This window comes from Carassius gibelio, chromosome A7 (assembly GCF_023724105.1).
Source record: "Carassius gibelio isolate Cgi1373 ecotype wild population from Czech Republic chromosome A7, carGib1.2-hapl.c, whole genome shotgun sequence".
Taxonomy (NCBI): Eukaryota; Metazoa; Chordata; class Actinopteri; order Cypriniformes; family Cyprinidae; genus Carassius; species Carassius gibelio.
The window spans coordinates 16766481-17054838 of NC_068377.1; the positions used below are offsets into that span (position 1 = coordinate 16766481).

The window sequence follows — 288358 nt, forward strand, 5'->3', positions numbered from 1 at the left end:
TGTTTGAAACAGAAATGTCTGTTTTAACTTTTGATAATTGATAAGACAGTGATAATAATTGAAAAAGTTTATTGAGCAGCAAATCAGAATGATTTCTGAAGGATCATGTGACACTGAAGACTGGAGTAATAAAAATTAGCTTAGATCACTGAAATAAATTACATTTCACAATATATTCACGTAGAAAACTGTTGTTAAATTGTAATATTTCACAATATTACAGTTTTTTTACTTGCTTTTGATCAAATAAAGGCAGCCTTGTTGAGCAGAAGAGACTTTTCTCAAAGACGTAAAAAGAAAATCGTACTGACCCCAAACTTTTAACGGTAGCATAAATTACAAATATAATGTTCCACCTACTGAAATGTATATTCCATTGTAAAGAGATGCCTGTTCCACAAATATTACATTTACAGGGATCACGTGAAACACTTCATCAGTAAACTGATTTTTGAGAGCATTAGTGGCAGTGTGACGATTTTTATTTATTGATTGGTCAATTGGAAGTGGATGTGCGTTTATTAAACCTACTTGTGATTAAATCAGATATATATGTATATATATATATATATATATATATATATATATATATATATATATATATCTATAGATATAGATATAGATATATAGATATAGATATAGATATAGATATATATATAGATATAGATATATATACAGCAAAATAAGCTCAAATTGAGGCAGCAGCATCTATGGTGCATGGCCTGTAGTGAGGTCACTAAATTCTAACACCAAGAATTTATCAAAGTCCACTAAAGGAAACAAAACCTATTGGTATTTTACTTTGAAAATAGCCTTCCAAATAATATTTGGGGCTCGGACACACTTTTTTTTTTGTTGTTTAAATTAAATTAAAATACATAGTTTAGTATTCACACAACACATCTAATAACCATGCACTCCAGTTATATGTGATTAAATAAATAATATTTTGTCTGAAATAATATGAACAGCAGCATCTATTCTAAACTTTCTCCTTTTTATTTCCTGTTTTTATCTCAGGATGGCCATCCCAAGGTTTCTAGAGATTACAGCAGCTCCAGACTGAATCCAAACTCACTCGTGAAGACTTCAGATGACACCAACGCTCATAAAGACTACAGACGACAACTGTACATGAACACACAAAACATTGGACACACAAAACAAATATTATCCTTATTTTGCCTATAAGGGTAAATTTGATGATTTTCAAACTGCTTTATTGTAACGTCTCTTATATCTGTAAATGAACAATATTTACTCTCTGAGTTATGTGGACCTACATGTCCCCTTTTATTTGTAAGCATCACTTTAAAAATGTTGAAAGATAATGTTAATGTTAACTGAATACAAAACTAGAGACTTGTTTAGTAAGATTTTATCGGAAAATATTTTTGAACTTTTATCATGCAACATTTTAATTGCTTAATTAGTATTGTTTGCCTGGTTTTATTTTGTGTTTATGTAACTCTTTTTAAAAAGTTCTTGGCATAAAGTTCGCATGCGATGCTGACAGCACTGAACACATGACTTTTTATTATGAACTAGATGGTCTTCCCAGTGAGTCTCAGTCATCTCTGGCTTTTTAAACTGTAACCTTGAAACATGCATTTCCTGTAAACCTACTTTGAAATAAGTATTGTCAAAAGGTGCTATACTCAAACAACATTTAACCATGCAAGTACTGTAGTAATGGTTATTTTTGTTTTTACTATGGGTTTACTGCAAAAGCTGTAGTAAAATCATGGTGATTGTAGTAAAACTATGGTTGCTTTTGTTTTTTCTATGGTTTTACTGCAAAAGCTGTAGTAAAATCATGGTTAATGTTCAAAAGACTACAAATAATCCCGAATTATCCACTTTTGATCAAAGCATCTGGTAAATGTTATTGTATTTGTACATGTAATATGAAATAAATGAAAATATTAATAAAGTTGCGTCTGTTCTTGAGAGTGGTGTGTATTGTTTTATTATAAACCAGCGGCGGTAGCCGCGGGTGGTCCGTAACGATGAGCAAAACGCCGGTGAACCGCGTCCACGCAGAGCGGCCGGGATGTATCGTCTCAGCATCGGCCGGAGAGCATTTCCGATCAGAGGCCGACGTCGCCGAGACATCTTGCCTATTAGCAAACGCTTCCTGAGCGATATCGTCCCGATGGAATTTTGTAGGTCGGCTCGACATCGGCACAACGTATGTGTGCTGTCTGGGGAGTTACAAAAAAGATTGCGGCTGCTTGAGGCATCACAGTTGCTCTCTAGCTCTGACTTGGTAAACAAGTGATGAGTTTTAATCTGGCCTGCCCTTATATAGGCCAGACTCCACCCCCTTCACATGGGACTTCTCAAATGGGTAATTAGAGAAGTTTAAAACCCCATTACTTCAGGCATTTCGACTTTTACACCAATTATTAATACTAAACACAAACTCAACCACATAATCAACAGATAAAACATTAAACACAAAAATACTACATTCAACCATTTAATTTATATACACACAAAAACAAGGTACCCCCTACTAATATAAAACAATGGTTTGGCTGGTTTCCGGTGCGCTGCGGCAGCGCGGCGCAGTCAGTGACGTCATAACTGATCGCCGCTCAATCGCTCTGTTTGGCAGCGTCTCACACCGGAACACCGACCATCGCACGCCCAATTCAATATAAAAAAAACTGATTAGACAAGACAACATCAAACAACGTGCAGCGTGAGTGTGTGAAATGTCCGGGGTTATGAATATTGACGGATGTGGAGAGGAAGATGAAATAATGTCCAACGCGTATGTGCCATCGGAGCCGCGTGTGCACCCGCGCTGCCGACGGCGGAACAGCAGGAGGAAAACAAGCGTTAGTTATTACAAAGGTAAGTATTTCTGCTTAAGTGTAGGGGTGTGTTTGTGTGCATGTGTGTGTGCGTGCATGTGTGCGTGCATGTGTGTGTGCTTGTGTGTGCCTGTGTGTGCCAGTGTTGCCCAGCAGTGACAATTAGGTCAGCTTTGTCACAAGGCCACTTGGCACATGGCAGAGCAGGCAGCTTGGGGAGCAACGGCGGAGCCTCTGAGGAATTTTGTTCATTATACTATTAGGGGTCTTTCAAAAAGGACATATGTATAATTTGCGTTTTTTATTTATTTATTTATTTAGATTTTTTTAGCCACTTTATTGAATCTCTGTTGGACTCAAAATTACATAGTAATGTTTCACGTTGATGGCATTGTTTTATTGGCTTAGGGCCCAGTGAACTGAAGGCCTACTACAAAAATTCACCTGTCATTTGAGAACAATGAAATGTTTGCCCAGCAGACTTGTACTGTATGCTACATTTACTTTTTTTGCAGATTAATGAAAATGTGACCAACATATCTTATCATTGTAATTCTTCCTCTAAAATCTTAAAAAGTTTTTTTTTATTATTATTATTTATTTATTTTTCACTGCAAGCATTTTGCGTTTTTGCTTTGAAAACAGCTTTTTGGTGTGAACTATCCCTAAGGAGCATAACTTTTACCAAATTATTATTTTTTTTTTAAAGTGCTGGCTTCTCCCTTCCAAATAAGCAGTTCACTTTAATTATGCCTGTTAGAGCCTGACTATAAATCTGGTAAATCTGCAACATCTGGCATGAATCAGTACGGAATCAGTTGTCTCTCTGATCAAACTTGAGGTAGAAAGAGTGAGATGGAGAAGAAGAAAGATAGAGAAGAGTTAAGACATAAGAAGACAGAAAGAAGCATAAAAGGGAAGTGGAACACTGGTGTTGATTAGAGAAGCGGATGATTTAGACCTAAATAGGGACATTTCCAGTGTTCCCAGGAAATAGGTTACAAATGATTGAATATATAATGAGGATATGCTGCTATTGCACTCACAATAGGGATGGGCAATACCACATTTTTCCATACTTTTTGTTACAATTTTAACAATACCGATACAAATACCGATACTGCTTATAATTTTAAAAGTGTATGTGATTTTTCTAAATAATCTTAATTTAGTATATATATATATATATATATATATATATATATATATATATATATATATATATATATATAAAACGTTGCAGTTACCATGGCTACAAAAACAATGATTTGTGGTGTTATTGTTAAAACCATGGGTAATTTTCGTAAGGGAACCTGAAAAAAAAAAAAAAAAAAAAACTTTCACAGGATTGTGCCTGAAAGTGATAAACAGGCCTCATATGTACCTAAATGTTTTATCATTTATTTTAATATATATTAAAAATGTATAAGGTGTGCATTGTAGCTGACACCTAAATGAACACATTACAATTGTTTTATGACTGCAAGTCTTTCTCCTCAAATTCTATTGAGCTTCAAATTTGTGTTTGAGCCCATGTGAAAAAGTAGCACAATTTACATATGATTTACAGTTTATTTTAATAAATATCAAACATTCAATTCAATTGTGCATTATAGCTGACACCTACATGAACAATTAGGCCGGTGACACACTGGATGCGTGGCGCAAGCGTCTCAGCCGCGTGGCGTGTCGGTTTTTAATTCGGCTCCCATGTTAACAGGTTAGAGCTTACAGACCGCCTGCGTGAGACGCGCGGCAAACACTTGCTTGCTAGAAATAGAACCGACGCCTATTTTTACCGCGACACGCGCGCGTGTTGGAAGCTTTTCCAGGCTAAATATAATAGGAAATTGTGTTTAAATGTCATTTTGTACACAAATACATATGAATTCCTGATATTTTGATATTTGAAAGTCCATAGGTTGACATAAATTCAGATATAAATGTAATAAAAAAAAAAATAATAATTATCGATTTTCAAATATTGCACCTGTCAAACATAATCTATTTCGCCGTCAATACTTTTGACGGTGTCCTTTATCAGTAGGCGTAGGTGTGTAGAAAAAAGTATATATTGTTGTAATGAAGACATGAGCCTGGTCTGTCAACGGTCTCCCACTACAGCAGCAGCGCGCCAGCGCCGCGACAGGCACGCTTCTGGTGTGTAAAGACACAGAATCCGCCACGCTTCTGGGACGCTTCAGACACGCGGCGCTCACGCCACGCATCCAGTGATTCACCGGCCTTACAGTTGTTTTTATGATTGTAAGTCATTCTCCTCAAATGCTACTGACGTTAGAAAAGTGTATACCAATATCGCATGTAACTTTAGAGATGGTCCCTAAATTTGAGACTCTCGAACGTCCAACGTCATTTTTTTCATAGTTGTATTTTTTCTGTGACGGATTGGCGATGTCTTTTACCCAGGCATAGATGTCCATCCATCAATTATGAACATTCAGCCACAAACATGAGGTCACGCGGATGGGAGAATGTTGCAGTTTTTTTTTTTTTTTTTTGAGCAACTGGGATGGTGCCCCCTCCGGGATTTGGAGCCCTATGCAGACTGCGTATTCTGTGTATAGGGAGTGGCGGTACTGCTGTCATCTCTCGCGCAAGTCGCGACCGTGCATGTCGTGTTGTGATGGTGAATGGCACATTGCACTGCGTGCAGCCGCATACCAATCGGTGTTAACGTCATACCACCGCGTCCGCGAGACCTTTTCTTTTAAGATCTTACACACACCGTCCCAATTGGCCTGCACACACTGTTTAAAACATTTAGTTATAAAGAAATTATAAATATAATTAAGTATCGATACCACAATAGAAGCTTCTGAGTATCGATATATCGATACTGCAGCATCGATGTGCACATCCCTAACTCACAATTGCTTTGTTGGCCCCTATTCTTTCTTGATGGTTGCCCAAGGCCTTGAGGCATTCGCCCACACAATCACACAAACAAAAGCCTTAGAACAACTTTGAGAAATCCCAGTGATTTCGTTTTCTAGTGGATGGTAAATTTATAGGTTGCAAAGGTAATGTAAATTTTCTGTGAAATTGAGAGACTGTACAGCATTCTAAACACAGCCACCTGTTAACATGAAACCTAAGCAAGAATGAGAGGTGCTTAGAGACTCCCGGCACAGAGATGCTTTCTGGATTTTTATGTCAGCGTTCAGGAAGCATCTGAATGCAGCCACGGTGGTCCTTGCCTGATTCCAGTCCCCCATAACTCTGACTTGCACTGAAAGGAGAGCAGGAGCCAAACTCTGTCCATCTTTAGTCCTATTTCCTTCCCTCACTTTCTCACTGTCATATTCATTGACTTTTTTGGTGTGTGTATGCTTCCTGAAGAAGATTTATTAAGGTAGCAGGTTTATAAATAACATTTAATGTTTAGAGTCACTGAAAATAACAAGAACATGAACATGCCATAGCAGCTGCACCTGGACTCTCTGGGAGAGCTCACATCGGTTAAGCATTTTCTACTTTATTAACCCGTCTTTAGGGTGCAGACACCATGTCTCCAGTATCCTGCCCTTCGGGCCCTTGATATATATGCAAAATCCCCTCCCTCCATTTTCTCATAAAATTCTTATTTGTTTTAAGACCCCCTATAGTCTTAGATTTCCCACAATAGAAAATTATCTCTGTCTGCGTAGCATACAACAATCATCACTTTCAAATGTAGCACTACAATGTCTAGACCAAAAGTACTTTTATTTGGCATGAGAGTTTTATTTTGCTGTCTAATTAAATTTGGGTGTCTGAAATGCCAGTGAAAAATCACCTCAGGATAGTAAGTGAAGAATATAGCATGTGTGTTTCTAGCATTTGATACAGTGAAGGAAGTTATGAAAATGCCAAAATAAAGAAATTGTTTTTACATTTTCGGCAGCTTTTTTTTTTTTTTTTTTACAGTCCTGTTCCCCATGTACATACTATGTACTTATTATAGTAATTACCATAACTATGTAACAACTAGGTACTAACCCTGAACAGAAGTGAGTATAATAAAACAATACAATATTCATAGTTACAATAAAAGCTAAGGATACACTATTGCAAGTAATAAGTCTACACAGGCTTTACCGTGCAAGTCTGCACACAGTGGATGCTCGAGGCGGAGGGCTGGAGTGCGTTGCCGCTGGCCACCTGGGATGTGGCGGGATGGCTGCCATTTGTGAGGGAGCGGAGGAGTCACCGCCGCTCGCCTGGAGGCCAGAGCCTGCTGACATCCACCATGATGGGGAGGAGCAGGGAACAAAGGACTCCTGCCGGCTGCCTGAACCTGGAGGTGCCGTCACCATCCACTGGGTAGCGGAGGAGTGCTGTGCCGTCCATGTACGGAGGAGTGCTGTGCCGTCCATGTACGGAGGAGTGCTGTGCCGTCCACGAGGAGCCACCGCCATGGAGTGAATGATGATCTGATGTTTGAAATTAAGTGAAACAATAAATGCTTGTAAGAAATGAATTAAATCACGCTTGTATATGAAGTTATAAACAAGGTGGTTAAGTCACAAAATTATTCATTTCTTAAACTTAGTTTACATTTTAAGCTGTTGTACTATTATCTCACAGCAACCAAGGGTTAAGTTTACCTTTATTATGGAGTATGAAATTTAGTGAATCTCGTGTAACCCTGTTTTAACTCAGTGGCTCCCAATCCCAGTCCTAGTGGCCCCCTGCTCTGCATATTTTCTATGTCTCACTTAGTTAACACACCTGAATCATATAACCAGCTTGTTAGATGAGAGCTATGTGCATGAACTGCATTCTGATTGATATGATCCCTGCACTGTGTTCAATGCTCCCTGAGCAGGGGAAATCCGTTGAAGTTCACTTCATTTTGGAACATTCATTCATGGATTTGCGCCCGCTGCCTGCCGGGTCTTCACACACAGATGAGTGTGACATCATGTACCTCTGTAAATTAATACAATTGAATGTCTTGAACTCTTTAATGCCCTTCTAATGGAAAATATCCGTTTCGAACTGGAATCATGGCCGAATATCTGTTGATGTCCACTTTGCAGGGCACTTAAGGTCAAATAGAACAAATGGCATGCATGATAAGAGAGACATACAACATGACTGGGAAACGCTGTCTTAACTCAAGACAACATACTCCAAAGGTGCATGATTTAAACCAGGGGTGGCCAGCATCGGTCCTGGATAACCACAGTCCTGCAGAGTTTTGTTCCAAACTTGATAAAAACTCATCTTCTTGCTGCTTTCAGTAACCATTAGACCAATTAGCTTGTTCTGGTGTGTTTGATTGTGGTTGTAGCTGAAGTCTTCAAGACCGTGGCTCTCCAGGACTCTCTCTCTGTAAACTGTTACAGGGAAATATTGTAGATAATTGTTAGGACCTCTAGGGGTTAGCTATGACAAATGGAGAATTGAGAACACACCAGAGAGATGCCAAATAAACATTTTTTTTTTTTTTTCAACGGGAATCTTTTCATGGGCAGACAAGGCCGACACCATAAACAAAATTTTTTCTTTGAAATTACCCTCAAATGGAAATAAAGAAGACAAAATACAGACCATCTATCCTACCTCCTTCAGCCATAAACAATAAAAAGAGAAAAATATACATATAAATAAAACGGCGTCTAACCCCCTACGTCCCTTAGAATGGCAAATTGGTATTTACAAGAATGTTCACAAAGTTTCAGGATATACACAAAGCAGAATCAGAGTCCAAAAAATAGTCAAAACAAGCAATTTTCAGAGAAACATGAAATTCAGCATTTGATGTTACAATAACAGACACTCAACAGATTCACTACACAGAACATATATCTCTGGTACGACACCCATAACCAAACTACGACGAAGATACAAACAATAGCAGAACATAGTCAACCAGAATGCTAGCAAAACCCAACAGTACTGTGTCAGTGAGGCTCAAAGACATTAGACAAGTGTTTGAGGTGGTCCTTATATCTGGTTCAGGTGCATAGTAGGACCAATCTCTATCTTCAGCTGGTTAACAGAGTCCACACCCACCTAGAACCGAATCATGTCTACACACACAAGCAGAGAGAGAGAGAGAGAGAGATACATAAAACACTTCACAGATGCATAGCATATTTTAGGGTCATAACATAATACATTTTAACATTTTAGTTTAATAGTTTGTTAAAAACAGAATCCCCAGAGGTTGACATCATATTCCATTGTTCAGATTTGTGGCAAGGTCTGAAGTATTTTTGTGTTTTTGATGTCTAGTATTAGCATGACAACTTAAACCTGAATCCATTTCACCATTATCCGTTTAAGAAAGTTAATTAAAGAAGAGACAGTAAGCATAATGTAAATAGCAGCTGCAATTAATATGAAAACAACACAGCGTGAAAGATAATCTGTTTTTCTTGAGCCTGATTTGAGGCAGTGCAGAAACATCTAATGATGTAAACTCTTACTGTGTGGAGTTTAAATGTGTCCCGTTTCACTTGTATCCCGGCTGGAGGTCAGTGTGATCATTAATCTGATCCTGATCCTAGACCTGTTAATCTCTTTCTCACCAGACAACTTATTGTCATGATGATGGGCATGACAACCCTTAACCTCCCTCCCGCCCTTTCTTTCTCTCTCCCGCACACATTCTCCCTCTCTCGATTGTCTCATCACTCTGAAGGGGACTCGTCTCTCATGCAGATACCTGATGGCCGACAGGCCTCAGCTTCCTGTGGGTCTGATAATCAACATGCTGTCAAGACTGTCAATATCCAGCAGACAAAGAGGGGACCAGGGCCGACACACATATATACATACGAATGCATACAGAGACAAATATGTGCACATACATGCAGATACCTGCTCAAGGTCTCTCAATCACAAGCTAAAGAGCCCATATTGTGAAATTTTCTCATATATCCACTATCATTACATTTTACGCCACACTTACCCACACACATACCTGAGATAAATCAGCTGTGGCTGTCAGGTCATGCTTTTAGTAAAGTGTAGATTAAACTCTTTGACTGGATCTCTCTTGATGAGCATTGCAGGCTTTATTAATTAGATTTAATTGTGATGAATGTTGGGCCTGTCATCTCTTCACATTGACAGTAGACAGGGTTCACATGGCCTGCTGAAGCTCTGTGACAGAGAGAGATGGCACAGTTTTAAACAGGAAGCTGACCCATGTCACCACAGCCCTCACCCACCCACACTGTGTAATCATCATAATATATCAGTCATTAGCTCATGACACTAGTGATGAGAAGATAGATTTCAGCCCGGCTGCAAGAGGAAAACAGTCATCACATAATGCACACCACTGTATAGCAGTATTTTAGAAAGTTTATAGATCTGGTCCTTCTATGATTGGCAGAGACACATTCAAAACTATTGTAAATACTCTATAAACACACACACCTGTGACCTCATTCCATCAGTATTACTGCACCACTGCAGTTGTTTACTTGGCAACCATTTTGCTGAACATTGCTGAGGAATCTCTAGATTACATGTCTTGTACACGAGGGAACAAGATGCTGCATTGAAAATGCTTTGGGAATGCCCTTGTGTGCCCATGCTCTGAATCACATGTGAAATCAGTCCAATGGAATGATGAAACATCATGGACGGGTTTACGTAGAGAACAAGGAGCTTAAAAGCGCATCAGAAACAAACAGTGTTAGCTTCTGATAATTGAAGCATGTCGCTCATAGGGATGCAGGATGTATGGCAACACGATGCAGCATCTCATTCCCTCTGGGAACCAGGGTCACATACATAACCTCTTCAGGAACTCAAGCTGTATCAAAAACCATTTGGGAATGAGTATGCCCACGCCACCATACTGACAAATGCCTGTCTAGTGTGAATTCATGGTTGTACCACTAAGACAGAAGCACTGAATTCTAGAGCAGTACCATACTTATCCTGGCCTCATGCACAATGCAAGAAATGTACCAACAGGTTTCGCCCCCAGTGAATGACCACTCAAAGGGATGTGGAAAGCAGCTATGGCCACCAAGAACACTCTAAAATTGGAGGGGATCAAACCTGTGAAGAATCGTTCTTGCAGAAACTCCATAACTGAACAAATCATGCAGTTAACTGGGAGCAGCTAATGATTTCCGTACCATGAAGTGAACAACCCACTTCAAGGAGTACATTTTCCTCGAGAAAGGAGCTCTGGATTGGACCTTAGTTGAGAAACTGGAAGCTACGAGCCACTCAGGGGCCACACACACAGTTTACACAACTCCAGGCGGGGGCGAAAGTTGGTGCCCCCTAACTGAGAGAGGAGATCCCACCGAACGGGAATCTCTCATAGAGAGTCTCTTAGTAGGGCTACCAGGTCCGCAAACCATGGCTAGCCTGGTCAGTACGGGGCTACTAATATGAGATTAACCCCGTCCTGGCAAACTCTCTCCAGAACTCCTGGGAGCAGAGCAATCAGGGGGAAATGTGTACAGATGAAGCCTTTACCCTGTGGGGAAAACCCTTTGGTCCTGATCCACAATTGCAAGGGTCTCATGTACATCAGACCAAAAGGTATAACATTGGACACAACTTCTGTCAGATGCAACAGTTTATGGAACTGCTTCACAGTGAGAGACTGGCCCTCTGTCACTCTCTTGACTGCCGTGTGGATTGACTTGATCTGAGCAGGAGACATACTTGCCTGCATCATGGTCAAATCCCACACTACGCCCAGATAAGTGGTCCTCTGTACTGGAGAAAGCACATTTTTCTTTCCATTTAGTCTTGTCCCCATCTTTCATGTGAGCCAGAACGACATCTCGAAGACAAACCACTATCTGATTGAGCTAGTTTCAACCAACCGTTGATGTAATTCAGTATGTGCATGCCCTGGAGTCAGAGGACCCAGAGCAGCATCCACACACTTCGTGAAAGTGCAGGGTGAGAGTGCGAGACCAAATGGAAGAACCTGATATTGGTACGCTTTGCCCCCAAAAGCAAACCTCAGGAACCTTCCCGTGTTACTAAAGGATGGACATTTGGAAGTATGCATCCTTCAGGTCTATCATCACAAACCAGTCCTCAGACCTGATTTGAGACATGACCTGTTTGATCGTGAGCATTCTGAACTTGAGTTGCTTGATTGAGCAGTTCAACAGATCTAAAATCAGACAGAATCCACCATCCTTCTTCAGAACAATGAAGTACTGGCTGTAGAACCCAGACTTTCTGTTGAGAGGAGGGACCTCCTCAATTGCCTTCTTACTCAAGAGAGTGTCTACATCTTGTTCCATGACCAGAGCCTGTTCAGGGTCCACAAGATTGGAAAACAGCCCATTAAATGGATGCAGACATGACCCAAACTAAATCGTGTAGCCTCTTACTATAGTGTGCAAGACCCAATGAGACACATTTGGCAGAAGCTTCCACGCTGCCAGATGATATACTAAAGATTCTCAAGATTAGCCTCTGTGCCCAGTTGCATGAAACTCCTTAAGTGAGGGTTTCCCTGAGGGAGAAAAAATCCCTGAGGTAAGGGATTTCATTAAGAGCGTTGCAAGAAACCTCTTAACTGTCACCCTTACCTAAGTGTTTATACTAAGCGTTTCACAGTAGTTTCTGACAACATACGGCAAAGATCGTTGTGGTTGCTATAGTTACTACCTCTAACGCCGCCTTCACACTGACAGTTGAAATCCGCTCTGTAATACGCAATACTCCCCCAGTGGACGTCGTACTACACCTCTGAAAAGCTTCGGAAGCGAGTAGAGCAAAAATGGCGGAGAGATTAGAATTAATTTTATTGTCTGTATCTGAATGTGCATGTCAGGTCAGCTAAATGTGATATAGTGGTATATAGGGCTGCAACAACCCTGCACTCGAGCGAGAGAGACCGAATGTGTCCGAGAGCGGGGGGCACGATATTTATTTATTCATTTTAATTGTATTATAATGTTATAAAATAATGGAAATAAAAAAATGACATGACAACTTATAGTTATAAAATCATTATTTATTTTATTAAAAGTTATGAATTCAGCTTTTGTTTATCAGTACCATAGCAACGCCAACTTCCGCTGGAATTGTCGGATAGGAACCGTCCGTAGCCTAACCTAACCCTGATTTCAACTGCCAGTGTGAAGGCGGCGTAACCGTAAACAGAACATAACGAATCACAAAGCCAAACCTTTGCTAAAATCACACTTTTATTAATATATTTTTGCTATGGAGAGTACAAACATAACATAAAAAAAAAAAAAAACTTAAACCAAATAAAAAGTCTATTATTGTTTTCGTAAGTGGTTATAATAATAATCATACTTTTCAGCCCTTCATCAACCATTCATCATCTCCAAGGGATTATTACGATCATTAAAAACACACCTTGGTATTTCCTCCTCTTCAATTAACACTAATTCAGCCATCGTATGTCGAGTTTAAGTTGACTTAAGGGGGCTGTTTTGCTCCCTTAAATTTATTAAGGTGAAATTGTCACTAAGGACTTTGTAGCAATGCTTAAGGGAACACTTAAATAATAAGGGGGAAAACTTAATAACATCCTTAAGTTCCTTAAGGAAACCCTTAGGGTTTTTTCTTGCAACCCAAGTTTCACTAAGGGTACCCTTAACCTTATATCTAAGGGACTTCTTAGCTTAAGGAGTTTCATGCAACCGGGCACTGGTGTATTAAGAGCTGCTAGTTTGGTGCCTTGAAGCTCAGATGGCCAATCTGGCTGCTCTAAAGACCTCTTTGGAGGTAGCAAGCCTTTCAGGACAGCTACATTTCTTGGTGGAAGCTGAGAGATACATTTCCTGGAGATCACTGTGCCCTGAAACACCGGCGGTGATCTCCTGAGGACACTAAGGAGGAGAAAGGCACCATATGATGAGGTGTACACCACTCTTCCCCAGAGGGGCCTACCCTCAGACTTCTTGAACCATGGGCATCAGGACATTTTGGCTGAAGTCTCCTATTGAAAAAGACGGTCCTCAGACCCATAATCTCCTTGGAAGTTAGACTGACACAATCAGAGCCTTCTCAGGGCAGGACCAAATGAGATACATTTGGCAGGGGCTCCCACACTGCCAAGTGACATACTAAGGAAACCAGTCTCGGGAGACTGGCCTCTGGTATACTTAGAGTGGCTAGCTCTGTGGCCTGAAGTAGATGGCCAGCAGGGGACAGCCAATCTAGCTGCTCTTCAGATCCCCCAGAAGGTAGCGAGCCTCCCAGAACTGCCAAGTTTCTTTGTGGATGCTGAGAGATGTGCTCCCTGGAGACTGCTGTGCTCTGAAACACCGGGTGTGGCAGTGTTGACAGGTCTCGTGAGGACAATGAGGATAGACAGGCACCATATTATCCCTGTGATCCCAGTCGCCACCATGGCTCAGCAACAGCGGGACAGGAGCCGTAGAGAATGCAAACATGGATACACTCCACAAAGTGTACCTGGCGGGAGTGGAGCATTTGTGGCGGGAGCACGTTGCACAATCAACCCTCTCAAGAGCTAACCGGCCATGCTCCACTCCCAAACAACAACACAATGAGCATGTGCTTTCACACCTGTTACGTATAGTACAGGCAGAGAAAAACACACAATCTAAAGTGCTGTCTGTTTAGCTCGCCATATAGAGGTAAGAGCACATATTCAAAACAAACAAACAAAAAGGCATAGTTTGATTATGCCGTGGGGAATCAAAAAAGTTGCTGTCTTCATCCCCACAGCCGATGCAATCCAAAGGGATTCGGGCAGAAATTACTTTCATGAATGAGCTAATGGTTTATTAACCTAGTAGAATGAAGCAGGGTGAGACTGAAAGCTGTCAAACCGAAACGAGGAAGCTGAATGATTGTGACACACGGCTCCAAGGTAGCGGAACTTTTGTTATGACACAGTCGACCACTTCTGCTCCATCGGCCCATGCGCTCTTTTATCATACTAAATACATTTGTTCTGTTATAATGCTACTCTTTGCAGTCATTAAGTGTCTAAAAAACACATAATATTGTAGCAAATTAGCTCGAAGAGGGATTATTTATGATTGATTATAACTGATTACAATTAATAATGAATATTTAGATTAGATTTTAGAATTAATTGTAGCAGAATTGATATTACAATTATTCGATCTATCCGTACGCCGAGCAAAATAAGCATTAATCAATCCCAGAAAAGGTTATTTTCCAGGCCAAGGAAGAATAAATGTTCTACTTATGCAGTACTATCAGTAGTTTAGCATGTAGCAAGATAACAAACATTCAGTGACTTCAAATTGTGAGCAGCACACAGAGACAAATCAATTGTGAATATAAGAGATTTAATAAATGAACCTATAGCTAGAAAATATCTAAACCAAGCAAAACACATATACAGTCTTGTTCAAAATAATAGCAGTACAATGTGACTAACCAGAATAATCAAGGTTTTTAGTATATTTTTTATTGCTACGTGGCAAACAAGTTACCAGTAGGTTCAGTAGATTGTCAGAAAACAAACAAGACCCAGCATTCATGATACGCACGCTCTTAAGGCTGTGCAATTGGGCAATTAGTTGAAAGGGGTGTGTTCAAAAAAATAGCAGTGTCTACCTTTGACTGTACAAACTCAAAACTATTTTGTACAAACATTTTTTTTTTCTGGGATTTAGCAATCCTGTGAATCACTAAACTAATATTTAGTTGTATGACCACAGTTTTTTAAAACTGCTTGACATCTGTGTGGCATGGAGTCAACCAACTTGTGGCACCTCTCAGCTGTTATTCCACTCCATGATTCTTTAACAACATTCCACAATTCATTCACATTTCTTGGTTTTGCTTCAGAAACAGCATTTTTGATATCACCCCACAAGTTCTCAATTGGATTAAGGTCTGGAGATTGGGCTGGCCACTCCATAACATTAATTTTGTTGGTTTGGAACCAAGACTTTGCCCGTTTACTAGTGTGTTTTGGGTCATTGTCTTGTTGAAACAACCATTTCAAGGGCATGTCCTCTTCAGCATAGGGCAACATGACCTCTTCAAGTATTTTAACATATGCAAACTGATCCATGATCCCTGGTATGCGATAAATAGGCCCAACACCATAGTAGGAGAAACATGCCCATATCATGATGCTTGCACCTCCATGCTTCACTGTCTTCACTGTGTACTGTGGCTTGAATTCAGAGTTTGGGGGTCGTCTCACAAACTGCCTGTGGCCCTTGGACCCAAAAAGAAAAATTTTACTCTCATCAGTCCACAAAATGTTCCTCCATTTCTCTTTAGGCCAGTTGATGTGTTCTTTGGCAAATTGTAACCTCTTCTGCACATGCCTTTTTTTTAACAGAGGGACTTTGCGGGGGATTCTTGAAAATAGATTAGCTTCACACAGACGTCTTCTAACTGTCACAGTACTTACAGGTAACTCCAGACTGTCTTTGATCATCCTGGAGGTGATCATTGGCTGAGCCTTTGCCATTCTGGTTATTCTTCTATCCATTTTGATGGTTGTCTTCCGTTTTCTTCCACGTCTCTCTGGTTTTGCTCTCCATTTTAAGGCATTGGAGATCATTTTAGCTGAACAGCCTATCATTTTTTGCACCTCTTTATAGGTTTTCCCCTCTCTAATCAACTTTTTAATCAAAGTACGCTGTTCTTCTGAACAATGTCTTGAACGACCCATTTTCCTCAGCTTTCAAATGCATGTTCAACAAGTGTTGGCTTCATCCTTAAATAGGGGCCACCTGATTCACACCTGTTTCTTCACAAAATTGATGACCTCAGTGATTGAATGCCACACTGCTATTTTTTTGAACACACCCCTTTCAACTAATTCAACTAATTGCCCAATTGCACAGCCTTAAGAGCGTGCATATCATGAATGCTGGGTCTCATTTGTTTTCTGAGAATCTACTGAACCTACTGGTAACTTGTTTGCCACGTAGCAATAAAAAAATATACGAAAAACCTTGATTATTCTGGTTAGTCACATTGTACTGCTATTATTTTGAACAAGACTGTATGTATATATACAGAATGAAGGAGAGTAAAGAAAATAGAGAGAAGAGCAAAAGAGTGGCAGTATTTCACATCAATTAACCATAACCTAATAAGAATCATCAAAGAATCAAAATGACCTTAAAAAGGGGCTCAGACTTAAACATGTATCTTAATAGTTGTAATAGGTTACTTGCATTGACTTTGTTGCTGAACAAGAGTCCTGATGCGGTAGATAATGGAGGTTCTCGATGAGTTCTTATTAGAAGGAAGCTGGAGATTTTCCTCTGGTTCTTCTGAAGATAGGAAAGTCCTCAGTGGTTAGACAAAGTTATTTTGAAGAGGAAAAACTGCCGGAAAGTAAAACCCAGGAGAGTTTTGAGGAGCCTTGGAGAGTGTTGGTCTCGAAAAGAAAGGGTTTCTGAGCACAGATTATCCAAAGATAATGGTTTTAACAGTTTCTATTCACAACCACCTTTTGGGTGGAATGCCTAATCAGAGGCATGAATTTTGAGAGGGAGAAAGTTCCTTTGTCTCCGGTTCATGGCCCATTAGAATGTTTATTGCTAGTCTAGAGAACTTGTGCAGTTTTACCCAAACTATGGTACAAATAGTATCTTAATGCAGAGATGCACTCATATACCTGATTATAAGCACTGAGAGTCTAACTAACACAAAAAATAATTTTAACTAAGCTACTACCATAGGAAATATACAAACAATATATGCATATACCAGATACATTTGTAACTGATTAATTATAGTCTAAATTAATAAATGTGTGTGTGCGTATTGTGATAATGTAAGTTGGCTGGTTAGGCAGGCCCATTTGTTCGGTTTGTTCGGAGTTTGGTTGAACTTATGGCTTGGTCATGTGCGTTCCGGACCACGTGCCTCATGATGGGACCGACGCGCCACCCCGAAACTAAAATGAGATGCATTCTAACATAACAGTGGCATTAAACTCCGTTAGTGAGAGCTCGTTTAAAATATGGCACGTATCGGATTTCCTGTTACAGTACAATGGAATACCAATGGAATACTTATATCTGCAAAAATGTGTGCTGAGAAGGGATAATGGAGCAGTTTGATATCTGAATTATGGTAGGCCGCCTAATAATGTTAATAAAAAATGTTGATTGGAGAATGAGCCAAATATCGTCTGGGCTATTGTCGATACATTATACTATCATCCTAACCTAGGATGCATGGCATACCTTTCAAGCGGAGGTGATGTGAGGCAGTGAGGAGATACAGAAAAGTCTCCTGCGGGAGCAAACACTGCTGCGGCAGTGAGGAGATACGGAAAAGGCTGCTGCGGTAGCAGACACTGCTGCTGCAGTGAGGAGATACGGAAAGGCTCCTACGGGAGAAGACACTTCTAGCAGCAGTGGGGAGATACGGAGAACAGAGAAGTAAAGGGGAGCATGGGAAGCGGAGCGGAGGAGAGATAGCTGCTTGGGCTGCCTGCGGAGCTTGCTTCAGCTGCTATAGATGTTGGCTGCGGGAAGAGTAAAAGCGGTTAGTAACATTTGATTGGGCAAGCTAAAAAATGAATGGGTAGCCTACTGTGTTGCCAGCTTAGCAATTGGTTGCCTGATTTGACAATTCCTCAAGCCATTTCCACATTATTATGTTCCTGTTGGAAAAGCATCTTTCCTCTCATTTGGCCTCCGGTCTCCAGACGGATACATTTGGAACGTTGTTTTCACATTGTAGTATGGACTGTGGAAACAGAGGCTTTTGGAAACAATGAAGCATGTTTAGTCTTGTAAGACGTTGTACCAATTATAGCTATATAGCAGTAACGTTAGCCTCTTACCAGTCACCCCCCATTTTTTGGCATGGAGACATAAATTATATACCCAAAATAAAAATGTTTCTGCTAATGATTCTTCCTGACTAGATACATGATCAACATTTGTCCGCGAGCTGACACTTCGACGTTTACCTGAATCGTTTTCCTGACATAAATTATTAAATTACTGTCACTGAAAGAAGTTTTATCTAAACATTGGTCAAATATCGAAGCTAGAGTCTTTAGACTTTCAATTTATGCACGGTTTGTCCAGATCAAGTAAGAGAGTGATGTTTAACGTGCTGTGAAAGTGAAACGATGATAAACTGGGGCCGTTGGCGATGTTTGCGAGCAAATGGGTTAATAGCAGTTGTGTGCTATTCACTTCCAAGTGGTTTCTAAAGATATTTACTTGCCTGTTTTCTATTACGGTCCTAAAAAGGCAACAGTAATTTTACTCACACTTTCTTCCTGCATCAAAACACAAGGGCAGTTGCGTTTTGGATGAATTGAGTGATCACGCCAGTGATTGGTGAAATAGGTCCCTAAATAAATTGGTCCAGCCAGAATACTTGCATGGAAATGAAAATTTAAAAATGTATGCATTTAGCAGAGGCTTTTATCCAAAGTGACATACAGTGCATTTGGGCTATTTTACCTACCATGAAACTTATGTCTGTATCATTTCAGTGAGGTTTAAACGTGCGCGGTAAGGCAAATGTAATGTCTTGGACATTTCAGTGTGGATGAAGACTCTGGAAATAATGCCTTGGCTTCGTGGTTAGCGTGGCATTGTCGTTCAACGGAACTATGTTTGTGTCTGTCTTCCAAAACTATGCGCACTCCACTCTCCAGATCGGCAAGTAGCGGTAACGCACCTTTACACTGGTTTGCCAAAACCGCCATAAAACACTAGTAAAAGAAGAAGAGGGAACTGCACCTTGACATCGTTTAACGAACTTTAGCCGCGAACCTGCTTTTAGCGTCTTCCCCTGAAAATGTATTGGTTTACGTCACACGGTCTGCGCTGCTAGAGGAAGCAGACTCAAACTGAGCCTCGGCCGGAAAAGCCGCGGTGAAAGCCTGAGCCACGGCGGGAAGTGAGAGCGGCTTGCTGCGGTAAGAACTGGGGTGCGGCCCAGGCTGGTTGAATGGCTGCTACTGCTGCTGCAATCCAGCGGCACGATCGTTGTGTATCGAGCTCAGGGCTCGGGGCTTACATGGTCTATCTGCCACGACGTGTGCCTTGGCGAGGAGAGCAGCTGTCACGATGACACTTAATGGTGCTCGATGGCCGTGTTAGGCTGGTTAGGATAATAAAAACATAATTTACACGTTCTGGTGATAAATAGCCTCACCCAGCGATCTGTGTGTATGTGTGCCGTCCCGTGTACTCGTGGCTCAGACAGACCCTGATTGGTCCTTCGCCTTGTCAATCTTTAGAGTGTCATAACCGGACACCGCCACATTGTGTCACATGCTTCCTGTACACTTCCTGGTTATTATCTGCCCATAAAAACACTGATACACCTCTGTACACACGAAATATCAGAATAATAAAGCCTGTGATTACGATAGTAAAGATTGGTATGAGATTTTCTTGAGATCTGGGGGATTTTATAAAAAATATAAAAAATGTACATCTGAAATGCTAACTTGTGCAGTGATAAAAGACTATAAAAAGCATATTTTTACAACAGTTAACGACCAAATTCCACCCGTGATTGCAAAAGGACGTTATTAAAAACATAAGATCGGGGTTTATAGTGAGTTTTGAGTAAAAGTCTACTAATAATTTCATAACTTGTCTGATGTAGCTTGATGTTAACGTTAGAAATAATTCTACTAATAGCAGGTGCATTTCTTCTTCATAATGCATTTCTGTCACAATAATTGGCGTATGGTCGTAAGAAAATGTATTGTTGTATTTGGTAAATGCATACTGAGACTGAATTGAGATTGCAGCTTGGTGGATTGTAAAGCTCGAAATACCACAACAAAGGCTAATAAAGGTGGAATAAAAACAAAAGAATAATGATAAAAGAATAATGCGGATAATGTGTCATACCTGGCGGAGGTGTGAAAGACTCATTTTATGAGAACAATAGAATCATGAATGGGTGAGTATTCATAGCCAAAAACACATACAGACCACACAGAACATCTTCACAAGAAAGTACCATAAATCAATCAGATTAGCCTTCTCTAAAAACACACATAACATGGCTTTAGAAAATATTTCATAAAATTCAGTTTTACAGATTAAGATTATGAAATTTCTAATGAAGCTTTGGTAGACTTGTGGCTTTAGCTACACTGTGTTTCTGAACTCATATCCTACATCAACATTTTTTTTAATACATTTAAAAAATATGTTCTTAATATTTTTATTTTAGTTTTTATGTTTGAGCTTATATCTCTCTATTATCATAACAGTCTGAGTAATTCTGATTCCTGAACAGTAAACTTTGAAGTGTCAACTTTGTGAACAAATGTTAATTATGTATCTAGTCAGAAAGAATCACGAGCAAAAACCTTTTTATTTTGGGTATGTAATTTCTGTCTCCATGCCAAAAAATGTGGAGTTGACTATTAAGGGGTTAATTACAGTAACTGAAGTAATATACTTCAGTTTATTAATTGTAGTTAGTTAATGTTAATTTCCATATTTGTTAGCTTAAAATATAATTTAAATCAAAACTTATTTTAATATGTTAATAGTATTTAATTGAACCAAGTCAACATAAAATAACAATAAACAGTTGTATTTATATTAAATAACCTTAACACATATTAATAGATTGTGATTCAGTGTAAACTGTGTTTTTAGATGAACATCATATGATGCAGAAATTCTAGTCTTTTTCAGATGAATCTCTCTTTGAAATTGTTAAATGGCTGAAAGACATGCATTTGCATGCGTTCACTTTCTCTTCTTTACTCTTCCATGAACTACATGACATGAATCATGTCCACCTGCAAAAACTATTACCTTATCCTTCCTGTTTCTTTTTCTTTCTTTTCTTCTTCTTCTTCTTCTTCTTTAGAGTATGCAATAAATGTGTCCCATTGTTTTGCTTTGCATATTAGTGTGTGAGTATGAAGCCCGGCTAGTTCAATCAGTTAAGGAAACAGTCTGACATTGACTATAATGAGAATAAATGAAATGATTGGACCTCATCAAAAAACACACACACATCTCTCATTATCCCCTTTTTGTTTCCATAACAGCAACAATGAAAAATTAAGCCTAATTAGTTGCACAGTGCCTTTTGTTGAAGACTTTATGTGAAACACTATTACATATTAATGCAAATTCCCCTACAAAAAACAGCAGAACTAATGGGCCATTAAACAGATAATGCCGGCAGGACGTCTGACACGTGACAGGTGACCTGCACACTCCATGACATAATGAGGTTTTCATCTCTCTCTCTCTCTTTCTCTCACTCTAGAGTGATAGTGTTTCAAGTGTTAGCAGAGAAACTCAAATCAGTTGAGGACGTCCTCCGTTTCACAACTGCTTCCTGTGAGCTAAGTGCTGCACAGGGTCACACCTTCTGATCACATCAGCAGCCTGCAGCACATGCAGCATGTCAAACAGCAGACTGATTCATCTCATGTTGCTGAAGGATGAACTGGTTATCTTAAGGTTCAGTCGTTTGACTCAAGGTTGCAAAACTACCAGGACAAAATGTTAGTACATTCTTTGAATAATTGTAATATAATATGACTGTCCATACTGTAAAGTAAACATTGTAATGATATTTTGCACATGATAGCAATTAACTGAATATAAAAGCAGGATTTGCTGAAAAAAGTCCTCAGTAAACACAACTGAATTTTTTTTTACATTATTTTTGATGATCAGTGAATAGACAAAAAGTGTCTTTACTTTTTTGGAGTTCATTTACACTGATCATCAGTTTATCACTGGCCTACTATAGGCCTATTTCACAGGAATCCATACCGCAGTCGAGTTGTCTATATGTCTGAGGCAGAATATTACTGAATTACATTAACACCAGTTTTAGCCCTGGTTTACATTTGAGCGGAGTCTGTGTTGTCGGCTCCAGACTTACTTGCAGATTTTTAGCCAGTGCCACAGAATATTATGTAGTATGTACTTGACAGACATTGATTGTTACCCAAATGATTTGTGATATGACACATATAAAGCACCATAAGCACTACAACTTTACATGTAAACATACTTTTTTCTTCCATCCTTTTGATTTTAATACTTCATGTCATGCCCTAAAGTAATACACAGTTGTTTATTTTTTTTATTATTATTTTTATTTTTATAATTTTTTTATTTTTTGGGGGAGGGGGTAAAATTATACAACAACAATAATAATAATAATAATAATAATAATAATAATAATAATAATAATAAGATAAATGCAATAAGGATGCATTAAATTGACAAAAGTGACAGTGGACACACACACACACACACACACACACACAAGCTAATAGATTACATAAAAATAATTAAATAAATTAAAAAAAAATAATAATCCCAAACTTATCCTTAATTTTCAAGTATGACTAAATTTCAAATATTAAACTTTATTGCACTTTATCTATTTTCTCTTACTGTAGGCTATCGCCCTTTTTTTGGAATTTATTTATTTTTATTTATTTTATTGTTTTTGGAGACTGACCTGAAGGGAAGGAATCACAGTAAAATGCACAAATATGAGGCATCAAATAGCTAACAGATCAGCCAAATTAAATAGATGGCACACTTGGGGTAGAGAAATGTGTCGTAACAATACATACAATAGAATGTTATTTGTGGCTCTCTCTTTATTGGTCCTCCCTCACTTTGTTGTGTGCTATGGGCATTCTTCAAAGCACTTCCCTATTTAACAAACCCTGCTGACGGTTTGTTTTTACATTCTCTCTCCCTATCTCACTTCTCTCTTTTTCTCTCTCAGTGTTAATTAAAGCTGGAGCACGCATTTGACTCCACTTCAGACTGTGAGTGCAGCAGGCTAATTACCTTTGCCTGTCCCTCCACACAACTTAGCCCCACAACCACCATTATGGCTTTAATATGCCAAATTAGAAACTGATTTTAAAATGCATGTGCCCTGAAGAGAAATATTGATCCCTATTCTCTCTTTCTCTCTCTCTTCATCGTTTTCTTTTCCTTCCCCTGCCCACTGGCCTTTTGGTCCTTTTGTTCAGTTCTATTGCCTAAATTAGTCATCTGACTGGTCCCTTTGATTAATGGTGGGCCTGCTTGCTTCATTACACGACAACGCTGAATAATCAGAGCACACCACCTAACGTAAATGCACCCGCAAACTACTTTTGTTTTGTCATGCTCACCCTCAAGTACTATTTTGCATATAGTTGGACATAATTTATTTGTATGACACATTTCTTGATCAGGAGCCATTGTAGAGTGTCATATATGTATAGGGAAACAAGGTAAACAAGTCCTGAATAGTATATAATCACGATACAGGACTTGACCCTGCCTGCATTCCAACCTTTTAATGTATGCCAGCAGAAAAGTGATATTGTGTTTTTAGCCAGAGAATTACATCAGTGTACTCACTCATATGTGCTCATATGCTGCCCTTTTCATTGGGGTGCCCCCCCCCCACTCCCCACCCCACCCCACCCCTCTCTACCTTTTTTTTCTATTCTATTCATGTGCACATGTTGATAAATTTATCAATGTGATTCAAAACAACAACTGCAGAAAATAAAGTCATCCAGTTTGAATTATCATTAAAGTTAATTAAGTAGAAGTTAAATAAATCAGTTTTTATTGATTATTGGGATGCCCATTACTGCAATGGGGCCAAGGAACAAATACATAGTGCTTTTGTTTAGGGGAAAAAAACATTTACAAAAAAAAATTATCTAAGAAAACACACCTCTTCTATATACTGAAAATCCATAGTAGCAGCCCAGTTTAATCACCCATCCCTCGGGTCATATTGACCCGAAAATTATTTTCAAAATAAATTGTGTGATGATTGTACCGTTCTAAGATTTCTTTACTTTTGTCACACTTGCACACAAACAGACACACACAAAATAAAAATGAAATAAAAATTAGTGGATTCGAGGAGTTAAAATGGGTGCAATAAAAAAGTGTCTCTCGTGGGTCATTTTGGCCCACATAAGAATGAATGGAATTTATGAAAAAAAAAAAAAAAAAAAACTTTTTTACATTTTTTTTTTTTTCTATGATATACAAAATCTGAGACAATACAGTGACTATGTATACCAAAATGAAGGTCTGAAACTACAGAATATTCCCATTGCAGAAAACTTAAAGAATACACGAACTGCATATCCTATGGCCCTACCAACCCTAACCTCACAGGAAACTTTGTGCATTTTTATTTCTCAAAAAAAAAAAAAAAAAAAAACCTCTGTATTCTGTACAGTTTATAAGCATTTTGGGGACATGGGTTATGCTATGTCACAAAAACACGCCCCCACCCACCCCCCACCCCCAACACACACACACACACATGCACAACCCAAACACACACATGGTACACACACACACTTATATTTACATTTTTATAAAGTATGTTATATATTTATTTCATATTTATGTGATAAAATGTTTAGCTTCCGGCAGGTTAGAATCGAATTTAACATTCATGTTAAAACTATTCTCTACCCAACAGCAAAACAGGTTCAATTGGCGACAACAGTGTAAAGGAAACAGGTCAATTTAGCTCAAAGGGAATCATTTAAGATTTTAAAGGGAATTTGAACAGAATCACTGTTTCACGGCTGTTCACGGAGACGCGCCTGCGGTTCAGTGAACGAGCCGTTTAACATCAAATCTGCGCTGGATACTAATATCCAAACTATAGTGAAAACACTATCAATTAGCACAGTAACAAGATCGGCAGTTTAAGACATTAACTTGTAAGCACAAAACACAAGATACTTCTCTTTTCAATATGAATAAGGCTTTATTAGATACATCTAAGACATATAAACTAATCTAACACATAAACGCACGCACACACACATTCACACAAGTTGCAGGAAGGTCGAAAGTAAGGGAAAGATGAGTTTAAGAGAATGGAAATATGGAATCCCAAGTTAACAGCAATACGTTAAATTGCATAGACATGAACAACCATCAATCACGTAATTAGCGCTCGCATTGAGTTCCTCAATGAGGTTAAAATTATATTAGATACACCAGCACAACAAATATCTGGGAATACGTTGCCTTCGTTTGCTGTGAAAGGGACTCCAGTTGAAAGGGGTATCCCGGTGTCGCTGATTGGCTGGAAGTTCAGTAGTGGCTGAAGTGACGTCTTGGGAAGCCCGTGGTTGGGCGTTGGCTGAAAGTGCAGAGTCGTGTTCGCTGGTTGAAGTTGAATGGACGTTACAAAACTTAACTCAGAACACGAAACTCTCAAACGGAAAAGAAAAGAAATAAAGTTTGACGAGACTAGGTTGTTTTCTTTCTCATCGTGGCATAGTAGCAGCAGGCAGGCACGCTGGAACCGCGCTCAAAGAACATTGATGACTAACCGCATGGCTAGATGCTAAAAGCTAAAGCTAGGTAGCAAAGCTACAAGCTAAAAGCTAAGAGCAGGCATGACTGATAGCACGAGCAATGCTAGAACTAAAAGCCGACATGGCTAATAGCAGCAGCTAGACTAGAACTAAAAGCAGACTAAAAAAAAAAAAACAAGGCATGACTGATAGCACAAGCAATGCTAGACTAAAAGCCGACATGGCTAATAGCAGCAGCTAGACTAGAACTAAAAGCAGACTAAAAGCCAAATTTCATGGGATCCAAAGTATTTAAAACTTCCTTGTTGGCCACCCCTCAAATGTTGCCTTGACCAATCAGATATGTTCTTGGGGTGGGTATCATAAATCATTTGTTTATCTTACCAAGCATGTGGTTCTTGCCTCACAGGGTCTAATTTTGGACATGATTCCTATAACATGATTATGATATATTTTACAAATAAATGATTGTCAGGACAATATCAAGCAAGAAAATGCAATTATTTCAATACTAGACATGACTAGGTATCCTATAGTTATCAAAAGACATACACAATAAGTGATTATACATGATAGTCAAATGTGTGGGTTACACGTAAATGAATATGGAGTTAAGCAATGGAATGATTCATTCATGAGTCTTTTTTGAGTTCATTCTGGTCCATATATAATGTATAAAAAGGGTTTCTTTGCCATTCTCTGGCAAAGGACTTTTCTGTGAAGACAAAGGTTTAAAGCCCTTCCCCCTTAGGAATTTCAGTCTGGTTCTTCTGGGTGGGGGGAAGTCAATGCAAGTATTTAACTTGATCTCCTGGGTTTACATGTGATGTCCAGCGTTGCATTCCAATCACAAACAATAAATTTGACAATCTCTTCTTCGAATTAAAATTGTCAATAATTGTTCTATTGGTGTTAATGTTGAAAGCTGTTGTGTGAACAAGTTGGTTGGTTGGTTATCTTGCTTGGTTCTTGTGGCACTAGAACTGATTTATGACTTCCTGAGGAATTCAGCTCATGTTTCAATGCACACAGCTCTGATAGACTCTTTGATTTGTCTGATTTGACTCATTTCTGCTACAACAGTAAGGCCAAATGTAATGTTAGTGTTGAGGAAATTGTGCTTCTCAGCAGAAGCACTCCAATTTTACCATTGGTCTGTTTTGACTTCCCAGTTTAATTATTTATTGACATTACAGAGAGCAACTTGTGATGTTTATATCCAAACTTGAACTTCATTAAGCAGCAAAAGATTAAACTTATATGCACACGCTGCTATTTTTGCTCTCCTGTGTTCCAATATAAATGAAACACAGGCTATGTATGATCAGATGTCCTTATTTTCCAGGGACAGTAATGGTTTTAGGTGTTATGTCCAATTACACTAGCAAATACAATGGCAAATACAATGCAAAAAGGCCCAACCACCTTGTTATACACAACCAATGTATGTACACTTACTTAGAGAATACCCTTGCTCTGTGAGCGTTACACTGAATGGAATCCTGCAACTTTTCAAAAGATGTCATTCACATAATTTCCAGCACACTCAGTGCAGAATTCACTCACTTGTTTTCATTCACTCATTCAATGGACTTTATTAGTGGAAATATGTAGGAAATGGTGAATGAGAGTATATAGGGGGTGATTTCAGATTCCAGCCATAGTGCAGTATGACCATGCCAGAAGTTTCAAGATGGTGGTTCCAGTTTTATTATTCCATCCAGCAGTCTCTGTCACTCTTACCCCTACCCTTTCACTTTCTCTCACACTTTATCATTCATCTTTTCGCTGTCTCTCACATTGGCTAATCACCAGTGCTAACATGATAATGCCATAACTCAGTTGCTGTCTAATCATGTGCAGAGCGCTGTGATGAGCAGCAGTTGAGCTTTCTTCAGCATCAAATTTTGTCCTTGATGTCCATATTTCTAGTAAATATAAGTACAAAAGCTGTCACTCAGTTGGCATCCTTTAAAGGTTCATTATAAAGTACTAAAATATGTTCTATTTAGATACTAATATGTACCTTTAAGGTACTAATATTGACCCTTTAGGTGTAAACATTGTACAAAGGTGTACTGTCAAAGTGTAAAGAGTCAGATTCAAAAGAAATATGTGTTGTTTTGTGCTTTTACCCTCTATTTATGATACAAAACATTTATTCACATTACATGTAAACCCTTGGCACAAAGATGTGTGGTTTGATAATTTAATCAAAGCGAAACAATGAACTGACATTTGATTGGCTGCTGTTACAGAGGGTTCTAATTATGATTGGCTGCTGATATAAGTTTAACAGGGAAGGGCAGGCATTCTGTAATCATCCTCGCATATGGTCGGCACTTCTTTATCTCCTTGTGTATGTTAGGCTCTGTCCCTTACTGTCTAGCTCTGCTTTCCTCTCTTTACCAGTGAAGGGTATCAGTCCATATTCCTGTTCCCCTCTCTCTCTCTCTCTCTCTCTCTCTCTCTCTCTCCATGTCTCGTGGAGCGGGACCCCAGATGAATGATTGCCCGGGCTGGAAGTACATGTTTCTCAAGGACCTCTGATGGGCAATGGATAATAAAAAATGATTTTGCGGCAAGAGGAAGTGTTCTATTGGCCCCTCCCCTCTCATAATCACAGTCCTCCTGGGCCATTAGCCCACCCACCAGCACCGCCAAGCAGCCTGATGGGGTGAGCAGCAATCCAGCCGTGTAGCATTAATGGTTTGAAGAATGCGTTTGCCACAGGTCAAGGTGTACTTTGAGTGTATGATGGCGAGTGTGTATATGTGTTTTTAGATACATATTCTGTATTATATAACATATACGCTGAAATAGAACAAATGAACTGCAGTTCGTTATGAAGGATGAAAAGAATATGAATCTTTTAAAAACAACCTGTGTGTGTATGTGTCTGAAAGGGAAGTGGTGGCCTGGCCTGTGACAGAAAAGCATTGTAGGTATGTTAATATTGAACCCTTTAAAGGTGCCACAGAATGCATTGATACAGCAATTTAAATTGTTCTCTGATGTCTCTGATGAGTGTGTATGTGAAGTTCTCAAAATACCCCACAAAACTTTTTTTCATAGCTTGCTGAAACTGCAACTTGTAGGGTATGTGCCAAAAAGTGTTTTTTACAGTTTTTTTTTTTTTTTTTTTTGTGTGTGTGTATGTGTGTGTGTGTGTGTGTGTGTGTGTGTTTGTCCCCTTTAAATGAAAATGAGCTGTTGCTCCCGTCTCCCTTTTCAGAAGAGTGCAGAGCTTCAGTAGCTCATGTTTGCAGGCATACCAGTGTTACAGTTTAACTTGTGGTGACCATGTTACTGACCTCAAATTTTTTACTGCATTCCTATTCACGATCATTCTGGTAGAACATGAAGGCAGTATTAGTGAAAACAGACAGAGACAATGGTAGATTTGGCAACATTCGACTTACAGAGAGCCAAGAAGCTCTTTGGAAAAGAAAATATGAGGCATGATGCTTACTTTGTCTGGAGTCTGGGCATTTGCAAACGAAGCGTTGGTATCGGTCCCTCTTTCAGAAGCAATCTTTACACAACTCCATCGCTGAACTGACCCTGGATTGTGAGGCAGTCCATGGTAAAATGTTATAACAAATGTACAGGACTTTTCCTTTTTTTTTTTTTCGGACATTTCCTTCAAAAATGAAATTTAACCACCATGTCCTTAGTGATCTACTGAGACTCCCACAGTATGTTCGTTGGTGCATGATCCCAACACACAACACTTGAAATGGCTCTTTGGCGCTACAACAAGAAAACAGTAATGGTAAACATAAAATTTTGTAATCTGTGATATGCTAGCTCAAGTAAAATTGGAAACAAAATAATGTATTTATTTATTTTGCTCTACTGGCAAATGATAAGTAAGTAACTTTCTTAACTTTCTTTCTTAAATGTAGCTACTTATATGTAACTATTACATATTTTATATAGGCACTACTCTATAATTGTACTCTATATATGTTGTGAGACCACTACATTTTCATCTCTTTTACGTGTTATAAGAATACTATTAAAAAAGTTTATAGTCTGACTAACTCAAACAGAGCTTTATTTTATTTTATTATGATATATATATATATATATATATATATATATATATATATATATATATATATATATATATATATATATATATACAAATTAAATACGTTTATTTCTTATCATAACTTGGTCTCTGGTTAGATGTTACATGTAAACAAATTCAACACTTTTAATATAAGATAGTAATGATATCCTGATAGAGAGAGATCTGGTAAGTAAATCAAATGGATCTAATAAATATACAGTATGTGTGGCAGTATCCATGTGGAGATATGCAGATCTACTTCTCTAAAACAAGAAAAAGTATTTCCATTGGAAGCAGGGACAGGTCGTTGTGTGGGTTGAGAAAGAGAGATAGAAAGAGGGGAGGATTGAGGGAAGTTCCGGAACCACAGAGAATTGGGTTGGCAGACATGGGGCTCTCTATATGTCGGTGTGGGATTAAACAGAACATTTACACAGGCTACACAGCCAAACCACAGGTGGTTTTACTTTGATTGGGCCTTGCATTCATTCATTCATTCCATTTAAAATTTCTGTGCATCAAATTCCCAACCCATTTATATAACATAACACACCATTGTGTATCATCAAATAAGATTCACAGCACAACTAAAAAAAAAAAAACAAACAAAAAAAAAAACAATTAAAAATCAGGCCAGGGAAACAAACATTTTAGTTATTAGCATTTTTTCAATAATGCATAAGACAGATATATGCACATTAAAATATGAAACTCAAATGCTCATTAAATTTAGATGGAATGGCATCTAAACAACATGGCACTCGTGCACAAGATTTTTAATGGACTCTGATAAAACCGCATTAAAAATCAAGAGCTGGAGTATCTGTGCTCATAGAATCACTCTTTATCTTGCACAATCACCCTTCAAGAGCCAAATTAATATAATTGACTTTTAATTAATCCCCTTGATATTTGCATCAGCACATCTGAGCAACAGGTGTTCTGTTTTGAGCCTGTGCATTATTTAAAGCATATTAAAGCAGCGGGTGATTAAGGTGCTCACGTCTACGTGCTAATGTCAAATAAAGGTGGAAATGTGGCAGCCTGTTGCGTTTTTCTTTCTTATTTATTATTTCTTCCTTTTTGTCTCTTTGCTATTCAAGAGACTACAAAATACATTGTATGTTGCTTTGAAATATTGATTCTGTGAGTAAGAATCTAATGTTGAATGCATTACTATTTGATTCAATAATTTAGACATTAGACACTTCACCATAAAAACCAGTAAGCATTAGCTGCTTTCTATATATATAGTCTGATAGTCTTTAAATGTATGTACATTTTCTGTTTATCAACAATGTACTTAATACCAGTTATGTTTAATTGCACAAGCATTCAGTTGAGTCATCAGTTTCCCATTGTCTACTTGACCAAAGCCTTGCAAGTAGTCAAATTTGTGTTTATGTTATACCAATTCGCAGCACAGGAATCTAGGGAGTGGAATGAAACAGCATTTGTTTCAGTGTTTTAAACTCTATTGCTAGGGATGTGTTACCATGCCAACAAGGTCATCAGTGTTAAAAGCATCCGCAAGCTGCACTTTCACTTTGATTGACAAGTCAGGGTCAAAAAGTCAATGTTATTATGTTATCAGGGAGGTTCATACAAATACCTCAACTTGATGGTGGAAGCAGACAGAACAGAAATCCTAATATCACGCTCATGAGTGGCGAGAGCTCTGGTGCCATGGAGCGCTATATAAGTTGTCCAAATGCATTTGTATCTTGACTGTTGGTCTGTGGATGTGATGCCACAGATGGCAGAATGAGAAAGGAGAAAGTGAGAGAGAAAAGTGTAGTCGCTGCTTTGATAGGCACGTCTCATTTCTGTGCCGACAGCTTTGTCAATAGCCCTAGGACGCCTAGCTCTCCCCCTTCCCTGCCTGTGATTGACAGCCAGCAGGTGGCGGCTGAATGGAGTTGTCAGGAAGGCTGCTGATCAGCCGCACGTTGCTGTTAACGATGGAGGAGTGGCCCAGCACGGCTGCCCAAGGTGATCTCTTCTTTTACGAGCGACAGACGCCCGCTGTGTAACCCCACCTCACCACAGGGTTCCAGTCTAACACTGCCATTCATATCTAAGAAAGAGAGAGTCTATCTCTCCTTCACAGGACAGAAGGACTCTCGCTGTCTCATGACAATGTTACATGATGAAAAACGAAGGAGACGTTATCAATTTATTCAGCTTAGACACTGTCTAACAGCAGGAAAGGTGAAGTTTATGACCTCTGCATCACAAGTGGCATAACATAATAATTATAATCAAACAAGCTTCCCAAATACTCCACGAATCAGATAAACAGGTCCACCTCAAATGGCTAAGAGCTAGAATTCAAAAGTGTAAGAAAAAAAAAAAACTGTACATTATACATCAATAAAGCTAGATTTTAAATGTTTTAAATGTTCCTGAAAAGAGCTAAACAGTAAAATAATAATACATTTAATTGAAACTTCACCTTTAAGAAAAAAAAAACTAAACAACATATAGCAGGAATACATTTAGCTTTGAATTTAATTTTACCACTTCAGGTGAAAGGTAAAATATTTTATATAGCTATACCTATTAAACAAAAATTTACAGCAATAAATAAAATAATAACAGCTATGATTTAATAAATAAAATAATACAGCTATGATTTAATAAATAAAATAATACAGTTATGATTTAATAAATAAAATAATTCAGCTATGATTTAATAAATAGAATAATACAGCTATTATTTAATAAATAAATTAATACAGCTATGATTTAATTAATAAAATAATAACAGCTATGAATTAATAAATCAAATAATACAGCTATGTGAGCTTAAGCTTAAAAAACAAGACACAGGAACAGTTTCTTCCCTCGGGCAATCCAGCTCATGAACACTTGACAATAACTGTGGAGCACACAACACTATTTATACACTCATACACATGTTTATAACACACACACACTTAGTCTACACTTCAAATATACACATAGTATACCTGTACATACAAAACTGTCTATTGTAATATATCTGCACATAAAATTGTCAATTAGTATATTGTTATTCCTTATTTTCTTTTTTATTATTCTTGTATTATCTGTGTTTTTGTTCTGTCGCTGTCATTCTGTTGCACTGCGGCATATTCTGTCATGAAAGCAGATTGCTTGTATGTGTAAACACACCTGGTAATAAAGCTCATTCTGATTCTGATTCATTCTGATTCAAATGTAATGTGCATTTGATTCGAAACCATCGAGTACCACACCTTTGACCTTTGACCTTTGACAGGGACCTGAAAAGAACAGAACACCCATGATGATATACGGGACAAATGTGCACACATTAACAAATTACTTTTGTGAAAACAATCAAGCATCTGTATCTTTCAGTATAAGACTCAATCTTTGTTTTTGTCTCTCAGTTGAACAGCTTTTGTATTTCTTTTTTGATACGACAATGAGTAGAGCTTGAGATGACTGCCTCTGTTAAATGTGTTAACTTGTGTCTAAATGAGTGCATAATTACATATTAATTAGCAGTACTTAAGCACGTGTTTTAGTTACATCTGTTTTAATTACATCGGCTAATCATATGATAGCAGATTTGTCTTGCACTGTATGCAAATGGGAGTCTCATCCTGTCTACTGAGAGTTTCCTCCTGATTAGCAAGACACCTAGAATCCCACCGCAAATTAATTTACCTAAAGAAGCAGATTATTTTATAACTCTGTGCCATACTATCTACTTCCATATTAAGATAATAAGAACAATGTTACTGTTCAATGCTGGAGAGTGTCTTGGGCCAACAAAGGACTTTTTGCAGCAATTATGCAAGTTTCTCCCCAAACTCATGCCCATCAACAGAGTTCCTGCTTCTCCATGGCATGGTCATTATCACAGACAGAAATAGGTATATAAATTCAGTGTTAATGAAAATGTCAATTAGCAGGCTGTGCTGTCAGGTGATGCTACTTTGGCCTTACACACAGTTCCCAAAACTCTGAAGAATGACACCAGCCCCTTCATACACACACACACACACACACACACACACAGTCACACTTAGCTTGTATTCAGACAGCTGCTTAGAGGTGACACATTCTCCATCTCCAGACTCTTTGTTTATATTAGAACAAGAGAGAAAATTATTTGTCAAGCACTTACACACATTCACATGGGTTAGATAAATTACATTCAAACAAATATAAAAATAATAAGCACTCAAATTATATGATGTACATAATCTAGTAATCAACCCTAACATATGCTTCTCATTGTTTTTTTTGTTTTTTTTATCATTACTTAATTCTTTCGCTTTGTTGTTCACATGTTTAGGTCATTAATCAAAATAAAACGTCCAGACAAGGAGGGGACAGAACAATTTTTAACATATCTTACCCAGAGCTCAGATCAGTCTAAGCCTCTTTAACGCACTGACATCAGACCCAAATCACCAAAAATAGAAAAAAGAAAATGATTACCATTACTGCTCTCACTTACTGGCTTCTCGACACTTGATAGAGAAAATAAAGGCTCGAAGCCTCCAAACACCCGCACCTTCACACACGCTGACACCCTCAAACAAACATCTGTGGAGGCGAGCGTAATGGCAGAAATAAAACAGACAGATTTGCACCAAAACGTCAATAAAAGGAGGATGTGTTAAAAGAACATTTGCAATTCTTAGCAGCGTCGGGCCTCATTTGGAGTCTGGGTGCCTCACTTCTAAAAGCACAGGATGTTTTTTTAATACATTTTGGTAGCTGCTCATTTGGAGAAGGACACATTTTTCAAGTCTCTGAGCCATTCTGTAGCCATAATTATGATTGTCCCCGACTACTTAGCACATAAGGAGCACAGGAATGAGCTTGAGTTTTAATGAAATCACAACATTTTTTTTTTAATGTCCACAAAAATCCACGCCAATATGGACGCGTCAAACTAAAAATGACTTTATTTATGTGACAAATGAGAATTTATCATTCAAGAAACACTAAATGAAAAACAAAACTGTGACAAGAGAAGGCATGATTGATCTCTACACCTATTTTCTTCCTCTTTCTGGTCAATAACCCATCAGACAGATGACAGGTGGAATTGTCTGTTGACTCTTTAAGTGATTGGAGCCCTTCAGCACCGTCCACACACCCCGAATGGAGCCTTAATGATGGACACCTGAGCAATTTCACACAAGCTGGTCGATGTGGAAAAAGGAACAGAGTAAACACATCTATACAGTCACAACTCGACTGCCCCTTTAAAGACACTCTCGTAACACTCCACTAACATCGCCGATGCATTTCATTTGCCACTCGCCTGTGTTACAGACTCAAAACCACACAGATCTGTTTATTAAGCTTTGTTTTTTACAGCTAGCGTGGAATGCTAGCGTATTAATGGGATATAATTATAAATCTCAGACTGCTGTTCCCTTGTGCAGTATACAGACTGCATGCCAGTGAAGCCACAAACTGCAGCATTCTACCCCATTACATCTGCAATGATTAGAAATGGAGGAGAACATCTGGCGTCTGTGCTGTGATAGAAAAGAGCATTCTGTCCTTTAATGGATATCTGCAGGCCAAACAGATCTTCTTTTATTTATCTCGCAGAGTTAACTCTTCACACGCCAGCTGCTCGGCTAAGTAAAAAAAATGCTGGAGAAAGGGAGCGAGTGGTGTTCTCTTTAATTATCCTGTCGTTTCATAGGGTCCAAAACACATGCTCCTCGGGGTGACAATTTGGGGCTCTGAAAAGCAAGAAATACAGATATATGGAACATTATAATAAACGTCTGGATTTGGTTTCGCTTAAACGTAATATGCCTGTTTATGCGGCATGTATTAATAAAATGTTCAAATAAATAAGTATATGCATGCAAAATACCATTAAACAATTTCACCTTGGAGCCATATGGAGAATTTATGTGGTTTGGACTCAAAATAAGAAAATAAGAAATAAGAAAATAAGTACATAACTATCATTCAGGCCATAACCTTACAAAAGATTCTAATTAGTACACTTAAGGTAGTAATGTGTATTTTTAAAGCATATTAATATGGTACAAAGATGTACCTTTTAGCTTTTATACCTTTTTTTTCCTGTGAGTGTTGTATCGATTGTAGCGTCTCCTCATGTCCATTAGTGTACTAGGGGCGAGTGAGTATGTTTTCTGGTCTCTCTCCAGTGTAATCTGAGCATGCTCAGACCGTGCTCACCAAAACAACTGCTGCGGTACTGTGTGAGAATATTTTCACTGCCGAAAAAGCAAAGATCCTCACAGAGCTAAAAAAGATGTGCAAATATAAACAGGGACACACATGTGCACTGAATTTAAACTCAAAACCGTCTGTACAAAGGCACTCAGAAAAGAAACATGAATTGTAAGTAATTATGGGAATTGTAATGCACAATGGTAATTAGACACAAAATCACACATGATTCATGTGATGGCTATCACACTAACACCCTCGGAATGACTCTGACATTATCTTTTGTAACCACACCCGATGCATGAATATTACGTGATGTCTGCCATATGAATGAATGCGTTTTTTTCGTCCTACTGGTTCTAATTATGGCGAGCTGATGAAAGTCTACTTATAAGACGAAGGCGCCTTAATGAACATGAGCGGTAATTAAACAGGCTGGTAACACGACCCTCTCCTGCTGAGGGAGTTTCAATAATGACAGGGGAACGTGGATATGTAAAATGGCCGTCTTTGCCTGCAATTCGTAAAAAAGGATATAATTGGGCGACCGCAGGCTCAAATGATGCCCTTTGCCAACTCCTGACAAAACAGGGATAATTAAGAGCTTGCAGCCTCAGGAGGGGCCTACAGGGGCTGATCTCTGATCAGAAGTGGAGCATTAGAGCAATGAGAGACCTGCTCCTACACTAACACTAACATCACAGAGCACCTATTCAAACTCACAGAGCAGGGTTGGATACAGATTCATGAGGTCATGTTAAAATGAGAACTCTGAACAGTGGGTATATAATTTTAAGAGACAGAGACAGAAAAAAAAAAAAAAAAACTCTCCATAAATCACACTGTATGCCTTGTGATTGAGAGCAACAACACAATAATCAGTCTGTGATTTAGAAACATTTTGACTTAACTTTCTATGAAATGTTAGTTTAGTTGAAAACACTAGAAATCTATTATTCACCTTTCATCCCTCCTTTTTTTTGACCTATAAATTAATAAAATATGACTTGAAGGTTTTATTTTGTGATGCCTCCCAACTTTGTGCGATGAGAAGGAAATTATGAAGGGTTATAGAGCGAGCAATCTCTCGATAATTAACAGGAGGATAAACAAAACATAAATTTGGAAATTGCATTTATTTGGACTACCACTCAAATATGCGTGAACCACGCAATTTTAATTAAAAGATAAATCTATGTGACACTCTGCCTCCGAGTTAATTATTCAGTGTTGTATAATAAAAATAAAGCCTATTAAACATGCCACACACTGTATTTCTTCATTAACAGTAAAACAAGCGTGCATTGGGGATGTTCTAGATTCAAGGGCTGTGTGTTGTGTTTTCACTTGTTTTCCATCATTTTCAGCTCTGGGATATCTTATGTGTTTTCTGGGAGAATTGTAGGGCAAATACACACACACACACACACACACACACACACACAAGTGCATACTGCATTGTATATATTTAAACAGTATGAGGCATTAAGGCATAATTTAATATTTACTGTATGTCAGTGTTAATTTTTTATGATCACATGTTTGCATGTGGCCCGTGTTGATGACTTTGCTGGTCTCAGTGTTACAGGTGATGCTCATTACAGTTTATGAAGGCCATTTGATTTCTTTGGTTCCACAAATCAACAGACTATTTTTCAGTTTCACTATCGCTAAATGTTATAGTCAACAGTAGCAGCCATGAAGAACGTGAATTATTTTAAATGCTTTTACACAAAGCAATTAAATATGTTTTATTAAAAACATTTTGTGAATGTTTAATAAAGTATTTTTTATTACATTTTTATGCATTGGTCTGTGCATCTTTATTCATAATAATTATCAACAAACACTCAGAACTCAAAAGCTCTTACTGTTAAAGGAAGTGTGTATATTCTCATACTTCAAGCCAGATGACCTCAATCAGTTAGATTTGCTTGCACGTTGAAAGTATTTCTAACAACCACAGCTTTCAATACAGTAAACACTGTTTCTAATACATAAATAAATACATTTAAAAACAAAAGAATTCATTAGGAAGCATACAAAAAGACAAATTCAAAAGATCGAGTCGAAGTCATTTAAGAGGTAGAGGTTTTATTGTGTAAAACACTGGATAAAAATTTACTGCTTCAAAAGAGATTAAAACTTCTAAACAGCAGAAAGAAAACAGCCTTTGCTGAAATAAAACGACTTCTTGATAGTTCATCAGAATACTTCTTGTCTCTTCTTTTGCCAAACAGATGTATAACAATAAATAATGACTAGGAATAATCCTTATATACAATAACAAGTCATCTACTTGTTAAAAGCATATACATCGCAATATTATCCCCTAGCCTCATATGCACCTCCTTTAAAATAGCAATATTATTCATTTAGGAATGTTGGACATTATAATGTTCCCGATCACATACTGTAGAATATTATAGAGAAAGAAAACTGACATGGTTTCCTTTGTTTTGTTTTGTTGTTGTTGTTGTTGTTGTTTTTCAAGATGCACAATATTGTAGAGCTCTAAAATATGCAAGTGACTATACCATTAAAATTATATGGTTACAGTTTATTTTGGAGGAATAATGTTGGATTCTCTCTCTCTCTCTCAATAGTAGGGGAAGTAACACATTAGCACCTCAACTTACAATCACAATGGGACTTACAATCACAATACAAAAAAATGGCAAGGAATACTAATAAAAAAAAAAACTATAATAGTAATAATACAAAAAAGTGGTGTCACTAAAAGAATTATTGCCTGTCTCAGAGCTCCAAACATGATCCATTAGTACATATTAGTGGAAAAAGCAAAGAAGAAGTGCTATGAATGGAATTTTTTTTTTTTTTTTTTTTTACGTTTATTTACTATAATATACTCGGAGTGTGCATACGTGCATACATACAAGAAGAGCAAGCGACTGACAGTCACCAGAAAACAGCAGTGCGTTGAAACCTCTAAAGCTCAATGAAGTCACAAAGCATGTCTTTAATTTCCAAACGCTTATAGCCTTATAGAGCTTATTTAAATAGTAGTATTAAATTTATCAACTTGATTTAAGGCGGTGAGAAATATCCTAATAAAAATAAAAAGAAGAAAACAACAAAGAACGGGAAAAAAATTAAATAAAATTAATAATAACTTTATTTGGTTATGGTGAATTAAAGAATCCTACACTCTAAAAAACGCTGGGTTGTTTTTTCAACCCAACTGCTGGGTTGAGGCCGTTGGATAGGACTTTGGGATGTTTTAACCCAAGTTTGGGTTGAAAATAACTTTCTTTTTTAACCCAGCGGGGTGGGTTGAGGACGCGGACGTGAAGGAGAGCACGCACGTCACGTCAAAATCGTACGTCTCCAGTGCGAGCAGCCGCCATTTTCTCAGCGTGATAGAAGCGAGAAGCGATTGAAAGACAATGGTAAGTAACGTTAAATATTCAAAATGTAAAGTTGTCTTTTATTGTTTACCCGTTTGTATGAAAGGCGGAAGGTTTTTATGAAAGGCGGAAACAAAGGAGCTTAACGTTATATATATATATATATATATAAAAAAAACGGACGCGGTTTTCGCCTCGGACACGGAGGTCTTAACTGCCTCATGTAACGTTACTGAACGGAGGATGTACTTTTAATGTATTTTGTAATGTCTAATGTCTGTGAATGTATTTTGTCATATTTACATAAGATTTTACATTATCTGTTCTCTTTGAGACGTTAACAGACGGTTATGGTCACGGTTACGCTCATGTGAATATGTTTTTTTTTTCGCGGTTAAACTGAATGTATGTTTGTCTCCTAAAGGAAACGGCATTGTGTAGTAAAGACTAGCATAATTATTTTGAGGCTGTTGAAGTGGTAACTGTTAAAAGTATGTTTTACATGTAATATTTCAGACTTCCTTCCTCCTTGCCAGAGTCCTCGCGCTGAGAGTTAAAGACACAGAAGCTGTTTGTGTGAGGAGTCACAGACCTGTGTGAGGATGAGGAGGAGGTGTTCTTCTGAAGAGAGGGACAGACGGTTTAAGGAGAGTAAACTTCAGAATAACATCAAGTTATCTTTATTTTTACTAAGACTAAAATAATGTGTGTGTTTTTTTTAGATGTTGAAATCCAGAGACAAGATAACTTCTTTCTTTTGAGACTGATGTAAGTTAAATTATTATTACTTTTTTTTTAGAAAAAAAGTGTGTTGTGTCCTGCCTGTTAACTTCACATTTTGATGCAAAAACAGTGTGATTTTATATATGTATGTATGTATATGTTAGTATTTTATTGAAACCATTGATGTCCCTCTTTGCAGAACTCAAACTAACTGGAGTTAAGGACACAGAAGTCTGCTTGTGTGAGGAGGAGGTGGTTTTCTCAGCTTCTTCTGAAGAGAGGGAAAGATCGTATAAGGCAAGTAAACTTCATAATTTCATGTTATCAGTTGTTGTTTTTTTACTAAGAGTAAAATAATGTTTGTTTTTTGTTTTTGTAGATGTTAAAAGCAAGAGACATGGGAGAGCATCATTCCTTTGAGATTTTATGTAAGTTATTTTTAGAAAATACATTTTTCTGTTGTCTCCTGCCAGTTTACTTCACATTTTGATGCAACAACAGTGTGATTACGTGCTCATTTCATTAAGACCATTGATGTCTGTGTTTTTTATTGCAGAACTCAAACCAACTTTGGAGTTGTCTGATTTGGAGAGTCATTATTCTTGGTCTTCGCTCTTAGAGGTAAAGTTCACACAAAAAATCATTTACTTGCCCTCAAGTCATTCCAAACCTATAAGATTTTTGTCTGTCTTTAGAACATAAATTAATATATTTTTAGTTTTCTCATAATATTTGTTAATCCATTTATAGTTTAGATAATCAGTATTTTCAAGCTTCATAAATATAGAGTTATTGTAGGAGTAAATTCTGATATTTATATATGAATACATCTTAAATTATATGATAGCAAACATGTATGTTCAAAATAAAATACTGGTCTCCCAGACCAGCAATGGAGGACACAAAAAGAGAATATTAAATATATTCATACGTTTTCCAAAAAATTAGCAGATTTTGTATGAGTCTGGAAAAACATGAGGAGAGTAAATTATAAACATTTTAATTATTTGGTGAACTAACGGTTTGAAGAGCAGCCCTCCATGTACGTGAATATTGTGAGGTATGTGAATGTCATGACTGTTTTAATGTTTCAGTAAAGAAGCTTTCTGAAAGCAATGTTTATTCAAACAGTATTGCATGTCCTCACACTAGTGCTGCCATTATAGCATTCTGGAGCGCTGTGGTGGACTGAGACATTAAACAACCGCACAAAGTGTTGAAACTTTAAAACCGATTATTTACCTATCCTTACGGATGTGAATACACCTCTACCTGAAAATGGATAGTTTAATTAAATGTGTAATTTTTTCAAATGTGTTTCTCTTAGGCCACTGATGAAGAGCAGGCGGTGACTGGGATGAATGCTGGTCAGAGAGGAGAATCTTCTTTCCCCTAAACAGCAGTGGTTTTAAAGGAGGACGCTGCCCTGGATGATGTAGATGTCACATGCTGTGCTGATGGGGTTTCTTCATGATTACATCAGTTATGCTAAAGAGATCATGAAAATTGACTGTGATGCATGATCTGTATTCATGGACTATGAAACAAACTGTAAGTGTATAATTTGTTAAAAAAAAAGTTAAATGCTTTTTCTGTGTTGTTTAGTAGAAGAGTTTACACTCTGTCATTCATACACCTGCTCACATTCTTTCACACACACACACACGCGTCTGTTAAATGTTATAATATCAAAGTTAATGTTGTGATTTATTTGTGTACTGTCATGCCAGAATAGTTGGAAAAAAAACCTAACTAATTGTAAATTTATTGTATGTGTTTTCGTATATTTTTATACAATATATACAATTGAACAAAGTCCAATTTAATCTTAAGTTATATTCATCAAATGTTCAATGCTTTGTTTATGAACTCTGTAGTTGTTAATGCCATCCTTTTCTGCATTTCTTCCAACATGTTACTTTTTGACTTTTCTCTTGTTTTTAATAAATATTTTCCTTTTGGTAATTATTATTTGTGTGTAAAAGTGATATTTAAAATGAACAACATTTGTAGGTTTAATGCCTAGCTCAATTTGGGTTAATTTTAACGTAGAAATGCATTGTTTCCCCACATGGCTGCACTCTGCGAGTTTATTTTCTGCCAGCAGGAGGCGCTAAGAGCGAGAGAGGTAGGTTTCTCCGGTAACGGCTGCAGAGCGGCGGTGAGCTCACAAACGCTGCCTTATCAAGCACATGCGAAATGATATCGAACATTTTCTAAATGCAGTAGTTTTCCTTCTGAAATACAGTGATAAAAAAACACCCGCTCTGTTTTTTTAAACCCTGCAATATAGTCATTTTAAACTATAAAAAAGGCAACCCAGCAGGCTGGGTTAAATATGATAACCCAACTGGTTGGGTTAAAACAACCCAGCGCTGGGTTCGTCCCTTTTTGACCCAGCGCTGGGTTGTCAAAATAACCCAAATTGGGTTGTTTTCAACCCAGCAGTTTTTAGAGTGTAACTTGGAACCGTAAAGTTAGTTTGAACTTTGTGCATCTGTGTGCACCACTCTTAGACCACTTCTATCACGTTTTTTTCAACCTCTTTCTATCTTTCATTCTTTTTCTGTTGATATGTTGTGGTCTTAGGGCTGTGATAAGGGTTTATGTTTTTATTTACTGCTTAGTGAGGAGTGTGGCGGGTATTTGTGAGTCCTCTAAACTCCTCTTGGTGTGAATAGAGCAGCCGTAAGGCCCTGGGGTTTAAGTGCTGAGCTTCCCTGTGCTGAGCGGAAAGATATTGACTTTCTTAAAGTCTGGATCATTTCTGTTTATCACAAAACATTAATATCAACCAACCCCCCCACCCATGCATCTCTAAACCCTCTGCCATACTTATTTACCTTCTAACCTCTGCTAGCCTTCAATGGAAGTTGATGTACTTTATTTTGTTCTTTAAGAGGCTTGATTTCATTGGCTCCAAACTGCCTGCGTTGTTAATCTCTTTTAGTAGAGGAAGATTCAGGACAACAAATACACAAAAAAAAAAAAAAAAAAACTTGGGCCATGGTGATGCATATTCAAACATAAAAAATAAAATAAAATAAAAGATCAAGTTTACATTACAGACTGGTAGTGGAGAAGTGATTATCTATTTACTTCATATCTACAGGCCCTTCATAGTGCTACTTTTTCGGGAGGTCCATAAAGAAGGTAGTCCCACTGTGGTTTAATAAACACCACAAAAGAGCTATGGTTCCTTCATATCATTTCCAAGTTACGTTTAACAAATAACATTCAGACTCTTGGTAACACACAATCAATGTTTGCCCAATGTCCATCAGTTCGAAGAGAAGCAGCACCTGTTCAAGAACAACACAATTACTTTTCCGTTAAGAAGCGTTAAGAATGGAAATAAAGCACATTTAATGTGACTCCGCCATTCTGTTGTGTCACTTTAACTACACAACAATGAAAAAGAAAGGAGGGGGATATCCAATGGGAGAAAGACAAGAAAGGAGGGAGGAGGGGAATGAAAGAGACTGAAGTGCTACCAGTCGTCAGAAAGGTCTGAAGCTGACCCTCCTGCCGCCAGGTTGTAGAGGCTAAGGTTTCTCTTGACGTTTTCTGAAAGGGTGAGGAGAGGGGAAATTTGGAGGGAATGGTGGTTATATATTCCCACGGTTATAGACGTAGTTCTGGATGGAGTTGAATTGATTTTCACTGTGATGACAGCTCCAGTCAGGCTGGCACCAGATGCCCAACCCCCCCATTTCACCATCCACATCCCTCCGTCCGCTCGCTCCATCCCTGTGCTTCAATGGCGCTTGGCAAATGGCCACTGGAGGTGTCATGTTCTTAAAGGGTGTTCTCAACAGCTCCCCTTCATATTTCTTTTCCTTGCAACTGTCGCAAAATCATTGGCACGGATCATTTTTCTGATAAAAGCATTATTTTTGGGACAAAAGATACTCTGAAGAATTTAATGACAGTCTTTTTTTTTAACCTTGTCATTTTTTTCCCCTCTTCAGTAATGTATCTTTAATGCTCAATTCAGGCAACTCAAATAAGAGCCATGTATTTAGTTTCAGACTCATCAGAAATAGGGTTCAGGTTTCTCTACTTCATTATCTCTATCCTGTGCTTCACAGAATAGTGCTGAGGCTGAAGTGTTTTGATTTGGGAGTTTATGACCCCCAACTCAACCAGTTTTTTTTTTTTTTTGGGGGGGGGGGGGGGGGGGGGGGATTGGGGGGGGGGGGGGGTTGAATTTCTTTTCTTTTTTTTCTTTTTACAATGATGTAATGGGAATGATTGTAGGAGGTGGTATCATTATCACTTCAAACCCCTGAAATCCCACAGAATCTCTGGATTGAGTTTTATGCCGCTTCACTCAAGAGAGAAGGAAGTATCCCCAGAAAAAGCTTCTCCTGTGTTCACCTGGCCAGACGTGGGAAGATTCCCATCCTCTGAGTTCCCGGAGACATCCGAGTCTATGCGGGAGCGTTTGAAGCGCCGATCTGGATACTGGCTGTTGTCAAAGGGCATGCGGTGAACACACAGCACGTGGGTCTTCAGGTTACCTTTCTGAGAGGCACTGTATGGGCAATAGCTGCACTGGAATGGCCTCTGACCTACATGACCAAGGAAAGGAAATGACAACATTATTGTCCAGCACAACGTCAGTGATGATTGTTACACATGTCATACACTTTATATCCAAATAATTCAACATGCTATGGCTGATTTCAATCAGAGGGCCTGGATAATTCTTGTGTGTAGTATCTGGTTACAATCACCACAAGATGGACGTTTAATCATCTGATTCATCAGTATGCATCACAAGCATTTCCTTGCTTCATCCATGAACAATCTCTGCTGTTCAGATGTAGACATTTTCTTTGTGCAGTTTCCTACAGAAGTTTGAAAGTTCCCTTTTCAGTTTAGAACAAGTACAACTGTTTAAGAGATTGGATCTGATCATCAGTGCATTGTACACAATGGCCCTTAATAGCCCACACAGGTCTTTTTGAGGAATGCAAATTATGTGCCTATCATATCTGGCTCGCTTATCAGGCCCATCCACTTAGAGCAAAGCCAGGCACTTTTAGCTACGCACTACTTTGGAACATTAATAACAGTACATTTGCTCTCCATTTTTCTCAATTCAATTTGAAAAGCACTAAATCAAATTAACATGGAGGTTTAAAATAGCAGCCGCGATGGTGCGGAGAATGTAAAGCGGCTGCATTAAAGGTGAAGCCATGACGCAACGTGAAAAATGTAAGCATCCTTAAATTAAGTGAGTACTGTCATCTGCTTGTATATGTATGTGTTACAAAAAAAATAAAAATAAAAAAATAAAAATGAAGGATTTATAAGCACTTTGTGAATGACTTTTCAGTCTCAACGGCTTTTGAATACTACAGCATCTGCTGAGGCCTCGCTACAAAGGGGATTGCAACAAGTTTTAGAGCTTCCCATGTTCCAGCTGTCTGATAAGCAATCCGGTAACACACCACCTCGGCCGTTTCATTCATACGCACTTTAATTTCTCACTCCCTTACATTGCTTTACTAAGTCTGAGAGGCAGCATATTCTCATGCCACATTATAGTGAACTAGCATCACAAAGTGTAAGTCCGCTTTCTTTCTCTTTTCTTCTCTTCATACTTGTCTATTTTCCTGAAGCAGGAAATGTTTAGGCAAACGCTAAAGGGAGTTGTCACAGATTGGTCCAACTGGCTAGAGAATGGAGTGATTTTCAATCAATTTTCAGGATAAACAGAAAGAGAAAGAGGAATATGGAGAGAAGAACATAATGTGGACTGTGGCCATGACAGGACCACAGGTAAATGATAAACAGAGTTCGGAAAGAAACACAAAAGAAGAAAGCCTATTGACATGTAACCCCCATCACAGCTCTTCGTATCCATCCAGAAAGCTTCCCTTTTCAAAGTGAGATAATACAGCCCCTTCAGGGTGCTATTTGGTGGTCAAAATAATTGGCAACAATGAATCAGTTTTTCAAGGGGTGTTCTGTGGCAGAGCACATTTTTCTTATATCAAGAAGGCCTTCTCAAAATTTTCCCATAATAGTTGCGGGCAATTTTGGCTCGTTGCTGCAAGATCCTAAATGCCAAGAGAAGAAGGGGCAGAGCTGGAGATTTTATGTACAAAAATTACAGTGTGTCATTCCTATCTCCTTTTCTTACTTTAGTGCACTCTAAAACATACACACAATATTAAAAATATTATAGCATTATAACATAAAAAATCAACTTGTAATTCAATCTTAATTAAAATCTAAAAACAAAAATTGTGATGCTGTTATAATTCATAGTATCGGTGAAGGTGTGTGTATGTGAAGCATAACCACAGTGATGGCATCTTTCTTTTTCTTTCTTGTTAGTTTTCTTTCTTTCTTTGATCTTTTCAAAGCTCTCCAGTGATTCACATCTACTGCAATGGCGTTGCCAAGTGATATGAACTAGTATTAAGAATTGTATTCCTCCATTCTCTTTCTCACCAGTATGTGTCAATCCTTTCCACATTCTTATGTTTTCCGCTCTGTTTCCTGAAACTGTGAGTCCCATGTGAGTAAAAATTCCGACGTACTTGTTACCAATGGCCAATAAATGTTTTGATTGTTGTCTGGCCAAAAAACACACCAGAACATTTGTACCTCTGTTTGTACTAAGCTTGGTAAAACAACATATGGAAATGACAGTTGATTTAAATCTTTTCCCTCCTTTTTTCATACCCATTTCCATCACTTTCTAACACTGTCTCATAACAGAGAGAGAAATAGTTCTATTATTTTCAGCAGTAAGTCATTATCACGCCTGCCTAATTAACCCCTGAAGGCCTCATATGTGGAGATCAGAGGGCGAAAGAGAGGTGGGATAACTGATGAATACACCCACTTCCTGCAAATTCCCCAATATCACTCCATCATTGCCCTTCCTGCCGTCCATCATTCCAAAAATAAAAACAGAACAAAAATAAATAATCATTTATTCAATCAGTTGACTAATGTTTTCCTTTCCTAGATACACTTTCTTAACTGCTATTGTAGAGAGTCAGTATATGTTTAATCTTCATGGTCTCTGAAGACATGTCTAATGCCCCCTCTTGTGGCTCCTCCTGTTCTTGCTGCTCTGGAAATATGGTCTTTTTCATTCTCCTTTTCTTATCTGATCATGCACGCACACACATACGTTCTAAAAAACAACAAGATGCGTTTGAACAGTATGCTTGTGGTATGTAAGCAAGCAGACACAAGCTCCTCCACACACGCTCACACAGATATGGAGGTGCTTTGGCATGTAATCAAAATCAGTCTTATATAAATTGCATCCGATGCCAGAGCTACCATCTGTGAAAGAGGGCTGCCTCTCACCTCTGTCTGTCTGTGAGAAGTCACCCTCTCCAACGCTCAGCAGCAATGATTGCAAAGTGTATGTGTGTGTGACAGAGAAAGAGCGGGAGAAGGGTGTTGAGGAGGAAAAATGATTCATTTGCAGAATGCTTGTGATTTGCTCGTATATTATTATAACAGCTCATCAGCACATGACAAATCCCTTGCCCCACGCAGCAGAAAGAACCTGCAGGGCTTCAGCACTTTTACTGTGTGTGTGTTTACACACCCAAAGCATGTGTCCCTGTGTATGTACGGCATGTCTTTGAAAAAAAGAATACGTCATGAGCATGTCATGAATGTTTTTTTTCTGTATTTGTGTGGCTTCGTGTGAGGGGGAAACTGCATATATAGCGTGTTGGGATGTTTGTGTGTGTGTGTGTGTGTGTGTGTGTGTGTGTGTGTATGGGCTGGCACCTGACAGACTGCAGAGCCTCTAATGACTTCAGATGCTCACTGTGAGAAACTCAAATCTGAGAACAAGCGAGATAGGAATACTGAAGGAGAGAGAGATGTCCGCCCTACGTGTAATTAAGGGTTTAAACACTCATTTCACACTGCAGATACGAACAAGGTCACCTGAGTTAAACACTTCCACTCTGTGTCAGTCTCACACAAGCAAGAGTGTGTCATGGTATTTACAACAAGAATACGTGTTATATTTGTTTTATAGAACAGGTCAACAAACAGATGGTTAAAACTGAGTTACTGAATATTTTTTTTTTTTTTTTTTTTTTTTACGGCTCTGTGCAGCAAGTGTTGGATATCCATTTGCTTTTTAAACTTTCCTTCCGTGTGTGTCTGTGTTTCAGTGTCACCTATATGGAAGAGATGGAAAAGACAAAGTAAAACAGAGGGAGTGTGTGTCAGGGGAGAACGCAAGCCACAGAAGGTGTAAGCAGTAAAAAGTGATGTACCATCTGTCGGCCAGTAATAACCTGCGTGTTGTAAAGGCTGAGAGATTACTCAGCAAAGAGAGCATCCAAACACCAAAATCCCTCCGCAACGTTAGTGTGCCACGCACTACCTCTCCCCACCTGCTCCCAAAACCCCACTGAGGAAGATTCCACACTAAACCCGACATCGCACATTCAGATCCACTCGCTCTGATACATTAAACGCAAAACAGGCAGAGGACAGGACAATGGCATCAAGCTGAATATCTTTTATCTCAGTTGTATCTACTGTATAGTTAGGATTTATCATTATAAACTTCAAATGCATTCACATAAAAGAGATTTCCACACAGAAACAAGGAACAGTTTGGACTGTTAATGAGTGCCTAGTCAAAATATTTCTCAGACAGAAAAGAAAAGCTATGAGCAGCAAATGCAGCTCTAATGGAAATCGGTTCATAGTTTGGAGAACTGATGCTGTAGTTTGGCTCTCTAGGGACGGAAAAACTTGGATTTAGCGTTGTGGGTGTATGTATCAAAAGCAATCTCTAAAAGCTCCACCGGGGGAAGCAGCTCCCATGTTAAACACTGAACTAGATTACAAACTGCTGCAGCAGACGTACCTCTTAATACACTCTCTGTTTCTCAGCTATACATTTCCCAGTCTGCCTGCCACTATATCTCTTTTCAATCTTCCTTACTTGGCTTCATTTCTCTCTTTTCTGAACAAATGGAATTCTTTGATGCGTTCCAGAGCATTTCGTTTTGTTTTTCCACATGGACATGTCTGAGTAAATGTGCGCAGAAAGTTCCAGGGAAGGATTTTTGGGATAATATACCACTTCCTTCACTGACAGTGCATGGGAGGTGCTGGCAAAGGCCTGCATGGAGTCCCGCGATTGGTCAAGAGTTAGAAAGGCTCATGGGTAAAAGGCCGTATATACATCATGTGATGAGAGCGATGTGTCAGGCAGTCTCAGCAGGACTGTGTCTGTGTGGCCAGGGGAGGAAGAGTTCATGAGTACTCATCTGCAGTACTGCTCACTCCTCTCTTTCTCTCGCTCCCTACAGAGCATATTGCTGCACTTTCTAGAGCTGAGCTGTCATGGCAGACACATAATAAATGTCTATGAGTAAGTGAGTGTGTGCCATGTGTGTGTTTGTGCAAAGGAGAGAGAAAAGAGACCATCTCGCACCTTACTAGCTCACTCTGAAAGTGGTCATATTGAATAAAAAAGCATAATTGCCCCTTAAAGAAAAGGAATGTGGCATGGCTGAGTTAAGGGATTGTGACTCTGATATGTACAGCAAGGATAATAATAGCCTTCAATATATGGAACATTGTTAATAACTTTAAAAGCTTAAAAATGGAATCCTCTAATTCCGCCCAAAATAAAAGACCAATTCAGTATATTTTTAAAGAAGGAATACAGATTAGAAGTAAAAATGTCTTGCTTGTGTAATTTAAGTTGGCTGTTATTTCAACAACAGTCATCCTTTAAAAATGTACACTTGCTTTTGTGTTGTTTGGGAGCCCGATTTGAATGTCTTTAAATAAAGATCATGTATTTATGAAAATAAACAAATAGAAAAGTATATCTAATGCTTAATAATAACTAATTTTCATTCTTTGAAATGTATTAATATATCTACTTGTTTCAAATTCAGTATTCATTTCAGAATATTGTGTGATTTCTGACCTGCATTAATGCTCATATTCATTATTTTTAAATCTGAGAATGTGTTGTATGTTACTTTATTTAATTATTTACATTAAATAGCTTTTTCATTTGTTTATATTCATCACATACTGTACCACAATTACAAATAAACAGCATGGAACATCAGCCTTTGTGTACAACTAATTTAATTGAACCAAAATAGATGTAATCAACAAAGGAAATGACAGCAGCAATGTCAAAGCTAAGCCATTGCTAAATCATTTATAAATAAATGAGCAAAACCCCCAAACCTGTTAAAATGAGCTTTCCTCTCATATCATAGTATTATATATATATTATATATATTATATATATAATGCATGAAAAAATACAATAATCACAGAAATGTGACTAAATGCACTAAACAAACAAAAAAGAGACTAATAATAGAGGAATACAGATATTGAGCTTTCTCCCATCAAGTTCACATTTATGTAATTGTTGCTTGAAAAAAAAAAAAAAAACAGACTGCGGTTTCTTATTGTAATAATAGCTTCTCAATAATTAGTAAAACTTTAATATAAGATGAGTAGATAAACAGAAAGTGAATATATTAACATTTGAAGCAAGCAGCTGTTTATATATGAGAGTGTACAATTGTGTTTGGCAAGATTAAATTATTATGTTCCTTCCAGGCTTTTATATAGAACTTTGTGTCTAAGGAATATTAGTTAGAATACCAAGATCTATCAAACCATTGCACTTCAAGGACTCCAACTTAAAAGACAATCAAAACATTCCCTTTCCCACAGGCCCAGGTCTAAACAGACAGATCCATGGATATGATGAAGGTATGTGTGGCTGAAGCTCCAGCTCTGGGTCAGCTGGTGTTGTTCTGCTGGCTATAACATGATCCATGGCTTTCTAATGGCTAGCTAAGAGGAGCAGGGCCCAGCATCAGAGCTGGACCTACAGAAGGACTAAGTGCTCATCTGCTCAGGTATCAATTACATTTCCCGTCAGCTTTTATAAACACCAATACTGATCTATTTCCATGCAGACATAGAAATATCGACGAAGGTGACTAATATGTGACTGTTTGCATGCAAGATACCTGGAATTACATATAAAATCGAATAAATGATCTCACTCTTGTGTTACAACTCTTTCCATCTCTTTCTCTTGAATTTCCCTTCTCCATCTTCTCCTCTTTTGTCATCCCATCCTTTCTATTTTGTCCCCGGGATCTATTTGTCTGCTGTAAGAGAAGTCCCTCGGTTTGGAGGAGTCAGTAGAGGAGGCTTTTGTAAGGGGGAGGGCCAGGAAGGGCCACCTCCAAATAAGTTCCATTAATCACCCAACACACTCTAATGTAACTAATATTTTACAATTAGAGAAGACAAGACGGAGCTCAGAGCCATCTATCTCTCTTATACCACATGATCATCGATTCATAAGACCCTGTCTGAGAGCTGAGCAAACACAAACACACACACACACACACACACACCCTTGTAAGGTTGCATGTGTATGTGTGTGAGACTGTATGTGCTTGCCGATGATGAGCATTATGACACGGTGTGCATCCAGACGCACAGAGAGCTCTCGGATGGTGACAGATGACTGTTGTCTGCGTGCGTGTAAATGAGAGAGGAAGAGTGCGCAAAAATGTGTACAAATGTGAAAAGCCTGTCAAAGAACCACTGATAAGATTGATTACGGATTGACTGCAGATTGAAAATGGAAATAGAGTGCAATTCTCCCTGCAGGCAATGCCCTTCTCTTTCAGATATCATGTAGTTGGTCCTAATGGCAAGATATGCTACTGTATAAACAGCCTATAACCATGTGACTGACTTAACGGCAGAACAAATATATAAAGTCTGAGTATTAAAATGTGTGCCACAAATGTTCACATCATTTCTATCAAGATTTACTGTGGTAATATCCATTTCTTGATTGAAATCTTTTTATCTGCTGTGTGTTCAGCAGCAATGGTCCTATAAGTTGATTTAGAGCGCCATCTGGTGGTCTGTATAAAGAACTGCGCTCTTTACAGTATGCAGCCTGCATGCAGGCCAAATGAATGCCAGCTGAACAAATGAGAGAGAAGACAGGTTCAATCGCAGGTCACCATCTGCCTGGCTACAAGTGCTGGCACACAGCAACCCAGCTGCGCTGTCTTCTTAAACACACCGGGTACATACACACTCTCACACAAACATGACACCATGAAGAGATGGAGTAGCAATAATGGGCTGAAATACTTTTAACAACACATAAGGGTACAGTTTGATATAGACATGCAAACATTTATGTGTATGTCCTTATTACATATAATATATGTCTTAAATAATAATATTTTGATACATTGGTACAGTGAAGGATCTTCATATTCATTCTTTAAAATATTACTATGATACAAGTAAAAAAAAAAAAAAACACAACACAACACCCTTAAAAAGTCTACTATAAGCCAGTTCACTAACAATAGCTACTCTCCCACACTCATCATTTTTTTATTTTTTTTCTATTTTCTGACTATTTTGTGACAATTCAGTGTATGTGGCATAAATGAGCATACATGTATTTGTATTTGTAAATGTATTTATTTGTCTGTCTGTAGATAAATTGTCCACACAGTAATAAAAAAAATAAAAAAATACGCTTGACTTTCATCTGTGCTCCACTGCGCTCAACAACTTCAGACAAGCTACACATATGGAGGGGGTCAGGAAAAAGAAACGGTTACTTTTTTCAGGATATTTATTAGTTCCAGGCCTTTCTCCATCTGGTCTAGTGTAGCTGATCCATTTAAAAATTAGTCAGGCGTTGACCTCAGACACCTCCCCTCAACAGGGTCCCGACAGCAGGTTAACACGAATATGGATCCCATCAGACTAAAGGAGATCGGGTTTCCCTCCGCTGAGACCCGGCTAACTCACAGGAAAAAGGTTAGGAAAAACATGAAATACGGACGTATAATGGGAAAATATTTTCTCTGTCTGCGGTGGAAGCAGAGCTGGTGTGTAAGAATGGTTTTCATGTGTTTCGAGAGCAGGGTCTTATCTCTCTGAGGTATTGACACAACAGACAGGCCCCTGTGCCAAAGGGTGTCAGGTATCACCTGTCATTGGCCTATGAGAAGAGTGTGTGATGGGGCAAAATACATATTTAAAAGATAGCTGGAGAGAGGGAACGTCCTTGAAAGATGTGTCCTATGTTTATATGTGTTGCTTTGATGAAGTTCATGACATCAGAGAAACAACAGACATATCTGATTATTGTATTTAGATCACATGACTGCTTGGAATGTCAAAAAAAGGACATTTAGTCTCATTGTATGACCCTGGACCACAAAACCAGTCTTAACTGTAAATTTCTCAAAACTGAGATTTATAAATCACATGAAAGCTGAATCAATAAGCATCGATGGTTTGTTAAGATAGGACAATATCTGTCTGAGATACAACTATTTGAAAATCTGGAATATGAGTGTGCAAAAAAAAAAAAAAAAAAAAAAAAATTATATATATATATATATATATATATATATATATATATATATATATATATATATATATATATATATATATATATATATATATATATATATATATATATTCGAAATACTTAGAAAATCACCTTTAAATTTGTCCAAATTAAGTTCTTAGCAATGCATAGTACTAATCAAAAATTTAGTTTTGATATATTTACAGTAGGCAATTTACAAAATATCTTAATGGAACATGATATTTACTTAAAAGATAAAAAGAAATATCAATTTAAAAGCATAAAAGAAAAATCTATAATTTTGACCAATACATTGTATTTTTGGCAATTGCAGCAAATATACCTCAGGGACTTAATACTGGTTTTGTGGTCCAGGGTCACATTTGTTCCACATACAGCGAATTGTACATTCACACGCACTACAGAAATGATTGTCTTGACTGAAAATATCAGAAAAGTCAAAGAGAAAATTGAAAAATAGAGGATGAAGATCAATTGGCACACTAGTCTCCAGCTCTCACAGGTTTGGGGAATTAACACGGCTATAGCCCAAGGGTAGAAAGCCACAGTTAGCAGGAACACAGCTATTAATGTGAGCTGTCATAATCCATACCACTCCCAAGTCACACACACACACACACACACACACAGGCCTGTAGCCCTGCAGCTAAAACCATGTACTACACTTAACTTGGAAGTCAGGGGTGGAGAGAAACAAGAGGACACAGAAATGTATCATTTCTGCTGTCTATCGAACAAGTCCTCTGCTGCCCTGTGTGTGTCTGTGCAACTCTGCTGGATTTAGAATTAGTTGGTTGTATAAAATATTATTTATTAATTTTTTTTTTCAAGTAAAATGTCACCTTTTTTTTTTTTTTTTTTTTTTTTTTTTTTAAGCTACATTTACTCAAAAACATTGTTATAGAACACATCACTGAATATATCTTCATTGTTTATTTTTTCTTGTTTATAGCAGATGTTCCACTTGTTTTAAGTGTAAACTTTACAATTTGGGGGTAAATGAAATGTATTGCATTTTTGAAAAAAAAAAAAAAAAGTTCAACCATGTTCTTTTTATTTGATCAAAAATGTGAATTATTTTATTGCATTTTAAAATTAAATATTTTTATTAAATTAATTTTCATCATCATTACTCCTGTCTTTGGTGTCACATGATTCTTCAGAAATCATTCTAATATGCTTATTTTCTGCTGAAGAAATTTTTATAAATACTGCTTAATATTTTAGTGGAATCTAAAACATTTTCATTCCAAGATTATTGGATGAATGGAAATATCAGAAGAAAAGCATTTATTTGAAATAAAAATCTTCTGTAACTATTATAAATGTATTTACTGTCAAGTTTGATTAATTTAATGTTTAATGTGTCGCTGACAGATTTTTATTTATTTTTATTTTATTATTTTTTTTTTATTATAAAATAAAGCTTTAATAGTGTTAGAAGAATATACACTTATTTATATAAAAAGGGGGGTTATTTGAAATGTTTCACATATAACTATATTATTTTTCTTTTATGACAAAATTATATATGGTAGCTTAACATTTACTTCACCTTTTTGACACAAAACATTTTGTGAGATCGAATTTATGGTTAAGCAGCCCAAAAATGCTCAGTTTTCCACGCTAGTGTTTCATAGTTTGAATACATTTTATTTCTCATTATAAGTACAGTTCAGTAGTTACAAAACAAAACATCTGCCATGAGGAAACAGCAACCAAATGAAAACCATACAGTCCACAAGACAGTTCAGAGGTGTGGAATGCTCATATATTAGTCCAGAACGACTGAAAGAGAGACAGACGCTCAGTTCTACCACTCAGAGGCGGGAGCCAGAGGTGTGCTCATCTAGAACCAGTGTATGTAGGGATTGGTCAGTACCCTGCCTGTCATAATCATTTACCTTACATAACCTGTACTAGTTTACTCAAACTAGTTCACTAAACATCTTAACTTTTCTTTTGCTTTTTTCTTTTTTTTTTATTGTTGCATTTATAAGAAGGCATAACCTTGCATGAAAGCTCAAAAAAAAGATTTTCTTTACTCTTTTTTTTTTTTTTTTTTTTTTTTTAAGAAATATGTTTTGGAAAGAGTCCGACTAGAGAATATATTTGAATATCTGAAGAGAACAGACTCGAACGCATTGGAGTCTACACACAATGACTTTCTGTGAAGTTCATTGAATTGATTCTCAAAGCAACAGAGACGGCCATCATGTAGATGAGATAGTTTGAACTGCACAGACCAAATCAGCAGAGTTCACAAAAGAATAGAGAGAATATCAGATCACAATGTCAAGGGACACACACACACACACCTTCATTTTCCATTAGCGATCTCTGTATACTGTATAGACTGGTTTTTCATTTACTATCACAGTGCAAAATACTTCAGGGGGAAACTTCAGTTTGTGTTTGCTATATATATATATATATATATATATATATATATATATATATATATATATATATATATATATATATTAGTATGAATTTATATGCTTGCAGCAACAGAAGAAGATTGTCAATCTTTCTTTGTTTTTTGTTTTTTTTGTTCCTTTTCTTTTAATGTTATTGGTATTTTACAAAGGTGACAGGCAACAATTACAGTACTCCAATCTAATACCTACAATCTAAAACAGCTAGCTTTGTAAATGCAACAACGCATGACTGTATCTATGGCTAGACAATACTTGATTCTTGTTCGCATGATTCTTTTTTTCTTTTTCTTTAATAATCGAATACATCAAACCGTTTCAGTAGTCAGTAACACTTTGCAACACTGATTGGTGGCAGTATATTACAAACACAATCTCATAACCAAAGTACTTGAAGTGAGCAAGACTGAGATCAAAGCGTGTAGGGTCAGGGCCACATTTCTGTTTAATTTCTGTTTCATCAGACGTGCTAGTTCTTCTGTCACCTCGGCTGCTTTTTGTCTTGAATGCTACAGCGTCCTCTTTCTCTGGAGTTCAGCTCTGAACGTCTCACAAACACACCAGGACAACAAATCACGTCCACAGTGCTCAAAGAAAAAGGCGTAGCTTCCCTTTTTTTTAATGGAGTGTTCTCGTTTCCAAAAGTACTGGATTGTCATTCTTCTGCTTTGACGTCCAGGCACTGACTGCTGAGAGTGTGCTGATTACAAAGGAGTTTTTCACAAAAGTGTGCTTGGTCTCCAAACGTGTAGTGGGCTGGTCCAAACGTCCAGAGGAATGGTTTAGGGAACACTGTGAAGTTTCAGTGGACAGTGAGAAACACAGACAGACACAGAGATAGAGAGAGAGAGAGAGGGAGAGAGGGAAGTCTGTTCAGTTTCTCACTCTCTCATTCTGAGACTGGCAACTGGCGGCCATCTTGGTTCAAGGAATGTGTTGCTCTGAGGGACAAGCACTTCGAAGTTTCAAAGTCAAAAAAGCAATTAAAAGCACAGAAAGTATTTATCAGCTACACAAGGGAGGTTTCAAGACACATAAAACACAGGAAGCAAAAAAAAAAAAAAAAAAAAAAAGCTCACTAAACATTAATAGATCTTCTTTCCTTCATCCGGCAAGAAAGCTTGTGTAGGAAACCATCTGAGCCGTCCATTTCATTAGTCTCTCTCTCTCTCTCTCTCTCTCTCTTATGAAGTCTTTTACGTTAAATAATGCTTTTGATAAGATAATGTCCTTCATAGTTCCAGTCCTCTTCCTCTTTTTCCATGGCCTGCTCTTGGCCGCTCAGTCCAGCAGGGGGAGGTGATGCTAGTTTCTGATTAGTCCTGCATCTCTGTGTCAGTTAGGCTATGTTCAGGGGAAAGAGCAGGGCCAAACCTTCGGGACGCCTCTTCCTCCGCCCACAGATGAACTACAGTTAAGAGAACAAACGCAGATTAACACCACCACCTGTGTCCTTCCTCTCTCTCTTTAATATAAATACATACTTTGACAAACCATTATTAGCAGGAAAAAAAAAAAGGAGAGGGTCAAATCAAACCATATTATTGTCTTTTATTTGTTGTTGTTGTTGTGATTCAGGTGCATTTGTGAACAAATTAATGACAACTGTAATGTATTTGTGTTTGTGTGTGTGTGTTTACATTTTGACAATAAACCATTCCATTCATATGTACCATTAACTTCTATTGTCACTAAAGAAAACACATCTTATGAATTATTAGGTAAAAGATACGAAATGGGTGATTTGAATACGTTCAGACTTCTTCCAGCTCTAATATAAATATATAAATATATAAAGCATTCTAATATAAAGACAATAACTCTCTGAACATTGCACTTGTGCAATTACTGCTGAAGTTTGAATCTGGTGAAAATGCTTACTGCTTTTTTCCCCTCCGCTTTTTATGTGCTATCACCGTTTGAACTAAATAATATAAATGTTGTTTAATTCTCTCTATAACCCCTAAGAAAATTATTAGCCAATAAAATCTACAGAGTACATTTCCTAGTCATGTTCTTTTTTAAAAGTGCCTCTATGAAAATGACAAAATTAAATTAAAACATGCATTTATTTAAGTGTGCGCTCGCAAGCAATGTTATGGAAATGGAGTCAGTTCCCTGCTAATAATGGAATAAAACATTGTCATTTAGATTTGCCGAAGAGCAATAATGCTGACGCCCCCTCACTTTACATTATGCGCACATCTGAGATGTGCACTTCTGTAACAGACACACTTTCCCCTCAGATGTCAATTGCTGATAGAGATTAAGAAAAAGAATGAACCATTTTTGCATTCTCAGATACAAATTATTTTTGCACAGAAATAAACAAATACAATTATCACATTTTTTTCACAAATGCCACAGCTGTACTTTTCCAAAACAAATTAAAGATAATTGTTTATAAATGTAAGAAAATGATTTGTTTTTTTTTTTTTTGTTTTTTTTTGGTCATCTTGGATTCATTCGATAGCAAGTGCCAAAACATTTTCAGCTACTGATGCCATTACAGAAATACCGACCAATAATAAATGTATTCCACAAAAACAAAACAAAAAACGAAGTAAAAATTAAACCGGGCACCCAAAGAGTAGAAAATGTGAATGTTCACTTTAAAATAATAATATGTCTTTCAATATTAATAGAAAATAATAATGTGTCTGTAGTATTCATCTCATGTCTACAACATTACAACTTATAGTAAAACATTTTAAATATGTACTATACATTTTTTTGAGCTTCTTTGAGAAAAAAATTAGTTCACCTTTAAAATTATTATACATCTATCTACATTATACACCTATCATACTTGCTAGGATAAGCAAATGAACCATATTTTTCATTCAACTGTTCAGATTGAAGGCTGCATTGCACAGTTTGTCCAGTAGATGGAAGCATAAGCCCCTGAGTTCACAATCTACCCAAACTCATGTGGAAGATAAGATCTTGTTCCTCAATGTCATTTTCCTTTAACCTGCTGATATTTCACTTGATTCCACAGATAAAGTGGTTGTAATTTATCAAATCTGATGTGATCGGCAGTTTTTCTTTTTTTTTTAAGACTATACTGCAGTCACAGCTCTACAGCTGTCTGATGGCTTTGTGTGTGTGTGTCCGTGAGGAAATTAAGATAATCATAACCATAATGATAATAAATGACATCCTCAAGTTTTAAAAACGCCTGGTCTCCCAGGGGCCAGTGCTCTTCGTGACTTCCTCTTAAAGAAAGTTCTGGTAATGAGTTACAGATTCCGCCCCATATTTGATTTTCACTCTTCATTAACTAAGCCACCTGGAATGTTATTATTTAAGGACGCCATTTCTTTTCCCCAAACAACTGCCACTGCGATCTGGAGACTAGCACACCAACTTTACGATCCTCTAAACTTTTTCCTCCTCCTGTTCCGATCAATTCTGAAGTCTCCCTGACCGCATGTAGAGTGATTGCTTAATTATTTCAGCACCCTAGAAATCTTGATCATACTGTGGCCTGACGAATTATGTTGTTATCGGTCTGTTTTCTCATTGGCTGAATCATGAGCTTTTGTTTTGTCCAATAATTAGTTTCCCTTGCCTAATCTCAGTTCAAATAACAATTAAAGTTTAATTATTTTTTTTAATGATCAATAATTATAACTTCAATGATTATAACTTCAGTTACACAAGCAAGCACCCAGTTTAAAAACTTTAAATGGTAATGGAAATGACACTCTGTCCACCACTGAGTCAAAAGCAATAAAATGTGGCGCCCTCTACTGCTCAAGTCTGATAATACACTCTCACTGGAAGACGAGAGAGGGCCCTGGAAAGTAATACAAGGCATATGGTAAGAGGACACATAGCTCCAGGATCCATCTTATGTTAATACATGTGTCATGCTTAACAGAACGGCTAAAATGAAAAGGCAGACAGAACAATAGCACAGCACAAGGCTCAGTTAACAAGGGCCAGCACACTTAGGGGAAAAGCGGGGCTGTCTGGAGTCAAAGTTCTGACATTTCCTAACTGCTGCTTATTATTCCCGGCCCACGTAGTTAAGGCGAAGAGTCCTCCCATCTAAAACACTGGGCCGTTTTATACCCTGACCTCCCTCAGGTATTCTATTTTTACCATGAAATCTACTTAGTGTGTGTTTGTGTTTCAAAGGCCCGCTCGTTTTAGGTTTCCCAAGAACAGGGTTCATATAATTGGAGGAAAACGTGAGGATATGAATTAACTGAACTATTGAATACATGTTTAAGCAACCAGATAAGGCAGAGCATGCATTATGGAAAGGAGTAGGGAACATTTAATTCGCCCGAGGCCACTTGACTGAGATTTTTACCACATTATGTAGCTACAAGAGCTTAGACCATTGGTAATATCCTCTATTTAAAGGGAAACATTAGCTCAGCTGTTTTTGGTAGTCTGAAAAGTCTCCGTTTTTTTGGATATGAATGAAGTCTAGATGTAAGTGATGTGGTTCTGCTGAACACAAACACAACACACACTGCACATTCTGCCACGGAGGGTGACTTTGTTCTCTCCCAGGCATCCGGTGCTGCTGGAAAAGAGTTGTTTTTGGCAAAGGCGGACCTCATTGTACAGCCCAGTATTTATAAATATGTAAATACAAGTCAGTGTGCAAATACACACAAGCGCAAACACGCATATAAGCTGGCCGAACGCAAGGAAGTGCACCCAAATCGTATTTTTAGAAGGTTTTAATGAATACAGGATGTTTATGAATACCATTTGTAGGGATTCACAAGGACTAGAAGAATCCTTGCACACCATCCCCTCAAAGAGTAAAAGCAACCTAATGTTTCTGGAGGAAACGGCAGAATTGTATGTTTGGTGCTTGTGTGGGCTAAATATTTCCTTTAGAAAAGAAGCAGGCGACTTTGTGCATGTGGCACACTTGAAAAAGTCCTCTGCTCTTTTCATGTTAAAAGGAAGAAAGGACGACTGTAAAGGTAAAACAAACAGCGTGTTTGTTACTCCGGCAGCAAGCAAACCTGCCTCAGATGATAGAGAACAACACCAAAACTGTTTGTCTTGCAATTATTAACCAGAATAAGAGAACCATCAACATGCAAACCAGACTCTGACTCCATCAAGAAAAGGAAACAAGACAGTAGCTCTCAGTTCCAAATCGTCTTCCAGAGAAAACGGAGGGCTGGGATGTGGATGTGTCTTGCTCTCTGACTCAGTCTATATCTGGGGCAGAGATTCTTCCTCTGATACTACCTCCACTGAGCAATTTAAAGCCAAACACTGATGTTGCAATCTGTCTTCTGTGCCTGATAGCGCTTTTCTCCCTCTCTAACCCAAATTACTTTCTTTTCATATCTAATTATATTTGCTAATGATCTTATAAGGGGATAATGGAATGTGCTTGATCTATTACCTTTTTTTTTGTGTGTGTGTGCAATACATAAATACAATAGAAATGGCTATGCAGCACTTTGAAATTTTCCATCATCCATTTCAAGCAAAGCGGAGAGCGGATATTTAAACCGTATCTAACATTTGAACACTACTGCAATACCAAATCTCTCTGCTCGTTCGCAGCAACTTAGCGGGGAACGGAAGCGCAGTGGATTCAGAGGAACAGTTTGTCCGAATACACTGTGGTCTTTTCATGCCTGCTCACTTGTGTGCTCATTCACTAACAGGTTGCGAGGGGGCGACCGTCGGGCCACGACCTCCGCCCCTGGCACGTGAGGCATTGAGTGCAGACAAACACGGCTAAATAAATGAAAAGACGTGTTTTAGGAACAGAAACAAGCATTTTAACCAGCATCCGAGCCTGTTTTAATGTTTCATTCGGACTCCGGATGAACTTTCAGTCTCTCCGGAGGTCATCTCTCTGTTTCTGTGCACAGTTGTTATGAATATTCCTATCGGTCTAAGCCTCTCCCCATTCTTCCCTCAGTCTTTTTCCCACAGGCCCGATGATGGCCAAGGCATGACAGCCGCACTAAACCCCCCGCATTAATGGAAGGAAATGGCATTCGATCTCCATTTGATCTCCTAATCATTTCTGCTGAAATGATAATTAGCGTCCTCACAATCCTCTGACTGTCAGAGAACAGTGTAAAAGAAAACAGAGCTCTTGTAGCAGGAATGACACTTCACTCAACCACCGTTAGTATTCGATAACAAATACGTTTTTTTTTTCTCGTAGGTATATTTACGTATCTCTCTGAAACGCACACACATGGGCTTCATCCGCTGGCGACTGCTGTCTGTGATTCTTTTCAACTGACATAATCCTGATTGATTCGTTCAGCAGATAAAAACTCAGTCCACTTGTGCCCTTTACTGCTGGAACATAATACAGCTCTTTATTCTGCAACAATGTAACATAATGGCGTCGGAATGCGAGGAGGAAAAAAACGTTAGGGCTGCGTCCTAAATGACTGTGACGCTCGGCGGTTCAAGCTCAAGCTGTGGTCTAATGTAAAAGAGAGAAAGGAGGAAGAATGAGGGAGAGGTGAAGGGAGGGCGAGAGAGAAAAGAGAAAAATCATTAAGCACAGATTACCAGAGAGCCCCAATAACAAGGTCGAGGCAGGGCTGCTGGTAAAAGTTGTCATTGTCTGTTTCTTTTAAATGTGTGCGCCTCACATTTCCCTCTGATGAGATGTGGGTTACGTTGTTTTAAATTCTTCGCTTCACGTCCGACCCCCTTTTCGTGGGTTTTTAAAAAATTATCTTTTGTTTGACAACAGGAAGACATGAGATCATTTTTTTTTGTTCATCAGGATGATAGGAGAATGAATCATTCTTTTTATTTTGCATGGCTTGCTTAAGCCACACACACACACACACTAATATGCATAAGGTTTGTGTGGCATTTCAATTGAACTGAAAATTTAAAATCTTTTGAAACTTAGAAATTTAAATTCAAATTCCTGAATTTGAATTGAGGAGGGAAACTTGGCTGCAGAATTGCAATTTGGAATTTGAAATTAAGGATTTCAAATGAAAATACTTTTAAAGAAATTCATTTGATTTCATCAGTTTTTATTAGAAAAGCAAAGTTTGTCAAGACAAATCTTGAAAATGTTTAGAATTAGAATAGATAGATTGATTCGGGTGGTTCTGAATTTTGCACGGCCCAGACATTCACGTGAATGCAAAGTTTTGCTTTTGTTGCAACTGTTCCTGCACGGCATACACAAAAACAATGATTACCAGGAAACAAACAGAGTATTTTATGTGCTCTAAGAAAAAAATAAAATAAATAAAATACTTAAGCTCATCACAAAGGAGACCAACAGATGCAGCCTCATTCATAAACATTCAGTGTCTGAGACGTCCTATAGGATCGTGTTCAGCTCTCTCTCTGTCTCGTGCATGTGTTGTATTAATTGTGAGTCCTAATCTAGAAGAGTCGGGGGTCCCTGGAGCTAGCTATGCTATTATTCGCGCAAGCACTGCGCACCGCACCGCTCTCGCTTACTAATTTTGTGCGAAGTCGCACCGTTCAGCCGAGGGAACGCACCGCTGAACGCTGGGTCTGAGTCAGTCAGACAGCTCCAGACGAGGTCCCTTTAGTGCCACGCTGTCAGTCACTTTATAGGTTGTGAAATAGAGAGAATGAATAAAGAAAGGGAGAGAACGAGCCCGAGAGAGAATGTAGAAACAGAACAAGTCCTTTTATCCTGCTCGGCGGGACCTGTCAGTGCCACCTTCTCTCTGGTTTCCCAGCAGTCCCAACACAGCAGCTATCAGAGGGAACCTGACATCCACACACCGCGCTTTCCAGCGGGGGAAGGAAATCATGAGAGCGGTCCCACACAAGCGAGCAGCTAGTACATACTCTCCTCAGATCAAGCAACAGTCTCTCGTAATAGAAGAAAAGAGAGAGAGATTTGGATGTTTTAAGTGAGAATGTAGGCTGACAGGCTTTTGATGCTTCTGACATGTGATAGAAAGTAGGTTTGCGTCTCCCTGTGTTCATTTGGAGTTTGGACGGAGATGAGAGAGCAAGAGTATGTTGTAGCTTAAGCACTGATAGTTCTCTCTTAACAGCGCTTTATTCTCACACTCACGTTGCAGTTTTGACTTCAGGCACCTTCGTCACTTCTATTTTTCTCCACATTGGCAGGCCATTTTTGTTTGTTTTTAGAGGAAGGAAACAGCTCCTAATCCATACGTGACACACACATACATGCATGCACATCACATTTCATGGATTGCAGTGCGGGGAAATCACCAGCACCTGGCTGAGTGTTTTTTTTTATATATTTCATATGATTTTGCCTGCTTCCCCACTGGTCTCTGATGATTCAACAGTTCCCGCTCTAACATCTGCTACTTACTCTTACTGGGTCTCAATTAAGACAGCAGTATTTATGAATCTGCTCTTATTTACATTTCTATTTTTCTGCATATGTGCACGAACAGCGGCCAAAACAGCCCCTCTGCCCCACACACAACACAGATGTTTCTTGAGCAAGGCCAAGAGGTGAGCGCTCATTTCGGGAACAGCGACGCAAGAGTGCAAGCTAAACAGAGAGAGATTTAGGACTGCGAGATTTGCAGCTTCACTGTCACACAGATGAGAGCTCCTACTCTCAGGCGATTGTAAAATATGGGAGTTTGATTGAGGGATCGTGGAATTGGTAAAAGTCATTTCCTCTGTTAAAAAGAAGTGGTTGGAATTGGAGGAGCCCACCTTTGAGTAAATCTGTGTGTGAGAGGAGCAAATAAGAATTTGTGAGCCGAAGGATTGCTTCAATTAACTACAATCCTTTTTAGTTTTTAAGAGTTTGTGTTTGCTTTCAAGTCAAGGTGTTTTTAATTAAACTATCATGTTCTTCCCGTTTGGCAATCACAATGTCCTTCAAAAAAAGCGAGATTTATTTATTTATTTATTAATTCATTCACTCATTCATTCAGGCAATACAATACATATGCACATACATACACACATACACAATTTAAAAGTCTGAGGTCATTAAGATCCTTCTAATGGTTTCGAAAGTATCTTGTCACATTTATTTGATCAGTAAAACAGGAATATTGTAAAGTTTTATTACAATAAAGTAATTGTTTTCTATGTGAATATATGTTTAAATGTCATGTTTTTTTTTTTTTTTTTTTTTTCGTAATGGCAAAGCTGAATTTTCACTAGCTATTACTCCAGTCTTCAGTGTCACATGAACCTTCAGAAATCATTCTAATATGCTAATTTGTGCTTAAGTAACAGTGTTATTGTTGTTGTTATTATTATTATTATTATTATTATTATTATTATTATTTTTATTATTATTATTTGGGGAAATATGAATTTTTCAGGATTCTTTTCTACATAGAGAGAATAAAAAGAACAGCATTTATTTGGAATATGAATATTTTATAACATTATAAATGTCACTTTTGATGTCAATATACTGTTATGCTGAAAATCAGTAATAATTAATCTGATAAACAAACAAACAAATACATGCATGCATACATACATAAATCTAACTGATCCCAAACTACTGTACAGTAATCTATATGCTTGTCGAATATTTAATTTGAAAACCTGAAGCATTAATGAGTTGATCATTCACTTCTACACTCTACTTTCAAAGCAATCTACTGTATGTTGGAACATGGACACAGGGTTTTGCTAGTGAGACCTAGTGACGTCAGGTGCAATTGCTTGCAGTTGCTGTTCTAATTCATCCCAAAGGTGTTCAATGGGATCCATGCTTTGTGCAGGCAAATCAAGTTCTTTCACACCAGACTTTCCCCCCAAAGGGAGTCTGTTAGTCAGAGGTGATTGCATGCACCTGCTAGTAATAAGTGTAGCTGAAACAGTCAAACACGTTCATTTGAAGAGGCTGACCACATTATTTTGCCCACTACTACATAAAACGACTACATATTCACAGTCAAAGCTACACATATAGTAGGACTATGTTACAATACTAACTATACATGACTGTAAATTAATTATGGTGTTCAAATTATTAACTACACATCAAACATCATAACTTAGTTTTTATAACATCTGTTGATCCTAAGTCTGGCCATGCCATGGACTGGCATTAGTAGTACTTAGAAAATGTGCTTAAATATAGAGCCAGGTTGGTATTGAAGAAATGCATACGCACCCCATAAAGAGTAATAGAGAGAAGTGTTAGTTGGTTTCAACAGACCACTCATGCCTTTAATAAACAGTAATGTGTTTCTGTCACACACGAGTGCCTAATCATGCCAACCTAATGACGCCATAAAAAAAAAAAAAAAAAAAAAAAAAAAATGCAAGACCTGAATGACATCAGAATGCCATTAAAGGGCCTGGTATTATTCCATCTAATAGATATATAATTGTGGGAATTCAATGCAAAATTACACCTGAGATAATTAAACGCAGAGTATGAAGGTATTGAGATCCAGGTTTATATGCGCACCAGAAATGAAGCCTTTGTTTACCTTTTATTTATTTACCAGCACAAGTAAAGCGCTGTTGAATATGAAATGTCAAACTATTTATGTGCAGCGTAAGCACTTAAGGCAAGGCTTTTTAGTTTTTGACGCAACCTGTAAACAACAGAAGATCTAACGTTCTCTGTAAAGACCAAACATGAGTTGGCAGATATGAAAGCATTTATCCATGGAAACAAGAATATGCCTATTTATGCAGACAATAGAGGGGGAAAAAATAAAAAAAACAGTACTCCTGCTCTCAAAATCCACTTCACACTCTTAAAGACCTATTCTGTTTAGATATGGCAATTTGATCAATTCCAAATGCTTTTTAGTCCATTTCAACCTAAATAGCTGCTTCCGTGGGCAGTCAAGAAACAGTAAGTCTCTCAAATGTGTTATTAATAATTCATCTGAGAATGCTGTTTATGAAGTTCGGGAGGCAGGTCTAATAAGCATGGACAGCATCTAATACGCCATGTGCTGGACGAAGCGCTTTTGAGAATCATTACTTTGTGTGCTCGTCTAATTGAGACTTCATAAATTACCCAGTAGGCCTCACCTCGCTGCGGATTGCTCCCTGCCTTCGCTTGAACGATACGTTGCATTTTCTCGAGAGTCACATCATTGTTGAGTGCATGTAAAAGCAGGCATCTGAAAACAGTAATTGCCAATATGTAAATAATAATACTTATACAACTGCATCGAGTAAAATAAGCCAAGACGGCGAGCGAATGAAGGTCCTTTCTGTTTAAAGTTTCAGTACAATCGCAACAATTATCCGCTTTTCCTCACTTTTCTCCGCTCTCGTTGTTTTTGGCAGGCAAATCCATAACATTCTTTTTGTTCCACTTTGGTCTCCTCCTTTTTCCCAAGCCTGAGAAACTTCAGACATGAGAACCTCTAATATAAAACCAGTGAAATTTACCTAGGATTATAAGTCATTGACAAATAACCTTGCTGATAGATGCGAACTAGATTTTGTTCAAAGCACTCTGACAGCCTCAAAAGAGATTAGCGGAGTTCTTATCGGGTCAGGGGTGTCACGGGGGAAATGTGTTTAAAGTCACATTGATTTATTGAAAGATTTTCCAATAAGAAGACTTCTCTCAACTCTCAGACGTGTGTATTAGTGTGTGTGTGTGTGTGTGTGTGTGTGCGTGAGAGAGAAAGAGACTTTAACGCAGTCATTGTGAACTCTGCTGGAAAACAAAGAAAAAAAAAAATATTAAAAACAATTGTCAGACCAACACATAGACCCCAGATAAACACAGGAGATCTTTGATGGCCGGGCAAAACTACACTGTGTTTCCTTTCCCTTTCCCATCGTCTACTGCGTGCTATTCTTCCAGATGAAATAGATGACCGATATACACATGAACGTTCACACGCACCCACAAATACACACACATCCACGCTGACAAGCAAGCATAAAAAGATCCTTTGTTCCTGCAGGCATTCATTTGACACTATTACCTTCTTAAGTGTAATTATGAATCTTTTCAGAAAGCTGGATTGTGGGAACTACTGGGTTTGGCCCCGGATCCACCCGCCAGCAGCGAATGGATGAGAGAGAAAACTCAGAGTATCACTCCGCACCCCTGTCAGAGAAATGTCATTACCCCTGTATCTCTCTCCCAGTCTTTCACGATCCCGTCCTCGTCCCCCCTCCCAAACAACCACTCTCTCTCTCTCTCTCTCTCTCTCTCTCTCTCTCTCGTTCTCTCACACTCCCGCTGCTTCGTTTGATCTCTGAGGTCTACTGGAACCCTGGAAAGCTATTCCAGCATTTGCGGTCCGTCGGAGTCCTGTGGAGAACCTTCTGGATGTGTTGGTGTGTCCAGGCTGTAACCCTTCCTGCTGACATGGCTCTCCACCACACAATCTGTCAGAGACTTCAGGTTAACAGCACACCACAAGCTCGGATAATGGACGATGCTTCCTCAAATGCACCAAATCTAACAATTCTGTACCACAGTTTGCTTGTCTACATTGCATTGTGACTTTTAAAAGACTCATGATCTGTTAGTACTTTGTCAGTACTGTTTTGTTTTTCTTTCTTATACTGTTCTGTTTTTCTTATTTATTTCTCTCCCTTAATTTTGCATCTACTCTATCAATATATATATATATATATATATATATATATATATATATATATATATATATATATAAACATGGGATAGTGTAACACCTCAAAATATGTTCCTGTTTGTACTCCATTTAATGGTAAAAGTTACATAAAACATAACATAACATAAAACTGATGTTATAAACAGTTCACTGCCAGCTTATGAAACTTAACCTGGGCTTCAGATAATACGCTGATAAACAGAGCAGGGAACCTGAGAAGTCTTGAGAACTCATAGATACTGTAAGTGTTTGTTTGTGTCTTTATCGAGCCTGAAATCAAAGCCTTGCCCCAGTTATGTGTCGACCCATTGTTAAAACCACAGGTACCACAGCAGTCGACAACAGGAGCCGGATAATATTTTTATCAGTAACACTCCCACGTTTGTTTTCGGGGATGACAGGAAATGGCAGCGTTTGTTCTGATTTCGACCCCCTCCCCTTCCACAAAACAAGACTAAAGAATGTGGGAAGACCCACAATGCACACTGATCTCTTGTTCAGATTGAAATGCTTTGTGCATTCATCTATAACTGCCCAACATGCAAAGATAACCAGCCAGTCTGATGATCAATAAATAAATAGCAGACGGCATAAAAAAGCAAGATAGAAAGGGAGAAAATAATTACACAACGACAGACAAGAGAGATGGAGGGTTCTTTGACTTCTATTTGTCTTGTTATAATGGTGGAAAACAGAGAAGAACCAGATGACAATGCCAAAGGTGCTTTCCGTGACTATGGTGCACTTTAGTTTCCCTGTTTATATTATAGACACAAATTCCATGGTTTTTGTTCCGAGAAGTACTACATGTTATATAAAATAGTATTTAATATAAACCTAGCAAGAGAAAAGATAATAGAAATCAAAATGTCTGTAATCTGCCGTTTAACTATTACTATTATATAACACCTTCATCATTTTTAAATGCTATTTAAGCATGTCAGATTCATTGTCTCAAATGGTATTTTAAATATTAGCTCATTTAAATTGATGAAGAAAAAAAACTAATTTTAAATGCATTTTTCACTAGTTCAAAATTGTGAAATACAAGAAGTAACCTTTGCATTGAACATATAGACACTTTCTGTGTTGCAAGTAAATAATCCTTTATTTGTTAGTTTGTTCAATTTAAAATGTAGCATTCATTATCAATGCATTTATCAAGTTCTCATAAAGTAATCTCATAAATAATTGTAAGTATTTTAAGGAAAAAAATGCCAGTACTTCATTAACCACAAATACACATCTGGTTCTAGTTTTCTTCATTTTATAATTCAGGTAAATTTTGATGTTGATTTCATGTTAATTGTAGGAATTGAACTGTCAATACAAATTGTAGTAGCATGGTTGCAAAACGAACAAATAAATAAAAACATAATCATAATACTGCATATAAAATGAATAAAAATAATCAAACAGCATATAATATTTAGAAATTAAGGTTAGTGAAAAATCAAGGTTAAGTGAATTAACAAAATCAATGAATAAACCAACAACACTTACATTGCAGATTTTGAATATTATTCATGAAAGGGCCTAAACAAGAACACAAATGCTAATGCTACATGCATGCTGTGTATGTATAAATATTACATTTGCACTGAATTAATTCGCAAACTAATTCAAAATGCAACCAAAATTAAGAACTAAATAACTAAAGAAACGAAATAAACATTATTAATCATATCCGTGACAATAGATATTTAATAATTTCACCCTTTAGTGACAGAAAGAACAACAATCAGTGCACATACTATTTAATGATCTGTCATCCTGAGCTCACTCTGATACGCTATTCCTCTATTACAGTGAATAAATACAGTGGTAGCTGACATAAGGTCTATGATCAGATGCTGGACGTCATCCTCTCATGTTAGCTTTGTAGCAGAGATGTTAAGAGCAAACGGCGAGAGTGTAAGGAGTGGATGTTGGAGCTTATAAAGTGGAGTGATGGAAAGAAGGTTCATGGTGGGGTTATCACAGCCAGGCAGCACCGGGAGCTACGTGGCTGTTTGTGGGTCTCCCAGCGCACACACAAGCGCCGCAGAAATGACACTTGCGTATAGCTGTGTATCACAGAGCAAACAGCAGCTCTTTGCCTCAAAGTCTGCCAGCCTAGAGAGCGGATCAAACGCAGTGTTTGGGTGAAACCGTATCGACAGAGTGTCAAGCACAACAGGGGCTGTGAGGAGGGGCACTCTCTGTCTTCCTTTTTTCTCTCTCTCCCAGCCTCTGTTTTTCCGCAAAGAGCCATTGATGTGTGTGCCAGTCACACCGCGCTTTGTGTGTCGATAGCTAATTGCTCTGATGGCTGAAAGATGGACAGACAGAAATGAGGAGTGAGATGGCAATCAAGTAGGTCGGATAGAAGAAAAAGAGCCACTTTATTACAATTCCATTACGGCTCTTTCAGCATTGCGACACGAGTGAAGGAAAACCATTACTCAACCTGCACATGCTATGAAAAATGAAACTAGTTTTGATATACAAAACTGCTTTGTTCTCGATGAAGATAAACAGTCTGGGCATGTTTGTATTCATTGTATAAAGTCCATAGTAAAACCATACCAAAATAACGCGTCAAAAACAATCAAAAGGGAAAAAAAAGGAAGAAAAAAAAAAGAAATCTTGCAAAAGCCATTTTAAACAGTGTGTCAGTACCGGACAAATGACATTGTGGTAACACCCACCACCCGGCCTCCATACACAAGAAGACAGATATTGAACAGGACTCCACACGCATCAAACAACTAGGCCTGGGTCCCGCTGTAATCACCAATGTCCAAATCCTCTAACAAGGACCAGAGCTCTGTCCCCCACATCAAACTATGTCTCTGCATACTGGGTTTCCATTGCTTTACTCTTTATGGTGATCAATTAATGCTGTCGGGTGTTTATCATTTTTTAAAGTGTTAAAGATTACATCTTTGTGGGAAATTTGAATAAAAGAACAAATTAAAACACTATTACATATCTTGTTGTCCACACTGTCCTCTGCACATGCCTTACTTTAGTTTCAGTCAGTTATATTGAGTGACCTGTAGGGGGAGCTGCTCTTTTATGACTTGGGGGGGGGGGTATTTGTGTAAGACAATAAAAACATTAATTTGCCCTGAAATCATTCCTGACGTAAATGTAAAATGGTGCCCATTGGAACCCAGTAATGAAGCATGCGGCATCTCTGCAGCTTCTAATTTGACTAGTTAAATGACTCCATTACGTGTTTAACAGACAGAGGCAAATCATTTCTGGTCAGTTGAGGCTCACTTAGCCGCGTCACAGGGCTTGGGGAAAAATCGGAAGATAACTGGTCCCGGTTCTTTCCTCTTTTTTTTTTTTTTTTTTGCACTCTATAATATTGTAGGCCAAAAGTAAGAGGCTGAAAGAAAAGCTGATGATATGACCTGCACGTTTTCTCTCATTCTCTCTCATATCTGTCCATCTCTCTCTCTCTCTCTCTCTCTCTCTCTCTCTCTCTCTCCTTCTGTGACAGGGTTTTCATCCCTCTGTTAATTAGGTGTCCACTGTGCGTGATCAAAGTCTGTATAGTGAAACACATAAATAGATGCCCATCAGGGAGTGTTTTCAGCACAGATTTGACATACTGTATAATCATACATTTCCTCTAGCTTGACTGGGTTGAGAGGCTTGACAGTATTAGGAAACAATGAATTCTGAAACTTTTTTAATGTTTTATGGATAAAGCATCAACACTTTACAAAGAATTGGTACAATAATTTACAAATGGTAATTTAAAGGAGGTGTGTAACTTTAAGAAAAATAGATGTTAAGCCTCGGGACTAAGCCTCAAACTAATTATTATGGTAGCTGTTTTATTTAACTTATTTATTAATTAATTAATTAATTAATTCATTCATTCATATTATATATATATATACGCATTACAATTAAAATCAATAACAAAACTACACATTTAACATTTTACTAAATATAAGATTAAACATTTGAGGTAAATGTTGGTTTGCAGTTATTGATCAAACTTATAACTACTAATAAATAGAAGGAAATATTAGTTTGATCTCTCTCTCTCTCTCTCTCTCTATCTCTCTTTCTCTCTCTCTCTAACAAGAACCTGGGTAAGAGGACAAAATCAAACATAATTTGGAACAGTTTTTGGTAATTACAATAATTTAATAATTAACACATTTTTTCTAACTCAATGGTATGAATATTAATTAAAACATGTCTAAATATGACATTGTTTTAAGATTTTAAATAATTTTAAGTAGAAAAGGTCAAAACCTCACAAGGGAAAAAATAAATAAACTGGGCGAAATAAAACTGACTTTTTTTTCTTTTCTTTTTTTAAATCTAGATAGTTTATTTATTTATTTATTTATTTATTTATTTATTTATTTATTTACTTATTTATTTTAGGTGAGGGTTATATAGTTAATACAATAGATTAAGTTTAAAAGTTTATTGAACATATCCAACAGTTCCCACTAGATACAATAAAAAGTAATTTGCACCTCTAATGTTTGTTTGTTCCCCCATGGGACACTAAACGCCAATATAATTCTGTAAAGTGCCACACACTGAGATTGACACATGCTTTCACATATCATTCATCCATAGAATGTGAAGCTGGAGTTGAGATGATAGAGGGTGTGAGAATTATCAAACCCACAGGGAACAACACCAATTGCTGATACCAAGTTGCCGTACCACAAACAGACTTGTCAATCTAAAATCACACATCACACGTACACACACAAGCACAGGTGGGTAAAGACAGGCACTCTTAAGGGATATAGGGCTGATTAGAGCAGGTGCGTATGAGTGAGTTAGATGGGCATCTCACCTCTTGCTTTAAAAGGAGTGATTAGGAATGGAAAAAGAGTTGGTGTGTATGTGCTGATTCCTAGAACACTCTCTCTGCCCTCTGCCTCTTACACAGAAGGACAGGAACTGAAGCCCTCTGCACGTGCAGGAAGCAGGAACATCTCTGCTGATGGACAGAGAGCCAATCACAGGCTGGCATCGCTCGTAAGGATCTCAGCACACGTCGAAGGATTTCATCATGTAATCTGCAAGCTTTCGAGTTTCTCTTAGCGGTTATTAAATGAGTCATATTTTAAATGAATTAATTTATTATAGTGTATGTCTCATTGGAAACACACTAGGCTACTTTCAATGAAGGTCTCAACATGAAGATGAAAGGTCACACAGAAATGAAAATTATTCCTGTATGACTTAATTTCTTCTGAAGAATATCATTTTTCTCTTAGTGTTTATTTTTATTTTGTTTTATTATTAATATGTTTTTTTTTTTTTTTTTTTTTTTTTTTATGCAATGGAAGTCAGAGTCCAGTGTTCTGTTGGAACCCATTGACTTTTATTATCTGGAAACAGCTGATGCATTCTTCAAAATATCTTCTTTTGTGTTCCACAGAATAAAGAAGGTCATACCGGTTGGGAACGACCTAAATGATGACACAAACTTCATTTTGGAATTTCATCTTATTTAAAATGAATTGCCCCAGCTGTTCCTGCATGGGTCCAGAGTCTCCCGCTCTAATGGGATAGGTAATTATGCAGTCTGATCTCAAAGACGAGGGATTTAAGAACTAAGTATACTATGTGACACATGTCTGAGATTATTAATAGTCATAACTGGATGGACAGATGGACAGGCCCGAGATAATGCCATCAGTTGCTATAATAATCTGCACTACAAGTAAACAAGGACTACAAAAAGAGCTGGGTAAATGTCTCCGTACAGTAACAGCTTCTATCTCCTAAGTGCCGGTCTCACAGCAGATGTCAAACACTGGTAAAATGCAATGGCGTGAGATCCTAAAGAGCAAAGCTCTCTTTATCCCTTCAGCATCCATGGCTCGACTCTTTGTAGTCTGACTGAAGTGCAGTGAATTGGGCCGTTTTCAGCCCCCCTCCCCAAACGTCCGAGTCCTCACAACCCCCACACACGTCTGATTGTTGATCCTCCTGAAGAGGACAGATCAAATATTCCACTCCAGTCTGCGAGCGGGGCACAGATATGATTGGGGCTGACGGACGGGGCCCCCAGTTTGAAGTCTTAACAGACAGTGTGACTTTGATATCTGTACTCGGCGCGTATCACCAAAGACACAGGGAATGAATGAGAGTTAGGGGGAACTGAGAGAGAGGCAATGAACAAAAGCATCTGTGGAGTGGTCTGGGCCAGCGGCAGCATGTGTCAGAGGCTTTTTGAAGTTTAACCCCCTTCCTCTCTCTCCTCCTCCTCCCCATATTTCTCCCGACAAAGGCCCCTCTTCTCCCTCACACTTCCTGCTTTCTGGGAGAGCCCAGTGGCGACACATATATACGCATACACACCAACCAAATACCAGCCCCTTGACTCGCATACTTTAGACAGCGCTACTTCTAATAAAGGCAGGAAACTGCTGTTTATTCGCTAAAAACAAAGTGTGTTCAATTGTTCAGATTGTAATATGGAATGATAAGGATAATTATAATTATACCGTTTCCATACTGTATATTAGCATTCAGACCAAGGCACGATAATGTTCTGTTTATTATAAGCCCGCTGTGCAGATATGTCATCTGCCACTTTAAATGCTTGCGCTTTTTAAAAATTGGGTGGATTCTGATTGGCTGTCAATGTTTTTAGCATTCATAAGCTGCAATGTATCATTATTGTAATAGTGTGGACTGCACTATTCTCATGTTTTCACTATTCTCTTGGTGTGAACGGGCTTTAATTCACTATCACAGTACCAACAGGAAGTCTTTCTGATGGCCTCTAAGTGAGAACTGAAATCCGAAAGCAGCAAAGTTCATCTAATAAGAGGAAAAGAGATAAACGTGCGCAATCATCATTTTCTTAACTTGTGTTTCCGCAGATTCAAAGCGCTGAGCTTTAGCATAAACAGCAGGCAGGAAAAGTGGGTTTTTTAAAAACTCCGTCTTCCTGGGATTGAGCGTTTCGGAGCAGAGGGATGAAGAAAAGACTAAACAGATGTCACAGCTTGGCGGGAACGAGGGAGTTAAATAGCTTCTTTTTTTTTCTCCCTCTTTTAAATGTCTCACATATAAACAGATTTTGTTGCTTCTTAAAGTGGGCTCAAAATTAAAGCGTATCATTTTACACACATATTGCATGCATATTAGTGAGCCCCAGCTGCCTGTGTCCTGTTCTTAAGAGCCATATGATTGAGTTAGGGGCCCGGGTATCAGATAAGATTTAAGCCTGCTCTCCCTGTGCGCTCCCCCCTTTGCATTTTACTGCTAACTTATTAAATGGAGAGAAATTACATTATTTTTCTGAGTGTATGTGTAATTATTGTCACACACCTGTGACTCCTGCCATACACGGCAAGAGGAGGAGAGGAAGGAAGAGACGGCGGCGAGGGGAGAGATGTCGCTCGGAGCAGCGGGAGCTCTGGGTTTTTTCCTTTAAATGGTGGGTGAGAGAAAACCAGTGAGCTTATTAATCACCGAATGTCTGTCTCAGGGAAAACAGGGATATTCTAACAACTTGATATCATTGTGATATCATTGTGAATCTGATCTGGAATTAAATGTCCTTTCATGTTGTTTCCTTCAGACAATAACATTCTACATGCAGCCTGAAGTTTATGGAAAAGTTTCCCTTTTTTGCCTGCCAAACAGGCTTTCTTTCCACATAGCACCACCAAACTGTTCTGTGTTGGCAGTTCTAGATGGCGAACAAAACGTCTCATCTGAAATTCTGATGCATGCGCCAAACACACATTCATTTCTTTCTTTTCTTCCATTTGTTCTTTTTCATTGCTTTTTGAGGGGACCACCCCGTGGAAGGCAGCATGTGAAATACAGCTCTGAAGACAGGAAATAACCTATTAGAGAGGGAGCAATGATCTTCCTTTGCCCCGACTCCAAAAAGTGACTCAGAACGTTGTAATTGTTTACCTTTGACACTGACCGTAATTCTTCTCCGCTCCGCCGTAACAGAATATTTCAGCGTCAAATGTCATCAAATCATTCGGTTTCACCTATTTCTTTTCAGCACCCCCTCTTTGCTTCACATGAGGAAGGGGCAGAGCAAATGAGAAAACGACAAGAAAAGCTGTAGATTGGCTTGTTTAAGATATCCAGGCATTATTCACTGTCAACTAGGCCCTTAAAATGTGACCACCGTGCCGTCCGTGACTTGTACAAATACATGGGTGCCACTCAAAGCCTTTTATCCGGACACTTTTGAAAGAGGCATGATAAAAGCTAAGCGCGTCAGGAGGTTTTACACTGTCAGTCTCGCTTTCCTGTGCTGATCTAAATAGCAGCGTTTTTTGGTGTAATGTTTTAATAGAAAACAGATGGCCACAGATGTAGGGCTGCACGGAGTCTTTAATATTTTAGAGTGGTCTTGCTGTAAATGTAGAAGCAGCTGTTTCCTCCCCGTTGTAAATTTGGAGTTTTTAATTTGTGATTGACAGCTATTGGATTTGCTGTAAATTACAAAAATGAATATGGAAGCGATGGAACCGACGGCCAGGAGGGGGGGGGGGGGGGGGCATTTGACGCTGTTCATGGATGAATAGATTTATGTGCACCCAAATGTGAGGTGTTTACATCCTCTCTCTGTCTCCTCGGTCTGATTCAGCTCAAGAACGCCGCTATATACGCCGCCGATAATTAAATGTACATGAATATTAAAATATAAGTGCGGGTGGAGAGGTTGCGAGTCGGGGGGGAGGTGTCTCTGGCAACAGAGTTCTATTTCGATGTGTTTGTTTAGCTGCTGTTCGTTTAGGTTTAATGTCAGCCGCGAGTACAGCTCCCTTGACGCTTACGGCAGAGGTGATTGTCATCAATTCGCATCTTGGCATTTAAACCACCTGCTTCAAATATGCGTATTTGAAATGCAAATAAACCGCATATGCCCAGACAAATTAAAAAACATGGTGAGTAAACACTTTTGAAGTCATAACTTTCTCTCTCTTTTTTTTTCATCAGTGACTTGCACTGTCAAATGTTCTTTTACTCGAGAAGGCAACGCCAGACAGATAATGCCTCTCAGAGCAAACCTGCATAATGCTAACTGATTATATATTTATTTATGGTTTTGTTCACAAGGCATAGAGAGCGGTTATGTTTTTATCTCGGCCTCAGCTTGATTCTAATGCCTCTGGAGTGTTTTCGATTAACCTTTTTTTTTTTTTTTTTTTTTTTTTTTTTTTTAAATGAATGCATTATATTTTCCCTCCTTATTTTCTACCTCTCTCTCCTTCATCGCCTGGCACTACAGTTATTCAAACATCAATAGCTATACATCTTCTTTAGCACTGACTCTTACTTTCATATTGATATTTATATGTGATCATTACTTTTCTTCTCCAGGCTTTTGTCTCTATGTGTCAGCTCTAAGTTGCAATATCCAATAGTGCATTCAGAGCAAAACACAGAGCAAATATGTCACATCAGGCTGGATACCTTTATAATGAACCCGGCACATAATTCTTCTTAAAGGGTCAATTTAAACATGATAATGTTGTGCATTCTGCTTCATCTCTTTCTGTCCAGGCCGTGTGAGAGGATACTATGATAAAGATGAGTTTTTAATCAGGCAGATGGCTGATACGCTAAACAATCTTCCTGAATGTGTGTGATCACTGCCATCACTCTCATTAATCATCATCATCATTCTGGTCATCAACATTGTCATCATGTTTGAGATGAAATAAAAACACGTTCACAGTGACAATCTGTGCTTCTGCTGTTCTTTTTCTTCTACAAAAAGAAATGAAAAGAGCAAGGTGAAAAAAAAGAAAACAAATAAACGCTACATCGTCTGCACCACTGCTTCCCAGCATCTCTGTTCTCCTGATTTCGACAAAAGTTGCGGCTGTTTCATTTCGTCAGATGAAAAATTTGAAGTAAACACTTTGTAGTGAAGTAGACACACATGAATCAGCTTCATTACCATTAAGGACCTCCTTCTAAAACATGCAAACTCCGGGTTCGCTCGCCACACCTCATCGAGTATCGACTGTGCCGCTCTCAGAAAAGCGCCTGTCATTTGTTTGATGAGCAGCTGTCAAGCGCACACAGTGGCCCGTGCACAACCAACACCACCACCGCCGCTAACGTTCACGCACCTGTCAACCGCAGGCAGGCAGAGCCCCTGATGAGGTGTTGCCTAATTGTGTTTTAGAAAGCGATGACACCTCATCTCTACCTCTCACTCGCTCCACTATGATATGTCTCTTAATGCAATTAGGCATAATGAAAACCTAGAAATGGTGAACTCTGGAGGGCTGCTGGAAGTGATGCGGGGTGGGGAGGGGGGTTGGACTTCCTGCTGAGAGCAGGCATTCAAATGAGAACATAATAGGAACGACAGAACAAGAGCAGTATTTTCGGTGAGATGACAACAACATAAAAAAAAAAAAAAAAAAAAAAATCCAGGTAGTTAAAGACATACTCTGTGTTTTGTCAAAGTGGACGTCATTGTTGAAGTTGAAGCCTCTGCCCCTCTTTAATGATTTCCGCATAGATACAAATAATGATCTTGGGAAGAGGAAAAACGAAGAAGACGGTCAGAGAAAAGCAAGAGCACAACAACAGAAAGAAAAAAAAAAATCAATCAATGTATTAGACTGAAAAGTTGTTCTGTTCTCAAGGACATCGAGTTCTCGGGCATTCTGTCGGAGCTGTCCAGTAGAAAAAAAATGAGACATAACTTGGATGAGACGCCAGCGAGAGGGGAGGGGGAACGGAGTGGGGGAGAGGAAAGAGACACAGAAATAAACCCAACTCCCATCTGATGACCAGCTTGTCTATAATACTGAATCCCTGCGCCGTGCCAAGATGCAGAAACAGGATAAGTCCAGATCGGAGAGATTTGAGCTGGTCTCGGGCCTGTGCGAGAGCGGCAACAACTTTCAAACGTGAACAAAAACGCTGTTTCACCTGCTTAACCAGTCCTTTTTGTAAGTCGATAAGAGATTTGACCATAAAATTGAGCGAGGGAAAGAGAGGGGAAAAAAATTATACATGGCATTCATCTTATCTTTTTCTCCCCCTAAAAAATTACAGGACAGATGATGTGGCCATCTTGAGATCGTTTGTCAACTGTCAGCCTGGGTTGACCTTGCAAAAAAGAAAAAGAAAAAAGAAAATTTAAAGCAAATGAATAATACAAATACAAACAAGGAGGTGGCTGATATCATCTTTACCGAAAAATAGGGAGAATGAGGAGAGAGAAAGAACCGTTGTTTTTGATAATAAAGAGACACTTTGTCTTCCATTTAAAAGCGCAACCAACATGGAAATCCATTACGAAACGCTACTTAAAAAGTGTGACCAATCCTTGTGCAGTCACTTAGAGACTGGAGACAGACTATGGTGTTTGTCGGATTCTGATCAGCGAGGATTTAACGATGAGGAGGAGAGATTTGGTTGGCTTTTTATTGTTTTGTTTTTTTTATCCCTTGTTTTTTTCCATGGGGAAGGATACATAGATAGATTGATGACACGGATGGGAGGGGGAGCTCTGCTTATCTGTTTTCTTTCTCTCTCTCTCTCTCTCTCTCTCTGTATCAGTCTGTCTTCCATTTACAGAAGCATTAATGTGCAGAGCTATGTGCTCATCCATTGTTCTGAGTTTTACAGCATAAAGAATTGTTTGTGGAGTGGAGATTGTCAGATAAAAAAAAGCTTAAACTTAGTGGGGGAAAAGACACAATATGTAATCTAAAGTGTGGAAAAAGAATGATTGGCCAGAATAAGAGGGGATGAGGTTTCATATTAAAAAAGGTTTATCTTAAAGTATGGTGCTAATCCTCCGAATAATCCCCCCTCCGCCTCTCTCTCTCTCTCTCTTATTTTTTTATGTTTTTTTATTTATTTTATTTATTTTTTTGCATGCTGGCTTTCTTAAACCTATAACTCATAAAGTTCTTATATTTTCTGGAGACAGGCACGCTAGGCCTGATTTTACAAGAATTGCAGCCCAATGAATCATGCCTGAGAATTCATCCTCTAGTGGTGTGCGACTCCAGAACTGATAATTAAACAACAAAACAAGTTTTTTCAAAAGGAAGTGCAAAGAAACAAAGAACTTGTTACATAAATGCAGGAAATTTCGCTCACTAATCAAAAGGAAGAATAATGCTGGTTATCATGGATAAATGCGAGAATTGTTTTCAAAACTGCTGGAGCAAAATGTTTAATAAAATGTATTAATATGACTAATTATTATCATTGTCTCTCCTCTTTGTGTTCTATATAATTTGTAAATCAGTGTTCTTTGCTTCAGTGGAAACTCATCACATTAGAAACTGCCTGTAAACTGCTGTTAGGCTGAAACATATGGGTGCATGCAGTCGTTAGCCCACTTCATAAATATTTCATTCATATTTCCTGTTTGTGTGCGTGGAGCCGTGTGACTGAAAGCCTATGCATGGGTGTGTGTCCATGACTCTCTCGCTCTCTCTCTCCCTCTTTTTTCCTTCTTTCTGTGTATAATTAAATCTCAGCAGATTTCCTTTGAAACTGCTAATCATACCAGTAAATCAAGGCTGAGATTTATCTTGATGAAGGAATAGAAAATAACTTCTGAAAGTAACCGAAACACTGCTCGAGAACAAACAGAAGCAGGCAAAGGTAAGCTTGATTTCAGACTTTTCCTCGTTAACTGTCATCAGCCATCATTCAGCCTCAAACACGCTCAAATGGCAATATTCTCCACGCAGGCAGTGTGTTATAGTGCGCGAGAGAGAGCTAAAATGGGATCACAGGCCACTTATTGAGTTCTTGCGGACACAAAAGGCCTACTGTTGCGGACAACTACAGCTGAGGCAGTTACTGTACCTTTCAAAACTAATATGTAACCATATCTGTTTTAAAACGACGATTCATATTACTGTGAATGCAGGAGGAAAGTGGTTCCCATCTCCCAAACCCTAGGAAACTCGAGTCCCGACCTAATGGCCCTCAATTGGAAGGTGGCCTTTTGTGGAGGGGGCATCGCATTTGTAGAAAGAAATGACAGATGAAATATTTGCGGTGATGTAAAACATCTTCGGCTTTTTTTGACAGCACAATGCCACTTACTGTGCTTTATGGTCGTTGTGGCGACACAAAGGTCATTCCGAATATGACTCAGTGGACAAGGCCAGCACTGAATGAAAATTAGGTTATATGTGATCAACCGAGTTATTAATCTGATTAAAATGGATTCTCTTTGCTTCCTATTTAACAAGGCTTGAGAGAGAGAGAGAGAGAGAGAGAGAGAGTAACACACTCAGAAAGAGAGGGATGAGGAAGGGAAACAATGGAACATTCTGTTTATTTATCCACACAAGAGTGGCAGCGCAAAATGCAGTGTAAATTCGTTAACGTATAAGACAACATCAATACCGCGAAATGTGCATTTTTACTTTCCGCATGCATCGGTGTCCTTGCGCTGCCGCCTCATCCAGGTAACCTTTCTAATCCTGATTAAATTACTGCAATTAGAACAGCAGCTCTCCTACCTTCCCCCCATATTTCCCTAATAAACAATGCGCCATCTTAAATCCATTCGATGGGATTTGCATGGAACAATGCTCGAGCTCGTGCGATTTATTTCCATCTCTACAGAGGAATTAAGTGCATTTTTTAACAGCTAATGGTATAATGTGGGCTTATTTCTCATGCAATGTTTTTTTTTTTTTTGATTTTTTATGTAGCTCTTTCACTCCTTCTATTTGCAGGGACTTTGCTTCCACCCTGTTTATTTGAAGTGTAAATCAAATGTGGCTTATTGGACCGGCTCTTCTTTCACACAGCGATTCGAATGTGGAAGTACACGGATTCCGACAGATTCGTCTGTAATTGCTACACGACCCCTCAAAACACACCCCTGTTGCCTCTGCCTCAGTGTGTTTTCTGCATTTGTTTTATTAACTTTAGCGCGTTGTTTGCCATTGATGTGGAATAAAGGAGCAAATAAAAGTTGACATACTTGTGCTTTTTTTTCTTTTTTTAACTCCAGCGCCTGCCAGCCAGAGTCGGGGCATATTCTCTCATTACGTTTGGAGTGTATGTCATACGCCGTGTGTAAGCACGATCATTATATTGTGTGTGTGAGGTGTGCCCTTGCGCAGGCAGGTGTTGTTCTGCCGGTACTATCCCTCTGAGAGCAGATCGTCACATCTGAGAGCACCTGGGGAACGCAAGCAGCGCAGCTATGAGGAATACCTCAAATTGAACAAAGTCGGAGAAACAAAACAACACACAAACAAAGAAATAAGATCAAATATATGGGGGGAGGGGTGTGTGAAGAAAACGCACTGACAAAAAAAAAAAAAAAACTCTGGGGCTTTTTAAGCAAATCTATTAAGTATTAGCTTAAGGGTTTTTGTCATTAAATGCAAACTATAGTGGGCTACGAGGGAATAAAAATAATGGAAGCATGCCGTTATTACTGTGCCAGTGAGAGCACTTCATATTCTCCTCTCCCAAGGTTTTCCCATCTAATATTATGAATAGCATAATTGTTTTGCTGTCATTAGCATTGGATATTTCTCTTCCTTTGTTGTCATACTGGAACTCAATCCTTTATTCAGCGACCACTCGTTCTTTTTCCCCTCGCTGCAAATGACAAAGTCAACTGTAGCCTACTGTACATCAGATTTTATGAAATTATGTAATTTATGCAAAATTATGTGGCCTTTTAAAAGCTTTTCTGCCCCGCCAAAGTTGATATCGGAGTAAATTAGCATTCAGGAAAAATATTTTTAGAGATTGCACAGCGGATGGAGGAAATCAACAGGTACCATTCAGTGGGCCCGACAACAGCTTTTACAATTAATTGCTCTTTGAAATCAGAATTTACGTCCCTGAGTGACAAGGCGCTAATTCACCCAGGTTGAAGTTAAAATGGTAATATTGAACATGTGAAATAGCACCTCGCCTTCACCCGACGAGCCTTCTTCACACTCCGCACAATGGAAAGAGTAGAGAAGCACCAGCACTGTCTGTCACCTCAGAGACTTCCAACGAGAGCGAAAGAGAGCGAGCAGTCTTGGTGAAAGCGCTCCCCTCCGGCAGTGTGCTCTAAGATGGAGAAGCGTGGGACAAGGCTCAGAGAAACAGTCTGTTGTGTCATGTCAAGAGTCTACCTTTACTCTGTAATAAGACTGTTTGACAGCTCTTAAATGTACCACAACAGTGCGCTCGGAGGCTGACAGCATTTAAACTCCCGGTGACAGGTTAAATGTCATCTGTCAGAGATGAATGATTCGTCTCGGAGTCTTTTACAAATCAGTCATAGGTAAAACTCGGTTCACCACAGGTTCTCTGGTTTGGACTTCTACGGTAAGGAGCTAGAGATTACGGAGCGCCTCAGCGTTCCCAGGGGAGGGATTAAGTGTGCATAAAACACAGACCTGGTGACCCTCGTGCCGTACACATCATCAGAATGTCACGGGTTCTCCCGCTTCTCCGTGGTCGCCCAAAGGCAGGGGCTGCGTGGATATTAACAGACAAACACGAGCCATATTACTGTTAATTAGCCACCTGATGAGGACAACATTACTGGCAATTACCAAGTTTCATCCCTGCACCGCTTTTTGAGTGTGGAGATCTCTTTTTTTTATGGAAGGGAAATAGCAAAAAAAAAAAAAAAAAAAAAAGGAAATCAAGTGATGTTTTGTCTGTTCTGTGTTATATTCTCTTTGACTTTCTCTCTGCGTCTGTAATAGTTCTAGTTGTCCGTAAATTAGGAGACCGCAATAATTACTTGGTAGTAATTGCTATGTGGTAAATGAGCATGTCATTGAGGTGACATGCAGTAGTGTGTTTGTGCGTGGAGTAAAGTGTTTCTAAGAAAAAATATTTCGAGAATTTGAACACTACACACTGTATGGCAGTGGTTATTAACTGGTGGGTCGCAGGTCTGTTCTGATTGGGTCATGTACAGTACAGATTTTGTATATGTGAATGTGTGTGTGTGTGTGTGTGTGTGTGTATCATTAAGTAAAAACATAAAAACAATATTTGTACAAAATATAATAATTTACATATATATATATATATATATATATATATATATATATATATATATATATATATATATATATATATATAATTGTCATTATTAAACAATTCTAATAATTAAATATTTTATTTAATAATCATAAACTATGTAAAAGTGGATTTATACATTTAAAATGTATTTTTATTGTCTCAAATTTCTATAAAAGAATCATATTATACTACATTACATTACATAAATATATTTAAATCTATAATTTTATTAAACATTGATTTCGATACTTATCATCATTATTATATAATTAAAATAATAATAACAATAATAAAAAATAAAAGTCGTTTATAAATACACATTGACAACTGCAGCTATATTGTATTTTAAGTCTACTGAAATATATAATGTGATGAAAATTTTGTGGGAAATAAGAGTAATGGAATATTACAATGAACACGAAAGTTCTGTTCCATACTAAATGTAACTTACGAGCAAGTGTGATGTTAGTGCGAGCATGTGAGGATGTTTTATCCTGTTCCTCGGTATGAAGAGAAAGTCACAAGTCGCGTCTGTTGCATTACATCTGTGGGTTCACTGTGCGCATTGCAGGCACCATATGTTTTTAATTATAATAACAGAACCTGGTCAGAGAACAACACACATTCGCACAAGCGCTCTATTACCACACTCCGAAAACAAGAGAAAGAGTGAGAGGTAGAGAATCATATTAAGTTAGAAGTTAGCGAGGGGGAAAGATGGGGGAGATCAACTTAAGGCTGACAGAAAGACCGGAAGTAGTGCACTCTCTCTGACCCACACAAGACTGCGGTCAAGACCCAGCCGAGATAGGCTCTGATCCTACACCCTCCTGACAGTGATAATTAGCCACTGGTGACTAAACACCATTTACCTTTAACTATACCCCCTCATGTCTGCTGGGCGGGATACATGCTAACATGCACACACGCGCACACAGGTTAGCAGACAGGCCCTAAAATCAAAGGAGTAAAAATACTGGGAGTAAATTCACACGTATATTCAACTGCATCATTTATAAAGGCCTTTTTTAAATATCAGAGTTTGTAAGTCTGCCGTGACATATTAAGGAGGACACACTGTAAATTGATAAACCCAAAGGGATTTGCATAGAAGAAGAAAAGGAAAGATATAAACCAATCCGCCTAAGCATACATCTCTCACCCAGTCCCTATTTCTCTCTGTTTCCTTCTCTCTTTCTCCGTCTCCAATCATCTATCATTCTCACTCAGTGTTCGGAGTTTGGAGTGAATGGGGACAGGGTTCACTGCTTTTCCACCAGGGGGTGTCATGGCCTTGTGAACTAGGAGGGTTGGGGTGAGCAGCCCCCTCTTACAGCAGTCCTTCAAATCTGATCTCTCTATACGTACATCCTCTCTCCCTCTTTTTCTGTCCATCTCTCTTTCTCTGCCTACTACAGACACATCACTTGAGGAATGTCTTGACTGTGTGGCAAAACAGGATTGTGGGTTGTGGCTGGACGGGTCTTAGCAGTAAACAACTGAAACCTGGGCTCCAAAGCACCATTGTGGGCCTCAGACTCTCACACAGACACACACTTTATACTATTAAGCAAGGTTAGAGATGAAAATTCACACACTTTAGACAGGCTCGCTCTGTACTAAAAATGCGCGCTCGCAACTTCTCCTGTGAGAAATCTGAATGTGGCCATTTTTCATGACGGCTAATGGAGACAGGGCGGGTGAATCAAGATAACTGTTTACACTGCAAGCTACGACGACCGCGACAATGAAAACAACAACAACAAAAAACGAAACGGGGTGAGGGTAGAGATTGTGCGAAAGGCTCGGCGAGAGTGATGGCGGCAGACGGAAAGGACGCTAATAATCTAATTTCTCTCGTTTGCCCTTTTTCCTTCGCTGTAAGTGGTGCTTCACTATAAATGAAAGCACTTTTTCTGGAGACACGTTTCGATTCTTAAAGTGCACCAGCAAATATTTAAAAAGCATTGAAGGCCACGTTTTTACTATAAGCTGGCCTTAAACATTTTGCACAGGTGCTGCAGATATCTGGGACTGCTGTGTGCTTATTATAACACTGATGATACGTTGTTAAATTAAGGGGAAGACAAAGAGGAGCAAAAGAAAGACAAAGAACACAATGCTCTAGACATGTTCAATGTATAGATGAAGATATGCCACTAACAGACCTAGTATTGATTATATGATACACTTACACAATGGCTGCCTTGCACAATGGAACAAGGCCATTAAGCAATGCGAACAATACAAAGCTAATCCTCTAGACTACACACAGTCTGAGGTGTCTGACAGAATTAAATCATTAAATCACTGCGTTAAATCACAGTTATACTTCATGATTAATACGTGCTATGCTACAAATAAAACTATTGTAATGCTAATATAATTTCAACCTAGCTTCAGTATAAAAAAAGGAAAATGTACATGGTAAATATGGGTGAGGGTTAATCTATAATACTATGAATGTGATGTAAGAATGTAGGATAATTGGCATGCAAGAGAAAGTGTGTTTGTGTGGTATAATGATAAGGGTGTCACTTTAAAATAGCTCTCAGTCATTCCATCCCAGATGTCAAGGCATACCATATTCAGCTTAGATTTCTAAATATTAATGATTTATGCACTATTTGCATACAAACCTAATGCCAATCTACTTCAGATAATCATATTTTGCCGCAAATTAAATTTTCAGAGGGATTGTTTGCTTCATCTATGCCCAGCCCCAATGAATCATGCAGAATGTTTCACTCAATTTTGTACAAAGAGATGCGAGCACAAAAAGTTCAGGATCAGATAGTTCTACCTGTATGGCATTTTACATCTTTCAAACTGAAAAAAATAAATAATAATAAATACAAATAATGTGCTGTTTTTATACCTCTGATTCAATTTATTGATATGCATAACATTGGTGAGGTGTGAATTGTGAAAGTCCATATACTATAATACAGAACAGATGGTGTGGATGATAATTCATAAATTTTTGCTTAAAAAAATGATATATATATGATTGAATTCTCTTTGTTGTTATTCAATGGTTTTAGTGTATGTATTACTCAAACATACCCACACAGTCAGAGTGTATACAGCGGCTCTCGGCTGCCCGTCAGCAACCACCAGCGACACACTGATGGAGTCATGCTTTAAAAATGTCAAACAAAAAACTTTTGTTCTCTAGACAAAGCCTTATCTCTAAAGGTCATTCCCTCTTCACAGCAGCAAGAGAGAAGGACGTCACAAGGGCACTTTTCAAATATCTTTGATTAAAGGATATTACAATATGATACATTCACTATGATGACAAAAACTAGCATTCATTTTCATCCAAGTGAATGACCTCCTCTAAATACAAAAAATGTAACAGGTTTCTCCATGACATATTTTCCATAACTAAAAGGTCAAAAGCACCATTATTTGTTAATAATTTATTTGTTACTTTTCTCTCTATTGCATTTATTGTTTCCCTTGTTAGAAAGATGCTGTAAAAACAGACTATGGGGTTTCTATTCTTTTGTAACTACAGCTATCACGGTGGAAAGATGCTTAATTATCTTTAACACATAAATGGTTTGATGGTTTCCTAGGGTTAAGACTAGAAATGTTGCCTGTTTCTGTTGTTGTTGTTGTTTTTCCTTTTTTCTTTCTTATTTTACTTTCTCAAGATAACTGACTCACATTGTCGACTCGTTCAGCTGACATAAGTGTTAGATGTTGACTCACTTTCGGTAAACACTATGGTGAAACAGAGATCCAAATGTCTCTGGGCTAAAAAAATACCATATATAGTCTACTACCTATATACAGCTTATATTGAAATAACCACTTAAATAAAATAACTACTACTAAAATAACTAACTGATACCTATATGGAGTTTTTTTTCATCCAAATCACTGTTGATACATCTGTGGTTACTAATCAAGCACAATACACAACATAAATAAACTGAACTGGATGAACAATATGATAGTTACAAATGAAAGGAACAAGTTTGTGAGAATCAAGCAGCTCCATTAAACATATTTTTAAAGTCTCTTAAAAATAGCTGCAAAACCAGTTTAAACCACCCTGTTTAATCCAACACCTATTTGCAGTAAGATTGTTTTACTGAGAGCAAAACATTATGTCTGCCTTGCTCCTCTGTGTTTGCAGAGTACAAGTAATAACACCAATGTAAAGCAACAAACTAAGAACGTCTGTCTCAACTCCAGAATTGAAAATTAGTCACCTCCTTAATGAATAATATATTAGGAACAAAAGGAAAATGGAGGATAGATACAGTATGTTTTATTACCCGTTTCACTTAAGCAAAAGTGATCTCTTTAAGAAATACCCTAAAAAAGGTAATCTAAAGGCTGTGGCGCCCACTTACTTTCTTCTACAGCTGCCCAAACCAAACTACAAATTCAGTTCTTAGGGATTCAGTCTCCTTTTTTTCATTCACAGTTACTCTCTTATTCTTTTTATCACCAAATTTTCAGAAAGGGCAGTGCAAAACAAGGTAGTCTCGAGGAGCACCAGTAACCTTAACAGAATCATGTAAGCTGACAGATCATTTTTCACAAGGCCACAGATCCTGGGCTCTTATAAAGTAATGGGCTTTTGGGAGAGGCTTTTATGAAAGCTAAGATAGTTAAGTTCTGTGAGCTAGAGATGACACAGGGACCGTCAGCTCCTGGTCTGTTCCAAAGCAGACACCCTTATTCCCAGAAAGAGGAGGGAAGGAGAGAGGGTGGGACTGGAGCTCTTGTAAAATGACAATATAACAAAGATTAATATGTTACTTTGTCATCCTGATGGTCTCTAAACTTGCCCGAAATAAGGTTGAAATCACTCAAAAGCAAATCTTGTTCCTTTAGAGAATTTCTGTATTGGTGCATTTCTGACCAATGAGAGAAGCATTGAACAAATGTCTAAATGTGTAATTGGTTCACAAATAAGAAATAGTAGATGCTGTAGTGATGATGTATTGCTCATAATGCAGTGTATGCCATGTGTTACTTGTCAGAGAGTGTGCATGTATAACAGTATGTCATGTTGAAAGTCACTGTTCATTAATTTGTGACACTAAAACAGGGGTTTATGTTGTCATACTCACCAGAGGGGTCATTTCTTTTCATGCTGCTGGTGCTACTGCCTCCTCCATTGGGGCTGCCGCCAATGCCTCCATTGAAGGCTGCGAGGTTCTCTGAACTGTAGGCCCGTAGGACAGATAACATGTTCATCTGATGCTCCAGGTGGGCATGATCAGGACCACCGCTTGGGGTCAGAAGACCAAGGCCTGTCTGCTGCTGGTGCCATTGCTTCTCAGGGGTAGGAGGCTGAGGAGGAGAAAGGCCAGAGCTTTGGGGGCCCATAGTCAGCTTGCATCTTTGGATGTCCTTCCCTGACAATGGAGATTCAGAAAGCATTTGCATGGATCCATGGTCCTCCTCCTCAGCATCACCCATCTCCATCTCTTCTTCATCCTCTGCCTCATCTTCATCATCTGAATGCATATGCCTCTCTGTAGCAGTGGGGTTCGGCAATGATTTGTCACAACTTATTTCATCTTCCTCAGACTGGCCGCCATGTTCTTCAGATGCCTCTATTTCACTGCAGGACGCCTTGTCGGATAGGTCATCCAGAGGGCCCTGACCACACATATCATTGGGCTGAATTTGCTGCTGGTCTAGGTATCCAACAGACCCTCTAGAAGAGCCATCATACAAAGGACCAAAGGGCTTGTAGAAGTCACTGGAGAATGTGCCCATGGAGACTCCATGTGAGGGCTGCTCCAGATGGTTGGACCAGCCTGCTTGTCCCTTCAGATCCCCCGACTCAGTCTCTCTGTCCCTGGACGGGGCTCCCTCATGGTGGTGAAGAAGGCTTGGTGGTGGAGGAGCCAAGCCAGTAGCTTTTCCTGCATGGGAAGGCTCTCCCAGGAGGTGCTCCTTAGTATCTTTTCCACACTTGCCTTTACCCAGGTGGTTTGCTTGCAGGTGGAGGGCCATCAGCTCCACAGAGGGAGTTGTGAAAGAGCAGAAGAGGCAGCCATGCCAGGCGACATTGTCCTGGATGGTGATGGAAGCTCCAGGGAGGGACCCTGCTTCAGGTCTAACAGACAAATCCAGAGGCTCATACTGGGAGCGGCCACCCACAGCTGCCTTGACGTCACTGGTGGGATTCTCTTCTTGGTTGGCCTCACTGGCTCTTTTGGTATTGGCATCCGCACTCTCCTGGTTAAAGTGCTGACTATGCAGCTGTCTCTCTCTCATCTCTTTCTCTTTCTTCATGGAGTTGAGGACAAGGTTGTCCATGAAAGCCTGCAGGGAGCCCTGGAAGTTGACTCCATTTCCCACCATACTCTGGTAGGCTCGGCCGAGGTCGGAGAAGCTGGCAGGACTGTCCGCTGCAGAGGCTGGCCCTTCAGGACTCTTCATGCTCTCTGTGGTGGCCTCTGACCCTGGTCCCTGGCGATCCCGTTCCTTTTCACGGTCTCTGTCTCTGGGTGAGAGCATTCCGGGTGGTATCCACTGTTGTGGGAGCATTTGACCTCCTCTGAAGTCAAGACCAGAAGGCATTACCCCTTTGAAGACACCGCGAAGGACATCGGGTCGAGCAAAGACCCCACTGCTACTACTGTTCTTGCTGTGGTCATCCTTGTGGTCAGAAGATGAAGGGTGGTTGGCTGAGGGGCCACTACCATTCTGTCGCTCACGGTGATGGCGCTCCAGGTGGTACTTCAGAGAAGCTGATTGAGTGCCTGCATAGTCACAATGAGGGCACCTGTAGGGCTTTTCACCTACAGTGAGAGTGATAGAAAGAAACAAAGACAGACAGTAGCCGATGTCAGTACAGCAGTAATAACAAAGGTGCCAACAAGCTCAGCAGGAACCCTGGGCTTGTTCCACCTGTCAGAAGAAGAGCAAAAAGAAACACAACATGTAAATATTTGACAGGAATCATGTAAGGGATTACGTCAAGCCTCTCTAAATCTCACATTCTGCAGCATTCAACCACATTTATCACTTAGTAAACAGTCCATCAGCCTTTTTGAGAGGAGGGAGGAGTTTCAATACGGGTCGATCCAGCTCAATCCAGATCCTAGGAGTGAGCCATCACTCACGTCAGCGCCATAAAAAACATATCACCATATGGTGCCTTCAGTCCACTACAGAGATCATATTTTCAACTGACAACAAAACTGTCTGGATGTTATCTCTGTTCACATGGAGAACTGCAGGCTTGTGGTGTTGCTGTCTTTCACTCTCTCACTTTCTGTCTCTCTCCTGGCCTTGTCTGCTGTCAAGCCTCTACCTTGGTGGTGGAGCAGTTCTGTGGACATTCTCTATTTGCAGTTTATCACTGTGAGGATAAATCAAGCCCCACAGAAGCTCTTTATTCCCCCTGGATGACAACTGTGACCCCTCAATCCAAAATGCACCCAATAAAAGGTCCTCATCTGAGAATGAAGATAGACTAAATGATATAAACACACCATATGTGTTGCACATGAACATTCCTCATAAGGCAGCCTCACACTGTGGATTACAAAATACTAACCAGCAGGAAATGTAATGTAAAAGAAGGCATGCAGGCAAGACACATACAAATGTACAAGAATGCTTGTTAAAAGTAAAAAGACAGTAGCTTTAACAAAGAGAAGGACAACGAGTCTAAATTGTATTAGCATGATTTGATCAATATCAATATAAAATATTTATCTGACAACAATTAGAATAGGCTTGGAATGAAAGCTAGATTTATAAGATCAATAAGCAATAAACTAAATGCAAGGCTTGATTTTTAAGACATTGTAAAGTTTCAGGAATTAAATGATGATGTGCGAGGTGGAAAAAAAAACAATGAGGGAGTGGGAGGGATATGGGAAAATGAATATAAAACCATGTTTGTCGATGTATGTGTGTGTGTGGCTATAAACGCTTAGATTATACACATGGAAAACATTTTTTAACCCAGAAAAAATGTTGCATTGTTACGCAAGACTGAATTGAATGATTTAAGTCTGACTCTGTAGTAAATCATGGATATAATTAGCAAATGGCATAGTGCTCAAGTAATTTATCATTATTTGGAGGGCGCCATTCCAGAAAAAAGAATGGAAGATCTGCAGACCCACTGCACAGCTTCCTAAAAAAAGGATCGCAAACATAAACTCAATGCTATATTGGCGAAGAACAAACATACAGAGGGACATATAGTGAAGGGCAGGAGAGAGGGTGAGAAAAAATGGGGGTCTTTTGTTCTTTTACACAAGAGTGTTTGAAGCGCATATTCAAAAGACATCATACCAGATGAGCTTTTAACCCAATAAGTGCTTATCCTCTGAGCAGGATAACAGAGGCTTGGTGTGATTCAATAAGGAAACGTCCTTGATGCAAATGATCATTTTCAGTTCCTTTAACTGGAAGGAATGATATTCTTTACCCAGAATAAAAATTAGAGTAAAATTAGAGTGATCTGTGTGTCTCCACCCCAACTTGTTCTAAAAATGTTGCTAAAACTATAATTATATAAACTAAATAATATATATATATATATATATATATTTTTTTTTTTTTTTTGTTGTTGGTTGTATGTTTATGGGTGTGTGTTCCAGTGCCTGTGCAAGTCTCTGTGCATGTGGCATGTTCTTTGTGCACCATTTGGGCTCAGTAAGACATCTGTTCCATCATACGTCAGGGACACGTGTGACATCTGGGGAATATACTGTATCCTGCCTTGCAACATTACACACAATTTACTGCTAAAGGTCATTATGTACCCGTTAATCCACTTTTAATTGATATCCACACAAACATCACAACCTCGGGGAAACAAAATGGATAACCAAGGCAGAGAGGTAAAAAGATTATTATTTTTCATCTTTTGAAATGAGAGAATGCAAAACTCAAAAAAAAAAGAAAGAAAGAAAGAAATAAAAAAAAGTTTCCAATGTTCACTCTTATGGCTGATGGACTGTGTTAACAAAAATAAGGAATAAAAAATACATATCAAATTGCCATCTGGTAGAGTGTGACAGGCTTTATATAAATTACAGAGACCTTTCGCTGTGAGTAATACACATCCATTATCATTTCGCAAGTTCAGTTCTAGCTTTAATCTCAACACTTGAAGAAGTCCAGCGCAAACTGATTTCATATGGATTTGTGTGATTTGTCATGACTCCATAGTAACAGTTTAGAATAAACACCCACAGCCTTTACAGAAGGGCAATTAAAATAGTTAATAGATATGACATACTTTAAGATGAATTTCCATATGGCTTTACAGAATGTTGAAAAGACAGCCTGCATGCCACAGGGCGATAGAAAGAGAGAGATTGACTGCGCTTTTTTTATCTTCTTCCTTAAGCTATGCTTTATTTATGCAAAATGTAGAAACAAAAATTGATCAAAAATCAAAAAAAAAAAAAAAAAAAAATGTTAAGGTGTTCGAGTTCTTAAGCCATACACATAGTACCAACAACTTATATTTACATTTTAAATCACCCTTTTTTGTATGGCCCATTACTTCAACCCTTCCATTAATCTTATAGACTTTTAGAGAACTAACTCACCATGTAGTAAGCTAATAAGCATTACCAGAAAGAACAAAAACAAAACTAAATAAATACAGACAAAATGAGATAAACCACAAACGATGCGTCAGGCAATACAGTCAAATTTTCTCCAGGGAGTCTGCTGAGTGACCTTTGTTATTTGCAATGCTTATGGTTTGGAACAGTAGCAACTGACCACAGACCTGAACGCTTTCTTTCTGCTCTTTGCTTGCTCTGTCTCCCTCTTCAAATTAAACCTTAAAGCGTTGTTCGATACAACCATAAACTTCCATCCAGCCATGTGATCCAACTCTTCTCGGATCCAACTCAAGTCTCGCTCAAGATGCTTAATGGCTCCCAATCACCAAGGTGAACTCACACGGCCTTTTCCTGTCTCTCCTCTGTCTCTCTTCAAACAAAGGTGATTCGTCTGGCATGCTGGTGATCCTGTAGCCTCAAGTTATGCGTAGCCATTGTCAGGAGCAAGGACCTTTTTATTTTTTATCTACAGCTGCTTACTGCTAAATACTGCCTTGTCCAGAAGGGGACAATCTGTGTCTCTAATTGCTGTCACTGAAGCCTAGATTCATTATGTGACTTTCCCATTAAAATGTGAGCATTAATTTGTATAATGAAATATCACCCACTGCAGTGTTCATTAGCTGTGGCCCCACACTATACACTGCACAATGTTAGCTACCTAGAAAACTGTGCTTAATTTCACTAATGGATATTTTCCCTCTCACTGTTGGAAAGGAAATTAATACTGTAACATTAGCTCTTTAACTTTTGGAGAAATTTAAATTCACTTCATTCCTTTCAAGGCGACGTTAGAGAGTCATTAATCTAACATTGTGTCGCACAATGCCCTGGCCTCCTCAGTAAGCAACGCCATTGTGATGGGATAACGGCATCGGGATTGAGGCCCGCTTTGTGTCATCTGCATGTCTGATTGCTTTAAATCAAGGCAGGATATTTGTTTAATGTCAACGGCATAGTTTCAGCCTGATCGGAAGGGCCTGTTGTTCCTGTAAATTATCCGAGCAGAGCTAGACAGAGAGCTGTGTCGTATCTCAGATGTCTGTCAGCCGGGAATCTTTATGACAAACCTATAACCGTTCAGCGAAGAATCACACATTTTGCACATACATCAGGGCCAGTCAGTGTAAATTGCTGCATTGGCAGAAAGCGTAGTGTCCGGTTCTGAATGCACTCGGGCCACACCGCACACACGTGGGCCATCCCGGTAACGGAGTGAGTGAGTGAATTAACGAAGGCTTGGGACGAGGGCCTCTGTTTCCTCTCAGCTGAAATACGGCTCTACTGGGGACCCTTACCCCCTGCTTCGAGCAGGCATAATTCAACCTCCCTCAGCTAGAAACATATTTCCTCACTCAGTCCGCTGCTCTCCTGCTAGGAGGATATAACCAGCCCTTCCAAAGCATTAACCCCTCTGTTTAAAGAAAACCTAAACACTTTACTGTGACTGCATGTCATTACATGAACATTAAACAGTCTTTTATGTGCAACATTATCTAGCCGTATGCTGCATATACTGTATATATATATATATATATATATATATATATATATATATATATATATATACAAAAAATAATAATGATAATAAAAATTAGATTTCCTACTTTGAGTCATTGGAAAAAAAACTGCCTCCCAGTCCATATTAGATAATACCAAATGCAGATGGGAGCGTTCTGCACCCTTTATATGAGTTCTATATTTAAAAGTAACAATATTTCCTGTGCTTCTATTACAGCAGAAGATGAAAATGCTGCAGTCTGAGAGAATTAAACATCAGCTCCACTGTTAAGCATGCCTTATAATCAACCTTTATGCTCCAGAGTAGCACAGCTATGTGCTTCTTATTAAGTGGGACAAATACCATCTGGGTGGTCTCCGCTCTTCCTTGTATGCACATACCAAAAAAATAAAAATAAATAACAACCATCGATTCTCTGAGCTGCGAGTGATTTCCATTTACAGTAAAAAAAAAAAAAAAAACCCCGGGATTGGGCTCACATTATGCTGAATATAGAAAGCTGTTTCTTTCTTTTTTTTGCTCTCTCTCTATCTCTCTCTCTCTCTTCTTTCTATTTTATGTCTGTCCTTTTTATGACTGAAGCTTCACTGTGAAAATGTGCAGGTATTTCTGATCTGACCCATACAATTATTTTCATTGGTCTAGCCAATGTATTTTGATATAATTAGCATTCTTAACAGAACACTTATTTGATGTTACTATGTATAATATTATTTAGTAATTTAATTGAATATTGTTTATATTTATTATAAATAATCTGTGTATGGAAGCAATACATTACAGCCTTTTATTATTGTTGTTGTCAAATATAAAATAACAATACTAATAATAATGAACATATTAAAGTGCTGTCAATGTTTACACATCTCGTTCACATAAACAGAGACAGCAGTGTGCTGAATCTAAGGTGACCTCTGAGTGTTTATCCTGGTTATTCTTCATATGAACTAGGCCAGCTGTGCCTGCTAGTGAGCCTCAGCCTTGCTCTTGGGTGGAACAACAGGGTCTCCTGACAGCCACTGGACCAGCACTGCTCACATCATTACTCTGCTGGGCCGGGGCGTCCTGTCTCACACACCTGAAGTTCATTTATGGGCTCAGAGTTTTTAAATCGGGCTGTATAAAAGTGCATCACTAACATCAATACAAACTGTGATTAGGTTTGTACACCACTACATACATACATCAAGTTAATACACATATCTAAAATGCAGGAAATGTACTTCTTGGACTTCTCACTCACCTGTATGTATTCTTAGATGAACCTTCAGATGGTGGGAGGTGCGGAACGATTTGCCACAGTAGGGGCAGTCCTTCATGCTCGAACCCACACTCCGTTCCCGGTGCTGAGTCGTGGGGGGCTGGACAGCACTCACAGGTTTCGCCATCTCTTCCCCGACATCTAAGAAACAGAGAACCAGAAAGAGACATTATTCACAGACTGTTCTCTTTCATTTAAAACCAGCCACACACCAGAGAAGAGAGTTTTTTTTTTGTTTTTTTGTCTTGTTTCTTCTGTTGTTCTCCATCCTTTCAGCTTTTGCCATCCAAATCTGCTAACGCCACACAAAGTCAAACACATCAATGAGTTCACGTGCACCACTTTCCCGCTCCCCACCCTCCGCCACCTGACAGAACGCTGACAGTTCAGAAGCTTTCTTTAGAGATATCACCCCGACCCCCACCCAAGTACACTCACATCCCAACATTTTATCCAGCCTCTCATCATCTTTAGTGGGAAGCATATGGCAGAATGTGTTGAACAATACAGACAAAACAGCCATGTCAGCAACAGGGTCTTTGACAGGTGACGTTGGCACGGAGGTTGATGGAAAACGGTGATAACGAAGGACCCCTCTGATTGAGCAATTGTCACACCAATAATGTCTAAGAGTGTCAACAAGTCCACACTTAGAGATAATTAGTCACTACGCTTATATGTGAGATGTCAGCAGTGTTACACCATGGTGACTTACAGGGGGATCTCATATTGTGTGAAGTGCTTGACACTCCAGAGAAGTTAATATGATACAAGACCAGGTCAGGTCCTTTGAGAAGTTACATGTGCCTACCACATTTATTTAATTTTATTTATTTATTAATTTTATGTTATTTTACAAAGTACCAATAAGAAACAGGTCAGTAGGTCCTTTGAGGAAGTTTTTAGTTCTGATAATAAGGTTACACATGCTTTAAAGCTGTGGTGTCCAAATAAGCAATTTTAATTCTTCATAGAGGAGAGAAAAGATTCTGCTAAAAATCAAAAACTGTGTTATATATATATATATATATATATATATATATATATATATATATATATATATATATAAAACATATTCAAACATTCTGACCCTAAAAACACATTTATCCAGTAACAGCATTTGGCTTTGTGCATTAAGTTCTGTGAGCATGTGACCAGCCACAATGCAAAAAAAAATGGTTTGTAAATGCTTTGTTATTTCTGTGCCTACACAATACGGAGTGTGTGTAGGGGAGACTTCGTCTGAATGGCGCAACCCACTCTAGCAACCATTTGCCTCAATCAAAAGCTTTTGTACAAGTAATCTTTCTTTCTTTCTGTGCTTTTTTTTTCTCCTTTTAAGAATCAAATGAGATTTGAGAAGTTAAAAAAGAAAGAGTAAAGTCAGCATCTCCTTCTCTCTTGTGGTTGATCACATTCCTTCAATTTACTTGCCTACACATGTTACATTGTGATGTGTGCCCCCATTTTCTGTCCCAAACATATACTCACGACGAAACAAGCACAAACACTGTCTCTGACCCACTTTACCCTGGTACCCAGACACTTACAAATATTACTCCTATTGGCAACTTTTACAGGCTTTTAGTGAAAAGAGAGGACTTTATTGTCCCATAACCACACACACACACACACACACACACTCAGATACACATCATATACCACTAAATTGTATATGTAAGTGTAAATGTAGCATTTGAGTGTCATTCATTACTCAAAAAATTTGAAATGTTCCTTTAGATCCAGATTTTAACATAAACCATCTATTATCTATACATACTAGAACATCAGACAAACAGACACATGCATACAAAGCCTTTACAGCTATTACTGCTCCTTCATTTAGCTCTCACTCTCTTTCTCTTTCTCTCCGTACACACACACACACACATGCACACACACACACACATATATATATATACAGGCCAGCAGGGGCGTCTTTAATCAGCTGACTGCTCCCCAGCTTTTAATACGGCTGTTCCAATTACTGTAAAAGTCATCCTGCACCAAATAACCACAAATATTGACAGTTTATTGCACAACACATTTATGACATTTGAAGGTCACCCCATATATTACGCATCATCTCTCGGCCCAGGGTGTCTGGAACAGAGAGATTCTCAATAACCCGCCACCTATAACTATTTTCTGCATATTGATTTTCCATTTCTCAGCCCTTTTTTATGCAAAAGAAAAATCTGTAAGAGACACAGCATTAAAACGACTGCCGCGAGCGAGCCACGGTCTTCATATATTATCCTGTTAAGCCTGAAAACAATAACTCTTTAGTCCAGGGCCTAGACAATACTGCAAAATGTTATGAAATGCTACAGTGTTCCTTTATAGATGTTTACAGTCTGAATAATTAGACATGGGGATAATGAAGTTACATCTGTAATTTATGATTAACTTGCTTATTGAAACTACATTGGTATCAATCATCTCCATCTCCATAAATATTTCATCGACCACTGGATTTGCTTATGAGATTTTTGCTGCCGTAACCAATCATAAAGAGCATCTCCAAGTACTTGACGGGACATATCCATATCCATATCTCATTGTCCATTGAGTCTGTCGCACCAAAACGCTGCGGTTAATGTAAAAGTGAGGTGTTTAGGAGGATTTACGGGACTAGCGTTATAGAACATGCCAGAACAATAGACTGGAAGTGGAGAGGAGGCCACTGGGAAAAGTCATCTGAGAGGAGGTGTGTCACTCACCCGTCTGCTTGGTCTCGTTTACGTACACACATGATTATGGAAGTTGGTAAGTTGTGTGTGTGTGTCTATAAAAGGGAAGTAAAGGAAAATATGTTTGTCTCAGTGACATTTAATGTGTGTGTGAGTACAACCTCTCAAATCTCTCCAGATGGACCACACCCTGTTCCCACTAATAAAAAAGAAAGAACAACAAAGGCCCACTATGACAACAACCCCCCTCCCCCACCACATACACACCTTTAATGGATCTCTCACAATCACACTTCCACTCTAAATCAGTCTGTGGTTCTGATTACTCGCATATCACTTTCAGAGGAAAAAAAAAAGAGAGAGAGAGAGAGAAAAGAAGCAATCATAAAAACACAAGATGTCTCCCCTATCCATTAGAATAATGTGTCACGTGCCACAGTCAGTCACTGACCTTCCTTCATTTGTAGCACCCGAGGAAAATGTGAGAGAAACATTTGGATTTAGATAGTAAAAAGCAGAGAGAGAGAGAGAGAGAGAGAGAGAGGAGGTAAAATGTGATGACATCATTTGAAAGGCATTAGGCTTTTAAAAATGCACCCGGGGGGGAGCTGATTTCCTTACGCTGGAGCAACACAACACCATCCGGCTGATGCGCACACTGCACTCTCTCTTTTTTGATTTGGACCGGTGCCATCTTTGTGAACAGTCTGGTTCAGGCGAGTTAATCAATTTGAGGTTTAGTTACACTGCTGAGGCTAGCATTCCGCCGACTGCTAGAAAGTAATCGGAACTCGCAGAATTTATTAACCAAACACCAATTATCATTAAACACCACTGCATTATCCCCTCCTTTTACTACCTGACAAGGACTACTTAATGAAATTTTAGATTAAAGTTATTTAGCCTGCTGATTTATGGTGGCTAAATCTCCTAATCCAGCCCCTTGGCACAGATACTCGCACAAACAGTTATTTTATTTATTTTATTTTATTTTTTTATTTAGGAGTACACCAGGGACCCTAAACCCTCCATGGTACCACCGCAAGTCCTGCCCGCAAATAGAGAGAAGAAGAAGAAGAAAAAAAAATACTGTCCAAACATTTGTAAGATTCACTGGACGTGAGAGCTAGCCCTCTCACTTGCAGGCAGTACATGCTGACCTCTGTGTCAATGAGCTAATAAATTCATGGAGGCAAACTAGGATTTAAATAAACGCTAAATTCAAAAAGTGTTTACCCCTTTTCTGTTTCTGAGATGAAACAGCCGCAAAATGTGCTACATATAAGGCATGTGGGTAAACAGGGGCACCAGATGTTCTTTGATGTTAATAATGGCATTTATTATTAATATTAATTAGACTGCATTCAGCAATACATTTGGGCCATTTCCAAGTCAATTAAGCAAAATGGCATTCGGGAGATGTTGAAACGACATTTTAAGGCAGGTGTTCGGCGGTCCCCTAATAAAACATTTTTGCTGTGACTGAAAAACAACCCATTTTCAACAGAGTCTGTTTTTTGTTTGTTTTTGTTTTTTTTTGGTCTGTAGGAAAGCAGCATTTTCTCGCTCTAAGCATTGTCATTTTTTAAAACAGTTGTAGTTAAACATGAACAGCTTTGCTTTGGAAATGTTTTAGTGTACCCCATAAATGAAGTTAAACAACCTGAAGATGTTGTAATTCACTTTATTTCTATGATTTTTGTGAGTGTGCATGTTCATATATATACACACAAACACACACACACAAACATACATGTGGTATTGTGTGTGTATATATATATATATATATATATATATATATATATATATATATATATATATATATATATATATATATATATATATATATATATATATATTATATTAAATGTGGAAAGTTGCCAAATCAAATGCCAAACCAGATAACCATCTATCCACATAGTGAAGAGCCAAACTCCACTGTAAATATCAGTCTAAAAAAAACAACAACAAAAAACTAATTACTGTCCACATGGCAGTGAAAGATTAGATGGGAAAAGGAGTGTGGGGGGAGGTCATGTTGTCTGTATAATTCTTACTATTTCCTATGTGTAAGTATAATCACACACACTCAAGCTCACAAAACACAGTTTTAAAGCTCAGTGCTCTGTAATCTGGACCATGAAAAAGGGGCCCGCTAGCACAGTACCTCCAGCTAGCACTGATTTGGCAAGAAGGCCCTGTGTGTGTGTGTGTTTTTTTTTTTATAGATTGTGGAGGCTCAGCCATACAATGGTACATTAACAATCTGTGCGTTCATTTATCAGCCCATGCGTTTTTGGACTCTGTGTTTATGGCGCAGTGCACTTTTCATCGCTGAAAATTAATGAACATGCCTCTCCTCGCAACAAACATGCACCTGTGCCGCCGTGATGCTAATCACAAACATTTATATTTATTAGCGGCAGCCTGAGTGAAAGTAGGATTACAAGAGGAGGAGGAAAGATTGTCCTTTTTCTGCTTTGTGAACAGAACGCTGCATTTCTCTCTCTCTCTCTCTCTCTCTCTCTCTCTCCCTCTCTCTCTCTTTCTCGCTTTCGAGCACATTTGTTATGCCTGCTGGCGTAAGGGTCAGGTGAAATTAAGCTTTAAGTATTCTCCCTCCGACTGTAATAAGTTAAAAATCTTCCTCGACTTAACATGCTTGACTAATTCCTCTCCGCCAATAACATCAATAGTTCAATAGTTTAATGAGCGACATAAAGCACAAGAAATTCAACATGGATCTAGGAACTCGCCAAGTCACGAGCAGCTCCTTCACAACTGAAATCTGATGAATGCATCCCAGGTTCCTCAAGACGTGCCCTTCATAAACAACACGACAGAGTCTCAGGAGGTCAGGGAGGTGAGAGTGGCAGAATTGTGCAAATGAGCCACATTGACAGCACTCTTGACTGGAGAAACCCTCTCTCTCTCTCCCTCTCTATCTCTCCTTCCCTCCCACCATCAGTGACAGAAGGTGCGCCTCTCCCTCTTTAAAGGCTATGCCTCTGTCGAGCTGAGGGAACAGGAATGGTGCCATAAGTTTCCGCCTGGCACTCACCCATCTTTGTTTGCTCCTCTCGAGTTGCTTTCGGGCTTCAAAGAGCAGCAAATGACAAAAAAGGAAAAATAGAATGAAAGAAAAGAAACTTAAGATAAATAAATTAATAAATATGCACTGAAAAGAAAGCAAAACCTGGGCTGCTGAGGCAGTGGGGTCTAACTAACTTTATTATTCTGCAAGGTGATCACAGCATGCAGAGGATCGGAGAAGGACTGCCGTGACCACTGCTGGTCTGATGCATGAGAGGAGACGTTCTGTCACAATCAGAAGCCACAGTGAGCTTGTGAGGGCCCTGAGGGTGGCCATCATATTACAAGCCCCACTTCAGTAAGGCTGGCTGCTCTTAATCCTGCTAAATATTTATGGACGCCCACTTTTTTTGTAAAATGGGCAGCTTTATCATTAGTGAAGCCTGGGTGGATGCTGTCTGTTCAGGGCTACTGCGTTCTCCATAGTTAAACTGTGAGAATGAGGATAGCATGATACAGAAATTACACAATATGATTTTAAAGGGACAGTTCATCCAAAAGTTTAAACTCTTTTACTCACCCTCACATCAAAAGACATTATTATAAAAAAAAAAAAAAAAAAAAAAAAAAAAAAACAGTTTTGGACCTCACTGACTTTCATTGTGTAGGAAAAACTGAGACATTTTCAAAATATCTTCTGTGTTCCACAAAAGAAAGGGAATCTTACAAGAGACTGAGTAAATGATGACAACATTTACTTTTTGGGGTAAAGTATTGATTTAATTTTAAAAGTTACTATTCAAAAAGCTTTTCATCTGACCCAAAAATGCTTTTAACCAATGTTTAACAAGAAAGACAGACAGAAAGAAAGAAAGAAAAATAAAAGAAAGAAGGAAAGACTGTTGTGAAGCTAAACATCATTGCATGCATTACTTAAGTATGTCACTGTACCTTTAAAACTCCTTCAAAAAAAAAAAAAAAAACTCCTCGTCTGACATTGATTTCCTATTCATTTTTCCACCCGACCAAATCAACAACAAGTACACCAGGCAATCATAAAGCTGACTTACACATCTCTTTACAGCACCTTCTAAATCCATTAGCATCCCTCTAAAGCCATACGCTTTGAAAAGCCATTCCTCCATCGTTTTCATTAATGAGAATTAAAACAATACTGATGTACTTGAAGATATTAGTGAAATTACCATATGGATGGTCTGATCAATAACAACATTACCAAAGACTGACACTATAATGTGAAGATGATGAATTACACGCAGGGCAACATTAACGGCTCTTCCCATCTTCACGAATCACCTTAACCAAAAACCTGCATCTTGACAGGAACTGTAAAACGTGGCTTTTTTTTGCCTCAGCCACACGGACTATAAATTGTGCGGTCAAGGACATCCCCAGTTTTACTCTTATATGCACTTGTCCAGTGTCTTGGAAAATGAAATAAAAAGATTTATCATGCCGCCCTAAACACAGGAGAGTCTCACGACTGAGCAACTCCATCAGAATACATTTCAGGATGCTGAGAGCTGGGCAGAGAAGCTTTAAAACTGTCCCTCCCACTCAAGGTTACATCATCCATCAAAAATAGAATTGGACATCTTTTATTTAACCCACATTAATCTGAGTGAGATGTCTGAATGAAGTCTGAGAGAGCAATTTTAGAACAAAAATGTCTACAAACATCCAGGCAGGATGAAGAATGCTGGAACACAGACTGTGGAGCAAAACTGATATTATCAGGGTCAATCACACGCTGCTCAACCCCAAGTTGAAAAGGAAAAGGAAAAAAAAAAAAAAACTTGAAAATAATCATCTATTATTATTATTACTATTATTATTATTAGAAGAAAAAAAATCTCACCACTGCTAAAAATGTTAAATAAAAAAACAAAACGTTTTATCTGCCAAATCAAGACATATACAGAAAAGGAAATTATACTGAAAGAAGCACCTTAAAATAATAATTTTGCCTTACAGGTCCCACCTTATATTAAGTGCCCCTAATACCTGTGTACTTACATAGTAACTAGATCTGTACATTGTATGTTACCACAGTATAAGTACACATTGAAACATAGTATCTACAGCTCTAATGTTTGTGTAACTACACATATGTGTACGTCACAACTCACTGAATGATATGCGGAAGTACAAAAAAAGTCAAAGGACATTGGTAACAACACTTTTTGGTAATGAAAGTACAAATGTGCAACTGGACTAACAGCAAGAAAGTGGTCAAGAAAGTGTAACACTCTATATTTTATTTATTATGTTATTTTTCTGATGTTACACAGAAGTGGACATTAAGTTAGGGTTTTTGTATAAATTGTGGTTGGTGTCCAGAATGTTTCACTTTATATCAAGTAGACCGTTTCTGAGGAGTTACCATGTAAGTACACCAGTATTACAGTAGTGCACCAACTCCAAGTCGAGATGCAACTTCCTCCCAGTTTACATATCCCTAAACCTACCCATCTCCTCCCACTGGATCAAATGCTTCCAATTACTCTTATATATTGTTGTAAAAAATGTATTTATATCATTCCTGTTACAGGAGTACCTAGTGAAGTGAAAAAAAAACTGTTGTTACCAATGTCTTGTTACACATTTGTACTTACACAAACCATTTGGAGGGTTGTTACATGTGTGTAGTTACAGAAATATTCCATCTGTAGATACAATGTATGTGTATTTACACCGTGGCTACATACTACATAAACATTTAGTTACTATGTAAGTATACAGGCATTAGGGACAATATAAAGTGGGACCAAATAAATAAATAAATAATATTAAAAAAACATGCCATATGTTAACATGGCCAATAAGAATTAACACAATTCTGGCATCATCACATATGCCTCATTTATATGTACGCCATATTTCTTTTTCTTTTATTCGTCATCCTTTCACTGCTGACTCGTTCTACAACTCCAATACCTCCAGTTGACGGTGCGTCACCCCTCACACATGTCAGTGAGAAAGCCTGCTCCTTTCTCCTCCACAGACCAAATGTTCATCTGTTATGAAGGTCATTGACAGACAGCAAGAATCACTATTGAGGAGCTAACAATTTGCCATTTCAGAACACTGCTGCACTGATGACTCAACTATTAATAGACTTCCCCCTCTTATGTGACTAAAACTATTCTGGCGATTACACAGGCCACAGAAAAGATGGAGCCTTATGTCTTTATTTCTCTATCTGTTTTATCTGAAGAGAGATATCTGACATTTGGAGCAAATTAATGTGAACCTAAGCCCGACGAGAAGTGCTGCATGACAGGATATTGAAAATGAAATCACAATGTTACAGAGAGAAGAGCTTCATATGACTTCTGCCCTATTCTTGATTTTTTTTCTTCCCTTCTCCTTTTTTCCCATCCCCGTTCACATCTTTAAAAGACTCTGATTGTGCAATACCACCAACACGCTGTCATTTAAGCACGACCCTAGATTCCATTACAAGGATTCGATGTTTACAACTAAACAATAACAGTTTATTTCAAAACTCATTTACTGGCAAGCTCGCTGTTGCCAGGGCATTCAGACATACGTGTCTGTATTTGTCTGAGAACACAATCATTTAGACTTACGCTATTTTAGTCCATCTACCAGCATTCACTTTTTTTTTAAGATCTGTGTTTCTGGAATGAAGCATAGACTTTGGAATCCTTTATCTACAGAGGCTCAAAATCTCAAGACTAATTACAAATTAATCTAAATCTGTACATCTGAAATAAGAGGGCAATAACTTAGCGTAATAAGATCTATCTTTTATATATTTATAAATAGCTTCAAATAGCTTGGTCCGAAGAGCGAGAAGCATGATATAATTGCTTGTCGTTTACACCCATATGGGGACACTGGAGCTAGAGATTGTGAATATTAATAATTGATCATTAGCTTGATATGTGTGAGGGAGCTCAAGTTTGGCTTTCAGAGTTGACTAGCTCCATTAGGACTCGCTCCTGGGGCTGCAACGACTAGAAGGTCACAAACGTCACGCGGCGTCTGCTACCGCTATTAGCATGAAAGTGTTTTAAGCGTTAACTACAAGGTTAACCTTTGCATAAATCATTGTACATCAGGTTGACATAAAATCTCAGATATTTTTCCTTGAATAAAGACTATCTGAAGCAAAAAAACTCAACCCCCCAACCACCTCACCCCCTCGTTGACCTGAAAATACTCCCACCCCACCTTCAGCTGTGGTCCGACATGCTCCCCCAGCAGGGGAACCTCTGGGCACCTTGACTTCTGTTAACTGCTTGTGGCACGAGCTGAGGAAATGGGTCATTAAATGAAACGAGCCAAGGCCAACCTCCCAGACTCCCAGAACTGTTTCCAATCAGATTGCTTCCTTCAACAGAAGCCAGAATCTCACACAGCATTAGCATCATTAGAGCCACCCCATCTACTGCCCCCCTCTCTCCCAGACTACCTCTGCTCCAGCCCCCCTTTTGAAGGCACCAGAAGGCACTAACATGGATCTCCTCGATTTGGTAAAGGGCAGACACCTTGATGTTGGGGGCAAAAACTTTAAATGCTATCCGTAGCTCACAGGAACCACGGGATGTCAGACACTCAATTGACATCTCTTCATCTCTCTCTCTCTCTCTCTCTCTCTCTCTCTCTCTCTCTCTCTCTCACACACACACACACACTCCCACCCATTCACAAGTAGGTCTTCGCAAACAAAAAAAGAAAGCTTGCGTGCCAAGGCTTTTCTGATGAGGCCCTATATTTACCCACCTATAAAATAGAATTAGTCGAGGCTGCCAATCAAAGTTTAAAATATGTAACCAAGAAGCACATTATTTATGGCGCTTGAACTCGCCGTGCACTTGTTGCCTCCCCATCTGTGTATTCCGCTTCTCCCCTTCATTCCGGGAAGCAAGATAAATGCGCGACGTGCATCTCCCACACCTGTCCCAGCATCCTGCTCCTCTCCAGGGCGATAAGGGATTTCATTAATGGCAGAGCATTTGGTCTGAAGGAAACATAATTGCTCGGCTGCTGCCATCGCTGCCTCTGATGACGCCCTTTTTTCACATCATCCTTTGCTCTTGACTGTTAAGTGATCATCATATCAACAGAGAAGTGGGTGCAAGGTTGAGATATCGACACTCTGTGGTCATTGTTGAAAAGCAAACACGGGCGTGGTGCAGAAAGAGAGAGAGAGTGTTGAAAAAGGGGAGGGGGAGAAATGGACGGATGAAGTGTGGTAACAGAATGACAGTGGATGTGAGCGATAAGATCAATCGCGAAAGATCACAGCATTCGGTAATGATTTAAGCGCCCGGACCGCTCCCTCTAATAGTCCTTGATGGATAACTGTATGAGAGATACATAATTTTTTGACTTGCCATTTACACAGCATTGCACCTGAAAGCCGGGTGGAATAATAGACAGTTTAAAATGTCAGGGAACTAACTAAGAAAGAGAGACGGATCGGCCGGCAGAATCTTAATTAGGAAACCCAGCTAATGGCCCTGGCAGCTCGGGGGGTGGGGGATGGAGGGAGGCAGAGGAAGTGCCGCTCTGAAAAAGACAACACTTCCCAGCAATGCTTTGGTTCAATCAGCCTAGGCCTCTCCTTCTCAATTTGTAGTCCTTCTTTTCGCCGTTTCTCGTCTCGACGGGCTGACCAGTCACATTGCAAATATATATCTAGTAGCGAAGCCCATCAAGAATATGTTCTGTCTGGAAAGGCATGTATAGGATTTACCTATCTGTCCCAGAGCAGACCTGCATGTTGAGCTGAAGCCAGCAGCACATGATTGTGTTAATTAATCTGCCATTGTAAGCAGGGGGAACAGCTGCAGAGGCTCTCGTGGCTGCGTTGTCAAAGCAAAACAATGCCATGTTAAGCTTCCCCCACTGAATCTTCCCATTACAAAAGCGGCTCCAACACAGGGGCTAAATTCATAAAACCCACAGATCAATTTTTACCAGCACTAATGTCTGACCTTTAAAGGGAAAAGGGTTTTAACATGCTTAATTTCGGCTTGAAATATGGTCAGATATGTGATACCTAGGATTTGGGCCAATTCCCTGGGCTTTGAAAACAAACAGATTGAGAGAATGGGGTGAGCTGAGAAAGAGGGGTTGAGTGAGAGAGAGAGCTAGAGGAAGGTGGGAGCTAAAGAGGTCTGATCTCTTAAACAGGGACAAACAGAAGAGCACCAGGATTCACCAGCTGAGAGCTGGTATTTTAAAACAATTCGTCTGACGCGATTAGGAGGCAGCCATTGATCTCTGTTATGTGGATTTAATTTACATGTGAGGGGGAAGAGATGGGTGGAGGGTGAGGAAGCGCTGTGTTTGCACACAAATTCCATGACAGAACCGGATGTATCCCTAAAAGGCAAGCGTGCAGTGTGGGTGGAGATCAGGAGAGGTGATGCTACTGAAAGAGGCCGTCGAAAAGCTCAGACAGGTCAAACACTGAAACAATGATGCCTATGTAAGATTAATAAAAACTATGTTCATGAATGGTTGCAATATATTTTGGGGGTAGATCACCCAGAAAATATCATTTTACAAACCCCTGCTTAAAAACCTATATGACATTTTTTTTCTACTGAACACAATATATTGTGGATTTGTATTTATTATTTGTTGTCCAATGGCATCAGCCATATCATTTTGTATGTTAATTCAAAAAAACAAAAAGGTTCCACAAGTTGTTTAGTAAGTTTTAGTATATATAAATAAGAAATTAAGCAAATGAATTAATTAATGATTGAATAAATAAATCTGCCCCCCCCCCCACACTACATATACTACAAGGAAACATTTACACAATGTAAAGTTACATGGGTGTTAAAAGTCCTTCATAAAAACATAAATACCAATAAATATATTTTATTTGCATTTTAATTAATTATGTCTTAACAGTGTTCTGCATAGGGAAGAAAGACATACTGATTTAAATCAACATGAGTAAATTTAAATTGAGTTGTGAATTATCCCTTAAAAAAATGATTTTAAAGAGCAAATATGTTGTTGGCAGGACATAGGGTAAAAATAAACATAGTCATTTTCTGATTTGTGTCAATTGTACACTGTGCCATATTATGTTTTAGGAGAAACTTCTGGAGTAAACATCATATATCAAACTAAAGAGGACAGCATCTTCTGATTAAACAATACCAGTTCAGGCATTTAACTTGCATTAATCTAAACCAATCAAATCATATCATAACTAAGTGAAATGTTGAATATGTTTGGTGGTGATGTTCTGTTTTACAGCTCACCACGTGTTACAACCATCCACAGTCTCCACTACTGTAAGAGAAACATGACTGAGTGCTGATCTCAGAGCACTGCAAAAGAGCTGTGCATTCATTATAACATACTGTACCTCTTTTTACTCATCATTAGGAGATCATTTCATGAAAGGTTGTGCTAGGGCCAGATAAACAGAATGCGATACATGAAAAAAAAAAAAAACACACACTGCGAACGATTAAATATGTGTGTATGGCGGGAGGAACGAGAACTCTGTGGGCTATTTCTGTCGGGGATACTGAAGGGGTTAGACACTGAGGGAAAGATTATGGCCAGATTTTCTTGAAGCTCTGTAGGGGGTAAAGATGGCACTCTACTGCTTTCTGGTTTCCAAAGAGATGGGGATACGACGCAAAAAAAAAAAAAAAAAGTAAATCATGGAGCTCCCTGGACCTCAACCCACTCTGCAGTAGGAGACCGTCTGTTTCTGCAAAGCTCCTCCAAAAAAGCCCACCAAGTGTGTCCTGCTTTTAAAGCTTTTTAAAGTCTGATGGTGATGCTATCGGTTTAGCCGGTATGCCCTAAAGGTTTAGTCAGAGGTTGTGGTGTAGCAAGAGGGTGAACATGTTCAAGAAGCAAACACAACTGAAGATCTGAGTGAGAATATGGCCATAAAGCTGATGTAGATGTGGCAGTAACGCTAGTTCTCTTGTGCAACAGTCAGCATAACAGGATGCATTACCGTTTAATTTCACATTTCCATATTGCTTTGTTTGAAATTGCAATTAAATAAAATATATTTTTTAAAAGCTATCCAAACGCAGCTGACAAATATTCAATGTTAAATCATGTCTGTTTGATGTTTCTACAGTGAATACTAAACTAAACACTGATAGTTGTCTCATCGTGTAAGTGAGAAACAATACTAGTGAACAGTGGCTGATAAATGAAAGCAGAATGTGTGGCAGCTCTTGCGAGTGTGTGAGCTTGGCAGAGACACACTAAAGGGAAATATTTCTGAAGGCTTGCAGATGGAGAACGGTGACATGGTGTGAACACACGTCTCCAAAGTGTCGCTCGCTCACGCATCTCACCTGTCCGCCACGCTGCATCACAGAGAGCCATCAGATGTTCAACTTACCGCTACAGTAAGCATGAGATAAGAAAAGCCTGTCTGTTAGCGCCAACGGCACACTGTACTTTTCAACACTATTAGCTATGTTTAGGCAACGTTGGGCAACCTTTCAGTGAGGATTCATTATCTTGTCTCGTGCGATGGAGATCGAGGTTTGACAATGGGACGGTCCTCTCTCAAGCGATGTGCACAGAAGAACAGGTTTTTCACAATGCTAGCTGTCAGAAATATTTGGAATCAGGACGCGTCGACTTAAGATCCCTGCCTACATCCATTTAGTTGTTGATGGTTCTGGTGTCTTACTGTGCTGAGCCTCGCAGGGTGTAAAAATAAACTTTATGGAAATAGACATGCATTGACATAGTGCCATCTTCAGACTGCGAGCAGCTTGAGTCTCATGAACATAATCCAGAAATGTCCTCCAAACTTTTTCTCTTTCTAAAGTTCAAGTTGCTCCACTTCATCCCCTCTTCTTCTTGTTCTGCACCACAACAGACTAAACTGGTCTTCTCGGGACCCGCTAGACACCCATGAAATGTGAGGATCAGAGAGGGAGAGATGAACACAAAGCGAGAGGAAACCAGATTTGACATTCTTTTCTGAATCCCCATATCTGTGTCTTATAGGAAATACCTGTTTCTGGCAGAGGAAGTGCTTCAGTGGCAAGATTACACCTCACCTGCACCCTGAGCCAGGAGAGGTGGCATTTGGGCGATCCGTCCCCAGTGAGGGGCTTGCAGGGGCTCAACCACGGTTTAGCCATGCTGACGGAGCAGGCTGAGGCCCCTACATGCAAAACCAGCACTAAACCAGCGTCCTGAGGGGAACGGCGGCACAACTTTTCACGCACAAGACCTGCGTGGTGTCCAATGAATCTCCAAGCCTGCGGTACTAAATCATGAGCTGAAATAGTTTTATTTTTCATATTTTGTTATCTGTAATATGTCAAATCTGTCACAATGCCCAAAGTCTGTTCACAACATCACATCTTTTCCGTAACGTCTCGAGTGAGAATCCCCAGGGAAAAGTTTGCTGAATCGTAAAAAAATGATATTATGCGCTTTGGAGAGAATGAAGGAACATGTGATGGAAGCCAAATGCAGAGTGATACAAGCACCTTCAGCCATATAACAGCATAAAGGAAACTTGTTTAAAGAGACAGTTCACCTAAAAATGTTGTCGTCGTTTACTCGCCCTCATATCGTTCCAATCCTGTTTGACTTTCTTTGTGCTCTTTGGAACAAAAAGAAGAATTGTTTTTGTCCATACAATGAGAATCAAATCCAAAAGAACAATGAACCCCATTGACTTCCCATGCATGTGAAAAAAAAAAAAAAAAAAAAAAAAACACTGAGACAATTTTCAAAAGTACATGGGTGAGTAAATAATGAAAGAATATACAGAACAGAAAAATTCTGAAAAAACATAAAATAATAATAATAATAAAATTCCAGCGACCTCAGTCAACACGAAAGCAAGTCTGCGGAGGTGTGAGGTTAATGATGCCCATGTGTTCCCTTATGTTTGGTAGAGAGCCGGGAAAATCACAGATGTAAGGTTTTGCACTGTTCTTTAGTTCCTCTACCGTGAATTAAGAGTGTTTGCTAGTTTGTAAACAAACTGTGCTAACAGCTCTTTTCACATGAAAGTTAAACTCAAATAACATATGTTCTTAACAAAAACAATAGGTGTTAACCATCTAAATTGCAATTGGGGTAAATCTTACACAAACAAACACCAAGCTTGGTTTCCTAGACAACTGAAACGAGGAGAATCCTGTGGCATGCTCGATGCTGCCACTTCTAGCTTGCTCCGCGTGAAGCGCCTTTACGGAGACAAGCAAGCTGCATTTGGTCAAACCAATAAAAAAAAAAAGCATGTCCTGAGGGAGAATCAAACTAGCACCCTGTGCAGTATGAACAATTGAACTTTCACTTTGCCTAGTTTTATTTTCTTCTGCCTTTTATAATCTCTCTAGTTCTCTCTCTCTCTCTGCTTCCTGTTGTATTCCCAAGCAGTAAAATGAATTAAACTCCAAACCTAATTAATCCACAAAGGTTTCATGTCTTAATCCCCAAAGTCAAGGGGGTTATTGTCCTCACAAATGAGGTCAGTGTTTCTCCCCGTGGAAATACAGAAACAGCAGTGAGACTGATAGAGACGAGAGGAAAGAGACTAAGAGTGAGAAAGCAAGAGGGCTCTCTTGGTGAAACTTACAGTAGGAGTTCTGAAGAGGGTGACAAGGACTACGCAAATAGGGTTAGATGTGCTGGACTGTGTTTTTAACCACCTCGGTTTGGCCCAGAAACTGCTCAAGATGAAGGATAATGACCAAAAAACTGAGTCGTTTACATTGGTCATTTTAGATTGTGATGTTTTGACCAAACGTTTGTACGCAATACTTTAGTTTTGAACAGATAAGACCCTAATTGTTGCTATTACAAGTTAGCATTAGCAACTCGGATCAATTAGAAAACTGTACTTTACTTTCTAATGCAAATGCTTAGAGATGAATTAGCAAAACAACAAAATGAAGAATTCCTCCTCTATCAAGGGGAACATAAAGACAAGTGAGGAACCAAAAGGAACTGTCTGCTATTAAATGCTAAATATGATACAGTAAAAAATAAAAAAAAATAAAAAATATAATAAAAAAAAAAAAAAAAAAGAGAGAGACTAACAATACAAAGATAAAAATGAAACATAATGTAAAGGCACAGTTTCAAATTGTTGGGAAAAAAGAAAAAATGAAAAAGGACCACCACATGCAGAACAAAGAGCTGCTTCTTCTACCCACACTGGTTGCAGTAAAGAGGGGGCTCTGTATGAACCCAACATACAACACAGGCTCATTAGCAGGAGCTCCGCTGTTTATGATTACCCATAATTACCAGCACTCGAACGAGACCTAAGAAAAAAAAAAAAAAAAAGTAGAGGAAGGAAGAGAAAAAAATAAATAAATAAATAAAGCAAAAGAGAGAAAAACAATGTGACTGTAGCCTTGTTACAGGCATTTTCATTTCAAAGTTCTTTTAAGCTGAAGAAATGAAAGCGGTTTACATTGTCATCCCTACCGCTGTGCTTGACACTTTAGTTTAAACTGACAGTGGGAATTAAAATCTGTAAATGGCTTTTATTTTTGATGCACAATGTATGAATCAGCTGTCAAACTCAGTGTTTGTTGATTTTTATCGGGAGGGTTATTACATTTTGAGAATCTGACAATTAAAAAGCCCTCGATCATTCTATAACTTTGCCTCGGGGGGCTTGTCTACAGAGTAGGAGTAGGGAGCGAAGGAGGCACATACACTGTGGTGTAAAACTAATTCCCAATCAATTGCAAGAAGCAAATCAGGCCTTATAAAACACACATTGTTTATGCATATTTGAGTAAAAACTGAAAAAAAAAACGAGTTTGACAGCAGATGAGAAGGGTGATGGTTGACTGCGGTTATGATGGGAGCGGGTCTGAGGTTAACCTCAGGCCACTGGAGCGCTGCAGGATTGGACATAACTGGATAATGACACAGGACACAATAGATCAAGATGCTTGTGCACTAAATTGTGTTTTCACAGCACCAGTACCAGCTGCTGTCACAGTTGTGAGCTAGAAAAAAATAATAATAAATAAATAAATAAATCAAGTCTGATATCTGTTTCTCCTCTCCGATTGCACAGGACATACAGAGGAGAAAAAAGATTTAAAGGGGAAAAGGGCGCAGTTGTTTATTGATTTTATAATAGGCTTATTGCCAGAGAAATAAAGTGGTGGTCAGTAAGAAAGCTCAAATGTGAAGAAATGGCATGATTAACACCAGCCTACTGGAGCTTTCCTGTTCTTTTTTCTTCTTCCTCTCTTTTTTTCTTGTTCTTTCTTTTATCAATTCATTCTCATTTTTGTACTTTTACTTTTCTCTCCCCTATCATTTCCGTATTTGTATTTCATTTTTCTTGCATTCTTATTTATTCATCATATTCCTTCCTTCCTCACACTTTTCAGTTTTCATTCCTTCTTCCTCCTTTATTTTCTTATTTGTTTGCTTTTCTTATTTCCTTCCTTGTTTTTTTCATGTTTTTTTTTCCTTTCCTGATCTTTGTTCTTTTTTCATTTTTCTTTCTTTCGTCTTCCTTCCCTTCCCTGATGTTCCCGTTATACATTTTACTTCTTGCTAGTTAAGTAAGCTTACTGTTTTCTTCCTTTTTTGAATATTCTTTTCCTTCCTCATTTTCCCTTCCTTTTCATTTCTCAAATTTCAGTTTATTTTTCTCAGTTTTCAGTTTTTTCCCTTCCATTCTACCTACCTTCCTTCCGTTCTCATACTTTTTCTTCATTTCATTCTATCGTTTTTTACTTTCTTTCTTGTTCATTTCCATCCATTCACATATATGCTTATCACTCCTGCACTCTTTTAACAGCTTTAGGAATGCTCCCTAGAGACATTTAAGGAACTTTAAGAACAATATCATATATGTAGGCTGTTTGCCCTGAGAGACATAAAATGAAACCTGATCATATTTTCCAGTATGCAAGCTATAACTTTACAGTTTGTGGCTGTATATATCAGAGTGTCAAAACATTACATGTAAATTTGAGTCAATCTGTTTATCATTAGCCAAGGCAAAAGAAGGTAAATAAAGATAATATCTAAATTATATATAATTCTGTAAGTCAACTTCACCTCAATAACAAGTGATTGCAGAAAATGGGAAGGATTCTAAAGACTGGGTCATTTCTTGAAGTGCTCTGTAATGTTAGGGCACAACAAAGCCCTGATCAGATTCTCCTATGATGGAGGAGCAGCATTTTGCTGTGTGTGTGTGTGTGTGTGTGTGTGTGTGTTTAAGCGTAGATCAGTGTGTATGTGTACGGCCTGATATATGGATGATAACACTAATTAGCTCATTTTGTTTGGGGCACAACACTCATTAAAAACCCAGTGGGACCATTAACGTTACCGTCCCTCCAAAATGCTGCAACCGCCATATTAATCTCCCCAGCTCTCACTGCTAATGGCGACCGCTTCAGGTTGGGCTGCGGAATAAAATAAATAAGCAAAATAAGAAATATTTGTGAGTGCACATTTCGTTCATTTCTCTTTTCTTTTGCAAGAGACACCCCCTCCTTTTCCGTCGATAAATATCCATTAATAGTGAAATTCACAAACACAATCTCCCAGCACCAATTACTCTATGTACCTTCTGCTCAAGGCTAAACTCCAAAACGGTATACGCATACGGATGCGGGATTCACCCGTGCCGTTTTTGACAGTGTTTTCAGCCTTATGCGGTAATGTACCCATAATTCCACTGCTTCGCCACAGCTTGCGCTGCCATAAGGCACCACTTACGGCGAGACGGCGGAGTCTGATATCCCAGGCCTGTTAGGATTAGAAGAGTAGACGTAACATCCTGCTAATAGAACAAACGCGGAAGCCGAACTCTCGAGGGTCGGTCACGCGGAATCTTTAATGTGTCTGCTTTTCGCACCACTTTTTCAAACACCACAACCTGTTCAGGGATTTTCGTTCAGCTGCGCTTTAAGCGAGACCCAAAAATCAAGTAACAGTGCATGGAAAGCATCCATTTAAAAAAAAAAAAAAAAAACTTCCAGAAACGTACTCTCCCCTTTCGGCCAGCAAAGAGAAAGTGTCGCTTTGCACTAAACGGGAACCCGCTCCTCGACCGAGTCAGGTCTGGATGGAGGAGGGTGAAAAGGCTAATACTCTCCATCTCCAAGCTGGATATTAGGAGTGTTGATGAGATCTATGAGTTTGCCATTTGCCCGTGGAGCGGCGAGGCTGCGGCAGAGCCGGGTACCATATGGCTGGTGAGAGATTTCCTCCCTCTTTTCCCCCTCTCTGCGCCTGACAGCTGGATGCCTGCTAACAGGGGACGAGGAGCTTGGCAGCTGCAAGCTGAGAGCACTGCTTTGATGCTGTGCCGCACAACTAACGCAAACTTTCTACAGGTAGGTGAGGGGAGGATAAGACGTATAGACGGCGAGTGTCAGAAAGGGGCAAGAGGGAGATGGTGTGCCAAGAGAACGGGGAGGAGTGAAAATGCTTCTGGGAGCACATTAAAACGTACAGCTGGCAAGTACAAAAGTGAGAGAATGTATTTTTCTCTCTCTTTTTTTTTCTTTCTTTGAGTCAAAGGGGCTTTCATCATCTGAAAAAAAAAGCTTCCTTTGGAAACAATGATGCAGGTATGAGAATGTTTTGAAGAGAATGAATAAAACACTTCATCTCCTCTTTTGCTGTTTTAATCAATGCAGAATAAAAGGCAGCTGGTAGAACATTGAATTCCACATGATAAAGAAGCGCTACATGGACATATGAATTGCTAGATTAAACAGAGAATGCAATAGTTTTTTTGTTTGTGTTTTTTTTTGGGAGGGGGGGTGTAGTTGGTGATGATTCAAGTGTCTCTGCATGGAAGGAAATGGATGGCTCTTCCATGCTGATGAGTCAAATGTCCCTCCTTCTGGGGAGGGAAAGAATAGACATACTCCAGTGAAGATGCCACAGTGCCCTCCACTCCAGATCAAATAACTCACCTCTTATTAATCACGAACCGCTCACTCTAAACAGGAGGTAGTCATCTTCAAAGTGTCTCTTACTGTCACTGTCAACGGTCACAAAACAATGTGGTGGCCTGCTTTAGTTTGCGAGAAACTTAACTACTCCAGAGCATTATATAGCTAAAAATGTGGGAGGAACACTGCAGAAAGCAGGAAAAAATGCTTCTCTAGGCAACAAGATAGCATAGATTGGCTGCTGTCATGTAGTCCAGGTGGTTGAGGCATATTGGTGTTGGTTAAGGAGAGTCCTAAACCTGTGCTAAACATTGAAAATAATCAATTTAGCCCTTCATTCATAGTCAGTTCAACATTCATTCAAACTTTACTTGAATATAAAGATGGGAGAAAGAGAGAGAAAAGTTACACTTTTAATAGCGACCAAATTTCACTACTAACTAGTTTCTTATTAGCATGCATATTACTAGCATATTGGCTGTTTATTAATACCCATAAACCACATATTCTGCATAACCATATTCTACAAGCCTAATCCTACCCAATACCTAAATTTAACAACTACCTTACTAACTTATTAATTAATAAACAGCAACTTAGGATTTTATTGAGGCAAAAGTCATAGTTAATGGTTCGTTTATAGCAAGAATTGAACCTTTAAATAAAATGTGAAATGTTTCACCAGCTAAAAAAAAAAAAAAAAAACTTAAAATTGTGTCTCATGTGGTAACATCTAAATTGACTGTTTTATTCAAAATATTATTTCATTTGCCTTAATTGAAACTATTGTATTACATCAAGTAATTTTTAAGGGTTAGATCAAATAAAAAAATTAATTTTAAGGTAATTACAGAACAATTACATTTTTACAGTGGATAAATAAACCTGATAATGATCATTCAGAATAAAAAAATAATAAATTTGTTAGTGTAACCTAATTACTCAGCTTGATGTAGTCAGTTTAAGTAACATTTTTGAATTAATTTACATGTAAACACATGAAGCGTATTTTCTAGGTTACCTGAAAAAAATGATCAATCTCCGTAAAAAACGAGAAACTCAAGTCACTGTCTTACATTCGTTTACTTTTCAACAATCTTTTACATTAAAATGTACAAAACAGAACTTTCAAATTCATAATGGGTAGCACATGCAAATATTGTGTGAAAAATGTAAGTTTTAATTACATTATTTTAATTATACTTTACCTCTGAATAAAAAAAAAATGTTTATTTAAAACGTAGAGTCTTTTTACAACATATAATTCAGTGCTTAGGTTTTAGAATTTAGTATATTTATGTAGCACAAGAAGCTAATTTGTTTTAACTTCATTAAAAAAACATCCATTCTGTAAGTAATTTGGCCCTTCTTTAATAACCTGGTGGAAGAGTGTAGAAACAGCATGATGCAACCCGCACACATCCTAATGGAATGTGAACACAGACGAGAACTAAAGTTTTTAAGTCAGAAATAAAAACAAGAGAAAACAGATATGCTGCAGTCAGATGCAATTAGAACAAAATCTGTAGATAAAAGCATGATGTATATTCCCCAGCATTTTTTTAGTCCTCCAGTTTTTTCCTTCCGTTGTTATATGTGTTTTCTTTGACATACACCCTCTACACTTGTCACTATCATTAGTTTAGACATTCATGAGCTTTCCTCCCTCATAACACATACAGTGTTTTCACTCATTTAGAACTGCATTCATTTTCACCCCTGCCTCACTTCCACCATGTGTTCATCTCTCCCTCATTGTAGTTACTCTACAGTAGACAGGATGGCTTCGCTGGGGCTGCTCTCTCGTGCCCCTGCCTGCCAGTACAGGGGTCTGTTGGGGGAGAGGTTTGCCCAACCAGAGCAGTATGTCATTCTGGATCTTTATGCATTACCATCCAAATCTTTTGCCTTCATAATCTCAGCGTTCTGCGTTCGCCTCCAAGAAGCGTATGACTGATTTTTTAATTCCCTCCAAGCACCGTGTTTCTTTCCTTCTGTTTCTCCATCCGCTCGCTCTCTTGTTCTTTATCCCCATTTCTTCCTCTCTAATTTCATCGCGTGACATAGCTGTCTTTTTTCAATCGTTCTTTTTAGCCTTTATTAGAGTAATCTGAGCATCATTCGCTTGTCTCGGCCCCCCTAACGATCCCTGCGTATCATCACAGCCACACTTTTTCTTTAGCGTGTTACCTCTCTCTCTTTCTCGCTCATGTCAGCCCTCCCTTCTTTCCCCCTCTCTCTCTCTCTCCAGGCCCCCTGTTGCTGCCTGCTACCAGAGCTGTGGTGTGGAGTTTGGCTGAAGCCGAGAGGAGCAGCTGGGCCAGGCTAACGGGGAATGATAATGACCTCAGAAATCTGCTCCTCGCTCCACAACAATAGGGTGCTCAGTCTAGTGGAAAATTGTGTTCATCAGCTAGCTCTGCTCACTTACTAATTGACATTGCCAAATATTTTAAGAACAATTGGAATGCACAGGCTAAAAAAAAGAGAGACAGAGGAAATGAAGATCTTAATCCATGGACTTTTTTTTTTTTTTTCTTTTTTTTTACTCTCCTTTCGCCTTTGATTAGAAGATAACTATCGCTAAAATGAAGATGGGGGGGTGCGGAGAAGAAGAGGCAAACTTTTCATGTCATTATCTGCCTCATGTCAGTGCCGTGATGTTGACACAAAGGCTTTTTTATGTGGCCTGTCAATGGGGTTAGGAGGGAGAGAGGGAAAGACGAGGGGAGAGATACTCATCAGTGCATGATGAATGCCACAGCATGGCTGGGACTTTGACACATGTGTCTTTCTCTCTAAATACTGCTTTTAATCTACATAATGTTCTTGCTTTACACCTCCGTAACTTGTGTTTACGCAAGTGCGTGAGAGAAAGACGAGTAAACAAGAGAGAGTGAGAAGGGAAGGGAAGCAAATGGAGATGGAGGATTCTTCTGTCATGGTATCACATGGCTGGTCCTCCATATTTAATGAGACAAAGGTCAATGTATTCACTTGCTCTTTCACACGGGAGGCACCCCAATCATGCCCAAGTTAACTTGTTCAAACAAAGCACCCTCCCTCCCAAATATGCCATTTGTATGCGCTGGTTTGAGAGAGAGAGAGAAAGAGAGAGAGGTGGTTTCATTCCAGAGGAATTCAGTTCTGACAGAGTAAGACAGCTGTCGCCCTCCACTCACAAAAACCGCAGAACCATCCAACCCTCCAGCAAATCAACTTTTTGTTTTCACCAGTAAAGATTGTGATTGTCAATAATGACACTTTGCATCTACTTTAGTGAGCACTAATTCAAAACTCTTCGATTTAAGCCAAACTAAAAGTCCTGTTTTCCTCAGCAGCCTGATGATGACATTTTCATATTCCTTAGTCAAGATGGTTCATTTTTTTCTTCTCTAACAAGTAAATTTAATAGTATACAAGACACCATTATCTTGTTTAAAGTGATGACACCTTTCCAGCTGGCTGAAAGACCTCGTATTGATGCATTTAAAATATTAATATTCAAACTCTCTTCCTACCCCAGTACGACAGCCTTCTGTTGGGGAAAGATAAATATTATGTTTTAATTATAAAAACATAAAACAGAAAATGAAGAAACTGATGGAAAAGCGCAGCCCTGCCAAGGAGGCTTGTATGCAAAGGTAAGCAATGTTTTGGCAAAGACATGGAATTAAAATCTGGTATAATGGATGCAGTTTACGCTCTCTCTCTCTCTCTCTCTCTCTCTCTCTTTCCTTTCTTTCCTTCGCTGTCCTCTCCATAACCAAGCGGGGAATCCTAACAGGATCATTAAGACATAAAACAAACTGATAAATGTTTCATAAGGACTGCCGTTGATAGCCTCAAAGGGGTACGGTGAGCACAGAGAGACGACACTCACGGAAGCTCTTTCATATACACTTTGGAATACAATTGGAATTTTAAATATAGTGAGGAAAAAAGCTATGCTAATTGCCTCTATGGGTAATATTTACAAATTGAGAGAAAGGGAGGGAAACAGCGAGAGTATAACAAGGGAAAGAGAGAAAAAGTGAGCATGCGAAACAGAGAAATCAAATGAGCTGCTGCTAAGGGGAAATAAATTGCCCTTTTTATTGAGGCGTGCACAAAAATACTAAGTCTACATTTATCTAAGACACGTCAATCAACAGAGCACACTGACAATTAGCACGTTGAATAGAACTTTTATCATTTAAACACACCAGAGTCCTGACCCACTGTACTGAAATAAAGCAGTATAATAGTATTTTTCTCACACACCATGACATTTTTTTATTTATTATTATTACACTTCAAGAAAAGATGACAGATTTAAGAGAAAGAACACCGAGTTGCAGTACATGCATAGGAAGACTGAATGCAGCATTCAAATTAAATATGAGAATTATGGAAGAAAAAAAAAAAGTGATAGAGATGCATGCTGGGTGAGAGGGCAGAGGGTGTGAACTATAATGAAGGTGAATGATAGGAATAAACATTGACATAATTCTTCCAAGGTCTACAGTTCCTAATTAGCACATGAGAGAGAAATGTAGTCTGTCCTCATTTTAAAGATTTGGGAGAGCAAAAAAGAAAATTACAGAAAGAAAAAGAGAGAGGAGGAGCAGGGGAGAGGGAATATGACAGAGATGCCGTTAATGATAAGTAATACTCTTTTGTCTTGCAAAAGCTAATTCTTGTCATTTTAGGGCTCAGAACATCTTATTTTTAATCACAACAGACTTCATCAGATGTGTGAACACATCACAATCCCAAATAGGAGTTCCTGGGCATTCAAACACAGTTTGTGAACTAAAAAACTCATTTGAATGAACTTGAGTAGCATCATTTCTCCTTCTCATAAACTGAACAAGTAACGTAATAAACATCTGCTTGAAACTGATGCCATAGGTCAGAAAGGATGAAGAGGTCTGTGCCACTGTGGATAGCCGTGCATTTTGCATAGCAGTTTGGGTTATTTCGACTTTAATTACACCTCAATTACATTGTACAGCAAGTCTGCATATGTAATTACTCCAATTTGTAATTGTGTAATTAGATGAATATCCATGCTTTATAACCTAAGGCTTCCATTGGCAAATCCAATTTCAATTTGTATGGAGCAAGTGTTTCGCCCAAAACGGCGGCAAGCTGTAAAGACCTGGGGATATACTGATAATCCTTGCCATGTTAAAATGCTCTTCCTCCCAACAATATTTAGACATGGAGGATTCTCAACTGGAGGAAAAATACAAGGCAGGTTTGAAGCAACAGAGATTCGGCAGTAGCAAAAAGAAAAGAAAAAAAAAGGATGTTCATAAAGGCAACATGCTTTATCACTTGGTTTTCTCAAGTTAGCAGTACATGAATCCTGTTCAAGGATGTCTTGAAATAAAAAAGGGAGGGGTATGATCCTTAATAAGCATTTCTTGACTGCCACACAGGGCCAGATATGATAAATGTTAGTGTACTAACTTTATAAATACAAACTGTAAAATAATGTTTTTTTTTGTTGTTGTTTTTTTTTTCGAAGTTGTAAACAACACTTGATTATGTTTTAAACTATTTTGGCTTCAAAATTGAAATATTCAAATATATATATATATATATATATATATATATATATATATATATATATTTTGTGTTTGTTTGTAATTATTATTACTGAGTGAAAACTGTATTAAAGCACATGCAGCTTGTAGTATCAGTATTAGTATATGAGTGCAGTATTTCTTTACAGTCAGTCTATATTCAGTGTCAAGCTATGTAACTATCAAGCCATGTATATGATGCGTGTGTATATATATACAGTACACACACACACACACACACACACACACACAGACTCACACGTGTGCTTGTGTTGTGTTTTGCCATTCATTGTATGCTTCTGTTTTAAGACTTCCTTTCTCTTTCTTCATTGCTCTCTCTCTCTCTCTCTCTCTCTCTCTCTCTCTCTCTCTCTCTCTCTCTCTCTCTCTCTCACTCTCTCAGTTGTCACTCAAAGTCCCACAATAATGAATTCAGAAACACTATCAGGAATGAACCCCTCTTGTTTATGAAGCCCAATTCAGACTGCGGAATCTGAAATTACAATATATCCCCACCTCAGTCAAGCCAATCTTGTAATGGTAATAAAAAATAAAAGAGAATAGGGAAAAATGTAATAAACTAAAAAAAGAGAGAAGGAAAGAGGTGGAAGAGATGTACAGAGGCTGGAAATTCTATTGCACAAGAAGCATATTTAAGGTTGATTATTGAGAGGAGAGGAGAAAGGCCTTTAGAGGACATTTCTGAGGCAACTTTCCCCCCTTTTTATCTGTCTCTCTCTGTGTTTAAACAAGTGCAGAGTCAAAGACAAAAGCGATAGTGTCGACCTTCTTTCACAGTTGAGATGTTACTGTTGATTACTGTAATTCAAGTTTAACTCAAAATTGCAGTGGGTAGGTGGTTTAGAGGTTGGGTGAGCTTGCTGAAGGGAGACGGCAGTACGTTATAGAGAGGGTAAAGAAAAAAGCAAATAAAAACGACACATGATAAAGGAAGTCTGTTCTCTTTGGGTTAGAGGAACGAGTGAGATATTAAAAGTAAAACAGAGGTATGACATGCCACATCCTGTTGCATACTACATAAACATATACACCCTCCCCCCAAAAATTAAAAACAAAAAAACAATTTTTAAACACACACCCCCACACACACACACGTGCCATGACATGTCTTTTCTTTTTTTTTCTTTTTTTTTTATCTTTGCTAATTAAAAGACTCAAAATCATCTTTATGAGAGAAGAAATACTTTTCACCAATGCTGTTCTAATAAAGACATGCTGCATTAAACATTAAAGCACCAGTAGGTAAACAGGCAGTGCAACACTTCCTTCCCTGTACATCACACCTTTAGTTTGTAAGGGCTTGTAAAGTACATGTTTTGTGTCATGGCCTGAAAACGCAACCCTCTGAGAATGTGCATGCATACTTTTAGATAAGTATGTCAGAGAATCTGCCAAACTGCCTGCTCCTTACTGTAGCATCGTTCCCCCATAAACACACGCACCTCCCTGTGCTTGAAAGCAAAGAGACCTGAAGGTCAGTCTCAAGAAAAGAGGGGGGGCTGGCATTATGCCCGCTGCACAGTGAGAGCTCCCTGCCTGCTCCAACTGATATATATATATATATATATATATATATATATATATATATATATATATATATATATATATATATATATATATAAAATGGGCATCACTAATGATGAGAAAAGTGACATCAAACACTCAGATACTCATTTTTTTTTTTTTTTTTTCTTGTACAAGTATTCAGAGCTACAGTGTTTCAGGCTACAAACTTCAGAAGCTGATTATACTGTAGGTTCAAAAATCACTCACATTATGAGCTCAGCTACTTCTGGTGTGGCACATACTGTATCTGGGAGGGGGACACAAAAGAAGTCAGATTCAAGAATCATGTGGAAGGACGTTTGCCAAAAAAGCTAAGATTTTCTGCCAAAAATGTAAAACAATATGTGTGGCATGAATGTAACACTGCCCACACCTCAAAAACAGCATACCTACAGTGAAGTATGGTTAGCGCTAGCATCATGCTGTGAAACTGTTGTGGGCATTGGGTGTCTTGTTAAAATATAAGGAACAGAGGATGGGCTACACTTTTGGGAAAATCTTCATGGGGACCTGTTTCAGCCTGCTAAAAATACCTGGGTGAGAGTTTCAGACTTTCAGCGAGATTAAATTATCCAAAACATATGGCCATATCTGAGATTTCAAACCACCAAAGAATCTGTTACATTTCTTGAATAAATAATATTTGTATTTATTTTTTTTACAGAGAGAGAGAGAGAGAGAGAGAGAGAGAGAGAGAGAGAGAGAGAGAGAGAATAGTTTATAGCAAAATAGCATGAACATGGTAAGATGGTACAGAGGAAGAGAGAGAAAAAAATAAGTAATGGTGACATTGCCAAAACATCACAAAACCAATTTCTCCGATTTGTGTTTATTAAAACTGTTCTACTTATGTACCATAAAAGCTATGAGAGTCCCGAAGAATCAATAAATAAACTGTATTTTCTCTGTCCCATGATTCAGTTACTGACACTAATCACTTTAATTCCAAATACCCTGCCAATCTAACAAAAGCTTGAGACGAGTTTATAAAATGCCATGAGCTAAATCTCAAAGTAGTAGTAAGAGAGATGCAAAATAATGAAAACTTCCTGCATTAAAATTCACCGGATAATTACTTCCGTAACATACCCTCCTTTCTGCTGAGGAGTGTTTAGGTTTAATAGTCTCTGTAAAGAAAATAGGTTTTATCTTCTTCTCATTTTCATTAATTCCTAATTGGGGTGGGGGTTGTCTGTTATTATTCCTTAGATTAAAATAAACATAGCCCACTGCATGTTCAAACTCATCTCACAACATGAGGGTGATAAGGACTGGGAATAAATAAACAATTTCTTCTTTGCTCTTGAAATTAAGTTGCTTAGAGCCTTAAGCTAAGCCACTTTTTATTTTCTTTTTCTTTTTTTGATGACTTAAAAGCACATTTCACCCAGCAAATGAAGTTCATTTTTTTTGACCTGCTTTATATGTATATCTTTAATTAGTGTCTTGTTTAGCTTAAGCTAACTGATTATCACATAGACGTGACCTAATTAACAGCCAGGCTGCTTAACAGTGGTGTACCACCCCAAGGAATGAGAAAGTTACCTTTAAAACTTCTGTAATCATTAGCTGCAGCTTCACTTAATCCCACTAAACATACATTTTTATCTCACAAGCTCTGAGTTTCAAAGATGGGGCGGGGTTTGCTCTCCCTCTCCCTTCCAGTAAGATGTTTTAATCACTCGTAACATGTCTGTACATCCACATAAGCTTTCCATTGTGAGAATGGAATATTGTTGTTGTTTTTATATAGTAAACTTCATTGTTAATGGAGAATTTAACATATACCAAAGGATAGCTAAAGTACATAAATGTCATTAATGAATTAGTTTAAGAACACAGTAAGTAAAGACACTAACTCCTTCTGAGGGTGTTTGAGGGCTGTTTGAACACTAACTTTAATTGTCAGTCATGCATTGAATGTGCTCCTCAGATTTACGTTGCATTGCTACATTGCTAGACTATTTGATCACATTCTCACCACCAAACAGCAACATCACAATCCGCCATTTTCTATCTGAAAAATTCAACTGTCAAGAATACCGAAGCACAAATGCATTCACTTCCTTTTCATTGGTTTCAGTGGTGGCTTCTCTGCTTTAGCTGCCTATTGTTAACTATCACTAAAGTCGACAGATAACTTTCAAAGCTTTAAAGGCCTGCTGTCACTTATTCTAAAAGACCTTAGCATTTTCTTTACACAGAGAATATAGGCATCATGCTGATGTTTGATGATCAGTGTCTTATTTAGTGTCCTCCTAAACACAACTAGCATGCTAGTGCTGTTTGGATCTGAACCCCATTGATACTGACAGCTCACCAATTCATACGGCCTCATTCGTTTCTACCCAATGTGAAATTGCTCTCTTAGGCCTGTAATTCTGCTACTTTGTAAAGCTTTCATTGGATAATTGCTGTTTAAATTTAATGTAATGACAGACAACTGACCGAAAAGCTAATTTTAGACATGTATTTAAATATACTTTTAATACTATATATATAGTACGCTAAATGACAAACGATTAGTGATCGTTTGAACATGACTGAATGAATTCAAGGTGCACATTTTCATTACTCAGAATTCTCTAAGCGAGTCTTTTTTAACTTACTAAACAAATGTGCGTGTGCCTTGCAAACCAGCAAAAGATAAAAAAAAATATCTGCATCTAAGTTGATTATAAGCCAACTCTTAAGAGAGGGAACTGGTTTGGTTATTGACGGACTGAGACGCGCAACGCAGCTGTTTGATTGGTGATCTCGCTGTGTTTATTCCATTAATTAATGTATCATTTCATAGCCTAAGGTTAAAATCATTGCCTTTTAAATATATACAAATAATAGATTGTGTATGATGTATTATTGTATGTGATGTTACTCTTACCAAGCTCTGATTTCTGAGAGATGCATGGAGAGGCAACAGCAATGTGGTGTTTGATTTGCGCTCTTCTGTTTATAAAGTTTACATTCATTCAATTCAGCACTCCTTATTGTGTGACTTTAGAGGGCTGTGTATAATATTGTGCTGATCCCCTGGCTCAACTGTTATCTAGCAAACAGCAGAGTGTGCCAGCCTCAGTCAAATATCCAGGAAGATTTATTCCTTGTCCTTATTTGCTTTTGATATATACATGCATACAGAATGATAACTTTCTTACCTGAAGAAGGAGAAGAAGGGTGGGGACTGTCATCCTGCACACTGCCCGTTTGGGAGTGCCCACCTCCAGCACCACTTTCCTCTGTCACATTGGAGGAGCCTGGGGTGGTGGATCGGCTGATGGATTGAGATTCAGGGTCACTAGCTGAGCCACGCCTTTCGTCCAGACCATGCTGGGAGCTGTCCTCTAGGGTTCGACGGTCCTTGCTGTGTACCCGGGAGTGGACCACCATCTGGTGGTAGGTTCTAAAAACTCTACCACAGTCGGGACACTCAGTTGCTTTCTCTTTCAAGCCAGCCAGGCTGTACTCAAGCCCTTGGCCCAGGCTCAGAGCCCCATGGTGAGGCAAGAAGTCACGGTGGCTATCAAAGCTTACACCCTCATCTTTCAAAGGCATCATGCCTCCACTTGTCTTCACTCCATGAAGGACATCAGGGTGTTGCTTCTGCTTGGAAGCATCACTAGAGCCTAAGGTTGGGTGCTCAAGCTTGTCTTTCCCAAAGTGAACAATCCCAGCTGCACTGGTAAGTTCATCTTCTTGTCCATGCCCCCCATGGTGCTGCTCTTTTGGCATGAAAGAGCGTTCCATAGCCATTCCACGAGCCATAATTTGCCAGGCTTGATAGCTGTTCAGGGGGTCCATCTCCGCTACCTTTGCTGCGGCTTGCAAGCGCTCCATACAGCTTGACTTCAGAGGGGGTACCAGGTTCAGGCAACTCAAGAGTGAGCGCTTTTCATTTTCCCCTAAGCCGTGGCTCATGTTGGCCATTGGGTTTAGGAGCTTTCCAAGCATCTCCTTCTCCTTCATAGCTATGCCTGCCTTTGCCAGCATCTGGTGCTGCTGTTCAGCCAGGCCTTGCTTGTCAGGTGTGAGGAAACCACTTTGTAGACAAGAAATGTAACGTGAATACAGATTGGCTTGGGCTTCTTGTGCCAAGCTACTCATGCTGTTCACAGAGGGTCTATCTTCATCAGCTCCTCCACCTATAGGGGGCTTGCTCTTGATGGCCAGCTTGTTTAGATGTACCTTCATGTGATTCTTAAGGAACCAGGGCTCCTTGAAACGGCGCCCACAGATCTGGCAGCAATGCTCAAAGGAGTCTTTGTGTTTCCGCATGTGGCCTTTCAGAAACCAAGCTTGACTGAAGACCTGGCCACAAACCTCACATCGAAATTCATTGTTTGGCTTCTCTCCATTGCCAGCTCCTGTGCCTTGTCCCTGGGCTGATTCAGCTGTGATGTGGGTTTTCTCCACATGGGAAATGAGGTCCTCCTCTTGGGAAGCAGCAAATTCACACAGGGTACACTTGTAGGGCTTGTGGAGAATGCGAATGTGGCGATCTAGCTCCTCGCGCTTCTTAAATTTACCCTTGCAAAAAGTGCACCGAAATCCTTGGGCTGGATTGAGGGCTTGCTCATCTTGCAGGTTGGCACCTGCAGGCTTAGGTGAGGCAGACGGCTGGCTCAGTCCATCAGGTGAGCCACTGATACTAGTTGGAGTGAGCAGGCCACAGGCAGAGCCAGGCTGTTGCTGGTTGTGACTCTGAATACCCAAATGGGTTGGAAGGTTGATAGGTTGAGAGGGTTGCAGCAAGCTGCTCCTCATTTGCTTATCACGTAGAATGGCCCTCTCTTCAAGTTCATGAAGCAGTCTGTTTTCCTCACGTACACGACCACGGCCCTTACCAAGATTTCCCAGCTTATGGGTGCGGAGGTGGATCTTCAAGTTACCCTTTTGAGCAGCTCTATGGTCACAATAGGGGCATTTGAAGGGCTTTTCTCCAGTGTGTGTACGCATATGAAGAGACAGAATGCTGTTAAAGCGGAAGCGCTTACCACATAGTGGACAGGGGTATTTGCGGTTCTTACGGGCATCATCTTCTATTTCATTCATTTGGGACATGATACCCAAGTTCTGTCCATTGAGAAATTGTTGCAAATCAACACGGCCATTGAGACCACTCAGGGCACCTACATCCATGTCACGGTTAAGCTGGTTGGCCAGTAAGGCCATCTGACTACTGATTGGCTGACTAGCTAAGGCAGCATGGGTTTTCTCATCCAGCGGGGTGGCTGCCTTTTCCTCTGGGATCTGTTGGCGACTCTGTAGTTCAGGAAAGGCATGACCCAGCTGAGCAGTCAGCTGATGAAGTTTCTGACTGATTGGGTAGCGGCCATTAAGTACTGCATTGCTGAGATGGGTGTCAACATCCGGGACCACCGAGGATACACCAAGGCACAAACTAGAGTCCTCCATACTAAAGGACAAAAGAGACAAAAAAAGTATTTAGTACACTATACAAAATCAAAGAACAGCAGGTATTCAGTCAGCACACCTCCGTCTAGCCTTAAGGCATCATTAGTAAACTTATTGTATTATCACTGTGCACAATCAACAGGAATTACTGAACAATATATAAATGAAAGTAACATTTTATGCAGAACAGTAACAAATATCAACAATAGAAGTAAAGAAGTAAAGTATTTGAACAGAACAGGTCACAGTACACTATCTTTACCATTGTCTGAGAAATGTTCATGAAGTGTGGTGACGGTCCGATTCCATTTAAACAGCATCACAACATCAAGTCTGTCTTAGACTTTAGCCCAAACACAAAGGTGTTTCATTTTTTAGCTGAATTGGGTGTACAGGTAAAAAAAAAAAAAAACAGTACATATATTCTTTTGTGTGGATCTACATCTCAGATTTTATACTGCATTGTCTGGAAAAGAAAATAACACCATACGGCAGTTAATTCAGTTCCTTATTGAGTATCCCTTTGTACGTCAGCAATCTGACTGTGGTGTGAGGAAATGGTTAATAATGATGACTGCACTTCAGTGACAAGTGTGAAGAAAAAAAAGAGTGAGTTCATCTCCCTCTGATTTATGAAGTACTACATGTACTCTCACACTTGGGGAGAGAAGCTGCAACTCTCAGAACTTTTTCTCAAACAGTAACACAATTTTGGAGGCAATAATTACCCAGTAAGCACGGCAAGGCGCTGCATAATTAAGCTACTTGGTCCCATCCTATCAGAATCCCACCAATTACACGCCTTAATGAAACAGAGCAATGGTATTGTCATGAAGCTGCCGCAATACTACAATTATGATATTAACAATAGCACTTAAAACCAAGGGGTTACTCCAGTAAACACAAGTCCTTATCTCACTGTTGCGACACTTGTCTTGGCGTAATTTTCCATTAAGAGGCACATTAAGTTTGATGCAAATCATTCTGTGTTCACCTTTTTTTCCCCCTCTCTCTGTTCTCTCACTCTTGTATGGCTTCCGATGAGAAGAAAACAACAGTTGGCATTATTGAAAGGGTTCCCAAAGAATCAGAGGCTTCCTAGTCATTTAAAATGGCCACAGAGTGGCCCAGTGAACTGCCAGCCTAAAACTAATACATGAGCAGTGCCTGTTGTCATCTCGATAGCTTGTTCTTATTTAGCATAATACTCACCATCTTAAGGGAGGATACAGATGTTGCTGCATTCCCCTGAAAATGACAGGGTCAAGCTTCAGAAACAATAAAGTACGTTTTGCTTTGGTCAACAAAATATTGTAATATCTCATTAAGCTGATTAGTATGCTGCCTGGAAACGGTGGCTATGTGCTTTAACACATGATTATGAATGTGATGCACTGTGGTCATTTGAACAAAGGGAATGGCAAGAGCAGGTGTTCAGGAAACTGCATCCAGAAAGATTGATATGAGAGCTTTCTCTTCTATCTGCATTATTTGGAAACACATGCTGGTTAGTCTCTCACACACTCATCACCTGAGGAAGGGTAAAATGTTCTGGGCCAGGAACCCACACCCTTTGGTCATTAATAAACCTTTTAAATGGTGCCGATTGACCCAGTTTACTTGTTAGAGTAGGACTGCCTAATGACTCAGCACCTGGGCCGCTGGCACATGATATTTCAACTCTTCCTGATTTCTTTGCTGACAAGCAGCAGCAATTCAGACAACCAGTTAAAAGAACCTACTGGTCTGGTTTGGAGAAAAAAAAAAAACCACCTTAATTTGTGGAAACAAATACACAAAGACTAACAAACCAGCATGTACACACACACAGTAGTCTGCTGTAGAAGGCAGTGGGATTGGAGCACATATTTGCTGATGCTCTCATAAGAACTCTAATAAGGGCCGCCTGTTCTTTAGCTATTTGCTCTTCCTACACCATGTCGGTTGCAGTCTTATCTCTCCAACATGAATAAAAAAACTGAGGCCACTTCCAGTCACTGCTAAACACACTGTGGGCTGCTGCTGAATGCCATTCCTCTTTAGTCCAGAGTTATGACTCTGAGGAATTTAAAAGAAAAAAAAATGCTGGAATCTGGATGTGAACAATACACTGTAGGTGTATTGTGTTTTTAAAGACTGTGTTTGTTGTAAACACACTCACGCGTGTAAACACGTGCGCTGCAAATTACACATGGCTAAGCAGTTCTGTGAGATTTTTGATATTCAGCAAAATGTAATACAGGAATAAATGCAAGACAAATATAAATCATGGACGGCTCGCTCTGCCAAGTCATGTGATTAAAGCAACGGTCCTCAAAGGCCTAAAAATACTGGTGTTTGGGTTTAGTCTGACGACTTATGACTTTGGAGTTTCTTATGGGAAGCGAGTTGTTCAAATTGCTTTCGTCAACGTCGCAGCAAATCCTGGCAGAAATCAGGCGAGGCCCTTTCTGAATGTGGTCAGCATGCCTTCTGCAATAGAAATCTATGATTTAAGCGAGGCATGATGAGCAGTTGCTCATTTGGAGAGATAACTGCTTGCCCTTTTCTTCAATTTGATTTCCTTCTTTATCTTTAACAAATAACAAAAGCAAACAGACAAAAGAATAATGTGAAATGAACTGACAAACCCAGTTTGTTTTTGAACATAGCCTCGCATGACGACTTTACGCAAATGAAGTGCATTATTATGCCTTCCTTGCTCCCAAGTCATTTCTTTTATTTTTTCTGATTAAAAAGAACATTTTATATGGTTTAAGTGTTGTCACACACACACACACACACACACAAACACTCACTTCTGCAGAGGCAAAGTATCAATTCTATATGTGAATGAAGATGCCTAACACAAATACACCCACAAAAAATAACACGAACAGTCTGCAATATTTTAAAGAGCATCTATAAATAAATTAAGAAATGAATACATTAACAAATAAATTTGGTACTGGGAATACTTTAAGAGAGGCATCACTGTGGAACAATTATCAGTAAAGTGCATATTTTCCACAGAATAATTAGCAGAATCTCCAAGCCAAAAGCCTTATCTAAAATGAAACAAAGTCATTACAATCTAAATACATCTGCTCTTAAACACTGCCTTGCTTAGTGCATATCTGAAAATGCATCTGAACCAAAATTTCTGAGCAGCTAGCACATTTGTGGGCATTTTGTCAAAATTAAGACAATGCCATTATAATTCAGTAGAACGCAGCAATAGTGTTATGAGCAATTCGTTTCTTCATATTTGCATGCGGTTATTCATAGAAGCAAATTTAAAACACCCCACTTCATAAATCTACAGCACATGTAAGGTTTCAGCGTTCTGCTTGCCAATATTTCTTCAGCGAAGCATGTCTCTGTTATCTGCATTCGTAGGATGCCCTGCAAAGTTTCACAGCCTATCTTTGCTCTGTTAGAAATGCTAATGTCTCACCTATTTGGATCAGTGCCATTGAGTCGTGGCCCACAGCATGTAGGCCTGACAGCAAACACGGTGGTGGCTCCCTGTCCCAGACCCTCTTCCCCTTCCTCTCTCTCTCTCTCTCTTTGGGCTGGGGCAGCTGGGTTAGTCAGGAGCTAGATGAAACGATCGAGTCTCAGCGGCCTGATACTACCTGTCACACGTAGCGTAACAGCAGCAGCGTGCTCTAATTAACGCGTGCACCGCCGCCGTGTCTCTTGAAAAGCCACTGAGACTTCCTTTAGAGCACTGTCACACAGGGCCCAGTGGCATGCAGCTTTACAGTCTGTGGTTAATACTGAGCCTTTCAAACAACATGGCAAAACAACCGGATTTATGTCTTATCTTTACCTCACTTTACATCACATTCTGTTCTCTTTTGCAAGCTCTGCAAACCACATCTTAATTAGAGGGTGCACATGCCAGCGTCAAAATGCTGTCCTTCTTATCTTTGCTTTGTCAAGCAGGGCCATTGTTTCAACACCACAGAACATACAGTGTAATTTATGCCTTAACATCACATGCTGAAGCTACTGTATGAGTATTTAGCAGGATCCATATATCACTATGAGTAATGCAAACACGCCAGTGTACTTTGTGGCAGGTGTGATAAAAGTGGCAAATGCGATGCACTGACGTTAAACAAAGGTGCATCTAAGATATCTGAACTGATTGTGGTTTCTGCCAGAGCCTGCAGTAAGAATTGCAAAGTGCATGAATATGTTTAGCATTATCTAGCAGTTAGATAGCTTTCAGGAGGGCGGGTTTTAATTGTGGAACCTTAAGGTGAACACGACAAAATTAAGGCCTCTGTAGCGACAAAATATTACATTAAACTTGAGGGAACCTGTACGCGTTTGCGTCCTTGAGCTGGTCCTCTAGTGGCTTCTCGCAAATCAACATGGAGGGCAGAATCAAGGTTCCATATAAAACACACACACACACACACACACACACACACACATACACACACAAACTTGCTAACAAAAAGTAAAAGTAAACTTTAGCCTTGAACAGATTCTGAACAAAGAGTTTTTAAGTGTAAAAACTAATCTCAAAGAGGACATAAAACCCATCTAATTCTTAAATGTTCTAGATTACACCGAATGTTCAAGCCCTAAATCAAATAACACCAGAGCAGATCTGGCTCTTTCGGGCTTTGTATCTTGTTATAACATCGTTTTGGTGTCCTTCTGCATCACTGTTTGGGAGAAGTATGTGTACATTTAGAGAAAACTGAGGTTTCAAGGGGGGAGAAGGCATAGACAAGAAAAACAAACTGAAGTCAAAGTTTTCGGAGGTTGAAATGAAAATAAAAAATACAGATCACAAGGCCATTAGCTGCTCTGTTATTGTGAAGCTTTATCGACCAAAATCCATTGACTAATTACTATACAGTGGCTGATTAATTAATTATGAAAGAGGTCATCGTTATTGATAAATCAATCATTATTTACAGAAAGTGCAAAAGTCAGTTTTATTTCCTCCTAATCATTAGTGGCCCCCGTATAAAACAAAAAGGAACTAACAATTTGGTGTTTGAAAACGGCTGCCATGTGTTGCATATTTAATGGATGGAAACGGTACTGCATGCTATGCACTTATGGGAATATGGCCAGGAACATACAAAAACAAAATCATAAACCTATAGCAACAGTTAAATCATTGCGCCCTTATCAGAGAGGTCCGATCTGTCTCTTTCTCTGCCTGTGTTTAGTCTGTTGCAGGTGGTCTTCAGAATATTTCTCATTAATCCAATAAAACATGGCTTGTTTTTCTTCCTCCCGATGCTCTTTGACTGAACTAGATTATTAGTAGCTGTAATGAGGCATTAAGCAAAGGTTCCCAGCACAAAACCGAAACTGAATCAAACAGAAGAAACGCAAGCAGCCTGAAAAGACAAACTCGTTCTAATCCAGCAAACAGCTCGCTGCATGATGCAGGTTGTTTTCTTATTTGTGGTTAGAAAGTAAGTGACCTAATTATACTTAGTTCATAGGTTGCAAAGCCACCACAGACAGAAAAATTGTTACAGTTACAGATACACACGGGTTGCGTCGCCTTCCTCTCTACACAGTTCCCTTCTATTAGCTCAGCCTGTAAAACTCTCTCAGTCTCCGCCGGTGTCTGTCTCACACAATATGTCATTGAGAGCATCTTAAGAGAACATTTCAACAGGTAGTTCAGCTTTCAGCTCATCTCTATGGGATCAGTATGAGCCCTTGAAAGGATGAGCAGAGAAAAAAAAATTCTGTTGCTTTTATCCTGTGTGTCTGACAGGCTTGTTGGGATTCCAGGGGAGGGATGATCAGTGGGAGACCAAATAATTCTCACAGTTCATTGTCCTGGCCTGCTGCTTCCTCATCCTCATCATCATCCATAGACGGCCTGAAGCTCAAAGCCTCCCTTTATGTTAAACATGTGCAGCATTACCCTGAAGACCAGCATATGTGCTCTGTATATGTGTGTATGTGTGTGCAAGAGAGGTACACTGGTAGTCACAGCGGGTCGAGCCTCCTGCTTATAGATCTCAGACTGTGAGAAGGGAAAGAAGATGGATAACTGTGAGCATTTGTTAAATTGGGTTAGAGTTGGGTTAGAGGGGGTCTGTGCACAACAAAGTGGGAGAGTTAAGCTTTTCACCTCAACAAAAACAAAGTCAAGTGGCCAGTGATGAAGACCAAAGTCCAAAGTGATAATTCATCTCTAAAACTTTCCCTTGTGGTTTCCACCCACAATTACGGAGAAATTTCAATTGTACATAAGATAGCTGGCACTAAAGAGTGAAAAAAAGATTCATTTTACACTGTCTGACCTGAAGGTCTTTTGGCAGTCCTGATAGAAACACAGGGATGTTTCTTAGTGGCAAAGCTGAGTGAGTTGTGATCGAACCAACCGCCGCGCATGACTACACCTCAACACAGAAAAGCCGAAAAACAATGAATGCAGTGTGGTGATGGGCAAAATGGCCTTCATCCAAGCCATTACATCATCTTTCCTTCTGCTCAGGACAGCAACTCTGGGACAATACTGAGAGATAATCGCAAAAAAATAAAAATGAATCATGACTCCATTATTGGGAAAGAGTTCTGCACCTCTCCAACTGTTGCATCCCGCTCTGAACCTTTAAAACAATAGTTCACACACACAAAACAAATGGAAATTTACTCCCCCTCATGTCATTTCAAACCTGTATCCTTTCTGTGGAACACACACAAACACATATATTTTGAAGATTTTTGTCCTTACAATGACAAAAACTACACGACCTGCTTCTCATTATGAAGACAAAAAATATCTTTGTTTGTGTTCAATAGGAGACAAAAAAGACATAATTCGGGGGTGAACTATACCTTTAAGGACACCAAAGAGAACCTGACTAAATGTGATATGAAGCTGTATTTGACTGTCTGAAGGTGACACCCTCTCTACCTCAGCTGCGGCGAACAAAGATTACCTTTGTGGAAAACTTAAATGTCAATGTAACCCCCAAATAAGTGAATATCAGAAATAATTGCTGTTTTCTTCTCACACATGCTGGTTTTGTGCGTATGAGTTTTGCATAATGACTCCAACAAGGGGTGTTGTTTTGACAGGTGCTGAAATCGAGTCGAGAGGAGAGGGAGACAAGGTTCAATTTAGTTTGTGAATATTTTAATTGTTGCATGGCTAATTAAAATAAAAGAGAAAAAAGGAGAAAAGAGAGAGAAAGAGAGAGATGTGACTCAGTGTTTAACGCTATATGTGTGCATACGTCGGTCCTGAATTGTGCCTCCAAGCTTTTCGACACAAGACAGACAGTACAGGAGAGAAAAATCTGCCGCTGCTCCAACTTACTTACCAGCTCTTCACAACCGCAGCCTGTAGTTTGGAGTTTTCACAAAACAAATGTATGGCTAATTAGAGATACTCATTAAGGGAGGCAAGTCAAGTAATTATTTTACTTCATGCCGCTGTTAATTGAATGATTCTTCAATGTCTTTTGAAAATATCTCCTTTTTAGTACCCCCCCTCCCCCCTCCCCCACACACACACACAGAAAGCAAGCCTATAAGACTATAAACAGGTACCACAGTTATGTGCTCTTGAATGAAAAAGCACTTCTGTCATAGCAAATGGGCTTTTTAAATATTGAACCGCTGCATGCCTTTTTAATATGGCTGATGTTTAATCTTCTTTATTCTGTCACTTTAATACACTCGCCGAGCTAAACTGAGAGAAAGTTTCACTTTTGTGTGGAGACGTACAGTTACGCAAGTATTCTCTGTCCATACGGCATGTTTTTAAAAAGCAGCCCGCTCACATCCTGTTTAAGAAAGCCACTAATCTTATCAAAAGCATCAGGAAGTCAGAGCTGACTGCTAATGTTCATGACTTTTTGTACATGTTACATATCTTTCTTTTACTTAGAGCTATCTTAGTAATTTTTTTGTATTTATTGTTTGTCTTCTGCTCTATTGTTTGTCTGTGAATGGTAAGATGAGACAGGCCTACTAAAGCATTTCTTCTCTCCACAGTTGCTCATCACTGCTGAGCAGAAGAGGAAGACCGTGGTGGGTGAGAGTATGTTAAAAAGCCTCTCTTTATCAAGAGAAAAGTGTGTTTTATTGTGGGCTAATTGTGAAGGGAGGAAGTGTGTGTGGAATGGGTGGATTCTGGAGAGAGGGTGGAGGACCTCAGGGAGATCAGGGCACATGTTTATTTATCAGGCTTTATCGGAAATGGTGAGGCCACAGATCCTAGCAGGATCAGAGACAGAGAGAGAGAAAAATGCTGCTCGGGCACAAGCCAGGCAGAAAACCTTTGCCTCCATGCCAACGTTACGCTGTCACACGACTATGATTAAACGACCAAAGCAGAGCTGGTCAAACCTCAAAGGCTTTTGTTTATATATATGAAAAAAAAATGAAAAAAAGAAAAGGTTTTATGATTCATGCAACACAAAAAGCTACATTCACTGTTTCTTTTTTATGCAGAAAGGCAACAAAAATAAGCAGGTGTTGCACAGTCTGTAGCTTAACAGAGATTTTTCCATGCAAATTAACATTTTATACTTGGTGTTTCAAGGACCCATTTAGGGTAACATACTGAGCAGAACTTAAAGATCAAGTGTGCAATTTTTTCAATGTTATGAATAAATGAATAAATAAATAATAAAAATATGCAGAGGCATCTATGAGTAGACCATTAGTAGGTTGATATCCCCTAAAAGTGTAAACACTGTGCCGCTATCAAAACACTGCAGTTGAGTTGTTTTAACCTTCATGACCAGCATGACATAGCAACACTCACTCAACCAATAGCAAGTTTCGGGACTACCGATGTTTCTGACAAATTGCAGCTTGGGAAGTGTTTGGAAAACCTTGTTTTAACCTAAACATTTCACCTTTTAATCAAAGTTATTTTCAAGAGGAATGATTCTCAAACTAAGTAAAGGAGCCCTATAGTGACATCGAAGAGAACCTGTGACCCGTATACTACAGCACACACACACACACACACACACTATATATACATATGCAAAAGTGCCGTCTGAAATGTCCTTCTAAAATTATCATTTTTATCAGTTTAGGTTCAGTCATTTTACTTTAATGTCAATGTATAGGTTATTTTGCATGCTATTAAAGTGAAAAAAATTACATAAATATAGGAGTCTGATAAAAATAGTAATTATAGATGAAAATGACAGACAGCACTTTTCATACACACACACACACACAGATTATATATATGTTTTTTTACTTTTTATGTCACTTCAAAATCATTAACCACTGGTTCAAACAGCATATGAAAAGGATACATGACTTTCACATCCCCTATATTTAAACAATACACTTCATAGCAGGAACAAAAGCCTGAGAACAAGGGTCAAAGCCAACCCAAGCCCACTTGAACTGCAAATCAAAGCCTGTCAAGAGTAAGGCCGTCCACCTGTGGCATTTGTGCATCAGAGTTTAACTGATGGGAAAGAGACGGAGGCCTAGTTTGAGAGAAGTCTGGGTTGGCCAGCACACTAGATTCCACACGTCTCCTCACTCAGTCCCTTGTTCTTCTTCCCCTGGCTCGTTCGACACATTCTTATCCTCCTCTCTGCCCTATGTGACCTTGAACATGATAACACATTCATCCTCTTTAATGGGAGGGCTGCCACGGTGACCCACAGTCAGCAGGAGAGGAGTAAAGCAAAGGGAGAGCAAGGAAAGATAAGTTCATAAAACCATAGATGTTTTAGTGAAAAACGAACTCCCGGTATCTCTGTCCCAAGAGATGGGAGGTGGGCACGTGGCTCTTTTGTAAATGTGGGGAGGGATTACACATATTCCTCCATTCATCTGATTTGGTTCGGTTCGAGCTGCCATGTTAACATGTTCTATGTGTTACCATTGCTCGCCAGCACACCTCGCGTGCTGATCTCCGTATGAGCGTCGCCGGGGAGGTCGTGACCTCTATGCACAATTTGGCTGTCAGAAGCTAAACAGCAGAGCTACACAGCGGGTGAGGAGACGGGAAGTTTTTATAGTGTTTTATAAAGCTGGTTTAAATGAAAATAGACATAACTGTGTAGATATTATGAGAAGGGAATATATATATATATATATATATATATATATATATTAATGAAACGTATCATTTACGGTGCCCTTAAGGTGACATGGTCGGTTCACTTAGTTTTGTCGTGGCCACGACATAATAACTTGTGTGAATGGGATATGTCGTGGCCACGAGTTATTCATTTGAGGGAATGAAAATGTTTAATTTATAATAAACTTCATCTGAATGCTGACGTCCGCATGTAACACAGCCATGACCTATGGTTAATATAATCAGGGGTGCACATAATTTTTTCAGCCTGGTTCTCATAAGAGAACCTGGAGATATGGTTTGGTCCTCACACTGCATATAGTGTATCCCATTTAATATAACTATAAAAATGAATTATTAACTTTATTGATTTAGTTTTTTTTTTTTTTTTTTTTTTTTATAAAATAATCGAAAATAAACTAAATAATAGTGTGTGATAATATAATAAAAAATATAAGTCAGTCCTTATATTAAGTAAAAATACATTTATTTTATAGTAAACTTAAAAATAAAATGCTAATATGTAATACTACTTTATTTGTTTGCCTCTTTAAAAATAAATAAATAAAAGCGTTTTCATCATATTCAAACTTAACATCAGCAGGCTTTTATTTTGGCAGGTTGCCGGCAAGTAAGTATACATGCTTCCAGATTTAGCGCTGCTGATTAAAGAGCGTCAGTGGATGAATGCCACAGTTTTGCATTGTGCTTTGAAAACGGCATAGCATAGACTAGATTTATTCTTTCAGGTCGAAAATAAAACTTATATTGTACAGTTTGTGATCTAAAATGGTAATTGTGTATTAACAGCTGTCAACAGTGTCGGTACACAAATGCGCTGTCAGAACATGTCAGAACACTTATGTGCACCCCTGAATATAATAATTTAATAATGCTATAATTTATATATAAGAATAATATTATATTAAATATATAATAATTTCTTTATTCAAAACAATATATTAATGAATAAATCCTTGATAATCCTGGGTTGCTATGATCACGCATGTTTGTTTACGTATTAAGAAAAACGGATGTTGTTCCATCAACATAGCATCTCGAGGCCACATAAGGATGTCGGTACCACGAAAAATTGATATCATGGCCACAATATAATATCACATTCCCATGAGTTAATATGACATTCCCTCCAATTAATATCTTGTGGCCACGACATATTATCATGTTCTCACAAGTTAACCGACCATGTAACCTTAGGGTCACCATAATCTTTCAATAAAAGAGACTGTTTTGTATATTCATTCAGTTTAGTAATTAGTAGTTTATTATTTTAACCATAATTTTTTTTCAAGTTATCTTTATTCTTTACAACTTTATTTGTATGCTGTGTTGATTGTAATATATGTCAAATGAATGGCAACTGAACTACAGCATGTTTAGTATTGTTTAGTATAGTTTGTATTTTTTTTTATTTTTATTTAAAGTATATTTTAATAAAAGTATCTGAAGTTTCCCTGCATAATTTAAATCAACAACTGAGACAGAATTTCTTTCATTTGTAAGCAAAATGGACACTGTAACTGAACTATACCAAAATAAAAAAATGGAATTGAATTAAATTGAACGCTTTTGAATCATAATTTAATTAATCTGGAAACAAATGTAGCGATAAACAGCCCTAGTAACCATTGTGACACCTGTAACACTGGGTTGCCTAACACAGATGTAGATCATCAGGTCTCTGTCACTTGATTGGATGTGATGAAGCCAATCACTGAGCTTTGCCTGTCTGAAACACTTCATATATCTCTGAGAAGAGGCGTCTATCATCTCTGTCGTCTGCTTAACACACACACACACACACACACACACACACACGCACGCACGCACCTTTAACCCCTATGGGACCTGACACCAGCACCCCGCAAACATCATCCCCATCGGTTGAGAGGTTTAATCTTTCACTCTCCGCCATTTCAGAAGACCCTGACTCTTGTTTGTGTGGCCCCCTCCCCTTGTTCTTTCCTTCCCTCCCTCCCTTCCTCTCCCCTCTCCATATTTTCTCTCCTGCATCTGATTAAGTTAACAATGTGGCGTTATTTGCATGCTGATTTGGCAAGGTCCCTCTCCTCCCCGCTCTCTCTCACAAACACAGGGGTTGGATCGCGGTAATGTGATAGCACAGCAGCCAGCCGATGCAATCTCTACCCCTCCTCCAAACCCAGGTGTGTGCTATCCACTTCCCTCTTAATTCCCTCCATGCTCATATTTTAGTCCCTCTTTTTTTTCTGTCGTTTTGTGTCTTGTAAGGCTTGTATTATAGTCAAATCTGGTGCAAAAAAAGGTTGGAAAAGGGGGGCGTATCCTGTTTTTTATTATTATTAATTATAGACAGCGGCTGATGCGAATGTATTCCGAAAGCATCTTCAAAATAGGTCGGCATACAGTTTTCTATTCTTATCACATTTAAATGTCAACATGGTGCAAAGCTCTACAAATTAGTTCAGGCAGACTTCAACCCCCATTTAACATTTAAAGCTCCGTTCAGTAAGCCCCCAATGTGTGATTCAAATCAGTTTACACACACATAAAAAGGAAGCGGTGCGTCTTTCAAACTTCTCATTTCAATTCTGATATTATTGCCAACCTTTTGCCAAAGAATAGGCTGGCACAGACAAGGGAAAAAGAGCCACTAGAAGAAGCAACAGAAACAATGCATTAGCTTTCATGAATTATATATCCGCTTTCATTCTGAGCAGAATCAAGGATTTTCTGAGCCTATGCATATCCTAGAAAGGAATGAATAAATCACGACGGTGGGGTCATTCCTTTTTACATGCATTGAGAGCCATATCTGGATGATAATGTCCACATAAAACACTTACTGTGGTTCATTTGAAATGCAAGCGATGCAAAAATTTCCCCCCGATTCTTGTATGTCAATGGAAATGTCCAGAGGAGAGCTGCTGTTTCAGGAAATGTATTTGTTACAGAAGATGCCAGAGGCAAATATTGAAGGACTGGGTTATTTCTGATGACACCAGGATTCAGACTTTGGGCGAACAGGAATGATTTCTGAGCTTTAACAAAGTGAAGAAGTGAGTTTACTTTATAGTCACAGGTCTATGTCTACCACATAAAAGGACATGTGTATTGGTATACGTCTAAGAGGGTAGTAAAACATGTTAGCATGTTGTAAATCAAGCCAATCAACTCAAAAGCACCGCACGACAACTCCGTAACCACTAGTGTCTGTTCTCAGAAGACTTCCCTAAGCTATACCAATAATTCTTTCCCAGTGCCACAGATTGGAGCAGGGTGCCCTGTTGCTCAGTTGACTCAGCATTATAAGGCGAAGAGGCTAAGGGCCCAGGGGGTGAGTTTCACACCTCTAGCTGTTTTATGCCAACATGCGCCATGCACAACCCTGCAAGTCTGCTCCAGACAGCCCTGGAGGAGCACTCACTAGGCGTGTGAGGATAGGACGTGCTCCTCACGCCTCATTACCCAAACGTCCTATCTAAGTCCCCCATTCACCAGCGGTAGAGCGGAAAAGGCTACAGACGTGCCTCTATGGCCTCGTATACCAACTCCTTCATTTTAGCCTAGTGCGCTTCCTCTACACCAAGGGGTGCTTTACCATCCAAACTCCGTTGGCCAGGATTGGTGTTCATGTATGTTGTCTCAATGCTGCCATTACCCATCTGCTTTGAAACACCAACCCAAACCTTCTAAACCTTTGTGCTTGTCATAATCAAAAAGCCTTGGCCTCAGATGAGAGAGATGCCAAAATATTGAAGCTACAAAAAACATTTACCTGATCCAATTCACTATTTATTCTTCAGTGTACCTCCAATTGGACATGGTGGTGCAACGTCCGCACCTTTTGAATGTGCTATAAAAGCTATTCGCTCTAAAGGTGCTCTAGGTGTGCCTAATAAGTCCGCAGCCAAATGTCAAAAGAGTTATATATCTCTGAGGGCTTTAAATGACTATGGTGTAAAACGAGTTCAGGAGGGGTGAAAGAATATGATGAAAATGAATAATGTTCATTATTAGACAAACAGACCCCAATGGCGCTCCTAAAATTGGCAGAGAGCGAAGATTTCCCAATGTTAAAGCACATTTGTCCACCGAGTAATTATCGAACTGAACTTTTCATGGCATTGTTTCAAAATTATGAAGAATTATGCATTTTTTACATTTAATGTGTGAGTGGCAGAGGGCTGCCAACTGAAGCCTGTGCAAGTGTGTGCGGATCGCCAATCTAATATAAGCCTGCACTCTAAGTAATTGACTTAATGCAGGTATAAATGCAGGTCTGCTTCGCTAGGTTACACAATTGAGTCCCAGCAGATTAGCTTTTAACTTTAGAGATGTGTTACTATAACTAGTTTATCACTCTTGCTATCCCCGCACAATATGCCGTCTCCGTAACGTTTGCTTTCTGAGCCCAATGTTTGTGATATTCCCACTCTCTGCGTTGCACTCTACGTCCGCCTGGCAACTTCAAATATTTATCAAATGAAGGATGGGAAGAGAGAGCCCTCTCCATCCTGCTACAGTCATTTACCAATTATTTTGAGCACCTGCTGACAGGTACGTGTCACAGTCAGCTATCCTTCCCCAATCCTTCTCCTCACATGATTTACCTTTCCCCCTGCTGAGGAGGAAGCCGCCAAGCTACAGGCAGGGAGACAGAGGAAGTGTGGCAGAAGAGGGCTGCTGTGGCATTCAGCTGAAGTTCTCACACTTTGATTCAGGGAACGGTTAATTCGAACGAGGAAAGAAAATCTCTTTGTCAATGCATTAGAGGCAGAGAATGACAGAGGAAATACAGAGGCGAACTGACAGTTGGGTCGGAATAGAAACAAGCTCATTAAACCAGGATAGCGATATACCAACAAAACACCTATCAAGGTCTCTAACTGTATATTCTAGCATTTGAAAAAAAACTATATGCACACCAAGAGTGGCACACACCCTTATGACAGTGTGTATTTCAGTCTATATTTGTGTCAAGTTGGAAAGATGAGCATAGAGGACTTAAAATATATTTTTGTTGCAGGGCTAAGAAAAAATATGCTATCTTTAAACAAGCAGTAAATCAATTATGTTTATTGTGCTTTCATATGTATGTGCAGGACTGTGAATACTGGAAGAATATGTGTGTGTGTGGGGGGGAGGGGGGTGTATATGCATGAGTGTTGTGTGTATGAACCACAAAACACTGAAGGCACGAAGTAGTGATCCCATCAGAGCAAGAAATAAATGAACAACTCTCCAATGTGTGTGTGTGTGTCTGTGTCTCTGTGTGTGTGTGTGTGTGTGTGTGTGTGCCTCCTCAAGGGCCCACTTCACAACACTATCAACGTTCTCTATTCTCCAAATTGTCTGCTTTCTGTCTTTTGAAAAGCAGCAATACACTATGAAAAAAAAAAAACAGCAAACATAAAAAAGGAGAAGAGTAAATGAAGATAAGAGACTGGCAAAATAGGTATTTCCTTTTGAGTTTCAGTGGCTGAATTACAAAGCTGATTTGACATACAGGTTTGGGATTATCAGGGGAGAGATGGAGTACAGCAGTGCTTCTCAAATGGTGGGTCATGACCAAAGAGGGTGGAAATAGTTGATAATATACTGAGAAATGAGAAAGAATACAGTGCACATATCTTTCACAGTTCACATATCTTTGATTGTTGCCAAAGGTCATGCATCAAATCAAACAGTATTTCAGTGAAAATGCATAAGGTCACTGGGTACACCTTAACAAATTAGGCTCATGTCAACATAAATAGGTTGCTTGGCATGCTCTTATCCTCGAAATAAAGAAAGAAAGAAAGAAATGCTGACATCCATTAAATAATTAACATTTATTTATATACGATAAACAATTCTGGTAATGTGTTGGATCACCGATTCATATATATATATATATATATATATATACTTGACATCCACCCTGATATCTAGTCCTAAATCAGTTGAGAACCACTGCCATAAACAGCTTTTATACCATAATATCTTAAAGGGGTCATATGATGCGATTTCAAGTTATCCTTTCTCTTTGGAGTGTTACAAGCTGTTTGTGAATAGATCCGATCCATAAAGTGCAAAGACTTAAGTCTCAAACCCAAACAGATGTTTTTATTATAAAAGTTAAGTCTCATCCACACCCTCCTAAAATGTCTTGCTTAAATACTCACTCAACATGTCTATGTCACTGTGGGAAGATTTGTTTAACACAGTCCAAATGTTCACAGAAGGAAAGAAGATGTAACTTTTATTCTCGCTGTACTACTGTTGCTGCTTTCGCTACCATGTCGTGGAGACGCTAGGTTTTATTGTGAAAGTGAAGCTGCTTTGCTTGACCGTCAAAAGAGGATAAAACCAGAAATCAGTGTTTAAGATGTATTTACAACACTGTTCCAGAACACTTCAACCTAAATATTTGTGTATGTGCAATGCATTTTACAGAGAACTGTTTCATGAACCTGTGAAAGTAGCCTACATTGCCGGCTGTTCTGACTTGCAGCCTGTAAGTATGTTTTCATATTTAATTAATTAGCCACTAATTATTCAAACACGAGTTTTGAGCAGTGTACAGTAGAGCCTTTCGTTTATCATTTCTCTGATCACAAATGCAGACGTGGTTTTATGTTTACGCGGCGCAGTGCAATGCAGCACAACACACAAAAAGACAAGTATAAGCCATTATAATCAGTATTTATGATCCCACAGGATGTAACAAATGCCTCATTTGTAATGGCTTTTATTGCTTTTGTCTCGTTCACACTGGGACATGGCATACTGGGACATGGCATCACAGTATGGTGAGGGGCACACCGTTTCTGTCACACGCATGAGGTATTCGGCCAATCACAATGCACTGGATAGCTGGCCAATCAGAGCACACCTCGCTTTTCAACTATGAGTTTTTAAAAATTGACACATTTCAGAAATGCAAGGTAAAGAGGAACAACAATAATATATGGTATGTGGAAAATAATGTGTTTTTTGAACCTTAAACCAAATAACACATTTCATTACACCAAATAATGTTCTTTTTAGCAACATTATATGACCCATTTAAAATAAGGTGGTAGTTTGTTTTTGTTTTTTTTTTGTAATTCATGGTCCTTTTTTTCTGTTTCATACACATTAATAGTAGAGAAAAAGCTCTGCGAGTCAAATCTAAACTAAAATGTTCTATATGAGCCTAATTTTAGCGCACATGTGTGAGCCACTAGTGCACAACTCTAGACCTTTATAAATAACATTATCTATTTCTTAAAATAAAATTAAATAATAATTATGTCATTATTACCCATCATTGATGATTTACTTTCCTCTATGTAATACAAAAGATGTTATTTTGAAGAGTTAAAGTAAAAGTTTTGTTAACTAAAAAACTAAATGAATAAATCGTATTTTCTTTCATATTCCACAGATGAAATACAATCAAATAGGTTCGGAACAACAAGAGAGAAAGTAAATGATGACAGAATCTTTATTTTTGAGTATCCCTTATCCCTTTAAGATTAATGTATGTGATTAGCTTTAATTCTCAGTCCCATACACTTATACAATACTCTGACCCTAACAGTACAAAGAGAGAGAGAGCGAGAGAGAGAGAGAGAGATGCTGGCACTCTGTAAAGCTCACTAAGACATCTCTATTATCTCTCTAGTGTGTGACTTGCAGATAGGAGGGAGATGTGTCTGCCTGCTGTAATGCTTTCAGTTATTCCGGTCTGCCAGTAACACTACGTGGTTCTAATCCCACATCATACCAGTGACCTGAACCCACTACAGTACGATCCTATCGGGCAGCGCACGATACCACTCTAATTGAAAAAGGCCCTGCACCATGTCTAAACCTCTCCTTGCAACTCCAGCGCATGTTATGTCTGTATGCGGAATCGGATCTGTAAGAGGCTTACGCGCTCGTGTGCATGTCTGCAGAGGTGGGTAGTAACGAGTTACATTTACTTCGTTACATTTACTTGAGTAATTTTTCGGGGTAACTAATACTTTTAGGAGTATATTTAAAGATGGGTACTTTATACTCTTACTTGAGTAATTTTTTTGGGAAAAATCTGTACTTTTACTTCGTTACTGTGGCCGACGCCCCTCTCGTTACTTTATCTTAAAGCAATAAATGTTATAAATGCTTCAGTTTATTCCAAACACGCCGTCTACTTTTCTCTGGGCAATGAGCGATGCCCATTCGCGAATGACTCATTCTTTTGAGTCAATTCTGTTCAAAGGCTTGATCAAACCAATTGGCAAACGAGTGAATTGGTTCATGAATCAGTTTGAATGAGTCGTTCAGCTCCCTGCCTCACGAGCTGAGCGTCTGAAGCGGTTCACTCAGAGTTGTAACGTTTAAGAATATCAGCAGCGCTGAAAACGGGGCTATGGAACTGCACTGAATTGAAAGCAAATCTACAAAGGCTATTATTTGCTTGCGATGGAGATCCTTATTAGATGAACACCACGTGTGCTGTCTACTGTTTAACAGGTAATAACTTGGGCTACATTCTATTACAGTACACGATACCACTGTGACATTAGTTTGTTGTACGTGTGTGGCTTATAACAGAGGGGAGTCAAGTTGAATGCAGCTTCCAAAAGACAAAAAAATAGCCGATTAAGATTTTATTAATTTTAATACAATCACACCGGTGCGAGTACGTTCAACAAGTCATATCAGCTGCTAAATTCAGATCTGTGATCGCTTGCTGGCGCTGAGCCAGAGACAGACGCGTTTTTACAGCGCTGCGCATTATAACCAATCACACAAGATTCTGTTGAGCTTTTGAATGCAATGGCCAATCAGAGGTGTTCAGATGAGTCATCGCTAAAATGCCGATGCTTCCTTCACTCGCTCACTGAATGGAGACCTCTTTCTGGCGAATTCTCTCGTCAGAAACAACAAAGTGCAGATGTGTGTACGAATCTATAATTAAGATATTGATTTCACAGTGTTAACAGTTTCAGTGATTTTAACAGGAGTTTCTGAGAGTGATTGAAATCTAGACATTCAGTGAAAATGATCTTTAATCATGTAAATGTTATTTGCTCTCTTTCTGAACAATGAAAGATTAGTAGCAATATTTATATCACATTAACTTTCAATGTTAAATTCACATTTAATATAAAGCCAGTCGTATTAAAAATATGTTATGGCATGACACCTATATTTGTTACTTAAGTAAACAGACAGGGTTTTATAATAAATTACATAAATTGGAGTAAAGGCTGATGAAATATATACATTTATACACACACACATACATTACATACATTTTATCTAAATAAAAATAGGCTCCGTATATATGACCCAAAGTAACTAGTAACTAACTACTTGAGTAGATTTTTTATCCGATACTCTTTTACTCTTACTCAAGTAACTATTCAAGACTAGCACTTTTACTTTTACTTGAGTAAATATTTCTAGAATTACTTTTACTTTTACTTGAGTAAAGTATTTGGGTACTCTACCCACCTCTGCATGTCTGTCTAAGAGCGTTATGTTTAAGCATGCGTGTGGGTGCGTGCGCATATGTGTTGATACGTTTAAAACAGAGTAGATTGATATTTGAAACAGCCAGGCACAAGAAGGAATTAACCACCTTTACTTGGTTTTAATTACAACAAAGTCCACCTCTGTAGCAGAGAACTAAAAATACATGCAGGGTTTCCCTGTGGGACTGAAGTTAGCATGCCTTACGGCTGCTCGTACCTCGAACACACACACACACAAACAGCACAAACTACCTTAACACCAGAAATAAAACAGGCAATACATCCTTACTGTGTATTTTGGGATCTCAGTCTAATTCAATACGATAATGTTACAAAAAGAAAAAAAAAAAAAACATTAAAAAAAAGAGAAAGAAATGGAAGAAAATCAAATTTGAAAAGAGAGAGCACAGGGGAATATTAGATGAATCCAGGTCTTAGGGGTGTTCCAGAGAGTAAAATAAGGTTGAACCTCAATAGGATCAACATTCAGGGCAAAACTGCAATAAAAGTAGAAATGTGACAGGGAAAATGATCTGTAATTAGGACAAACAGCACTAAAAGCAAGTTCAAAGATAATTGTTTTTGGAGGGGCGTGTGACTGACTGCCAGGATTCCCAGGGTGGCCAGTTTGCTTGCTTGAAGATTGAAAGAGAGAGAGAGCGATAAAAGAAAGCAAAGATGAAGGACTATGCAGAAAAAGGTTAAGAGGAAAGAAGAAACACTGCAGGACAGAAAGAGAAAAAGCAAGGACTTAAACTGAGTTAGGAGGTGAAGGAAAGTCACTGAAGGTAACATCAATCCATTAAAAAAAGAAAAAAAAAAGAAAAAGAATAATAAATAAAAAAATTAAAAAGAAAGTGTGAGAGAAAGTTAACAAAGACACCCTACCAAACAAGCACCAATCCATCATAAGACCAGGCATAAAAAACAACAAGCGTCCCAACACCCTTATCCCCACACACATCTCCACACAAAGACTGCTATTGTTGGCGGTTTTCACAACACTATGGCCTTTGATGGATTCTGCAAGCTAAAGAATAGCAATACAATAGATGGCAGCAGTCAGGGTATAAAAGACATTATGAATTACATTTTGTACATTTACATTGTAAAAAAGCCCAGGCCCCACGTTTGTATTAATCACCTGAGGAGGGTGTTGCGGGCTGTCCTTCATAACTTTACATGCACTTTCTCTGTTTGTCTGTGTATGAGGAAGCTGAAAAGCAAGCAGGAAATTGCGACAATGTGAAATGGTATAAATGATATAGTTTAATTTAATTTCCAAAACTGCCCAGGCAGCCTTCTCCGTTAGATGAAGTCACACTTGGCGTGTGTGAAACATAAGCATAATTGTGCTTGAACTGACTCAGACGAGACCTAAAAATACACACACAATGGCAGTGAGATGAGCAGAGACAGATAGAGAGAAACAGGGGTGCTTGTCCTTTTACAGTGCGTGCATTCTATTTTCCCACACATGCCAATAACACAGGAATAAACGGATGTGAGAATTAAACCTCATTGTCCACAGATATGTCCTGCTATATTTAGTTCAAGTTTTTTTTGTAGGACGCTCTGGGGTCGCTTCACATCGACAAAATATCGTGTCGGCAACACCGTATGCGTCTCTATCTGTGTATGTTTGAAAAGAAAAAAGGCCATGAAAACAGTTCATCCATGCAATTTTTGCAATTACAAACACCGAAAAATAATTATTCCGCAGCACACTTGAGCGACACATCCTGATTCCACGAAGCACGGATCACGTGTTTAAGAAAAAGGTTAATCAGTTGTTAATCAGAGGATTAATAACTTTTCCTTTACAAAACCATTAATGTTATGCCATAAATATTGAATGCTGATGGGTGTTGTTTTTTTTTTTTTTTTTTTTTTGTTTTTTATTGGGCGGGGAAGAGTAGACTGCGAGAATTAGGAATCCCCACACTAATATGCATTAATCATGCTTTGTTAAAGACAAATAAATTCCTTTATGTTTATACAGCCTCAGAGGCAACAATACACTAAATACACATTATTTAAAAAGTTATTAATAAAGTATTTATCAGCGGTGCTACTACAGGACAGAGAAGGCTACAAGCAGGCTAATGTACATAGCCCACAATCACAGACCCTCAGGATAAGGATTATTATGATCTAAATGGTGATATTATCACCTTAGGATGCAGTTGTTGAACCTGAAGTCTTGCACTTTTAGGTAAAACAGGAACCCAAAACTTTGGATTTGAGAAAGATGTTTGGTTCCTTTCTGAAAAACAACAACAGCAACAAAATCCCTGCCAATCTGCTAATCAAAGCAAAACAAATATTGCATTTCTTTCGCTCTGTTTGTTGGAATGAATATATCACATTCCCAAAATACTCATTCTCGGTTCAAATGTAATTAAATTGTGCCTTTAGTGAAAAGATGCAGTGGTTCTCCAATTAGTTCTGTTTTTGTCATTCAAAAAAAAAAAAAAAAAAAAAAAAAGCTGGACTTGGGCACGCCCAAGGCACTGTCGCTTCCCGGAATATAGTGACGCCTGTGTGTTCTTAGGTTGAACATCAACGCAATAGTTTAGTTTTTGGTCTGAACACTATTGATGGAGAGAGCAGAGTATACAAACAGTGTGGGCGTTTTGATTGAAGTGAGTTAAAAATACAATTCTATTGATTTCAGCTGTGATAGTGTTTGAACAACAGGAAGCGTGAGGGGTGCATTATGATAGCTCAGACTCAGTGATTGACTGATTAAAGAACTATACATGGTGCTCTTAAAAAAAATAATGATGTGAGCATGTGAGGCTGGGGGTGTTTGCTCTGAAACTTTACCGTACCATAGTTTAATGTAAATTGCTAGATAGAAAGATGGCAAGACGCAGGCAGATGTTTCTCAGCAGTTTATTTTATTCCCCCTTACACAGTTTCTTTTTGCCTTTGATATATATATATATATATATATATATATATATATATATATATATATATATATATATATATATATATATATATATATATATATATATATATATATATATTTTAACCTTCAAGGCCTTTTTAACGTGAAATGTAATAAAATTCCTGTTATTTATTATTATTATTATTATTATTATTATTATTATTATTATTATTATTATTATTATTATTATTATTATATGATTAACATGAATAAAATCACTAAATACATAATATGTTTGAATGATGCATGAAATTATGAATATAGTAAGTTGTGATTTGGTCAGAGGAAAATATATAAAATATAACAAAAATAAAAAGATGACGATGGTAATTCACTGTTGATGATTATTGCTAATAATTTACATAAGTAGTATTGTAACATTATTTTAAAGTTCCTCTGACTGAATCAAAACGTTATCTTATTTTATCTTCATACTTCCATCTTTTCACTTAAAGATCATATAAACTGCAATAGGAAGCACATGTAAGACATTATCATTAAACTGACTTAAAAAAAAATGTTTATATTCAATCAAAGTTGGGTTGTACTTCGATCAAATAACTGAATGGATTTCTCAGAAAATGCAATCCATCTAGCTGTCAATGCATCCATCCATTCTCTCAGCAATCTAGTAGTGGCCCAGTGCAGTCAAAAAGAAATATAAATAATGCATGTCTACATGTCTTTAATGGATATCAACTGAGAATGACTTGAGTGAAACCACCACAAATCTATGAGCCTGAAGCCACCGATGAATAATTGTTGAATAAAGTGTTTGCTGTGCTTCACACTCTCTTCACATTAATACATGGAAAGCATGGCCATGACTCCATCCAATCCACCAGCTATTATTCCTCGGGACCAAACGCCCAGATGGACTGATCAGAAAAAAAAAGAATAATAAAGAAAAAAAAAAAAGATTTCCACAATGCCATAGCACTATGCACCATCATGCCACCCCACATGGCATTTACACCACCTTCACCCCATTGTCTCAAATGAACAGAAAATCCACAGAGAGAGAGACAGCGAAGGAAGAAAGAGCAGGAAAAGAGCGAGCCGGTGCCAAAAAAGAAGCCTAGAAAAAGTGAATAGACAGATCCATTTTTGTGTTTCGGTTAAACAATGATTTCATCACTGGACTAAAACACATAACTTTAAAAGCGAAATCAAATATTAAAAATGACAGGCGGTATAAGTATGGTGAGTGAGCCGGGGTCACGGAGGGAGGAGGCGCAGGCGGCTTGTCAGCCACTATCTGTCAGAGTGAATTAGAAACAATCAGGGGCGACTGAAAGGGAAGGTGATTGTTATTAAGCAGCGGGGCTGCGAGCAAGCTCCCCCAGATGTGGCCATGCATATAAAAGAACAGGACGCCAGCAGTTTAATTCAGGAAGCGCTAGCGAAAACGGCCCGCACAACGGAGGAAGGGGGTGGGGGGTGAGAGCGGGAGAAAAAGACCTTTTGTTACTAATAAGCTGGAAGTTACTTTGATAACAGGCAAGGGTTAGGCATCGGAATAAAGGCAGCCCCCCTTCCTCAACGTCACGCGCACGAGCGCTCACTTGTTACATCCTCGATTTATATTTTCAGGAGGACAGGCCGCACCAGTCAGTCAATATCTGCGGGGAAATATAATGAGAGTGGAGAAATAAGAGGTGAAATGTAGATAAGTTGAACTTAACAAGGGTGAGGAGAAGAGACAGCGACAGCCATATATCAATTACCCAGCCGCGATCACACTCTGATGATGTGGGAGAGGGTTCGGGACGGACAACCCTTCCCCTGATGATCTCTCTCTCTCTCTCTCTCTCGCTCTCTCTCTCTCTCTCTTTTTTCCTGTCTCCCTCGCTTGCTCTCCACCAGCAGCTCGGGGAAGCTCCTCAGATTGTCGTCAGGGGCAACAGGGGGAGAGAGGGGATGTGTACAATATGTTTTTCAAAGGGAGCGTAGACTCGATTGCAATGATAAGAATAGACACTGATCTGCTGTGCCACGACCTCAAAGGCACATCCACTCTTGACAGTCCAACCCTCCTGACACAAGGGGAAACACACGCTCGCACAGACGCTGACCCGAAGGGGCCGAGGACTCACACACATGTGCACTGAGTAGCTTGAGCACATCAAACATGGCTACTTTCATGCAACTCTGACAACAGTGACACCAGGCTGTCAACTTCTCTGCTCAGAAATAAACAAAATGTAGGATTTTGAGATAAACGATTCACTCTGAGAGTTAGTGATCTTACAATGTGCTGTTAATATATGTATGCTTGCATCACCCTACGTGGCTGAGAGTCTCTAGAGAGAGAGCGGTTTTGTTTGTTCTCCCTAGCCTGTCAAGAGCGACTGCTAACTTCAACTATGCAAATACTTAAAAAAAATATATATATATATATATGTATATAAAAATAAAAATGAAGAGAGAGTGTCATTTTAAAAGTCTCTCTTTCTTTAAATGACAGCAATGCTTTGATTTTCAGCTTTCTTTGTAGTGCGAGATATCCATGGAAATTATCCCTGCCTTCAGATTTTTTTCAGTTTTTTTTTTTTTTTTTTGTGAGTGTGTGTGTGTGTGTGTGTGATCCTGTAATAGCTATAACTGTTAAATAAAAGCCATGTTTTCCTCCGAGATAGAAAAGCAGCAGATTCAGAGACATGTCACCCCATCTCTGTTTTTTAAGCATGATGTGAGAATCTGTGACTGGAGGGTTGTGGTGTTAAACATGCTATTGCTAAATATTACCTCAGGGAGTAACAGTGTGTGTTTATATATATAACACCTGAGAGAAGGAGAGAAAGAGAGAGGGAGATGTACGAAGGAGTGTAGTGTGTTACAAAAACCCAGGCGCGACACATACGGACTGACTGAAAAATGTTACAGAAGATGGAGAGAATGAAGAGAAAGAGATAATAGTTCATCTGAAAATACAATTCTGCAACTTCTACTCAACCACACACTGCGGAATGCAAAAGGGGAAATGTAGCAGAATTTCTGAACTGCTGTTTACAATACAATTAAATTGGAAAGTGGAAAGTGAAGACTTAACTGTCAGCCTAGAATAATAATAAAAAAAATAATAAAATGTATAATTCATGCTCCACAAATGTGGTCCTTATGGCTAATGTGATCTACTTCAAGTCTTCTGAAGCTGTAGAAGCTGTAGAGAGCCACAGAAATTTGATTAGATTTGAGGATTTGACAAAGGATTTGAAAATCACACAAAAAGAATCCCATGAAGCTTTGGGAATGATCAATCAATCAATCAATCAATCTCACAATAGCATATTTTAATGTGCATATATGCACACAAATTTAATATTTGATACCCAGCATAGGAAAAATCACTATAGCATCATTCGCAGTGCTTCATGGGAGTTGACGGGTCTATAGGCAAAATTGTTGCAATTATGTAATTGGTGGAAACATTTTTTATTTGTTTTTTTGTTAAATCATGGGTTATGTTGTTTTTCACCAAGAATTACACTAATAATTATAATACATAAGTTAAAATAAAGTTGATGTCTTCCAAAAAACCATAAATTGATTAGCAAACTCCTAGCTCACAACAGGTCTGTCTTCAAAGGTTATCATTTAAGTTATCATTAAAAACAATCCAAAAGCTGCATTCCATAAAATAGCTTTGTGTGAAGAACATACTGAAATGTACTGATTGTATTGAAATTCATTATTTACTGAAAATCTTGCTTGTCAGCTGTGGTCAATGTATGGAATCTATGGAACATGCTTATATAAATAACTTTGTGCTCTACAGAAGAAAGAAAGACATACATTAAAAAGAAGAGAAAAAAGAGGGTGAGTCAATTTCTCAATTTGGGTTAAACTGTTCCTTTAAGTGAAAATAAGAAAGACTGAAAGATTGATAAAGTTACAATGAAGAGAGAAAGATGGTCCATGTAGTCCTGTCATCTCTTCTCCTCTCAGGACATGTCTTAGATTTCAGTGTGATTAGATAGTCAGGGATAGAGAGATGTTCTGAGGGAGTATTAGTAATTAATCACTACTGAAGCTGGGATTTCCACTTTCACGGTCTCATCTACAAACACACACACACACACACACACACACACACACACACACACACACAATGTTCCTTTATCCATTCAACAAAACACAAAAGAGCAGGAAAAAACATCAGAAAACAAAATAAATAGAAATAAAAATAGCAAAACAATACAACAAAAAAGCATTAAGCAGAGGCTTAAGAGGCAAACGGTTCGCTTTGTGCTATGTGCTAATTATTACCGTGCTCATAATGGGCTCCGGTCTCCTCCATAGACGATGTCTTAACACCTATCATTACTGAATGAAAGGGTGACCATAAAAAAAAAAAAAAAAAAAAAAAAAAACGGCCTACGCTTATAGCTCTCTAACAACCCTTCACTATCTTTTTTTTCTGGTTTTATTTATTTATTTATTTTTAATTTTTGTACTATGAATAAATTTAGTCTGTCCCCGACACGAAAATGTCAAATACCTAAAATACACCTAGACTAAATAGCATATTAATTTTTAATGCTCGTTCATCCTATGCTGCTATTCTCATATCTAGTATGTCTGCCAACAGCTGTTGCAGGCTCTCTCATAGGGGATTTATAATCTATCTAAAAGTGTGCTGGAGCATTGTTCAGGAGGAGGAGGAGAAGACTTTTTATTCATAGGCTGCTTTTTCATAGGCTGCTATTTCCCCTTAAAAACGTTTAAAATATAAATCATTACTTTAAAGACCAGACTTGTAATTTTTTTTTATATATATATATATATATATATATATATATATATATATATATATATATATATATATTTTTTTTTTTTTACCCAAATATGCAATATGCAATAAAATGCATAAATATTTTAATCACACTTTTCACCCAAGTGATTATTTCTCAGGCTGGTTATATTATTTAGAGTCAGTTTATGTATTCACTTTTCCTAAAAACCAGGCTTTTCATCATAGTATATGAGGTAAGCTGTCCCAATAAAATCTGCCTTTAATTAAGCAAAGAAACACAGTAAAATGATTTATTATAATTAAAAATAAACACATATTTTAATTTGTAAACAGAATAGATTTATAACATTTAAAACATTAATAAAAACTTACCCGGACCTGACAAATATGGGAATAATTTATACTGAAAACAAATAAACCTTTCAGCTAAAATCTATTATCATTTTATAGCTGACTCTGGTCTGAATTTTCGTGGAAACTGTAATACGCTTTTTCGGGATTCTTTGATCAACAGGGAGTTCAAACACATTTATGTGAAATACGGTGTCTTCAATGTCACTTTTGATCAAATTTCATGTATCATGAATAAAAATAAAAACACCTTACTTGAATATTGTAGATCCTATGTCATATAGTTACTGTAATTTTGTAATATTATAATTTAGCTAATTTTGATTAAAAAAAAATATCAAATTATTTAGATTGCATGAAACAACTGAGATACAAACCACTGCTAGACTTTTATCTGAACATTTTCTAGTAACTAGTTCTACCTTTTGAATATCTTTTACAAGTATTGAGATCTTCTCTGAAAATTCATGATGGCCACATGTGAAACATGCCACTGAAAAGACTTGAACCAGATAGAAGAGCAAATTGGAGAAGCAATTGCTCTAAATTGAGCTTTTATATGTCATTCATGTGTTCGGCTTAAAGACACATCGCAGGAGAAGATTACAACTGTTCAGCACAAAACATGCCACTTCAGATGGACTGTCTGTTAGGGATCAGACTCTGGGATCAGTTAATCTCATCCTGACACTGATGATTTGAGACCAGCGGGTTAGTGAGCATGCTTCACGTCTTATCTAAGGACCGCTCAAGCACACAGATCTGGGATCAGCGGGCTGAATGTACGTCCCGTGTCTGGTCCAGCGATGGTGTCACATTACAACTACCGAAAGAAGGGGGGTGAGGTGAACGTTTGCTTACCTGATCACTCTAACTGCATACTGGTCCGGGGCCCGTCAGGTTGAAGAGTCCGTGACTCACCCCGCCACTGAGTCTGTACGGCAACAAGCGATGAGCCTTTACTCTGTCAGCAAAAAAGAAAGAGAGAGAGAGAGAGAGGATGTCAGGCCAAATGTAACAAATTCACTGAATCACAGCAGTGGCACAGAGGTCAAGGAAAAGCAACCAGAAAAAGGTTAAAGATGAAATCAAAGCCGTGTCTCAGAGCGCCGCTGAAAATCTATCCCAGCGAGGCAAGGCCACCGCTGACGCGCTCGGCAGACAAGAAGCTAAATACTGCACGCCACTCGGGGATCTTTCATTTTCAGCCGATCAATAAGGACTTATATTTATCAGGATTCCAAGCAGCTGCCACATCTGACAACCTCCACTTCATTTTCGCACTCCACCCTCCCTCCTTCTCTCTCTATCCATCCATCGTCCAGCCCGTCTTCTGTGGTCTCTTGCTAAATCGGGACCTATCGACCACCAAAGTGAAACGGGTGGTCACAGCCCTCACATACTTCCGCGTCCCCCTACTAATATCGGGTTAAGAAGCGTGTGTTTTGTCATTAGCCTGTTGGCTCGGGCCCATCTCCCTGCTCTCTTTGTTCCGCGGCACGCCATTGAAGCCTGCCAAGAAAATGGCGCCGTAAAACACGTACACTTCCCTGTGCGAGCGCTTTTCGAAAACGCAGATATATTCAGGGAGGAAAGGGGAAGAGAGGAAACTCTCCAATTTAAATCATTCACAGAAGCAGAAGATTTGCTGAGAGGGCGAAGAAGGCCGAGTTAAAATAGCTCAATCTCTAATCATCTGTACGACAATATTTGCTGTGAGGCATTCTAAATAGATTATCGCTGGTCCATCTGCCTCATCACTGATTTATAAGGCGTTAAGCTGCTTTCCAAAGGCAAGGACTTCCTTTGCAGCTACAGTGGAAGGATTCTTGTTCGAATCAGGGCCAATGGCAGCTGAACAAGCCCGTCGCTCGCAGTAAAGGAGTTTCTGCTTCCAGCAAGAGTGAGAGAGGGAGAGGAAATAAAAATAGGACGGCACTATCCGGTTTGGAGAAACCACATGAAGCAGTTTGAATTAAAAAAATGTCCGATTTTTTTCTTTTTGTTATTATTATTATTGTTTTTACAAAGAGACAGGGAGGAGGGGAGGAAGTGAAAAACACACACACACACACACACACACACACACAAACATACACAAAACAAGGGACATCATTAACATATGAATGCTGTATGCAAATGGTTAGAAGAGAGCAGATGTTGGCGCATTTAATTGACCTATATGTGAATTGCATCCAAACCTTCTGAGTGTAAGTGAGTGTAACATTGGATGCCTGGCACTGGCTTCCTTACACAACACAAACATGGAGGAAATGAGGGGAGGGTGTGTGCTTGAGAGAGAGAGAGGTGATGGAAAGAAGAGAGATAGAGATGTGTAAAAGGAGGCAGAGACAGATGAAGACAAAGAAACCCGTGTCGGTAAACGGCACAAGCACAGAGATGCTCAAACGCATCAGCTGTCAGCTCCTCTAGTCTCTTATGGATGACATCACTGGGCCACTCAGTAAATCAATCACGCTGTGGCCTTTGGGGAACATGAGCGCGTCGCTGACAGGTTATGAGCTGCCACCTGTGTTGTCTTCGGTTTATCCTCCTTAACTCTTACTTTAATTCCCTTACTATGCTGTCGCTCTTTCTTATCTAGAGACAATAAAAGGGGGGGGGGGGGGTTGTAGGGGTGGAGACATAGCACTTCTGTTGCTAAGTTTTGCATGGGTGAACTATAAAAACCACAAATGCTAATTTAATCTGGGTTTTGCCCTTTCTTTCCCCCCTTTCTCCCTCCTGCTCAGGAATGTCATTAAATTGTATTAAACAGCCTTTTGTCCACAGGGCAAGGACCACCCGATATATGATAATACATGAATGCCCTGGTGCTACAGCCACTGGGCTGAGACGCTCTGCAGGCTGAGCAGTACACACATGAAGCGCTAGTCTGAGTACAGGAGTTTGAGAGAGAGAGAGGCTGGCTAACAAGTGTGACACATACTAATAGAAACATACCTAATAAATGACAAGCTTTCAGGGTCTGGCAAGCTGACATTTTCTCTGTGAGCGGGACAATTTCATATCTGCAGAGCAGGAGAGCAAATTGCATCACGTGGAGATTGATGGAAGATTAGCATAAAAATTAACACTTAAATTTCACTTTATTGTCAAGCCTTCTTTTGCTCTTTCTGCAAAACCAAAAATCAATTCCTCTTAAAAATCTGATTAGCTTTCATGATGCTTATTATCCTAGTCATGTTCCCGCGTTGCTGTCCAAGACTCCTGGACTATTTGTTAAAATAGAATTAAGAGGCTGATCAATCCATAGGTGTCTCTTATTTGCGCACAGCTTTTTACACACTTTATTTTTATCAGGCAACTTTATTAGCAGTCGCTCATTAAATATGCTGATTAATGTGCCATACAGTGGATCAAATTTTTTACATTCAGATGGTTTATTACATACACGTTGAGCCCGGCTGAGGCGGCCGAAAGAAACAGCATTGAGTGTAAAAATAAAAATGCTTCATTATAGTTCCTTTAGCTGTAAATATAGCTCACTTCTTTTCTTTCTTACTTCCATTTTAAGATTTTAATTGAGAATATTATATTATTTTGTATATGCTAATAGCTCTAGAATTTAAAATATTTACATTTCAGAAATAATAATAATAATAATAATAATGAGGAATATAATTATTATTAATTTATATAATATTTTAAGAAATCATCAAACTATGTAGCTTATTTACTCATGTTCAATAATAATATTAATAATAATGAAGATTATCATTAATCATTTGTACTATATGTACTATATTTATTTAATATTTTAGGAAAAGCATAACAATTAATAGTTTATATGATCTTCCGAGATACTTGAACACTTCAACAGGATATGATGTAATTAATAACAATAATAATAATAATAATAATAATAATAATAATAATAATAATAATAATAATTATTATTATTATTATTATTATTATTATTATTATTATTATTATTACTATGGCAAATTTTAGGAAAGCCATAAAAATATGTAGTTTATGTGCTCTTCTTATTCAGGTAAATAGATACATAAACAATACAACAAGATATGTTTTAATTGTGAATAATAATTACTAGTAGTAGAAGTAATGATAAGTATTAACTAACTATTATTAACTATTAATTATTAAATAATGTTATGATAAATGATTATAATAACATTCATAATTACAGCATATCCTGTTTTGAATTTGTTAAAGCCCAGTGGAATAAGTGCACCACCATTTCTCCCCTCAATTCCGGCATGTGTAAAGTCCCGGTATTCATGTTGACTCTCTCAGTGAGAGCTGTGAAAGTCATCATGCTTTTTCAAAAGCCTTCATACTGCTGTAGTGAAATATCTGTCAATACAGTCCTATTAAAATCACTGCACAAGTATGTGATGAGCAGCGTGCGCTCTGGGTGGCTTTCCAGGTGGAGAGAGAGGGGGGCTTCATTTGGTTTAAACAAATTCTTTTTCATCGCATCCAGATGTCTTTAAGCGCAGTCCGTTCACCATGTACACACTCCAAGATCCACACAAAAATGTATACAAACATTTATTCATAACGGCATGCCTCTTCTCAGACTGAAGAGTTGTCTTGGTTCCTTTGACTCTGTTTCAGGGGTAAACTAAGTGTAATGTGAAGCAAAAACAGTGTAACGTGATTAGTAGGAGTGTGCCGCTTCTGTGACCGGGTTCCTTGTTCTCCAGCCAGGCGTCTAAACTGGGAACGTGTGCTGGTCGTGTGGCTCGCAAAAGCTGGTTGGGCTCAGTCCTTGAGGAGTGTCAAGAATGCTCTGACATCCTTGATATACCATTCCCTGAAATCTTGGACTTGGATTGCAACAGCTCCTGCTATACAGAACTTAATTTAAACCAGTAACCCCCACAAACTCAGTCTCTTTGACTCTTTTTCTGTGACACTCTTTCTAGCCCTGCCTCCTCCCTATACTCCATTCTTATGTTAACTTGGATAATAGAAATGGGCCACCCGGCAGTGAACTTTAAAACTTAAGTCCATGCTGAAGGCAAATAATCCATTCCTCGCCATCCCCTGATGAAACTTAACTCACTTCAAACTTTATGTGTGGGCCGTCTATAGCTCTACCAACACATCTGCTGACTCCTTAAAGCATATTACTTTTCACACGGTTTAAAAATAATAAACGTGCACTTAGCCGATCTGTTTTCTTGTCCTAATGCCACACAATGGTGGGGAATATTTCAAAAGTCTTTAAGTTCAGAGTAAACACTCCGTTCCTTTGTTGATTGTACAGCTATTTCGCCTTTCTCTCTCTCTCTCTCTCTCTCTCTCTGAGCATGTTGTGTTTTTACTCTAAACAATACACCCTTCCTTCTCATCTGAGCAACACACCTCACTGCCATTTAATAGGTTAAATCCCGTAGTATGTAGAGTCATATTTTAAACCGGTGGTTTATTTTTATGAGCGGGTGTAATTAACACAGCATGTCCTATCTCTTAATCATCGATGCCAAGGTCTCTATTTAAACAACTTTATTGTGAAATGTTTGCATTCTCAGCATTCGCCCAGGCCACACACAGATTATTATTTCATACTTCTCAGCGACGCTCTGAAACGTTTACGCTTGCCGATGGTTATTGTTTTTGATTACGGCTCTGTGGATGAATCGCTCTTGGGGAGGACTGAGTAAAAAACATGTTTACACAGGGCCAAGTGTGAACCTGAAGGCCTCACTCAGACCAAACGAATGCTCACCACCTGATTTATGAAGCAAATATTAAACTATTTATATGCAAGCAGTCCGAGTTGTTTAATTTCTCTTTTTGAGGCCTTCACTTTGTTATTTTTCTCTCATGCATCCCAACAGCCCTTATTTGAACTCATATTATATTGCTTATTATTATTATTATTATTATTATTATTATTATTATTATTATTATTATTACTATTATTATTATTAATTGAAGTGGGCATGATGATGCCCATTTAATTTTAAACTAAAATACTGTGGGAGGGGGGGGGGGGGTAGGGGGGTTAAGAAAACCAGCATCTTCATTTAATAATAAGATTCCTGAGCTTGTTTTGACAGTTCAACTAATCTTAAAAAAAGACCAAATTTATTCATAAATGACATTCAGATGGGATGTTTAACAAGCCCAACAAGTAGGAAACATCAGCAATTTATTTTTTATTTTTTATATATATATATATATAAAACAAATTAAAACCAATACCAGGTGTATACAAAAAGTCTAAAAATCTTTTCAAGTACCCCCACTGGAATCTGATTAAGTACCCCCTGGGGTAGAAATACCCCTGGTGGGCTCCACATTGTTACAGAGAGAAATGAAATATGGCCTTGAAGGCACGACACTGAGCCAGATCAGATGGCACAGCAGATGTGTTTTAACAATGCCTTCTCCTCAATGATGTGCCCTGTGCCACCACAAACATTTGAAGACTTTCATTGTTACGCAGGTGCTTTCACAGAGCGCCCGAGACAACAGAACTCCTGAGGCACGCGCCACCCCGACCACACCATTCACTCCCAATAAACCTCCCGCTCAAGTCTCCAGGGTGATGAGGTGGGAAGACTGAGATGGACGTGACAATCTGTGAGCTAACCACACTTCGACATATGGTAAAGGTCCACAGGCCTCTGTCCGTCAAACTGCCTGCTCTGTTTCCCCACTGACACATGAGAGCATTGCACATACCGGCGGCAAGATTAACACTGGCATACACTATTAACCTAGTATAATGATATTTAATTGTGTTACACTTAAGATTTTCCCCTTTCCAATGAGATCTGAGATTCAGCCAGTGGGAATTACCTCAAGAGAAGCCCTGAATAATCAAAAACCATGACCTCAAAGCATGATTTCGCTCCATCGATTTGCCCGTTCAGACCAGTCCGTCCAGGCCATGCAGTGGCATGCAGATGGGACTTCAGAGGTCCGTCATCTTTTATTAAGAAAAGGAAATGATCTCACTTTAAAGACATTCCTCATAGCCACCACGGCCACAGCACAGACTCTCTGACACTCTCATTCAGTCCACATGCTGTAATACTTTCCCCTACACTATGATCAGTACCTGTCCGCCTATAGCTGTCAGGAGACATACAGTAAAAAAGCAAGCTAACCAATTCAGGTTAACATGAGAGTGAGCGATTCCATCCCTGCTTTTATTGTCAGGCTCTTACGACAGCGCACGGCAAATCAGCTCAGGGACCTGACCTTGGGTTAAATGGGGCACTGTGCCATTTCTTCATCACCTCAGGCTTGTTAAGTGAAGAGATAGGGAGTCTGGGAGCACGGGGGGAGGTCTCAGAGATTGAGACGCAGACATGGAGCTCCTCCATAAACCCGCAGAGACAGATCACATTAAAACGTCTCTCAGCAACACATCTGCACATGAACTACAAATCACAAATGGCCAGCGATAGAGCTATTGGGGGAACTGTAAATGTTTCAGGACAATCAAACCTCACTGACCCATCGCTATGGTCTTTTGGAGACTTTGATTTCTCTGACTGCATATGAAAGTGCTGGCCAAGCATCTGCTGTCTGAGCTGTGATCTAATACTAACTGATAACGTCTACATAATATGGGGATTTTATCACAGATATCAGTGGATTGGTTTACATTACAAAGTATGAAAAATATTCATCATAACCACAATATTAGTCATACAATTTCAAATGACTAATCTCCAACACCATAGTATCATTCTTATTCTTGCCATATTTGCTACACTTGTGCACTTGAAGGGTTGGGCTAATGGAATATAAAATTTTGAAATTTACTTCCATTTCACATGACATGATCCTGATTTTAATTTGGTACCACAAAATATCATCATCAACATCATCATCATCATCATCATCATCAGTGTTGAAAACAGCTGTGCTGCTTTGTATTTTTATGCAAACTGATGCATTTATTCATGAATATAAAGTTCAAAAGAACAGCATTTATTTGAAATAGAAATATTTTTTTACTTCATTATAAAATATATTATACATGTCTTCACTGTCACCTATGATAAATCCTTGATGGATAGAAGTATTCATTTCATGAAAGTATAACTTAAAAAAAGGATTTTGTTTTCATCTCGTTGCCAGTTATACAGCTGAAGAGAGGAAAAGGAACAGGGGAACAGGAAATGTCACAAGCCGAATTCAGACTCATGCTGCCTGCATGCACACATTGGTTCAGTGCACATGTACCTATCGCTAGGCCAACTGGCATTGCTCTACTATTTTACCCCACATTCCCTCTATTATCTAAGTGATCAAGCCAGGTGTCAGAGCTGAAGCTGTGTACGTGACAGTCCCTCACCTCAGTCCAGGAGAAGCAGATCGAAGTGCTTACCTGCCTGCTGCCGACTAGGCACTTTATACACCAGGACAACAAACTGAAACCAAAACCACATTGACAAGAAAACTCAGTGGTGTTAAGTTCACACACTGATTTTTGTGTGTCTAACAACAAAGAGCAAAGTATCAGCTGGTTAAATGGAAAAAAAGGCACATGTCCAGGTCTCACTAAGCGACAGACCAATGCATAAGCCAGTCTTTGAGTCACTTGCTTGTGTGCCCTGTCGATTGCACCTGGACCCAACATATTATTCAAACATTCTCAATATTTAATCACCAGCCCAGACCACTAGACCAGCACACATACAGTACACTCCCAAACAAACTGTCCAAAACAGAAGGGTTTCGTAAGCACTCTCCCTCGCATAAACACACACAGGTGTACACTTGTGAGAAACACTCCCTCAAACTGCTCGCTTTCTCATTGTCTTCTGTTGAGCGACCTACAACTCACACACACACACACACACAAACGGTTTATGAGTAGGCCATCCAAGCATCATATAACATGACACACACATGAAACCAATTAAACATTATCACACTTCCTGTGACAAAACATTCATTAAAACTGCACACACACACACACACACACACACACACACACACACACACTCGCAAACACACAGACGAGTACGCACTTCACATGCCTACCCAACCCACGGCAGTTCTGTTTGACCTTGTGCTGCCATATTCATTACATCATTAAGTTACCTCTTCATTAACTTTTCATTATTTATGGGGGCTTTTGGGGAGGGGGACCTTTATCAAATACTATCTTTTGTTGAGCTCAAAATGTTGAGGCAGATCCCCTCGAGAAATCGTCTGCCATGCCTCACCACCAACAAGAGTATCAGCCTTGAACTCTGTCATTTCAGAGCGTAAATCCAGCTCCACAGACCAGGGACAAACACAAACGCGCAACAGAGATGGAAAAGCGTTGCGCAGAAGTATTCCCTTTAAGATTACAGGCACAAACACAGGCCAAAACGAACTGCTTAACTTCTTTAATAAGCCACGAAACTCGAATTAAAGATGAGTTTGGTATGTTTGTTTTCAAATTGCAACAGTTTCTGTATTTCGGCTCCATTGTGTCGTCGATGTTTTGGAAAAAGAAATCAATAGACAATGCCATTTGAGTCATACAAACATCGCTGACTACAGATAAACATATTTGTGTTCCCTACCCTTACACGAGCACCATTTGGTTCCCAAGGCGTATCGCACTAGCTGTCATTAGCGAACCATCGGCCCCACCACCGCCGCAGATTGCCTTTTTAAAAAAGTCTGGCTGCCGACCATTTTACATCGTTGGCCAATTATAAATGGCAAATCACAATCAAGCTGATTTTTCCCTTGCCCCCCAGAAACACTCTACTCTGGCCTGACTCCATGGCTTCTCTTGAATAATAGGGTGATAGCCCTTTGTGTGACAGCCTGCACGGGCATCGGGTATTTTACACATTCATGTGATGGATCCTGGGCTCAAACGGCGCGTCGGCTCAGCCAAGTCTCTAGCCTTTTGCAGAACACACATCCGAATGCTAATAAATGGCTTCCTTGCCCAACATACCCCCATGCAATGAAATAGGTAACAGCAATAAATCCCACAGAAGTTTGAGGAGCCCCACGAAAAAAAGAATAAAAAAAGATGATTTTAGATCAATGTTGTAGAGGGATCGGAGACAGTGGAGGAAGCTGTTAAAGTGTATTGGGGCCGAGCATTAGGCATTGACTGATAGAGCCCTCACTGACTTCCAGTATCGTGGCCGTACAGTGCCAAGCTCTCTCTCCATCCACACTCCATCCCATGATCATTCCCCAATTACAGAGAGCTAATTCATCCAGAGCCTAAAATCCCACCCCAAAAACAAGAGGGGAGACTCTCCAGAGACCCTCTAATAATATAACTTAAAACATGCTGAGTGAGAGCATTATGCGCAAAATGGAAATCAAAAAAGAAAAACAGTGTAATTTAAACTGGGGCAAGGCTGGAATGGGTTTAGCTTACAAATGGTAAATTCTCTGTCTTTTTATCTCTCTGTCACTCACTCACCCTCTCAGTAACACTAGCACCATGAACGAACACATTAGCCGTAGAGGGGGTCTGAAGGATGGAATAGGAGCCCAGCTGTTGCCTGTGAAAGAGTTGAGGAGCAGGTTGGGACGAAGCAGTTCTGAGAGTCACAGTTTGTGTGGCTCACAGCTATTAAACACTGTAATGTTGTTTAAAGTCAAGGAAATACATTTGAAAAGAAAGGAGTATCCCCAGTTTTTTTTTTCTCCTATGGAATAGCGCTTCCATAATTAGAACACTTTAAATAATATTTTACAAACTAAGCATCCTCATATTTTAGTTTTCCTACTTAGAAGGAGGTCAAAAGATTTCCCCTACACAGATTTCACAATCGTTTGGTCTCCACACAAAATCTCCACATTGACCAACAGAAAACTGCTTGATTTGAAAGTACTTTTATGTGAGCTGTGCTTCATACATTGTTATACTATTGGCCAGGAAAATTTCACTGAATATGTTGGTAATGTACTGTAAGTACACCTTAATATTGAAATATACATCTAATATACATTAAGTTAATTTTTCAGACAGAGTCTGATTGGTGCACGGAGAATTTTAACAGCAACCTGCTTTACTTATTTGCACAGGACAAAGCTCTATTCTCCCCACCCACTAAAAAACAGCCCGCATAATGATACATAAAGACTTGCAAAAAGCTAAACTAGTATCATATTCAAACTCATAGAGTGAGACAATATAAAAAAGTCATATCTGAACAAATGTTTACATTTTGAATAGCTTCTGTCCTCAAAAACAATTACACTGAGAAACAATCGAGTCCAGCGTAACTGAACTGTTGATCTGTTAATCATAAGCATTTAGGTAGAGTGACAAGCCGCTGTTTATTATATCTACCCTACTATCAGAAATGAATAGTCCAGACCATTTTAGGCCAAGAATAATGGATTAAAAATAGTCAATCTCTCACTAACACACTCACGCAAAAGCCCTTCTCACTCTGCTTGACGTTATGCCCTAAGACTATGTTTTCCGAGCTGCTGGCTTGCTGAGTAGAGGTGTGCTGATATATTCTAATCAGTTATTTAGCCCGTCTGATCCAGTGGTTTGTGTGCCTGTTTGTCGTTTTATCATCAAATTGCCCAGTAGAACAGAATGTCACTGCCCTCCCTCAGAATGCCTGCGCCCCTCACTCCGATTTCTCCTCAGCAGGCTGAATGATTATTCGTTGTCATGATTTTTCTTCCTCTCCCCATCATTCTTAGTTTATTTCATCCGTATGAGTTTCTGAATTTTTTTTGTGGTGCTGTAGCTTTAGGACATTAAATCAAGTGTTAATTCCAAATAAGCAGGTGCAAATGACAAGCAGAGAATGTAAAGCATGTGTGTGCGTGCGTGTGTGTCAACCACAAACCGTCCCACGGTACGCCTTCTCTCTACACTTCATCTACAGCATTATAAAGTCACATGAGGATTACTCATCTGCTCGTTTCCTTTTCCATCTACCTTTCTCCTCCTCTCCTTCTCCATGTCTGCAGAGTGCTCAGTCATATTCCGAGACATAATCCAAGTGAATATTGAGGAGTGGTGGCGGAGTTCAGATTGGATCTGTGTAGCGCTGACAGACTACATCATCCGGGAGGGCCTCTGAGCCCCAGTGAAATAGTTGTGTCTGCCGCACAATATTATTGTCATGCTCCTCAATGTCCCCCACCCCCTCCTTTACAAGCAGATGCACTGAAATTCCACACAAACATCCAGACCCATGTACTGTGTGAATTTACTACACACACACACACATACATATATATATATATATATATATATATATAGTTAAATAATAATAGTGATATTTTCTTTATTCTTTATAAGTCACTTCATATTTAATCTCAAGCATACCCTTCACACCGTTTGTTCTTTGGTAAAATAGCAAAAAAAAAAAAAAATATATATATATGTGTGTGTGTGTGTGTGTGTGTGTGTGTGTGTGTGTGTGTGTGTGACAGAAAAGATGCCAAAACAGCTGTGGTATTATATATATATATATATATATATATATATATATATATATATATATAAATCATGCTGAAACAATAACTATTCAGATGGAGTATCATCCATTCAATATTTGTTCAGATTATCAGTTTTTAACATTAAATATTTTATTATAGCTTTTTTATATTTGAATTTAAAAATAAAAGGTATAAAATGTCTGAAAAAATATAGAAAAGACAAAACGTGTGAAAAGAACATAAATGAAAAGAAAAGAACCTCATGACTCAAGTCAAAAACCACAGTGTGTTAAGACCAATAAAAGCTCTGTGTCTGTTACCCGAGTACAAATGTTCACTTTGGCTTACGGAGTTTCCATTTCCTCTTTGAGTCAGTTTGATCAGTTAATAACTTTAGATCACTTCAACTCTCTAGCGCCTGTTCCCCCACTTTGAATCCCCTAAAGGTGGAACTATTGAAATGATACGGAGTCACTTTGAAGGGAGCTGGAATGCTGAAGTGGGTGTTACTCCGATGTACATGATCACTCATGAGCGAGTGCTGAATATGTATGCATGGGGATAAATGATGTCATATCACATTAGTATAGAAACGAGGGACAAGAGAGGAGAGAGAGATGGATGGACGAAAAGAATAAAGCAGAAGGAAAGAGGAAGGGGGACTGTAGGGAGTGTGGCAGGGGCTCTTGGGAAAGGGGACAGTGTGTCATATGAGCTTCAGAGTGAGAGGCCTTTATCAAGCGAGGCATGAGACTCTCCCGCTCAAATATGGCAACCACCTGCTCACCATTGCTCTGTGTCTGCAAAGAATTAATTTGTAGTTTGGGGTAATTGTAACAAAAATACAAAATCTGGTCGCGTCACATTCATTTCTCTCCGCCCGGCAGCATTTAATTTGAAACAGGTCTTTTCAGAGGAGGCTTGTTCTTTTCTGGAGGGACTGCGGCAGGTTATTTGGCCGGGAGAGACAGCCGACAAGTGCTTATATACTGTTCGGGTCGCCTCATCCCACTCCGGCTTCACATTCCACATATCGCAGATGAATGCAGAGATCTGCGTGCAAATCAGGACGCACTTTAAGGAAGCAACTGGCCTATTGAACAGTTGTCCAATACAATTACCGCTTCTGTGTGCGTGTGTGTGTGTGTTTGTATTTCATTGTGTGCTATTCCCAGAGAATAAGCATCATCATGTCTCTCTATATGATTGAAGGTGTTGACGTGGTGCAGTGTGTGCGCATGCATTGGGAAAACCAACTGAATATTTCATCATGCATAAGCGTGTGCGCGTGTGATTGAGTGTGTGTATATCTCCTGATTGAGATTGGATTGACTGGCTGGGAGGGAACAGATGTCAGCGTGTGTTGACTGCCAGCAAGACTGAACAAAGCCAATCGCATCGTCTCCCTGTCCAAGAGCACTAAAACAAGGGACCTGCAGAACCATGCTCTGATATTAGCTGTCAACAAAACATACAACAGCACACATGTGCTCACACATAAAAAAAAGCAGCATCTAAACTTTTCCATTTTTCAGAAATGGATTTGGAAATGCAATCAATTGTCATTGTTCGTGAGACCAAGCTCACAGTGCACAGAATTTGTTACTATTACCCGTGTTGTTATTTACTACATAGTACTCATGTGTGACCGCATGATTAATTAACATAGAACCTTGAATTGCGTTAAGACCCAAACTGGTAATTTATGGCCCTATCTCATACACACATGGTCAAAACAAAGCGTTCAACTGGTTATGGAAAATATGAGTCATTCAATGAGGCATATTCATAAGATATATGAGACAGAAGTTATGAGAGGACTCCACAAGGACAACGTTCTGCTCACTGATGCAAATGGTTAATATTAACACACGTGCAAATACCGTAATTACGTGCTATTTTTATGGAGATGCAGAAAATCACATGACATCAACTGTCATAAAACTTTGTGAGATATCAAGTCAATGTCAGTGAAACATTTCAAATCGGGTGAGCGCGGAAAGCAAAGGAAAACTGAATGACTTTTGTTTGGTACTAATGTGTGTTGACAGCTTATGTGGTATTTTTACTCTTTCAGGTAAAGCTCTTAATGACAGCTCTTACAAGGTTGTGCGAGTTTCTTCTTGGTCAGGTTTTTGAATGGTTCTCATTGTATCAATAATGACACCTCTTCTTCTGCATCAGAAGACACACACACATAAATATACCCACACTGTGAGAGAGAGAGAGAGAGAGAGAGAGAGAGAGAGAGAGCTTTTCTGATGGGAAGAAAAATTAAATGACGGTAAACACCGGCTTAGTTTAGGGTAAGATGTTTTTTGTCTCTTAGACTTCATAGTTACTGCTTCACGAGGTCATGTGAGTAACATTTGGAAGGATGCATTACGGAACTATTAGCTTGACATCCAACACCAGAGACACATGCAGGGGCAAAGAGGTGATGGAGAGAAAGAAGAGTGTGGAGAGAAAAGGGACAGAAAGTGAGGTGTGATGCGCCATGACAAGAAAATATCATGGGATTTGTGTGCATGGAAGTGTGCACGACAATTTGTCATGCCCCTCCTCTCTCCTTATCTTCTTATCGCCTTTATTTTTTTATTTTTGATCAGTCAGCCGGTCTTGTTGCTGAGAGGACAGCAGAGGTTAAGTGGTAAAGTAGGTTTCCAAGGTGCACATGTTGGGATTGGCGAATTAAAGAAAGCCCCTGTTAGGGGGGCTGTTGTATCGACTGTTGTGTATCCAATCGAGCATGTTCATAATGACATGCTGAAAGAAGTGCGGGAAGAACTGGAACATGAAAAAAATGAGAGACAGAGGAGGAGACATAAGAAAGAGAAAGAAAAGCATACCAGATGCCTCGGATGACAGATTGCTGGAGTGCAACCCCATTTCTAAGACGGCTTGTTAGAGGATGGGTAACTGTTTGCAGGGGTGAGAAATATTATGGTTGAGACCACAGGCGATGGATTTGGGGTTTTACGGAGTTCCCAAAGCGGCTTGGCCATTGTGGCAAACGTGAACGCAGCCCAGTCGCACACATGCGTTCCAACTCTAGTGACCTCTTAACTTCACCACATTATAAACCGCACTCCTTCTCCCTCAAGGCTTTTACAGCCTGCTAAGGGTGCATAACCCTGGGGTTAAAGAGCAATCTGTAACTAATTAGCCATTTGACTGCCAGTGCTGGCTGCTGAACAGGAAGAATTAAGTGGAGTGAGGTAGGACAGTGGTGAAGGGGAAACAGCAGCAGGTGGAAAGAGTCGGGACGTGGGATTTGATTTGGGTCTAGATTATTTCAACCACAGAACCTGGTTATAAAGGCATCGGCCGTCGTTTATGGGCCTCCTGGTGTGGTCCCTCAGTAATGACTGCCAGACCTAGAGCAGACAAGCTTTTTAGAGTTCACAAGTGTCTGAAGCATTCAGTACGTTTACATGCACAGCTATAATGGAGCTACAGTGGGTTTTTGTGTAGTCAAGTTACAGTCTTCGGTCTATCCGTGTATGCATGACACATTTCAAATGTGAATATGTGAAGGATTAAATTCGAGGCAAGACCAAGTGTAGTTCAATGCTGGATGAAGTTAAGCTAAAAATCACATGATCAAGGTCTGTTAGGCAGACTTCACAAAAACACAGACTACTGTATTAATCGCACAGAAATCAGAGCTCATAATTGTTAAACAAAATATGATAATTCAACGTATCTTTAGTGATGTATTACAGACTTCTTCAGTCATTTAGTGAATTTAAACACGGCCCTTTCTTATGATCAGCTGCATTTTCATTTGAATGCGCTTTACAGATCAGAAGAAAACATTTGTCAATTAAAGTGCACATTGGTGTACTTGTAAAAAAAAAAAAAAAAAAGAAACATAATGAGCAGGACAAAGAAGAACAGATTAAAAAAAAAGTCTATCTGCTGCTGAATAAATGCATGATCTGCCCAAATTACTGATGTCCGGTTGGACTACAATACTTACATGACATTATAAAGAGACAAATTACTTCTTTGGTACAACCTAAATCATACTCTTAAAATGCATGCAAATATGCCGACTGTAGAAAAAAAAAGAGATGGAAAGAGGGACAGATAAAGAGGAGACAAATGAAGAATTCGGTGAGAAACAGGAAGAATGGGCAAAAGAGATATATGGAAAGCAAGGCATGACGGAAAAAGGATATTTGTGTGGGATGGAAAAACAAAGAGATTAAGAAAAAGGGAAAGTAGGTATTGTTAGGCATAAGAGAGAGATGATTATAGATGGAAGGAGAAGGGAGAGAGAAGTGCAGAGCAGGCCTTGCTGGGGCCGGGCCCCTGCCCTACATCCATCAGCTTATCTGTGGAGGGATCAGGGCTGTGCAATGAGCCGTGGGCTCCCTTACACATGTTGACACTCCTCAAAATAAGATCCATTTACCTCCAGCCGGCCGTTCCAGCTGCAAGCACACCCCTCACTGGAGGTTAAGACATCCCCCTTCACCACCAACCCCCACCCCATTTCTCAGATGGTCTCTGCAGCCAGGTTATCTATGTTAGGTGAGATAAAGAAAACTGAGTGAAAGTGTGGGGCACAAAAATCATCCCCCCACCCCACCTCATTTGAACTACCTTCCAGAAAAAGAAGAATACCATGATTCCATCTATGCAGGCGTTTCGGCCCTATCTACTCGGAATATAATGAGAGCAGAATTAGCTCTGGACTGTTTCATTTTGCGTACAAATTCAGGGCTGATTACTTTCATTTTAATAGATCTATCAGCCTTTTATTTTTCCTCATCACGTTGCAAATTTGGGTCTTCTTGTCCACTGTCCAGCCACTTTCACACCACCCTAAATGACTAATGATGCATTTAACTGGAGAATTAGCAGCAGAGTGGAGAGAGCGAGTGAGTGAGAGAGAGAGAGAGAGAGAGAGAGAGATGGCAAAAGACAGAGAGAGAGAGGCATGTATTAACGCAACGCCATACCTCCATGAAAATGGGATGCCTAAGGAAAACAAAAGAACAAATTAGAGAAAGAAAGTGAGAGAGTTGTTGGGCGAACGGTAATGCGTCAGATAATGAGACATTTCTTTTACCCACCAGCCCTGTGTGTGTGTGCGGTGCCACGATGATATGCCTGTTTTCCCCAGGCCCCCATTATCTGTGCACTTGAACCCAGGCTAACAATGAGTTCATAGAGACTGAGATGTGCCGAGCCCTTAATTGTATGTATTTAGTCACGCAAACAGAGGCAATAGCCTGAGAATGGCTAGTTAGCCAATGACATCATTTGAGCTTCGGAGGCGACTCAATGGACCCGTAGCAAATATGCACAGTGGCAAACGTCTATCCATCGCCGCTATGGAGGAGGAGCAGTGTGGTGTCTCTCTAGATCAATGTGGTCCTGATGGTCGTGTCTTGAGATTTACCACACAGATTTGCTTTAAGGTCACAGATGTCTCCCAAGTGACTTTCTACCTCAATTCTTAACCGTCTCTGTCTTCTGGCTTTTTTAAGCACTTGCTTCATTCTGTTGTGTGTGGTGGTGTATAGAGTGCGTGATCTGTCAATCAATGGCTCTAGTCAGTGGCGGCGGTATGGAACCGCTGATCGCATCATGATGTTAGTGTGCCTGACTTGCTCTGCACAAAGGAAAAGGAGCATGAGGCTTCTCAAGCAGAGATGTCAGCACTCGAAAAATCAATCACCATCTGGGCTCTTCTCTTCCCAGACTAGAGAGAGGTAGAGAGATAATGATACAAGAAAGAGAAAAAAAAAATGGAGGAAAAAAGAAATGGAAAGGACCAGCTGAGAGGTGCAACATTGTGGCAATGTTGTGGCAATGTGGCGATCCACCCATTAGGCATTGTGAGAACAACGCCCATTAGTCGCAAGCAAGGTCGCACAAAGCAAACACAGATTAGCAGAAAGAAAGCAGCGATTCGTCTGCCAGACTCACACCTTGTGACACGGGGGTCATCGAGTTTACCACAGAATTTTTTTTGTGACTCCTTTTACGTTGTTTTCCCTTTTTTGCACATTTCTTTCCCATCTGCTATGCAGCTACACTCCTTTATCACACGCTTTTAAATGTAAACTCCTCTCTCTTCCCTTATAAACACAAAGATAAATACTTTACGCAGACGGCGCCTCTTTTAAAGACCCCTACAGGTGGCTCTGTGTTCGCAGAGGGGTGTTGGAACAGCAGCGTGATTTTTGCAGCAGCGTTGCCTCTTTTCAGTCGCACAGCTGTGTGAAAAATACCAGTCAGAAATGGTGCTGAGGCAGCAAAAGCATTTAATACTCAACAAACAGTTATCTAAGCCCATGTCCAATAACCAGACACCACTGTAATGTGACCTACATACTAAGTGAATAAGAATTTTTACATCAGGGAGGGGCTGAGGAGAACAGCACAGAGCAGAGCTCATTCAGCTGACAGTAATTAAATAGCAAGTATTCCTTTTCACTGCCCTTTTGCCTCTCTCCCAGCTAAGAAAGTATAATGTAACCGGACATATTGTGCCCATCTCTGTATTCTTTTTTCCTTTCTCTGCCACTTTCTTACTACTTCTCTCTCTGTCTCTCAGCTCTCTGTCTCCTGCTTAACCTCAGCCAGATTTCATTAAATACTGGAGTTTGGTTGTTTATTTGATCTCTTGCTTTGTGATGGTATATTCTAGATCTTAAATAGTTGCACAGGTGCAGGTAACTTTCTGATTGTTTGGTGATGTCACCTCATTTAGACTTTCTAGACCTTCAATGTAAATACAGACACATGCATGTACGCTCTCTCTCCCGGGAAGACGGGTGGCAGACTGAAACCTTAGACCTGCTGTAAAATCAGGTAGGCCCTTTGCAGACAGGCCACTAAAAGATGATGAAAAAGGGGAAATGAATGTACGGCAGAGAGCGGGCTCCCAGGAACAAAGCCGGTGTCCATATTAATGCTCGGCGCACTCTTGAAAGCCGGTGAGGCAGGAGCAAAGAGCACAGTCAGGGAAAATAAAGTTTTACCCCCAATTAAATGAACGAGAAGTCACTGGGTTGTAAACTTTCAGTCAGGGTGAATCATCGCAAAAGATTCTTCCAAACAATGACTCTCATAACTGCTCTTTAACATTTTACGTCCGATGCTTTTGAAATTGTATTTAGTTTTGGTGGGTGACGGGGGTGGGGAGAGGAATAACACACAGGCTATATCGGACTCGAGTTCAAAGACTAAGAGTCAAACATCTCCAAATACAGCACTGAGTGATGCAAATGATGCGTTTAGCACAAGGCATAACATGTTCCCATTTGGAAAGACTGGGGATTATATAAATAGCTGAGCATGAGTCAGACAGCCAGTCCCTATTCTGAAAACAGGATTTTGTTTTCATTAAACAACAGTGCATAAAAACTTTGAGGCAGAAAGGGAAGGGAAAATGAACCGAAAACTACTATGGATCAATTACTGCATTTCAGGAGTGGTTCAACTGAATTCTTGTCAACTGCTGCCACACTTTTGGCTGGTTGTAGGTGCACCCGTTCAAATTCGTCTGGTCGCGCTGCCTTCAACCACATTCACAGGCGCATTCAAAGGTGTGCACAAAAAAAAAGACAAAGAGTCAGACCGACAACAAACACATTGGAAACATACAAAAAAGACGATGGAAATAAACGTGCGATTCAAACACCAGATCAAGTCTCAGCGTTCAAATGGGGATTAAGCTTAATCTTTAAGTAAACCCAAAAGTTGCCCATGAAGGAGGATGGGAAGAAGGGAGGCCCGGGAAGCACAACAATTCGCTTTTGCAGCAGCCTGAGGAACTTCGATGCTAAATGTGTACGAAGGAGGAGACAAAACACTGTAAAAACGGCATGAGATTTCCTCCACGGCATGTTTGCACGCACCTTCATTCTGTTAATTCCATTACAGACACTCCTGTGTTTCCTGCTTATCTTCCCTTTCCGTCTTTTTTACAGTGTGGTATTACAGCGTAGCCTCACATTTCTGTAAAGCCCGCATAAATATAGAGAGGATGGAGGTGAAGAGGAGAGGGAAAAGCATCACATTATTTATCCTTCTCCTTTTCAGATTCGCTCTCCGATCACTTTGTCAATGACCGCTGTTTCTTCACCCCACTGCTATCTTTAAGCCCCCACTGATTTTAAGCTTCCATGTAGAAACCAGTCTCCATTGAGAAGAGGTCCTTTGTAAACTTAAATACACCCCAATGTGTCCCTCAACAAAAGCTTCTCCAATTCCTTTCTGTCTGGCCTTTTTTAATTCCTTAAGTTTAGGTGGTCTGTGGGTGGTAGATTTGTTTTTTTTTTCTCTCTCTCTCTCTCTCACTTTTTTTTTTTTTTTTTTTTTTTAATCAAGCATTAGCACTGCTCCCCATTCAGCGCCACAGCGACTATAAAAATTCATCAGGATTAAAATGACCTCACAAGCAAAATTAAAGTTCCTATAGTACACAATGGGGGCTGTATCTTTTTTAACATGTCCTCAGGGCCTTGGGAACAGAATTGTTTCCTGACAAAGTGCTCTCACATTGACAATGGGCACCTTTCAGGCCTTCTACACCGGCTGCCTTTAGAGAGCAGGAGAGGGACTTATTTCACATATCAATCAAAGAGAGGATGAAAAAATGGAGTGAGAGAGAGAGAGGGAGTGAGAGAAAGACCCTCGTCTAGTGCAAGTGGTGCTTCAAAATGTGAACAGATCAAAATAGGTTATATGCTGCTTTTATGGGGGTCATTGACGGATGTTTAGAGGTGGACGGAGGGTGAGAGCGAGATTCCTGTGGGAAGGGAATCATAGAGAGTAAAAGACTTGATATCTGATGCCCAACCAAGTATGTCTGTGAGTGAAAGTGTGTGTGTGTGTGTGTGTGTGTGAGAGAGAGAAAGAGAAAGTGAGAGAGAGAGAGAGAGAGAGAGAGTGTTTGAATGTGGAGGAAGTGTACTGTATCAAACCACAGTGGTTTCACTTGATATTCTCAAAAAAGCACAACCATCTTAAGAGTACAGTGTCACACATACATGCTCCTATTACACTGGCCAACCCATATAAAGGCCTCAGCGTCTGCGCCGTGTGCCACCCACAGCGTCTTCCGTGTGGCTCTGTCACTAATCACACTTGAAATGAATTGGGTGCCAGCAGTGGTAATTCCACATTGTATTTGAGCACCTCAGCCCAGATCTGAGGGACACATATAAATTTAGTATTCCTGGACAGGTGGATTAATGAGGCTCCTTAAAGGCCTTCTTTATAGGTCAGTGCCTGCACCACACAGCCACGCCAGCCTAATCCCCCCAAAATCACCTCCTCTACCGCTCAATTCATTAAAGCACAGAAAGGGATGGAGGGGGGGGGTGGACTGTGGAAAGGGCTGAGAAAAAATATCTGAAGGATATATACATGAGAGGACTTGGAAGCAATGGTTTACTCGTAATTCGAAGAGCTGTGATTTGAGAGCACCTACACAAGTAGATGGTAATACAAAGTGTAGGTGTTCTTTGCTACAAAGTACTCAGTTTCAATGACATTTCCAATGCCTTCTTTACATTTAATAATACAGAATGTATTCACTTTGTATGCATATTCCATGGCTAAAAAGAAATATAAACAATTTAGTCTGTGTCATCAGTTCAGTTGATGTGGTTTTAGAATTGGGGCAGGGCTTTTTTTGACAGAGCTTTGATAGGATATCATATTAAACCTGATTAGATCATAGTAATAGCTTTAGGGTTATTATGATAGATGCTAGCCTTAGGACCTGACTGTTTTCTTAATATTTCTTCTTGTGTGCAGAGCTTGAATTAATCTTTTTCTTATGTGGGTACGAACAGCTGAGCATGGAAAACTCTCTGTACACCTGAGAAACAGAGGCTGGAGTGTTTAAATGTGTGTGCGAGTACACAAGTCGGAAAGTCGTGGCTTAGTGGTTAGAGAGTTTGACTCCTAACCCTAAGATTGTGGGTTCAAGTCTCAGGGTGGCAATACTATGACTTATGTGCCCTTGAGCAAGGCACCGAACCCACCACTGCTCCCCGGGCGCTGCAGCATAAATGGCTGCCCACTGCTCTGGGTGTGTGTTCATGGTGTGTGTGTGCACTTTGGACGGGTTAAATCAGTGGTCTCAAACTAAATTCCTGGAGGGCCACAGCTCTGCACAGTTGAGTTTAGCTCCAATCAGCTTCAACTCACACCTGCTTGGAAGTTTCTAGTAATCCTGAAGAGTTTGATTAGCTGGATCAGGTGTGTTTGATTAGGGTTGGAGCTAAACTGTGCAGACCTGTGACACTCCAGGAATTGAGTTTGAGAACAGTGGGTTAAATGCAGAGCTCGAATTCTGATTATGGGCTGTATGTCACGTCACTTTCAAACACGTTATCATATAAATTGTGTCTTGTATGTTATTAGTAAAGAATATATATATATATATATATATATATATATATATATATATATATATATATATATATATATATATATATATATATATATATTAATACGGTACATACATTGATTAAATTTGTATATTTTATGTTATATATTTAATTTGAATACTTGATTTGTATATGAATATGTAGACATCAGCTTCCAAACCCAGCCTGATTGTAAGCGTATTGCTGCTGGGTCATGCTGTCCTTTCAGATCCTGTCATCCAAGTCCCAACCCTGGTCTCAATCTCCCCTCTGACTTCACCCACTATCATTCCACTCTCATTTTTCATACATAAAACGCAGTGTTCATCAGAGGTGTACTGTACCTTCTCTCTTGTGTGCATGGTCATCTTGCATTAGCTCAGGGCTGGGCGACATCTATCTTGCATGCACACCTTGAGGGCATCTCTTAAATGGCGGAATTTGGTCATTATGTGACATTAAACTCATTAGAAAACACTCTTTAGAGGCTGAGAGATAAAATTGATTTACAGCTGCCATTTCAACCACTGCTCTGCCGATCAATTGTTAAACTATCCTTTTTATGGCCTGCAATGCCGCATCTCGCGCTGTAAGCTCCTCTCCACCCATCCCTCTGCTGTCTGCATGCAAGGTGTGTGTGTTTACGTGAGTGTGTGTGTGTGTGTGTGTGTGTGTGTGTGTGTGTGTGTGTGTGGCTCCGTGAAAAAAGGCGCAACGCTCAGTGTGGTTGAAAATTGAAAAATACCTTCCATAAGTGAGAATCTGCCATCCGCTCACAATACAGCAATGTGATAGCTTTTTTAAAGGTAAACCTATCTGCACAGAGGATGTGTATATATAAGACTTATTTATAGTACATATTTAGCTGTATGAAAATGTTTGTGTGTGGCTCCATCCATCTCTCCTCTATGCATCTGTTTGTGTGTAAATGTCAGCATGTCAAGTCGGTGACAGCCGGGTTTAGTGTGGCCATTTAAAGCAAACACGTGCTATATTCCACTGATAAATCGATAACGCCTCCCTCTCTACCCACTGGCTGCCTTGTGCAATCCCTGAGATTGATCTGTGGCTGGCACTCATGGACACCAAGACACTTTTGAAGTATGAATAAAATATGGCAGTTTTGTGTTTCACGTCTTCATCAATGGTTCTGGTCATGTGAGGCCACGAGACGCACATACAAGACGGACTTGTCTGCATCAACGCCACCTCTGTGATAAAATCCCACCTCTCGTGTCAAAGGTGCCGGCAGCCCGGTTTGCATCAACCCTTCACATTTCCCAAGGCTTCCGATGCCCTCAATATCACAACCACTGAAGTGACAACAGACAATTGCATTTCAAAATAATGCATGCTCTCAATTATTCAAACCTTTACAGTGCCATAATGCTTGAGTTCATAACCACAGGGCTCTTTGCTCTCTGGCACACATATATACAGACATACGCTGTGTATCTTCCCACTCTACTCAGAATTATGACACATTCATTTCACGTCATCCTTCTGACTTTGGCAAGAGACAAAAAGATAGAGAGTGTGAAAGAGCATAGTGAAAATGGCTTTGTACCACTGCATTTAGGTGTCAAGCTCGCAGGCCATCATGACTTTATTTTGATATATATATATATATATATATATATATATATATATATATATATATATATATATATATATATATATATATATGAATACATGACTCTCATCTGTGTGGGGTTTTGTTTTTGCGCCCTCGTCTCATCTCTCACTTGCAGCAAACTAATGGTTGGAGGGGAGTGGTTAAGCATATTCTGCCCAAGCCGTCAAAATGACGTCATCAGAGAAGGAATGCCATTCCAGAGTGGGAGAAATGTTCAGATTTTAATTAAGATTACCAAGAAAAACATGTTTTTTTTTTCAGTGGACTGATTTACACGGAGACATTGCTCATGTCAAGACTAGCAATGGGCGCTAACAAAATGAATATTGTACATTTTGATTTCATGCAGACTTTAAGTTACTACTCTGGAACTTTCAGGGATAATTAAGGCGCAAAGTTGTCCCTTTCAAGGGACAGTCCACCCAAAAAATGACAATTCTGTCACTATTTCTTGTCCCTATTATGGAAGTCAATGGGACACCAAATCTGTTTGTTTACCAACATTCTTCAAAATATATTTTCTCCTTTCCACAGAAAAAAGAAATGCATACAGGGTTGGAATGACATGAGAGGATGTCAATGATGACAGAATTATAATTTGTGTGTGGACTATCCAGAGATGGGACCAAGTCACACATGTGCAAGTCTCAAGTAAGTCTCAAGTCTTAACCTTCAAGTCTCAAGTAAGTCCCAAGTATTTTTTTCTTGGGCAAGTCAAGTCAAGTCAAGTCACAAGCTATGTCAAGTCAAGTCCAAGTCAAGTCACCTTAATATTGTTATTTTACCTGCAGAATCTGATCTTAATAAAGTTAAAAGACAAGATATAGGTAACTGTCAGTAAATTAAAATAATTTGGATTTGCATTGTAAATACTCATGTTCAGTAAAATACATCATGGAATCAAACAAAATTGTAACTTCCTAAAATTATTTATTTTTCACTTCTGCCAACAGTGTTTGAAATGTTTTACATTTTCAACATTGAGTCCATAAAACAAATAACAGCTAAACATCCAACAGACTCCTCTCTGAACACCTCTCTCTCTCTCTCTCTCTCTCTCATACACAGTTTACATACAACATTAAACGGTAACATTTCTCCTCTCTCTCTCTCTCTCTCTCTCTCTCTCTCTCTCAAACACAGTTTACATACAACATTAAACTGTTACATTTCTCCTCTCTCTCTCTCTCTCTCTCTCACACACACACACACAAACACACACACACTCTCTCTCTCTCTCTCTCTTTCTCAGAGTATATAATATAAATATGACGTATTTTCAGTTGTTTCATACTTTTTTGTTTATGGACAGTACAGACCAAAAGTTTGGACACACCTTCTCATTCAAAGAGTTTTCTTTATTTTCATGACTATGAAAATTGTAGATTCACACTGAAGGCATCAAAACTATGAATTCACACATGTGGAATTATTTATGGAATTATATACATAAAAAAGTGTGAAACAACCAAAAATATGTAATATTCTTGGTTCTTCAAAGTAGCCACTTTTTGCTTTGATTACTGCTTTGCACACTCTTGGCATTCTCTTGATGAGCTTCAAGAGGTAGTCTCCTGAAATGGTCTTCCAACAGTCTTGAAGGAGTTCCCCGAGAGATGCTTAGCACTTGTTGGCCCTTTTGTCTTCTGTCTGCGGTCCAGCTCACCCCTAAACCATCTCGATTGGGTTCAGGTCCGGTGACTGTGGAGGCCAGGTCATCTGGTGCAGCACCCCATCACTCTCCTTCTTGGTCGAATAGCCCTTGATGCCTTCAGTGTGACTCTACAATTTTCATATTCATGAAAATAAAGAAAACTCTTTGAATGAGAAGGTGTGTCCAAACTTTTGGTCTGTACTGTACATAACAAAAAAGTATGAAACAACTTAAAATACGTCATATTTATATTCTGTACTGTGTATATATATATATATATATATATATATATATATATATATATATATGCACTTCTCATGATTGGGTAATCGCGGCAGCTACATTAGTTTTTCTGATTAATTGTTTTGCTCTATGAGAAAGACAAGGTAACAAAATATTCGGGGCTTATGCCCCCTTAGCCAAGCCCTAGCACCGCCCCTGGAATGCGTTTTTTTGACGGCCTGCTAGCGGATCATTAGGGGCCGTTCACATCACGTCTTTTGCGCGCGCAAGTTCGTTATTTCCAATGTAGGCGCGCGGTATGCGCGCTCATAATGGAAGCAACGCGCGCGCGTCGCACCGCATCGAGTTAAAACTTTTCAGAATGCCGCAAGCGCACCGCAGGTCATGTGACAATAACTAACCAATCAGCTTCATCCTTTCCCGTATCAACGTTGAAAGCTCAGCTAAGATGAAGGAACAGCTGTTCATACCTGTATATGGATTGCCATTTTGAAATGAATTTAGTAGCAGAGCTACTGCGAGCGATTTTTAGTGCTGCAAATCCATTTATCCTTTGCTGAAATTTCCGCGTCTTCATTGAGAGAGAGCGTGTCATGGATGCTTAGCAACGACAGACGCCCCAGGAGCACTTCTGTCCGAGCGCTTTGGAAAGAAGGAGAAAGCGGCGCGACTAGCGTTTTCCACGCGTTTTTAGGCGCGAACTATTGAAGACAAAAGTGATGACCCTCGGTACCTCTCAGGCTGACATGTTGATGTGATATCTGATTTAAGTGGGCATGGTGTGTGTAAGGTAGAGAGGGCATGACTGATGATAGTGTCCTGATCCAGTCATGACGCTATTCTCAGCCTGCGCTCCAGCTGAGTAATCAACTTTATTTTAAAAAATAATTTATATATTTTATATTCAAACTGAAAACATGATGTGATTAACACTCAAGTCATTCAAGTCATCGTGTCTCAAGTCAAGTCAAGTCCCGAGTCTGTAACTTCCAAGTCCGAGTCAAGTCTCAAGTCCTAAAAATAGCGACTCGAGTCGACTCGAGTCCAAGTCACCAAGTCACAAGTCCCCATGTCTGGGACTATCCCTTTAAGTGTACTGCTCCGGTGACAAGCTGTTGTACACCTAAAGACAGCATTTTTATTTTTTTTTATTTTTTTTTCACTATTTTTCTGGGACTGTAATTTTTCTCAATGAGTATAGCGTGGTCGTAACGTGTTATTTAAAGTTCTGTTGCTATGAGTGTCTCCACTATGGTATAACATTTAGGAGATTAAAGGGGAATTAGCTTCTGCACTCATCCACATGTATGGGGACAGATGATATAAAGCCACAAAGTGGGTAGTCATCATAATCATCTTCATCATTATGGTCATCATCATCACCCCATACGGCTTGCATCATGGGAATTTACAGACAGGCGGAGGTGCCACCAGGCGTGTGCGTAGTCACGGCTCAGACGGAGGCTTATTCAGCGGGAACATCTCTCTCTCTCTCTCTCTCTCTCTCTCTCTCTCTCTCTCTCTCTCTCTCTCTCTCTCCTGTCTGCTTAGCTCTGGTCTGGGCCCTAGAAAATGCTGAGCTCACAGCAAGCAATCTCTTCTGCTGCCCCCCCCCCCCCCCCCTTTACTGTCCCCCTCCCTCCCACATGTGCCTGAAGGGTTTCCCCGGTTAAATAGGGTGGGTGGAAAGAGGAGCAGATGACTCACCTGTTTAACCACCACCAGCCCCCCACCACACACACACTCACACACACACACACACACACACACACACACACAAACGACCCGGCTGAGAAGTACACGGTCATGACATCTCTCCTTCTCTCTGTTCATGCCGCCTATGTTTTCTCTTTACTTTGTAATTTGGATCAGACAAACTAATAAATCGTACTGATGATATGAACTGATAAACATCGGGAGCATCGGGTCGGCCAAAACAAATGGTCTTATTTTCTTATTACCTCCCTCCCTTCATAATTCCATTGACTTGAAAATAAGAGAAAAGGACTGAATGAAAACATCCAGAATGTTTCACAGATGAAAACATATGACAGATCTCTGTTTGTCATGTAATGAAAAAAACTAATCGGTGTAAAATTTACTTTGAAACAATTTTTGTCTTGTTTGGTTTTACCCAGAAACTGATAAAATTCAGTAAATTTCACAAATAATTACAAAAAACAACACCTGTCAGTAGAAGTAGAAGGACTGAAATAGTCATTTTAATAATTTTTCCCCACCTGTCAGGCCTTGGTTACATCAGCACACACACACACACACAAGTAATGTATTTTAAATTAAATTAAGTTTTTTTTATCAATTAATTAAAACCTTTTTTTCACCTTTTTTTAAAGGTGAAGGTGATCTAGGTGATTTCATATTTCTCTTAAAATAAAATAAAAAAGACACAGCTAGAAATGATTTTGAAGAGCTCTGCAACAGATGTAGGTGTTTAAATAAAAAATAAAAATAAAGCTGGATATAAATAGTAGAGAGGGAGATGGTACCATTAGAAGGGACGTGTTGACAGCTGTGAATGGTGCTCGGTGTGTGGGGGTCACAGTGTAGTCTTAGGGGTCGACTGCCCCTCGCTAAATGAAGACTGGATGTGATATTGTTCCAGTCATCATGAACATCTGATGTCAATTTCATACAGAGTTGGGACCCTCCGCAAGCGGGTCCTAACCGCCAACCACACGGGTTATAAACAAAACCATGACAGAAACACACGTTACTGTTACAGCCACAGACATGCAGCACAGACTATATATATAACACTTACCAGTACTCCGTTAAAGATTTAACTAAAATTTGTATGTATTCATTAATATAATGACTGATAGAGAGAACGAGATTGAGCCTAAGAATCATTCTTCTGAACATACTCGTGCTTTTCGCTTTTCTACAAGTATAGCACTGAGACACATAACCTGGTGAACACTAACTCGCTGGGACAGTACATCACTCCCACCACACACACACACACACTATCATCAACCCTCGTTTCAAATGATGCTTAACACAAGCCCATGGTCTCCTGAATCTCTCCACAATCATCCCCTGTGCAAAAATAGCAATCTTGTCTTTCAGCTTAAGCAGGGCGAGAACCGTTCTAAGAGGCAATGAATTTGGTTGGGGCTGAATAGGATGTTGGTACATGTTTCACTAAAGGAAATATAATGGCACACTATTATTAGATCACATTAATCATGAGGGTGCCAAAGGCACTGACAGCAGCCCTGAAAAGGATTGAAAACGTTGGTAATGGATATAAATTACCCATTGTGTGATAAAAGGATTTTTTCCACTAAGAAGGTGGGAATAAAACAGAGAGCCTCCGAATGCGGGTGTGTAAAATATGAAATAATACAGGTTATCACGTCTGGATTAAAATGTTTAGGGAATCAGATAGTGACAGCAAGGCCTAAAGTTAAAGCACGAGCTGTAAAAGTATAGGAATTAAAAGCAGATTAATATCAGTGTGACTCGTAGAGAAAGCGAGCGAGCGGATGAGAGTGAGAGGAGGGCAGGAGGCACGAGAGTAGTTTTGATAGAGGTCTGTCAGTTGGCACGACGATAATGAGTCACGTCTCTGTTATTTGGTTATTTATTGCCGACTTGGCTGGCAAACAAAAGATCAATAATTTTGAGCAAATCTAATGTTGTCCCTGCTGCTAATGTGCTCGTCCATCACTCTTGCCATCCTCACATGGGAGAGACACCGCATCCCGGCTTATTCCACATCAGATGCAATTATGTCATATGGCTTTAATAACACGCCAGCCCCCCATGAATATGTGGGGACAGCTGATTATGGGTATGCATATGTGCCCAAACATGTCACATACTAGTAAATCATAATATATGTTGAGATATCATATGCATGTTTTAGTTTTTTTCATTTGAATCAATCTTTATTTGCGGCCCCAGATTTCTAATATGAGGTGTCGCAAAAGTCCATCAAAGCAATGACTGAGAACTCGCTTGCATGCTAATACACACATGAAGCAATGACGTGTGTATTTTTATTTTATTTTTTTGACCGTTTCATGAGGATATTTAAAGTAGTTTGTAGTTTTATAGTTAATATAGAAGAGTACCAATTTACTGACCCCAAACTTTTGAACAGTAGTGTATTTTGGTAGAAAATATTTTTATTTTAAATGAATGCTCTTCTTTTTAACTTTTTTTAAATCAAAGAATCCTTGAAAAAAAAAAAAAATATATATATATATATATATGTATATATATATATATATATATATTATTATTATTTTTTTTTTTTCATTGTTATAATATTTCATAATATATACTTTTTTTTCCTGTATTTTTATCATGTAAATGCCTTGATGAGCATAAGAAACCATGATACTTTTTTATTAAAATTTTTTCTCAAAATCCAATAAAGTTATTTTTCATATTGAAACTACACAATATAGTAAGTTGATCCACATATGACAGCCTCTGAACTTGGTCAATACTAATCTTATATACAGGCACTGTACTAAGGATTCATTCATCATTCATCGCTCCCAAAATTAATTCAATTGTTAATGCTATAAATTAAATACAGCAATAAAATAAAATTTCATCATGAACAAGAAAATGAACAACAATATCACATTAGACCACAGAAATTACAAAATTAAATTTTGCTTATATTTAGCTTCCAAAAGTGCTTTCATCTTTGTCATGTTACATTCGTGTAGTTGACTAGTGATACAGTATGTGCTGTATTAACAAAAAACATAAATGTCATTAATAAAAACACTAACACTGACAAGCTATGCAATATGCGTTCATAATCAAATGTGATTCATTTAATGAACGCGATATAGCGTATCTTGGCAGTGATCTTAGTCTCTGTATATTAAAGGATGCTCCATCTGAAAGCACGTGTTGGAGATTTACCGGTAGGATACTATTAATCACAGGATCGGCTTTACTGATGAGAAGCACATGACAATCAAATGCAATTTATTGTGCAGCCATTTACTTGCTGATCACAAAGTACAAAGTAGATGAGGAAAACTAGGATGCCTGGTGTATTCAAAGCACTGCCGTAACTGTCTAGAGTGCATGGAAAGATGAGCTGTGATTGGTTGAGTGGATATATTGCATTCTGCAAAAAAGGGACATAACATGACCTAATAACTTTGCGAATATCGCATTTTGGAAAAAATGTAAAATTAACCGACCGACCAGATACAAAACTGATTTTTGTATCGGTATTAAAAAGTTAATTTTAAATTTTACGCAAAATGCGATATATATATATATATATATATATATATATATATATATATAGTATATACATACAACATGTGTATACTCATATTTATCTTATATAAACAGATTTAAAATATAAAAAATGTGCATGTACAGTATAATAAAAAGTGTGTCAGTATTTAAAAAAAATAAAATAAAAATATGTAAAAAAATTAATTATATATAATTATATTATTAAATTATATATATATATATATATATATATATATATATATATATATATATATATATATATATATATATATATATATTAGGGGTGTAACGATACGTGTATTCGAACCGGAACGTTCCGGTACAGGGCTTTTGGTACGGTGCACGTGTGTACCGAATGAATGACCGAATGCAATATTTTGTTTGCAGAACATATACATTTTCGTGTTTGCATAATGAAAATTTTAAGTGGCGTAAGTCTCCACGTTCAGCACAAATCCCACCCTGCAGCTGATTCTAAGGCTGGTGACACACTGGCTGCGTGGCGTGAGCGTGGCGTTTCTGCTGCGTGTCAGTTGCGTGACGGCTGCTTCACGTTTTCTGTGTGTTTACACACCAGAGTCGTGCCTGACGCGGCGCTGGCGCGCTGCTGCTACTGTAGGTGACATAGAGGGGACATTTTTGCATACTGTTACACCCCTAATATATATATATATATATATATATATATATATATATATATATATATATATATATATAATTGATAGTTACACCTCTTGACATTTGTAAATCAAACTTTTGCAATAGCAACAATAGGATAAATCTACAGATTAATCCAGACAGGCAGAAGTTCCTACATGTCCGCCTTTAACCTTTCCAAGCATCATCCCACAAATCAATCAACACACAATCGACCACTAGAGTATATCCATTCCAAAGGCTTCAACAGAACATATCTGAACTTAATTTTACACATTATGGGGAAAAAACTCGTTAGAATCTTTGCTTGTATGTCACGTCGCTTTATGACTTCACCTGCAGTGTTTACCCCAAGAAAGCCTAATTGGCATCCGGCTCTCGTTGCCATTGTGTGAGAGTAAACTGGAGTCAAGCCATGTGTTAATGACAGTGGCTGGGTGGAGCATGGGAGAGACTCATCGGATATCATTAGCACTAGCTCGCAGTGCCTAAGGAACAAGTGTCAGAAATCACAGCTCATAAAGAAAGCTTTAACTGTAAAATGAAAGGGGCTTTGGCCCAAAATATACTTCCTCAGAGACGACAAAAAAATGTGGTTTGAGGATGTATGCTGTGAATCATGGCATCTTTACACAGACATAAAAAAAAATTGGGGTCAATTATATATTTTTCTTTCTTTTTTTAAGAAATAAATACTTTATTCATCAATTAAACTGATCTAAATCTAAAATGTATTTCTGAAGAATAGTTTGACACTGAGAACTTGAGTAATGGCTAATGCAGGAAAAAAAAATACATTTTAAAATATATTAAAATGCAAAACAGTTATTTTCAATTACAATGCAGCACTGCTGAGCAAAAGCGACTTCTTTCAAAAACATTTTGAAAATATCCCAAAGCTTTGAACAGTGGTGCATATCAAGTTCTGTCAACAATGGCCAAATATAATGTTACACTAACACTGTTAAATGCTCTTAAAATGGTGAAATGAAGATATTATCATACATACTATTATTATAATAGTCTGTTCTTTTCCTCTGAGCAATGGTGCCATCATCTTCACTTTCACAACACATACAAAATAGTAAGACAGCGTGTGCTCTGCGAGTCTTTAAAGGTGTCATTTTTTTAAACATCCACATCAAAGTTGTGGAAAAGAGGCTTTCTCAACTGAACATCTGCCTTTGTGTTCAAGTACAATCTAGCTTTGAAAAGAGAAGGAGGGAAAGTGAAAGACATCCAAAGATCGCTTTCCCATTCACATCCCCCGTGCCGACTGGCAATACATCATTTGTATTGATGCAATATTAAATTTCAATATCGCATGTCAAAAGGTACAAAATGATAGATCATAGCCTAACTAAATGAATTATTAAAGGGGCCAGACTGCACCGCGCTATCGGCTTCTCTCCCAATCAACTGTTTCTGAAAAGTACAGTGTGATACTGGCAGCATTTCAAAGCTCGAGCGTTTTTCTCTGTCTCCGTCGCCCTTCGCTTTCTTTTCCTCAAAGTTTTTTTGTTCGTCATAATGAATCTGGATTCATGTCACCCCCAAAATCCACCCACAATGGAAAGCTGCGTGAGCGTCGCTTCCGATTGTGTGGAATTTGTGTTTGTTTTCTTTTTTCCGTCCTGTTCACTCCGGAGAATGCCAAGCGTTATCAGATTACTCTAATCTGTTGCTAAAGAATTTAAAAGCAGGGCTGAAATTGTTTTTAACAGCTCAAATACGTGCTTTATGGGTTTCAGGACCTCCTTAGAAAACAAAGACCTGCAAGTATCTTGGAAGATATTGTTTTTAAGCAATAGCTTCCAAGTGGATCAATTAATGACATTTAAAACAAGTAAAAATAAATAAATAAAAGCATCAAAGTTAAAACTGTAATAAAACCTTTTTCTATCTTTATCATCATCATCATCATCATCATCATGATAATAATAATAATAATAGCTTCATTGTTTCATTTTGGTGGTTTTGTTTTTTGACAGCTGACCACAGAGGCTAGGACTGCATAATTATCACAAAAATCCAAATTGTCGATTATTTCCTTAAAATTGTAATTGTGATTATTAATTTATCACAACTTACATTGAATGATGTTTTATACCATTGTTTGATTCAACTGCATGCCGTATTTTCATATGAAAATAAACAAGCTGAAAACAATCTAACGGAATTGTTTTAGTGCTTTTCTATAGAATAAGCCTCAAATGTCAACTATACACGGGATTGGTTTCTTCTTTAAATTATATAAAATATATATATATATATATATATATATATATATATATATATAAATAATATATATATATATATATATGTATATATATATATATATATATATATATATATATATATATATATATATATATATATATATATATATATATATATATATGAATGATATTATAATTTATACTAAAATTAAAATAATGGGAAAAACCCTTAAGATAACATGTAGAAATAAAAAAAGCATATTTTAAGCATGCAGAATAACAAAAGTGGACTTAGAAAGATTAATTACTGCTTTGAACGATTACGTAATTGTGGCATCCATAATTGTAATTGTGATTAGAAATTCCATTAATTGTTCAGCCCTAACAGATGCCCTATTATTTATGAGCTGTTGGACACCTAAAGAAGAATCAAGTACTATGTACACTATGTACACTAGTACAATATGTACTTTATTCTCCAATTCTCCAAAAAAATCAAAAACATGAAAATAATGTGTGTGTGTGTGTGTGTGTGAGTGTGTGAGTGTGTTTGTGTTGCTGGTAATGATGACTCCAGGGGGATTTAATTGGAGAGTCCAGATTGTCGGACCGGTGACCCCACACAAGTCAAGGCCACCATTAGCGTTCGGCTCGCATGTTAACAAACACAATCCTGTCGCCTTTTACCGTGGCGAAAATTCAATTTGAGCTCTTTGTCTGCCTGCTGCCTTTGCCCTAACGATGGTCCCCGTCTCTCTCTTCCTTTCGCCCGCTTTTTCCCCTTAACCAACAGAACACAGAGGAGTCGTTAGGACCCTCTCTTCATTACTTCAAAAAACCAATCATTAGACACCAGAGTATATACGTAATTAGAAAATCACTTCCTTTGCAATCCTGGCTAAGTAGTTTACATACTGTAATTACAGGGACAAAATCAATTTTTAATCATTCTACTGATTGGGCTCATCAGCTCAGTAGGAACATTGTATCCTGCTTGTTGTGCGAAAGCAACATCTGGGCTAAAACAATTACCCTTTTGTGTTCCAAAACTATTCAGCGCAGGGCATTCTCCAGCACCCGATGGTTTGCACTAAGCCCCTGCGAAGCCATCTCTTTCCTCTTCCTCTCTCTCTCTCCCTCTCTTTCTGCCCTTGACTGTTGCGCAGAGGATCGCATTTAAAGCCTTATAAATCAATACGCTATAATAAGATGCTCTCGAGAAAACGCAGCATATTGCTTTTTTAACACCTATTGTCCCCCCCCCACCCTTTTTTTAGACTCCGTCGTGTTGCTTGTTGTTGTTTGCGACTCAATCAGGAAAAAGGGAACAGATTTTGTTTTGCCTGAAGAAATATCACCTTATTAATAATACGTGTTCCATTCAGCTAACAATTAGAGTAGTATTTAATGCGCGAGTACAATATTCACAGAGCAAAACTGTGACTGCAGTTTAATTATTGCTTTTTTGAGAGAAACAATACTAACAGTGCACACGCCGAACGGCGGGAGTAAAGGAGTCACGGCCTTCCGCTCTAGAGAGAAGAGACGAAGAAAGAAAGATGTTTCCTAAAGCGACGTATTGAACTTTAAAATCAGAGCATTCCTAATATGTTCCTACCCTTCACTGCATAATAAAACGTTCTGTATTTGTATCTATGCAATGGCGGATCGATGGGAATTAAGCCCAACTCCCTTTCACTCACTTTGAAATCAGATTTGGAGAAAAAGAAAGGGAGATGAAAAATCAGTTAAAGCATTGATCATGCCTGCTGTATGCAAATCAAATTTGCCTCTATTTTTTGACGGATCAATAGGGTTAATTAACAGATTCGTTTTAACTGCACTTTGCGACACCGTCGACCTCAGAAATCATCGCACGGTCTCACCGCCATCACATTAATGAATGACGGAGTGTGTAAGAGGGGCCATAAATCTAAAAATCCAATCCATATATGAGCACGGGCATAACTGTAAAATATGAGCGTGTAGACAGCTCTCAGGTAGATCCCTGAACGTCAAGGAGTAGGGACAACGAAGACTGTCTTGAGTAAAGGATCAAGGCCCATTGGAGTTAGAGCTGGACTCTGAATATCAGCGAATATCAACCTCATTGCCTCTGCATGTGGTTTTAGTATTTCATAATTCCGACAGCCAGCGTTGCATGTGTGTGGTGGCACTAGAGGTGGCGTTTTTTGCAACGGCTCTGGTGATGTTCTACTATTTTGGATTAATAATGGATGCTTTTTAAAATTATTTTTATTCCCAAAATGCTCTTTTGTGATTTGCTTTGAAGGGGGAAGCACTGGGAAGATTGCACTTGCGAAAGGGGGCCGCTCATTTGGAGAGCTTTTTCCAATTATACAATTAGTCAGGAATGTAGGGCAGCAGCCTCTGTGTACCGATCACTCCGACCCTGGAAAGAGAGAGAGAGCTTTTGCTTTTGCTTATTGAGTACAGTGAAAAAAAGAGTAAATAACTTAATTAATTAATTTACAAAAATTAATAAAGCAACACTGAACAACTATCCCAGAAAGCGGTACAGTGGGAATGTACTGTAAAAAGTAGGATAAAAAAAAACAAGTCCTGACATTGCTAGTGTTGATTGCGTGCAATTCTCAACTCTCAAAAGCGATACATTTTCAACTATTAGACAAAGTAAAGGGGTCATGCATTTCTGTTTAAGTATATGTCTTTGTTTCTGAAAGACTTTTTGCTGTTACATAGGGCCGGGTTGATTGGCCAGTATTTGCACGCAGGACCAAAAAGTCGTAATTATGCCACTGATTATATATTTTTTTTCTTTTAGATGGTGAAGAGATTTTAATTTTATCATTTGCCCTTTCCATTGTCCTCTTGCCAAAGCTGGTATAATGCCTGCTAGTTTAATATGAGTGGGGAAGAGAAAGAGAAAAAAAAATAACACAACAGCTACCATCTGCTTGCCTGTGGATTTTCTGTAATCGCTCTTTACTGATTACACTGCTGACTACATGAACCTCTTAAATAATTATCCTGCAATAAAAAATGCTAAATAATTATTATCATTAACTCCTAGCAAGACGGCTGCCACTCCAACTAATGCTGCCTAAACTGTCAGAAACAGGAGCGCCTATGTGCCATGTCAATCATCGGATGGTGAAAAAACGGACAATTTTTATAATGCTTCGTGAGGGAGATGAAGGTTTGATGGATCATGTTTGCCAATGTTACAGATTAAATTCAAGAGTGAAAGGGTTTTTTAGGTGGAAGCCATATGACACTCTGGATAAGTCCGTGTTGTGCTTGTTTGATTTTGTCCTCTGGATATCAGAAAGAAGTGACAGAAAGACAGCGGTGCCTGACACCGTGGTTGTATGGTAATGTAGGAATTTATTGAGTTATGAGCATACGTACGTATTTACAGAACTGCTTTGGACGGCACGTTTAAGATGGATCCAGTAAGGCTGCTGAGAGTCACATAGATTCAGATTCAAGAAAAGTCAGTAGTTTGACTTAGCAATAGAATTTCTACATTGGATACTTCAGCGATACAACAAATAGTGGCACTAAAACAGAAATAATTTTCATGATTTCTTAAGATTTCATTGGTCATGTCATAATAGTGCCAGTTACTTAAAACAACTACTAACCACTCAATCCTGAAAAAAAATTACGTAGAATTTATTTTAAAACAGTTTTCACTCAGAAATAGCTAATAAATTACAAAAATAATTACAAAAAATGGCAAAGAACTCATTAAATTTAAAATAACATTTTAAAGTAGGATGGCTAAAAAAAGTATTTTCTTATAAAACATATTTCAGTAATCTTTATTTAAATTAAAAAAAGGTGCAAAAAATTGCATTAAAAAAAGGCTGAAAAAGTGATTTAGACATTGATTTTTGGCCAACGACATTCTCTGCGGCCTACCATTACACATTACCTTCCTTTACCAACATTTCTCTCCATATTTAAATACGAATATTTCACATTTTCAAGCTTCTACACAAAGTTTCTCATTGATTAGCACTTTAGCGCCAAGCGATCAATTCCTACAACCTGCTCTGACCTTGCATTCAGGACGATGACCTATTATGAATTAAGAGAACGCTTCGTTCACTGCAGGGAAGTGAAAACTGAGAAAAGAAAGATGCAAGTATTAGGACAGGAGGAGTCCGGGACAAGAAGAAAGAAGAAATCAGAATATCTGAGAAGCAGCGCAGTGAGACAGATGTAAAACTGAGAAGTGGATGAGCGCTACATCCCACCCTGTGAGCTTGTTGTGGAGCCATCATCCCTTTTCATCTCTTCTCTTTATACGGAGGACAGAAGATGTTCGAGTGAAACGGCAGGCAGACCCAATCAGTCGAGCCCTGATACAGACAGATAATTCACCCCTCCTGTCACATGATCCCTCATCAGTCTGGGAGATGGGGATATATCGCCAGCAGCTCCCAGAATAATGGCTGCACCTGTTTACCGTGTCACCTCTGTTTGCTAATTGTCTCCTTGAGCTACATTGGGGAAGTGAATATGTCTCCTGCTTCTGACAGGCGGACGTTTATTTGGAAAATATCATTACTTCCAGTATGATTGTTCTTTCTGCTGCTTTTTTTCTTCTTCTTTTTGTCACTTCATGCTTTTCTCTCTCTTCCATTTTGTTTTTGCCTGTCTTTTCTTCAGCAGGAGGGGGAAGGAAGTGGTAAAAGTTAAATGACTATGCTTGGATACAGATTTCACGTCCTGATTAGGCGAGGTGACAGCGCGCGGCTGAAAAGTTCACATCCGCTTGTTTCGCTGAGGAGGGGAGCATGACAGACATCTTTAATATCCTCCTCTTTTTGCGCCATCAATCCCCGTGCCAAGCAGTCGTACCTGCAGCCGGGCGTACGAGAGAGGCGGCACAGGAAGAACACAAACAGGTTCACGTGAGGGGGGGTAGACACCGGCGCCAGTAAACAAACTCAGCCCATGCAAGAGATTCAGCCACTATGTGTTTGATTTACCTGTAATTACAACTTCAGAAAGTTGTGCCATATTCACGCAGCTAAAATGTGGCCCCTCCCCCAACCCCCCATAACTAACGTTAAAGCAGTTGGAGCTCTTGGGTTTCATTTAGCCCAGGATGCTCCAGATCAGTTGTATGTAACTGAAGCCTATAATGTTGCTCCACACTGGTTCAGGTGCAATAAAGACACGTCCTGAGACAGACCATGAGCTCTGTATGTGGTGCAAGAGAGGAGGCCACTTTGATGATGGGGTAAAATATGATTCCTGTCCTAGGTGCCACTTTCCTGAGAACAAAACCTCCTTTCTTCCCTCATCCGCATCATCAGCATCTGTGTCTCTGTCATCAGTGTCATTGATGCTTTTTTGGATTTCCTCAAAGCAAAGCAAACATACACATTTTCTTGTGTGTGATTAAATATTCAGTTTATATATATATATATATATATATATATATATATATATATATATATATATATATATATATATATATATATATATATATATATATATATATATTTTTTTTTTTTTTTTTTTTTTTTTTTTGTATTTATATATTATGTATATATTTTCTATTTGTTTAATGCAATTTTAAGCTCCAGTTATAATGTTAGTGCAGCTTTTTTTTTTTCAAATGCCGATATTTTAGAGTGGTAAAAAAAGCCAGTTTGCATGATAGCACACAATTTAATTACAAGACAGTTGTAAATGCTGCAAAAACAATTAATATTTATATTTATATTTATATTATAAAAAAAGTAATTAATCAAAAGATACAATTTGAAAAATAAATTGTTCTGTAAAAAAAATATATATATATATATATATATATATATATATATATATATATATATATATATATATATATATATATCATACTTTCTGGCAACATCTTGATGCGTCAAGGGGTCATGTGATGCGATTTAAATTTTTCCTTTCTCTGAGGATCTGTAAGTTTCAAAGACTAAAATCTCAAATCCAAAGAGATATTCTTTAATAAAAATTAACACTTGTCCACGCCCCCACATATCTACATTAGTATGTTGGAATATTTACATAACGCCATGTCATATAGACACTGTGTTTTTCACTGTGAAAGTGAATTTACTTTGTTTGGTCTTCCAAAAGGGGATGATATCTGCTTTGTCATGCCTGGAGCTGATCCATACTGTTCGCTGAGGAAATACATCCACTTTGCACTGTGGATCGACAAATCCGAAGATTTGGATGAGGCGGCATCCAGCCCAAGTCGTGACATGTGGTTGCTGTATGACCAAGGTATGCTCCTTCGTAGGATCCGCCTGCCGCACCGTTCTCAAGCCGGCCATGGCTCACTCTAAACCGCGGCTCACCCTAGGCCTCCAGCCTCAGCTTACTCAAGGCAGCGGTTTGTAACGCAGTAACTACTTTGTTTTTGCCTTCCAAAAAAAAAAAAACACGTCTATAAATCATGTTTACATCACATTTGCGCTCCGGCCAGACAAGACATCACAATATGCGGCTTGAGGCATTTCAATCACAACACACTGGATTGCTGGCCAATCACAGCACACCTCACTTTTCAGAGAGATGAGCCTTGTGAAAATCAACACGTTTCAGAAAGCGGGGCATAGAGGAGAAACAATAATGCACAGTATGTGGAAAATAATGTTTTTTGTTTTACCTTGAACTGCATAAACAAATTTAATTACACCAAATACACAAAATAATGTTCTTTTTAGCAGCATCATATGACTACTATATATATATATATATATAACATTATAACATTTATTTATTTATTATAATACTTCCCCCAGCCACACTTTGATCAACCAATTAGGAAAACCTTTATATTTCTATAATAATTAAGAAATGCCAAATATTATTTTGCCAATGTATTTTCACTGGAGATATATTAGTTGGACACTATAAAAAGTCACAATTGCATGACCCTAAAATTGAACAGGTTGTTGTTAGCTGCTACAACTTTAAGAAATGCCTCTTTCTCATGAAATGTGTAACAGTGCCTTACTCCGATAAGACACAAGCTCAATATAAGATCAATACAAATTCAATATAGTTTTTAACTGCTCAATCCTTCAATACTAGCCTCTCTGCAAATCCTACATCACACTGTAACAGATACCGCACCCTACACATCCACACTGACATGTGCCACAAAACCTGAAATGATTAGTGACCTGCTTATTTCACAAGGAATTTATTTTAAAAGATCATGGAACTTTTGATTTCTCACTATAAGACCCCATAATATAAAAGTACACACATGTTAAACACACTTCTGCATGCAATGTCTCCATTTATATGGCCACTTTGATTGTATAACCATACACAACAGACATGTGGGTTAGTACAGACCGAAAAATAAAAGATGGTTCAATCAGACACAAATTTACAAAGTCTTGAGCGTTACTCAATCCTGCTTTGGAAGACTCCTGCTCAGCGCTAAAAAAATAATCTGGACGGCATAAACTCTGTGAACTACATAATCTGACCTCCCTTTAAAGTAGCACAGAACCCTGAGAATACAGGCCTCCCAGAGAGAAAAAGAGAGGGGGATAGAGAGAGAGGGCAGCAGTGAGAGGGCAGGGGCACAGATGTGGGGCTCAAAGCGGGCCACCCCCAGAGCCTGCAAGGGGAATTCTAATCACCCTGTAGTATTTCAATGGAGTGCCAAGACGAACACACTCGCTCACATGTATAAACACACACACACACACACACACACACACAAACAGATACATAGTCACAAACACACACACACACACACTCAAAGGCATGCTTGCCTTAAGTCACATTATAAATTGGATCCCAAGAGGTTTTTCTCTACCTTGTTCACCAAAGGCATTGTGCATGTTTTCTGAGTACTCAGCATATGCTGGGTAACCTGAGCGCTCTTTAGCACACACATACGCACACACACACAAACATATTGTTTCCAGAAATATTCGCTTTTTTTTTCTTTTCCTAAAGGTATTTCCCATTAGGAGCTTAATTAAATTCAAAACACCATAGATATATCTATTATGTCTAAAAAAAAAACATAAAAAGTAATATATAAATCAATAAATAAATAAACGCCCACCCGAGATGAAACCATGAAGCCAGGCTGTGTTGGCATGCTTAATACATTGTCGTATTTTGTTTTCGTTTTTTCCTATGAAGTTTTAAGAAGATTCTCCGAAATGCATTCCTCCATAAAATAATGCACAGATGATTGATGACTGACAATGATATCCTACACTTTTGTTTCATTACAACTTATTGTGGGATGCCAGAAATCCCTCGAACTGCTCTGCTTAGAGCATATTTTTATTTACCTAGATTTCCACCTGCCATCTTGAGATCTGTACATTTTACAGCTCACAGTAAACTATAAGTAAATGATGAGTTTGAATCAAGAATTTTCTTAATTTTATAATCATTTGTATTTCTCGTTTCGTTACATGGGATAGTATAAAAGTGACGGGAAATGAAAGGGAGAAAGGTGGGATTTGGAGTCAAATTCGAACTCGGATCGCCCACACAACATGTCAGAGCATGTGCACTCCCTTCCACAGCCTCCAGTAAACGAAGAGAAGACTCCTGAGAATTAAAAGAAATGATGCTCTCAGTTGCCTATTCACAATATTTACCTGTTAAAGGACCGTTTTTATAGTCATAGGACTCAACAGGCAGATCATGGAACAACACTGTCTATCAGAGCGGCAAAATGGTAAAGTAATAGTGAAATCAGTCAAGTGTTGAAACGAGGAAAAAAAACAGACCCCTCTTCATCACCATCTCTCTCTCTCTCTCTCTCTCTCTCTCTCTCTCTCTTTCTCTCTCTCTCTCTCTCTCCGGCTGGCAGTCGAAGTTAACATTTTTTAGAAAGAATCTTCCTCCCTCCAATAGTGGAGCATAATTCATTTTCCATCTCTGTTCATTAATCATTGTTAAAATTAGTGATCCATTTCTTCCACTCTGCCATCTGCACTCAGCTTCGTTACAAACATGACACCTTCCCGCATAATAAAAGCTGACAGGCAAGAGGATGCCTTTCCAAATAGCTTTCTGCATATGTGCACCTCTACAACTGATGCTGTTGTCAAGACAAAAGTAGGTTATTTAAGCTCTCCACTTTAACAACGCACGCACACAAACGCAAATAGACACGTCTGGCACACGCATGCAATCACGCTCCTGCCAGACACGCATGTAGGCAGCATATAGACCAGATGTAGATGTCCGACAACAGAGCACATATTTGCATTAAATGGCGAACGGATATCACTCGCAGATTCCATCGAGTTTCTTAGTTTGCTCGCTCTGTCTTTCTCTGCTTTAAGCATGTGCGCTTGCAAGCTCGCACGCATAATCTTTTCTGGAATGTGCTTAAATCTGCAAAGAAAAACACACCAAAAGCTGAGCTGTTGTCCTTGTGACAAGCGAAGTTATGAAATATCTAACACAGCCATGTCTTTAACACAGCACCAAGCACCAACAATATCTAACACAGCCATCAGCACCGAGACAACAAAGAACCTGTTGTGAGTTAATGTGCTGTTTACGTCCTCTGGAGTTTTATTTCACCTTTCATTAACATATGCTTGTTGTTTGTCCACCAGGCCTTGAGAAAAAAAGGTCTTGGCCCTCACCCGCAGCTGGTGTGTGTGTGCGTGTGGTGTAATAGGATTCTCATTTATTGCATTCTACTTTCTCACACATGGGAGACAGAGCTTTGACCTTCTCTAGGAAAAGAATAATGATAATGATGATGATGATAATAAATACATTATATTATAAAAAACACATAATAACTACAACATACAGTATATTTAATACTCACACCTACTCTTGACTGATATTTGTTCTGGGTATTACTAGCAGAGTCTTCTATTCTCCAAGCAGGTTAAGACAGAGCTCTGCTTGCTTGGTAAATAAAATGCTATGCAACGTTTCTGCTTCAAAGTAAAAAAAAAAAAAAGTTAAAGAAAAAAAAGATATTAAAGGTAATGATAAGAATTTTAAATTAAGAGATGAAGTCACAACTATAGAAATAGTTACAATTGTAAGATATCACAATTATTAGAAATAAAGTAAAAACTGTTAGATATACAGTCACAACTCCGAGACATAATTTCAATTGCAAAATATGAGATTATGAGAAATAGAGAACTATGAATAATATAGTCACTCTCATTTATGACAAATAAAGTCGCAGTTGTAAGGTATGACGTCACAATTGTGAGACAGAACGTAACAACACAATTATGAGATACAGCCACAATTATGTATTTATTATAATTGTGACTTTATTTCTGACAACTGTGGGATATCACAACTACATGAGGTGGGAACAGGCGTCCATATGTCTGTGTTTCTGTGACGTGTGTGGGGGATGCTTACGTGTTTGCCGAATTTGGGTACCAAATGTGTAAATATACGAGTGGACTGTGTTCTTGACAAGTGACTAAGTGTGTGTGCGTCGGTGAGTGTTCAGTGTCTCTGCTGGCGAGGAGAGGAGGGTCGTGCTGAGATAATGAGCAGCTTGGAGCAGATGACGCTCCGACTCCATCCCTCCAGATCCAGACCAGAAGCCTGTGTTTGCTTTCAGCAGGCCGCGGCTCCAGTCTCTCTGCTCCCCCTTCCATCCCAGTCGAGTCCAAGGCTTCATGCTAGGCCTCCCAGGAGTCCTTGGCCCAAACCATTAATCTATATAATGCCCTCAAAGAGTGAGTTTTTCACACCACCGAGAGCCAAGCTGAAATAAGGGCAACGGCTACACCGTCAAGTCAGCTGTTCGCCCTGCTGTCAACATACACTCACACACACACACACATATAGAAAAAAAAACACAACAGCCACAAATAAACAATTCATCTTATAAACATATCTGAAAAAAGACCATAAACAAGAAGTATAAACCCGAACTTCGGATAGCTTATGATGCCCGTGAAAAAAAAAAAAAAAATCGAAGTGGGAGCCAGTCAGCAGATGGGGCAGCAGCTAAACCGTGTTGACATTCACCTTCAAAATGAGCAAGAGAAAGCCAGAGCTTCAGCACTTTCCCCTATCTGCTAATTTGGTTTTCCTTGACCCTGACACACACACCAAAACACACATCTCAACACTTCCATTCATAGCGCACACGCAGACATGTTTAATTTCAGGTTCTCACCACATCTGAATTACAGAAAAACTGATGGTGGACAGAGGCCAGGCCCCGCCGGACTGATTAGCATCATTTAAGAAAGCGCGCAGCGCAGAGAAGACCGCCCAGCCTACGAGATGGGTGGCCTCTCCCAGCACTAGAAGTCAATACCTAGTAAACTCATTTGAATTGAGTGTAAAAAGCACTCGGGCCACCGCATACATTTCCCCTCTCCCTCTCACACACATGTACTTATGTATGCGTCTTTCTCTTGCTCCCTTTTTCCCTTTGTCTCCCGCTAAGTGCATTCAATGTTGGTCACCATAGACTGCCAGCATAGGTGTGCATATACATTGAGAGTGGAACAATGTTCTTTTTCAGAGGTATGAAAATAATAGAAGGGAGAGGCGTCCCCCTCCCTCTAAATTAGATAAGCCATGCAAATGGCTTAAAATTTTGTAAAGCTTTTGAGAAAAGCCTACTTATGGTTGCGATTCAGTGCCAAAAAGTTCATCTGGCCTGTAAATTTAAGCATGGATTACAAATATTCAAATCATGAGCTTACTGTTCAAATAAACATTTCCAACAGGGAGAAAAGTTGCAAGGCATACACTTTCAACATAATTCCCTATCTGGCATTGCCTGCCCCTCACTCCTAATAAAACAAAACCTCTCCAAAAATTCAGGAGAGAGCGGGAGGGTTGGGGGGGGGGGGGGTTTGGGGGCAAAACAAAGGAGTTAAAAGTTTGCCTTTTCATTTTTCGTCAAACTGAATAAACACCACTGATGAAATCTGTAATGAATGTAATTGTAACCACCTATACAATTGCAATCTGCTGGGACAGAGAGCGAGACAAAAAAAAAAAAAAAGGAGGGAGAGAAATCACAGGCGCAGCAGAGGCTGGGAAAGTGGATAAGATAGTAGAGTTTATATTTGAAAGAAAATGAAAAAAAGTATGAGCGAGTGCGCAACAGAATCAAATGGCTTAGGCTGGTCAGCTGCTTGCCACATGGTAGAACTAACAAGAACTAAAGTCACAATGATTCCGGCCTGGCTTGAATGTCCTTCCTCCCCTCTCTTACATTCTCTCTCCCTCATCCACTCTTTCCAAAACAGTGGGAGCGACTCGGATCCGGACACTTCTTACAACTTTAACCTTGACCTGGACGTCAAGTCTTTCGCTTCTCTTCTTCCGCCGAGAGAAGAAAAGAGAAAGGCAAAGGTCTTTTTGTGATGACAGCCGGTGCTACCCTAGGATTAGAATAGCCCATTCCAAAGCAAGAGTGCCATATTAAAGTCTTCCACATTTGCGAAATTGCAAACAGATGCAACTCAAGTACCTGCAAATAATCTGCCAAGACCAATTTCAAAAGGGAGATTTCCAAATATGTGGAAGTCATTAGGACGCGCATTATTTTTGCGATGAGCAGGAGGCTGGAGCCGGTCTCGAGGCAGATGGGTTCTGCTTTTATTTAGCCAGAAAAAAGGACTACATGTTGTTCCATCGTAAATGAAGATATATAACGCCAACAAAACAATTATACACCAAATATCGATGATTCAAAGACAACAAAAGAATGTACTGTTTCCTTTTATCGCTCCCGACCACAATCTTTCATCTTTCTCTTTCCTTCTTCATGTTTCACTATTCACTTCTGATAACATGAGACACAAAGAGATCTGACGGTGATGTAAAGAGAAAATATTAAAGGTAAAACGCTTCAGATATCTGATTTCCAACTGCTGTTGTTTTCTTTTCTTCTTGCTCTTTAAGAAACTGAATCGGTTGTTGACTCTCTATCTCTCGTTATATGCTTCAGTCTTTCCTGTGTTTTCCAAATAGCATTTTACCTCTGCATGCCTATGCCGCATTCTGTAATTAAAAATGATTTTACCACCATGCACTGCGACAGACTTCATTAGGATGTGTGTGGCACAGCCTCACTCAGCCTTCATTCAGCATGGGATATCCCATTCACATGCATGTTGTTCTCTATCCTGTTCCTTGATGTGCTTTCACATTAAATAAACAAATATTTTGATGGAATTAAAAAGTTTGATTTATTGATTGTCATTTTGCTATTTTAGCATTTTTGGCCTCTTAAAAATGGTGGTCAAATGCAGCCGAAGTATTCAGTAGAATGTATTATAATTGTAATGGCTTCCCATCCAAAGCTAGTGAGCGCATGTGTACCAGTTTGTAAATGCTTTTGGTTTGAGAAGATTCTTCAAAATATTAAATTTTGTGTTGCAAACAAGAAAATCATACAGGTTAGGAATGGCATAAGGGTGAGTAAATGACTGAAAAACTTTTCCTTTTCCTGGGTTGAACTATCCCTTTAACTGGTGAGGATTTGAAGAATGCAAAAAAAAAAAAAAAAAAAATGTTTTTACCTCCATCTTTCTCTCTGCACCGTCCATATTCGTTTTCTGTCTCAATGTGACTGGCAAAAAAAAAAAAAAAAATCTATAATTGAGCGGTACAGAACATGTGCCCTCCATGCTCCAAGATGACAGATGGATTATAAAAACTTCAAAGGCGAGCATTCGGAGCACCAAGGGAGAGATGGCAGGTATTTGAACTATCATTCTTTACCCAGGAGACAATCGCTGCCTGACACGGCATATACATCAAGAAATACTGCAACCACATAGACATAATCTCTTATGTCATACTTCTCTTGCTCTCTTTTTCCCCCTCCCTCTCTTTGCGATACATTAAACATCCTGTTATAAGTAAGTTTCAGTCAGGCACAAAAAGGCTAAGGAGGGTTCGTGAGATTAAAAACAGTTCACAGTGCACACACTATTCGGAAGACCTTCGTAACTGCTATATAATGTGACATACACAGGCATAAACAGCAAATTAACTTGTCATCCACAGCGAGAAGTCACTGAATGTTGTATTAGTTTTAGAGTCTATTTAATATAGCTAGAGGAGCATTTGCCTCCCTGAATGAATCCAGCAGCCATGTGAAAGAGAGGTAGTACGATCCGTTTCTCTCATCCTCTGCCGTGCTTTAGATATGTTTGTGATCTATAAAAAAAACATGGCCATCTGTCCAACTTCTTTCAGCACAGAGGCAGCCTATGGGCAAACTACTTTTAATAATATAGAGACAAGATGTGGGAATGCCACCATGCATACCTAATGAGAAGATCTAGATCCCCTGCTGCAAATCACTACTGATTCTTCTCCAAATCTGCCCCGGTGTGAACTTGCTTGCTTTTGTTTCTGGTTGAAGACACACACACACATATACTTGCACTAGAACACAATCTCATTTGTTCTGTGACTGTGGACACTCGGCTTTAAGGATTCGACTGTAGGATCTAGAGTGTATAAGTGAATTCTCAGTTGTTTTCTTAAGATTTCACTTCACTCCCCTCCCAGTTAATTGGCACTCATGGACCGTTTTATGAGAAATGAAGTATAAATATAAAGCAACATTGTGCATAGACACAAATCTGAAAAAAAAAAACATAAACTGAAAATCAAAAAAAGACAACCTACACAAATGTTTAATAAAGCATACCTGATATCCAGACACGGCCCACTGAAGCAGTAACACTTATTCGCCCTTGATTTATAAAGCTGGCTGACGTTAAGCTTTGTGTTTCACTAAGAGGGCTGCCCTTTGACCTTTCGGATAACCCCAGTTTGTTTGCGTTTCTGTGTGAATGTGTGTGGCTTCTGCAGTGGAGCGCGTAGTAACGCTTTTCTCCGACTGGTCACCTTTTCAGTGTCCATCAGGATTTCCTCACTAATCCCAATGGATCATCCTATCAGTGCTTAAAGCATGTTTATGTGTAATGGAATCCATCTTTCTTGATTTATCCCACTCCCCCGCTCCTCCCGCTGCTTTCTTCCCAATTTTTTCATCTATTTTCCTCAGGCAAGAAGTTTTGAGATTATAGTAATTAAATGAACATCTATCTATTTTATTTTCAAATAGGCTATATACTATTGCATAAATAAATATACTATATAATAATATAAACAAAGTGTATAGATTTAGTATAATAGTTTACATATAATTTAAATAAACGTTAATGTTGAAAAGTTAAGGGTTGGTACGTTTGTTTTTTATATGTATATATTTTGAAAGACGTCTCTTTTGCTCACCAAGGCTACATTTATTTGATCGAAAACACAGTGAAAAACAAGGTAACACTTTACAATAAGGTTCCATTAGTTAATCTTAATTAATGTATTGACTAACATGAGCAAAAACTGAACAACACATTTATTAATGTATTTATTAATATTTGATAATTTGAACTAATGTTAACAAGCACAACTTATGATTTTAATAATGCATTAGTAAATTATGAAATTAACCAACTAAGTATTGTTCATTCTTAGTTCAAGTAAACGAAAGTATTTAACTAATGAACCTTATCATAAAGTGTTAGCAGGGACAGTAATATTGGGAAATATTGATACAATTAAAAAGCACTGTTGTTTCTTTCTTTCTTTCTTTCTTTCTTTCTTTGCCTATTAGCTGAAATGACCTCAAAATGGCCAAACATCTGCAGACATATTAATCATTTACTGGCTATGATAAACTAATCTCTCACCATATAGATCTTTGTTTTGTTAAATATAAATGGTGCTACAGTATAGTGAGTTTTTGCAACACACCCTTTCCAAAAGTAAGAATCCAGGTGCAATATTTCACCTTAAGCTTCACAGCTCCTCTCAAACACCTGCTCTATTCCTCTACACAGTCCCCGGATGCTCTCTGCTCTCCAGCTATTTCTCTCTCTTCTTAGGCTTGGAGGTGTTGCAGTACCTCCCCCTTGCTTATAACCAACTGACAACAGTGTTTGATTAAAAGCACATTTGGACGGTAGAGAAAGAACCCGACCCGGCCTCCATAATTAAGATCACTTCCCAGATTACTCCCGACAACAAAAGTGTGGAAAGCGGGGATTCGTCAGCCAAGGCGAGGGGATGAAACAGAGGAGCATGGGATGGGGCAGACGCCTCGTGTGCCTTGATCAAACGTCCAGACGAGGGGAGACGGACCCCTACAGAACCCATAGCACCAAGTCCTTCTCTGGGATACAAACACATCCCGCTCCACGTATCAGTGGGCGATATATTCAGTACACACCAACATTTCACACATGTACACACACAGCAATTTCACAATAAATCCCAAATTAGAGGGAAAGAAATAACAAAGTCCTCCAGAATAAAGGCGCTAACACGCAAACACATAGCATGGGAGCAAAGCAAACAAACATTTCCGTATGCAATAACGCAAATACACACACTCCGTTTTGGAGTTACAATGCTGCAGGTGCTGTTCAAGTCTAATGAAGACAAATAAACGTGCGAGAGTGCCTAGAAGTCACATAATAACAAATAAAGATCAATACTTCTCAGAGGAGAATTATTAGCCAGCTTTGTGAGTTTTAGCCAAAAGCCTCTGGGTGTGATTTGTTCTGTCTCACTCATAACTTCCCTTTTTCACAGCAGACACAGAAACCCCACATCACATCTCTCTTTCTCTCCTTCTCTAGTGTGGGCTCTGCTACGGCTGTGGTTAGGGTGCTCACTGAGGCGTTGCGAGTTAAGTGGCCTGCCCAGGGGGAGCCTGGAACTAGGCAGTGGCCCACCTGGGCCTTGATCCCGAGACCCCCTGCGGTCAGAGGTCCATCTCCTTAACCGTTCCTTGGCGATGCTTCGCATTACCCCGGCCGTCCTCAGCCTCAAAAACCCAGCGCGGGAGGCCATTAATATAATCACAGGGATGTAGTGTGCGCGGGAGAGCCCTGAGGCTACGGCAATCAGTGGGGCTGAGTGAGGGCTAAGAGAGACTGAGGAGAGAGAGAGAGAGAGAGAGAGAGGAAGAAAAATATATAAACTGAGGAGAAAATCTCCCATAGCTTCCATGTTCTGCGTGCGCTGAAACAGGATCGCGTCGGATCATCATTCCTGGAGACGTGGGACGAGAGGGGGGCTGAGGTTTGCACTATAAAGGGGACCTCCCACGACGGAGAGAGGGAGATCGGGGGAAGGGGGGATCATGAATCTTCTCTGCTCAACCTTAAGCCTCTCTAGTTAGTTGATCTAAAGATGACTGGTCACAGTACCATCATCATGCAAATTTAAACAGAGATGATCTTTTAGCCGCCTGATGAGGGGGCCACACATACAGGACAAGTGTTAATGATCAACACCAGTCCACGAGCCCCTTCCTCTGCACGAATCACATCATCGCCAGCTCGACTTGTTACGAGAGTCGCTCTCGCTCTGAAACAGCCGATACCCATAACGTTCTGATTAGCGTCATGAAATTAATTCACCCTTAAGCATCTTAGCGAAATCCAACCCACATTTAGGTATAAAAATCGAAACTATAAATATCGTGTTTATATTTAAAAAAGAACATTTATTTTACACTGGGTATGCAAAATGCACAGCATGCTTTCAAATGAAAGCAGGAAACATTATGCCATCTTGTTTCCCCAAGAAAACTCCAGACACAAAAGATTTGCTGTAAACATACGTTTCCAGTAATGCTCCGAATTTTCTCACTTCAAAAATGCATTTTCCTACAATAAAAAGGTTAACTCTTGTACTCCTTCACTTGACCTCGGGAAGTTAAGAAGGATGCTGGCGGCTGATCTGACGCAAAGAAGTCATGCATAAAAACTTCCAGAAGTGTAACTGTTTTTTTCAGCCTCCAGTCGTGTTGTGTTTGGAGTGGATTGGATCGTCCACACTACCACAGCCTCATCTATACTGACAGCCTTATTTACAAAAACATGGGGAAGAGTTGCAAGGCAAGTTACCCCACACTCTCTCCTTCACTCACTTAACTTAGCTTTCTCCCAATTACAACGATTGGCACAGACGCCATAACAAAAGAGATGAAACGGGCAACTTAAGAGACAGACAACAACACTTCGTGATCAAGACTGAAGAAAGGGCGCAGGCGAGAGAACAAAAACAATAACAGACAAGAAAGGGGGAGAGGGAAAAGAAGCTGATTTGTGAAAACCGGCGGAGATGGTGGGAGATGTGTTATGGGTAAGTGTCAGCAGGAGGGGAGAAACACATCTTAAGACTTAAAAGGTGTTTAAAGTAAGCTGAGCATCGGGGGAATTCTCTCTGAGAGCCCCTTTATAATTCACCTCTGTATTAATGCAGATAAATAAAGGCAAATTCCCCAAAGTAAATACTGTTTAACTCTCACCTTCAGCTAGAGTTCCTTAAAGTGCTTCTCACAGGACTGACAGCCCTCTACAAACAAAGCAACCAGGTGGCTGATTGTACGTGTATATATGTCTACAGCATTTAAACAATGCAATTATTTCCATATAAGAGAAGGTATACCCTCTACCACAAACACTACAGTAAGACACCACTGATGCTTTTATGATCATATTATATTCTGTTTAAATTAATGGGGGGAGGGTCTGTGTGGGTAACTTTTGAATGAAAGAGACCACACGGATAAATAATAGGAAGGTCTGCATACTCGTATGACACTGAGGGTCTGGAGATGTGGCAGTGCTGGTATGACTAGAGGAGTGCAGTCACAGAGGGCCATGTGTTCAAACCCTGGAGCACTCATTAGCATCTGGGCCTATTTATTTACTTTAAGATCACCAGAAAAACAAACAAACAGCAAAACTCTATTAGAGGAGAGGAAAATGGTGTTTTAAAAGTTCTAGGTTGCATGGTATTTAAAGTCACTAAATATTTACAAAGAGCATTTATGGTGAAAGACATATTCATATTTAGAATATAAACTGTAGAATGTCAACTAATGGACTGAGAAATAAGTAAAAGATGCTCAGTGTCTTTATAAAACGGAGTTCATTTACAATCATTCATTTAAAAAGAAATAATAATAATAATTTAAATAACTTAAGTGTATTAATTCTATTATTCTGAAAGAAATTCCAATATTAAGGTCAGATATTGAGTGATACGGCCCTGATGTGACCATGGTTCAGTTCAAAGTAGCAGGACAGACGTGCAGAGGCATTAAAGAGCTTTGCAAACAGGCGGTCATGTCCCTGACTGATATCAGCACTGCCACACACAGATCTCTCACAGCCTGTTCAAGAGCACAGCACAGATATGTTAAATACATCACCCTCTCTCTCTTTCAACATCTCTCTCTCTCTCCCTCTCTCTGCCAGTGCCAGTGCTTTCCTCCTTCCCCTCCGTATGCCATCTCTCTCTCTCTCTCTCTCTCTCTCTCTCTCTCTCTCTGGTTAGGAGCTGCTAATTCACAGGGTCTGATCTGTCTGTAAGGCTGGAGACGCCAATGCTATCATTATCAGCCAATTCAGCCAGCCGTTAAATGGAGGAATCAGGAGACATTTGCTCTCCTCCACTATCGCAATGACATCATTACCGGGAGAATCAACAGCACAAGCACTCTGACCGCGTGTTAGTGTGACTGTGCAAGTGTGTGCGTGAGAATGTGTGTGTGTGCGGTGTGTGTAAAACATAAAAGGGTCGTATTCGGGGGAAATTAGGGGGGAGTAAAAATAACATGAGCCTACCTGTGAGATACCGTGGGCCGGGACACACTGTCAGCTGAAAGTTCCCAAGTGAAGAGCATGGAGAGGGGGAAAAAAGAGGGAGAGAGGGAGAAGGAAAAAGAGAGAGTGGGTGAAAGAGTCGTTTGCACATAGAGGGTATTTTTATTTGTATTTTGTCACACACTCCCTCCCTCTTTTTGCCGCCCCTCTCCAACACTGCGCTAATAGCCACCTGTGAACCGTGCAGCCATATGATCCTCTCCCAGTCCTCTGAAGTGGAGTCACCTCTGTGTTTTTCGGCTCCCTCCTCCAATGATAAATCATCATCGTTTAGCTAATATCCGTTTTTAAACTCTCTCCCTGATTAACAACACTCTTCCCCCTTGGATACAAACCACTCCTGCTACAGTGCAGCTAAATAGCTTGCACCCCCCAACCCCTACACCCCCGCTCTCTTTTTTTTTCTTATATTCCTTTGCTCTTTTTCTCTTTTCTTCACTTTTGAAATTCTAGGTCCTTCAAACATAGGACAAATAAAAATTCATTACCAATGACTGTCATGTCTGTTTGAAAGGGTCACTATCAGCATTTTAACCTCCAACTGCTCAAGAACAGGAAGAAAAGACAAATGCATTTTAATTAACCAATAATAAAAAATTAAAATAAAAAACACTTCTAAGTTGCAAATAAGTAAGAAACTGATGTTACGGATTACAACGTGTCTGGAAACGAAATATACATGTGTAAAATTGTTGATTATGCACAAAGCTACAGAGATTAAAAAAAAAAAAAAAAAGATGTTACAGCACCCCTAGTGGAGGGGGCAAGACAGAAATTCAGTCTGTGCAGATCTGACTGGAAATTGTCAAAATATTTTCAGCAAAGGAATCCCGACATGCGAGCGGCTTGGGCTCCCCTACAAAGGACCCATCTTCCCTGAGTAACAAGTGGAGGGAATGAGTGCCGACAGAGAAGCTAAAATCCCTCAGGCTAAAGAAATCCAGCTATTGTAGTAATAACCCCCGAGACCTGGCTGAGTATGTACAGCTTTCAGAGGTACTTCTCATCCTATTTGTAGCTCCGCCAGTGATGTATGCATGTGCGTGTGTGTGTGCTGGTAAGTGACGGGGAGTACATAACATAGGTCACTTCACCGCTCATGTGCTCCTTTAAACACACTCTTCTTTTTTCCAAGTTCTATTTCTTTTATTTATTTATTTATTTTAGACAAGTGCAACTTCCCACCACAAATACTCACTGGGGTTTGCCTATAATACTATAATGTTTTTTTTTTTCATCTCTCTTCTCATTTTTCTTTTCTTTTTTTTTTTCTTTTTTGTTCCACAAGGCAAGTTTCATTAAAGATCCAATTATGCAAATCAGGTCCTGAAGAGCCAGTTGAATATGCAGTATAATAGTGTACCGTAATAGTTCAACACAATATACTGCATCTGAGGCAGATTTACGAGGCAACATAACTGCTACGCCTCCGTCCTTTGGAGAAAACCTCTTGATCATAATTAAAGGTGCAGGGTCCCTCTTTACTTCTCAGATGCGTCCATTTTAACCAGGCTGCCCTCCAGGGGGCTGCAGTCCCTCACACTTAGGGTGGGTTGTGCACCCGTTGAGGTCATGACCTGGAAACAGTTCAAGGGTAGATGTTGTTAAACTCCCCCAATTATCTGGAGACATCTTGTAACAGAGATGCCCTCCGCTCCAGCGGCGGACCACCCACCCATCAGAGGTATCTGCCACTATTTTTGGTGCAGCCTGTGCAGCGCTGCAAATATTTACCACTATTTTAAGAGCTCGGATTAGACTGCAAAACAACATAATAGCATGTGCTTACAGCCAGTGATTGACAGGAAGTCGCTTGTTTGCGCAAAGCCCCTGTCGGCTGAGATGACATGGTTATAATTTTATGCTTCTCACTGACTCAAAAGCAAACCGTCACGTCAGACGGTGCCTTATAGTAAGGAATTAGTTGTTTGTTCATTTTTTGGTAAAAAAAAAAGTTAACTCAGCACTAACCTCAATTGCTAAAAATAAGATGCTAGGTTTAAAAAAAATTAAAAATAAAAATGAGGTGTGGTCAGCTAAAAAGGAGTCCCATGTCTGGAAAATGAGTAACGCCGTAGCCGAAGGCTGACTGTGTCTCCCAAGGCTGTGTAAACCTGCCCGAATCAACACTCTCCATAATGACCACATGTCCCACAGCCTTTCTGTACACACTCGCTCTCTAAAATGTGTGTGAGAGCGTGAGCACGTGTGTGCTGTTGGAGGGCTGATTTTCGTCCACCCATTCCCTCTCCCACAGGAGAGAATTATGAGAAAGGGGGAAAAAACTTAGCAGGATACGAAACATCTGCACACATCTGTTCAGCTCTGTCATCTGCGTACAAGCTAACTTTAACTCTAACGCATGCTTACACTCCAGTGCTAGATATTTCTCAAAGTGCCATTAATCTATCTATATATTTTTCTCATGGAAAGTGCCTCTGGGTGGACTAGAGCAAAGACCCCTCTCTCTCTCTCTCTCTCTCTCTCTCTCTCTCTCTTGCTCCATAGACAGACAGACGCTCCTTCTGGTGGCACCCTGGCATGAGGCAGTGGAGACAAGATCATCCGTCACCACCTCATCTGTCAGGGCACTCTTTATTCTTAGATCACACACTGACTGACGTCTGTGATTAGCCCGCTCAAAAACTTCCACTCCTCTACCCGCTCTCCCTCTCCACCTCTCTCTGTCTGTTTCGAACGACGACGAAAAGCCTTAGAAATCATCACTCATTTATAAGTGACATGTGCATAACGAAATGTCCTCACTCCACTATAATTATTTGTTAAATACAAAAGTTGACATATGTCAGTAATCGAACATTCCCATTTATATTACGTAAAGTGACATGCTGAACTGTGTCTTCGGCTGTACACAGGCGGATATTGAATGACAGGGAATTATGCGCTTGATCAATCGGAAAGGACAGGCATAGGAGTAATGTGAGGCACTCTTTTCCTAAATGTACTTTCAGGATGTTTGATTCTATAGCGATCCTTACAGGACCACACCTGTAACTTTACACCAAAAATGGGGATGTTTGGAGATAATTGACAACAATGTGGGGAAAATTATTCTATACTTTTAAAAAATAAAGGGGGGTTTCACCGCAATGCCACAGAACAGAAGTGCCAAAACTTTAATGCTGAAGGGCCAAAAATAAAACTTGACTGAAAACTAAACATTTCATTATATACAACTATATGTTATATTAAAATGTATCGTTTAAAAAAGAAAAAAGGAAAATTAAAAAAATAATAATTCAAATATTTGTGTGTGTGTGCGTGCGTGCGTGCATGCGTGCGTGCGTGTGAGTGAACACAAAAATTTACATTAGAAATGAAAATATTGTAGAATTCAATGGCATGTTTTCCCTCCTATTTTCATCCTCTCTCTTGTGTTATGGCATTTGGAGGCAAATCAATAGTCATCAAAGTCCAACAGTGGGCATTCGTGTCATAGAAGCACCGATTTTGTGTTTCCCAAAGAATGTGTCTTTGTTATTTTAGTTATAACTTTTTTCCACTCTTAAGAACATTTTGTGCAATGGTAATGTTCCACGGACATTAAAGGTTCTTTATATTACCATCAACACCAATATATAAAAAACAAAAAAGTAAAATATTTAAAAATGTCATTAGGCAAAGATAGATTCTTTTTTCAGAAGTTAAAATAACCTTCCTCATCAAGGTCACTAATGTTATATGGAAAGCAAACAGCATCGTGTGAATGCCATAACAAATAAATGTGCATTTCAGGATTCTTCCGTCATGAGGAGAAAGGCCTGAGACTTGAGAGGAAGGGAACGAGGGTGACGACGGGGTGGAGGCGTGGGGTCGCTGTCTCCACAGCACATATCAATTAATACCTAAACGCCACGGCCTTGCCTGCCATACTGTCCCCCATGAGTTGCCTGGCTAAGGCCCGGGCATCTGGAAGACAATTTCCTCCAATTAAAAGGAGCGGGAGGCATTTAAGTGTGGAATGGCTGTTTGATCGAGTCTCCAAGGCTCAAGCACAGATCCAGCCGGCAAAGCTGGAGAGTGACAGGCCTGGAGACAGAGAGAGAGACAGAGAGAGAGAGAGGCTGTGGTGAGGGCTGGGGAGGTGCACCTCCACACACTGGGGTTACTGGTGACGGCGGCGGTGAGCACGCAGACCTAGGGACACGCTATTGCTCTCGAACGCTGCCAAGTTCTGCCACACAACACACACTTTCCCTGCCGAACGAGTGCAAGATGCATATGTAAATGAGAGCGTACACACCAGGGAGGAGACATTTTGACAGGATTGGCTTGGTCTGTTTAGCCCCATCGAACTGCTATCAGTTGCACTGGCAGAGTGTATTCACAAGAGTCTCCACAACACCCTCTCTCTCACTGCATTTAAACAAGTTCCATATTTTTCCTCGCCCCCCCCAAAAAAAAATGTTTTTTGTCTCGTAGATGATACATTTCATGGGATCATGATATACATTCTTAGCTGCTAATGTGTTTGCAACGACAAAAAAAATAAAAAAAAAAAATAATTAAAATACATATAAATAATAATAATAATAATTTTTTATTTATTTTTTTAAACCTGCAATAAGCAATACTTGCCATAACATCAACACCTCAACAACTGTGGCTACCCTGTGCCATCCCATGTTTTTATTATTATTATTATTATTACTTTGCTCATTAGTAAAATATTTTAAAAATAAAACATGTTAATTGGCATAAAAACTAAGATTACAAATCAATACTGTAGTCCTGGAACAATTTTGGATTAGTTCATGATTAAATACAATGAAATATTGCTGTTAAATAAATGTAACATTTCACATAATATGATCACCTCAATTCAGATGGCCTCTCAGTTACACCATGCATGACGATTTTCTCTCCCTCTCTCACTCTTTACAATAATCCATCATACTGTTTATTGATTGATTTATTTTAATCTAGAAAGGAGCTTACAGGGCTATATTTGTGGTCATGTTAATGCTGGCCTTTCAGATGAATTGTGTGGGATTCTGAAAAGAATGTGTGACTTGACTATAACACAAAGTCATTTCAAATCAGAGAAATGAAAAGAGCTGACAAAAATGTCTACGCCCAGACAGTATTACAGACATAATATCCGTTAAACAATGACAGTACATCTGTGCCGCCTGCTATCTGCCCCTTTCTATGAACAGTTAATCTAAAAAATAAAATAAAAAAAATCTCATTTTAACATTATGAAAGATGCAAAGGAACTAAAAGTGTCTGAATGAGTTTATATGTGAGTGTGTGTGTAATATTCTCCTCCTTAAGGAAAAGTTTTGGGTCATATCATATAAAGTGAGAAGATAAATCTGCAGCTGGATCTGAATGCATGAGACAGCAAATCAATTGTGCTTGATTTATGAAGACCTTTCATAAAGAATTAAGCACCTGACATGCGCGCAATAGACGCGTGATGCAATGTGTCATTATAATTCTGACCCTGACAGTGTTATAATTTGTACCAAGTAGCAAAATATGCATTAAACAAAATACTGAATAACTAATACTGAGTGTCGAAAAGCAGCCCACAATCATGCCAACATACAACATTTGATCTTTACTTGAATTATTCTCGCACTCCCGCGCGCATTCCTATCCCAGTCTCCAATTTTAACAACTTTCTTGTTCTTTCTTTTTTTCCCCTCTTGATAAAACATAATTTCCCCAAGCGACAATGTTCGCAGCAGTCGTTCAAATCTCCATTTCCAGGGGAGATGTGCGTGTGTTTTTTCTTTCCGCAGATAAAAAGGTTTTTAAGTCTGATATGACATTTAGCCCTCAGTTGTTGAATGCCATCATAAGGCTTCTGTTCATAAGAGGTCGATCACAGCACAAAATGGCAGGTCTCACCGGCTCTTCCATCTCACAAGTTTTGACACATGCACCGGGTAACTTTGATCCTAATTCTCCAACCGATCTGTGTTCTCTTCAGCTGAAATCCTAAACGCAAAGCCCTTGGGGCTGAAGTGAGAAAGTTTGAGCAGAGATTTGAGGAAACTTTCTTCCAGCTCCAGATCTGTGCTTGGCCAGCACGAGCGGACCTGGTGCGCATCCCTGGAAAGCTTCTGTCCGCCTCACAGTAATAATGCACGATGTGTTTTTACACTTAATTAATATACGTGTCCTTACAAGAGCCAAATGTTAAATATAAAGCGTGCGTTTATTATTATAATTTTTTTTTTCTTTAGAGTAAGTTCATCTAAACGCGTGCAATGCTTCCAGTAAACGCTTTCGATTATGAAGCCGTTTTATTATCTCACGTGACAACGATTTAGACAATATTGCATCTATTTCAAACAAATAGTGCAATGTAATAATACACACACAACAGCATTCGCACAAACTGACTTTTAGAACGCGAATCGAGTGAAATCCATCCGCGAGCCCATTACTGATCTAGCCACTTCTTACCTTTAAATTCATCCGGGCGTCAGGACGCGTTGCGAAAGATTGTCTTCATTGAATAATGAAGCATGTCCACATAACTGAGCTGATCATTTTCTCATACTACTGAGGGGGTTAAAGCATACACACACACAAACAGATGCGCGCGCGCTTCGGACCTGTTATGTTCGTCCTCCCGCGAATCCGTTTCCCAACTGTTCCTCGCGCATCCCGAGTGATGAAAAAGCGCCTTTGAGTTTATTCTCGATAAAAACGCGTGCATTGATAGCGATCGGCCAGCATCACAAGACATTTCCCCTCGTCTGTCTGTTCGGACTCCCCCTGGCTGGACGGTGAAAAGCATTACCGTTAAAAAGACACTCCATTGTCGTCCATTCACAGAGAGCGGAGAGAGTCTTGCGGCATGTGATGGGACTAAAAGCTTGAACCCTTAATAAAACAGCCCCGGTGCACGGGATCTCATCTCGGATCGTCTGTTTCCTCCACGCGGAGAGACTCGAAGGCGAAATTCACTCCATCGGATCATCTTATTGACCTTGACTTCCTTGCAAACACTTATTAAAATCTGTCTATCCTCACTCACATTCTCAGCCCCGTTATTCAGACGAGGCGTAATTGGCTTTGATGCCTGTCGCCGTTTAAATAACACCGTGGAAAAACACTACAAATAGCTACAATTGAAAAATAAAGGCGCTTACCTTTTGGGGGAAGTATCTGAAGTCTTGTATCCTCGGGAAAAAGTCCAGTGAGGCGAGAGGAGAGCGCGAGCATCAGTCAGTATAAGAGAGAAGTAATGAGTGATAAAATGACGCTCATCTGCACTGTAACCTTGTGGCGTATTTAATGTAAATAAGCCGGTTATGTTGCACACCATCACACACACACACACACACATGCACATACGTGCACACAAACAGAAACCGGGCAAGACGGAAAGCGCTTTTTGCGCACTCTTATATGCTAACACATGAGCGCATTTTTAAAACAAATGCACTTTATCAGTTTGTAAATATGAGATGAAATTGCCTCTCAGCGGGGCGCTTAGCCTAACCAACAACCTCCCTCTCCATCACAGAAAGAGGAAAAGGGTCCAGACAGCGGTCGAGACGCGCTCAGAGACGTGGGAGAAGGTCCTCTGAAAAGGTACTTCGGTGAGGACATGAAACTTTTTTGGGGGCTGAACTTCAGCGCCCAGGCCGGTGTTGCTTTTACGCGAGGAAAGAGACGCAGAATAACGCAATTGTTCAGTGTCCCGGCAGTTGACAAAAGCTACGGATTCAATAAAGTCTTTGTTGTGGGATTATATAATGATTATGTTGTAATTATGGGAACGCCTTGGTAACAATAATAATAACAATACAAAAGTGCCCAGTGGGAATGCGCGTGCGTGTGACTGAAGAAAAGCACACGGATGCGAGACTGTTTGATTATCGATCGGTTATTAGATTGTGCCCAAAAAAATAAAATAAAAAAAAAAAAAAAAAAAAAAAAATTGAAGAAAAATAAAATAAATAAATAAATAAATAATATATTATAATTAGGCACCGTCTCTAAGAAATTATTAATATTAATTATGTATTTACGTTCATTACCATCATGCAGTTATGTTACAGCAGGACCTGTAATTAGGAAAAATGGAATCAATGGGACTGATCATGAATGATTTAGTGTTAGGAGCTGGTGACATCTAATGATACGGTGTATTTACACAGACAGGACAAAACACTTTCTCCTAACGTGATCCAGAGAACTGTGTTACCATGTGACAAGTTGCAAAGTGGAGGCTTTTCCTCTTTCTCTTTCTGCTTCACTACACAGTTGTGTGTTTGTGATGTTAAGTGTGTTCAAAGGAGCATTAATCGTTATTAAATCCCAAAGGCAAAGGCTCGCCTTCTCGTTATTTTCTTTCCAGACAAAACACACGTTTTAAAAGATAGCACATTCATTATTCACTATGAAAATCAGATTCCCATGCTGCCCCTTAAACGCTCAGGAATTCAGCCCGCATTTTCCAGTCTGATGTGTATGAAATTCCTTTTTGAACAAATTCCAAAATAAAAGTTGTGCCTCTAAAGAAATTAGCATAGCCATCCCATCAATAATATCGCTATCTCTATGGGAATGATAGAGAAAGCAGTAGGGGTGTTCCTTTACTCAATTCTTCATGGATTCTCTGTTTCTTTTGAACTTGTTATAGCAAGTCAAGTGATTCTTTATCGGTGACAGGCCTGACAATACACCAAGAGGACGGGAAAGCAGGTCAAAAGGAAGTTGCCATATGGACTTCAACATGCACTTTCCTAACAATATAGGGCAGAGATATGCAGCACAGGCTAAGTGTGTTTATCACGCTCTCTATTTATCCTTTATTTTTGAGTGCTTGGGGTTAAATACAGTTGAAGACGTGTTGTGGATAAAGTGGGGCAGTTGTATACTTGTTAAAGTGAATCGCTCATCTATGTTTCTTGTCTGTTTACTTCTCCGTGGCTTTTACGCTTACAAGTAAATGTGGATACGTTCGGTTTGACTGCAATCCATTTTATGGATTTTAGTGCAAAATCAAGAGAATGTGGTAAAATTGTCACGTTGTCTGCTGTGTTTGGAAGTGCAGCATTCGAGATTGATCATTTTGTCTCCGCAAATATCAACTTGTAACAGGAATCAAAAGGTCGCAAGCTCCTGACGGCTCGAGTCACGTGACTCCTGACTGCCCGCGAGCAACAGGTGCACCGGGGAGGAGGGAAGAGGACTCATGGCATCTTTTTTTCTTTTCTTTTTTTTTTTTTTTTTTTTTTTTATGTAGTCCTTGTCTTGCTGAAAGATGATGCTTATAGTGAATCAAGTGTAGTCAATTGTGGTGTAATGTTTCTTTATTTTTTTTGTGTAGAATATCGCATACTATGTGCTTACTATGAATTATGTTAATTATTTAATTATGTTAGTTAGTTAATTATTAATAGCATGCATATAGTACATACTATATTTAGTAAATTAGAATATATATCAACAGTATGCATTGATATATAGGATAATATATATGATAATATACGTTTATTTAATAAATACACACACACACAATGCACGTCCTTGACAACAGACATTCATGAGCTTTTTTTATTCACATCACAAGTTTAGCTTAAAAATCAAAATAGGCCAATGTGAATGCTTAAGCAAAAGTTTATATTTTAAGTGCTTTGCATTACAACTAAATCCTTTTCACCACCATTTATTTATTTATTTATTTATTTATGATTCCACTACTTCAGTGTAAATGGACATTCAGTGTGACAAAATCAATTTTAAAATACAAAAAAAGAAAAAGAAAATAAACCCTCCACGTATATTCCAGGAAATATAGGTTAATGAAGAATGCATATAATAATTAAGAAATATTTAAGAATGATCTGTTTTATATAGATTTAGATCACACTCCAGGACAAGTTGACATAGTCAGTCAAGTAACTTAAACTGTGTTTCTTTTTGTTTGTGTCAGATTGTAAATATACAAATACTGATATTTCCTGCAGTAAACCTGAGATTTGCATGCTCATGAATCATGCTCATGTAGCATTACTGCTTCACTAAAGTTGGACTATAGTTATTTTTGTGACACTGAAAAAGCAGTTGTGGGTAATATACTACTCGGAGAGTAACCCACACGGTTTGTTTATACTATTAGACCAAGACCACACACGTCCAGTGTAAATATTTCAAGACATCAAAGTGCATGCAAACACTGCACATTTTATTTTCAATACATGCTCATAACTGTTAACAAAGTGTCAGCCACAGAAAAAAAAGAATGACTCAAGGTTCGAGCAGTTATAAGGAAAGATAAAATGGTCATGGTTGGGTATGATAGTGTCTCCAAAATTCCTTCTGACAGGAATTTAAGTATGAGCCTATCAGCATTGTGTCTGGTATCCGTCCAAAACAGTAGGCCTCTAAAACAGACATGCCAGTGTTCAGAAAAAAAAAAAAAAAAAAAAAAACTACGTATGAAGATGTTAGCCTCTCCATCTACTCGGCCTGAAAGAAGCTATTTAGCATCTTTTAGCAGATTTCCAGATATCCAGAATACACAAGTTTATCAAATTAATTCAGCGGAGCAATGACCAAGGAAGTGATGTACTCCTAATCAGCCACAAAGAGAGAGAGAGAGAGAGAGAGAGAAAGAGAGAGAGAGAGATGGGAGATATGTTGGGCGAGTGTCACTTTAAGACAGAGCAAATAAATGACTGCATAAGTGTTTTATCCAGGAGCAGCCTGATGGTTTAATGCTGTGCCTAGTTTATATCTACATACAAAAACACCAGAATGGTTTTCTCATATGGAAGAAGGGGAGGGGTGCTACATTACTTTTTAAATTGAGTTTCTCAGAGCATAATCTGTTCCAGGTCTTTGATGAAGAAATGTTCTCAAAGTATCACAGTGACTGATTTAATGAGAAGCGAGTGAGCACAATTTCAAACAATCTGATTTTCTGAACCTTCTGTGACTCTAAACTTTTAAAATTGCACTTAAGGATCACATCAATTACTCTTTAAAGTATGACATCGGCTAACTAGGCGCACTAGCATAACAAACACACGCTATGGCGTATTTACTTCATATCCTCTCATCCGGATCTGATACATTGGTCCCTTATGTGAGCCTTCTGCGAAGCTCTCCCAACTCCATTACTGTTTCCCTTTCTCTTCAGCGAGGAGTGGAATACATGTGTGGCAGATCTACAAGTCTGACGATGATTTAGTCAAATATTACAGAGGCAAATATTTAGAGCCCACTTCTAGGTTTTCAGCATCTGACGAGACTCTACGTTTGTACGTTCTCCATATTCTTCAGCCCACAGTTTAGATAATGCTTTTGAACGCTGCTACAAACTCCCACACAGCGTTGACGAACTGAGAGAAGTGTATAATGTCTATGACTGATAACTGGACCAGTGCTAATTTAAATCATCTGAATCGATGTCTGGCTGGGAAAAAAAAAAAAAAATCTAAACCAAAACATCTGACTCAAATTGATTACTGAGAATGTTGAGCATAAGAGATTTAATAATGATTATGTGCTTAAGATATTCATTACTCGTATATCTCTTACTAAAGCCAGTGTGTGAGAGTTTTCTTGACAAGAAGAGCTATGACACAAAAACAAACAACATTAGCAGTGGGAAAAATTAGCCGGCTAATCAGTTTCTTAGTTGCTTCATTACAACTTTGGCTTTCCTTAAGCTTGGTCTTGAGACTCGGAAAAACAAATGACTGAATGTTGACATGGGACCGTTCCAAAATTATTATTATTATTTTTTTTTACTTCACACTGAAAATAACCAACAAATCCCCTTAGCATGTAGCTCATCACACTCGCTCCAGCTCAAACACAGTCTCGCCTCCTCTTTAAGGTCCATATTTCTGTGAAAGCGAGCCATCATATTTTACTATTACCTATCAATTGGTTTCTAATCATGGTAATGAGGCGTCTGCCGTTTGGTGACAGTGAACTAACGGCCTCTGTGGGAGCATTAAGGAGCCTGGGTTATGCTGTGGGCCGTTAACTACCTACAGGCGCTTGCTAATGGCTCCAAATGACCTCCTCAGTGGCTATTAGCACATAATTGGAACCTTGCAGACCATCAATGACTTCCACTGGACATGCGTACCTCTTCGGGCTTCTCCTCCTTGCTCCCCCACTTACTGTTTAATGGTCAGATTATGGTGAAGTGCTGGGATACAACCACAATTGCTGCATTAAGTTGTGTGTGGCCCACATGCACCCGATGCTGTGAACGGTAAAGCTGTAAATCATTTGCAGCACTGCGACAGCAGTGTTTCTCGAATAAATATGCCATGTGACATACACACGGACCTTTAACTTCAACAAGTCGCTGCAAGAAAAAATGAATTCCTGACTCAGCTCATTTTGACAAATTGAGACAAACTGATACAATATAACTCACTGCAAAGCCTTTAATTTAATCAGAGTAATGTAATATAGTCATTCTTTTATTGCACTAAATGATCTAGTGTAAAAACATGTAATATAAATAAATCCCCCCAAAAATCACTGTAAATATCCAATACGCCACCTGCTATCTCTCCCCACCATCAGTGCCCTATCTGTTCTAGTCTCTTTTACTATTATGTGCTATTGTTGTGGATCACGCCGAGCGTAAAGTGCAAGGCACGAACGGCCACACCGCACAAGTGGTTCAGTCACACCAATCTCTGCGTACACTTAGCAGTGCTCTCCAGTTACCCAGAACAAAGGCCTGCTTTAGTGGGTTAATGTCAGCTCAGGAGCTGCAGAAAACAATAGCAGAGCAAGGATAAAAAGAGGAATGCAACATTCTGTAAAGAAAATACACCAGGACACATCTATGCAGTAGTAACTTGTCAAATCATCAGCAAAATGATCTCCCCTCAAGTTATGTACAGTATGTCATCTGTGAAAAGCGCAGACTTTGTGGCAAAAGTATGAAACGACTCATTTAAGCGGCAGGGAGGAATCTTTCTAGGTCATCAACTAGCCTTGGACAATGGAATCTAAAAAAGATCATGGCAGGGTGGAGGGAAAAAAAACAACAACAACAAGTCTATTGTCTTTTCTCCTGCGTTTACATTGAGTTTTTTATATCTGATATTATATTATATACACATTCTCATTGTCAAAAATGAGGTTGGTATGATTATATAATGTTTTTGAAAAGCCTCTGATGCTCACCAAAGCTGCATTTATTTAATGAAATAATAATAAATAAAATGAATAAATTGCCAAAACGTATTTTTCTATTTGAATATTTTAGTAAAGTTATTCACTATGCTGAATTGGTGCTCGGAAAATATTTTGTTTCTTATTATCAATGTTGAAAACTCTACTTGATTTATTTGCAGAAACGGTGATACTTGTTTTTTTAAAGGAATCTTTGATAAATAAAAAGTTCAAAAGAACAGCATTTATGTGAAATATAAATATTTCGTAACATTAATGTTTTACTTTGGGCTAATTTAATCCATCCCTGCTGAATAAAAGTATTAATCTTGCTGACCCCAAATTTTGATTGATAGTGTATATATTTATATATCAGTTTATAGTATTAGTTTGCACAAGCCAGCATCATGTGCTGGGGATGCATCTCCCTTCAAAGTTTGTTAGTATGGGCAGAGCACAGGGTCAGCAGTGCGCTTTCTAGAGGACAGAGGCAGTACTGCAGGTATTTTTGTGCCCGCATAGCCCACCAGACAACCATGAGCAGAGGGTCACCTACTATATGTTCACAATCACTTCCTACATTCTGAGTCTCCCAACCTAAAGATACCATTTTGGATGCAATTTCTGTGTCAAGGATTTATATCATTCTCTGAAAATGCCACCATCCTCCAGTCTCTCTCTCTCTCTCTCTCTCTCTCTCTCTCTCTCCCTGTTGCATGCTGGGAACGAGTGAACGGAGTTTGGCGTGGGTGAGAGTTGTTGTGGTTGATTGTAACTTTTCTCTTCTTTTTTTCTCTTTCTTGAATTGTGTTTGGTAAAGCAGTATTTTTTTTTTTTTCCTCGGCTGACGCCGGTCAGCAAGTGGGGAAAATGGGGACAAATGTGGGTGATTTTTCACAACTGACTATTAGACATGGCTGTAAGTGTATGCCTGATGCATCTGTGTCGGTAGAAGATTGTTTAGTGGCCGTGAGTGCTGCTGTTGGCGGTGTAAATATCAGATCCGCGTCTCGTATGAACAAGGCCATTGTTATTTTTTTGAGTCAAAGTCAAATGGCAAATGATTTAATTGAGAACGGATTAACGATCAATGAAATGTTTGTGCCTGTTCTGCCTCTGTCGAGTCCATCAAAGAAGATTGTCTTGTCAAATGTACCTCCATTTGTTAAAAATGAGAAATTGGAAGAAATACTCGTGAGATATGGTAAATTAGTGAGTCCCATTAAGATGATTACGCTCGGATGCAAAAATCCCGAACTCAAACATGTAATGTCTTTTCGGCGCCAGGTCTTCATGATTCTCAATTCTCACAGTGATCCTTTGAACCTGTCTGTCAAATTAACTATCGAGGGGAAGGATTATACTATTTTTATTAGCTCGGAGTCCATGAAATGTTTTATTTGCGGGGATTTTGGTCACGTCCGGCAGACTTGCCCGAATCGTCATGTAAATAATGGCACTAATGGAGATTTGACTGTTAATGTGGAAAATGACAGGGCGAGACAGGGTACTTCTGATGTAACTGTGGACGCTGTGCCGTTACAACCTCCACAGGCCAGAGCAGAATCCACGCCGATTAGTTTGCCTGAACTACGCGAGGGAAGATCCCTGTTGGGTGATTCCAGCAACAGCGAAGTGCAGATAGCTGAGACGGCGGCCGAACAAAATGACGTAATCACGCAGCCAGAGTTGAGTTCGGAGCAGGTGAATGCGAAAGAGGCGCGTGAGGCCGAATCACCGGGGAATGAGGAACAAATATCTGAGGTAGACCTATGTAATGCTAAAATAAGTACTGATGAATCGATCGATCAGAGTCAAGGAGCGAGTGTTTCACAAGAGGTAATGGATTTAAGTCTACACACGGAGGATTTCGATAAGGATGACGAGGAAATATATGATGAGAATGACGTGATGGACTCGGAAAATACTTCTGAAGGTAAGACTAAGTTGTATTCATTACAGCAGATTAATGCTTTCCTTGACAATACAAAAGGGCTTCGTAAGATCAGTATTGAGTCATACTTTCCAGATTTAAAACTGTTTCTCAGTTCTTGTACCATAGCTATGCGAAAGACAAACTTTGATGAGCTTGATAGACCAAAACGGTACCGCCTTAAAAAGATTCTCTGTAATGTAAGAAGTATATTGCTTTTGCAAGGTAAAAAGTGAGATGGTTTGGATGCATTTTTATGTTTGCTTTCTTCTTCTTTTCATGACATCCTTGAGATTTGGTTCTTTAAATATTAATGGGTGTTGTGATGCTGTTAAAAGGTTTAGTCTTTTTGAATATATTATGATTAAGAGGGCAAGTATAGTTTTTCTTCAAGAAACTCATACAGATTCAAATAATCCAACAAGTCCTCCAACTCATACGACCGTATGGGTCGTTTGTCACTATCCATAAATACGACCCACACGAGCGTTCTCTAAATTAGCGCCCCTATTGGCAACAGGAGGTATGATAAATGAACTTTCGCCTAAATGCATTGTGGGTTTATTTTAACATGTTTGCTATTTGCGTTTTGAATTGTTTGATTTAAACTCTCCCAGATGTTCGTGGATTTTGATGATATGGATTTTAGATGACTTCGAGACATGTACAGGTAAGGTTTTCTCCCGTCTCATAAAGTAGTCGATCGTTTATGAATAATATGAGTTTTTATTTTCAAATCGATACTGGACACTGTATGTCCTATTAAACCAGTTTGACGTTCAAATCATTTAATCGAAATCTGCAGCTTTATAAAGTTAGTTTTCATTGTGATATTCGTTTGAAATTCGCCTGTGGTGGAAAGAGGTCATGTAAAAGTCGCGCATTTACCATGTTTTTACCATAGTAACATGTCGCTGAACCATGTCACGTGTTATAAAACCTCAGTAACCACAACTCAATGTATCTCCCGTCATAACTGTAGTTTTACTTTGGTATTTGTAGTATAAACACGTTACCATGCTTTTCACCACAGTAACTGTGCTTATTGTGTACTCTTTAGTTAAGTAACACATTTGCCATGCCTTTAATACCTTTTTGTAATGTAATTGTGATTCAGTGTTTTTTTTCTTTTCAGTTTTGCAGTTTCTTCATATCACATACATCTCCAGCTCCTACAACAACATTCAGTGTCCAGCAGCTCTTTATGATGCTCTCTCTCTCTCTCTCTCTCTCTCTCTCTCTCTCTCTCTCTCTCTCTTTCTCTCTCACTCTCTCTCTCTCTCTCTCTCTCTCTCTCTCTCTCTCTCATTTTCCTTTCCTATTTTTCTGAACTGTAATTCATAAATAAGTCACACATATTTTTCTTTCTTTCTCTTGTTCATCATGGCATATTTTCACAGCTCAGAATCAGATTTTGATCAGTTCTTGTATTAACAGGGAACTTGTACTCGAAGCTCAACTTGAAGAAGTTTCCAGTGAAGATGAAGTCCTTCAAAGGTTCGACACAGGTAATGTTGAAGATATGTAGTTATAACTGATTTACTTTAATTAATTTATCCTTACTTTATGTTAATAACCTTCCTTATAGTCCTTCCTTTCAAATATTTTGTTCACAGATCATTTCTAACACACTGTCTAAACATGTATGTATTAAAACAACAACAACAACTTGTTACTTTTTCTTTATTCCAGCTGAAAAGGAAGACCATGGGCCTGTCAAACCTTGTTTGTGGAGAGGGATGAATTTGACCATCTTGTGTGTTTACGGAGAAGACCAAAAGCTGCTAAGGCAGATATTTCCAGAGGTACGTCTGTGTTGATCTGAGCACCTCGACAGAACTTTACTGCAGTTACATTTTGCACCGAATTTTATGTTTTTTACTTTTTTAAATACCTCACGACCCCATCAGTACAAACCCTGTGCTATGTCAAAGTATTAATAATTCAAACAATTTCAGCAAATTCATATGATATTGTACAAGCGTACTCTCCAGCTTTTCCTCCTGCTGTCATTGACCATCGCCTCAGCTCTCATGCAGACTGTGTCCATTTTAAGTAGTCAGAGCGTTATATCCTAAAGTTTATATTGAGTCCAGTGTATTCTTTATTAGCACCGTCTTAACCCGTTCTAACAGTACATGATATCTGTCCGCACCTCACAGTCTGCCTTTATTTCCATGTTGATTTTAATTGAACACGTCTGTTTAAAAGCAAGTCAGGAAATGCTGTGTAACTTGTCATGTGACACATCAGATCTTCAGTTAATTTGGCCAAATTAGATCATTTAAGGCTGTTCACACCAAGAATAGTAACTACAATAACTATTTTAGCATCCACACCAACATCAACCAATGATAAAGTTATGTTTATTAATATACACACTGCAGCGACGTTGATGTCTGCCACTTTAAATGATCAAGCTTTTGAAATGTGCATTTTGATTGGCTGTTTAATGTTCATCAGCTGGAAAATATATTCCACTGATGTTGTTCCTCTGTGTCATTAAGTATGGACTCATCCTTGGTATGAAGAGGTCTTTAAACTGCTTACAACAATCCTGCTGCATGTTATAGTGTAGAAAATAATTGAGAATAATATAGCTTGAAGATACAGCTTTCTTCCCTCTCATTTTGTTAAACTCAAACGCAAGATTTTGCCTTTCTTTGCTTGTTTGTCTTCATCTTAGTCCTTTACTCTCTCCACTCACTCACACATTCTCTCTTGCTCTGTTGTAAGGTACAAACAGAGCGGATGGTTGCATGATGGCCTCTTTCAGGTTTGTCAACTGAATGTCTACTAGTGTGGCTCAGCAAGTTCCTGTCATGATCAGCCCTCTCCAAGAAAGGTTTGTAGAAAATTGTAATCAATATTCATTTAATCCTCTAACCTGAATCTTTTGGTGAATTTACTTAATTATATCTGTCTTAATTCATATGTAATAAGCAATAGTAATTAAACATGGGGTTAATAGACATATTTTTGTTTTACAGCTGAAGAGCAAAAACACAAAGAACATCAGTCCTGTTGGGGATGAGGAATGAACATGGCTCTATTGTGCCCAAACAGAAAAGAGTGAAAAGGTGCTCATCCCCATTGATGTGTCTGTATTCAAGCAATGCATTAGTACAGCATATGATGTTGATCTCTATTCAAGTCAGCAATTATCATTTTTCACATATACATCTTTTTATAAGTCCTAGAATGAACAAATCATCAGGGCATCATTTCTGGAATTTGGGCAGAAAATGACTGAATATGGTGAGTACTGACACCTGCACCTGTATTCACCAAAACTATTTTTCTTATGGACTTACAGTTTTTGAAGGAGGATGAAGTCAGTTGATGGAGAAATGAAGAACGAGATGTGTTGTATATGAAGACTTCAGATGCAAAAGCCTTTAAGTTCTGTATGAAATGTTCTTCTAAGAAGAATTTTAGAAGAAAACTTCAGGTGGAACTTAGATGCCTTTGCATCTGAAGTCTTCATATGTACTATGAGTTTTCAATACATAACTGATTTGTTATGACTGTTTTTATTATTTTCTACTTGTACAGAAAGACTGCAGTAGAAGGAAAGCTGGTACTGAGAACATTTGTCTTCACTCCAGACTAAAGAGAAGCAGGTCTGAGGCCAGAGATGGAGGAGTCAATGGTCACCAAATGCAGCGCTGCAGCCTGAAACTGTGAAGACTGAATTCCCAAACAGCTGTGTGACTGCACAGATGTTACGGCCATAAAAGAAACTTCACAACTGAGAGCCCATACCTCCAACAACCTTCAACAGGAATCAATGGTATGTCCATTACAACAATTCTAAATAATAATAATATATAATTGACACAATGATTTTGTCTCTCCAGGACATCTACGCAAGGTTTTTCTTTTGTTGAGGACCGTCAGAGACTCCAGCCACACGAGCCATGGATTGCTCTCAACATCACCATCAGACAGACATTATCACAGAACCAGCACCAGCAGACTGCAAAACAAGTTCCTTCAACAGGCAATCAGACTGAACTGAACTCGTACCAGTAACACCACACACACACACACACACACACACACACACATACACACACCAGCAGCCTCATACTGTGTGCACTGCACTCTATCAGCTACACTGACTGGACTCTGACTCACTATTATTCTGCAACCTGATATTCTGTTTGCACTAATTCATACTGTACTGAAAGTGAAAGTGACGTGACATACAGTCAAGTATGGTGACCCATACTCAGAATTTGTGCTCTGCATTTAACCCATCCGAAGTGCACACACACAGAGCAGTGAACACACACACACTGTGAACACACACCCGGAGCAGTGGGCAGAGGTATATCTACAGTATACAGTGATTGTTGTTAATTGTTTTCATTTTGTTCTCTCTGTATAGTATAGTATTGCACTATATTTTCTACCTGTATTGAGCTCTTATGTATACGGTTTATATTTTTGATACTGTATATGTGTTGCAAATATATTCAGTACTTGTCATGCTGCAGTTTGCAGAAAAGCATTTTACCACCTGTATACTTGCATTCATGGTATTGTGATAATAAAATGATTTGATTTGAATTGGTCACATGACTTGTTCATCAGTTGTATTGTTGTGCTGGATAACAATTGCAAATTGTTTATGACATTGAAGAAGATCATGATAGAGACATGGATTTGAAGAAAACCAGGAGAGCTCTGATGATGAGAAGGAAACTGGATGTGATTCTTTGGTGCTCAAGACATTTCACCATGCCTTCATCTGGGTTTCTTCATCTGATTAAAATAAAATGGTTTTAATGTAACCCATTTTTATTTCACTTGAATATAATTTGTCTTAATATGCTTCTTTATCTGTCTTTATGCTGCATCCTAGTAAAATATTGCGTATGGTGTTGGATAATCAAGTATGGTGAATATTCTGTACTAGAGATGGTTTTTTGGTAGATACACCATTTAATTTTGTAAACAACACATATAATCACCATGGTTGTTTTGATGAAGACATGAACATTTAGTAATATTAATGAAATTCAGTTAGATGAAGAGCTGCATTAGAAGAGACTGCATGGACTTCATGCACAACTGAAGGTGATGAATCAAGGAAAGATCAACATGAATCCTGTTCTGTATTATAATGAAGATGTTCATGCACATTACTGATGTCTAGCTCCTGAGCAGGACAAAGATGAGACATTCTTTACAGAGATTTATGAATTAGGTATTTTATATTATGATTCTTTAAATTGCATGAATTGTATGGAACCATAAACTGCACACTGTCACACATTGTCTTACTGAATGACACATTGGCCTTGTCTGATGAAATGTCAGAATATGTATTTGTTGTCTTTGTTTACTATTAGCACTGTATTATTGCTCTTGATCTTATGAAATAAATTGAGCTCTTTCCAAATGGGCACTTATGTTGATTTTCTGGTGTCTTAATTCTAAGATAACTATGACTTCCAACTTACATAATGGTATGCTTTTGAAAAGACAACCTACAAAATGTGTCTCAACAGTTTGTTGCCAATGATGAGAATAGAGCTGTGCATTTTTTTCCTGCCCTTCCATCCCCAGGGGCCCAGTAGAGTCCCCTTGAAGAGCAAAACAATTAACATTCCAAATGGCTGTAAATCAAAATCTGATTATAGTTTCAAAAAGAAAATTGGTAGGACAACTCATTATGCTATGTTTACTAAATAATGTTTGGCACAGCTTTCAAACATTCATAGAAAAGTGCTATACATGTGTTTATAAAAGTACTCTTAGTAAAATAAAAAATGTCAGCCTGCCTCTCACATATGTCATATAACTTTGCACAATAAACATGCTTAGATATCCCTTTGTTTAAAAAAAGAAGTATTTTTCACAATTTCATTATTAAACATTTTAAACTACATTGCCCATAAGCCTTAGCCATTCTATCGATGGAAAGTGAAAGTCATGGCGCTGTTTTTTGTAGTTCAATTAAGTTATGTTCAGGTTTAAGGTTAGGATCTCGGTAAAGAGGTAATTTCACAAAATATAGCAATGCACCATTGTTAACTGAAGGTACTATTGACGTAATAATTACAGCAAAATTTACTTTGCAACATTAAACGTTTTTTAATTTGGGCTAAAAGAAAGTCCAGTCACAGCGAGTCCTCGAGTGCTAAGTGGATTTCAAAGCCAATGAAAATCTAGTTGAGCAGAAGCGACACCCTTACTTGTCCATATACGGCCATTCATGACAGGCTTTTCCGGGTTCTTGTGGTGAATTTATTTTCACCCACTAAATATAAAACTAAAATGACGGATTTGCATTGTGGGGTAAACCTGATTATGCAATAGATTTGTTGATTACAGTTATTTATTTTCAAACAAGGGCCTCATATTTGCGATTATACACATTCTTTACCCTAATATTAATGTACAAAATTTAAGCTCAACATTTTTGCATATACTGTATGAAAAAATAATATTATATTTATATATTTATAGTGTATTAAATGTATACATTTAATCACTTGTGTGTTTTTTGGAGATGTATTTACAATCTTGCAATTTTTAGCTCTACCAGTTAAACTACAGAAAAAAGGAAAATAATAATAAAAATAAATAAATAAATACAATTTAAAAAACACAGGGATAATTTTTTTTTAGTAATTTCCATATCAGTGTTTATTGATATGTCAAACTTTTCAGACAAACAATGCAAATAACACCATTCTTTCTCTCTAGTTTGTCACTATGAAGAAATAAAAACAAAAAAATAATATATTATTGTGAAATATAACAACTTTTAAAAATTACTGATTGATAAAGTAACTAATAGGTACAGACAGAATTATGTAATAGAAAATCCCTTTAAAACTAAATTGGCTAATATAAAAATATATATATAAAATAAAAAAAATGAATAAATAAATAAAAATTGTCAATTTGTTTGCAGAGAAGTTTATAAAATGCCAAATAATATTTTTACAAACCAGGAGTTGCAAGGCACCAGCTGAAATCATATTCTTTTCTTTCATTTAAAAGTGATTAACTAATTAGAAAAATATTGTTAAGACTAATATTTCACATGATTACCTCTTAATCTCCTGTAATCACTGATCGCTTCTGTTGTGAACATATGCAAGACAAACTAAAACGGTTATTAATAATTATATTTTATAAATCATTTTCAGCTGGAAAATGCATTTCTATCATTAAATGACCTTAAAGGTCACACACACACACACACACACACACACACACACACACACATATATATATATATATATATATATATATATATATATATATATATATATATATATATATATATATATATATATATGGCATATAGAATACAGTAGGTGGGATGGTGATAGTGACAGGAGTGTTCACAGTAGAGATGGGAGTGTTGACTAGAGGAGAAATAATACAAGTAGACATGCTAACGACTGAGAGCAGATGTGCCACACAAGAGAGAGTGATGTGGATGCTTTTGGAAGGGCTGCTATTGTGGAGAGCTGATGGAGAAGGACTCAGTAATCTGTCAGAAATCCTGCAAGACAGGAAAAAATTGAATTTATAACATGATGAATAATTAAAACATTGACAACAAATGAAAGTGACGTGACATACAGCCAAGTATGGTGACCCATACTTAGAATTCTTGTTCTGCATTTAACCCATCCAAAGTGCACACACACAGCAGTGAACACACACACACGGAGCAGTGGGGATCATTTATGTTACGGTGCCCGGTGAGCAGTTGGGGGCAGCGCAAAAAAAGCCGTATTGCCGGGCCGAGACTCAAACCCACAACTTTATGGTTAAGAGTCAAACTTTCTAAGCACTAAGCCACGACTTCCCCCTAGCAACGGGCTAGTGGTTAAAGACAACATAACTGCAGCGTGTATAATAATAAACAGAACTTTATAATTTGTTGGTAGGGATGCTAAAATAGTCATTATAGTTATTGTTCTTGTTGTAAACACCTTTAAATGATCTAATTTGGTCAAATAAATTAAAGACCTGGGGCCGGTTGCATAAACTGCTTAAACTAATCTTTAAAAAAGTTAGCCATATAATTTGATTTACTCTAGACTTGTCATAATTTTTAAAGTCAGTTACAAAAACATAGATTGGTCCAATTTTACTAAGAAATATGATTATCTCTTGGTTAACTGCTAGTTGGTCACAGTCTTAACATAATAGCTATGTTTACGCAACCGGCCCCTTTTGTGTCACATGACAAGTTACACAGCATTTCCTGACACAGTCTGCATGAGAGCTGAGGCGATGGTCAATGACAGCAGGAGGAAAAGCTGGAGAGTACGCTTGTACAATATCATATGAATTTGCTGAAATTGTTTGAATTATTAATACTTTGACATAGCACAGGGTTTGTACTGATGGGGTCGTGAGGTATTTAAAAAAGTAAAAAACATAAAATTCGGTGCAAAATGTAACTGCAGTAAAGTTCTGTCGAGGTGCTCAGATCAACACAGACGTACCTCTGGAAATATCTGCCTTAGCAGCTTTTGGTCTTCTCCGTAAACACACAAGATGGTCAAATTCATCCCTCTCCACAAACAAGGTTTGACAGGCCCATGGTCTTCCTTTTCAGCTGGAATAAAGAAAAAGTAACAAGTTGTTGTTGTTGTTTTAATACATACATGTTTAGACAGTGTGTTAGAAATGATCTGTGAACAAAATATTTGAAAGGAAGGACTATAAGGAAGGTTATTAACATAAAGTAAGGATAAATTAATTAAAGTAAATCAGTTATAACTACATATCTTCAACATTACCTGTGTCGAACCTTTGAAGGACTTCATCTTCACTGGAAACTTCTTCAAGTTGAGCTTCGAGTACAAGTTCCCTGTTAATACAAGAACTGATCAAAATCTGATTCTGAGCTGTGAAAATATGCCATGATGAACAAGAGAAAGAAAGAAAAATATGTGTGACTTATTTATGAATTACAGTTCAGAAAAATAGGAAAGGAAAATGAGAGAGAGAGAGAGAGAGAGTGAGAGAGAAAGAGAGAGAGAGAGAGAGAGAGAGAGAGAGAGAGAGAGAGAGAGAGAGAGAGAGAGAGAGAGAGAGAGCATCATAAAGAGCTGCTGGACACTGAATGTTGTTGTAGGAGCTGGAGATGTATGTGATATGAAGAAACTGCAAAACTGAAAAAAAAAAACACTGAATCACAATTACATTACAAAAAGGTATTAAAGGCATGGCATTGTGGTTAATGATTTTTAACTACAAATACCACAGTAAAACAGTTATCATGGTAAAAAAAAAAAAATATGGTAAGTGTTGTGGTCACTGGTCATTTCAGATTCGTTGCGATTGCCACACATTCGTTCACTGGCATTCACAACATATTTGTAAAGAAAACGTCAAACTGCACTTACTTTGACATTAATTGCAGACAATCAGAACAGTACCTTAAAAAATAAACCATAAAATAAAATTGTTTACAAACCTGGACAACAACGCATGGTAAGATGTTGGGTCACGCCTCCTTTTTTTGGGTGGTAACGATGGTAACGAAAGTCAAAGGTCATTTGATGACGACACACCCGACAAACGAGACTGTCGTAATACGGCCGCTAGAGGGCGCTTGATTTTAAAACGTAATAATAGGTCGTAATATGCTGCTTGCACAAACGACCTATGTGGTCGTTTTTAAGAGGAGGACAGTCTCAATAATCAAGTACAGTGGTTGAGTGAATGGAAGGGGCAGGCTATACTAAGTCATGGTTCTAGTGTTAGTGCAGGGGTTGCTGTTCTCTTTGGATCAGAATATAAGCAACAACCTGTTAGTGTTTTTGAATTGGTTCCTGGTCGAATGTTGCGTGTTGATGTGACGATTCATGGACTACATTTTTCGTTATTTAATGTGTACGCCCCAAATATTGGTTCAGAGCGAACTCTATTCTTTAGAAAACTAAAGACTGCTCTTAGTGATGTATCGCATGATAAAATTGTTGTTCTGGCTGGGGATTTTAATTGTACTATAAACCACACTTTAGATAGGAACCATGACGAACCACATAGCCAGTCGTCAGATGAACTTAAAAATGTGATAAATTATCATTGTCTTGTGGATGTGTGGAGAGAAGCTTTCCCTCTGACTAAACAATATACCTGGATGAAAGTAAACTCTAATATGATATCTGGAGCCCGACTTGATAGGATTTATGTGCAGAAAAGCGTTAGGGGTAAATTTTATAATAGCTGTATTTTTCCCACTGCTCTATCTGATCATCATTATACGTCTGTTGAAGTTTCTGTCGCACAGAGCACTTTTACGCACTCTTTTTGGAAATTTAATATTAGACTGTTACAAGATCACAATTTTGTGCACTCTTTCACCCTTTTCTGGGAAACCTGGAGAGAGAGAAAAATGCTATACAAGTCCCTAAGTCAGTGGTGGGATATTGGCAAAATACAAATTAAACTTTTTTGTCAGAGTTATACCGCCTATAATAAAGGTATTTTGGAAAGTACATTGAAAAAGCTTGAACAAGATATTCTTTACACTGAGGATAAAATGGATGAGGTGGACACTGCCGAACAACTTGAAAGGAATAAATTTTTCTTACGGAATCTTTTGGAAGAAAGGGCCCAAGAGACACTTATCCGTGCTAGGTTTACCTCCTTTAATAACATGGATGCGCCGACATCTACATTTTTTAGTCTGGAGAAAAAAACTGTGAATAAGAAGACTTTATGTCATTTGAAACTTCCAGGAGGAGGAGAAGTGACTGACGATCGTGGAATAATGTCCTATGCTTTATCTTTTTATGAGAATCTATATAAGGCGGAACCCTGTGAAGATGAAATGGCTGACATGCTTCTTCAAGATTTACCTCAACTTGCGGAAGAAGAGAAATCTAGACTTGATCAGCCTTTGACTTTTGATGAGATGACAGTAGCTGTTCATGAACTTTCTTCAGGAAAAGTACCAGGATTGGATGGACTAAATGCAGAATTTTATAAACAGTTTTGGCCGGTGATTGGAAGGGACTTGTTTTCTGTCTTCTTGGAGTGTCTGGAAAGAGGAACATTGTCTGTGAGCCTTCGGAGGGCTGTGATAACTTTATTACCTAAGAAGGGGGATCTTGGAGACATCAAAAATTGGCGTCCTGTGTCATTGCTCGGAGCTGATTACAAGATCTTTTCCAAAGCTTTAACTAATAGACTTAAACGTTGCATATCTTCAGTGATTCATGAAGATCAATCTTACTGTATCCCAGATCGGTCCATTTTTAACAATCTTTTTCTGGTTCGAGACCTGATTTCCTTTGCCAAGGTGTATAAACTTGATGTAGGTTTTGTTTCTTTGGACCAGGAGAAAGCCTTCGATCGAATTGATCATGGCTTTCTTTTTAAATGTTTTGATGCTTTTGGTTTTGGTCCATCATTTATTTCCTATGTTAAGCTGTTGTACACGGATGTATATAGTTTATTGAAAATAAATGGCACTCTATCGAGACCATTTTTAGTTGGCAGGGGTATACGACAAGGCTGCGGTCTCTCAGGTATTTTATACACGATTGCTATTGAACCACTCATGGCAGTTCTGAGACATCAGTTAAGTGGGATTTCCACAGTGTGCTCTTCTGGCACAGATTTTGCAACAGTTAAATTAAGCGCATATGCTGATGATGTTACTTTAGTAATAAGATCAAATGAAGATGTTAAGAAAATGATATCATCACTGAATATCTATCAGAGGGCCTCTTCTTCAAGAATAAATTGGCATAAGAGTGCAACTTTTTTGCTGGGCAAATGGGAAAACGGAGGTCCGCCAGTACTTCCTCAGCACTGTTCTTGGAGCTTGGAAGGGTTTAAAATGCTTGGGGTTTTCTTGGGGAAAGAGCGTTATATGGAGAAGAATTGGGAAGGTCTAATTGATAAAGTGTCTGGCCGTTTACACAAGTGGAGGTGGATTCTCCCTCAACTATCTTATAGGGGTAGAGTGCTTATTATTAATAATTTGGCAGCATCTATGCTGTGGCATAGGTTAAATGTACTCGATCCACCAAAAATCCTATTACAACATCTGCAGAAGATTTTAGTTAATTTTTTTTGGGACGGCCATCATTGGCTTCCCCCTGCAATTCTTTACTTGCCAGTTAATGAAGGAGGTCAGGGGATGATCGATTTGGCAGGCAAAGTGAAAGCTATGAGGTTGAAAGTTGCTCAGACTTTACTTTATGTTAGGGAGCTTTCCACACCGTGGGTGTCATTTGGCTTGGCTTTGCTTAGAACTTTTGGTGGTTTTTCCCTTGACAAACAATTGTTTTTGATGTCCCAGTATAGTTGGAGTTTTAAACCTGATGTGAAATTCTATGCTTCCGTTTTAAATTCCTGGACTGTTCTTAAGGGATTTAGACGAGAGAATCACCATTTTGGTCTGAATGAACCACTGTTTTATAACCCCTATCTTAATGGCAATGTTTGCACGTCTAACATCATTGTTAAAACATTTATGGAAAAGGGTTTGACAAAAGTTGCACATTTGATCGATATTGATTCCAGAAAATGGAGACCAACAATGGAAATTTGTGAACAAGTGGGATTCAGGTCTGTGAGGATGGTAGAACATTTCATATGCAGTCTGAAAGCTGTTTTTCCTTCTCAATTCCAACATTTTGTCAATTGTCTTCTGTTAGGTGAATTGATGCAATGTTCCTTCCCTAAGTTATTTGTGTCCCCAAAGGGTTGCACAGATGGTGACCAAGAGGGGAAGTTGTTGAAGTTCAAGGGGCTACAAGAGATTGATTTTCAAGCTGCTGGAAAAACAAAGTTTTATCAGATGTGTGTAAAGGCTGATCATTTTGAGGATATTAATCGTAGATGTGATACAAAGTGGAAGGAACATCTAATGGTTTCTGATGATCTTTCTCCTTGTTGGAGGTTACTGTATAAAGGTCCACTCCCAAAACGCTCTGGGGATTTGCAGTGGAGAATATTGCACTGTGTGTTACCTACAAATAGCTTTGTCTCGAAGTTCAATATGTCTGTTTCATCACCTTGTCTTTTTTGTACTAAACCAGAGACTGTGTTTCATGTTTTTGCTGAATGTTCCAGGCTAGTACCACTATTTAAAGTATTGGAAAGAATACTCGGGAATTTAGGTTTTTGTTTTAATAAGATAATTTTTATTTATGGCTGTAAGTATTCAAAAACACACAAAGAACAGTGTATTTTGGCAAATTTTATAGTTGGACAAGCTAAATTAGCCATTTGGAAGACATGTAGAATGGCAATTGAGGGGAAAAACGTAAATGCACTGCTGATTTTTACTGCTTTGGTTGAGTCAAGGATCAGGGTGGAACATAAATATTATCAAAGTACAAAGAATTTACTTGCATTTGAGTTTAAATGGTGTGTAAATGGTGCTATATTGTCAATATGTGAAGATGAGACTATAATGTTTAACTGGTAATGTTTGTTTACTTATTTTTGTATGTATTTAATATTTATTTATCATATACATTTATATATTTTATATGGTTTTTGGTTTTGTCTCTGCATATATGCATGTTGTGTCAGTATGTCTGAATGAGTAGAACATATTTTATCATAGTAGTTTAGGAAATGTTTAAATAAAGAGTTGTAAAAAGTCAAAAAAAAAAAAAAAAAAAGTCTCTCTCTCTCTCTCTCTCTCTCTCTCTCTCTCTCTCTCTCTCTCCGTTTCTCTCTGCGTCTCTCTTGCAGGCACTCTCAGCATTCCCTGAATTAATTTGTTTTCACTTGCAGCATGTCAACTGAAACTATGTAGTTGTTCTCTGTGGCAGAGCAACAGAACCTCTCTGGCGAGTGTGTTTCTGCTTCTTAATCATTAAATCTGCGTGAATGTTTTTTTACAGTGCAATATCAGTAAATACATAAACAGTCTGCTGTAGCTGCTCTCCTCTCAGCTGCATCTGCGTAGCTTCCCTCTTCACAGTGTGCCGTTCCACAACATTCCCCTAGTGTTTGTCCTGTGTTGTCTGAACGCTGCCAGCCACTGCTGCTACAATGTCAGGCCGATACCCTGCCAAAGTGCAGGGACGGGCGACCGCTGCGGGTCACAATTATCTGTGGTGTGACGGCGTAGTCCAAAAATAATCTCTTTTTCCCAAATACTTCAGGACTGGCTGCCCCAAGTCCATGGGCCGTCCACCTCTCCAAGCCCATCTGGCAGGACGATAAACAAAATCTTGGTAGCCCTTCAGTCGAAAACCTTTTCTGAGTCTGGAAAATGACTTCACCCTGTCATCCGTTTGTCCACAGTGACCAAAACCCTGGACATAGTTAATCAGTGAAAGGGAACGCCTCCAAAACGCCATTCTACACCAGTGACATTACTGCACAAGTAAGATTTACAGATCACTTAATGTTCCAGAGTTCTCCGCACAAAAAGTATATACAAAGGTTAATATTGTAATAATATCTTCCTGGAGGGCATTGCAATCATTATCTCTCTAGAGATATCAATTAGAAGCACTTTACAGCAGGTAATGACAGAGATTCCGGTCCAAAATGACATTATTATTATTATCGTCATCTATATTCCCGCTCTCCCAATACCAGGCAAAAGAAGCAGCCTAGGCTCAGCCAAATGAAAGAAAGAAACGTATCTTATAACGTGCATTAATCTTAGTTTTATGTGGTCAAGCCTTGGCATTTCAGGTAGCATGCAACAGTTGTCTGCACCTCGCTTCATGCGTACATCACGTGTGCTACTCATCTCTCATTTGTTTAAGATGGATTACATACACAGCGTGGAGGCAGGATACCCACAAAGCAGACAGAGAAGGTGATAGACACACATCACATGAGAGACACAGGGGAAGCAGATAGAAACGACGGAGGCAAGTATAAGTCAAAAGCTTTTTGCTGCCGCTCGGCTAATATTTGCTAGCCAACAAACACAGATTTACACCGTTGCTTTCGTGTCAGTCTAGAAACAAAACAAAAAAAGAAAAACACAAATAAAGGAGTCGGGACACTGGAAAAGTTACTGACTGACCTTTGGGCTCCGCTACTAACATTAATAAGGAGGATTTATTATGTTATTGACCCTCTTATCAACAGCATGAATAATTCACAGCTGGGCCAGCGCTTGTCCAAAAGCAGATGAGAAAACAGCACCCATGCCTCTGACTGTTGATTTAGCAGTTTCATATTTAATAATAAGGAACTGGAGCGCTGGGAGGCACCTTTTTTTTAGAGAGAGATTTAATTGGGCACTGGTGACATCCATCACATGGTTGTCATGACCATGACCTTTCGTTTGAGGCTATTCATAATAAGAGAGTTATGAGCCAGTTCCTCGTATTTCCAGCGACTCACCCCTGTGCTTGTGTAATGGATGCTGTAGCATTTGTAAACCTTATCTTACAGGAGTTGGTTAAAGCACATCCGATTTATTGCTTTCTGTCAGGCTGGTTAGGGGAGAAATATAAGAGTGTGAGTATTTGGAGAAGGATGATTTAACGTGGATGGATAAAGTCCTACGGTTTGGATGAAGAGGCCCTTACATGTTACTGTTTTACTGAGAGTAATCCTTGACTCAAATGAGTATTTACAGCCTTAGGGGTGTGGGATATTGGAAAAACGCATTTTCCATATCATTTCCAAATCCCCGTTTTCGCGAACAAGCTCTCCAGAGCTAAAAATGTCGCAGGGAGAGGGAGCGCTGGGAAAATGGAAAGCGAGATGAATGGTTCGATGTGGAATTGGAAGCACAACTCTTTAAAAACCGCTCTCTAGTTGTCTCCGTACAACTCGGAGGCGGCGAAGGAGAAAAGAGCTCTACGTGCGGGTTAATTGTATCAACCACACGGGCTCTGGGGACCAAGCCGGAGCCAGAGGGAGCTCCCCACGAGCCTTCCAAACAAGCACTGAAGAAAGTTGCCAGACAGAAGGTGAGAGAGAGAGAGTGAGGGATCAAATACAGGTGAGCATACTCCCTCAGGAGCACCAGATGGCCTGCACTACCCCCTGCGTTTGTGAACTCAACTGCTTCACTGTGTCACCAGAACAATGGCCATTCACCGGCGTGCTCTCTTACACAACTCCTCCTTTATGCATAAACATAAAGCCGTCGTACATTATTAAAGCAGGCCAGGCGCACATAATCTTTTCAGACTGGGACGAACTTACCACCATTGATATCTATGTATTTATTACAGCAATAGCGCAATGTGAGGGTGAGGCGCGGAGAGATATCGGCTTACCCGAGGCTGAGAGGGAAATTTAAGATAAAGGATATTTAATATCCAGTTCACATCACCAGGGCTAAGCCTTTAATAGCACGAGGGGTTTCCATGCAGGTAATGCCTTTGTCTTTGTCACAGCTACACTCTTAACTGTAGTGGTGGAAAGCGTGCGGGTCACTGATAATTCTGCAGTAATGGCTCGACGTGGGAGATTGCCCATTTGTCCTGTCAGGTTATTAATGCACCTGGGCACTTCCTCCAAAGGTGTTATCTAGCAGTGAAAAAAAGACAATATATAATTAATTCACTATCTCCCACGTGTTTGCCTCTCTTTTACAGTGTTCTTACACTTTGTCACATTGCATTAGAATCAAACGACGTGCGCCGCGGCTGGCAATAAGCACGGAGACAAATATGCGTGTATATTATTGGGAGTAACATTAGGCTGGTGACTTGCATTCCAGGGCACATTACTGCTGCTTATTTTCTGTCTAAATGATAATGAGCGGCGGAATGATAACCTATATCATTTAGAGTGAAATATGAATTTAAAACACTGCCTGCCATTTAGAGAGGAGAAATGTGTTGTGGAGAGATCACTCAGGTGTCTTCTGCGTTCATTTGAAAACCAGTGGGGGGAACGGAAAACAGGGCTTGAGTTTTCTAAAAGTGGTAAAAGACTAATTGCGAGCTGGCTGATGTATTATTTAACGATCCAACATGCATCGCCAGGGCTGGATATGAGTAAAATAATTGATGACAAGATCTCTTTTTTTGCCCCTCACTTTAAACCAAACTTCAATAAATGTGCCACCCCTATCCATATTACATGAGGCCTTGCTGAAAACAAGTAGCATGCAGGAGTCTGTTAAAGAACAAGGAGGTGTGCTTGGTTAGCTCACCTTGGGCTAAGAAAAAGGAAAGACAGCAGAGGAAATACAACACAAGCAAGCTTCCAAAAAAACATCTTAAAAACTAAGTCTATTGTTAGTGACTTTAAAGGTTGACCTTTTTAAAAAATATATTAAAATGCAGCCTAGAAAGGAAAAGACAGATTGACTTAACACAGGCTTTTAACACTCAGGTTGTGCTGGGGTCTCCGAGCAAACCAAGCTCCTTTTGACCGTTCAAAAAAACATACTTAACTTTGACGTGTCAGGGAAAATCTTCACAGTTTGGCCCAAAACGTATGGGTACAGATAAACAAACTTATAAAATTCATCACATGGTGTCCATGAAAAATGTTTCGTTACCTGACCTGGTTTGGGATCTAGGAATCCCTTATATGAAACATGAATAAATAAAACATATGTTCACACACTATCAGATTGGTGGAAACATTATAACAGCATACTTGTTAGTTTTATTTAACTTCTCTACTTTTTGCTAAGGCCAAATTGATTGTCTGAGTGTTTCTGTCTGTTGGTAGAATACACAACTGTACATTTTCTTTCAAAATCCTAGGAAATTATTTATAGAAATGTCAACTTCAAAACTGTTATTTAAATATATTTGGTGATATGTCAATGTTAACTCATCATATATTTCTACATGTGCATAACTATATTATCTGGGACAATAAGGTTGAATTGTAACCTGTATAGAATTTGACATATTGAAAACATGTGTGTCTGTGTGTACATTGTGTTGCAGCATCCAGGTAAAACATCACTGACCTCTGTTTAGCTTCAGTGCCATCATGACAAAGGCATCAGGACAAACTTTAATGAGTACTAATGCATTGGGCAGACCTGTAGCTATCCATCATCAAGTGTGCTGAGATCAACACTGCAGCTTAAAAGCACAAGCTGAACAGACCCTGCCGAGGAAGAAAGCGGCCTTAACAGAATTTATATCATATTACTGTACACATTGAAATGTGACCCCGTAATGACATCACTAAAATTCAATCAAACCCTTTATTCGGTATTACTTAAGTTGAACTTGTGTCCTTCCTCGTCTGAAATTAGTAAATTGAATATGCAATTTTTTTTTTGTTACAGCAGGCCCAAGACACCGTTTGATTTAAAGCGTTTAGATTTTCGCAAAGTCTAATTTTCAGTAGCACATCTGAAGAGCAAAAAATAGCCCGGGAAGTTGGCAGAATTTTTTTTTTTTGATTGATTGTGGTTTACGTAATTGCTATCTATCTGTATTTGTCTACTCTAGCACAAGGGTTGTGTATTAGGTTCCAGTGCAGCCAGTGAACACTGTTAAAAGCCATTGAGAGCAGTGAGGGGTGCGACGGGAGAGGGTTGTTTTTGAAGTTGTTGTGTTGTTGACACTGAGAGGCTCTTAAACTTCTGGTATTGAGAGTGACTGACACATTCATAATTCCACCATTATGTACTTGACTGATCTGCTCTAACGCTGGTGTCAAAAACAACAGACTCAACAGTCCTAGACGCATCCATGGCCGTTCAGTCTCGGGACTGATTTTAAGACTGACAGGAACAGGCAAAAAAGACAGCACCATATATTGGGGTCTTCAATTCGGTCTTCCACTTGGAGCTTAGCTGATCGAGGTCTTCAGGGTCACTCCATCCCGTTCCACCCTCACTGGTGAGAAATAGCAAAAACACGGACAATTCAGCTCCCGGTACACAGCTAGAATGCAGTGAAGACAGAATATATACTGTACTAAACAAACTAATACTGATATAACCTAAATATTAGCACTAGAACATCTCCGGCTAACTAGCAACTTGTTTTGCATTGTGTATTTATGTTTTCAAGGGAGAGACATGACAGAAAAATGTGAAGAAAACAGGAAAGAATAAAATTTGGAATGTAAAAGAAATGGAATGAAAAAGTGTTTGTGTGAGCACAACAACTCTGTGTGACAAAACATGTTTGCTAAGCACTCGGCCATGACTATGACCTTTGTATCTCTTTAAGATCGCAAGGACACTGGCAAGAGGTCACACACATACTTTACAGTATGTGCATAGTTTGGTGTAATGAACAAGTTTATTTATTTCTAGAAAATATCCCTTCTAAAACAAAGCCTGTTGAACCAGACTGCAATGAAATGAATATTCTTCACCTGTCTGCTCATGTTGACTCCTCTTGTTTAGATTTCACAGTGGGTGGGGGGAAAGAAAAAAAAAGAAAACTGCATATTTACTTTTAATTGAAAGGAAATTAAAGACACATCCACATCCGCAAGTGACAAAGGAGTATTACAAGGCTTGGGAGTGATGATGGCTTTTGTTTAAGATGGATTTCATAAAGGACCCCTCCCCCACTGATAATAATAAAGAAAAAACTCTCGGACATTTCTCCAAATACAATTACCTCTGCATCACCTGATTCAATCAAATGAATTTGCATTCTGTTTGCATCCAATGTTCCGTGGCCCGGTAAACAAGACAGGGGGAATAAATCTGATGTGTTTTCATGGTTCTGCCTGCACCCCAAACCCCCCCCACCCCCACCCGCGTTCGCTACACTTTATTTGGAATACCTATTTGAATTCTCATGAATCTGTAAACGCACTATGTGTGGGTGAAATTAAAAGCTCTACTTTGGAGTTAGGAGGGTCCTCACAGGATGAGAAGAGGAATGCATGTGAAATGTTTGAAACATTTGTGACTGCCCATATGTTGCCTGGTTGTAGATAAAAATAGAGAATAATATAAGCCCTAAATTGACCTTGAATTTGAACTGTCACAACTTAATATGAAAAAAATAATAATAATAATAATTCTGTAATTATTTTTTCACCCAAATGTTGTTCCAAATGTGTTTGACTGACTTTATTCGAAAACTTGAATGATCAATGAATATTAACATTGATCATTTCCATTTTCTGACAGATCAAAGTGACCACAGGCTTCACAGAATTCATTATCTAATGATAATCTTCACCGCTGCAGCTTAATATCGAATACGGTGCTTTTATAGAAGCTTGATAGCCTGTGGTCACTATAAACACGTCTTTTTACGAGGTAAAAAATTATATTTTTTGGTGTGTTTATCAGAAAAAGTAACAGCACAGAGGTTTAGAAGAGCAAGATAATGAGAAAATACGTAACTTTGCATTTAACAAACAATACTGCATCAGAAAAATAAAACTATCTTACAAAACTGAAAAATAAAATTGAATAATGATTTAAAACATAACTGCACTGCTACTCACAATCAGCCAAAACACAGAAAGTAAAAGTCCATTGTTCTATAAAATAAAAAGCCCTAATCTATCTGTCTTTCTCTCCTCCCACCAGCTACTCCATGAGACTAGACTCATCTTCACATGTCTTCATATTCACATACACACAGAGGTGGGGGTCAGCTTTTACATCGCGAACATCATAAAACACAGGCCTGTCTAAATGTGTACATTAACTGATCTCTGTGTTCCACTGGGACAAATCAAAATGAAGAATAATATTGTAAAGAGATAATGGAGAAAAAGAAATGTGAATATGCTAATGCTTCCTTCTGACATATGGATGTTGTGAATTCTTCAGCACTGTAGTAGCCACATGAACATCTAGCAGAATACTGATGAGAAGATGCCTGGTGCTACCTGATCCTAACAGTGCAGACACATGCTAGTGGATCTAGTTTCTTACTTGGCTCCAATCTTTCCAATTTTACATGCAATGGTAAAACTCAACAATTTATGTAACTGAAGAAAAAAAAAATCAACTTCCTTGTAAAAATGCAAAGACTGTGACTGAACCATTGGGCACAGAAAGATTGTCTATAAAAGATCGCATTAGCTTGATGATGGAAAATATTGCGTTTTTCCATTCAGCTCATTTGTAGATGTTTTTGTAAGTACTGAGGCATAAGCATAAAGACCGTGGTGGTTTGATGTCGCTACAATGCTTACATTGAATGGGGAGGTAAATACCACAGCTTTGATTGAGGGTAGAAGAAGAGATTGGGGTTGGTTTGGGTTCCTTTAATGGCAGGCCGACCACTGTGTGTTGGAATAATAATAATTATGAAGACTATTTATTTTTAATTGATATGCCCTTTCTTACTATCGAAAGAACAATTATCCCGAGAACCGCACGCCTCTCTCATGCACAGTATGCCATTGAAATAAAAAGGGTCCTGTGCAAAATGAGCAAGAACAGTCATATTTCTACCGAAAACCCTTTTTCAGTGTCAACGTTTATATCAAAGAACAATAATTTTGGCATTAAAACCACTCAACTCACCAGTCTAATATAATTTTTTGATGATTTGCTGGATTGATAGGGTATTAAAAGCAATGATACAAGATAAGAGCCAGTAAAGAAGGAAAAGATTTCATGTTAAGTGCATATTACATTCATGGGGTGCTGGATAATTTGATGCGAGAATATTTCTAATGGATCGTGTTCTTTGCAGACAACTATTTTACAGTTCTGAAGTTTAGCTTTTCATATAAATATGTGGTGTAATTACTTCTTAAATGGAGATCCCAAAATGACCAGAGGGCTTTTCACAAGTGTCAATAGAACTCATAACCGCTCTCTCTTTCATTCTGTTGGAGCGAGTCTTAGTCTGCTCTTGCGGATGTTTCTAGGTCTGCCAAGATTTTTGTCTGTCTGTTTTTGCTCGTATATATTTAATTAGGTCAGCAAACAAAGAAATTGTGTCAAATTGTGACTTGAGAATTAACAAAATCCTTAACACTTCTCTCCCTGGAATAAATTACATAAAGACTTTGAAAATAGTCACCATACATTATTCTGTTGACTATGACAGAACAGAAACAGGCCTTTTCTCTGACTGGCAAGTTTTCTTTGCATGTCTCAGTGTCTCACTTATTGAGAGACTTATTTATTTATTTAAGTTGAAATAGAAAAGCCAGTGCAGCATAACACAAAAGCAATCAGTCGCTGTGACTTAACAAGAACGCTGTCCCTATTAAATAAACTCTAAACCCATCAATGAAAAACAGCTCAGTACATCAGCAGTTTTCTGAGGCATTTGGAGGACAGAATTTTTTATTTATAATTTTTTTTTTCAGACTAAGGGAGACTGTGTTATCTTTTATACAATCGACAGAAAATAAAAACAACATTTGATCAATAGATATATAGCGATTGTGGTTGCTGCGTTTGTGTGTGGGGGGATGGGATTGGATAGTGAGGTTGAATCCGGGCCGATCCCCTGTTTTCTTGCCTCCTGGAGATGCAAATGTCAGCTTTGAGCAGTTTGTGGACTCCCTGCTAAGTGCTTGGCCCAAATTACACCAAACTGCTTCCATCTTCTGGACTTCTGGCATTCCACACCCTTACGTCGGCCATCAATGTGTCACATGACGACCCATTCTTTAGAACCAATTCCATAACTCCAGATCGTAAAACAAAAAATAACTGTCTTTTTCTTCTCCTTCCCCCACCTTTTTACAGATCATTCCAACTCCTTTCATATCTATCTAATATTTCAGTCTGATATCTCTTTGCAGTAAAATGTTAAGTTTGTGTCTCCCATCAGGATTGTGTAAAAGTGTAAAAATAACCATGAAGTGGGCATACGCCTCCTTACTTTGAACAGGCATGATACTTCTGGTGCAGGTACTGTTTTATACTAAATGTCACATGGAAGCCAATGGCTAAGTGAGGAGCGACAACAGTGCTAAACTACTTTGGCACGAGATGACAGACACATTTAAAAAAAAAAAAAAACATGGCTCTGAGACAGCATAACTTCATCTTGGCTACTTAAAAATATCACGTTTCATTGCAGTCCAGAAACATTCCATAATTGGGCTACACGTGAAGATTCGCAGGATGGAAAGGAGCAGCGTTTTCTCTTTCTCCCTCACACTTCTCTTTTTCTTTTCCTGAAGGCTATTACTACCATTATGTGAATGGCCTTTGTGGATTTACTGTGCGTGTTGTGCCAGCCCAGGCCAAAGAGAAGTTCCTGCGGAATAAGCTAATCCTTTTCAAACGGGACGCGACTGACGCGGACATTACTTCGCAAAGGCAGGGAACAGAGGGTGATGTCACCCATCCAAAGTTTGGATTCAAAACACACACGTGGCCCCTCGGCCCTCCCTTTCTGCAGCCTTTTCTTTTGAAACTGGAGGCCAACTACAATAATCAGGCTTCGCTCAAAGTATTTATCAGATGGAGGGAGGCGCGATTACATCGTTTGCAAATATATGTCCCCGTTATCCTTCCAGACTATAAGATCCACCGGAGCAACACTGGAGGTGACACGGAAAGAGAGAGAGAGAGTGCAGAAGAGCAGTGGGATGAAGATATGGATAAACTGAGTGGGAGGCGAAGAGAAGAGAGAGGAGGGGGTAAAAAGTTGAAAGAGAGACAAGACCAGCTGATAGCGAAGGAAAGAAAACCTGATAAAAAGAGGAACTGGGGGAAAAGAACAAAAAAAAAAAAGAACAAAAAAAAAACTAGACAGGGTGGGAGGGAGCTTTGTATCCGGCAACTCATTATCCCACAATCAAACCACTCCTTTTCTCTTACAGTTGCTCTCTCTGCCTCTCGGTTTTGTTTACGCTCTTTCTCTTCGGTCTTCTTTTCTGTAACTTATTTATGCGGAGTTAGAGCGAATCTGCAGAGCTTTGCATTCCACTCTCGGTTTATGTCTAATTTAGTAAACATCCTGGTACAAGTAGGGCCTGTCGACACCCCCTCCCCTCACCTCTCATTTAGATTGTGGCTTTATGTTTGTAGGGGGTGAGTAAAATAAGAGATGTTTTGATCGAGTTAGCCTGTCTCAAGTATGGATCTTATTTTAGTCTCTGTAAAGAGGTATAAGGCCGCTAACCGCATCGCAGCATTGTGGTGCTGGTTCTGCTGTCATCGTGAGTTTTCTTCATTTCTCATTACCTGCTAATGTGGACAGGGGCCAAAACCACAAACCAGCCCTCTCTACCCACCTCTCAGTATCTTCGCTTTCTCTCTCTCTCTCTCTCTCTTCTTCCATCTCGGCCCCTGCTGATGGGCTAAATGGTCTGGCTGCTAACAAAAGGAGAAAGGGGAGAGAGAGATGAAATATATTTTGACCGTTTCATGGAAAAACAATCTGACACAAAGTAATATTCATCTCCAATGAATCCAATATTCTTTTTGGAATGATATTAGATGTTATCTATTCTATCTTCCATTGTGTTCCCATCTGCCCTTTTCAGGATCTAAATTATGTGCATTAGTACGTAAATGGGCTAATGCCTGTCTGTATTTAGCAGGCTACATGCCGTGAATATATTCTCTGCTTCACGAAGTAATTGGTAATTACAGTGGTCATTTAGGCAATCACTGTCTCTCCCAGATTCATGTCATTCTTAAAAATAACTAGCTCTTAACCTTTGACAGAATTCTACAGAAACTGTTCATCACCGCCCCCACTTTGATTAATTTTGTGCATACACTTTCTCTCCCTCACAAGTGTGACTGCACACACACACACACACACACACACACAACTGTATCAATAATAGAGATGTTTCTGCATTTGTTAACTGTGACAGTTTGCCTCTCTCATCAAAACAGAGGAGAGATGTGGAGAGAATAAAACAGTTAAATGTAAGGTACGCTTACTGTTCTGAAACGATTAGTTCCATTTATAAACAATTAGACAACAGGACACACAGGGCATTTAGCCTTATCATCTCTTCCTAATCTCCCTCTCTCAGTCTCTTTCTCTCTCCCGCTCCGCCACGCACAAATTCAGTACTTTAACTGTGATAATCTTTTGTCTGCGTGCTCCCTGTATTTCACTTTCTTTGTTTATACAGTCTTATTCACACATTATTCATTTCCACGCATAATGAAGCAGCGCACAGAAGAACTTTCGCTCTGCGGATACTGACTTTGAAAAATAACAAGGTCGACAGCTTTAGCTCAAAAAAAAAATTTCCCTCCGTGGCACTTCAGATCTCCATTATGTTATCTAAGCCACCGAAGGATCTTCTCCCTCGTCTTGCCCACACCACATGTGAGATGGGTTTTGGGTTTTTTGCAGAACTTGACAGGAAGTGTGAAAGCCTTTTAAAATCATGTCAGAAATGGTTGCAGCAATTTATAATATAAAACATTGCCTCTCATAAAAAAAAAAAAAAAAAAAAATTCTATATACCTATTTAAAAAGCGTATGTTAGGTCAATTCTGTGTATAGCGTATGTCGTGTGTGTATGTCAGAGTTACAAGAGGCAGGGTTTTTGGATTTGTTTCGAGTGGAGAGATAACGAATAAAACATTTAAAAATATCTAATATTTGAAAATCATCCAAAAAAGGGTTAATATAATTTAACAGCCTCCCAGAATACTGAATCTTAAAATATGATTTGTACCCCTTATAATTTCTTACCCTTGCAACGTTTGACTTCGCTCAAATGGAGAAATGAAATGAAATTAAGTCAAAGAATGGTCCCTGTAATATTAATGAGAGTTTGTATGGTGTAATTTAAGCTTCCTTTTATGCCTGAGTTGCAAAGCCTGTATTATCTATTCAGAGGGATACAAAGTTTTACAGCTGTGGAAGTTTAAAGAATGTTCTTTCTGCCGCTGCCAGAGATGAATGGGGCTTAAAACAGAGGTTAGTCTTGGAGGATCTTCTGAGTACAGGATGCCCCTTTTATTACTAACCTTTGACCAGTTTGTCCTCTCCGAATCCTAATTTTAACCATTATGAAAGAGACAAAAGTACCAGCTTCAGCTGAGCATGAAAACGGACCCAGAATAAGACGTCTGTCAGAGATTGAATGAGGACTGTCTGAAACAGTTCATCCATGACATACTGTAGTACAGACAGGTGAACTGCAGTTAGCGGAGCACCAACAGTTTGATATATATGAACATGCCAGAACACTTATTTTATTTTATTTTATGATTATTGGAGTACATCTTGCATGAAAATATTATTTCAGCGTTTTTACCTCAAAAATCTGTCAATTTCTGATTGAATATCTACATCTACATAATTTCTTTCCAGTAGACAGACAGACAAGGATTTGAGGGGGGAAAAACTGAACTACATACTTCAGTTGCAGAAAACCTGCAGCTCAGCAAACAACTGATGCTTTTTTAATACATCAAAGCTTAAGAGCACATATAATTAAGAGTACATGAATCTAATGTGTTTTCATTCTCCCCGGGGATTTGTTTTAGCTCCGATTTCTTTTATTGTATTCCCAGTAAAGCACTCCCATTTTTTTGTACAATCAAGCTGCAGGGGCCGCACATATTTGTGCATGTGTGTGTTCTCTATGGCCAGCATAAACATTAGTTTCAGTGTGTGTCTGCCCATGTGCATGTGTATATGCGTATGTGTGTGGTCATTGCCAAGCATAAGCGTGTATTTGCGATAATTCGGATCACCGCACGAGCACGTTCCCGCTGACACTGCTGCCACCCAATTCCGGCCTTATAGGCATTATGGAGAACAAGCCGTGCTCCAACAGCACTCTGAGCCGGGCTCCATATCTGCTGTGTGCTTCTGGATTTTATCAAGATTTCCCACTGAGCACTGCTATATTAGTGTGGCAAACATATCTGCCAATTCAAACTTGCATCAAAAGCGTATCGACCACGTAGCCGAAACAGCATTTCCATGCACTTCGTCTTTTGAATTGCTAAAATCAGCTTGGCAAAAGAAGCGGCACCATAAAATTCAGCTGTGGTTCTCTTTCAGCCAAAGCGCTTTTCTTTTGTTGTGAAAAAGGAAAAAAAAAAGGTGGTGGTGGCGGAGGGGGTGTGCAGAGAAAAGCCTAGGTCTTAGCTGCGCAAGAGTATGGGGAATGCATTGGGTCCATCTGGCATCCAAAGAGAAGGCTTTGTCAGGATCCATCCAAGACACACTGCTGCAGAAGGGTCCATTTCCACAGCACCTGCGAAAATACCTCCGTCGTCTGCCCGCCTGCCTGCATCCTTAGCATTGTTTTTCTATAACCTCTCCGAGCCCTGCCAAGAATGCAGTCACCCTGCTGCTTTAGAAATATCGGAAGTAGAGAAAGATAAATATTTAAAGGGCCAGGAGAGTGTCAGCGGAGGGATGGAAGTAAAATAGTGCTCTGGAACGAAGGAGGTCGACGCCACATGTCACATTAAAAAGCGATACCTGTGCATTAGAGAGCGAGACAGACCGAAGAGATGGCTCTATCATTTACCCAGGGACACCTCATGCTAGACTGTTCTTCATTAAAGCAAGAAAGGATGCGCCGTCTCGTCCCGGTGCCTAATTTGCCACTGATGTCGATGTTTGAATCAGTTGAAAACACACAAACAAGTCAGTAAATTCTGTCACAATGCCCCTTTAAAAGGTGCCTTGACTCCAGGGGCTGTTAGAAAAAGTTCACTGCATGAAGATGTCTGCGAGGGAAAAGGGAAACACACACACACACTAGCTGACCATTAAATGAGTTTAATGTAGACTATTTCACAGATGCTTTTTATGAAAATGAGAATTAGGTTATGCTTGAAGCACAGTGATGATAAATCCTTTCTAAGCTTAATTATGATGTTATAAAATTGTGCCCCGCATGGGCACATACAACTTTTAAAGTGTATTAAATATTGCAATCATATTTAAAAAATGCTATAATCTGTCTATATAATTAGAATTCAGTGAGTAATTGCATGAGAGTACCAAAGGTGAAGATGAACTCAATTCTCACACAACCTTCACCCTAAATAAAGACATAATGGTGAATCTATAATGAAACCACTCAGGAAGCACTATATCTATTACCAAATATAGTGGAATTTGTATTACAAAGTCAACTCGCACAGATTCAAACATGTTCATTTCTATTTATAGACCTGTGTGTTTTCAAGTGATCAATTTAGAGGCTAAAATAGAGCAAAGAGCACTCAGGATGTGCTTAAAACACTGTGGCGATGCTCAGATTTAAGCCAAATACATCACTGCTCTTCCTCTCGAATAAGATATTTAAAAGCATTACAGAAACTTCTGGATTTTTCGAAAGAGAGCTGTAACTGTGAATCAGTAAAATGCCTGAACGTCAGTATCAGGTGTCCCAATCGACACGGGTCAAGTTGGCCGTCTGACCCTCGCAGGGACGAGGCTGTGGGTGAGCCATGCAGTGGTGAAGTGGATCGCGGCAGACACGATGAGCCACTCGAGAGAAGCACTGAGACAAGGTTGGATAGAAAGGCACAGAGAGAGGCTAAGTGGTAACTGAGCCTTATTATCGGGTCACTGTAGAGGCCCGGAGTGGAGGATAATAACAGAAAAGCTCTGCGCTACTCACACCTTAACCTCCCCTCAATGCCTGATATCTATTCCTCATTGGCTACAACACAGTCCTAGTCCACACGCTGCTCTCTTTCAGTTCTCAGTGCTGCCACTTTTTATTCCTTCTCTAGCACCCAGACCCATTTTTGTTTATCGGTTTGGCGCAGCATCTCTATTCCTCTCCTGTTTCAAATTAAGGCAGGTTGTGTTTCTGCTAATGTTTGGGAGCGTATAACACAGTCCATATGCAGAGGGAGAACAGCTTCATTTCTCTCCGCATCTCGCATCCTTGACTCTCAGCTTTAAGAGAGATGGCAGAGACGGCAGGGTCCTGACAAGTCTACACCATTAGAGCCCACGCTTAACTTCTGAGAAGCTGATTAGAGCGTTGCTGTGCCAGCCACAATCCATCACTTCCAGTAAAGGAGCTTCTTATCCATCTAACCAAGAGACTGCCTCCAGTGCACCACAGGGAAGCCAAGGGAAGCTAAAAAATTCCCTTATCAAATCCTGGACTGAGTAGCCCTTGCTTCAAATGGCTAGCGGATCTGGGTTGACCAGCTGTACCACGAGACGGAGCTCAGCTTTGGCTTTAGCGAGAACCCGGAACGTTTCACTGATGGCCTTGTTGATGAAGGACGCAGAGCACCCACAGACTCAGCATCCAACTGGAGCTCCTCTGAGGGACCCACACATCCCTGGCATGTGGGCAGAGATAAAGCTTGCGCCAGGCCTCGAAAGCTGCAGTCCAAAGTTTTGCCCGAAGAAAAAGCGAAGGGAAAATAAGAAAGTTTAAGCTTGTTTAACTCCCCCCACTCCCCAAAAAGAACAAGCATTCATGCCATCTGTGAAGATTCTCTCTCCAGCCATGGACACTACTCTAGAAGAACTGGGGGAGGACAAAGAGAGAGAAGGGGAACACGAGTGGGATATAAAACAAAAAGATGTGTTTGCATGGAGGGTAGAACTGCTTCGCAGACATCACAGGTACAAGGTGGGCGCGTGCTCCTGGAATCTTCAAACATCTCCCTGCTAGATCTGGATCTCTGTAGCCCTCGTACTGCTGGCAGAACAACTGAGGACATTAACCCCTCCTTCTGTTCGCCTTTGATTTCAATGAGAGCAGAATGGAGACTCTCTCTTCCTTTTGCATATGAAAGCCAGCACTTGAAAAACGAACATGATTTCCGTCACTGTAATGGCTCCAGTGTGCCTTGAATGTATGGATTCCTTTGACCAAAAAAGATCCCTAGTTTTTTTTTTTTTTTTTTCTGTTTCCTGGGAAAATCTGCCAGAGCTTATACATAGAAGCCAATGCATGAACTTTCAATCAGGGATTAGCCGGATTTTCCAATGTGGATCTTCTTTTGTGAATTTGGCCAGCATCGCCTCTGTCACTGGCAAGGGAAACGTAAATAGAAAATGATCCCTGGGCCAATGGGGATTGCCTTGCCTATTTCAGAGAAAGAGTTAAAATAAAGGCCACTTAGCCCTCTCCATCAATCTGATGCTGCATCAGACCGAAGTCACGTTCACACGACGGACCAAAAAGTCCTTGTCCAAGTTCACAGCATATTGCTGCCACACACTTTGGTCCACTCGGCCAAAAGTAGGGAAATGTGCAACATGGCTGAAAAGAAAAGAGCAACAGAAATGACTGAAGATGGAATGAAAGAGCCAATAACGCTAATAGCTCACTGGAGGCCCTGGTTTTGTTAGAGCCCTCATGGCTTCAGTCCCTCAATACAAATCCATTTGTACATCTATTTCCATATCTCTGGCCACTGTTCCACTTCAGGAGTGTACTTACCCCAATCTAGATGCTTCTAGCCCATCATATAAAGGCGGCCTATATGTTACTTCCATTCACTGAATATGAAATGTGTGTGTGTTTGGTTGTGTAAAAGAGAATGCAGCTTTGCAGACCTACACAAAAGATGACCTAACTTCAAACAAGCTGAAGTTTTATCTGCTCGTGAACAATAGACAAATATGCCACCCATGTGAGCTCTGTGTTTGTTCTTTAAATGTCAACTTTGAAATCCACTACTGCAGCTGGATACAAGCAGCAAATGAGATGTACTTGTGCCACTAATGTTTAGCTCCATTAAATATCTAGAAACTATGACATAAAAACCAATTTGTGAGCTTTATGTCTATCACAGAGAATCTAAATTTCAATGGTTATTTTTTTCTCTTTATCACAATACAACTTATTTATTCATATGCTAATCAAAGTCTCTTATTCCTTTTGCCAGTCTGGCTTGTGCCATTTTCCCTCTTATAATGCCACACCTACATATACACAGCACACTCTCTGAAAAACTTCCTGTGGTTAAAGGCTATTCAGCAGGTAGAGCATCATTGCATTGTTCATGACAGGTTCCACAGGAGAAAACTGTGCGCTGATATTGGTATCGGTGTAAGACATATTTAATTGTTACTGAAAAATCCCTTTAAACAGGGGTACAAGCATGAATTAAAAGGAAAAATCTTCATTCTGTGTAATTTTTTCTTTCACTCACGTGAGAGAAGAAAAAAAAATGCTACAGTTAGTGCCACCAAAACAGCATCCCTAGCCTTCTATCCATTTGAATGGCACAGCAGAAAAAGAGTTAAGAGTGGAAAATCGCTTTAAGGGAGAGGAAGAGCTGCTGTTCCAGTTTGTTTCTTAACCTATTCATGTCCTTCTTTGTTCTTTAAGTTCTTTTTCTCCACTCCAATCCGTGTCTAACAAACTCTTTTCTTTGTTTTTGTATTTGCACTGGCTCTTAAGGTACTTGTTTCTCTACAGCTCCGAGCACCACAGCTTGCTGCTTGTTTGGGCGATTAGCAAGGGGCTGCTGTGTGCTGTATGTACCGTGCATGTGTATCTGTTCTCGGGCTCCTAAGGGCCTCGGGGGTGTTACGCTCAGCGTAAAATGGCTCTCCACTTTGCCCACCTATCTCTCCCAAGACGAGGCCGCAACTTCCTAGTGGAAAATCCCCATCCCCGAGTGCTGGGTGAGAAGGGGTAAGGATTAGGTGTTCCGCCTGAAAAGCACACTAAATTGAGACCTCAGTGTTTATTTTTATACTTTGTGTTGTAAATTAAAATGGTGGAAATTCATTTTTATTGTACTTTGTTCCCCTGCATTCTTTAAAATCTGATTGTTTTGCATGCCAGGGAGTGTGACTCGCTTTTCAGCCTGGGGAGAACAACTGCGAGCGGGAGAAGTAATCACTGCATACACATACAAGAAAGGATTCTGAACGCTAAGGAATCAAACAAGCGCTATATTCAGAGAAGTGAGCATCTACTCACTCCAACACGTTTCCGTGATCTTGAACTTTTTCTCAAAGTCTAATAATGAAGGACTGTTTCAGTGTTAACAAAAGTGCAGAAATCTGAAGATGTTCTGCTGCTCTTATTTAAAAAAGATCAATTTAGTCTCTAATCAATTCCAATAAAAAGTCAGATTTATAACCACACTCTCTCTTTTAAAGGGATAGTTCACCCAAAAATCTAAATTATGTCATTAATAACTCACCCTCATGTTGTACCAAACCCTGTGAGACCTCTGTTTATCTTCGGAACACAGTTTAAGATATTTTAGATTTAGTCCGAGAGCTCTCAGTCCCTCCATTGAAACTGTGTGTACGGTATACTGTCCATTTCCAGAAAGATAAGAAAAACATAATCAAAGTAGTCCATGTTAGAGCTGAAGATCTTTGCCCGAACCCGATGGGACCCGTCGGGTTCGGGCTTAATTTCTATCATCTTACGCGGGCTCGGGCCGGGCTCGGGCTTGCGCTCCAGTTTGCGAGGTAAACGCGCGGTCATGTGATGTGTTTCGATCAGCGCGAGAAAGATGCGAAAATGAATGCTGAGCAGGTGTAACGGAGGCTTGCCTCTGGAGACTGCGTTTTGGTTGCACCAGCAACTAAAGCAAACTCTGAGGTGTGGAAAAGTTTTGACCATGTTTATAATAAGAATAATGAGTGAATAATGACGCACCATCAGTGAGCGCAGGAACGCGCTGAAGACATCTAAAGTGGATTCAATCATTTTCCTACACAAAAACATGTAGGCCTAACCTAATCTGTGTGAGTAAATGTTTTTTCAAATGATTAGGGTTAGTATTACTAAATATTCATTGAGTCTTAAATGCATAATGTTGACATGCATTTGAGTATTTACACTAATGTTGGCATTATTCTTTTATTAAATAAAGCAAATCCGGCAGAGCCTTTATCTTAATTTCGTTATTGCCAAATACCCATCTTAATTTAAAATTTATCTTAATTTAATTTTTTTTTTAAATGACTCGTTTTTATTGGTGCGTTGGTCTATTTATAGGTTAAATGAGCCTATGTCTAGAATGCTGAGATGTTACGATGTCACAGAGGACTTATTTTATTTCTTTATTCCAACTTCCAAGTGGTCTAGTCTACATTAGTTATGAGTAAATTATGTTAAAACATGAATAAATGACTCATTGTTGACAAAAGGCAAAAGAGCTGTGTGCGTGCGCACATTTGAATAAAGTCGGGCTGTAAACGGGTTCGGGCTTTAAAAAAAGCTGTCAATCAAAATGTACTTGTCGGGCTCGGGCCGAAACCTGTCGGGCTCGGGTCCTGTCGGGCCTAACTTTTAAGGCCCAATTACAGCTCTAGTCCATGTGACATCAGAGGGTCAGTTAGAATTTTTTGAAGCATCGAATATACATTTTGGTCCAAAAATAGCAAAAACTACGACTTTATTCAGCATTGTCTTCTCTTCCATGTCTGTTGTGAGTGAGTTCAAAACAAAGCAGTTTGTGATATCCGGTTCGCGAACACAGAGAAGAAAAACGGAAGAAAGCGGTTCACCGGTACTTTTGCGCTCGACGTAATGGCGTCATTGGTGATGATTGCCCTTGATTCAAGCCTTCAGTTTACCTGGGCTCATAACACAGCATTAGCACAGAATCAGTTCAGAATCAATCACCAAAAGAACCAGTTCAGTTCAGACGCTCTGTGTGTCGGTCTGCTTCACACTGAATCACACATGTGCAGTATCATCAGCTCCTCAGTTCTCGAATCGGACGCGCCCGACAGAAATGGTTCTTGTCTTGTGAACGAGTCAGTCTTTTGTTCGTTATCTGGCTCGGCTCGGTGTTCATCTTCAGTTCTCTCTTCACAGCAGTTCAGTAAGTGAACTGTTTGAGTAAATGAATTACTCCGGGATATTGGCTTGTTTTAACTCAGAGGGAGTGTCAGGCACATTAAAAAGTTAACAGCTTAAGTCATTGGTGGATTAATGCGTATTGGAGACATTAACAATTTAAAATGATTAAGTTCGATTTGGTGAACTGGTTCAAAAAGATCCGGTTTTATCGAATGATTCGTTCGCAAACCGGATATCACAAACTGCTTTGTTTTGAACTCGCTCACAACAGACACGGAAGAGAAGACAATTCTGAATAAAGTCGTAGTTTTTGCTATTTTTGGACCAAAATTTATTTTCGAAGCTTCAAAAAATTCTAACTGACCCTCTGATGTCACATGGAATACTTTGATGATGTTTTTCTTACCTTTCTGGAAATGGACAGTAGACCGTACACACAGCTTCAATGGAGGGAATGATAGCTCTCTGAGTAAATCTAAAATATCTTAAACTGTGTTCCGAAGATGAACGGAGGTCTCACAGGTTTGGAACGACATGAGGGTGAGTTATTAATGACATAATTTAGATTTTTGGGTGAACTATCCCTTTAATATCCTGTCTGAGTTTAAAGGAAAATTATTTTCTAGCGCCTTTCTTTCCTTTCTCAGTACTAAATTTTAACTAATCAAATAAATTAATAACACATCTCTTATGAATATGACTGCACTGAATGTGCTTGATCCTCACCCTAACTGTGATTTTAGCTGTTTTTTTCTTTGAGTTCAAGACAGTATCTGACAACTGCATAAAAGCAATTCCAGAAACTGGACAATGCCTGAAATATCAAGCATGGTACTATTTTTTTTTTAAATTTTTTTATTTATTTTTTTTATTTATCAACAAGTAGCCTACATTTTCTCAAATGTGATTCTTAATTTATATTTTTCATACTCTCATAAAAGAGTTGTAAGCTCATAAAAAAACTGACACAAACAATCAAATGTATTTGATCTGATCTGGTTGAATTGTACAGACATTGTAAAATGAATCATAATTCGGCAAAATCAAATAGTTTATTTCTCTCTTATTTTCATTTTCTCATTTTAATTTCACTTTTTCTTTCATGCTAGCATATTAAATATAACTATTATAACTAAATGTTATACATGGGCAAGAAAAAAATAGGTAAAACTAGATTCTACCTCTAGACTCACTCTTCAGTTTCAGCTGATGCATCAAAATACCACATACAGTCCCAAAACAAAAAGTTTAAGTTATTTTCCATTTTGTGTAAAAAATGATTAAATGCTGCCTGTTTAAACTGAGCATGAAGAGCATTCATGCTCTTTAATTGACTTCCTTTGGTCACTCCGAGAGTCAAGCTCAGACAGAGACATAAACTTAGACTAAGTTACAAACAACATTCTCACAAAACTCTGTCTCTGCGTACAGAGGATAACAGGGGGGGAAAAAGCCTCAAGAAAATAATTTGAAATGGGAGCAGATATTAAACAAATATTGCTCTTTTTACATCGTGACATGCTAGGAGGTGCCTGCAAAGCAAGATCCTTTGATGTTTTCCAGTATATTACTCTAAATGGTTTCATCAGTCTCTGACGAGTGAGAATATATTCCATTTTATCATTTCTTGATGATGGAGTCTCAGTGTTTGCCAAAGGCCTCACAGTCACACAGGGAAGGATGCTGGGGGTTCGAGGGGTGCTGGGTTTAGTCAGTCTCTGGCAGTGAAAACAGGACGAGCACAAGGTGGAGTAAAGGGACAGCCTCGTCTCCTCCATCCAGGCTGCTATTTTCCCAAAGTTATTTGTAAAATCGTCTTTAAAACTCTTCATTAATCAATCCAGGCGTCTTATTATTTCTGTAAGTGCAGAAGAGATTGCTAAATAAAAAGAGATTTCTCGTTCAGTGGGGGGAGGTAAAAAAAAAGCACAGTGAAATGAAACCGCATTCATTGAACCTTAAAATGTTTTGATGGCTTTTCAGAGGCACATTATATTTACATAGGAATGTGTCATTAACGTCAACGGCGAACCAGAAACTATTAAACTAATACAATGCTAAACTGAACAACCTTGAGAATTTGATTAGAGCCATTGTGAGTTTTAAAAATGCTCCATTCTCGGGTTAAAACAAAAGACTGATGCTTTCAGCTATGCTAATAATTCAGCTGTCAACTTTCATTGATGCATTTGACTGCTGCAGCTAGCATTTACATACTTTATATATAGCATGGAGGGGTGGGGGCGGGGGTCGTCTATGCAAAGAATCATAATAGAGGTTCGAAACAAACACAAAACTGTTTGTGTTTCATTTCAAATTAGCCGCTGTAATTTTCAAAAAGACTGCAGGCATTGTTTGCTTGGCAAAGTCACGCGTTTTGGAGCAGTTTTAATTCTCCTATTATTGCACATGCCAGAGACGCTGCATTTCCCTTTGCTCTGCTCTGCCAAGTGCTCTTAAACAGCCGAGAATAATCTTACTGAAACTCTGCTTTAATATCAATGACCTTCTTAGATCGTTTATCAACCATACGTGGATGCTTCTGAATTCTGTCATTGCCTTCAAAGCACAATTTCCTCACAAATCAACTTATTTCTGACGTCCACCGAGTTCCAGATTCTGCTATTAATTGAAGTTTACCTCTCCAATAACAATACAGCTTGTCATAGTTAGCAGGAAAACATGCGCTCCCTAGATGCTATTTTAAATGAAATTACATAAATACATAATGTGACGTTTCAGTATAGGACAGAAGAAAAAAGGTAAAACAAGAACCTATTTGTGATTCATTATCTGTTTGAACATAAATTTTATCTTGGGCAAGATCCTTAACATTGTTTCATCAAACCCTGGAGATATTTTACACAGTGATCTAATTAAAGTCACCATTTTGCCTAGTATCCCATTTAAGAAATCTATATGATCTATATAATTATGAAATGATGCATTATTTAATACATAAACCCCAAAGCTCCATGTGTGCCTATAATTGTAATGAAAAAGCAAATTAATAGACTACTTTTTTTAGTCCCGTTTAGAGGCTTCATTAGAGAAATAGATAAATCATGAGTTTGTGAATGCTGAAAGGAAAAAATAAATACAAAAGAATGATTGGAAGCATTATCTGAGGGTTTAAAAAACAACAATATCAAAACTACACAGATACACACCTAATACTATACATGCAAACAGAAAGATAAGGGTTGCACTTTATTTTACAGTATGTGTACTTACATGTACTTATCGTGCACTTACAGTGTATTTATCTAAGAAAGTTCTGGTAACACAAGGTAACTACATGGGGTAGGATTAGGTTTAGGGTTAGGTTCAGGGTTAGTACCTAGTTATTACATAGTTATTGTAATTACTATAATAAGTACATAGTATTTATTATAACATATGTATGTTATTATTGTATGTTATTATTTATAACATCCTGTTCCCCATGTAGTATGTACATGGGGAACAGGACTGTAAAATAAAGTGCTACCAAGATAAGTATGAAAGTGTGTATGTGGGTCAGGTTTCACCTGCATTGTTTCAAACAAATGTCCTCACAAGGACTGTAAAATCTGAAATCACCAGCCAACTGTCCCCATGAGGAAAATTGCTTAATAAACATACTAAATATTGAAAATGCAAAAGGGTTAGACTAGGATAGAAAATTATATTAGCTCAGTATAAAAACAAAAGAAATCGATGGAAAGTCCCACTATGAAATAAAAAGTGTGTGTGTGTGTGTGTGTGTGTGTGTATGTAAACAAAGGTGAAATAGAGACGAGGTGAATCTAGTCTGAACATGCATGCCAGCCAAAGATTCAGAAACACAGATTTTGCATGCACGCTCTCATTTTGTTGTCTGCAGCATGGTTGCTAAAGTAAATCACAATCACGGTCAAACGGACCATTGCTGTTTTTTCTTTTATCTTTAATGAGTGCACAATATGAAAATTCTGGTTGATACCAATAAGCTAATAATTATTTTTAAGCTCAATAACAAAAAATGGCAATTGCAATTACATTACTAAATTATAAATTACATTAAATACAATTAAATAATCAGTACTTTAAGGGAAGTGAGCATGCATAATTAAATATCCAATATCAACTGTTATGCACTATTTTTTCAAAGGCTGAATTAATAAATTGAAAGAAATTAGTACTGTTATTTAGCAAGGATGCATCAAATTGTCAGGATTCTGGACTGGTCTGTGTCATGTTTTGACCCAGTTTCTGTTCCTGTTTGTCCTTATTTGGTCGTGTTCTAGTCCTAGTTTAGTTAATTAGTCATTCCATACACCTGTGTTTCTCCAACTATCCCTGCATTTAACTTCAAGTCCACACTATCTCTCGTTGTCTAAGATTGAACTTCAACCCATGTGTTTCCTTGTGCTCCCTTCTGCCAGGTGTCACCGCCTGGATTTTTGGATTAAAAGACTATTGTTTGATTGTACGCTTTTCCTCCTCATTCCTTGATGTAGTACACGTGACACAAATATATTAAAAGTGACCGTAAAGACATTTATGATGTTACAAAGTCTATTTCAAATAAATGCTGTTGTTTTGAACTTTCTATTCATCAAAGATTCCTGAATAAAATGTATCAAACAAAAAATAATAATTCATCAGCTCAACTGTTTTCAACACTGATAATAACAAGAAATGTTTTATGAGCACCATATCAGCACATTAGAATGATTTCTGAAGGATCATGTATTGACTGGAGTAATGACTGCTGCAAATTCATCTTTGCCATCACAGGAATACATTTTAATCATTATTAACATTGATTTTAAATTGTAAAAATATAATATAAATTATTGTTTTCACTGTACTATCTGTTCAAATTAATGCAGCCCTAGTGAACCTTCCCTGGAGAGACCACTTTCATAAAAAAAAAAAACAATATCTATCAACAAAAATAATCAACCAATCCAATAAGCAATATGACAGCGACAAATCATCAAGCATAGATGGACAACAAAATAAAGGACCAAAACAATTAAGAATCAAAGTGTTTCTGAGTGCCGAATGCAGTCTGAAGCTAAGAATCATGGGTAAACTAAACGGGTCCCTAGGGAGCAGGGGGGGGGGGGGTGTTGATCTTTAATGCATACAACTTAAAACCTCACTTTATGCAATTATACTCTTTCTCCAGCCATCAGCGGCTCCGTGCAGGGGCTGTTCCTGCCACCTAAAGAGATATAGCGCTAAACTGTTATAATAGAGCACAACCCTCACTTCTCAGCGGTGGAGGACAGATACTTCAAACGTGGACATCCAGATGTTCGCCATATATCCGCAATTTATTAAACAAAGCGTCCTTGCATGTGTTGTGTGCCATGAATAAGCCTCCACTTATTAGACCCCGTCTGTATGTGTGTGGGTGGGAGGTTTGATTCTGATTATCATCACTCACCTTTCATCACACACTGCTGCAAACAACAGAGCAACAGAGATGGCCGTCCGCCCATCAGAGAAGCAACTAAATACACAAACTCACGGCGGGTGCCCCCTTATCGACTTGGCCTGTGCTTGGATTTCCTTATTCTGCAAATGCATGCCCCAATGGTTAGCTAGAGAGCCCTTTTGCTCTCTCATGTGCAGTTATAACAGGCTCTCGTTGTCTGGGGAGTAAATTTGTTCAGAGAATGGCGAGTGTGGCTAACAGGGTGAACATTTTGTGTTTTTAATGTGGTTTCCAGTCGCATCAATCATTCCGTACAATTAGCCCAATTCCCACTCAATTTTCTATTTCCATGCTGATGTCCCACACCCTCGCTCACACACCTACCCGCCTGCACAAAGCCAATGGGGCAGGTACTTGCATGTTACACCGGAAAGACAGGGAGGTGTTACCAATCTTTTTTAATTTCTCATTAAAAGCGAGACACACCTACGGCGCTCGTGCACAGCTCCTCCCGTGTTCTTTTAAACCTCAAGTGTCATTTGTTTTCCTTGGCAACCAGATTAAATTAGGTGAGTGATTATAGCTTATTAACACCAAACGCTGTTAGTGTATTCTTACCATTTTGTATGTAAACACTTTCTGCCTGTGGCGCTCTTTATTGGAAATTGCTTTGTATGGACTCGAAAGCCCGAAGCCTGCTTATAATAAAAATATAATTACAATTTAGACAATAGCCACTCAGCCACCCCTCCTTCTTCTGACCATTCAGTTACAAGGCCCAGCCAAACACGGTAATGAACAATGAAAGAGCGAGTCTCTTTCTCGCTGCCTAATTCGAACTAATAAAGCCACTAGAATTAACATTCACAATTGGCGTAATGAGGTGTGGGGGTTTGGTCTCTGCTACTTCATATCGACTACTCTTGCCCTCAGCCCCCTCTCTGCATTTAATGCAGTACTTCAGGCCCGAGCGTTGCTCGCATTATTTACGTATTTTGCAGAGCTGCAAGTGTAATTGGTATTAAAATGAAGCATTTTGTCAGTGTTCACCAGTGTTACACATATACATAGGCCTTTATGCTGTGCTCTCCTTGTCACAGATGTGTCTAGCAAACTTGAAAGTCCTGATTATAATTTTGATATCTTACATATACATTTTAGGAAACACTTTACAATACGGTTCAAATTATTAACATTAAAGTTTCCATGAAGTGGAAGTTATTGCATCCCTATTGTGACATATAAAAAAAATTAAAAGCTGATTATGACATCATCAAAAAAAAGAGAAGAGATGTTGCTCCAAGGGTGAAGGGAAAGTTGTTCTGATTGATGAGAGAGCGAGCGAGAGAGAGAGAGAGAGAGAGAGAGAGAGACATTTTGATTTCCAGGTGATAGCATTACCTTAATATGTACTTGCATTGAAAAATACTTCTAAAGCATTTATTAATCTTAGTAAATGTTAATTCCAACATTTACTAATACATAATTTTAAATGAAAAGTTGCAGCTGTTAATATTAAATATACTGTAACAAATGCACTGCCCATTGTTAGCTAGTCAATGCATTAACTAAAGGGACCTTAATTGTAAGTATTACCAATTTTTTACCCAATCTCTATCATAAATTTGAAATCAAGCTGCTTTATTTCCTCCTCTGTCACAGTGGTTTGGTATCGCCATGCCGTGCCAGGATGGAGGGGAGAATCAGAGACGAGGCGAGAGAGTGAGCAGCAGCTTTAGGCCAGGGGAAAGTGAGCAGGTGCAGGGAGAGAAAATTACTACTATAAACAAGGCTAGTCCTTGTAATTTATCATTAATCTGTCTGTCTGCGTTCCCAGCTTTCAGCTTCTTTTGCATGCTGATATCCATGTCATATTTCTTACTGGAGATGTGTTTATGTTTTTATCCTTGTCCCTGTGAATGTACCGCAGTGGCATAGCGGAGGGACTAGTGAGAGAAACTGTAAAGGAATCTAAAAAACAAAACAAAAAAACCTGTCAGAAACCACACTTGCATTAATGACTCCGTTTCATCACACAAAAAAAGGCTCAACTGCACACTGCACAATATCAGCTAATGCAAACAGCTGTAATATCATCTTATCAGCACCTGCCTAAAAGTGCCTTCATTTGCTTTAGTCATGGAAGTTTTATAGAGCCTGATGCTGTGAAATAAATCTATGTAACACTTTATTACATGTCAGGACTCACTTGTCTCTGCTGGCAAGTGTATTGTATTAAGCAATGATACTTATTAACTGGAAACAGACGGTGCTATTATGTCGGTTCACAAGTGTCTAATAACATCCCGTTGGGGACGGCTCACACAGCGAGAGTTTGTTTGGAAAGAGCTTGTCTATGCTCTCATTGCAAAAAAGACCGCATTTGAGATGGGGGGGAGGGGGGCACCGTTCTTTAATACGAAAAAAAGTCTGTGTAGTGGTCTACTTTTGCTAACTGAAGAGAGGGAAACTTTCACAAAGAGCATTTTTAATGTTTATTTCTTTTTTCCTCTCTCATTTTATAGACGGATGAAAATGATTTAACATGTTTCCCTTTGCAAATTTGACTTTGTAATTCTCTGTCCTTGTTTATTTGCTGCATTTACAATTGGAAAAAAAGTGCAGAAGTTATTGATTCATGACCGTAATTGTTTAATTATTAATCAGTTTAGTGTTATATTAGCATTTGTAATATTGCAGATGCTCATTCTCAGAGGTTGGAAAGCTATAAAGCAGGTCGTGGTTTGCTGCTCTGTGACATCTGAGATCACCACAGAATCTGTCAGGCACACGTGCACGCACACACACACACACACACACGCACACACACACACACACACACACACACACACACACACACACACACACACACACACACACACACACACAAACACACACACAAAGTGTAGTAATTTGTTACCCCTGTCACACACTTCAGTCAATACTATAGTGGGCAGGCAGTTGATCAATACTCTGATTATTTGATAAAATTCACACTTTGCTGATGTATGGTTTAACCCCAACACGATGCATTCACTCATAACCACAGATGTCTGTGTGAGCTGTACAACACAAACACACGCGTGTATCCGGGGTTTATTTATTTATTAAGTTTTTCATGCACTCACACTGATTTGTGTCTGATGCTCCTAAGAGGGCTAACACTGCTAATGTGCAGCTCTCACACATGGAGGAGTTTAGACGCCAGTGATCTGCTGTTAGGGGACATCTACTGGCCCAAATACAAAGTCACACACCCCTTTTTTCTCAATTTCTCACTCTCGTTCTTTCCGCTAACACGTTTCGCCATCATATACAACAACCAGAAATCTTCTGATCTGTCCTGGAAACTGTCTTCACATTATTCCAGGGTACGGATACTATTTATCACTTTATGCATTTTGATCAATCAGTTGCGATGTGATTGGGTATGCAAAGTCCAATTTTCTTTTGGCCACAAAAATGTGTCTCTGCAAAATGGATATAAATCTAAGTTTTTCTATTCTAATGCATCAACATTTGCAAATTGAATAATACCAGCAGAACATCGTCTTTGCTCAGTCTGGCAGTTAAGAGCCTTAAAAATGTAGCATGACTTAAAAATATTACTGACAACAATGCAATCTAAGCAACATTTGCTATTTTTAAGGCAAGACAAGCTGGTCTTTTTTTAATATAAGCATATGGAGGATTGGATAGTTTTACATGTCTGAGAAATTATCCAAAACTATGTTAAAATTTGATTTACGGATCACTTTGCAAGCGAATGTCAACTTACTCTACTAACCCTGACACTAACCATAACATTTACTGATACTCCAATGAGTCAACCTTGAGAAGCATTTAAAAATAGCAGATAAAATGTCACAATTAATTCCAGCCCAAATAAGAATGACATTCAGTTAATGCATATCACATCAGCAAATTTGTACTACTACAAACATTTTGCTACACACATTCCAGATCATGCCTATAGGCTGTTCTGTAAAGTTTGTCTGAGCTAGCACTTGAACCGAAGTGTGACGACACTTAGTGAAGGGTCAAGTTTTGCACTTGTTTCATCCATGAATGACTGCTTGCTTACACAGGAATTGCAAGGTATGCTGATGCAGTTTTAGCTTAGGTCAAGTTAATGTACACTACCATTTCAAACATTTGGGGTCAATGCATTTGTTATATATATATATTCTGCTTTGAAAAAAATGTATAGTTTTATGTGAGACACAAAGTGAGCAAAAGAGACACTTTAACAAAATAAATATAAATACAAATACAAATAGATGCTTTTCTTTTGTAGCTTCTATTCTTCAAATTATCCCCAAAATACTGTAAACGTTGATAAAAAGAAATGTTCCTTGAGCAGTGAATCAGCATATTAGAATACTTTCAGAAGGATCATGTGACACTGAAGACTGGCTGCTGAAAATTCAGCTTTGACATCACAGGAGCATTTTAAAAATATATTACTATAGAAAAGAGTTATTATTATTATTGTAATAACATTACACAATATTATTGTTTTCACTGTAATTTGTATCAGCTAAATGCAAATTTGATTTTTATAACACATTATAAGGGTATACTTAAGGCATTAAAATTAATGAATAATGCATTATAATATATATATATAATCATAGTAATTATAATACATTTGTGGTTAAAACTTTTATGAGTATTATTATTTATAGCACTTAATAAACACCATGCTTAATCTACTTAATTTATGTTAGGGGACATCTACTGGCCCAAATACAAAGTCACACACCCCTTTTTTCTCCATTTCTCACTCTCGTTCTTTCCGCTAACACGTTTCGCCATCATATACAACAACCAGAAATCTTCTGATCTGTCCTGGAAACTGTCTTCACATTATTCCAGGGTACGGATACTATTTATCACTTTATGCATTTTGATCAATCAGTTGCGATGTGATTGGGTATGCAAAGTCCAATTTTCTTTTGGCCACAAAAATGTGTCTCTGCAAAATGGATATAAATCTAAGTTTTTCTATTCTAATGCATCAACATTTGCAAAGTGAATAATACCAGCAGAACATCGTCTTTGCTCAGTCTGGCAGTTAAGAGCCTTAAAAATGTAGCATGACTTAAAAATATTACTGACAACAATGCAACCTAAGCAATATTTGCTATTTTTAAGGCAAGACAAGCTGGTCTTTTTTTAATATAAGCATATGGAGGATTTGATAGTTTTAAATGTACATGTCTGAGAAATTATCCAAAACTATGTTAAAATTTGATTTACGGATCCCTTTGCAAGCGAATGTCAACTTACTCTACTAACCCTGACACTAACCATAACATTTACTGAAACTCCAATGAGTCAACCTTGAGAAGCATTTAAAAATAGCAGATAAAATGTCACAATTAATTCCAGCCCAAATAAGAATGACATTCAGTTAATGCATATCACATCAGCAAATTTGTACTACTACAAACATTTTGCTACACACATTCCAGATCATGCCTATAGGCTGTTCTGTAAAGTTTGTCTGAGCTAGCACTTGAACCGAAGTGTGACGACACTTAGCGAAGGGTCAAGTTTTGCACTTTTTTCATCCATGAATGACTGCTTGCTTACACAGGAATTGCAAGGTATGCTGATGCAGTTTTAGCTTAGGTCAAGTTAATGTACACTACCATTTCAAACATTTGGGGTCAATGCATTTGTTATTTATATATATATATATATATATATATTCTGCTTTGAACATTTTTTATAGTTTTATGCGAGACACAAAGTGAGCAAAAGAGACACTTTAACAAAATAAATATAAATACAAATACAAATAGATAAACAAATAAATGCTTTTCTTTTGTAGCTTCTATTCTTCAAATTATCCCCAAAATACTGTAAACGTTGATAATAATAAGAAATGTTCCTTGAGCAGTGAATCAGCATATTAGAATACTTTCAGAAGGATCATGTGACACTGAAGACTGGCTGCTGAAAATTCAGCTTTGACATCACAGGAACATTTTAAAAATATATTACTATAGAAAAGAGTTATTATTATTATTGTAATAACATTACACAATATTATTGTTTTCACTGTAATTTGTATCAGCTAAATGCAAATTTGATTTTTATAACACATTATAAGGGTATACTTAAGGCATTAAAATTAATGAATAATGCATTATAATATATATATATATAATCATAGTAATTATAATACATTTGTGGTTAAAACTTTTATGAGTATTATTATTTATAGCACTTAATAAACACCATGCTTAATCTACTTAATTTATAATGGATTATAAGTCTCATATCTTGATATTATTTACATCTTATTAATATTACAATAAATATATTTTAAATTAAATGTGTCATATCTGATCAGATATCTGATTGCATGGCTTTTTAAGAAAAAACATTGTTTTTATTTTTATTATTATTGTTGTTGTTGTCATCATTGTTGAAAATGGCAGGATATTAGACTTATGATATATTAGAACTATGGGAAATAAATATAACCTATTGTAAGTTAAGTGGATGCATTTTGTTCATTGCATATTATAAATCATCATAATTTTAAAAGCTATAAACACAAACAAGTAAGTATTATAATGCATTAAAACGCTTGTTTATTAGTTACTCATGAGATGATACATATTATAATGCCTAAGGAATAATCTTCTAATCTATAATGTAATGTATAAATACACACTGGACCTTTCCATGATCAGGTCAATATATACATGTTGAACAAAGCAAATCCTAGCCAATTTCCACCCATCCTATATTCCCTCTCAGGCCTGATTCACTCCCTCGTTCTCCATGTTCCTTCTTCCCCTTCAGTCTGTGTGAAGGACAGGATTGATTAGCATGCCGCATATTCATTTGCATACTTTTGCACACAGATCACTCCGAATGAACGGTTTTTCACTCTCCAAAGGTGGGGGAGGAGGGGGTGGAGGGCGGAGAGATGCTGGTGGTAGAGGTGGAGGGGGGGCTCGTCTTTTCAAGGAACACCCCCAGAATTAATGTTCCACACCTGTGCACAGTGCGGCAGTCTTTATCAACCATCACAGGTGCGCCACATTAATTGTGGGAGAGACCATTTTGCTTTCCACAGGGGTGTCCCATTTGGCAGTCAGCATGTGCTCCCAAACCTGAGATAGTTAATGTGCTTTACAGAGTGTTCATTTTCATCTGATGTCAATTTTTCTTTTCTCTTCTCTCCCAGGACTGCACATAGTGCACAATGCATAATATATAAATAGCCTCCCTATTTCAAAGTAGTGATTAGTGTAATGCTTGTTTGGCATATTTTCCAGTGTGTGTGTGTGTGTGTGTGTGCTGTCATATTATGAAGTTTTAGTACTTCTAGTAATGTGATCTCGAAAGTTTCCAGAACCACAGAGCATCTCTCTTTCTCTGTGTTAGCGTACATGCATACATACGGGGGCGTGCGTAGTTGTGCAATGAGTCTCCTGATGCTTCCTGTAAGAGCGTGGAGGCCTGCACACCTGCAGGTCTAAAGGCCAAACGCAGCAGACTGCCCCCCGGTGACAAAGATTACCGCAACCTCAGAGTAAGACCTCCACCATCCGTCCCGAGACTTCCTCTCCTCCGCACACTGAAAGCAATAATATCATCGCACAGTCGCACAACTGCAGGACAATGCCCATAGAAATAATAATAATCAAAATAGAAAAATCAGAGCCATTGAGCACAGTGATTCAAGATTCCCTGAAGATTTAGGAGATTTTGTTCTTTTTTTGTTTTGTCCAATAATGAGCAGTAAAAGGTCAGTGGACCATTGCTGCTCATTCACTCGTGGTTTATCCTTTCTCCTTACGCGTGATTACCCACCAAGTGGTTAAAGGTAAAAAGAGTAAAAACAATAGGCTCATGTCACACTCTTCAAAACACAGACCTGAACCTTATTCATGACATATTATATTAATTACACAGACTAACTGAATAAATGCTGTATATATATATATATATATATATATATATATATATATATATATATATATATATATATATATATATATATATATATATATATATGCAGAGTTGTGTTTGGTGAGACTGGGAGACGGAAAGCAGAAATATAACACAATCAGACATTTTGAACTCGCCAATTGACCTTCTGTGGCATCATTTACAATGACTCATATCAAAGCCCCAGAATGTTAAAGCTATAGCATTGACACAAACATAGAAGCACACAGGCACACACACTAGTGGGATAATAGCTTTAACTACGCTAAATTGTCTCCTTCATTTGGATGGCTATGGCGACCTACAGTCTCCTCGGCTCACACTTTTAAGGGGGTCATCACTATGCAGGGGAAAAATGAAACCCACTAGATATTGTTTGATTGGATTTGCCTTTCGCAGGTTTTGAGATCATTACAGAAATTCATTTGAAGTGTGGCAGAAAATGAACCTCGGCTGTCTAATTATTATTATTTTTTTCTCTACCAGCATTTTTGCCCTTTCTCAGTGGCGTATTTTTTTTTTAAATCAACTGGAATATTAAAGAGCCAACACTATCCTTAAAATGCATCTTTGATGGGCTCACATACCCCCTGTTGTCTGAAGGAATTAAACATATTTAATGACTCTGCTATCCTGCTCTTAAAGTTATAGCCCCCCCACCCACCCCACCATTCACTTTCACGGTCTGTCTTTCTCTCACTCACAGAAAGCAAGAGAGTGACGGAGAGAGAGACTTCCAAACCAAATGTGCTCATTCCAACATTTCAATAAATTGAGAGGAAAAGCATTAAAGTTAATCAGACCAACCACATTGTGGTTAAGACACGTTGGCTGGATTATGGATTACTATTAGCTGGATGAAAACAGATTCTTTCATTTAAATTCTGGGTTTCTCATCCCACTAAAATTAAAAAGGAACTAATACTTCTTGGAAAGAGTTCTTTATTCTTCTTGCGAGCTCTTACTTCCGTTTTAATCTGACATGGAGACAAACTATGTATATGAAGAATACCCAGCGAAAGGCATGCGTGTAAAAGATGACCTGGGTTTACGTTTATTATTAAAGAAAATAAAGCTGCACGACACTTCTAAAAGATCCGAGACTCTGCTGTATTGCACATGTATCCTTCTCATACGGCCTGCGATAAACATCTGCTAACCATTACTCTGCCATTAATACTGACTTTGCTTTGCATATTATTCTGCTTGGAAATAACAACAGCAGCAGCAGCAGCATTATTTAGTAATGGTAACAATTATTAATAATTACTAAAAGGCAGTGCTGTACTAAAACTTATTATCTATGCCCATCCACACAACACGATCAAGAACTTCAAGAGCTCATGAAATGATTCTATTACAAACAAATAAGCAAACCTGTGCATGAAACCTGTTACAGGCAAATATTAACTAAAAGATAAGTGAAGCAGCAAAAAAAAAAAATCTGGACCAATATTAATTATCATGTTATAGCTAATAACCAATAAATGACCTGTGTTTCCGTTCTATGTTAGTTATGTGAATCAAAAATGTAATACTAAAAAAAAAATAAAGCCATTTAAATAGTGCAAGTGAATTTAGGCATCACAGCATAGAATGCACAGTATGAACAATAAATATATAAAATACATTTAAAGTGGTAAAGTAGTGCTTTAAATAATATAATAAATTAATTTAAAAAAAAAACACTTCCAACTAATAACTGATGTGGTAGTGATATACGGTGCATCCCTAAGCTAAAATGTGATGGAGATGAAATATCACCTAGTTCCCCAAGACTAGCTCTGTTCCAAAACCTAATGAGCTGCTACATTAGAACAACCTCATGGAACTGATTTGGAATGTTCTACATAGGAAACAAAACAAATACTCTGTGAGTGGCCTGTACTTGTTCCACCCTAATATGTTTTAATCTATGATGTAATACCTAAAGTTTGATCAAAACAAGATAGCATAATTAAACATCAGTTGGTATAGCACCTACTGTATGATGCATAAAACCCTTGCTTTTGCAGGCATTTATATTGTCTCATATCTAGCTGAAACGAAACAGTTTAGATCCTCTGAGGCTGACAGATGTGTTTTGTCATGTAAGAGGGATTATTTCAAAGAAATAGTTGACGCATGAAACTTTGTCCATGCTTGGGCCGAAACATGGCGTTTATGGCCTGAATTGATATGTTAAAGTCAGGTTATATGTATGTATGTGGGTGTGTGTGTGTGTGTGTGTGTGTGTGTGCGACGGTGTTTCACAAATGTATGCTGCTTCAGAGTAGCTGTGTGTGTGTGTGTGTGTGTGTGTGTGGCTGCTGCTGCTGCTGCTGTCAGCACTGGATGGTGTATGTCAGCCTTGACTAGACTCCGGCTCCAGTATATCACAGGCAGCAGGCAGCCCGCTGCAGATACAGCCAAACTGTTTCATTGTCAATAAACCTGTGTCTCCATTAGAGCTACAACATCTCAGTCCAAACCCACGAACATACACAGACATCAAAATCAGCAACCAGTGAAATACATTTGTTAGCTATGTGGTATACGAATATCTAAAATATACATACAGTAAGTAAGTGAATCCCATGAGGATGAATCTCTCATTTTAACACATTCAAAAGAAAAAAAAATATTCTGCATTTGTTACGTTAATGAACTTTCTGTTTCCTTATTTGCTCTTCTTCCTGTTCTTGTTTTGTTAACTGATTATTCCCCACCTGTCTCCAGTTCCCTCATTACCTCATGTGTGTTTAAATACCCGGTCTGTTTAGTTCTTCTTGGTCTGTGATTGTATATTGTATTGTCAATGCTGTATTTGTGTTAAGACTGTTATTTGTATGTTAACCTGATATTGTATTGTAAGTGTAGTATATTGTCTGTATTCTCCTTCTATCGTCAGTCAACTCCTCATTTGATCCCGATCATCCTCTAGTTCTTTGTCTTACGTTTAGCATACACACTGCACTTGTAACAGCATTAAGCAATAAAAAGATTTTATTAAGACTTTTAAGATATTTTGCATTGTGAATTCATTTTGCCACCTCATTATTATTACGGTAACGCAAAAGATTATTCTCACAAACTGTAACAAAAAAAGTACATTTTTATTATATCTGTCATTAATTTGGATTAAAAATTCTAAATTTACTAATAAAGTGAAAATGAATCTTTGACAAATACACTGAAAATGAATAAATGAAAATATTAAAAAGTGAAAGAAAACAGATGCATTACAGTAATAAAATTAACTCAATTGTCCCGATTTGTATTTATTTATTATTAACCAATATATGCAACAAAAAAAAAGTAACTAAAATCTCATGTATGCGTAATATATTTTATAATTAAGATTTATATTTTTCTTTGGTTTGGGGGTAAAAACTCAATTTGAATACCGACAATGAAAGGTTTTGTGAAATTCACCAATACATGCTTATACAATTATGTAACTGTAACTGTGACATAATGTTTAGATTTATGCAGTTGTATACAGTTTTATGTGTGATTCTGTGCCATAAGTGGTAAAAAATTTTTTGCAAAACATATATTGTTTTCAAAAAGGTTTCCCAAAATGTCTGACACATGTTATATCAGCCAATGTTGATATCAGGCTACTCGAGCTCTGAGAGCACTACACGGTTTATACTTTTTAGGAAATCAACCTACCAATGTCACTGAAAAAAGGAACCTTTGATGATGTTACAGGTGAGGGGGGCAGGCGTCAGGGGGCATCTAACATGCTCTTTCTCTTTCTGTGCAAGGTCAACCCTCTGTAATGTGTTCACCTCCATGCTTTACTCATTACCCTCAATAGCAGTTGATGGATCTGCTGAAGCAGAAAAAATGGGAAGAGAGAGAGAGAATCATCACTAACATTTATCTCCACTTGCTTCCACCCCAGCTTAAATCAACCCATCAGCCTGTCCCAAAACACTTAGTGCTGAGGCACATATCACTGGTTCCTATCGCACCTTGGCTTCCTTTGTTAGCAGCCTAATCTGTCCAGCAGGACTGTATTGAATGTTGCATCAAGATCCCCAGGCCATATATCACAGCGTGCACAAACACACTTTGGAGTGGGCATATACAATATTTAGACATTTCACCTTGCTGAAATTCTCGAACACCCCTCCACACTTACACACACACACACACACACACACACACACACACTTTCCAAGGTATACAGTCAATTATTCAAGTGGCACAGCATTTGATTCAGCAGACATTCTGTGCACTAAGCCGAACCCTAAGCACCACATAGAAATATATATACACAAACCACCCCCATCCCCCAGCTTTTTTAGACATTTCATTATGTTATATGACTTTAGGCCCAGTGGCTGGAAAATGACAATTATTTTGCTCCAGTAGCTTGCTACTTAAGAGAGATGCAGAATGCGTCAAGTGGCATGTGAGTGGTGCTCACAGAAACACACATGGGGTCTCATACACACACACACACACACACACACACACACACACATAAACGTAGAGGGATGCCACAAGCATGCTAGACTATGGCCGGGGCACATGACGGATAGTCCTTTGGAGGGAGTTCAGAAAAATATCAGTCAAAGCAAACTAATGCCTTTTAAATGTACCCAGCTACCTTTAGCAGGCTAGCTCAGTGAATTAAAATAATATCTAATGACAATTTGTTTGGACCACTCATAAATTCCACATAAATATATATGAGCAAGAGAGAAACATACAACAGGCTAATAGAAACGAATGAACTAGTCAACCATAAATTTGCTATGTGAGATACGCTTTTTCTGATTGGAAAGGGCACCCGCTATCTGCAATATTGATAATACTTTTCAAATTTCATCTGCTTTTGTTTGCATTCTGGGCTGTCTGTTTAAACACACTAGGAATTATAATGAAGCCAAACATTATCTCTCAGTTGTTCAAGGCTGAACATATAACTTTATCGTCAAAATGATTCCCAGTCTTTGGCTGGGCTGTATCTTTTCCATTAAAGCCTGGCTATCAGCCGGTAACAGTGAAGCAGCCAGTCGGCACTGGCTTGTCCACATGTGCCGGCCAAGTGGCGTGAAGGTTCCCGCTTTTGTTTCACTCAGCTATTTCATGTATGCCTTTGTGTGTTAGTGTTTGAAAGAGGGAGCAAGAGATAAAAAAGGGGAAAACATGATTAGTGGGGTCGTTTATTAACTTTGCAGGGTGTACGTGCATTTTCAGAGTATGGAATTGAACTGGAGGGGAGCAGTGGTGTAATTATGGACCATCAATACCATCAGTCTTTGGTAAATTATGTATGCACCATGCCAGCACAAGACAACCACTAGGGCACTCAAGTTCTGGGTCCTGATCCATGCTAGCACACTGTTTAGCTTTTGGGAAAATTGTAAGATCATAGGCTGGAATAACAATGTATATACAGTGATGAGTGGGGCCGCAGTGTATGATGCCCAGCCTATGTTTTTTTTTTCTTTCTTTTTTTTCTCTATAACAATTTAAAAAGTTGGCAAATGTATAATGCCTAGTGTTTGACAGTACTTTTTATTTTATTTTGACAATACTTGATTTTACAAGTATTCCACTTCTCTGGTTTCATAGTCCTTAAAATAATTGGATTTTTAAACAGGGTAATGGTTAAAAGTCTGTCATAAGGTAATTTAGCAGACTAGCACATCAACACATCAGCAATACCCCACTCATACATATATATTTTTTTTCAAGCGTTTACATGCTCGCTAGTCTGCTTTTAAAGCCTAGTTGTGTTTATAATCTTGCAAAGTATTATAACTCAAACTTAAAGATTTTAAATAAAGACTGAAAGAGCTGACAGATCCTCAGTGGTCATGAAATTGAAATCACGTAACTCTGGTGTAGTTAGTTTATAGCCTAACTTTAGCTTTTTGCTTGCAAAGATTGTATTTAGGCTTCAAAATTCATAGATTAGCTCTGTGACCGACACAATTTTGTTTTCTTCTTCAAAATATTTTCAGCTAAATTTAAAAAGACAATGGAAGAAATTTGTTGGCAGTATGGGCTAGCTAATCAGGGTGATGCTTACTTCTGGGTTGGCCTAAATTTTTTTTTCAAAATTCAAAAAGAGTTTATTCAAAAATACAGAGCCAAAAACTAGCGCTAAAGCTCATAATTAACATGGCATCCGAGTCCCCTGCCCTCCCCATGATGTTGGTGAAACTAGCAGTCCACTCATCCTTAAAAGCAAACTAATTTCATCATGCATGAACAAATTCACTCACTACAAGCTCTTTCGTACTGTTCTGTCACTATGAAGTGCAGTCAAAGTCTATTCAGCTCACTCTTCATCCTCCTAGTGAGAAATGAGTGGTTTCGCCTTCACTCCAAATAAATCAAAGCTTTCCTACAGACGTACAGCTGTTCTGCCAGTTACAAAATGAGAGAAAAAGAAATGAAATGCCCACCATGGACGCAGACACATCACCATGGGCCTGTTAGATCAATCTCTACCACAACCCCCCTGGAGTCTGGGTTATCGGGCACTGTCTGTGTCTAAGTGGATGATGTGAAGGCCAGGGTGGTAGAAGACACTCAGCCTGTATGTGCGCCTTCTGAAGGAGCATGAGACCTGCCCATGCCTTGCCAAGTGTGCGAGTTGGTACAGTGAGCAGAAATTGCAGCACTGATATTGTGTCGAACGGCACATTATGCATATCCACGATGCCAGTAGTATTATGAGGGCTCTTCAAGAATGAAAGTGGCATCGGCACCCAGCTTCCTCTTGTACAATGATTGTTATTCAGGAAATGCTATAGCTGTATGTAGTAAATGCATCCCAAATAATTACCTGAAAGTGATTCAACATTAATAAAGTTAGAAAAGAAACACAGATGGGAGGGTCTTAAGCACTCCATCCATTGAACAGAATCGTTAAAGCATTTAATTCATGTTAAACCCTTTATGAAAGCAAACAGAAAGTAAGTGATTACATTAGGCTGTTGACATGCTGCAGTCACGCACCAAGTAAATGGCGCAAACAAAACAAGTGTGATTGCGAAGGCTCTGTAGACTTTACCCCTTCTTCACAATGTTTTCCAAAATGTATCGATAGGCCAATATTCCAGAGATTCGGAAGCAGGCTTTGTTGAGGTTAAGGATAAACACATGTGGCTCAAACTTTGGATATGTTTCAGTGCCGACTTTTGATTCCAGCATCTTTATCCCAATCCTGGCAAACAGGAAGGAGGTTGTGTCCAGAAGAAGACCGCGAGGACTCTTTCTGTTTACACATGACTCTTACAAAAGTCCTTCTGATACCATCATCATCTCAAACAGCTGGGGCTTCATATAATACACCATAATACTAGTCTGTGTGTGCGCATGTCTGTGTCATATTCGAAGTAGATTTGAAGGGTAAATTGCTTAATGATTTCTGGGAAAACTATAAATTGGGGTACCAAATAAGCACCATTACTACAATCTGATTACCATGCAATTGAATTAGTGGGTAATCACCATTTCTATATATCATTATATTGAAATGCAATACAGGATTAGTTTATGCTGTTGGCTATGGGGAGAAGATATGATGGTCTAAATAAAAGGTGAAAGTGTAAATCTACAGCTTTTAGCTACCCATTAAAAGAGCAAAACATATTGCTTTTCCTGAAAGCTGTCACACAAGGGAGAAAGGCTCCAATGCTCGGACAGTAGACTACTGAAACAATGCTTCAGACAAACACTGAATCTCTGTGATTGGTACTTGCATCTGTGCAAGTGTCATCCAGGGTCCCCATCATGTAAAGGAGCATATTTGTGGATCCAAGGTTAGCTCATACAGTACCCTGTCGGGGGATGCATATCAGTAGGTGTGATAAATAAATACTACACCACAAAAAGAAAAAAAATAGATTTTATTGTACGTACAGGTTTACGTAGGTTTAAATAAAGATATAAATCATATTAGTAACAATAGTAAAAAAATTAATCTTTAATCATTTGATTAAATAGGTGCATAAAACTTATGCTCATTACTATAATGGCTAAATAACAATAGTAGTAGTATTTTGTAACAAAATGTCAAATTATGCCGCATAACATGGAGTAAATATGGGATGTTTTCAGGGTGTTGAAGGTATACACTGAATGAGGCTATGAGAGAACATAAAAAGGTTAGGAAACAATGCAAAAGCTGTTGTACCCATAAAGTGTAGATGTAGCGATGAAGACTGATATTTAAAGACTGGAAACATGTAATCTCTAAAAGAAGCTATTCAACAGTCAGCACGGCAAGATAAATGAATTAACGGAGCCTGATAGGACAAAAAGCCACAATTTAAGTATGTTGGTCACAAACAACCATGAATCTTAAAAATGCATCATGGTAGTACTTCATAAATGTTCCCACTCACCACCCATACTGTATTTTCTTACACAAGAGCAACTTTGCCTTCCTTTTCTGCAATGCCCCATGGAATATGTCAGCTATCACAGAGATTGTGACGTCCTTGACAATCGTCCAGATGTCTTTGTGCTGTGGTGATTAAGACTTGTGTCCTTCAAGCTGATGGGCATCAGGCAGGCCTCTGAAGAGTCTGCACTGTCAAGTGGCAGCTGAATGAAGAGGGGAGTACTGGGGGCAGAGGAGAGACACGGGGCTCCATTAGTACAATATTCCTGCTCAAGACCAGCCCAAACCTAAAGTGGTCCACATTTTAATACATTTAACATGTACATCAACACATTTGACAACAATACTTAAAAAAAAAAAAGTGTATTTACAAAGTGATACAAATGTAATACTTTGGCGAACTACATGGAGTGAACCAGTGCTCCTGAAATGCCCTGAATCCCACCCGTACTCTTCACATGTGCTGGTTTACTTAAGCACACAGGACCAATCAAGCCACTGATTACTCAAACGGGCTAATTAATGCTCATTAGGCTCTAAGTCCTGACACCTGCATGCAGTACACTCTGCACTTTCCGACGCTAACAGCAGCATTGGAGCCAAAGATAAAGAACAGGGATGGGAATCATGAAGAATTTAAGATCATGCATTTAGGGCTACGTTTACACGACAACGATGTAGTCAAAACAGAAAAGTTCTTCTGTTTGTGTTTTTATAAAGTTTAATGTACACAACAACATTTTCAAAACATTTAGCATTTACACATATCTGTAAAAACGTCCAAAAATGCTGTATTATGTATGCCAGGCCAGTAGTTGGCGCTGTCACCTTGTAAGTAAACAATTACTGTAGGGAAGGGAAGATTATATGTAGGGATGGGTACCAAGTACCGTTATTCTTTTAGACTGGTACGTAATTGGGTCAATACCAGAGTACCGATAAGCTGTTATCGATATCGGAGCTGTTATCGGACAAGCGATACCTTTATCGATGCTTGCATTGTTTTATCTCTGTATACTTCAATGTTAACGACAAATTAGAAGCTGCTGCTTGTCATTTCCCTTTACTGAATAATGTGATATCCAGCACATGCTGTGTGTGTGTGTGTGTGTGTGTGTGCGTGCGTGCAGCCAGTCATCGTGGCAAGAGAGAAACGTTCAAAAGTGTGGGCTCTCGTTACAAAACTAAGTGAGTTTGTCAGGTGCAATATATGCAGTAGTGCAATAGTGAACGAAGGCGGCAACACAAGTAATATAATGAAACATTTACTAACAAAACACAACATTTACCTTAAGAAATACGCTGTATTATGTCTAGCTCCTACTGCAACTCGCAAGACACATCAAATGTTAATTCAGTGTTAGAGTTACACTCACGAGGCACTGCACTTATTTGCAATCACAAAAGTATATTATTTGTGTGTGCTTTTAGACCTTGCCGGTGAAATGTTTTATAAAATTTTCAACAATTCATATACTTTTGCACCAAATAGTATCAATATCGATAAAATGTAAACAATACCTATACCTAATTATATGTTGTATATAATGTGTCTCCAGCATTGGTTGTAATACAGTATTGGTGAAGTAAACCCACATACCCATCATTCTGTGAGAAATTAAATCTGAATTCAAAATGATGGCAAATTTATACATAGTATGATAACTAAATGTTGGATATTACAAATATGATATTATCTTTATCATAGATCAGTTTTCATCAGTTTTCCAACTAACACACCGCTTATTACATTGAAACTCTTTATTATCTAGAATTCAGAGTTTCCTAATAGTAATATACTTCTTCACTCGATCATTCATGTGCTCAGAACTCATGATTATGATGAGTGGCGCAACAGTGGGTGTGTCTCGTTTCGAAGGCACCCTCAATAGGGGTCGCATATGCATTGAAGATGTCTCGTTTCATAAAAGAAACCATTACATTCCAAAGAAAGAAAGATATTACAGTTCCTCACAAGGAATACCAGTTTTATAGTGGTTAGTTTTCTAACATATGTGGCTGACAAATGCAACCTCTAGAGAGTGTATGCTTTAAAATGAGACACAGCTTATAAGTATGTACTGTGATTAATTAGTTGTTTGTTTCAATAAAAGAACTAACTTATAATATTAATTTGGTTAGGAATCGGACTACAGTTTGAATGCACTATGCTTCTGTTAACAACCAGCTCACATAAGTTTTCCACTTGGGAATCAAACTACATTGTCCACTATCTTTTTCATGCTGTGTATTCAGCAGTGGTGCTGTGGCACCCCTGAAAGAGTAGTGCAGGACTGTTTTACTGTAGTGTTCCATCCACATCAGCACAATAAAATATAAAATATACTGTATGTGCAAAAAACATTTACAAAACACAATTATTTTCCATTTTTTTTATCAATTGTTGTTGTTAACAGTTTCTTGCATGTGCATGTGTGTTCTCGCCCCAAAAATACCCTTAGACTCCAGAGGGTTAAGAGTACATCTGACCTGTTGTCACATTGAATTATTTAATGTTTTGCATGACTAAGTCATGTTATACTTCATGACTTCAAGAAACTTGTCTTGGTATTCATGCTAAATGAAGTACACTAGACGTGTAGGCTTGCTGAGAGACATCTTTTGCTAAATGTCAAAGGACTTTTAATGAATGTGTGCTAAAGTTTAACCTTACAACAGCACTTCAGCCTGTGATGTGAACAAGAGGCACAAGCTGTTCAAATCTGTATGGCTCCTAATTGAAAAACTTTATAACATAAATTCAGTGGCCTCTTGTCACTGGAAAATGCTGTCCATTCCAGCCAGCGCCAAACAAATAAAATATGATATCTAAACCTTCTGCAATAAGGATAAACCTCGGAAAATGTTTATGAAAAATAATCACCAGGACAACACACGCATGTGGTGTTTACACTGACGCCAGTGTCGCAGCTATCCCACATCTCCGACAAACACAGAGGAGGGGGCAGCCGGCAAAACAGGAAATATCTTTTGCATATTATTTTAAGTAACTGTTCAAATTCCATTTCAGAATGGTAATCCACAAAACAAATATGTAGAGGCATATTTTAAAAGGCTCTGCTTCAATTTCCTATTGTGGCGCAGAATGTGTGTTTACTCTTTGTGTCTGTTTGAATTGATTTGCACAGCTCGGCAGACAGCGGCTGAATGCTGCGACCAAGAATCCATCATCTCATGTGATCTGATAGTTCTGCAGTATTAGATTGATTTTCCACTCTCTCCTCTCATCTTTCCCTGTCTCTCGCTTTCTTTGTCTGCTTTCCTACCATTGGCGACGTTAACAAACATGCCAAGTTACCTGTCTTCCCATCTGCTAAAACAGAAACATAGTCCCCTCTGTCACAAACAACAGATTAAGGTGCGAGGATACAGTGTAAATTGGTCATGTTTGCATGTTACTCCTTGACACAAAACTTTACAGAGCGCAGCTTTAAACCTAAATGATCTTCTCGGAATGTATTTTTATTTTCTATGCATATATATTCACTGGACGTATTCATATTCCTGCTGGATTTGGCCTTGAACTGCTAAGAGAAGAATAGAGACAAGAGAAGGCTTAACTTTCCCAAACCATCTTAAGACTCTCACGTGATCTCCAACTCTCTTTCCCGCTCAAGCGAAGTTTAAAAACACCTGTCACAGATTCAAAGCAGGGACTCAGCAGTAGCCGGGCAAGCGTTCACCTCTCCGGCAACACTAGAGGGAGGGGAATTGGGAAACGAGGAGATTTTTAAAAGCTCAAAGATCCTCTCATCGCTCTTCTTTAACCGTCAGCGAAGGCAGCAGAGACTGCGCGCAGGTATAAGCCCCACTCTCGCGTACCTGAGACTTCTATTTTAAGCCCTCCCTTCCGTTCGGCATGTCAGACGAGCCCGAAATCCCTGCTAATACTAGTTACCTCTGAAACATAGATCTTACTGTTTGGCTTTTAGCTTTGACAAGTTATTTCCTACTCCCTTTGAAATAAAAAAGAGGAGTGTTCTGACACCGACTTTACGTTTTTGAGCTCATTAAAGCCGGGATCTGCCTCAATGCTACCTGGATTTTTTTTTTTTTACAGGCAAGATAAGCCAAATTAATATGAACTCGTCAGGGCCACTTTAAATGCTTCTTGTTATCCAAAGCCCTGAGCTCCTGCAACTTATCACACAGCCACTGATATCCTTTAAACTAGCGAGGTGCAGTCCTTTAATTAAAACCAGTAACATTCCCTTGGAAGAGGAGGAAAGGAAATGTAGAGGGGTGGACTTCATCATTTATCACAGGCTCGAGTTAAAAGGAAGCGATTTCGCGAACGAAAGCAACGGCTAATACCTCTTAAACTGACACGCAGCGAGCTTCCCCGTTCAAACGGGCCGGCGAAGAAACAAAGTCCCCGAGGATGTACATCACACGCTAAGCTGTGAAATACTACGTGTAGCATGTTCTCCGGCGCAACCCTTAAAACTGGCAGCAAATGAAAATGGATGGGTGCTCTTCCTTTGTGCTAGCGAGCCAGGAGATATATCTTTATAATATCCACCATATTTTACTGATAATAAAAAGCAAAGCGCCACATTGCCACAGGAACACTTAGCTAACGCAGAGGGGAGAGGCGGCCATAGCAAATAGTGTAAATCAATCTAAGTAATATTGCTTTAAACGTAATGCAATATACTCACTGCATCCGTCCTAATGTGCATTTACATACTGGAGACACAGGCGTATATGGCGTATGAGTAGGCTACATATCCCTAGACGTACAGACATCCATAAACACACACACAGTCACAAGAACACACACTTGTACACATTAGAAGCCTATTGAGTTTTTTTTAATTTTTTTATGCCAAGGCGCTCTGAGGATAATACAATTCTTTTTCTCTTTCTTTCTCTCTCTCTCTCTCTCGCTCTCTCTACTTTCTTTACAATACATCATTCAGTTCTGCCTTATGCCTGCATGAAATTCATTTTCTAATGGAAATATTTGTTTTGTAAATCAAATATGTATTATGCACAGAATGCAAAGCACAAATTAAATTATGTTAATGAAATGAAAGAGATATGAAATGCATATTTCATGGACAAAACATAACCCCAGCGAACAGCCGTTTCTTGATAAAAATCTTTAAACACAATCTCATTCGGAGAAAGACATATTGCTAAGGCAGATAGCACCTCATTAAAATGCTCTCCTTTAATATCAGTGCTTAGTATATATAGGATTGTAAATAACCACTGGGGACGAGGAACCAATAATGAAATACTGTCTTTAATAGCTTGCCATTGATGTCAGCATAAAAAAAGTGCGTGGAGGAATATTGGAAATTGGGCACGCACACGCAAAGAGTCAAAAGCTGTAAATGATTGCATATTTAAACAGAGCTGACTAAGGCAAAGATGAAATAGATATAAGTAATAGGCAGAATATTATGCTGACCTCACATAATTTAACTAAAAAAATAAGTTTAAAATTTTATATTGGTTACACTTAATGAATAATAGATTCCTCTGCTGTTGTTGTGCACTGCATGATCTTAATAATAATAATAATAGTATTAAAAAACTGCCTAAAAGAAAAGAAATGGAGCCGCTCTGTCCAGCTGACTTGCAAATGAAATAAACTGGCTTTTCAGCAGAAATAAAGATGGTGGGATACATACAAAAGCTAGAGCAAGAGAGATGCCCACTGCTTTGATTTGATGGCGGTGAGAGGAGAGAGAGGGGTGCTTGACCTGGCTTATTCTGCTTAAAGCGAAATAGCTTAATTGCCCCGGAATACAC

At 38.8% G+C, this 288358-nt stretch overlaps 1 protein-coding gene and 4 long non-coding RNA genes across 18 annotated transcripts in view; 3 read left to right on the forward strand and 2 right to left on the reverse strand.

Moving 5' to 3' along the window:
- LOC128016674 (uncharacterized) overlaps positions 1-1950 on the forward strand; it is an 8956-nt gene extending 7006 nt beyond the window's left edge. For all 3 annotated transcript variants that reach the window (XR_008184238.1, XR_008184240.1, XR_008184239.1), the window contains one exon: positions 1021-1950. This is a non-coding gene — a long non-coding RNA (uncharacterized LOC128016674). The remainder of the gene's footprint in view (positions 1-1020) is intronic.
- A 36458-nt stretch (positions 1951-38408) lies between these two features.
- On the reverse strand, positions 38409-44574 carry LOC128016677 (uncharacterized). Its single transcript, XR_008184242.1, has 2 exons — positions 42889-44574; positions 38409-39502 (listed from the first exon to the last, which is right to left on the reverse strand). It is a non-coding gene; the product is annotated as an uncharacterized LOC128016677 (long non-coding RNA).
- LOC128016676 (uncharacterized) lies at positions 40803-42306 on the forward strand. Its single transcript, XR_008184241.1, has 3 exons — positions 40803-40853; positions 40982-41046; positions 41753-42306. It is a non-coding gene; the product is annotated as an uncharacterized LOC128016676 (long non-coding RNA).
- Positions 44575-44646: 72 nt separating the features above from the next.
- LOC128016678 (zinc finger protein 536) lies at positions 44647-219817 on the reverse strand. Of its 7 annotated transcripts, none has more exons than XM_052601367.1 (7): positions 219364-219542; positions 212192-212225; positions 158925-159027; positions 128208-130465; positions 97225-97383; positions 89975-91660; positions 44647-44999 (listed from the first exon to the last, which is right to left on the reverse strand). In XM_052601367.1, the coding sequence occupies exons 4-7, from the start codon at positions 130462-130464 to the stop codon at positions 44755-44757; spliced, it is 4347 nt and encodes a 1448-aa protein (XP_052457327.1). In that variant the 5' UTR covers position 130465; positions 158925-159027; positions 212192-212225; positions 219364-219542; the 3' UTR covers positions 44647-44754. The 7 variants fall into 7 exon arrangements, with proteins under 7 accessions (XP_052457327.1, XP_052457328.1, XP_052457325.1 ...); XM_052601368.1 differs by lacking the exon at positions 219364-219542 and adding an exon at positions 218672-219199; XM_052601370.1 differs by lacking the exon at positions 44647-44999 and adding an exon at positions 55508-57721 and having other exon boundaries at positions 219364-219533.
- A 7905-nt stretch (positions 219818-227722) lies between these two features.
- On the forward strand, positions 227723-232735 carry LOC128016679 (uncharacterized). 6 transcript variants are annotated; one of them, XR_008184244.1, is made up of 9 exons: positions 227724-227832; positions 227927-227979; positions 228445-228817; positions 229002-229114; positions 230046-230154; positions 230300-230389; positions 230504-230567; positions 230865-231102; positions 231170-232735. It is a non-coding gene; the product is annotated as an uncharacterized LOC128016679 (long non-coding RNA). The 6 variants fall into 6 exon arrangements; XR_008184247.1 differs by having other exon boundaries at positions 227743-227832; positions 227927-227973; positions 228747-228817; XR_008184248.1 differs by having other exon boundaries at positions 227817-227832; positions 228747-228817.
- The last annotated feature ends 55623 nt before the right edge of the window (positions 232736-288358 follow it).

Excerpts from the sequence above, each read along its gene's own strand:
- LOC128016678 (XM_052601365.1), bottom strand. The coding sequence starts at position 130,464 with ATGGAGGACTCTAGTTTGTGCCTTGGTGTATCCTCGGTGGTCCCGGAT. Across the intron at positions 97,384-128,207 it reads CCCTTCTTCTCCTTCTTCAG|ATGTCGGGGAAGAGATGGCG; the intron begins GTAAGAAAGTTA and ends TCTGTTTCTTAG. Across the intron at positions 45,000-89,974 it reads GAAAAGAAATGACCCCTCTG|GTCAGAGGCCATTCCAGTGC; the intron begins GTGAGTATGACA and ends TTGGTCATGTAG.